Source organism: Sabethes cyaneus, chromosome 2 (genome assembly GCF_943734655.1).
Source record: "Sabethes cyaneus chromosome 2, idSabCyanKW18_F2, whole genome shotgun sequence".
NCBI lineage: Eukaryota > Metazoa > Arthropoda > Insecta > Diptera > Culicidae > Sabethes > Sabethes cyaneus.
The window spans coordinates 122,799,318-123,043,110 of NC_071354.1; the positions used below are offsets into that span (position 1 = coordinate 122,799,318).

The following is a 243,793-nucleotide window of genomic DNA, read 5'->3' on the forward strand; positions in this document are numbered from 1 at the left end:
TCTTGAAATGTCTTGCATTATTTGGTAATTGGTTGGCAAGTTGGTTGGTAAGTACCTATAAAAGCATAACTGTTGTATATGGATCCCATTTGGCACCTGTTCAACGATTCGCGCATATCTGAAGTCGACAGACCGTCGGATAGGTCATCCTTGATGATTTGACAGTTCATTACGGGATTTCGTGTAAGTGGAAATAGGGGTTTTTCTCTCTTCCAATGCGAATAAACATGACGAACTTTATTTGACATATGAGATCGCCCTAGCTTGATTGTACGTTCGAAACAAATCCAATTAAAACATTGCAGGTAGTTCCAATTTTCAGAAATATCGGCCGTGTAGAATGAAAAGCCAATCCGAAATTGAAGATAGAATCAACAAAGGGTGAATGTCTCAACAGTGAGAGATGATTTTCCTATACTAGTTCAGCAAAAAATAACTCACCCGTTTTGTTCACATTTGCGACATTCACCCTTTCGTTAATTCTAACTAGAATTATGTAAAGAAAACTGTGATGTTTCCGATCATTTAATACTCTTTAATTATGTTTTTGGCAATTAAATACAGCTTCTTGGAACGACATCGTTTTCGAATAGCCCCCTAATGAAAAACTTTCATTCGTATTTTTAATCTCATTTCTGTATAAAACTAGATAGCGTGCACATTTGACATATGACAGTTTTCACATTTGTCACCAACACTTCTATAAGATGAGAACTACACACATACATTGACAGTGTGGTTCACCCAGCTGCAAACTGGTGGCGCTGATGGCATACCACTTAGGCGTTATATATATGAAGAAATCAAAGAGTTGCATATCTATGTACTACAGCAAAGTTTCGTTAATTGGTGGTTCGTTAATTGGGCGGTTCGTTAATTGGGTGTTCGCTAATTGGGCTATCTGACAACTTGAATGTCAAAATTGTATGGAATTTTCGAGTTTAGAAATTTCTAACAACTGTCAGTCGGCCCAATTAGCGAATCAGCTGGAGTGCAATCGTGGCCCAATTAACGAATTCTGGCTGTATTAATAATCTAAGCCATTATTGATTACTTTGCCCTAACCTGAGAGAGATTCGCGAAGAGGAAAAATTCTAACGTCAAATGCAGCCAGTACGATCTGTCAAATGCAGCCAGTCGTTATCGTTGTCCCAAAATGGAAAAGTATTGTTAATTCTCATAAGTTTTCTGCCGGTGTTTTTGTGAAAAACACATTCGGAATTGAATTAGTCTTGTTTGTCTCAATTGTAAATTAACATTTTTGCAAAAACTGAAATTCCCGTGTGACAATTAACACCAAAATATGTTATTATAAAATGCACACTTCACATGTCCAATGAGATGTTCACGCACAAGTTTCATTTATTTGCCCGAAAATGAAAGCAAACGTAATAGGAAGAAGAAGAACAGCCAAGGCATAAGAAAAAGAAGACCGTCTCCGCGACTCTCTCTCAGGCCCTAACCATACCTGAATATATATATATATATATATATATATATATATATATATATATATATATATATATATATATATATATATATATATATATATATATATATATATATATATATATATATATATATATATATATATATATATATATATATATACCTTGCGACAGCTGTCAATATTTACCGCGCTTTTGTAAGCTTCTGTTGAGAATTAAACAAGTAATCGAAAGTACTACACGCGTTTTCCATTTCGATGCTGTACGAAATTGTCCCCGTTATTCTTTCGCGTTAGTTCCGGACCTGCAATTGGCCACCAAGTACAACAGTTAAAGTGACGACAAGGATGGTAGATCCGTTGCGGGATCCGGGTTTTCCCGGTCAAAATGCTGCTGCTGCCGTACCTGCTTCTGGTGTTCCTGCTGCTCGCGTAGCCGCTGCTATGCAATCTTCGTTTTTCATCGATCCGTTCGACCGGCACAAGATGAAATGGTCGAGATGGATGCGTTCGTATTGTTTGCCTTATGAGAAGAATCCAAACTTTTCATGCTGCTTCATTTTATGGGAGGCGAAATTTACGATATTTTGTGCGATAAACTTGCACCAAAAAAACCACACGAAAACGTACGCCGAAATTTTACGTGTGCTGGAGACACATTTCAACCCAGAGCCTTTGGAAATATTGGAGAATTTTCGTTTCAAGTGCAGGAAACAAGGTGACGAACGACCGGAAGAAAGTATTGACGAATACTTGATAGCGCTCCGAAAACGTGCAATTACATGCAATTTTGGAGGTTATCTTAACACTGCATTGCGAAACCAGATGGTTTTTGGACTGAAGAATGGAAAACTCCAGTCCCGATTGCTGGAGGTGCGAAATTTGACCCTTGAACGACCTCGTGAAATTGCGGTTTCGATGGAACTGTCCTATAAAGGCGAAAAGGAGATCCAGTCGAAACAAGGAAAGTCGGAGGTTAACCACAGAGAACAGACATCCATTCAGGAACAAATTTTTCGGGAATTCTTGGATAAAATTTCAAATTAAAATCACCTAATATGCTAGCACCACCACCACTATAGTTTCCCAACTGAATGATTCTTTTGATTTTCACACTGACAACTTTTGGCTCCTCTGGCGCTAGTATATATAGACTGTAAGCGTAATGGTAGCGCCAGGAGCTAGCTGTTGTGAGTTTAGTGTAGAATTTTATGCGCCTTTAGCGACATCATCACTATAGTTTCCCAACTAATTTGACATAAGTTTTATCCAAGTGGGAACCTTTTGCTTGGATGTCTGTTCTCTGTGGGTTAACCTAGTCGAAACTTCAAAGAGCAACGTTAAACCACAGAGAACAGACATCCAAGCAAAAGGTTCCCACTTGGATAAAACTTATGTCAAATTAGTTGGGAAACTATAGTGATGATGTCGCTAAAGGCGCATAAAATTCTACACTAAACTCACAACAGCTAGCTTCTGGCGCTACCATTACGCTTACAGTCTATATATACTACTGTGTTACCTGACTCACTGCGAAATGCGTTGTATTCGCGGGATCATGTTGGTTCGAATGGTTTCGAAAAATATCGCCCTTGTATCGAAAATATCGTTAATTTTGATCACTAAAAATAACGTACTTAAACATCATATTTCATGTGCCAGTAGTACGCAATAATTGTATTATGAAACTGAATTGTTATTTATGCAACTTTTTACAAATTAAATGCAGTAACAAAAGCACAACTTATAAAAAATCGTTTGTTATCGATATTAACTGAATATGCGTTATAAACGAATAAAACGTATAGTTACGTTTTATTTCAATAATACGCATATTCGCAGTGAGTCAGGTAAAACAGTAGCGCCAGAGGAGCCAAAGGTTGTCAGTGTGCAAATCAAAAGAATCATTTAGTTGGAAAACTATAGTGGTGGTGGTGCTAGCATATTAGGTGATTTTAATTTGAAATTTTATCCAAGAATTCCCGAAAAATTTGTTCCTGAATGGATGTCTGTTCTCTGTGGTTAAACTGCAGGTAAAAAGTACAAATAAAAATACGAAAAATAAAGATAGTGCTGGGTCAGGGAAAAAAGGGGAATGCTATCGATGCGGCAACACTTTTCATTTTGCCAACAAGTGCCCGTATATTCGTACCGTTTGCAACTATTGTAAATTGGTTGGACACCTACAAAAAGTGTGCTTAAAAGCAAAAAAGGAAAGAAAATCGAAACCAGAGACTCATCTACTTCTTTTTTTTTATTTATTTATTTATTTATTTATTTATTTATTTATTCCCTAACATCATCGGACTACTTGGTCTACATGATAAATTCACTTTACATTAAATTACGCAAACGACACTTAAAAACTTCACAACTAATCGAAAAATCAAACAGATGATACACATTGTTAAAACAAACACACATTGCACGAATAGGTTCGTTTTGTCCATACATTGTCCGATGATAGGGCAGGCGTAGAAAATCTGTTGAACGCAGAAATCTTGATGTAGCAGTGATGCTTAATTTCGCCAAGATGTTCGGAGCATCAATTTCACCACAAAGCAGCTTCGCAATAAACATTGCTCGCAAGTCTCTTCTCCTTTTCGCCAAAGTTTCCATGTCCAGAAGCTTGCAACGGTCTTCGTATGGGGGAAGTTCGAGTGGATTGACCCACGGTAAACGCCTTAAGGCATACCGTATAAATTTTCGTTGTATGGCCTCAATTCTATTGGACCAGATTGCGGTGTAGGGGCTCCAAACTACTGCAGCTGTTTCCAGTATCGAGCGCACTAACGCATAGTATAGTGCTCTCAGGCAATAAGGGTCTCGAAACTCTTTGGCAACTCGCATGATGAAGCCAAGATTACGATACGCTTTACTGATTACGTGACTATAGTGCACCTGAAACGTTAGCTTGGCATCCAAAAAAACTCCCAGATCCTTCACAAGATACTCCCGTTGAATTGGTTGACTGTTTATCAGGTAACGATGCTCAATTGGAGATTTCCGTCTGGTGAAACTTACTACTGAACACTTTGCGACACTAATGTTAAGCCTGTTGTTGAAGCACCAACTCGAAAAAATATTAATGAGCTTTTGCAGATCTTCGCAATCAGCAGCTGAACGGATAACCTTGAATAGCTTAAGATCATCAGCATACACAATTTTACACCCTGAAGGAAGTGCTGAACAAACATCGTTAAAGTACAACGAGAAAAGGAGCGGTCCAAGGTTACTTCCTTGTGGGACGCCAGATGTGCTTTGAAAACTCTGAGACTCAGTATGGCCAAGCTTTACAGAAAGATGAGGGTCGCACAGGAAAGATTCGAGCCAGTGAACAAACGGCTCCGATGCACCTAAGCGCTGCACTTTAGCGAGAAGTATAGAATGGTCAACGCGATCAAAAGCTGCTTTGATGTCGGTATACACTGTGTCAATTTGAGCACCATGTTCCATGTACTGGAGACAGAAAGAACAGAACTCGACAAGATTAGTGTTGATCGAACGGCCAGGGTAAAATCCATGCTGGTCTGTACTGATATAATGCGCGACACTACGCTGTAAATAATCACCGATAAGGATCTCAAATAATTTTGAGCAGGCACAGAGCGACGTGATTCCCCTGTAATTTGAAACGTCGCTTTTGTTTCCTTTCTTAAACACCGGAAAGATATACGATTTTTTCCAGCTGTCGGGAAATTTCTGCTGAACTAGTGATCGGTTGAAAATTAGTTGTAATGGTTTCGATAAAGCGGCAGCGCATTCCTTTAACACAGTAGAAGGTATCCCGTCAGGACCTGGCGATGCTGATGATTTTAGCTTCTTCATGGCTGACATCACCTCGTTCACAGTAAAACTGGTAGGGCTTATATCACAAATGTTTTCAGGAACGAACTTCAAGGATTCCGAAGTCAGCTGGCTTGAAACACCGTTGACGAAGACGCTTGAGAACTGCTCAGCAAAGAGATTGCATGTAGTTTCGGGTGAACTAGACAAGGAATCTCCAAGAAACATGTGAACAGGCAAACCATTTTCATTCCGTTTTTCTTTTACGAACGACCAAAACCGCTTCGGATTCTGTCTAAGTTCGTTCTGCTTCCGTTGTACGTGACGAGAATAGAGATAGCGGTTATAACTTCTATACCGTTTGCTGGCATTAATAAATGCACGCTTGCTAGGACTATCACGAGCTTGGTTGTACTTTCTCAATGCAGCAGCCCGCTTACGTTTCAGCGCACGAAGACGAGGACTAGACCATAGCGGTTTCAACCGTACTTTTGGTTTAGGTACGTATTGACGAAAGAGTGACAAGAGTGTTTGACTAAAAAAACGTACAGCTTCATTCACATCGCCATGCTCCAAACAGGACCAGTCAATTAGTTGCAATGACTGGGTCAGACCAGTAAAATTTGCTCTATTAAAATCGAATGCATTTTCAGCAGGTGCATTCGTGAATCTTACTACGGTAGGACATTGAAGATTGACTAGAACAGGAGGGTGAAATGGATCCACACTAACTAGGGCTTCAGGTGCTCGAAGGACTTCACATCGACTAATCGCATTATTATCAACAAAAATCAAATCCAAAGTACGGTTCAATGAGTTTGTCACAGAGTTCATTTGTTTCATATCTAGCATAGCCATTCCGTCGACGAGTGCTGAATTGGCGGGGGTGAATGTAGATTCCACAGGATCAATAAAGACATGCCCTGACTGGCTACGCTTCCACTTAAGCCCAGGTTGGTTGAAATCACCAAACAGAAGGTGAAAATCATGCGGATGTAACTTTTCGGACACAGCTAACGTAGAGTTGATCTGCTTTTCAATTTTGCTTACTGAAGTCGAGTCCTCAGGGGGAAGATATACCACGCCAATGCAAATAGTACGCGATCCACTGTCAATATTCACCCAAAGCTGTTCAATAATGTTGTCCACATTAACCGAAGACGCTATCGAACTGAGACGGTTGGATACTGCTATCAACACACCTCCTCCTCGTGTTTTTCCGGTCGTTGTTGAGTCGCGATCATTTCGGTAAACATTGAATTCATTACCGAACAGCTGCGATGAACGGAATTGATCATTCAGCCAAGTTTCGGTCAAAACCACTACATCGAGCTCCGCGTCCGATACGGAAAGGAACAGCTCGTCAACCTTCGATCGGAGTCCTCTGACGTTCTGGTAGCAGATGCTTATGCCATTGACGTTAGCAGTATTCTGAAACGTTGATGCGTTTGAGTGTGGTGCAGTATCGAATGCTTCGGCAGAACATATACTATTTAAGTTACCTGACAGAACAGGGCTCTCTGTATCCAAATACTCTGTTGCTTCACGGTGAAAATTCGCTGAATCGTACACGTTGCAGTTTATCTACTGAAAGAGGCTGGGCCGGATGGTGTCCAGTGTACGTTGGATGAGTTATGCAAGTTAGAGGCGATTTGTAAGCCGTCAGTCTCAAAGTTCTGGTTAGAGGGTAAAGTTAACAGTGCTACTATTTGTTTTGAAATCGACACTGGTGCTCCCGTTATGATAGTGAGTGTTGAAGATAAACAAAGATTCTTCCCTAACGCGATGCTGCTACCATCTGATATGAAGCTGGTTAGTTTTTGCAATACCAGAGTCAATATCGAAGGGATGCTGAAGGTGACCGTACATTACCGTGCTAAAAAGTATTTGCTGCCACTCTTCGTGTCAACCGTGAGGAAGCAACCGCTTCTGGGACGTCAGTGGATGAGGGAGATACGTATCGATTTAAATGATGTTGCTTACGCTGATGTCCATGCTGTTTCTGCTGCTGATGTGCCACCGAAAATTACGAATGCTGCTGTTAGATCGCTGGTTGAGAGGTATGCAAATCTGTATGATCCGTCGAACGGGAAGATTAAGGGTTTATCTGCAAAGCTGGTACTGAAAGCAAATACGGATCCAGTGTACATTAAAGCGAGACCAGTATCTTTTTCTCTACGAGAAGCAGTCGAAGCCGAACTCGACATCTTAGTGCAGAACGGTGTATTGCGAAAGGTTAACCATAGTGCGTGGGCCACACCAATACCAAAGTCCAACAATAAAGTAAGATTGTGTGGTGATTACAAAATCACAGTTAACCCAAATTTAAAGGTTGACTCTCATCCGTTGCCTACGATAGAGGAGTTGTTCGCTAACGTCGCCGGGGGTGAAAAATTTACAAAAATCGACCTGACTCAAGCTTACTTACAGCTAGAGGTTGATGAATGTGACAGGGAGGTATTGACCCTTAGCACAGAGAACAGACATCCAAGCGAAAGGTCCCCACTTGGATAAAACTTATGTCAAATTAGTTGGGAAACTATAGTGATGGTGTCGCTAAAGGCGCATGAAATTCTACACTAAACTCACAACAGCTAGCTTCTGGCGCTAGCATAACGCATATAGTCCATATATACTAGCGTCAGAGGAGCCAAAGGTTGTCAGTGTGCAAATCAAATGAATCATTTAGTTGGGAAACTATAGTGGTGGTGTCGCTAGCATATTAGGTGATTTTAATTTGAAATTTTATCCAAAAATTTGTTCCTGAATGGATGTCTGTTCTCTGTGCCCTTAGTACGCACAAGGGTTTGTACCAACCTACGAGGCTTATGTATGGAATAGCGTCTGCACCTGCCATCTGGCAGCGTCTTATGGAGCAAGTACTTAATGGAATCCAAGGTGTTACTGTTTCTTTGGACGATATCCGTGTCACTAGTCCAAACGATATCATCTATTTGCAAAGGCTTGAGGAAGTCTTAAAGCGCTTGAGTTCCTACAACATGCGGATCAATCTGGACAAATGCACATTTTTACCTTTGTTATACTATATTACCTTTGTTATACTATAACAAAGGTTTAAAAATTGGTCGAAAAACACGAAATTGATGCGAGGCCCGGAGGGCCAAGTCACATATACCAATCGATAGGGTTCGACGATTTGAGCAATGTCTGTGTGTGTGTGTATGTATGTAATGATTTTTTCTATCGCCTGTTTCTCAGAGATGGCTGAACCGAATGGTTCGCTATTACTTTTGTTTGAAAGGTGTTATTGTCTAGTAGATCACTATTGAGCTGTTTCGTGATATGACGTTTCGTTTAAAAGTTATAGGCAAAAATGTGAAAAATACGTTACACGGGTTTCTTCGGAACTACATGACCGATTTCAACGATCTTAGTATCAAATGAAAGCCCTTATTAAAGCTAAATTGTTCAGGAATTTTTAATTGAAAACAAACAAGTAGTTTTAAAGTTATGCTTAAAAAACCAGTTTTGACAAGGTAATAATTATCGCCTGTTTCTTAGAGATGGCCAAACCGATTTATGCGCTATTAGCCTCATTTGAAAGATAATATATCCTAATAGATCACTATTGAATGGTTTTTTGATTGGACGTTTAATTTGAAAGTTATGAGCAACCGTATACACCACACCAAAATTAACAATAATTTATAATGATTATAACCACTGACGAACTGATATGACACATAGAAGAACATCCTTTAAAAACCATCGTCCTACACATTTTGCTTTCACACTAGCACCCTCTGTTATGCATGTTGCGGAGTAGCTTGCATTTGCAGGATTTTATGCTGTAAGGTTGATACATTTGTATGGTTTTATACTGAAAACTCGAAGCAACACTCGCGCGCAGCGGTGTGGCCATGTTGCGAAACATGCTTTTTTTAAAAATAAGTGGTTTTTGATTGGACGATGGAATTAACGCGAGTGTCTCGTCTGTTTGTCTGTGTTATAACCAAGATAATTTACCTAATTTCAATTATTTTAATATCAAACGAGAGGTTTTGACACTACGAATATATATGCAAAATTGCATAAGAATTGGTTTTACCGGTTAAAAGATATTAACCCTCGAACACTCGCGCCAACTCTTGTAACACAGTTACTCGCGCGCACAATAGCCCCAAACCAAAGAAAACGTGTGCACTAGAGTTTTGACTAGGAAAACTTGGTTTTAGGTTTATCGAACCTTTGGAAGAGTTTCTTGAAATTGGGAGCTCTATCGTCTGGTGGAATTTAAATTTTGATTAATCCCCCTTAAAGTGAAATAAAAAAATTATTTTTCTTCAGTGTCAATATAACACATTGATGTGTTCTGCAAAGTTATAGAGCATATTATTACAAGAAATTTTGCTAAAGACAGTAACCTTCTATCTCTGCAGCGAAAATAGAAATATCTTATTTATTGTTTATGAATTTGTAAAATCAGTTTTTCTATTTTTGCTCTTTTTGTAATTCTTGTATGACTTTTTCATGTACTACAAATTTGTACAAATAGTAAAAATACACAACTTTAGGTACACACAGGTTATACCTCTATGTTTGCTTGTTTAGGATCTGTGGAACTTTGATTGTAAAAAATACCCTAATTTTGACTCCGCATTACTCGACTACCAGCAGACGGATGCATTTTAAACATTTTACATTTGCTGATAGTTTTGCTGCATAAACTTTCCCAACAATTTAAATTATTAATGCATTGAATAATTATGATATTTTGCTCACAATATGTTTGTTGAAGAATATACGTTAGTTAAACAACGATTTGTAATTTTATAACAATATGGCGCTCCCTCCCAGTTGGTCTCGAGGTATGATGCTGGCCTAATAAGCCAGTCGTCGTATGTTCGAATCTTGGCTGGGAGAGGCTGTTGGAATCAATAGGATCGTAGCAATTGGCCCTGCAATTGTCCTATATTCTAACAGCTGGCTGCGAAGTCTGTCGTTTAAAAACAGAAGGTCAAGTTTCGATAACGAAATGTAGCACCTAGGCTTTGCTTCGCTTTGCTTTAACAATATAGCGTTGAAAAACCTACACGTGTTTTATAAAATACAACAGCGTGAGTTAATAAAAATTGATGAAAATTATTCAAGAAAACTCTATTGATGGGAACTAGGAAACTATGCATAGTTCAAAAACCTATAAACTAGACCTTTACTAGACAATGTATATGCTAAAGGGTAAGATTTCCACTTACAACTTACTTTTATTCGCACTTACTTAGATTAATAACAACTTACTTATCCTTACTCGGCAATTTCATGAAAAAAGGATCTATCAAAATATAAAAGTGTTCCTATTTTGTTCGAATTTTGTAAACTTATTCAATTTTCATAAATTTTATGTAAACCAACGCACTACGCAACGATAACCAATAGATGAATTATGTTCCGAAGACGTGTCGATTTCTATCTCAAATAGCAAGTAAGACCGTATAACAAAAGTTCCTTTCACCACTAGGTGTTGTTCGTGTAATTATTGTTAAAATAAAAACATTTTTTCGTTGAAAAATATTTTTTCATAAAAATATGGCGGAATATGATGTTACATTGATTGTATTTGTTTGGTTACATTTTATTTAAAAATTTGCCGTAATCAACATGATGCAACATCATGTGACATTATTGTTTAGCAATGACAGTATAATAACACGATGTTGCGATGAAGTTTCATGTTACTAGATATAGACTAATATATTTGTGACAGCCAGTATAAGTATTGGATAACCTGAATCTAACGTATTAATAACATGAAGTTGCTTATTTGTTGCGTGTTTCAATACTGTAACCGGTGAAGTTTTTTGCAATTTAAGCAAGACTAAATAGCAACATGGAAGATGTTGCAAGTGCCGCTTGGGCAGCCACGTAGCCAGAAGGGGGGGCCGGGGGCCCAATTTTGATTTTAACTGTTTTATGTGCATATTTTTTCGTTTAGAACCACAATACATTAAATTTATTTTAATATATTATAGTTATAACCAATAAGATATGCATATAATGTATTAGGAGCCAAGATAGGACTCCTGGCCCCCACCTCAGGCTACGTGGTTGGAGACCACGTACCGAAAAATACTATGGGCTCAACATTCCTAAAGATAAAAGCCTTCTGAAAATGCAAAACAAACAAGTTTTTCGATTTTCCAGTGAGGGTCCCCCTTCAGTTTCTGAATTTAGCTAAAGTACAACATATGACATCTTCAAGTACTCAAAACTGCAAAAGTAGCTCATTTGTTGACATATAAAGTGTCCAGGGTTACATTGGCCACAGCTGGACACATTCTAGGAACGTTCCGAATACATCCAGGAAAACGGACAGTTGCTCACTTAAACTAAGCTCCAGAATGTCACCCCGCTATTAACTCAAAATAACAAATTAAACAAATAAAAAGAAGACATTTTTTGATTGCTTTGGAATATTATACAAATTTATCAGTATATTACATAGACATACATATGTATTGAAATTCTTGGTACACTACGATCCTTCACTACCGCTTGTGTTGGCCGCCGATGCATCACCTTACGGTGTCGGTGCAGTACTCAGTCACATCTACCATGATGGTTCCGAACGGCCAATTCAATTCACATCTCAGATATTGAATGCTACACAGCAAGCCTACAAGCAGGGATGCCACATATAATTCTGTGTTTTTTGTTGGAAAAATCTGACAATCTGTACGGCGAGGAAAAATATCTGTGCAAAAATCTGTCCAATGCAAAACAATGAGAGCGAAAGAGATAGAGAGTCATTTTGCTGACTATTTCCGTCTCTTTCACTCTCATGTAAAAGCTCAAAAATCTGTTTAATCTGTGTAATTTAGCGAAAATCTGTATTGTATGCATACAGATTCTGTACAGGCGATTTCTTTCAAATATCTGTTAAACACAGAATAATCTGTGCATGTGGCAACCCTGCCTACAAGCAAGTAGATCGGTAGGCTTACGCGATCATTTTCAGAGTTCGCAAATTTTATCAGTACCTATATGCAGGCTTGGTATACACTTTTCGCTTTGATTTTGCTCTTTTGATTACTGCACCTCAGCGAAACAGAATTCGAAAAAGTGGTGTATGGGGCATTTGTGGAGCTGGTAATTATCTATAATATTGCTGAAGAAAGTAAAGCTTTATCTTTAGTATTTACGCCGCTGTAGGGCTGCAATGCCGTTGGTAGCCAAAAGAGCGCACTTTTTGCTACCAACGGGGTAGCAGCCTTACAGCGTCACAAATACAAAAGATAGAGCTTTACTTTCTTCAGTAATATTATAGATAGCTACTAGCTTTATACATGTCCCATACACCTCTTTTTCAAATTCTGCTTCGCTGAGGTGCAGTAATCAAAAGAGCAAAATCGAAGCGAAAAATGTATGCCAAGCCTGCCTATATGGAAGACGATTTACTTTGATCACGGATAACGAGCCAGTCAAGCAAATCTTTTCCGATACCAAGGGCCTGCCGAAGATGCCTGCACTAAGAATGCTATGCTACGTTTTTGCAATCGTTTAGTTACAGCATCCAGTTTAGAGATATGCTACGAGTAAACACTGCAATGCTGATGCATTCTCAAGATTACCGTTGAAAAACAAACCGCTAGAAAATGTTGTTGAGGAAACAGATCTGCTCGAGATCAATATCAATACTGACCGTGGAGGAGTTGTCGGAAGCTACAGTTGCGGATCAGACCGTTGAATTGTTGGTTCAAGGATTGCGTAATGGGAACACCGTTGATCCAAGGAATCGATTCGGAATTGATCAAACGGAATTTACACTTCAACAAAACTGTGTTATGCGTGGAATACGGGTGTACGTTCCACCGAGTCTTCGAGCAAAAGTTCTGGCTGAGCTGCACTCTACCCATTTCGGCACTAGCAGATTAAAATCGTTAGCACGAGGATACGTATGGTGGGAAGGTATCGATAAGGACATCGAGAATTTGGTGCGGAATTGTTGCTCCTGCCAGTCTTCACGACCTGAACCTGCCAAAGTACCAACACATTGTTGGGAAACTCCATGGAAGCCGTTCGAACGAGTTCATGTGGATTTTGCTGGGCCGTTTCTCAATACCTATTTCATCGTGTTGGTGGATGCATATACAAAATGGCCAAAGGTGCGGATATTGAACGATATCACTACAGCTACAACAATCAAAGTTTGCCGTGAATATTTTGCTACGTACGGTATACCGGCGGTGCTTGTCAGTGACCAGAGCCCCCAGTTCACCTCTGACGAGTTCCAACGATTTCTTAAGATGAATGGGGTTTACCACAAAATGGGTGCACCGTATCATCATGCAACGAACGGGCAAGCAGAACGGTTCATTCAAACGCTTAAAGCAAAACTAAAGAGTTTGAAGTGCAATAGAACGACCATAGTTGGAGCTCAGCTTCCAAATTGAGTGGATGTGTTCGCTTATCACGGAAGTCGTTTACGAGCTTAATTTTTTTCGCTTAAAGTTTCTTTTAATATCTTGGCACCGCCGGGCCAGGAAACGGCGATAGACATTCGAAGATGAGGCGTCGCGAAAATACTTTTCGCATTGAGTATGCAGATGTACCAAAAAAACCGTCCTTCGAAGAACTACACGAGTTTATCGGAACAGTGCTTGGTATGACTCATGAAGAGGTGAAACGAATTCAATGCAGCAGAACTATGGGCTGTGCATTCATTACGGCCAGCGATCTTGCGGTTGCGCAGAGAGTGGTAGAACAACACGACGACAAACACGACATCGAATCCGATGGCAAGTTATATAGACTAAGGCTGAAAATGGAGGACGGTGCTGTAGAGGTAAAGCTTTACGACCTTTCTATAGACATCACTGATACCCAAATCGAAGAATATCTGCGTGAGTACGGCGAAGTGCTTTCGATTTACGAACAGATGTGGGGAGAGAACTATCGCTTCGGTGGATACCCGACTGGAGTTCGAATTGCCAAAATGATAGTGAAACACAACATTCCATCATATATCACGATCGACGGAGAAACAACAAATGTATCTTACTATAACCAGAAACTCACATGTCGTCACTGTGGCGAATTCGTACATTCTGGTATCACATGCATTCAAAACAAAAAGTTGTTGGTCCAAAACTTCTCAGTAGATCCTAATGCGAAAACGTATGCGAACGTGGCACGGCTAACGACGAGGCCGAAAATAGTTAAGAGGCAGACAAACACATCGAAACAGTTGAGTGAACCGAAGCAAGCGAATGATTCCCGTATACCTACGGATACAGGCACATGCCTGAGCCCGTGGTCCTGGCAAATCGTAAGCAAGAATACTTTTAAAACCCCTACACCTCTACCCTCGACGTCAGCACAGGCAGGCTTCGGGTACTACAAACAAGCAGACAGCCGAACCAGTAGTTCACAAACAACTTCACGTTTCCGATAATCAACCCTTGGTAGAAAACGAAAGTTTGTCATCCCTCCACAAATAAGACGACATGGAAACAGACGATTCTACATCCTCATCATGCAGCAGACGTACACGACGATCGACCAAGAAGTTACGTACTAATGACGTCGACAGAATGGTGGGAGACGAAACTCTTTCGTAATGGATCTCTGTAGTTACAACATTACTTCAATTAATATAAACACAATCACAAACTCGACAAAACTTGACGCGCTGCGTACTTTCCTTAGAACCATGGAATTAAACATTATTTTTCTGCAAGAGATTCAAAACCAGCAACTATCTCTTCCTGGATACACTGTTATTTGCAATGTAGACCACACTAGGAGGGGGACAGCAATAGCCCTCAAAGAATACATACAATTCAGCAACGTCGAAAAGAGTTTAGACAGCCGTTTAATCACACTACGCGTACACAACACCACTCTAGCCTGTGTTTATGCGCCCTCAGGATCTGCTGCTCGACCCGAGAGAGAGCGCTTCTTCAACGAAACAATTGCTTTCTATCTTCGTCACCGTACCGACCATGTGATTCTCGGTGGAGATTTTAATTGTGTAATCCGCCAGTGCGACGCAACGGGATATAATATGAGCCCTTCTCTACAAGCAACTGTAAATCAACTTCAAATGTGTGATGCATGGGAGCAGTTAAAAGCCAGAGCCCTACCTATATAACACATAATTTGTCATCTAGACTCGATCGCTTCTACATCGACCGTGGACTGCGAGAGAAATTGAGAGACATCGGAACGCATGTATGCTCTTTTACGAATCATAAGGCCATTACAATGAGAATCGTTCTTCCATCCCTCGGGCGGCCAAACGGTAGAGGCTTCTGGTCACTTCGTCCCAATATTATAACAGCTGAAAACATTGAAGCGTTCGAAAATCGATGGCAGTACTGGACGCGCCAACGGCGCAATTACCAATCATGGATGCTATGGTGGCAGAGATACGCGAAACCACAAATTCTGAAATTTTTGCGGTGGAAATCAAAAGCTGCTTTCCTCGAATTCCATAATGAGCATCAGAAACTTTACACACAGCTAGACCAGGCCTATAATATCTAATACCAACACCCGGAGATGCTGCCTACCATCAACCGCCTAAAAGCCAAAATGCTGGCATTGTAGCGTAGATCAACTCAGATGTTCACACAAATTAACGAAACCTTCGTAGCAGGAGAGCCGCTCTCAACTTTTCAGCTTGGAGAACGTCGAAGGAAAAAGACAACGATAACTTGTCTACTAAACGATCGTGAAGAAATGTTAGAGAGTCCCGAACAAATCGAAGCCCATGTACTCCAATACTTCACCAGCTTATACACCGAGGCTACAAGCGAAAACCTCGTTGATGAAGCGTTTCAATGTGACAGAGTAATTCCGGAACGAGATGAGGCGAATGAAGCTTGTATGTGTGAAATTACTACTGCCGAAATCTACACTGCTATCAAATTTAGCGCTGCAAAAAAATCTCCCGGACCTGATGGAATTCCGAAAGAGTTTGACCTCCGTTGTTTTAACATTATACATAGGGAACTAAATCTAGTGCTTAACGAAGCACTACAATCAAATTTTCCAACGGAGTTCGTGGATGGAGTGATCGTACTTGTAAAAAAGAAAAGAGGCGACAATACCGTCCGATCGTACAGACCTATCTCTCTGTTAAATTACGACTACAAACTGTTAGCTAGAATTCTGAAAGTGAGACTCGAAAACGTCATGCGAGAGCATAATATAATAAGTAATGTGCAAAAGTGTGCAAATCCCGACGGTAACATCTTCCAAGCAACTCTTGCTCTCAAAGATCGCATAGCGCAGTTAATCAAAAATAAACAAAGAGCAAAGCTCATCTCGTTTGATCTCGAGCAAGCGTTCGATAGAGTTCGTCACTCTTTCCTTTATCGTACGATGCTCGCTCTCGGAATAAATGCTGATTTTGTCCAGCTACTAACACAAATTGCCAATGCATCATCATCACGCCTAATGATCAACGGACACCTATCGGCACCCTTTCGGATCCAACGATCGGTTAGACAAGGGGATCCCATGAGCATGCATCTCTTCGTCCTATACTTACATCCGTTACTCCGAGAACTCGAACGTATAAATGAAAGCGACCTGATCGTAGCCTACGCCGATGATATTACTGTCATCTCATCCTCACCTCAAAAAATCGCCGAAATGAGAGATTTTTTCTCACGATTCGGAGAAATATCTGGAGCAAAAATAAACTGGCAAAAAACGACATCTATAGATGTAGGATTCTCAGATGGTAACCCAATATCCATTCCCTGGCTACAGACGGTAAGCAAAGTGAAAGTCTTAGGTGTCTATTATTGTAACTCCATCAAAGAGATGATTAAAACGAACTGGGATGCTCTCGTTAGCCGTTTTTCTCAACATGCGTGGCTGCAATCACTACGGCTACTCACACTTCACCAGAAGGTAATAGGTCGTCAACACATTCATGACGTCCAAAATTTGGTTCCTATCGTCAATCCTGCCTCCTAACAGTGTACACATTGCAAAAATAACCGCCACTATCGGCACGTTTTTGTGGAGCAGAGCCCCTGCTCGGATACCGATTCAGCAGTTAGCACGGGATTACCAGAAAGGTGGCCTTAAATTGCAACTTCCAGCCCTAAAGTGTAAGGCACTACTTATCAGCAGACATGTTAGAGAAATCAATACGATGCCATACTACAACTCGATAATATTTCAAGACAATTCGCTGCCTATACCCCCTGATCTCCCGGACGCAAAAATGGTTTTCCAGCAGTTTTCCCAACTACCTGCACGGTTGCGACAATATCCTGTCACCAGTGTAATACATCAGCATTACGTTAGCTTAACGGAAAGTCCTAGAATAGAAAGAAAACACACAAATACTAATTGGATGGGATGCTGGAAAAACGTAGGTATCAAACAGCTTGGGTGTAGAGCTAAAACCCAGCTCTATATGTTTGTGAACGAGAAAATCGAACACCGCAGTCTTTTCACACGCATTGGACGCGCTGATGGAGCAAACTGTGTGCACTGTAATGCAACATATGAAACATTGCAACATAAATTTAGTGAATGTCGACGAGTTGTAGCAGCTTGGGATCTAATACGCCAAAAAATAAATACGTTTTTTCGAGGCTGGAGAAGCCTATCCTTCGCGGAGTTGAGCAGGCCACAACTGATAGGTATAGCTCGTCGCGATAAAATCCAAATACTAAAACTATTTAACAATTATATTTCCTATATTAGCCAACATGACGGTGTAATTAATTTCTTTTTGAACACTGAAGAGTAAAAACTTTATTATGTAATTAGTTTTACTATATTAATGACCAAATAAACTATACCTTATTATAATAAAAAAAAAACCATGCACGCCGAGTTGTGCAATATTCTACTCGCTTACAGGAAGACTGTACATCCTGCGACGGGCAAGTCGCCGTCAGCCATGCTGTTCAACAGACAAATACGATCCCGCCTGGACTTGCTGATACCGGATCCGACCGCAGTATCTAAGTAAGTTAAAGGCTCCCTGAGGGGGCGAGAGTTGCGGCGAGAGACTATCTTGACAAAGATAAGTGGAAGTTCGGAACCGTTTCCGAGAAACTTGGTAAAATGCACTACAACATACAACTTGACGATGGGCGATCTTGGAAGCGACACGATGATCAACTTAGGGAAGTCGGGCCGAGCTTGACAACACACACATTAGTAAATTCTGCTGAGTTTACACTTGCGGAAAACTTGAACGATGTACCATGGAGTGATCAGAGTACGTTTGGAAACGAGACACCTTGTACACCTTCACCCAGTCAGATGACCCGTGAACACCCTACACCACCATCACCTCTACCTGCGGAAAACAAGTTGGCCGAAACCGTGACTGTTTCGAAATCTGTTCAAGCAGGAATCGACAAAGAGGCACCAGCTGTGACGAACTACCAGCAGCCACCGAGAAGATCGGGAAGAGTAATACGACCACCAACGAAACTTGATTAATAATTTTATTATATTGTTAAATGAATACTGTTAGGGGGGAAGAGCTGTCATAACTTTGCTCTAACCATACCTGAATATATATATATATATACCTTGCGACAGCTGTCAATATTCCCCGCGCTTTTGTAAGCTTCTGTTGAGAATTAAACAAGTTATCGAAAGTACTACACGCGTTTTTCATGTCGATGTTGTACGAAATTGTCCCCGTTATTCTTCCGCGTTAGTTCCGGACCTACAATTGGCCACCAAATACAACAAGCATATTAGGTGATTTTAATTTGAAATTTTATCCAAGAATTCCCGAAAAACTTGTTCCTGAATGGATGTCCAATGCTCGAGGAGGACCTGCGAGTGCTCGGAGTTTTCGAACGACGAGTGCTAAGAACGATCTTCGGCGGCGTACAGGAGAACGGAGTATGGAGGCGGAGGATGAACCATGAACTCGCACAGCTCTATGGCGAACCCAGCATCCAGAAGGTGGCTAAAGCTGGACGGATACGATGGGCAGGGCATGTTGCAAGAATGCCGGACAACTACTCTGCAAAGATGGTGTTCGCCTCAAATCCGGTAGAAACCAGACGACCAGGAGCGCAGCGAGCAAGATGGTTACACCAGGTGAAGCGAGATCTGGCGGAGAGTACTCGGTGTCCGAGGAATTGGAGAGCGATAGCCCTTAACCGAGTTACATGGAGAAACTTTGTTCAACAGGCTTTGTCTTAGGACGGCAAGCCACCTAAGTAAGTAAGTAAGGTATCAGCCCCATAGCACCTTAAATATAAAAGATGAAACTATACTTTCTTCGACAATATTGTAGATAAAAATCAACTCTACAATTGGCCTATGCATCACTGTTTCGAATTTTATTTGACCGAGACGCTGTAGTCAAAAGAGCAAAAATAAAGTAAAAAGAGCAAATCAAGCCTGGTGACAGCCATTGTTATTTGGGGTACAATATCGAGGGGTCCATCTTAATGGGGGTACTGTCAAATTGTGTAGACTTAGATAAAAATGTTTTATTTTGATTGAAGTTATGGCTGTGTGAATTCCGTCAAAATTTTGCCTGTTCCGATCATTTTGTCTAACCTTTGATACATTACGGAGAATAAATCACTAATTTAGAGGCGGGCAAAACGGCTCTTTAGTGTGAACGGTTCTGAACCGTTCATTCGCTGCTGCGAACCGACTCAAATGAGCGGCTTATGGTTTACGTTTCATTTGTTCACCAAGCTGACAGTTCGGTAAATTACGATTCGCGAACCAAAATTCGTGTCACCTTCGAGTGCGTTTAAAGAACCACGGTTCTTTTCCAAGCGCCGTTCGTTTGAACGCTCTTCCTTGTGAACCGATTCATTTAAACCTAAAAATTCGAACCAATCTCTTCTACTCATGCAGGCTCAGCTGCAAAGCACAATATTTTTTCTGAAATAAATATTAATGTTTTATTTTGATATCCTACTGTTACAATAATTCTTATCTTTGTGTCAGGGCTATTTTTTCGGGTATACATCTGCAAATGTGTGTTGTTTACTGCACTGCAGCGACACTGGCATTCTATATATTTCCTGATTCTACTGGGTAACGTTTTCTAGAGCATGATTTATTACCAGCTTGTTTATATCATTCTCATTCATTCCAAAAGCACCATTTTAATATATGTAGCATGATTAAACACGCGAGTTTTAGACTTCATTGCATTCTAGATACAATTGTCGACAATCTAATCCTATCCGGCCGTTTCTTCCAGCTTCATATAAAACTTCAAAGGATTTGGTAGTCTGCCTTTCCATCATGTAGCTCGTCACGTAACTGAAAAAAAAAGATTTATTTTTGTGATTTCAATGAAGTAATTAATTGGGTGGAAGTGGATCCGGGAGTTTGGAATTTGATATGGTTGATAATATTCTATGACTTTTCCACATACAGAACTGTCCGTAGCTGAATGTGTGAAAATTATTTCCGACATATTCTGTCTTTTGCACTCTTTAACAAATCGCTATTCTGCTTCACGCAAACTCGAAACTAATGTAGGTGTCTCCACTGCGGCACCATCATAACGGATTGCAAACAGCTTCAGCCAGGGCCCTAGCTTATGTCAAAATTTTATCGTGAAAATGTGTGTGTGTGTGTGTGTGTGTGTGTGTGTGTGTGTGTGTGTGTGTGTGTGTGTGTGTGTGTGTGTGTGTGTGTGTGTGTGTGTGTGTGTGTGTGTGTGTGTGTGTGTGTGTGTGTGTGTGTGTGTGTGTGTGTGTTTTTTTTTTTTTAACGAGTAGGGAAATCTGCTATCAGACACCTGAGAAGACAACTCAGGGAGTGGGGTTTGGTATCCCGACCCCCTACTGGGGCGTGCGGATCCAGACCCACTAAAACCCTACTCGAGTCTCCAGCCTCAATCCCCCCTGGAACCATCTTATCGGTATTACTTCAGGGAGGGGCTATTGTGCTTAACGCACGCTCTTAGATAACTACTGGACTATGCTAGTTAGGCTGTTTATTCGCCGTTGATCGGCTTTCCAGCGGTTTTGTAGCTCAAGTACGATCTGGGTAGCAGCCGCATTGACCGCACCCCAGACGTCCGAGCTAGAACACATCCTTTGGACTAAGTTATCCGGAGTAGTGTCCTGTCCGCTAACTGCCATCATGTTGCTTCTCACGCCCGCGAAACGAAGGCATATGAAGAAAGCATGTTCTGCAGTTTCCTCAACGTCCGCGCATTCGGGACACTCGGGGGACTCCGCATGCCCAAATTTGTGCAGATACTGTCTAAAACAACCATGCCCTGACAGAATCTGTGTCAGGTGGAAGTTGACTTCGCCATGACGCCTGTTGACCCATCCGGATAGTTCCGGGATAAGTCTATGTGTCCACCGGCCTTTTGTGGAATCAGACCATGCCCGCTGCCATGTGATCATCGAGGCCGATCTTGTGGTACTCCGTATGCCTCTAGTTCCACGTTGGTTGAAGCACTCTACGTCCTCGCTGATGATGATACCAATAGGCATCATACCCGCTAAGACGCAGATTGTGTCATGTGAAACTGTGCGATACGCACTCGCCACTCTTAAGCACATGAGACGATAGGTGCTTTCCAGCTTGGCTAGATAGCTTTTGGTACCTAACGCCGATGACCACACCGGCCCGCCATACCTGAGTATGGACTGGACCACGTTGGCTAAAAGCCTTCGCTTGCTGCCACATACCGCAGAGCTATTAGACATCATACGAGGCAATGCCGAAATAGCTGTGAAAGCCTTCTTGCAGGTATAGTCGACGTGGCTCCCGAACTTGAGCTTGTCGTCGACCATGACTCCAAGGAGTTTTAAGAACCGCGTTGACGAAATAGTGCAGTCCCCGACACTGATATATGCTTGCTGCACCGACTTGCGGTTGTTCACCACGATAACCTCCGTTTTATGATGCGCTAGGTCCAGTTTCCTGGATCGCATCCAATCTTCAACAATGCTTATAGAGTGGGCAGCCGTCAACTCAACCTCTCTGATAGATTCACCGTAGACTTCCAAGGTGATATCGTCCGCAAAGCCGACAATCGCCACCCCTACCGGAAACTTTAGCTTCAACACCTCGTCATACATGACGTTCCACAACACCGGGCCCAGTATGGAACCTTGCGGAACCCCTGAGGTGATTGGAACGCATTTCTGACCCTCCTCCGTATTGTAGCATAGCACACGATTCTGGAAATAATTTTCCAGAATTCTGTACAGCGACACCGGCACTCGGACGTTCCGAAGCGAGCTGGCTATGGAGTCCCAGCTAGCGCTATTAAACGCATTTCTCACGTCGAGCGTGACAACTGCGCAATAACGAATACCTGTCCTCTTGGGCTGGATTGCCACCTCGGCTGTCTTAGTGACAGACAAGATGGCATCCACCGTAGATTTGCCTTTTCGGAAGCCGAATTGGTTCCTTGACAGACCGTTTGTACCCTCCGTGTACTGTACGAGTCTGTTAAGGATAACCCTCTCCAGCACCTTGCCGGCAGTATCGAGTAGACAGATCGGCCTATATGACGAGGGGACACCCGGAGGTTTTCCCGGCTTCGGCAATAGGACCAGGTTCTGTCGCTTCCATCTGTCCGGGAAGTGGCCAGCTTCCAGGCATCTATTCATTACTGCCCCGAATAATTCGGGAGCCTCTAAAATAGCCGCTTTAATGGCCATATTCGGGATACCGTCTGGCCCCGGTGCCTTGCTCACCTTTAGGGATTTAGCGATATCAATGAGTTCCTCGTTCGTAACCGTCACTTCCTCCCCGACCTCCAAATCGCCGTCGCTCACGTTACTTTGGATGTTCGGCTGGGAGGCTATGGTCTGAGATACTGGAACGTCGGCCGTGGGACGACTCAGCGGCCTGGGGCCAGGGCCTTAGCTAGTGGCGCGGAAAGAGGCCCTCGATGATCCGCTCCAGCATCTCTGGCGATTGCTCAGCGGGCGCCATCACACCCTTGGTCTTTGCCATTACGACTCTGTAGGCATCACCCCACGGGTTCGCATTGGCACTAGCACATAACCTTTCAAAGCAGTCTCGTTTACTAGCTTTTATCCCGCTCTTAAGCACTGCGTGTGCAGCAACAAGTGCTACTCGACATTCAGCCCTGCTTTCATCCGAACGAGCTCTTTGCATAATTCTCGCACGAAAGCACGCTCCGCGGAGTTCCGCAATTTCATCTGTCCACCAGTAAGCCGGTGACCTGCCATACCTAGGACGACCTTTCCTAGGCATGGTAGCGTCACATGCTCGCGACAGTACCTCAACCAAATGATCAGCGTTCGGATCGGGCATACCGCGATCACCGCACTCTCTCCGGATCGCTTCCACAAATACTTCGGGATCGAAGTATGATGTCTTCCATCCACGGGTGGTTGGAGTGTTGGCCCTACTCGCCGCCTGCCACCTCGTTATCTGACCGACACCATAGCGGACCGCCTGATGGTTACTGTGAGTGTAGCCATTATCTACCCTCCAGTCTCCTATCAGACCAGGACTGCCGAAAGTCACGTCGATGATAGACTCCGCACCGTTCCTACTGAAGGTACCTGTTTTGCCGACGTTGACCAGATCTACGTTAAGCTTTGCCAGAGCTTCAAGCAGAATCCGACCTCTATGGTTCGTGCGACGACTTCCCCACTCTACCGCCCAAGCGTTAAAGTCGCCCGCCACAACCACCGGCCTTAAACCAGTCAGCACAACTGATACTCGGTCTACCATCCGCGTAAACTGCTCGATAGACCAACTCGGCGGAGCATAACAACTGCAGTAGAACACTCCACCCACTTTGGCAACCGCAAATCCCTCGTCTGCAGTTGACACAACCTCCTGAACCGGGAACCTGCTTGTTGTCCATATAGCCGCCGTCGCAGACCTATCCGAGACCCAGTTGCCGTTTCCGGCAGGGACGCGATATGGATCCGAGACTATGGCAATGTCCATTGCTGACTCAGAAACTGCTTGGTGTAACAGCTGCTGAGCCGTGCTGCAGTGGTTCAGGTTGAGTTGTGTCACTTGCACTATGAACGTGGCTTAGTCGCCGGCACACCGGCCGGGCACCTTGGACATCCCGTTACGTGCTTTGCGTCCCGTTTACCGGTACAGATCAGGCACTTAGGAGGCTCCGCGCAGTCCTTTGCTTTATGGCCAGCACTGCCACATCTCCTGTACAACTGGCTCCTATCTGGCCCCTTGCAGTTCCAGGCTTTATGTCCGTGCTCGAAACACCGGAAGCAAGCTTCCGACTGCTTGGACACGCTCAGTGGGCATACCGACCACCCCACTTTTAGCCTAGCAGCTTTCAGGGCTTTGTCTCCGTCAGTCAGCGGAAGTCGTATGGTGGCTACCTGGGTCCCGGCCGGACCCTTGCGTAGGCGAACCGCCTCGGTTGCCACCACCACTCCACTTTGCTCTTTGAGAGCTTGTACGACCTCACGCACTTCGGTGATCTCGTCCAGGTTCTTAAGCTGGAGAGTCACTTCTGGTGTGAGAGCACGTGCCTTCACTCCGTCCCCGAGCACTCCTTCCGCTATGGGCTTGTATGCGGAACTCTTCTTTGTGGCGTCCTTCTTTAACTCGAGGAACATATCGCCCGTGCGTGAGCGGCGGATGCTCCGTACGTCCGCGGCCAGATCCTTGAGTAGGGCGTCTCCTCTCATGGCCTTCAGAACCTCCGAGTATTTCGACCCGTCGGTTTTCAGGATAAGAGCGTCGCCCTTCTTCGCTCGCTTTCTTGCCGGTTTAGGTGGAGCAGTTTTTTTACTGGAGCCTCCTCCGCCTTTTCTCTTGGCCCTAACCTCGGTCCACGGGCCACCTGTCTTGGAGCTTCCCGCTGGTTCATCGGTTAGCTCTGCCAACCCGCTAGCCTGAGGGCTTTTACCGATCAGGCGTTTTTTCGGTCCGCAGGGGTGCTATCCCCCGGGGACTGTCTCGGGCGCTTGGCGGATGCCTTACCGCTGCTGGTAGCGCTTTCCGTAGCCTCCTGGGCCGCGTTACGACACTCCGTCAACGGGCAAGCGTCCGTTTGTACTGCCTTCGACGCCTTCACGGTCACCTTCTTAGCCTCTCCTGCACGCGCCACGAGGTCGTTGTGCGTTTTGGTCGCTGCATTCAAGGTTCTCCGAAGCATGAGCAAGCTCTGCTTCAGGTCCTTGGAGAAATTGCCGCGACCTGACGTAAACTCGATTATTACATCGAGCTGCTGTGACGCTGCTACCACTTTAGGTACAGCGTCTCTATTTTTCTCCATCGCCCTGATAAGCGCTGGGCCGTTCATCGCTGTGTCCGGCGTGGTAGGCATACCGCTGCCTTTGCCACCTACACTAGCGCTCCTAGTTGCATACTTCTCCACCCTTGGTGGAGAACGCTGGATGCCTCCTCTAGCGAACGGGTTTTCCACCGTATCCACACTTGTTGTATTTTTGATTTTGTCTTCCATAAGAATCCCACGAGTTGAGGGAAAAGAAAAGTCCGCCACATCAGAGCCCCTCATGATGCGGTAAGGGCTGATTACTGTGGAGGGCGCTCTGGTACTCCACAGGCTCCGTTTGGGGCTGAGTATTTATAGAACCCCCCCCTACCATTCATCCCTCGGCACGGGTCGCATGACACCTTGGATTAGGGATTTATCCATTCATGTTTTTACTTTTAGCCATGGATAATAGCTATTAAAACCATCCTCCTTTGGGGGCTTTGGACCCTCTGCTCAGGTTCTCGGTATTTTCAGGTTCATCGAACATGCTTCTACCGAGATCCGTCATTTGCAGGCGGAGAGTTTACACTCAGCCTTCGCATGAGGAGCGTATCCCGGATGGTACCACGAGGAGGTAGAGATAGGAGTTGCTAAATAAGAGGCTGTGGAACTTCGTGATAGTTCTGGAGCGCATTATTCAACCATTTACCATCCGTGTGTGTGTGTGTGTGTGTGTGTGTGTGTGTGTGTGTGTGTGTGTGTGTGTGTGTGTGTGTGTGTGTGTGTGTGTGTGTGTGTGTGTGTGTGTGTGTGTGTGTGTGTGTGTGTGTGTGTGTGTGTGTGTGTGTGTGTGTGTGTGTGTGTGTGTGTGTGTGTGTGTGTGTGTGTGTGTGTGTGTGTGTGTGTGTGTGTGTGTGTGTGTGTGTGTGTGTGTGTGTGTGTGTGTGTGTGTGTGTGTGTGTGTGTGTGTGTGTGTGTGTGTGTGTGTGTGTGTGTGTGTGTGTGTGTGTGTGTGTGTGTGTGTGTGTGTGTGTGTCTTAAAGATAAAATACCTCCCGATGAGCAGTCGGGGATTTATCAGATTCCATGCAAAGATTGCCCGGCCGTCTACAAAGGTCAAACACGTCGCAAGTTCAAAACTCGCCTAAAGGAACATATGAAAGCAGTGGAACACAACAGAACGTGTGATTCTAGTGTTGCATCACATAGTGGTAACCAGGTACATAAAATCGATTGGGAGAGTGCTAAATTAATTAAAACTCTGAAGAAGGTTTCATTGCTTAATGCTTGGGAATCAATGTTCATTTCCAATGCAGCGAAACCGCTTATGAATGATGATGACGCACCAATAATCTCGCCTCTCTTCAATCTTATAAGAAAAAATTTAGCTGTGACATCTTTCTCACTCTCTCTACGACGCACATAGGAGTATTTGACCCAAAAAGTTGGCCATAAGTCCGAAATATGCAATGCATGATTTTTATTTATATGTAGTATCTGTAATCTCAGCGTAGTCTACTAGTCACGCTAGTATGATTTTGAACTGAATTCATGCTTTTCTTCGCTCAGCAAACTGCCTATTTAGAACGCCATTCGGCAGTAAATTTTTTCGCTTTTAAAATGCGTTCTTTCGCTCGTTGGTGCAAAAACCTAAAAATCCGAGTGAAATAGTGTCTATTCACCATGGGTAAGTATTTATCAGCAAAGAAGAATGTTTTTTAATAGTTTTCATGTATAATTGCATAAAATAAATGAATGTCTTCGATGCGAATAGTGATTACGAAAATTACCCCAAAAATAGTGGTAAGATCTTGATACTTTAATCAATGTTTTAGTAACCTTCCGAGCATGTCCCGGCAAAATTTCAATCACCATCAGATAGGTCAAACATCACAGAATGTAGTGGAATCGAAAAATCTTCCGCATGGTTCCGCTTTGTCGTTTTTTAGACATTTAATTTTTTTAAGGTAGGAGTCGTGCGGGTAAGACCGGCACAGGGGATAAGACCAGCACCCATAGATTTTTACTAGAATGCATTAATCAATTGTGTTATTAAACACTCAACATATTTGTATTCTTTATTACAGATGTTTTAAAACAGATCTTACTAAATCGTCAAATATCAAAATAATAAATAAAATAAACGCGAGTGTCGCTGTTGCGCAGCCCGTTGCAACTTTTCGCGAGTAGGTTTTAAGGTTTATTTCTCAGAAGAAGTTTCAAACTAAATTTTAAGTTTTTATATATTCTAGCTAGTATGGTTTTTCATCAGTGAGATTTAAGTAGGAATATGATTAATAAATGTATAAAAATCGTCTTCTTAAAAAACGTGCTATGGGAGTAAGACCGGCACCTTTCAAACGGGGTAAGAAAGGCACACTTGCAGGTCGCCGGCAACAGTCAAATTCTGCGTTTGTCTCGCCCTGAATCATTTCACACACTCGTTCAAAGTCATTTATAGAGAAAAAGATGTTATTCAATGTTACGGATAACCCTCATTATGGTTACCGTACATGTACCGTATTAATGACTATCGTCCGATCAACAAATCAGTAAACTGACCACACAAACAATGAGCAACATACACTCACGCTTCATAGCATCGCTGAATATACGAATATCGTGAGCAACGCAAAAGCGTAAATTACTGCTTTCTGCTGCTTGTAAAGCCACTAACACTACTTAAACTATTCCCTTTTCGTGGTAATATTATTTTGAATACTTTCCGGCGTCCCCGGGCATTCTTTATCCGATAAATCGAACACACTCAATGTTCAATATTCAATTTTTGAACGAATTCTGATGTTCACATTGAGGTTCTGTTCGTGATAAAATTCAAAGCTGATGCGTGCATTATCGGCGAGGCAGGCGAATAGTGTGTGTTCATGAGGGATGTACATCGATTCAAATGATCACTTTTTCGCGAATTCTCCAACCACTGCTGATTAGTAGTGTATATCAAGTATAAGTGGAACTAAATGCTTTAAGAAGTACTGTGAGTACTTCATAGATACTTCAAAGCTATTAGGATGCTACTTGAAGTTCTGAAGTAACTTTAGTTGCTAACAAGTTCTGCGTGCATGCTTTTGGCCACGAAATGATTTTTTGACGTAGGACTACGTTTTACGGCAGGTTTTGAGATAGGGTGTCATTCCAAAAAATCGAAAAATGCGAGCGTCACAAAAAATGAAAGGTTTTGAGCGCTAATACCTCAGCGGTTTTCCTATCAATTTTCAATATTCTTACACCAATCGATCGGAAAATCTTCAAAGAATTGACCCAAATGAAGAAAAGTATGGATTCTAGATGTTGAACTATTGAAAAATTGAAAATAATGACTGAAGTTTTTGGAGCGCCTTAGTAGAATACGAAACCTAAAAATAAAAAATAAGAAAACTTATCCAATTTAATTCTACTATGTGTATTTTATTCAATGACAAATACGTATTTCGCCTACGACTTGCAGGCTTCCTCAGTTTTTGTGTTTTCGAAAACAGACACTGAGGAAGCCTGCAAGTCGTAGGCGAAATACGTATCTGTCATTGAATAAAATACACATAGTAGAATTAAATTGGATAAGTTTTCTTATTTTTTATTTTTAGGTGAAAATAATGAACCTATGTTTCACCAGAATTCTCGCTTCGTGATTGGTTGGAAGATTCTTTGCGATGATCTAAACCTATACCAATTTGATATCTGTGCTTGGGAAGTAAACCAGAACAAGTGACTAAGTTCGCTCATTTCAACAAAATTTCTTAACACAGCGGTTAAACCTAGACCATTTTGATGTCCTTGCTTGGGAAGTACGCCAGGAAGAGTGACAAAACCCCCTCGTGCCTAGTGATGTCTGTTAATCGTTCGATTAATTCAACTAATCGAATAACTATAAAAATATTCGAATAATTTTTAATCGAATACTGCCAGCACGAGTAGTGGAATTAATCGAATAGTTCAAAGGAAATAATATGAATGCGAATAATCCCCGAATAATGGCCGCTAATCGTTCATAATCGTTCGATTAATCGAATTAATGAAAAAAGTATTCGAATATTTCTAATCGAATACCACTAGTACGAATAGTTGAATTAATCGATTAGTGCAGACAACGCTCGCCGATTAATCGGTAATCGAATAATTGAAAATTTCGGATATCACTACGCATGCTTACCGATCGTTTCATTAGAAGTGTATTGAAAAGATATGCTGTTGATAAAATAGGATTGAATTGGTAAAATCCCTTCAACCATGGGTAATATAAACAATCTTTAATTTCAGTAAGATAGCAGGAAAGCTATAGTTTGTGTTCTTGATTTTGTTAAATTGTTTTCAAATGCACACTCTTTTGAGAATTGAACGTATGCAATATTACTACTTTGGTAAATGTTACATACAACGCATGTAGCATGTATATAAGTTGCATATAGCATGTATACATGAAGAATCGAATGATTACAAGCATGAATACATGCTACTATCACTACAAAGAGGCTTACGTAGTCCTGCGTCCTGCGTAGTCCTTGTACACAACCCCTCTGATTTTGACGTAGGACTACGTCTTACTGCAAGTTTTGAGATAGGGTGTCATTCCAAAAAATCGAAAAAAGCGGGCGTCACGAAAAATGAAAGGTTTTGAACGCTAATAGCTCAGCGGTTTTCCGACAGATTTTCAATATTCTTACACCAATCGATTGGAAAATCTTCTAAGAATTGACCCAAATAAAGAAAAGTGTGGATTCTTGATGCTGAATTATCGAAAAATTGAAAATAATGAACCTATGTTTTACCAGAATTCTCGCTTCGTGATTGGTTGTTGGAAACGACGTCATCAAAGTCGAAACGCGTTTTCACGCTTCGGCTTATAATTCAGTCAATTTTCAATAGATTTCCAAGATATTTACACCAATTGATCGGAAAATCGATTGAAAATATTGAAAATACAGAAAACTATTGATTTTGTTTTTGAAATTGAATTTGAAAAATTTTTGTTTTTGAATTGATTTTGAAAATTTGAATTATTTTCATATTTTTGCCTTCCCTCGTCAGTGCTTCCCTAGCATGGATGACAGAAATATATACGATATAAGCTATGGGTTAAGCTTCCCTATGATTGTATTTAATTTACGCCCTATAGAATCCGATCGAAAATTGTTGAGCTTCAGCTGTTGCTGCTTCCCACGGATAAGGCAATGAAGACATGCAAATTCACCAAGCGAGGTGCCAACACCAGCTCCAAAGCTGGAGCACTCGTTTCGCTGCCGTAAAGGAATATCTGGCTGCTGAAGTTCTGGAAGTGGCAGGAAATATGCTGCTCGCGACAACGAAACGATCAGAATTATCGTCACTTGCAGCTGGCCATCCGCAACAACGAAGAGTTGAACAAATTGCTGTCCCGTGTCACCACTGCTATGAGAAGTGTCTTTCCGAACATCCAAACTGTGTTGTTGCTGCCCAAGAAGACGGAAAAGAAGGCTTAAATTTCCAGCATATCACGTCGAAAAACCGTTCTTTTAAGAACGAAACATATGTTCACGAAGATTTAAGGAATTTTCACTTACTGCTTTTAGTTCTATTTGCTTTATCAGTGTTCTTTTGTAAGCCGCAGAAAAGTTGCGCAAAATTTTCAACTTTTTGAAAACTCGCGCGTACCGTCTACCGATTACCCGAGGAAAAGCACTATTCAACGTAGAAACATCATAAAACTTTATTTACTGTTTGGTTTAGTTACTGACTTGGCATCGTTTTAATAAAATACATTCAATCAATTCATGGATATAACGCCAAAATCGGTTGAGGATTGAATGTATATAATGTTTCTACTTTGATAAACGTTACGTATATAGCTTGTATACATGAAGAATCGTATTATTACATCATACATGGATACATCCTACTATCGCTACAAAGAGACTTTCGTGGTCCTACTTCACCTATGCCGTCGTGTCTTGTGCACAACCCCTCTGATTTTTTGTTTAAATTTCTGGTGATCAAATCAGCAGAACCTAAAACTATTTAAGCTTAATTATTTTTATTTGCCTGGCCCCAAGCTTTATGTTCTATAATTAACTCGCGCTGCATAAAGTTCTAAAACGAACTTTTACTTAAGAACAACTCATTGGCAAAATTCACATCGCTTGTATATGACAAAGATGACGCAGTGCATCGGGATAGATTTACAACGCGGAACACCCGGGTTCAAACCCAACAGCAGGCAAATGCAACGAATATAGAAGTTAGGTACACGGAGAATAAAAATGTAGTTTCAACCATATTTATGGTTGTTCTACGCACAAACAAAAATTTCGTTTTGTTTCAAACTGAAATGTATGATTGAAATGAGAATATTTATTGTTACATCAATGTCAACTTCAAATTTGAAAATACTTTACTTTTAATTCAAAACTGTTATTTACTTGATTCAAACAGAATCTCGTTTGGAAACAACAATATTTTCAGGTTGTTATAAAAATATTTTATTGAGGCTTAAAACAACAATCATTTTGTTTGAAACAAACTGGAGCTTTTTCGCTCCGTGTAGAAGTATAGACATAGAACATAGAAGTGCTGCTAAATTTGAGTTTTTTCTTAGTTTTTGACAGTTTTTTCGAAGCTGCTCAGCGTTCTATGCAGCGAACCCAGTGTAGTGTCTGTCTCGGTTGCCTCCGACCGAGCCCTCCGGAACACGGAACAACGTCCGTAAACGTTTACGTTCGTCCAAAAACTGACTCTTTGTTTTTAGAGCAAGCTTTATCATGCCATGTGTCAGTATACGTGAGTCTCATATTGAGCGATTCAAAGATTGCTCTCCTTGTCTCTTACCGTTCGTATGACAAATTCTCGCAACACATGCAAAGCAATTTCAGTTACACTGAAACAAATGATTTAGTTTCATTAGATTTATTTTTACGTTAATTCTTCTAACTTCGTACGTTCCCTACACCCAGGGCAGCTTGAAAGTTCGGTTAATTACTTAAAAGTGAAGCTGCTTAGCAAGTTATAGATTAATATACATTAAGCTATTTAACCCTCGTTAGATACCATTATTCGAACTCTTGGTTACTTGGGATGCTTCCGCGTATCTCTATCCAGCTTTTTACGAACCATAATATTTTACATTTCCTTAATACATCGCTCGTAACATACGGAAAGAAAACGTGCGATGTATTGTCGGTTACCCTATACCCATCGATAGGCAACCATGCTTTTTCGCCAACATCTCAGCGTGAGCGAAAATGAAATAGCATTTCATCACTTCGTTTCACTCGACTGCCAGCAGCTTGATTTGGGCCCGCTGTCAAATTTTGAGCCCAGGACATGCTGTCGCTGACGTTCACTGCAGCTCGATATAGAGATGTCGATGGGGTGGTATCCAGCTTTTTACGAGCCACAATTGCGAACGGTGTTCGTAATATTTAGGCAGCACTTTTGACATTTCCTAAATACATCGCATGTTTTCTTCCGCACGTTCATTTATTTTTACCCTGAACGTGCGGAAAGAAAACGTGCGACGTATTTCAAAATGTCAAAAATGCCGTTCAAATATTATGAACATGTCTATCATTATGGCTCGTAAAAAGCTGGATACCGTGAACTTGTCGAAGCAAAACGTGCGATGTATTACTGTCATGTCAAAAATGCTGTTCAGATATTGCAAACACACCCAATAAACCATTTGGTTTGTAAATCTCGATTGCAACTGAGACATACGAAATCATATCTGAACGAAAAAGTTATATTTCACGCCATATAAAAACATATATTTGACGTGGTTATCGACTGTATTCAATAATTCTTTAGACTTGGGTTTTATCGGCTCATCAGTCAGAAAAAACAAACGAAATTTAGCTTTGCCCTAACGTTTCAACATTATATTATGTCTTTTTCAAAGAGCTGTCAGGGAAAGGGGGTACACAAAATATATGTGGTTTTACATTAATCGGAAACATTTCTTACAAACAAATTTTTCTCAGTGTACTTACATAGCTATTCGTTTTGTCGTATTATTGTTTATATAGGTATCGTCATTGTGCGTCAAATGTATCGTCCTGTTATATGAATTGTCAAAGGTTTCTTAATACATAAACGTATAGTGTAGACGAAAAAAACTCACATGCATATTGTGCTTTCACTTGATGGATGGATTCCGAGGGCAGTTCAGGTACTGTTTCAAACGTTCCAAAGATAAAAAAATGATTAAATTGGCAACACAGTTCGTAATGTTTTATCGCCATAATTGGCAACACAGGCTCATTGCGTTTCTGTCGCAACCTTGATCGTGACTTCGTGTTAATCATACAAAAGCATTAAAAAAATTGCTTTCGAATACGAACGTTATTGCTTTGTTATTGCTTGTTTGCCAAACAATGTTTCGATAATGAAGGATAAACTACGCTTTATTCACTATGAAATTTCGGCAAACCGGCTTTAAAAAAACAAATTTATTTCATGCTGAATTTCATTCTGTTTCTTCTGATAGAACGGTAATTGATAGGTTTATTTACTTTGCTCGATTGGTTCCAAGAATGAAACAACGATGATGACACAATTTGACATTTTATCTGTCAAAAGCTAAAAACGACCCTTTTTACGACCGTTCAGAAACACGACTGTTTCAACCGTCGTGTCCAATAAGGGAATGCGCGCACAATATAAATAAAAACAAAAATAAAAACAGAAACGTAGTGGACACAAATCAAACATAAATACGTTACAAAAATTGATTAGCTCAGATACTAGTTTCGATGATTCACAATTTACAACACTCAGTGAAAAAACAGCATTGTTGGCACATTGTATAAAAACAAAACACACTTTCAATCTTCACGACACAACAATACTCGACCAACACCAGAATATGGCAGCACTGCCGATTCTCGAGATGTGCCACATAGCGACAAACACCAACACAGTCAACAAGAGAAGTGACATCGCAGGCCTTAGTACAACATACGCCGGCATCTTTCATATACCATTGTCAACAATAGCAAACAGAACGCAGGACAAACCGCTGCATGTGAATGATGTGATGGCGGTATGAGCAGAATTGTTTAGTGTGTGATGTTAGTGTACGTTTCTGTTTTTATTTTTGTTTTTATTTATATGCATGTGAGTTTTTTTCGTCTACACTATACGTTTATGTATTAAGAAACCTTTGACAATTCATATAACAGGACGATACATTTGACGCACAATGACGATACCTATATAAACAATAATACGACAAAACTAGAGTGACTATATACAGAGTGGCGACAAGTCATCCCAAATGTATGCAATGCGGTTTTTCCAAGGTTTTTCTTTCTCTTTCCTGCATACGCGTTGGATAGGTCGTCTGCTCGATTGGAATGACACTGACAGATAATTATCATTCCAATTTTGACATTGTCGCCACTCTGTATACAGTCACTCTAGACAAAACGAATAGCTATGTAAGTACACTGAGAAAAATTTGTTTGTAAGAAATGTTTCCGATTAATGTAAAACCACATATATTTTGTGTACCCCCTTTCCCTTACAGCTCTTTGAAAAAGACATAATATAATGTTGAAACGTTAGGGCAAAGCTAAATTTCGTTTGTTTTTTCTGACTGATGAGCCGATAAAACCCAAGTCTTAAGAACATATATGTACCAAACTAAATACTCCTGAATAAAACACGCAACTAAATACTCCTGAATATATGATTAAGATATAACTTAATATTGCAGTCGTCTATACTGCTTTATAATTCACAGTCATGAATTGTATATGAAGACACGCACGACTGCAAAACAACTTATTGTTCACTTCGGTTTGACATACTCTAATCATTATACAATTCCAATCTGAAATTGGCATGAAAACGATTTAATGTGAACTTTCTATTGCGATTTTGTGTTATCTGGGCAGATTAGGTCGTCTGCCATTATGGTTCGCAAAAATCTGGATATATACTTGGACAAAAAATTAGATGGAAAAAAAGAACTTACTTTCCGAGTTGACAGAAAATACTCAATCCTCCTACAGCGTTTACGCAGTCATTATTAGCTTCACATATATATTTCAGCAGACAATTATCCTTGGTATTTGTGTATGACTTGGCGTAGGATTTTAGTACGGTTATTCCAGCAATAGCAGCATCACTCAATGAATCTTTTTTCCCTAAATTTCTAGCCGAGAGGGAACGATGAGAGAAAGATGTTTTTAGTGCATCCAGTAGGTTGACGACTATGTTGATAAACTACAATAAAATGAGATGTAACGAATTACTGAAACGTATCTTTAATTGAATAAACTGAAAGTATACTGATATATAAAATGTAACAACATTTAAAAAAAATGTTAATCATAAAATAGGTACATCCAAAAGATCATGTTACAGAACAGATATTATCTTACATGAAGAAGAATCATCGAAAGGGCGAATGTCGCAAACGTAAACAAACCGGTTGATTTTCCTATCCAGCTTTCTACCTACTGTGTTACCTGACTCACTGCAAATATACGTTGTGTTCGCGGGACCGGGTTTGGTTCGAAAAGTTTCGAAAATATCGTTAATTTTGAGCACAAATACAAATGAAAATAACGTAAACGTTATATTTCAAGTGCCAGTGGTACACAATAATTTTATTGTAAAACTGAATTGTTATATGTGCAACTCTTTACAAGTTAAATGCAATATCAAAAGTACAAGTTACAAAAAATCGTTTATTATCGATATAAACCGCATATATGTTACAAACGAATAAAACGGAAGATTACGTTTTATTTCAATAATACGTATATTCGTTGAGAGTCAGTAAGGTAAGACAGTAAGAGCTGAAGTGGCTGTCAAACTCATACATTTTCGATGTCCTACTCATAGGTACCAAACTGTTAATTTTGGTACCTGTCAAAAAATTTGCAGGAAATTCCCCTTTACCGCGAATCATGTAAAAGATGTATCCAGCTTTTCACGAGCCATAATTTCTGACATTTCAGTAATCCAGCTTTTTACGAGCCATAATGGTGGACATGTTCATAATATTTGAACGGCATTTTTGACATTTTGAAATACATCGTACGTTTTCTTTCCGCACGTTCACGGTAAAAATAAAGGAACGTGCAGAAGAAAACATGCGATGTATTTAGGAAATGTCAAAAGTGCTGTCTAAATATTACGAACGCCGTCCGCCATTATGGCTTGTAAAAAGCTGGATACATCGCATGTTTTGTTTCTGCACGCTCACGGAAAAACCAAAGGAATGTACGAAAAGAAAACGTGCGATGATGTATCCAGCTTTTTATGAACCATAATATTTGACATTTCCTTAATACATCGCTCGTTTTGTTTCCGCACGTTCACGGTAAAACCAAAGGAACGTACGGAAAGAAAACGTGCGATGTATTGTTAAAATGTCAAATCTGGCTTTAGTTTTCAAAAGGACGCATAATCAACCCTTTTGCATGCATTATGCGACCTTCTGAAAACTAAAGCCAGAAATATTATGGCTCGTAAAAAACTGGATTGTAATAACGTCAAATATTCTGGCTCGTAAAAAGCTGGATACCCCGGTTTTTACGAGCCATAATGGCGGACGTGTTCGTAATATTTGAACAGCATTTTTGACATTTCCCTAATACACCGCACGTTTTCTTTCCGCGCGTTCACGATAAAACTAAAGGAATGAACAGAAAGAAAACGTACGATGTATTAGAGAAATGTCGAAAATGCTGTTCAAATATTACGAAACTGATTATGCTATTCATTATTATGACTCATAAAAATCTGGATAAAGTTATTTATGATAACAGTCATCTTGTTGTTGTTTGCATTGTTATGAATAACACGGATTTAACGCCAACTCGTATGTGGGATTGGCAGCACCATCTCAGAATTCAATGAAACTTTGTGATTGTGAAGAGTTCATGTAAATAAGCAACTTTGCGTGCCTAGTTTTTCCAAAATCGGTTTTGACTAACTCAATTTTTGACCTAGGACTAGCAATTGGGTAAAAAATGTGTAATTTTTCAAGGGTGGTGTCATCGGAAAAGTTTAATAATAAAATAGAGCGCATCTTTCTGCACTATTAGGGTGACCGTGAATTAACCTATTAGCGTAATACGAACTTTTGTTTTTTTGAATAACTTCAAAAAAAAAATTTCTTCAAAAAGTTGCAGAACATACTAAAATAAGCAACTTTGCTGAATACAATAACTATCTATCTCTTACCGGTTCACTATGTGGCAGAACCCGAAAAAGCTCGGACAAAACCTCAAAATTTTTATTTGAGATATTCTGTCAAACTTAATATTCTACGTATAGTAGACATATATTCTATGAGAAATATGTATAAATTGTTTTAATAAGTGCTTTTTCAATAGGCATTAAAGAAGGTGAAACACAGTGAAAAAAAAATTTGGAAAATGAAAAAATGAAAATCATTTCATCTTTTAGTATCTAGCTACCATGCTGCTTAAAATTCTATACTTTTAAAGGACAATTCACATTAAAGGGATTATAAATTGATAGTTTAGGTGATATTAAGACAAATTTTTTACTAGTAGGCTTGGTTCTGGCGAAGTGTTTTAGAACAAAAAATTTGTTATTTTTGTCAATTTTCAATAGTGTGTAGAAAAAGATTTCCACAGATTTCCGCTCTGACACTACCATAAAATCAACATTCAAGGTGTTAACTACTAATAAGCAAAAAATTAGCTGCTACTATTTGCGATGTTCAGAGTTATTAAAGTTTTCCGACTGCATGTTTTTCGGTATTTTAGGCTACAAATTAGTAAATGCGCGCGCCAGTGCGAAGTTCACCCAACAAACAATTTTGCTTAAGAGTAGCTTATTCAACTATTGTATAACTAAAACCAATTGAAGAAGCGTTTGATAAGCTGCTATACAACCAAAATGTTCCTTGGGCATTCTTGCTGTACGTTAAATAGTCATACTTGTGTATGTAAGACACGACATTATTATTGTTATGAGGTACATTGGAGTCGATTAGGGGAATTTAGGACATTGTTAAGGTGACCACTTAACAGCTTTTTTCCAATTAGCTCTGTTTCAAGTCAAATTGGCAGTAGAATATGTTCGGATAGACTTTCAGCACGATTGAACAAGCCTCCATTTTGTTTATTTAGAGTCCAACATGTTGATACGTGTTTGCAGGATAAACAGATTGCAACTCGTTATTTTTTGTGCCTTCTGCCAGGCTTTGGCTGAGGCCGATGACGGTCTATCTCGCCACTCGTATCCATTTGCTTCGTATGGCGAAAGTAATGAAATAAAAATTTCAAATGTAACGGAGATCGTACTAAACGTAACGTAAACGTAGTATTATAAATCATCGAGAGGCATACCATAAAATAGGCAAAAATGTCCGTAATTTATCCTTTAAAAATCAAAACAAATGCTAACAGACCAAAAGAAATATGAAATATTTTCATTCATTTGCAATGAGAAATGACTTCTAAAATCGGTTAAAATTGTTAATCCATCCAAAATACATGAATGCACTATAGCAAATAGTAGGGTAAGTTAACCTATATAGTGAACCCTTTACCGATAATGAACCTCGGCTAAATTTCGGTATTTATTGGCTTATACTTCTTATTTCTGAGGATATATGACATGAAACAGAACATACTAAATATAACACACATTTGAATTTATAAAATGTTTGCTGCATTTCATTATTAATGCTTTAAAATCGACATTTTCAACAAGTGAGGGTCCATTATACGGTTAACAATGCAAAAAATGTCGCCATTAGCGGACCCTATCGATGCAAAATAAAAGGAAAATGTTTTAAAATATATGTAAAATATAGAGATTTGCAGCATAAATTGATATATTTAGGCTTATTCGAAAGTTACTAATATTGTAAGTGCCATCGGTTGGGTATTTCGCGTTACGAGTTCAAAATAATTTATAGAAAGGTCCACAAATGGTCGCTTAACCCTATACTAGAAGAATAATACTAAATTACTCTTGATATACAGATTGTGATAATTTGTAGAAGAGGTCGTCTGACTACCAATTTCGACTACACACTGAAAAAAATGTGTTTGAGTATTTAAAATATTTATAACTTGATTCCACTAAGTCCTATAATTTTGGTATGTTCAGTAACTTTACGTAACTTTACTGGACAAACAACTTTTCTGAAGACACAACATTTCTAAAGTCATTATTTAAAAAGTTATGCTTCAACGACATCTATAGGAATAAAAATACAACTACTTAAAATTTACAAAAAGATGCGAAATTTTATTACAAACAATGTTGCTGAAGACAATAAAGCTCTACGAAGCATATGAAAGAAGTTATGAGGTTTTGTCCGAGCGCCGGGTTAATCTGCCCCACTGTGCGTCCCAGCAAACCACATATCGTATATCAATATATGAAAATTATCTTAAATGTCTCTAAACAAAATCTAAATCGTACACAAAGCTCACTAATCGCACCTTAGTTTATATTCAATCGTATAAAATGATGACGACTGATTTACATGCGATTTTCGTTACAGAATTGTATAGCATTATGTAACTAATCATGTTGAGTCGGATCTAATCGTATACAAATACTTCTGAATGTGAATTGTTTACGAATAATGTGCAATACGTATATCGCCTCCAAAATAGTACGCATATGCTGGTTTCGTGCATCCAGTACGATTTTTCATGATATGTATCGGTACATATTTCTCAATTTTCACTTTGATATACGTACGAAAATGTTAGCTGGGGTGGCATACGTTTTGCTCAGAATCGGATTTTATTAATTTCGGCGGATTTGGATAATAATCGTAGCTGAAATCACGCTAACGCGGGACAAAAATCATCGCTGGTATTTTATCAATATACGGGATTGGATTGACTACATTGAGCATCGGTTAGATTAAACTGGATCGGAATCACTTGAGGATTTGGTTAACAGTCGCTGGGTTAAAGTGGCACAAAGCAACTATACAGAATACTGCTGGTTGCTATGGTTTATATTATACAAGGCCTATTATCGACAGGCCTCAGGTGGGTGCCTGTCCATTCAATTACATCTCCTCTTTTTGTGCTACTTGACTCTTTTTGCCTATTTCATGTCTGCTGAGTGGAGTTATCAGTGGAAAATAAACTCATCGGTTAATACTTGCTATCGCGAAGGGCGTGGCTAGCTGATTAGTGCGAGCTTGATCTAGGAGGGCGCTTAGTACTTCGCAGTCAGTGGCATATCCGGGATTAGAAGACGACTGCAAATTAAATAAATTCAAGGCTTGATAAAGACAGGCTACAGGTAACGGAGTGTTTGCTACGGGAAACGGCCCGGAGTTGCAAATTACGGAACACTTGGAATTACATTGGATATATACACCTTTTGCTTGGGAGTGCGGCAGTTTACAATTTAATACAAGGCCTTCTATTGACAGGCTACAGGTGAAAATGGTGATTACAATCTATTGCAACGGGAAGCGGCCCGGAGTTGCAATTTTTAAAACGGTAGTAATTCCAGATTAGCGAACTGGTTATTTGGTACAGGTGTCGATATGGCAGGAAAACTTAAAGATAAAATTAAAAAAAAAGGCGAGCGTATTTTTACCGCACTAGATCGTCTTGCACAGTTTTTGGAAGCATACGATCCGAATACTAAACAAGGGCAAGTCCAATCCAGATTGGATAAACTAGAGTCGTCTTGGGAAGAATTTAATGTGGTTCAGGAAGACATAGCAGAGCCAGACACTAATTGGAATTGGAATTGGAGGAGGAGACAAATAAGGCATACGCCGACTTCGAGGAACAGTATTATCAATTTCCCACCCTTTCGTACGCGATGAATTATAACCGTCGCGGGAGCAAATATCGTTTATTTTGTCAAGTAAATCAATAGCTTACGTGCTAGACAAGCATAATAATAAGTTACATACAGCCAAACAGATTCTTTCTGCGACGATTTCATGCTATCAAAAAAGTGAGCAGCGCGTTTTGTTACCAAAGAAACGGGCAATATTATGAGATTCGCGCTAAATTATTACGTAAATTACCAGCTACTTCACCGCTGGTCCAGCTACCGCAGATCTCGTTACCCGAATTTGACGGGGATTATAAAGGATAGCTTTCCTTCAAATCAACGTTCGTGTCGCTGATACATGAGTCTACAAAGCTCAATGATATACAAAAGTGTCATTATCTAAAATCGGCTTTGAGAGGGGAGGCAGCCAAGCTGGTTGAGTCACTAACTATCACCAGCGGAAACTACTTAATAGCTTGGGACACTATCACCAAACTAGGGCTGTCGGTATTGGGCTCTTTTGGCGAAAACCGGTATTTCGGTATTGGCGTAGAAAATACCGGTAGTACCGGTAAAATACCGGTATTGGCAGATCATTCAGAATCACTAGAAATGTTGATGTTTTTTAGTAAATATCTTTATTGTCAAACTTTAGCTTCAGTATAGTTGCTTAGCAAAGTAGAATTTAAGCAGATATAGTACGCTTAGCGATTTATTTCCCTTGCTAGAACGGATTTTATTGCCAACACTTCCAACAATTGAAAAAACTTCCGCTTTCATCCAAGTCTTAGGAACGGCTCTAAGCGCATCAGGTATTTTCCTTTTATTTCTTCAAATTTATAGTAGGAAAACCCGCGCTTAACTATTTTCGAATTTCCCGGGATTGTAGCTTCCACTATAATGAATACCTCGGTTTGCTACAATCTCTTTACGAATTTTTCCTCCATTCCCCAACCGGAACTCTTGATAGCGTCATCCTCTTAAGCATCATTCACAGGTACATTCTGTTCTCTGTTATCAATCCCACTATTCGCAGATAGTGGCTTGTAGAGTTCATCTGCTTGTTCAATCAAAGTATCACTCGAAAAACTTGAAAAGTATTCCAAATTCAGTCCTGGCACAATCGTGCCATTTAACACGATAGCTCAAAAAACGCAATGATCCCTGTATTCTAAACACGGCCCGGAATCGTCGAAACAAATAAATGAAGTTGACTTTCTCGTACCTTCGCTTCATGCATGAAGTCACTGTTTCATTTGTTGAACAGAACGTTTCAAGCAAACTTCAGCTGAAGTTAGGGACTGTAACAAATGACGACGACTGGCAGTTGGTTAATTATAATATGCATTAACCCTTTATAAGGCAGTGGCAACTATATTGCCACCAACGAAAAACATTGTTTTTGCTTTTCTAACAATATCGTTTTGGCATATTATGTACTCAATATGTTCTGATAGCCTTTGGCAACATTCTCAATGTTTTTAAATCGCTGAATTTGTAAAAATGGTAATTTACGAACCACTTTTATGAAAACAAATCTTGGTTTTTGAGTGTCAACAGTAAATTTGGTTTAAATTCGTAGAAAAACCATTAAATTGGAAACTTTTTGGATGGTAATATTCAGTTTACGGCGTTTTGTGATAGATTATGTGGATTTATCCAAAAACTTAGAACCAATATTCGAGAACATGTTTTTTGGGCTTAACGGGCAGCGGCAAACATATTGCCACCAACGTTTTGCGCTAGACGGGCAGTGGCAACTATATTGCCACCAATTTTTTCAAGTTTTTCAGCAATTTTCTCATCAAAAAGAATATAAATGGGTTCTACCGAATGTTAACATTGTGTTTCGCTAAAGTTTGTGTTAATTCCACGCGTAGTTGCCACGGCCTTATAAAGGGTTAAACTGTAAGAAATATTACTCAAATTCAATTCAATTGCATTCAAAGTTGTTGGCCTTCTAGTGAATATTTGATAGAAGAATACAAATGAAACTTTAAAACCGGTCGTCATGGTGAAGTGAAAATCGCTTCATGGTGCCTGATTGAAGTTTTGAAAAGAATCGGCGTTGCTGCGGTTGAAACTGAAGTTTCATTACTTCATTATTGAGTGACTATTGTATTTACTATTGTAAGCGACGTTGCCGCGCCCTGATCTTGATTCCTAAATTCATTATTTGAAGTTTCGAATAATTTGGTGGCTTGTAAATATCAATTTGTTCAAAAATAAATTGAAACCTGACGTCTGGCTTACACAATGAAACATTTGCATGAAACATTCACCAAAGATGCTGTACTGTGCCTTAAACGAGGTATAATTATTTGATCCACAATTTCACTCTCTTCATTGCTAGTAATCGAAGAATCTCGTCAGCATTAACACGAAGTTGTTTTTCTATGAGTTTTGCAATTTTCAATCCAACTTGGTTCTTCTTTGAATAAGGAAACTAAAAAAACTAGGATATTAGAAAAAACCGGAAATACCGGTTTTTTGCCTTTACAAAACCGGTATTTCGGTATTCAAAAATTGGCCGGTATTACCGGTTTCGGTACTACCGGTACTACCGGTTAGACAGCCCTATCCACAACTCACTAGCGAGGAATTTCGCGACTATTGTCAATCGAACAATATAATGTTAATCAACACAATTCCGTATTGGCCGCAGCAAAATGGAGAAGTGGAGCGGCAAAATAGGTCAATACTGAAAAGGCCATAAGTCCATAAGTCAAGCTACAAAGGCGGACTGGGTGAGTGAACTCCACAAATACCTACTAATGTATAGGTCAACTCCACAATCAACAACCGGGAAAACACCATCCGAAATGCTTTTCGGTTATAACATCCGTGATAAACTGCCATCCATCACTCAGCCAACGAAATGCCAAGCCAAGTTCTATATCTGTGGGGGACGACAAGGTTTTAGTGAAAAAAATGTCAAAACCCAACAAACTTCCACCGAACTTTGAACCAGAAGTTTTTCAAGTTGTTGAACGAAAAGGCGGGGATGTCCAAGTTCTATCGAAGGAATCTGGAATAACCTATCGTAGACACGTGTCACATTTGCAACGGATCAACGACGCAGAATTGGGCATGAATGAAAATAACCTATCACCAGTGAGCGCATCATGTGACGAAAGCAGAAAAAAGCAAGCTGAACGTGATGATGAATCTGACCATGAATCCAGAACTAAGCGTGTAGTTCGTCAATCATCGTACTTGCAAGATTATGTGTAGTATAAACTAGTTAAAAAAATGAAAAAGGAAGTAATTGTAGTATCGTAACCATCGCAATACTAGTAGCGTCGTAACCATCGCAATATTAGCAGCATGGTATCTATCGCAACATTGTTATATTATACAAACTGAAAATATATCTCATTAGTATATCAGAGGCCGACCGACACAGAAGCAAAAGTATTTCATTCCTGTGTTCCTTTGCTCCCTGTGTCCTATAGTACAGTGCCTGTTGTCAATCATATCTAAAGAGAAGGACATTCGAACGGCACGTCATATTTGCGAAGAACGCCTAACAAACACCGAAGCTGAATTAAAATGCTACTGATTTGGTCACATCTGATTTAACTCTGAATACAGGTGGTAGACGCTGAATAAATTTAAGCAAAGGCCTCTGTATTCTATAAGTGGTTAAGCAGCCAACGAATGCGCTGTAAATCAGCTGCTTCACATAATAGTGTCACAAGCAAATTAGGCGCATCTTCAACCTCTCCACAACCCGTCAATATTCTCAATAATTGTGCTATACTAGCTGAATAAACGATTTGTCATCTTAATAAAAAAATCCCTCCTACGAAACATTTATGCGCTGATTAAATATTTTTGCAGCCATTATTATTTAGCCATAGCTGAATATGCATCGACTAAAATTTATGTAAACAATCCTACAATACTTATTCAGCCGAAATTGGAGAACTTATACAACCTATTTCATTTGAGGAGGAAAAAACACTTATTCACTCATTCAAAAACAGTTATCTTCTGAAATTAAAAACTTTCCAATTAAATTCTGCTATTTATATTTATTCGTGACAGATACTTATTTCGCCTACGACATGCAGGCTTCATCAGTGTCTGTTTTCGAAAAATCTTGTACGCTGGATCGCCTTAAACCAACTCGTAAACAGCAAGAGCAATTGTTGTTTACGAGTTGGTTTAAGGCGATCAAAGCTGCATAAAGTAAGCACTCAAATGGTGTTTGACCAAGCGATGTTTAAGCTACTTTAAGTTTTTCCAAACCAGCTTTACTGCAAAGCTGATAAACAAGCTTAATAGCGGATTTTTCTGCTAAACAATGCGCTTCCAAACAGCCATAAACATAGAACCATTGACCAAACTCGTGACTTTAGTCATGACCTTGAAATGCGGTCAGGCATATATTAATATTTTTTTGAAACGATGATTCTACAATTGATGAAGGGACGGTAAGGGAAAGTAATGAAGAAGGATTTTTTCGGGAATGAAGGGGAAGGGTGGAAAGGAAGGGGGGGGGGGGTAATAGGTAATTATGGTTAACAAGTTGTCGTTGTGACTCCTATCTTTTGTCCCCCCTATCCTATCTTTTATTACCCCCCCCCCCTTCCTTTCCACCCTTCCCCTTCATTCCCGAAAAAATCCTTCTTCATTACTTTCCCTTACCGTCCCTTCATCAACTGTAGAATCATCGTTTCAAAAAATATAGAACCATTTTTACGGTTGCTTAAAGTGTTAAAGTGGCTTTATAAACCAGTAGACACTTTCATGAGGCTCACAGCTTTCAAATTACTTTAAAGCTGCTTAAGGGTGTTAAAGTGGCTTTACAAACTAATACCAAGCTTTCATTCGGTTCACAGCACACATACTTTTAGATCATAGAGTTTCGCAATTCGACTGGCAGCAAAAATATATGTCAGTTATCGACATTATCGACTGCGTCAAGTGTAAACATATTTTCACTGTCTGTTCTGCAGATGCAGATGGGGCGGATTATACGATGAGTGCTTATGGATCAGAAGATGGCGGTTCAATTCCCGAAAGATGACGACATGCAATTTTAATTAGCTTGCATAACAAATTCAAGTTATTCAAAATTGAAAACATATAGCATACGACGCCATAGCAAAATATATATAACGCATTCTATTCTTTTTTAAATTTAAAAATAGATTATTTTTTGGCTGCATAAAGGTTGATAAGACGCTGATTAAGCAACTGAAAAAGCATTGCTATTTCTCGTTATAAAAATAGAATTGACAGTATTGCGCAAACTGGTTATTTAAAAATACGCAAAAGGCTCTATTAAGCTCCATTGCAGCTTTGAAAGCAGCTACCCAAGTAACAATTCCAAGCTGATCAAACGTTTTTTAGCTGAATTTATTCAACCTGTGGCTGTACTAGGTTTAGTATTAGAAATAAAAACCTTTTTTCAGCTCTTAAACATCTAAGTCAAGCTTAGGCTTGCTAATAACTGCTTTGAAGCTGTAATGTAGCTTAATAGAGGCTTTTGCGCGTTTTTAAATAACCAATTTGCGCAAAGCTGGAAACAAGGCGCACAGAGGCGATATAACTGCTTAACAAGTGTTTTTCCGCCTCGAATAAAATAGGTTGTATAAGTTCTCCAATTTCGGCTGAATAAGTATTGTACAGTTGTTTACATAAATTTTATTCGATGCATATTCAGCTAGGGCTGAATAATTATGTTTAAAATTCAGCGCATGTTTATTCAGCGCATAAATGTTTCTTGGGCGTGCTTTGGCTTTAATATTATTTGTAACCAATGGCCCTTTTAAAGGTCACAAGCGAGTTAAAACAAGATTATTGAAACATGTCAAGCTACACATAATAAGATTTAATACAATTATCTGTGGGCTGGTCATTCATTACTGTTTCCAGCTTTATTTATATATTTGCTATAAGTCTTCCGCCAAGGCAGTACAGACATATCTTATCTTAATTTTAAAATTTCATTCTTAAGCCTAGTTTTACAAATGTTAAAATCTGACACGTGGTTCACTTCATTGAACAGCCGACAACACCAATCCAATGGATTATTATTGAGTTCGCTACATTGAGTTCGATGAGCCGATGTCCAGAGGAGAACTCGATTTCGGAGAATACGACGGGGTACGTTAAAGTTTATTTCTTCCAATAGATTGCTACAGTCGATTATTCCCATCAACAGGTCAAAGATGATTTGTCTCTGAGAAGTTCGTCTTCTTTCAGCAAGAGGTTTATCAGTCGACAACAATTTTCGTAGGCCGGAAGACGCAAAGGATCCTGCCATGGTAAATGACGCAAAGCAAATCTAATGAAAGAGCGTTGAATACTTTCAATTTTTTTGATATGTCCAATTTGGTACGGTGCCCACACTGGTGCTGCGTATCCAATATACTACGAACTAATGAACAGTATAACGTTTTGCCTTTCTACTATATTACTGTATACAGTTTCCATGTGTCTGACTGTAACGCTAGATCCAAGCAAGCTGTTGAAAAAAATTTCTGGACTCGAACACACGTGAAGGTAAGAACAATTTCAGCAGCGGGGGGTGGGCGAAATCGGCAATTTGATGGGATGCCACTTAATGCGATACTGATTTCAACAAGTCCTACGGGGGAACAAAAGAATTTGGTTTTAAGGTTCAAACACGGGTCATCATAAAAGTTTGTTGCTATTTTTTTTGTTTCCAAAAGAATCAGTACGCTTTTGTTGTATTTGTGAAAGCTGGTAATAGTATATGTGAGGTTTGCACTACAGACGGTAGATAATCTACAGACGCGCAAAGAGAAAAATTACCAATTCGGCAACACTTTTTTTTGTTTGTTTTATTTAAACAGTTTTGGCAACTAGTCAGAATTGGATCAATCTCCCTATAATCAGCAGTAAGTTGCGTGAATCGCGAGGTATGTTCCATGGAACTTCGCGAATTGCGACGCATATTTTGCAAATTGAACAAACCAATTGAATTTTTCAAAGCATTATATGATATATCGAGTGTAACTAATCCATATGTTGTTAGTAGATCAATAGTTAAAGTTTTAATATTTCAGGTAGATTACAAAACTTAGTCTTCCCTGCCTAGAGGAAACACAAGTTTGTTTACTTTGCTCATTTGGTGTCTCGATTTGACGATTCGATTGGTGTTTTATGCCACGCTCTTTGCGCGTCTGTAGATTATCGACCGTCTGTAGTTTGCACATCCAAATTTCAGGTTTGAAAACGGCGCGCGACCAGAGGGATACTCCCTACACTCAAAAAAATCGTCACGTCCAGTTTACGTGGAAACATAAGTGATTCTCATCCACCGCACTTTTCATGTAACATTCACGTGAATTCAACCGCTTAGTTGGTTTCGAGGTACAATGATGGCCTAACAAGCCAGTCGTCGTGTTTTCGAATTTTAGCTAGGCGAAAAGCCTTGGGCTTAAACGTCTTTTCTAAGACTTGACTCTTATCTCTTAGCCAGCTATTAGAGTACAAGACAGTTACGGGGCTAGTGCAACAATCCTACTGACTCTATCTAGCAGCACCACCTAGACGAGATTCGAAAATACGACGACTGGCTTGTTAAACCGGCATCATACCTCGAAACCAACTAAGCGGTTGGATTTACGTGGATATTACATGCAAAACTAGGCGGTGCTGATACATAGAGTCAGTAGGATTGTTGCACTAGCCCCGTAACAGTTCTGTGCATCAATAGCAGACTGTTAAACCTGTCGATAAAAAAGGGGTCAAGTCTTAGAAAGACGGTTAAGCCCAATGCTTCGCTTTTTTCACTTGAATTATTGGTAGCTTGCACTCATACTAACCGGTGTACGTGCGATCCCGGTAAATTTGATCAACTTTCCTCATATCGCTTTCGTAAAACTTATTTCAGAATTAAAATAACACAATTTCACAATCTTCCCGGAGCCGGGGTAAAAAAAACCAAAAGGGCTTTTTTATACTGCTAACATCAAATGCGACTACTTCTTCCTCAGAGTCAGTTCAATTCGGGCTACAACTGCGTTGTTGAATCGGTTTAGTACGTGTTTTCGAAACCTTGCGTTGTTAGTTGTTATCACTATCGATACGTCTGCCTATTTTAAATCGCGATAGAATATTAGTCTGTTGTGTTGTGCGATATAAATTGAGTTTTGCTAAAAATTAATTTCAATTAACCATCCTCGATAAGTGCTGTGGTGATCCATCTATTGGTCTTTGTTCTTATAAGCCCGATCTCGGGCAGCCGCAACTGCCGGCTTTGTCCCAACAATGACTGCTGTACAGTGCGATGTGTGCTCACACCGGATAACTACTGAGGCTGATCGTGTATACTGTTCCGGAGAATGCCAACAAATTTATCATTCGAAATGTAGTGATTTGTCTGCTCCTGCCGTTCCCGCTTTGAAAACAAGTGTAGCGCTGAAATACTTTGGCTTTGAGTGCAGAAAAAGGCAGACTAGCCTGAACGACATCCTGCTGAAATGCACTGATTTGTTTATGAAAGTTGACAAACTGGAAACTTCTGCGAAGGCCAGTGAATCGAAATTTAATCTGGTTCTGAAAGAGCAGTTCGATGCTTTCGAAGATCGTCTGCATTCAATTGTGCAAAAGTGCATCGATGATGTAAAAAATAGTGCTTCGGTAATGTCCTATGCTGATGTAGTTGGAAAGATTTGTGATCCATCAGTTCAAAACGCATCAAGAGCTCCTGACCAACAAGCTAAAACTGCATCCGCTGGATCTAGTGCCCCTGAGTCCTTAGCGGGATCATTGCGGTCCGGAAGAAAACGTGTCATCGTCTCTCCGAAACCACCAGCAAACAAACCTAATACTACTACTACTACTACCACCATCAGCCTTGAATCAAGTAAGCCAAAACAACGAAAGTTGTTTGAGCAGACTGTTATTTTTAAACCAAAGCAAACCCAATCGGTTGAAGTCACTAAACAAGACGTGCGTAGTAAATTTAATCCAGTTTCCTACGCGGTTAAGGATGTGCGCTATCGTGATAATGGTGATGTTGTTGTTCGATGTGATTCCAATGAACTTGCAAACGAAATGGTGCGTGTGGCTCGAGAGTCACTCTCTGATAGATACGAGATCGACACCCGGAAACCTCTTAAACCGCGAGTCAAAATTGTTGGCATTATCGAGGAACCTAACAATATATCCGACTAGCTAAAAAACAAAATCGTCTGCCTGAGTCGGCTGAGATGAAGTTGCTGCGAATAAACGAAGTGAATAACGTTTCTGGTAAAACATTCACTGCCTTTTTTGAATGCAATGCAGCGGCTTTCGATTCATTATTGAAGTCACAGTATGTCTATATTGGATGGGAACGATGCCAGATCTACGAAGTCATCGACGCAATGCGCTGTTTCAAGTGCTCGCAATTCGGCCATAAATCATCTTCCTGTCAAAACACTTTCTGCTGCCCCAAGTGTTCCGGAGAGCATAACGTCCGCGATTGTCCGTCATAGACTGAAGTATGCATCAATTGCAAAGAACAAAACCGTCTCTGCAAGCAGAATGAAGAACCGCTCGACGTTGCCCATGCTGCCTGGAGTCACAACTGCCCGCTTCATAAAAAACGGCTAAAATTAGCAAAACAGCGCATCGACTATTCCTGCTAGCAACTAGTGCATAACCAGTTGACACCGCAACCAGGACGCATTGCCTACAGCTGCAAGGGAGTCCCTGAGCCACCCGACCTAGCCGCGCATCCTGGTAGTTCCTGTCAACATAATCGCCCGGATCCTCGTAATTGTTCCTGCCAACAAAGTCGTCCTGGCTCTTTGGTCGTAGTTGGTGACGGGTACTTCCGTAAACCTTTCTCAGGCAAGTATGCGAGTTCCAGCATCGTCCATCTGCCTGATTCCTTTTTACGTTACAGCTGCAGTGAACCTGTTATCAGCAAAGTTCCCATTGCTTACGACTCCCTCTGTGATTGCTGCTTTCATGTACAACCAGGACGCATTGCTCACGATACTAAGGGAGTCCCTGAGCCACCCGACCAAGTCGAGTATCCTGATAATTGCTGCCTTCATATTCGTCGAGCTCTATTCAGTTCCAGCCAACAGAGTCGTCCTGGTCCTTCGGTCGTGGTTGGTGACGGGATCTCCCGACAGCCACTCTCAGGCAAGTATAGTGCCGTTGTGAACATTGCCTCGCCTGATCTATTGATCGCTTCCAGCCAATCTCAACCTCTACCAACTTCTGGACAGTCATCACCTCAATATCATATGAGTGGCATTGATTTTGGCATCGTAAGATCACCCGAGTTCCTGCCAGTAGCTGATAGTCGTGTTCCTTTTCCCGCTTCCAGCTCGGGATCTCCACGTGACACGAGTACAATTTCGGATTTTGCTACACACACCAATGACGCTATGCCAGTTCCGAACCACATGCCTAGTATCACAACTGCACCGGCATTGTTATCTAAGCCACCACCAGCAGCCCCTGCTCGTTCCTGCCTTGAGCAAAGCACTGCAATCAGTTTCTTTTACCAAAACACTAGAGGACTACGAACCAAAGTGGAAGATTTCTATGTTGCTGCCTCAGATGCTGAGTACGATGTTATCGTTCTAACGGAAATGTGGCTGAATAATGAGATTCAGTCACCCCAGCTTTTCGGCCAAGAGTACATCGTTTTTCGCAAAGATCGTGACCCAATTCGTTCTGGAAAATTGAGAGGTGGTGGAGTTTTGATTGCGGTCCGTAATCGGCTTATCTTTTCTCGCTGCACGATTCGCGTTGATGAAGATATCGAGCAGTTGTGGATAAGTGTAGATGGAAACGGAAGAAAAATACAAGTTGGTGTAGCATATGTCCCACCGGATCTCGCAGTTGAAGTAGATGTAGTAAGAAAGCTGATCGAGTCAGTGGACGCTGTTGTAAGCTCTTCGGGAATGTCTGATATGCATTTGTTGTTTGGCGATTTCAATCAACCCGGTCTAACATGGTCTAACTCGGGTGCTGCACACTTTGTGTTCCCAGATCCACTTAAATCAACGTTTTCAACTTCCAGCGTAGCCCTTCTAGATGGACTGTCCATTCTGAACTTCAAGCAACTTAATGCTATTAGAAATGTGAATGGTAGAACATTGGACTTACTTTTCGTCGATGATGATGTAACAACGTGTTGCGAATTATCAGAATCTGTTGAGCCTTTAACCCGAGTCGACCCGCAGCATCCTCCGTTTAGTGCTACTCTCTCGTGTGCCGCTCCTACTCATTTCGAAGACTTAGATGACGACAGAGAATTCGACTTTAAACGGGCTAACTTTGATTCACTTAACCAAGCTCTCGCGGCTAGGGTTGTTGATATTATATCGATATTTGATATTATCGATTTTCCGTCATCAAAATTTCAATATTTGAGGGCGATATTGAGATGACCGATATTATTAATATTTTGATATTTATGGCCGATATCGGCCCCGATTTTTTTATACGGGCTATCAATAACTTCACAGTTGTACCACAGACTAACAGACGTAACACTGAAGCCTCATTCCATCGCCAATAAAAACGATCATTTCAAATGTTCACTTAAGCCAAGACTCAAACAACAGTCGCTGCGCGAGAATACCGCTCACTTATGTTGGCGCTGTTGTCAGATAATATACAAGCAAATTTATAGCATTGCTAAATTTATAGCAAGCTGCTTTGCGTAGCGCGAAGACTGCACCAGGTGATGCTAGTGTTTTTTCCAAGTTTTAGAAGTGTCATTGAAACGATGTTTTGTTAGAAAATTTGTACGAAGTGTTACGTCTGTTAGTCTGTGGTTGTACCTCTGGAGTGATTTTATTTTAAACTTATTGTGCACTCCAAAGGATCTGTCTTACAATCCTTGGTCCGCCAGCTAAATTAAATGAGCAAATAATTCGATCGGAAATATTTTATTCCGTTCTGTTTAATGTTCATTGGAATAGAGAATAAGGATGTTTGATGCTGATCCGCACGTCACGAGATCTAGTAAGGAAATGGCATTGCATGAGAGATAACAAAAATATTTCCTATTTTGTCATCTATAAGTTCATCAAGCATCATGATTAGATGCTGCATGCACAGTTAAAGTGCGGATTCATGTTAAAGGGTTTAGGCGACATCCATTTAGTACGTCACGCAAATTGTGACCGAAATCAACTCCCCGCCCTTGTCACATTTCATCACACATTCGTGACTCGTGATTTTTTTTTCATGTGACGTCACCTAACTTCAAACCCCCCCTCCCCCCTAGGTCACAAATCGTCACGATTAGGTCAACCCCCCCTCCCACCTATAAGCGTGACGTACTTTATGGATGCCCCCTTAAGGGCCTTTGGCACTTTATTCCTTGGATAATAACGAAAAAGCTCGCAGAATGCGTCGGTTATGTCAGTTATCGATGTGGCTACCGCAACCGACGTGCTAATTGTTATCGGGGATTTCAACCTTCCAGGACTACTGTGGCAACCATCCAGCAATGGGTTTCTCCATCCGGATCCCGGACACTCCGCTGTACACCTCGGAGCTTTACGGCTTCTTGACTATTATAGCTCTGCCACATTGCGACAAATCAACCACGTGACCAATCGCAGTCTGGATCTCTGCTTCGTCAGCGTACAGGATGTTGCCCCAGTGATTTCGCTCGCTCCGTCACCTCTGGTTAAGCTAGTAAGACACCACACCCCACTCATCCTAGCCTTCCAGGACCATCATTCTGATCATATGAAAATCATCCCGCCTGTTTCGTACGACTTTCGGAATGCTGATCACCAAAGCATTGCCGAATTCTTTGCAACTATCGACTGGATTGGTGTTCTCGACGGAAACGATGCCGATAACGCAGCATGGACTCTTTCTCATATAATTGGGCACGCAATCGATCGTCATGTACCTAAGATAGTACATTCGCCAAACAGTAAACCTTGGTTGACCCGCGAGCTTCGTATTCTGAAGACGGAAAAAAGGGCTGCGCTTAGGATATACTCCAAGTTCCGCACCCTTTCGCTGCGTGAGCATTACATCAGATTGAACGCTGTATACAAACGAACCAATCGGGATTGCTATAGACGACACAGAATTCAGCGTAATCTGAAGTTGAAACCGAAAACTTTTTGGAAGTATGTTAGCGATCAGCGTAAAGAATCGGGCCTTCCCTCAACCATGACCCTGAATGGTGAAGTCGCTTCGGATCATCTGATCATATCAGTCAACTATTTGCTGATAAATTCGGGCGAACGTTTTGCGATGAAGTGATCCCAGACGACCAAGTTACTCAGGCTGCCAACAATGTTGCGCTAATGATTGCGAATACGCTGGGTACTCTTAATATCGACGAAACAATGAAAATCTTCGACTAAAGCCGGCCCAGATGGCATACCGTCTGAGTTTTTAAAAAAGCACGTCGCTGACCTACTTATCCCGCTTCAGCTGGTGTTTAGCCTGTCCGTCTCAAGCTAGGTATTTCCGTCCGTATGGAAAACTGCCCATATGTTTCCTGTTCATAAGAAAGGAGATCGGAAAGACATCAATAACTACCGAGGAATCTCATCATTATGTGCCATTTCGAAGTTATTCGAGCTTGTAATCATGACTCCGCTGCTGTCACACTTCAAACAATACCTAAGTGATGATCAACATGGATTCATCGCCGGCAGATCAAGCACTACAAATCCTCATGTGTCTCACATCATATATTGCGGAAAGCTTAGCGGACCGTGTTCAAACGGACGTCATCTATACTGATTTATCTGCGGCGTTCGACAAAATCAATCATGCTATTGCAATAGCCAAATTGGAAAGACTCGGTATCAGCGGAAGTGTGCTGCGTTGGTTTAATTCCTATCTCGTAGGTCGTAAACTGATTGTGACGGTTGAAGGTTTTCAATCTAATGCATTTTCGGCTTCGTCCGTTCTTGAAGGCCCTCGTTTATCCTACGCCGATGATCTGAAGATTCGCTCCAATGTCGATGCAATCCGTATTCAACGAGAGCTTGACACCTTTATGGATTGGTGTAACTTGAACTGCATGCACGTGAACCCTGAAAAATGCTCCATTATTTCTTTCGCCCGAATCCGTCAACCAGTGATTTTCAACTACAAGCTCGTTGGTACTGAAATCCAACGTGTCGACCAAGTGAAAGATCTCGGCATTATCTTGGACAGTCAGTTATCGTTTAGACGACACATTTCCTACATTGTGGACAAAGCATCCAGAACTCTAGGATTCGTCTTCCGCATCACTAAAGGCTTCACCAACGTGTATTGTCTTAAGGCATTATACTGCTCACTCATCCGTTCGACTGTCGAATACGGTTCCATCGTCTGGCATCCGTATTACCAAAACGGAGTTGTTAGGATTGAGTCGATTCAACGCCGCTTCTTACGTTTTGCGCTCCGTCATCTACCTTGGCGAGATCCGTTCCGATTGCCGAGTTACGAGAGACGATGCCGGTTGATCCATTTGGAGACACTTCAGGCGCGAAGGAACGTCGCGAGAGCTTTGTTTGCTGCTGATATGTTGCAGGGAAGAATCGATTGTCCTGCCATTTTAGGTACGAATAATCTGAATGTAAGTTGCAGGGCACTGCGGAATGACGCAATGCTGCGACTACCATTTCAACGCACCAACTATGGACAAAACAGTGCTATGAGCGGAGTACAGCGAGTCTTCAATAGAGTTGCCGCTGACTTTGATTTTAATCTGTCACGTGAAACTATCCGCCGAAACTTTTCTGTATTATTCTCTACCAATGACGTTTAAGAAAATCTGTGTATATTTGTAATTGTTTGACTGTGTGATTAGTAATAGTATAAGAAACCATCATTAGGACAATTGTAGTCTGTTGATGTTGAATAAATGAATAAAAAATAAAAAAAAATGCATCAAGATGAGAACATGTTAAATTGCACCTTTTCAAGCAGTTACGCAGTTTTTTCGCAATATCGATAAAAAATATCGATATACGATCTGAATATCGATGTCAGTATCATCAAGAACCCAAATATCGATGTTACTGATATCGACATTATTTTTTAATTTAAATATCAACAACCCTACTCGCGGCTATTGATTGGTCCCCACTGTATGAAGCGGTAAATGTCAACGAATCTGTGGAATTGCTGATAGCAACTACTACCGAACTGTTCCGAGCTCACGTTCCGCCTCCCCGACCGCGGCGGAAACCTCACTGGTCTAACAGTACTCTTAGGAAACTAAAACGCGAAAGAGCCGCCGCACTCCGGAAATACTCGAGAAATCGAAACATCTTTGCACAAAGAGTGTTTGCGACAGCTAGCACTAGATACAAAAGTTATAACCGTACACTTTATGCTTGGTATGTTCGACGTACACAATCTAACCTCAAGAGCAACCCAAAACGTTTCTGGATGTTCGTTAACGAAAAACGCAATGAGAGTGGTCTTCCATCGAGTATGTTTCTTGGCGACGAGTGTGCAGATTCTGTCGACGGCATATGCAATCTATTTGCAAAACATTTCTCGAGTGTGTTTGATGAGGAAACTATTAGCAATCAGCAAGTGAGGAGAGCGATGCGAAATGTGCCTGCTGATGTGCTGGACTTCCGTGTGGGCCAATTCACTACTACAGATGTTGAAACTGCGATCAAAGAAATTAAATCGTCGGCTGCTTCAGGGCCTGATGGAATTCCTACGCTTGTTTTGAAGAGGTGTGTTAGTGCGTTATGTGAACCATTGCGTTTCATATGCAACAGTTCGTTGAGCCAATCTACATTTCCGGACAGCTGGAAGAACTCGATCATGTTTCCAGTATTCAAAAAGGGAGAAAAGAGAAACATCTCTAATTATCGTGGCATAACATCGCTAAGTGCTGGATCAAAACTGCTGGAAACGCTAGTTTGTAGGCAACTGATGCAAGCAGTCAAATCCTACGTCTCAACCGATCAGCACGGTTTCTTTCCTGGAAGATCTATTTCTACAAATTTACTACAGTTTACGTCATACTGCTTGGTAAACATGAGCGAAGGTGTCCAAGTTGATACCATCTACACGGATCTGAAAGCAGCGTTTGACAGAGTTAATCATAAGATTCTAGTTGCAAAAATTAATCGTCTAGGTGCACCAACTAGCTTTGTCGAATGGATAGCATCATATCTCACGAACCGTCGATTGTGTGTAAAACTTGGGTCCCACGAATCGAATGCTTTTGGAAACTTTTCTGGTGTGCCGCAAGGGAGTAACCTCGGACCGTTGCTTTTCTCCATATTCATCAACGATGTTTGTTTCCTAATACCTGAAGGATGCAGACTATTCTATGCAGATGACTTGAAAATGTTCTTGCGGGTGAGAACCATTGAAGATTGCAAGCAGCTACAATGGATGGTGAACTTGTTGGCAGATTGGTGTTCTGAAAATCGCATGGTGATTAGTGTGAAAAAATGTGCCGTAATTTCTTTCACGCGTAAAAAGCAACTAGTACATTGGCAGTACAAGATTGATGGTGAAGTAATCGAAAGAGTTTCATCGTTCAAGGACCTTGGTATTTTGCTCGATACACAACTGTCGTTCAGGGAGCACTACTCTTACATCATAGCGAAGGCCAATCGCAATCTTGGGTTCATCTTCCGGATTTCCAAGGAATTCAACGATCCGTACTGCCTGAGGGCACTGTACTTCTCACTTGTGCGGTCAACACTTGAAACGGCAGCCGCAGTATGGAGTCCATATCATGATGTGTGGATTAAAAGAATTGAAGCGGTTCAGAGGAAATTTATTCGCTACGCTTTGAGGTTTCTGCCTTGGAATAACCCAAACGATTTACCACCTTACGTGAGTCGATGTGCGTTGCTTGGCATGAACACTCTGTCGAAAAGACGTGACATTACCAAGGCTGTTTTCGTTGGGAAATTACTGTTAGGTGAAATAGACGCTCCTCAAATTTTGAGTCAGATCAATGTTAGCATTGCTCCAAGAAATCTTCGACTCCGGCCGTTCCTTAGATTACCATTTTTTAGAACCGAATACGCGCAGAACGAACCTGTTAGAGCAATGTGTTTAGTTTTTAATCAGGTTTTTGACGAACTCGACTTTAATGTCAGTATCAATGTGTTTAAAAATCGTCTGAATTTAAGTAATTTGTGACAACTTACGTAGTATTAAGTCATTCATGTAAACCCTAGCGTTCGATGAATTATAAATAAATAATAATAAATAATAATAATAATAATAATTCGTGGAATGATTTTTCATAGTAACCAGAGGAGCTCTTTCCCACTAATTGTGTGATTCTGAGGGAGTGAGCCTGTCCATCTTCAGTCCAGAAACTACAAATGCGACTACTTCTCTCTAATGCGTCAGGTCAATTCGTGAAATAATTTTTCATGGGAACCAGAGGATCTCTTTCCCACGAATTGTATGACACTTAGAAAGTGAGCCTGTCCACCTGCAGAACGGGCAGTTGTAATGTCAAAACCGGAAAAGATTTCGTCTATCCGTTAGTTCTTTGACCCGATAACAAAGCCTTCAGATTCCTATGTGCATCAGATAAAAGCCTCCGTTTTCACTGTTGCTGACCAGAAACAAAACTGTTGAGAACCATTCTGTCAACTTCATTCGTTTGTTGACGCAAAATGATTACTTAAGGTACGAAGATCATATCAATTATTATTCATCTTCGAAATTACTTGCGATTCTCTCAACATTTTAGTTGAGCAAAATTTTTCACTTTCATTCTTCTCTCTTTTATACTCCTTTTATCTGCCTTTCATTCATCGTCCTTTCATTCGTTTCATTCATTTTCGTTCGTCTCTCTTTCATGCACTCCCCTATTATATGTCGAATTTGTTTATTCAATCGGGATTGGAACTGGATGAACTTTTGACGTAGGACTACGTCTTTGTTTACTATACTGGGACTGGGTAGCACTTTGTGAAAACGAAAATAGAGGTGTAACATTTGAATGAAAGATTTCAAATGCTAATAACTACTAAGCTACTGTACGAAACTGAACAATTTATATGTCGTTGGATAGATAAAATGACCAGCAATTTTATGGGGGGCTAGAGACCAATTTCAAGGAGGGCGTAAGAAGGAGTGCTCCAGCTCCTATACAAATGAAAGACAAATTTCCTCAAAACTTCCTGAACTAATCAAGCAAATTGAACCAAACTTGGCATGTGGAGGTTTCAGAAGGCAGGAATTTTTTCTATAGTGTACTGAGACCCTTTCTCTTTCTGAGAGGAGGGAGGGCTCCTATACAAATGAAATTCAAATTTCCTCATAACTCTAGAACTAATCGAGCAAATGGAACCAAATTTGGCATGTGGTGGTTTCAGAAGGCAAGAATTTTTTCTAATGTGAATTGAGACCTCTCCCCTCTTTAAGTGAGGGCTCCCATACAAATAATATTAAATTTTGTAATAACTCGAGAAGCAAGCAAAAGGAACCAAATTCGGCATGTGGGAGGTTTGTGGAGGTAAGTCTTTTTTCTATGGTGTGAAGCAAAAGACAGTGAATCGACGTCGCTAACTTACCTGCCTGTTGCCATTCATGTCAAAAGAGAAGGACATTCGAATGACACGTCATATTTGCGATGAACGTGCTTTGGCTTTAATGTTATTTGTAACCAATGGCCCTTTTAAAGGCCACAAGCGAGTAAAAGTAAGATTATTGAAACATGTCAAACTACGCAAAATCATATTCAATACAATAATCGGTGGGCTGATCATTCATTACCGTTTCAACCTTTACGATGCACACAAGTGATATTGAAAAGAAATCTCTATGTCGCATTGGTCGCAGGCCTTGTACTTATGAACCCCTGTCCACGTATTTTCAAAGCGACTATTGCATTCAATAAAGGATTGAACTGGAAAATTTCGCTCTTCTCTTTTAAAAATTCAATTAAACAATGGCACTAACAGATTCTTATAAACATACATATGCCAGAAATGCAATTTACATTAGTCGTTGATCTAATGATCTGATATAGTCCTACGTCACCCTTTCGTACAACCCTTAGGGCTGTATACCTTGTAGTTTTTGTGTTAATTTGCTCCTATCTGACAGATGAAATTCATCCAGTTTCAACCCGGATTGAATAAACAAATTCGACAATAGATCGCTCTTACATTCATATCTAGTTCGTTCATTTCTCGTTCATTCGCACCCTTAGTATTCACAATTCATTCATACATTCTCATTCACGCAACGGTCATTCTACTTAATTACTAGGTTCGTCGTCTATCTGTAGCTGGACAGTAAATTTTAGGATCGTCATCCTTTTTTAGATCTTTATGAATATTTCTAATGTCGAATTTGTTTATTCAATCCGGATTGGAACTGCATGAACTTTTTGTGTTAATTTTCTCCTATCTGACAGATAAAATTCATCCAGTTTCAACCCGGATTGAATAAACAAATTCGACATAAGTCGTCATCTATCCCTAGATCGACTACTATTTGTTGGTCGTCATCCATTTTAGATCGACAACTATGGTAGGTACTCTATAACTACTATCAATTTATAGGGGAATGTCGTCGTGGTTGGGCCATCTTTTGGGCCTCAAATCTCATTTCAAAAGAAACTTGGCGGCAGTTTTTACTCAAAAAGGTCAATTGACAAATTTGAGTAAAAACTGCCGGCGTGTCGCTACCTGCTCCGATGGTGAGAAAAACGAAAACAAATGTCAGATGCGGTATATTTCATAAAAAATTTTCAGTAAATTTAATTTTTAACTGGTTTTCGATTGAAAACTTTACTACATTTTTATCAGGTTTTGTAAGAAATTTGCTGTTTTACAAGTTACTTTAAAAACACTTTTAAAATAGTGAATTGAAAGAGCATAAATTTGAAGAATACTGTAAAAGTTAGTGTGGCGACTTAACTAATCGAACACAGCAGTGATCCTGAAGCGGTTTTTGCATATTATTGGAATGTTTTTCTACTTTACAAGATCTTTATGCTTGTTTTGTATCGGTTCAAGTCAAAGTTCTGGAGATTCTAATATCTTTCAGTCTTATCGAACCATGTTGCTCCGGCACTACATGAAAATATGAATGTTCTCTTTAGTTATCCTGTATCTTGCTTGCAATAGCCTGGTTTATATTAATTTCACAAAAAACAAGCTTTTTACCACTCAAGCACGTGGATTTTTATAATTTAGCGTGATATATAACCTGTTTGTTGTCGCATAAATATTCAAAAACATTATTTTCTCGTATATACTGTAAATAAACCACTGACAAAGTATATACCAAAAATAAAGTACTCAATTTTCTTACATTTTGCAATAAAAATTTTACTCGTACATTGTTTCACTACATTAAGAAAATTAAAAAAGTGAACTTTTTTCCGATTCTTCAAGCAAACTGTCAACTTTCTCACCGTTCGGCTAGTTCCAAAGACCACCACCGTCAGCGCATAAGTTTCTGTCGAACAGGTCAATTGAAATCTGGCTAATTTCGGGTCTTTTTCGAGATTTTCAGGTAAGTATAAGGTTAATATTTGTGGGTTTTTACTACTTGTAGGTACAACAGAAACGCGAACGGGAGGACTAAATCGGTACTGAATTAAAGTGGACTGGAAACGAGCTTGTCTTGCAGTATATAGTGCTATAGCAAGCTACAGAACAAACGGCATTGTTACTTCCTGAATCCCAAGTTTTACTCTAGTAACGACGTGACAAACATTCATCCACCTGGTTTAATGTGGGCTGCCGGCCACACACCTATTTTTTCCATTGAGATCTTGCAATTCGTAAGAGGAAGATCCAATCTTTGCTAGAACTCGACAGGGAAGGAATTGCCTACCGTATTTGGCATTGTATCCCTCGCTAGCATTAGATTGTTTATGTTGCGTCGGTACACTAGCTGGTCCACCACTAATGGTTTGGCATTGACGATGACGAAGGTTGTAGCGGTGGCGGGAAGAATCGTGTGCTTTGCGCAAATTGCGGCTTACCAAGTCGTAGATACCACTGAACAACTCTTTCCGTCGCTCTTCCTGTTGACTCGGAGTCAATGTTTCATCATGGCGAAAAAGTTTGTGATCGGTACCACTTTCCGACAGCTCATGCCCGTGTATAATAAAGAAAGGCGTTAGACTTGTGAACGAGTGAACGCTCGTGTTGAGGATCATCTCCATTTCTGGGAGACGAGTGTCCCACAACTTTTGATCGCCTTTTACGTATGTTCGGATTGCAGCGTTTATCGTTCTGTTTGCCCTTTCCACGGGATTTGCCTGAGAATAGTATCGCGAATTTAACCAGTGTGTGATCTTGAAGCGGTCTAGTAATTGCTTAAATTCCTTCGAAAGAAAAGTGCTGCCATTGTCGGTGATAATGATTTCTGGAACGGAGTTTCTAAAAAACCAGTGATCTTGAAGAATACTACATAACGAAGTGCTATTTATACTTTGGACAGGCTGAATCATAATCCATTTCGAAAAGTAATCAGATACGACCAGATCCCTGTCACGACAGCTGTCAGCTGAAACCGCCTCCGATAGTAGTGGTAATAGAGGTAAACAACAAATTTTGAAACAAAATTTAAACGGGATAACGCATGTATTTAATGCTGCGCGGTATGACGAATGCGTGTATGCGTGTTGTTTCCCCTCTTTTGTTTATCGTAACAAATAAGACTATCAATAGTTAGAATTTTTACTATCTTACGTTGCCGACAACACAAAAAAACGAACATCTTTCACTATCCACATTCTACATGCAACAAATTTTCTGAAGCATAAAACCCTATGATTGCGTAATTCTTAACAGCTGCTGGCAAATTTGACATAAAATCCAGCCAGCAAGCCTGGCTCAAACGGCTTCAAGAAAAATGTATGAGAATGACGTTCGTTCTAGGGATGTGGATACGACTAGGATATGCTGGTTACCTTTGCGACTACGAGAGAGTGGTCCGATGAAATCGGCCGAAATTATTTGCCATGGACGAGTGGCGCGTCTTATTTCGCCCATTTCTGGATTGACTGGCCTAGTTGTTGCCTTCACCTCTTTGCAGGTACCGCACTTCTGGACATACTGTCGAATTTGCGCAGCCATTCGGGCCAGTAATAGCGCTGACGAATACGTGCTAGTGTTTTTTCTTGACCGGGGTGGAAAGAATTATCGTGGCATTGTAGTGGAATTTCCTCCGCTTGAGGAATTTTCTTCCATTCGTAAGACTGATCAGACGGACTGTCTGGCACGGATATAAATTTAAACAATCGATTGTTTTCGACCCTAAAGTCGACGTACTTGTCGGGGTTATCCAGAACCTTTTGTAGAGTGTTGCTATACCAAAACTATTTGGTTGAGGTGCTGAACTCTGCTACACTCCTTGACAGTACATCCGGTACCACGTTTTCCTTCCCCTTACGATGTTTTACGGTCATGTCATACTGCTGTAAATTGAGTGACCATTGACTGCAACGAGAACCGGCTTTCCATTTTGTATTTAGAATATAGGTTAGTGCCGATGAATCAGTGATCAACGTGAAGTGATAGCCTTCAATATAGCCGCGAAATGCATCGATAGAGTATAGCCGCTAGAGCTTCCTTCTCCGCCGCGTGGTAGTTTTTCTGCGGTGTCGTGAGCTTGTGCGCAAAATACGAAATTACTCGCTCACAATCGTTCTACCCAGCTACTGCTACGTCACTCGTGTCGGTTTGGATAGTGAACTCTTGTGCAAAGTCGGGACTACCCAGGACTGGAGATGAAATCAGACGTTCTTTTATCTCACAGAAAGCAGCTTCGGCTTTTTCATTCCACTGGATGATTTTAAACTTGGTTTGGAGGAGATCCGTTAGTGCTGCAGTAACCCCACTGAAATTCGATATAAAACGGCGATAATAATTCGCCATGCCCAGAAACCTTCTGAGCTTCGTTACCGTTGTTGGCCTTTCATACCCAACGATCGGTCGAATCTTTTCGAGATTAGTTTGCAGTCCTTCGGAGCTCAAAAGATAACCCAAAAAGGAAATTTCGGAAACACCAAAATGAGACTTCTGAACATTGATGCTAAGATTGGTTTCTTTCAACCTTCGAGCAATCTCTTGTAGGAGCTGTACGTGCTGCTCGAATGTTTCCGTTACCACGACGATGTCGTCGAGGCAGACAAAAACATTCGGCTATAAAGCTCCGTGACTTAACATGGCGTCGGTGCATGACCTAACCTGGATAACGTAGCCGGACTATTTATAAGACCGAAGGGCATTCTCGTGTATTGGAAAAGCCCTTTTCCCTGCACGCTAAATGCAGTGTACTTTCGTGAACTTTTCTCCAATGGCACTTGTAAGAAAGCTTCAGAAAGGTCAATTGTGGACAGGTATCTGGCTTTTGGCAGCTGCCCTAAAATTCTTCCTGGATGAGGCAACGGGTACGCATCCCGTACCGTTCGCTCATTTATCTTTCTTGCATCCAGGCACAGCCTAACCTTATTAGGTTTGTTAACTGGTACACAGTTTAAAGACCAATCAGAGCTACTTCGCTCCAGAATACCTTTGTCTAACAATCTTTGAAGCTCGACGGCCACAAGCATTTGTGTCTTGGGGGACGTGACGTACGGAAACTGTCGTACTGGTGGCTTATCTTTCCATTCATCCTTCAATACGATACGATGTTCAGCACGGGACGTTAGTGTCAATTTTTCTGCATCTGCTGCTAAAAACATTCTCTTAACTTCCTCGATTATCTTGTTTTCCTGTTCGCTAAGAGTGAAATCAGGTGACTGTCGGTCAATCGAGGCAATCGTTTCGTCTGGCAGTTCGTTCATTTGATTAATCATTGTCGGTTGGATCTGAAACTTTTTCCAAAAATCCATACCGGAAATACAAGGAATCGACAGATTAACAACGACTATAGTAGAAACAATTTTGTGGGTGCCCTCAAACCAAAACGGAAGCTGCGCTTGGCCTTTGATTTGCAGAACATCTCCACTGGCAGAACGTAATATAATATTTTTCGAAAGACAATTTAATCTTGCATTTTTCAATTGTAAAAAATCAGACGGGTTGTGTACAAGACACGACCGCATATGTAGGTGACGCAGGACTACGTAAGTCTCTTTGTATAGTGATAGTAGCATGTATTCATGCTTGCAATCATTCGATTCTTCATGTATACATGCTATGTTACATGTATATGTTACATATATACATGCTACATGCGTTGTATGTAACATTTATCAAAGTAGTAACATTGCATACGTTCAATTCCCAAAGGTTGTGCATTTGAAAACAATTTAACAAAATCAAGAACACAAACTATTGCTTTCCTGCTACCTTACTGAAATTAAAGATTGTTTTTATTATTCATGGTTTCCCACGTTGAAGGGATTTTACAAATTCAATCCTATTTTATCAACAGCACATCTTTTCACTACACTTCTAATGAAACGGTAAGCATGTGTATTCATACAGAGTCATATTGTAACAACACATTACAGCTGTAGCACATTTTTCCAACACAGATTTCAAAATCGCCTACGTTTAATCGTCTCGCAGTGCAGTAAAGAATTTGCGATCTATTGGGACAACGGACTTCTGTCATTTTTTCTGGCACACTTCCTTAACTTCCCTAATCGCGTATTCGCGTTTGTAAGAAATCTGTTGGCACGAGCGGGCTTTGTCGCTCTCTCTGGCGTACTTCCCAAGCAAGAACATCAAAATGGTCTAGGTTGAACCGCGGTGTTAAGAAATCTTGTTGAAATGAGGAAGCTTTATCACTTGTTTTGGCTTACTTCCCAAGCACAGATATCAAAATGGTATAGGTTTAGATCATCGTATAGAATCTTCCAACCAATCACGAAGCGAGAATTCTGGTAAAGCATAGGTTCATTATTTTCAATTTTTGAATAGTTCAACATCAAGAATCCATACTTTTCTTCATTTGAGCCAATTCTTAGAAGATTTTCCGATCGATTGGTATAAGAATATTGAAAATCGATCGGAAAACCGCTGAGCTATTAGCGCTCAAAACCTTTCATTTTTCGTGACGCTCGCATTTTTCGATTTTTTGGAATGACACCCTATCTCAAAACTTGCCGTAAGACGTAGTCCTACGTCAAAAGAATTTCTCACTTATGAAAGTGTGGTTGCTTCCACTGTCAAGCAAAGCGCGAACAGCACGATCATATATTTTTACAAAGCGTATGGTCGGCTGTCGTTAGAAGAAGGATATACTATTTGACATAACTCGGGGGAATCTACTATTTCGGGGGAGTTTCAACGGCAGGCTCCCAGAAGTTCGAAATACTTCTGGCTCATGCTGGCGTTTTTAACTCTACGCAATCCATGCTCACGAACGGCGATTTTCATTCGCTTTTGCGCCGTTTTTTGCACAATATGGGCAACAGTGTGTGGGGAAACCTTTAAGACCACAATTTGCACATAAAATTCCACGCGGTTGATCACACATAGCCACGTGATGACCAATTCTAGTGCAATTGAAGCAGGTGTTTAAAGGTGGAGGACGATGACGACTAACAACTTCCTCGAGAGTAAGATTGCTTCACAGACGAAGTCGGTTCTGGGTTCGATGCATTGGATGGTCCAGGAACAGGGTTTGAAAATTGCTTTGGATTTTGCGAAAGCGGTTGAATCCGACGAGGGGAAACATTTCGGTTCGGAAACCGATCAGTTTTACTTATATTGTTCTGTTTTGATATTTCGGCTACCGTTTGGAATGAGTCATGGGACTTGGATTGAGAATTCTTTCCTTTCCCAGACTTTTTCGTCGAATCTGAAATACTATTTACAGACCTGTCGGGTCCAAAAACTTTATTATATGCCGGAAAATTTAATGCATCTAACTTTTGTCCTGCAGCAACTAGTGACTGATGGATATCCATAATAGGAGTGAATGCCATTTGACGCTTATATTCCAGTCGCATGTTTTGTTGCAAAATTTGTAGCTTTTCGTGATCATTGAACTGTTCACTCATGGTACGAAATAATTTTTCCATTGCGAAATAAAATTCATGGAACGACTCATGCCTTTGCTGATATCTTTAACCTTCCTAGTGCATTGGGGTCGTTTTCGACCCATCGGCATACTTACAAAGCTTGATACTCAGTAACGGTACGAGCTAGAGACTTGAAATTTTTTGACTTTTCCTAACTTTGGAAAATTAGCATTGAGGGGGAGTTTCAGCTTTCAGCGACATCTAGAAGAGCCACAGCAAAAAAAGTTACATATTATGCATTAAGGGTCGAAAACGACCCAAGTTTTGAAATTGCTCTCATTCATCCATTTTCAATCCGAATCTCGTTTTCTTTACCTCGTTTGAAAGATGTGGCCAAAAACTAGCACCCAAGGTATGTTGGGGAATATTTGTTGACTGATGGCCACTTCTGCGTCGGTTCTGGGACACCCCCTACCAGGTCCCGGGGAACATTTTTATATTTTGAGATAATTCATTTTGCGGCACATCAAATCACATTGGCTTGATAAAATAAGACTAGTGGAAGTACAATGGGGACATTTTGGACCCGAATGGCCACTTCCCCATCGGTTACGGAACATCCGGTACCTGGTTTTTGAGGCCATTTTTGAATTTTAGGATGATTTCTATTGCGGTACGTCAAATTTCATCACATTGATAACATAAGACTATTGAAAGTATAATAAACACATGTTGAAGGCAAATGGCCACATCAGCATCGGTCCTGGAACATCCGGTACCCGGTTTTTGGGGACATTTTTGTATTTTAGGATAACTCATAATGCGACATATCAAATCACATCGGCTTGATAAAATAAGACTGATGGAAGTAAAACAATGTCATTTAGAAGCCAAATGGCCACTTTACCATCGGTACCGGGTCATCCGGTACCAGTTTCGGGGGACATTTTTGGCTTTTGAAATAATTCACCATGCGGCACCTCAAATCACATCGCGTTGATAAAATAACAACAATGGAAGTATAATGGGGCGTTAGTCGCATATAATCCGGTACCCGGTATTTATAATGAACCGTAAAACGGGGTAACTCGGGGCAGATGAATTACCCTGTAATCCAAAAATGTCCCCAAAAACCGGATACCGGATAGTCCGGAACCGATGATGAAATGGTAATTTTGGCTCCAAAATTTTTCCATTGTACTTCCATTAGTGTTATTTCATCAAGCCAATGTGATTTGATGTGGCGCATGATGAATTATCCTATCCAAAAATGTTCTCATAAACCGTGCACCCAATGCTCCGGAACCGATGATGAAATGGCCATTTGTCTTCAAATGGTCCCCATACCTCTTGGAACTGTTTTATTTGATCAAGGCGTTGTGATTTGATGTGCCGCAAGATGAATTATTTCATAATCCAAAAATATCCCGCGGAACCAGGTACCGGATGTTCCGGAACCGGTGGTAAAATGGCCATTTGGCTTCTAAATGACCTTATTTTATTTTCATCAGTCTTATTTAATCAAGCCGATGTGATTTGATGTGTCGCAAGATGGGTTATCCTAAAATACAAAAATGGCCCCAAAACCCGGGTACCGGATGTTCCGGTACCAATGCTGATGTAGCCATTTGCCTTCAAAATGTCTTTATTATACTTTCAATAGTCTTACGTTATCAAGCTGATGTAATTTGACGTGTCGCAAGATAAATCATCCTAAAATTTAAAATTGTCCTCAAAAACCGGGTACCGTATGTTCCAGAACCAATGAGGAAATGGTCGCTTGGGTCCAAAATGTTCCCATTGCACTTCCATTAATCTTATTTTGTCAAGCCAATGTGATTTGATGTGCCGCAAAATGAATTATCTCAAAACATAAAAATGTTCACCGGGACCTGGTAGTGGGTGTTCCGGAACCGACGCAGAAGTGGCCATCAGTCAACAAATATTCCCCAACATACCTTGGGTGCTAGTTTTTGGCCATAGCTTTCAAACGAGGTAAAGAAAACGAGATTCGGATTGAAAATGGATGAATCAGAGCAATTTCAAAACTTGGGTCGTTTTCGACCCTTAATGCATAATATGTAACTTTTTTCTAATGCATTTGGAAGGTTAACTGATTTTGCTTCGGATTAAACCATCCAAATCAGGGTGCATGAACGTGCGCTTTAGCTCAGCAACTAAATGCTGCCAACTCAGTAGTCGGTTGGTCGACCTCTGGGTCATGTACCACCAGCGTTGCCAACCTTCCAGATTTGTCTGGATTTTCCAGACTTTTTGATGCCTAATCAGACAAAAAAAGACGTTTTCCAAACATTGTCTTTCATTGGAGTAAATGGCAGCCAGACTTTTCCAGACACTTTTATTCTCGTTTTCCAGATTTTCGTAAAAACCGGTTGGCAACGCTGTGTACCACTTCAAAGCTGAACCTGTAAATAGATGAATGGCTGACTCAAACAGTTCTCTCTCTGAAACCTGTTCTGCGTAGCATAAAGCTTGAACGAGTTCCAGAAACTCATTGAGTTTTAGCCCTTGATCATCTCCACTATATTTTGCAATATTCCATTTAGAGACTGGTAACGTGTGACGTGGAGTATATGGTACTGAATATGGATACTGTGGAAACGGAGTCTGTAAATGCTGAGGAACTTGACCTGAATACAAATTCTGGGTAACACTGCCGGTGTGAAATTGTGTTGCGTTGTGATTTGGTAACGTGCTTCTGTTTCGGTTGGCGATGAATGGATCAATCTGGAAAGCGGTTTGTTGCATATGGTTGTCAGTTCTGCTAGGGAACACTGTATCTGCCTGATAGTTAAATATGGGATTGGGAAGGATTCGAGGGTTGGATGGAATGTGATTTTGGATATTATGTGGTTCGGGAGTATGGATAGGAAATACTGAGGGAATTAAATTGTTGGTGGAGAGGATCATTATATTGAATGGAATGGTTTGGAACAGGATCAAAGTTTGTTTGAGTTTCAGCATCAATTCCTTCCTGGCGTTTTCTGAGTTCCGCTTCTAATTCGAAAACTTTAGCTTGCAATGAATGGATCCACTCTAACTCTTGCTGATTGAGTACTGACCCACGGGATCTTGGAATGGAATTGTCCTCTGAAATTTCAATGTATAAATCAACGGTTTGATTATTCGCTGGTGGAGCATCATTTTCTTGTCGATTACTAGAGTCAGTAACATCTGATCTCGGAACAGGTAAGTCCAACGGTCTTTCTGTAATTGCTAGTATTTGCAGTGATTCTACTAGCTCAACCAGTTCTACTAATAAATTCTGTAAATGGCCATGCAAGTTTGGAGAACCGCGAGAATCGGAAAGTACTACTACTATACGCATACCAACATGTAATAATCGCGCTGTACACAAGTTTTTCAATTCGATGTCAGGTTCTTGCCCTAAAAGCGTTTTTATCTTTGTGAATTTTTGTGTGCACATTTTCATTTCTGCTTCTAAACTGTCCCCAACTTTTTGCGATCCTTTCTCAGCGCTGCCCTCTTTTTCTTGCTTCAACCTATCACGAACCCATTTTCGTTTACGCGACACACTGAGATCACCAGCCATAATCATGGACCTGGATACCAACTCGTAATCGAGTTCATCTTCCGTCAAATAATCTGCTCTCATGTTATAATACCATTCAACGATTAAATTGCTCGCTTCATCGAAGGTAAGTCGAGACATTGCCATGCTGTATTCGTGAATAATCGAATTACCCGAAAATAAATATGAACATGCAAAAATAAACTGGTTTCACAACCACTCACTCAACCATACAATTTCCGAACGAATGAGAAATCGCTTCGTAACCGTTTCACCACTGATAATTTCAAGTATAATTAATTTAATAAAACAGTTTCAACAATTTTATCACTTAAGTTATTATCATCACCCGCACAAATCTGAAATTATTCTTCGCAATCTTTTCGCTGAAATAATTTAGAGACAAAATATTTTTTCTGGTGACGAACTATTGAAGTAACTTTAGTGTACTGAAATTTCTCCGGAAGACCGACTGACGGACTGGGTGGTGGTGGGGCCACACTATACTCACCAGCTTTTACAGGGTTGTTCACGGGGTCTCCGGGAGAATTTTCTTGGGCAAACTTTCAACCCTTTTGTACGTCTGGTCACTGAGCGTGTGCGATACAAACTTTCAAACGATAACTATAGTGAACAAGCTAACCTAAAGGACTTTCATGACCATTTTTGATGACACAAAACAGCTTGGTTAGGCAGACCATAAATTTTTTTTAAATTTCTTTTGTTAGGGGAGAGGCGCGGGGGGGGGGGGGGGGGGGGGGGGTTACCTTGCATGCATCAATGACGCTTACTTGTAGCACAGGGTACAGATATCGTTGCGGCCGAGATGAACGGTGGTCGACTTGCAGCAGGCAGGAACCCGGAACTGACGACTGGAACGGGAACTGGCAATCACGACGGCAGGAACGACGGGAACGGGTTTAACGATGGGCACTGGCATTGAGCAGGCACGGGCACTGACGGCACTTGCAAGCCGTATCGAGGGCGGCAACTCGGCCGTGTAACGGGTGGCCTAGTGTTTCGGGTCCGGGAGTGGTAACATGCGCACTATACACCTTCGCGAGCGACTTCGCACTGTCGATTGGGGTTTAGTCTAACTCAGCGTCCAAAATGGCGGCCACCGACCTAATGTCGCACTCGCGGGATAACTGCCGTTTTATTCTTCTTGGGACTGGGCTTTCTAACGGGAACACTACACTTACCCCAATCGACAGGTCCGGCCAGGAATTAACGTTCGTGTAGATCTTCTGGCGGATCGTGCTACGGATTTACAAATCCCACTAACTGTTCTGGCTGAAACGCGGTTCAAAATGACGGAATGACGCTGCCGCTGATCTTCACTTCCACGGACCGATTTTTATCAAGCAAAAAAGACCTCGTTTGCGCCATCGTGCCGCTTTTTATACCCTCTTGCGGTATTCGTGATCGCTCCTCTCGATGACTCTGCAACTCGATGACTCAGCAACTCGATGACGGTTCTTACGGCGGGCTAACAATATTAAATTGGTGTCCCGAGCAAAACTACTTTAATGATACTTTTATGGTAAATGTTGTATGCAGATTTTTTTGATATTTTTGCTACTTTTCTTGATCCTAAAACTAATACTAAACCTAACTTGAACCAAAACTGAACTCAAAACTATTGCATGCAACAAGCAAATAATTCAACAAAACTAAATAGTTTAAATAAATAACACTTATATTCGCGGGCACCAACTTCAGGCTACTGAACACAGAATAAACGTCCCTCAAACATGCAAACATGGAGGACTGACATTTATTCTGCTTTCAGACATTTACTGACAATATTAACAAAAAATATGACAATGTTTCACAGGGCCTAATTCAAGCTGGCCCAACGATCAAAACGTATTGTGATCACAAGGTAGATCACAGGCTAAACAGAAATCTTTTTAGCCAATATTTACTGGTGCGTCCTTTCATTTTTACGTTCTACTATAGTGTACCCTACCATGAAATTTATTTCTGAGTATCTTACTCTTGCGAGAAAACCCTGAGAGAGAGTTGCGAAGACGGCCCTCTTTTTCTCATGCTTTAGCTGTTCTTCTTCTTCCTATTGCGTGTGGTTTCATTTTCGGGTTGGCAAATTAAACTTGTGCGTGAAATCCTCATTGTGCATGTAAACTGTGCGTTTTAGAATGATATATTTTGGTGCTAGTTGGTCCACGGGTATTTCACATTTTACGAAAAGGTCAATTTCCAGTGGAAAAAAACAAGATTAAATCAATTTTAAATGTGTGTTTTTCATAAATCACCAACAGAAAACTTCTGTGAGTTATTAATACTTTTCCATTTTTGATCAACGATAACGGCTGGCTGCATTTGACAGATCGTACTGGCTGCGTGAATCTCTCTCAGGGAGAAACCAATCCAACATTGGAGCCAAGTTTATAGCTTTTATGCATCCACATTTATTTTGGATCAAAAAATAACGGTTCAATGATTGTGTTTTGCATGGGTTTTTAAATCAATTTTGATTTTTTTATTTTTCAGTAGTAAAATATTAGATTGTTATTACTCAGATGGAGAGTAATTCGAAAAAACCAGCGGGGTGCTATCCCTATTTTAACGAACGGTGTTTGACAGTCGACTTAACGAAGGGCGCTATTGCAGGAAAAGCGCCCGTCTGACAGGTACATTTGCTGCCAACCTTGTCGAGATGTGCTGAGATGTTGACAACAAAAACATGGCACCCATCGCAAGCCCCTGGAAAAAACAGCGATTTGATAAAAACTGTCACAAAAGTATTGGCTCTAAAGTTGGCATCGCTGGTTTAATGATAATTCCGCTCAAATAGTGGTGGAAAGAGTACATCGTATTCGTGTACAGTCAACCAAAAAAGTATTCGGACAGCAGCGCATAAATTTTTCTTTTAGTAATTTTGCGCAGTATTTTTGCAAAGAATGGTAACATATATTTTTTAAAACAATGTTTAACTAAAGCATATTTAGATGCACAACAAAAATTCGGGGAAAAGCTTTCCGTTTTGAAGATAGAGTACATATAATTTAAATTGCCTAAAAATGCAGCCAAAAAAGTATTCGTACAGTTACCTATTAGTTGAAATAAATGTCCTTTCTCGCTCAACCACCACCTTGTAGGACCATTTACATTCTTGATGACCTGTTTTAATCTGTTTGGAATAAAATTAACAATTTTTCAAATATCCCTCTGTGAATTGCTGACCATTTTTTTGCAAGAGCTCGGTTTAAGTCATTTTGATAAGAAATCAAATGATTTCTAATTATAGAAATGAAATTATCTAAAAAGATGTTCAAATCTAGACTGAATGCTGATGTTTCGATAGCGCTAGGACAACTGTATGGTGCCTACCGCTTACAATTATCGACAGTATGTTTAGATTCAACATCGCGGTACAATATGTATGTACCACAGAATTACAATTTTGCTTTAATTTCACCTAAAATTGTTCAGATAATTGAGTTTACACTTAGTTCTATCCAAAAATATATATCTTTGCTACCTCGCAGCTTCTCATGCACCCCAGCAAGGTACGACAGCACCAACCCTTATGCAAGAATAACTAAAAGAGAAGGATTACAAGAGGAAAATCACTCGTCGGCAAGTAAACAAGCAATGCGGTTAGTGTCATACCTTGTTGGGATGCATGGAAAGCTTGGGATGCATGTGCTTTAGTGGTGTGTGCATTGTACGCGTATGTACACACTCAGTGGTAATCATGATCATCATGAAAATTAATTGCCTGTGTTTGAACCTTAAAACCATAATTGGAGCAAATGTCAACCGTTTGAGAATGATGAAGCGTTCTTAACGTGTGATTTGGCATATGTGATAATAAAGATAGCCTGCGATATAATCATGCTATAATTGATTAACTGATGCTGCCAAAGTAGCGCATACTCAATATAAAACGCGAAACCGCATATCCTGTATATTAATATCTACATCTAGTTCTTCCGGAGTTCTTACGAGAATGGTAGCTAAAACCCTTCCCGAGTCAGGTGTGGGATGATGTCTGAATCACACAGAAATGTTGTAGCGTGTTTTCTTAAACAGTCAGATGTTTTATCAAGGACACATTCAAACTTTGATGGTAAAAAACAGAATTAATCAAAATGTGGTTTATGCGAAACGTGTTGTTCCATGATTTAGTTGCAAAGCTGACACATCAGCAAAATTTCATTTCAATTAAAAATAGTCGAAACAAAAATGGTTTTTTTCAGCGATTTAAGCAGGAAGTGCTCTGAAACATTTCAATCGTAATTTTCTTCTCTTACTGTTACCCGCAATCGGAATTGTCTGTGGCACTACTTTTGCACTATTTCTTTCATTCCAGCTTGGTTTTTGAATTGATTTACTACATATATTCATTCTGGAGTCTAGTAAGGAAAATAAAATAGTTGCTCGCAGTAAATTGAAGTTTAAAAATATGACTAACTGAATTATAGATACATATTCAGATACCAAGAAATAAAAAAATGATCTAGTAGAAAGGCCAGATCACTCCGCTAGGTGGAATAATTCAGATTTTTAGAGCATAGACGTCTCTGAAATCTGAAGCATTCCGTCGTACGAAGCCAAGTACAGCATAAGCTTTTGATGTCACTATACTGATATGCTCGTCAAATTTCAATTTCGTGTCAAGTGTAACACCCAGATCTTTGATAGAGCTGCAACGTTTCATCTCAGTTCCGAGGTGAAATATTGAGGGTTACGGACGCGGGAAAAAGTGATTACGCTGCATTTATATATATTTCCCTCCATGCCGTTTGTAACACACCAATGCAAAAGATTATTCACATCTCGATGTAGAGCATCGCGATCAAGAGACCTTGTGATGGTACGAGAACTTTTGAGATCGTCGGCGTATAGTAATTTTTCAGTTAACGAAAAGTACAAAAATTAATGGCCCTAGAATGTTGCCTTGAGGTACTCCAGAAGGTATATCGAAACATGATTCACGCAAGTGATTTTTAAAAGAAATCTCTATGTCTCAACGGTTCCAGGCGTTGTACTAATGAACCCCCTTCCACGTATTTTCAAAGTCACAATTGCATTCAATCAAGAATTGAATCTGAATATTTCGCTCTTCTCTTTTAAACATTCAGTTAAATAATGGCACTCACAGGCTGGTAAATGGCTTGGTAATGCGTACCATCGGTGCCCTGTGCACTGGGCATAAAATAGACCCCACAGTGGTTCACAGCCTCTTACCTAGCAACTTCTACCCCAACCTCCTCGTGGTACCAGCCGGGATACGAGCAACCTCGGGTGGAGATCGGGTAACCAACCCCGGTGGAAACCAAGGTCGTATGCTGACAGGGAGGAGGGCTCCTTCGAACTACGTTGGCCCTCCGGCGATACTGTGGGGTTGGTTGCGGGCTTTGCAAGCCTGAAATGCCTGATGGGCGAGATGCAGAAGCGGGTGATCGGGTGGTGGCCGATCAACCCCCGAATGTGCAGATTAAGAATCAAGGGCCTATTCTTCAATATAAGCATAATTAACGTGCACAGCCCTCACCTCGGAAGTACCGATGATGACAAAGACGAATTCTATGCGCAGTTGGAGCGTGAATACGACCGCTGCCCAAGACATGATGTCAAAATTATCATCGGGGACTGTAATGGTCAGGTTGGTCAGGAGGAGGAATTCAAACCGGTGATTGGACGGTTCAGCGCTCACCCGCAAACGAACGAAAACGGCCTAAGACTTGTCGACTTCGCCGCCTCCAAGAACATGGCCATACGTAGTACCTTCTTCCAGCATAACCTCTACCATCGGTACACCTGGAGATCACCCAACCAGACAGAATCACAAATCGACCACGTTCTGATAGATGGTCGGCACTTTTCAGACATTATCGACGTCAGAACCTATCCGGGCGCTAACATTGATTCGGATCACTACCTAGTGATGGTAAGGATACGTCAAAAGCTATCTGTTGTGAACAACATACGATACCGCCGCCCGCCACGGTATAATCTAGCGCGACTGAAGCAACCAGAGGTCGCCGAAAACTACGCGTTATCTCTCGAAACCGCGCTGCCGGAAGAGGGAGAGCTGGATGAAGCCCCTCTTGAAGACTGTTGGAATGCCGTGAAAACAGCCATTAACAGCGTAGCGGAGAACGTCCTAGACAGTGTGGCACCGAATCGACGTAACGAATGGTTTGACGAGGAATGCCAGCAGATATTGGATGAGAAGAACGCAGCGCGGGTACAAATGCTGCGTAGAGCCACCCGTCAAAATGTGGAGCGATACAAACAGAAGCGGAGGCAGCAAACCCGACTCTTCAAGGAAAAGAAGCGCCACCAAGAGGAGAAGGAGTGCGAAGAACTCGAACAGCTGTACCGCTTTTACGACACACGGAAGTTCTATCAGAAACTCAACGGATCTCGCAAAGGCTTCGTGCCGCGGGCCGAAATGTGCAGAGATAAAGATGGAGGTATCTTGACTGATGACCGTGCGGTGATCGAAAGGTGGAAGCAGCACTACGATGAACACCTGAATGGCGTGCAGGCGGAAGACCATGATAGCGGAGGAAGTGACAACATTGGTGCAGCAAGCGACGAAGATGTGCCACCCCCATCGATAAGGGAAGTTAAAGAAGCCATCCAGCGGCTGAAGAACAACAAAGCAGCGGGAAAGGATGGCATTGGAGCGGAACTTAATAAAATGGGCCCGGACAAGTTGGCCGGCTGTCTGCATCAATTGATTGTCAAGATTTGGGATACGGAACGACTACCGGAGGAGTGCAAAGACGGGGTTATCTGCCCTATCTACAAGAAAGGTGATAAGCTGGATTGTGAGAACTACCTAGCCATCACTATCCTGAATGCCGCCTACAAAGTGCTGTCCCAAGTCCTCTTTCATCGACTATCGCCAATAGCCAATAGATCTGTGGGAAGTTACCAGGCCGGCTTCATGGAGGGTCGGTCTACAATAGACCAAATCTTCATCCTGCGGCAGATCCTCTAGAAGTGCCGCGAATTCAGAGTCCCCACGCACCACCTGTTCATCGATTTCAAAGCCGCATATGATAGCGTAAACCGACAAGAGCTATGGAAAATTTTGGACGAAAACGGCTTTCCGGGTAAGCTTATTAGACTTATCATGGCTACGATGGATGGGATCCAGTGCTGTGTGAGAATCTCGGGTGGATTGTCGGACCCATTCGAATCTCGCAGGAGACTTCGACAAGGAGATGGTCTTTCCTGCCTGCTATTCAGCATTGCGCTTGAAGGTGTTATAAGGCGAGCGGCGATCGAAATGCGGGGCACGATTTTCAATAAATCCAGTCAATTTATCTGCTTTGCTGACGACGTGGATGCTGTCGGCACAACATTTGAGGCGGTGGAAGATCAGTACACCAGACTGAAACGCGAAGCAGAGAAGATTGGATTGCAGATAAATACGCCAAAACGAAGTATATGCTGGCGGGCGGGACCGAGCGCGACAGGGCTCGCTTAGGCAGCACCGTGGTAATCGACGGGGATGAGTTCGAGGTAGTCGACGAGTTCGTATACCTTGGCTCGCTGGCAACAGAGGACAACAATACCAGCCGTGAGATTAAAAGACGTATTATCAGCGGAAGTCGGGCCTACTACGGACTCCACAAACACTTGCGGTCGAACAATCTGAGCCCCCGTACAAAGTGCACACTGTACAAAACGCTAATTAGACCGGTTGTCCTCTACGGGCACGAAACGTGGACATTGCTAGAAGAGGACCTACGAGCACTCGGAGTTTTCGAACGGCGGGTGCTAAGAACCATCTTTGGCGGAGTGCAAGAGAACGGTGTATGGAGGCGAAGAATGAACCACGAGCTCGCGCGTCTATACGGCGAACCAAGTATTCAGAAAGTGGTTAAAGCTGGACGGATACGTTGGGCAGGACATGTTGCTAGAATGCCGGACAACTATCCTGCAAAAATGGTTTTCGCATCAAATCCGGTAGGAACAAGACGAAGAGGGACACAGCGAGCGAGGTGGCAAGACCAGGTGGAGCGAGATCTGGCGAGCACTGGGTGCCCGCGGAACTGGAGATCAGTTGCCATGGACCGAAACAGATGGAGAAATTATACTGCGCAGGCCTTGTCATAAACGTTAAAATGTACGTTGTAAACTGTACAAATCAAATGGGGCCGGTAAGGTGAGGTGAGGGTGACTATGAGAATAGGGCCCCTGATATAGTCCTACGTTACCCTTTCGTACAACCCTTAGATTAGTATACCTTGCAGTTTTTCGAGTAGTTTTTAAATTTCTTCGAATAGAAACATTTAAGAAGATGATTTAATTTTGAAATAAGTACTATAGTGCTGGCTACACGACAGTGTCATGCCCCAAGTAACAATTCCAAGTTTTATTACGTTCATATAGTGGTTTTCATGACCAATTTAATAAAACCGCTAATAAAACTATGAGGTCTACCAGAACTTTCTGATGATCGCTATAAAACTGCTTTCTGATCAAGTGGCCCACTCCTCAGAATGTTTTCATAACCGCTATAAGAATCAGGTTATAAGCTCAAGTAGTCGTATCACGCTCTGCTGAAAGCACCAATAAAACCGGTTAAGCTTTCGCTGCTTGACAGCCTTCGCCATAATTTAAAAAAGCTTTTCGTTTTTCTGGCAAATTTAAATAAGTTGTCAACTTGAAAATATATCCGTGATCAGAGAAGTTTAAATTTTACTAACAGATCATTCTGAGCGATTTGGTTTATAGCGACCAGAATAAAATATCCCATAAAATATTTTTTAAATGTTAAGCAATTTCTTTGGTATCTGCATGTGCGCATTTAATTTCATCGTGCATATTGATATGATAGGTCGATATAATCAGCGCGCCACTGAAATTTTGCAATTTTCGAAAACTGGTTGTTTTAACAAATTGAAAATATTCAGTTAGTCAATCTCAATTTCTAGCAAAATCATTTTAGTTGCTTCCTCTGACAGGAAAACCGATTGATAATAACTTTCTTTCTGAAAAACACTTTGCTTTGATGAACTGTTGTTTGCGAGCTAAAACAAAATACTACAATATGGCAATATGGCTTCGCATAAAAAAATGATTTTGGTGTTGAACTTTGGTATTCTTCATAATAGCAGCAAAAGAACTGTTTGGTTAGGGTGTTACCGTTTCAATAGCTCTATAAAACTAACAGATTTATTGCGGTTTGACAAGTAGCCGCGATAAGATCAATTTTGATTCGTGCGCCATTTTGTATTGCCACGCCACACTTATGGTACGTTTATAAAAGACGTGGTGCAGCACACAAGTTTTAACGTGGCAATATAAGCAACCACAATAAATTTGCTTTATTAGCAGTTTTATTATGGTTTTCTACCTAGCTATAAATGTGTTTGGACTCGTATCCTCTCGTTATTGCGCAATACCACAATAAACCCAGAGGTAATGATTAATACCGCAATAAAACCTTTCTAAAATTCAAGTAAAACCAAGTGGCTTTACAATTGTTACTTGGGATGAACATCTGTCGGCCAACATTTGAAAAGGGCGGATAAGCCAAATGTCAAACAGACCAAGCGAGCGTTATTTTTTACTGGAGCAGTATAGGAAAATCAACTCTCACTTGTTCTGTTTGATAGTTGATAGTTTGATTGTCTTATTGAGGCGAATGGGAAAAGCCAATTTGAGTTGAGAGCATTATAACCATTCTCAAATTGGCATAAAAACCCATCATCTTTTACACTTAGAATTTTACATACATAATAGTCATACAACATAATTAAAAGCATTACAATACATTTACACATTTACAATTTCAGAGTTTAACCTAAAATATCACAATTATAAATTCTTTGGTTGAACTGGTCAATTGAAAGCGTAAAATCAAAGAGATGGTACACACGGTTAAAAACGCGGCACATGGCCTGGATCGGTTCGTTGCTACCTTACACAGTACGGTGAAATACAGGTCGGAAAAAGTCACGGGTCCGGAGATTTCTTGGCGCTATATTGATGTTCAGCTGGGATAGAATTTCTGGAGCGTCGATTTCTCCTTTCAGTAGCTTGGCAGCGAAGATAGCTCGAGAAACCTCTCTTCTTTTGAGCAAGGTATTGATGTTCAACAGTTTGCATTGGTCCTCATACGGTGGAAGATTCGAAGGATGATTCCAGGGGAGGGACCTTAATGCGTGCCTGATGAATCTCCGTCACGGCTTCGATTCTCGTTATCCAGAGCTGTGTATATGGACTCCACAATATAGAAGCTGCGTCAAGGATTGAGTGTACTAGTGAGAAGTAAAGGGACCGCAGACAGTACGGATCACGAAACTCCTTAGCCAACCCAAGCAACCAAAAGTTCCGATAAAAGTGGAATTTTAGCTTAATCAGCTGCCCAAATTATCATGAATAGAATTCTATTCAGCTTAATTTTTAAGCAACTAACCGTACTTTCAAGTTTCAAGTAGGAGTGCTAAGCAACTTCCAAACAGAACTAGAAAGTTTGCAAAAAGTTTGTTTAGGTCGCTGTATAGAACGCTGTTCAGCACGAGAAAAAAACTTCGATAATCTCAAAATTAAAAAGTAATTTGACTTTTCCCTGTTTTTTCCCTAACTAAACTAAACTTGTTTTGGTTATTAATGTTATTAATAATTATTTATTAAACCTAGATCAGAAGAATAATGATTGTTTATTAATATTAATTTATTTTCATAACTTGCCTCGAGTTTCGAACTCGGGTACTCCTCTTGGTAACCTAGACACATACCACTGCTCCATTGCTGAAATATGAGATCTGCATAAATGTCACTCGATGTACTGATTTATCATTTACTCTAACATAAAGGACAGCCCCTGGTTTCTTTTTGAACTTGAAAGTCACGATCTGAACTTGAAGTTCAGAAATAGTACGCGCAAAACTTCATCCGAACGTGAAAGTTTTGAAATAGTACGCGCGAAACCTCATCCGAACATGACAGTTCAGAAAAAGTACGCGCGAAACATTATTCGAACTGGATGGTTCGAAAAACATACGCGCGAAGCTTTATGTGAACTTGCGTTTGACAGTTCACCAGTTTGTTTTGAATGTTTCAGCAGCAGCAAGCAGTATTTTTTTCTGCAGCAACATTTTTCGCAAAATCCAGGTTGGTAATTATATACAATGCTTACAATATTGACTGACGCAAAACTAATTACAGCTTCATTGATTACAGATATGCCGTTTGCCGTAGTCGAGGCTATGAACGCAAGGGGCCACATTGAGCTTTCGGCGGTTCCAGAAAAATGGATCCGAAGCTCCAAATCCGGAAACATTATGCTGTGGCCCAATTCACAGCGAGTTTAAGATGTGAAAAAATGCTTCGGGATGCCAACATCATAAAAGCATGGCTAAAATATGAATGTACGATCAAGCGGAATGGCATCCGGTCCTACGATGAGGCGATGGGCTTATGTGAGGAACTCTCCGGTGAGTCCTCATCAGACGCGGCCAGCCAACAGCCAACGCAAGAAAAACGTTAACCAGAATCCTGTGAGCTTTCAAAACATGGTGGTTCTGGATAGTGCAAGTCTGCCTTTACCTCCAGTAATTACAAAACTGGAACCACCAGTCGCTCCACTACGACCAGCCGACGCGCCGATGCAGTCACAACCCATACCAATGCAACCATCACTCGCTTTACCGCAGGCATAGAACAAACCATTTCTTTTTATTGTTTTAGAAAAATACATTTTTTGTTTTAATACCGGAGTATAAATTTCACTACTCAATCAAAACGCCGTTTCAGTGTCTGCGTCGAAGTTTCGCTTCAATTTCAAACTTTCAAATCGCATGTTTAACTTTCAAGTCTCATATTGAACTTTCAAGTCAAGATATTTCAAGATATTTGGTAATGTCCCAGCTTTTTGCCAGATTTCTGTTTTTCCGTTCTGCAAAAGAGTCATCACTTCTAATTTCAGACAATATTTTGTATCTGCGTTGAACAAAACTGGCAAGGCGTTTCTCCACCGAACGTTTCGGTCAAATTGATCGCCAAATTTTGGCCAGACATTTATTCGTGTTTGCCAGATATTCGAATAAACATATTAGCAACCCTGGGAAGAATAGGGACTCAAACACTCTCTAAAATATTATTGAACAATGTGATGGAAATGCAGCACGAGTTTCCAGGAATCCTTTCCTGGTGATCTTTCTGGCTAGACGATGTAGACGACGAAATTGCTTCGTCAAAAGCATTTTGATCAATCTGTGCTCTTCATCTTGTCTTTTGATAAAAGTTGAAGCAATACGTATCAATTTCTTCTGTCAGGAAACCATAAAAATAACTGTTGATTGACTGGAATTGACAACGCAATCAATGATGAAAAGGACAACCATGCGTTATCTAACGTGTTTTGACTGCAGAAACCACTTTGTCATCATGGTTTCGCAATATTCCGAAAATAATTTGATTTTCTCATCATCTCCACCTATTACTGATTTAATTCCGAATTTTATTCACCATCATCGGAAGTATCCTGGCCTAATTAACAACTTTGTCGAAAACATCAACCTTCTATCTCGTCATGGTTCGGAAATATCGCCAAATGAATTGAATTTCACCGTATACTCCATCTAGCGGGCTAGTTCCAAACTTCAATGTTCGTTACCAAATGCTCTAGGGTTAACGCTTGGGTGGTAGAATGGGGAAGTCGTCGCACGAACCACAGGGGTCGGATTCTGCTTGAAGCTCTGGCAAAGCTTAACGTAGATCTGGCCAACGTCGGCAACACAAATACCTTCAGTAGGAACGGTGCGGAGTCTATCATCGACGTACACGTGACATTCGGCAGTCCTGGTCTGATAGGAGACTGGAGGGTAGACAATGGCTATACTCACAGTGACCATCAGGCGGTCCGCTATGGGGTCGGTTAGATAACGAGGTGGCAAGCGGCGAGTAGCCGACACTCCAACCACCCGTGAATGGAAGACATCATTCTTCGATCCCGAAGTATTTGTGGAAGCGATCCGAAGAGAGTACGGTGATCGCGGTATGCCCGATCCGAACGCTGATCATTTGGTTGAGGTACTGTCGCGAGCATGTGACGCTACCATGCCTAGGAAAGGTCGACCAAGGTATGGCAGGTCAGCGGCTTACTGGTGGACAGATGGAATTGAGGAACTCCGCGGAGCGTGCTTTCGTGCGAGGAGAATTATGCAAAGAGCTCGTTCAGACGAAGGCAGGGCTGAATGTCGAGTAGCACTTGCTACTGCACGCGCGGCGCTTAAGAGTGGGACAAAAGCTAGAAAACGAGCCTGCTTTGAAAGGTTATGTGCTAGTGTCAATGCGAACCCGTGGGGTGATGCCTACAGGGTCGTAATGGCAAAGACCAAGGGCGTGATGGCAGCCTCAGAGCAATCGCCAGAGATGATGGAGCGGATCATCGAGAGCCTCTTTCTGTGCCACGAGCAAAGGCCAGCTGAGTCGTCCCACGGCCGACGTTCTAGTATCTCATACCATAGCCTAGGATGGTCAGCCTCCATGCCGAACATCCAAAATAACGTGGGAGACGGCGGTTTAGAAGTTGGGGAGCAAGCGACGGCCACGAACGAGGAACTCATTTAGTTCGCTAAATCCCTAAAGGTGATCAAGGTACCGGGATCATACGGAATCCCGAATATGGCCATTAAAGCGGCTATGTTAGAGGCTCGCGAGTTATTCGGGGCAGTAATGAGTAGATGCCTGGAAGATGACCACTTCCCGGACAGATGGAAGGGACAGAACCTGGTCCTATTGCCGAAGCCGGGAAAACCTCCGGGTGTCCCCTTGTCATATAGGCCGATCTGTCTGCTCGATATTGCCGGCAAAGTACTGGAGAGGGTTATCCTTAACAGACTCGTACAGTACACGGAGGGTACAAACGGCCTGTCAATTCGGCTTTCGTAAAGGCAAATCTACGGTGGATGCCATCTTGTTTGTTACTAAGACAGCCTGGCAATCCAGCGCAAGAGGACAGGTATCCGCTATTGCGCAGTTGTCACGCATGATGCGAGAAATGCGTTTAACAGCGGTAGCTGGGACTCCATAGCCAACTCGCTTCGGAAAGTCCAAGTGCCGGTGTTGCTGTACAGGATTCTGGAAAATTATTTCCAGAATCGTGTGCTATGCTACAACACAGAGTTGGCTTCGCGGACGACATCACCTTGGAAGTCTACGGTGAATCTATCAGAGAGGTTGAGTTGACGGCTGCCCACTCTATAACTTCAAGCATTGTTGAAGATTGGATGCGATCCAGGAAACTGGAGCTAGCGCATCATAAAACGGAGGTTATCGTGGTGAACAACCGCAAGTCGGTACAGAAAGCTAATATCAGCGTCGGGAGCTGCACTATTTCGTCAACGCGGTCCTTAAAACTTCTGGGAGTCATGGTCGACGACAAGCTCAAGTTCGGGAGCCACGTCGACCATGCCTGCAAAAAGGCTTCCACAGCTTTTTCGGCATTGTCTCGTATGATGTCTAATAGCTCTTCGGTATATGGCAGCAAACGAAGGCTATTAGCCAACGTGGTTCAGTCCATGCTCAGGTATGGCGGACCGGTGTGGTCATCGGCGTTAGGAACCAAAAGCTACCTAGGTAAGCTGGAAAGTACCTATCGACTCATGTGCTTGAGAGTGACGAGTGCGTATCGCACAGTTTCATATGACGCAATCTGCGTCTTAGCGGGTATGATACCTATTGGCATCATCATCAATGAGGACGTTGAGTGCTTCAACCAACATGGAACTAGGGGCATACGGAGTACCACAAGATTGGTCTTGATGACCACAGGGCAGCGGGCATGGTCTGATTCCACAAAGGGCCGGTGGACACACCGACTTATTCCGGAAGTATCCGGGTAGCTCGACAGGCGCCACGGCGAAGTCAACTTCCACCTGACACAGATTCTGTCAGGGCATGGTTGTTTTAGACAGTATCTGCACAAGTTCCGGCATTTGGAGTCCCCCGCGTGCCCCGAATGCGTGGATGTTGAAGAAACTGCAGAACACGTTTTCTTTATATGCCCTCGTTTCGTGGGTGCGAGAAGCAACATGCAGGCAGTGAGCGGAAAGGACACCACGCCGGACAATTTAGTCCAAAGGATGTGTTCTAGCTCGGACGTCTGGGGAGCGGTCAATGCGGCTGCTACCCAGAGTGTACTTGAGCTACAAAACCGCTGAAGAGCCGATCAACGGCGAGTGAATAACCTAACTACCATAGTCCAGTAGTTGTCTAAGAGGGTGCGTGAAGCACAATAGCCCCTCCCTGAAGTAATACCGATAAGGTGGTGCCAGGGGGGATTGAGGCTGGAGACTCGAGTTGGGTTTAAGTGGGTCTGGGTCCTCTCGCCCCATTAGGAGGATCGGGATACCGAACCCCACTCCCTGAGTTGTCTTCTCAGGTGTCTGATAGTACCGTATCTTCTAAGGTGCTGAGCAGATTTCCCTACTCGTTAGAAAAATACACACACACAGAAAATGCTCAGTTTTCGAAACTGAGTCGAATGGTATATGACATTCGGCCCGCAGGACCTTCTTTCGATTTTCGGTTTTCCGAGTGATTTCTATACCTTTATACTATACTGGTTGAGCCCGAATCTTACGATCCGGAAAATATAAATGTATGTTCAGAATTCCGAAGACTGCAAATACTTTCCATTGGCCAGTGTTTACGAAGATGTTTAATCGTTGCATTAGTTCTTTGAGTTCTTATATTGCATAAAATAGCTCTAAGAAGTTGTACTTAAAAGAGTCATAGCCGGAAACTGAAACAAATAGTTTTTATGGTCGTATTGGATTTTATTTAACTGAATAAAAACTTCTGGCTGTTTGCAACATTTATGTAGTCTGATTAGAGTAAAATGCTGCTTAGAAAATTCTTGATCGTTTGCTATCATTAACTTATTTTTTAAAATTTTGCGACTTGGTTCGGTCTGATTTAACACCGACCATATGGTATCGCGACAAACAATCGAGTTGAGCAGGCGAGTCTAGTAGTCGAATCAAGCAATCGAGTCAAGCAGTTGGGCCGAGCAGTCGAGTCGAACAGTCAAGTCGAGCAGTCAAATCGAGCAGTCTAGTCGAGCAGTTAAATCAAGCTGTTCAATCGAACAGTTTAATCAAGCAATTAAGTCGAGTAGTCCAGTCGAGCAGTTGAAATGAGTAGTCTAGTCGAGCAGTCAAATCGAATGGTTGTCAAGCAGTTGGGTCAAGCGGTTAAGTTGAACAGTTGAGTCGAGTAGTTCATTCGAGCAGTTAAGTCGAGCAGTTCATTCTATCAGTCGAGTAGAGCAGTTCATTCGAGCAGTCGAGTCGAGCAGTTCATTCGAGCAATCCAGTCGAACGGTTTATTCGAGCAGTTGAGTCGAGTAGTCAAGTCGAGTAGTCCAGTCGAGCAGTTGAGCCGAGTAGTCCAGTCGAGCAGTTTAATCGAGCAGTTAAATCGAGCTGTCGAATCAAACAGAGGTCAAGCAGTTGAGTCGAGCAGTCAAATCAAGCTGTTCAGTCAAGCAGTTCAGCCTAGCAGTTGAGTCGAGCAGTCGAGATGGCTAATTGAACCGAGCAGTCGAGTTGAGCAGTTTAATCGAGCTGTCCAGTCAAGCAGTTTTATCGAGCAGTTAAGTCGAGTAGTCCCGTCGAGCAGTTGAATCGAGTAGTCCCGTCGAGCAGTTGAATCGAGTAGTTTAGTCGAGCAGTTGAGTTGAGCAGTATAGTCGAACAGTTGGGCCAAGCGGTTCAGTCGAGCAGTTAAGTCGAACAGTGGAGTGGAGCAGTTCAGTTGAGTAGTCCAGTCAAGCAGTTGAATCGAGCAGTTAAATCGAGCTGTCGAATCAAACGTGGCATATTTAGAGTAAACTTTAAGGCTGATACAGATTACACGACATAATTCCTTGCCGTTCCGTTGTTGTTGACGGTTGATAACGGTAAATCTGAATCGGTTTTTTAGGGTGACCAATCAGATTGCAAGGCAGTTTGACAGTCGGTCATAGACGTTCGTCGAGAGTGTTTGAGTGTTTTGCCATCTGTGAAATTTTTTAGCTTTTTCAATGATCCATTGAGAGCAAATTGGAGGTACGCTATGTAACGCTAACGCTATGTAACTCTATGAGGTGCAACTATATTACTTTTGCTCGTCTTGAATGTAATCTGGTATGATTGGTTTGAGTCTTTGCTTAATGTGGGCGCTTATTACCACAAAAATACATATCGCGCCCCTCGTTTTGGCGACAGACATAAGCCTCTTATATAATTAGATGAGTATCTCTACCGAATTAGGCTTGGTAGAACAAACAGATCATAATCGTATTTTCGATGCTCTTTAAACAATGGTTAATCCTAAATTATGTCTCGCAAGAATTGGATACAGCGACATATTCAACTGCATCTCATTACAATAATGCATTACAGTGTAATTGCTCACGATCTGTGTTTTATGTAAATTATGAAGCCGCCCGTTCTGATTTTGTTACGCTATTTTTGGATGAACCATTCGTACAAATATTGTCTTTGATTGCTTCTTGTAATGCTTTAACATTGCTGTATAATAACTTACACAATTTTCAGTTATTTTATTCTTTTTAATCAAATTTGAATATAGGTCCCACTTGCCCCGCTAAATGAGGCAAGTGGGACCTATCGCCATGTTTTTGAAAATTCTCCTCCAGATTCATTTCATGTAGATTGATAGGCCTTTTTCGTAATTAAATCTTCGAAGTGATACTACTGAAGAGTTTTTGTGCTGAAAGAATTTTGAAATAATCATAGGTATAGATATCACACTGGAATAAACACTAACTATGCCTTTTTAGGTCCCACTTGCCCCGGGGTACCTTACATTAGGTACACCATGCTAAATGTAGCATTTGATGAGACTAACTGCAGGTTGAGAAAATTCGATTGTTTTTAGTTATATGTTAATAGCGACTCAAATCTTACTTCAACATCCAACACTATTTACCTCTATATGTATTTTGATGACATCAAAAAATAGTTATGTTAAAATGGCTTGACTGTGCTGTAGGTTGAGAAATTCAAATTTTTGCAAGTCGATAATTTTTACTCATTTTCATGATTGCAAGCTACTATATAAGTAAGTTAAAGTTGTTTGGAAAATGGTTTGTACCTTCCTGTCTCATGCTGAGTTGACGGTCAAATAAAAATTAACATCACAACGGATCCCTCATGCCTTGTCTTGTCCATCATTATCGAAAGAAATTAATCTAAATGTTATACTTGACTATTGTAACTATGTATAGAATTGCAGGCAACTAACTGACGTAAAGCAGCAAATGAAACGTTCAAAACTATTCTCGGAAAGAGAGTTGTTGATTTCCCTCGCTTTGAGAATTACTGCGTCAGGTCACATACACAAATATCCCTTCAGCCCTGTTTCCGAGCAAGACAACAGTTCCGAACAAATTCTTGCAGTATATGAATGCAAGCTGGCAAAATAAAAGGGTGGCCACTCACTTTCTATGAAGTTTCATCTTCAGGAGATCAAATTGGGCTAGATTTCATGTTTACACGGTAACACCGCTGGAAGAAGAGGGATGGTATGGCACTCTGGCATACTTCCCAAGCACAGATTTAAAATTGGACTAGGTTTAATCACGTTCGTAAGAAATTTTGTTGGAACAAAGAGACTTTGTCACTCTTTCTGGCGTAATTCCCAAACACAGATTTCAAATTGGACTAGGTTTAATCGCGTTCGTAAGAAATTTTGATGGGACGGGGTGACTTTGTCACTCTTTCTGGCGTACTTCTCAAGCACAGATATCAAATTGGCCTAGGTTTAATCGTGTTCGTAAGGAATTTTGTTGGGACGGGCTGACTTTGTCACTCTTTCTGGCGTACTTCCCAAGCACAGATATCAAATTGATCTAGGTTCAATCGTCGCAAAGAATCTTCGACCTGTTGGGACGGGAAGATTTTGTCACTTTTTTTCTAAGAATACGCTACGACCAATCACGAAGTGGGGATTGCCAATTGAACAATGTGTCATTATTTTCAATTTTTCAATAGTGCGTATTTTGAAATCAATAGGTTTCTATATCGGGGTTGATGCGTAGAAGATTTTCCGATCGATTGGTGCCAAAATATTTAATATTTATTTATTTATTTATTTATTTATTTATTTATTTGCTTCATCCGACAAACTGTCTTAATGAAGATTTGATTTGGCTGGGAGAAGCCGCCTAGAGCAACATGTTACTCAAAGCGGCATAAAAATCCAGCATCTTTTAATTGAACAGAGCCAACACATAGTACATGGCATAACTACATACATTATTCAAATTACACACAACATTCACTAGAAAGAAAATTCATTTTCACGTCGATTATATTCCAGCGCCATCTGCCGAATAGGTTCATGAAGGTCATAGTTGGTCCGGTGCGGGTCAACACGTAGAAGCCATTGGTTCCGTTGAGGCCGGAGAGGGCAGTATAGATGCAGTTGTGACAAAATAGCAGGGCAGTCCAGAGCGCCCGACAGAATTTTATAAGCAGTCTTGGCTACAATAACTTTTCGTCGCTGCTCAAGAGGTAATACGCCAACAAGCCAGACAGAGTTCCTCGTATGGAGGCATAGCATCGGGGTTTCTCCACTTCTGAATTCGCTCAAGACGAACAATCCAGTAATCGTAATGCGGATTCCAGACAACGCAGCCTGTCTCCAGAATAGAGCGAACCAAGGAGCAATAAAGGGTGCGTAAAGTACCAGGATCACTAAATTCTCCGCCGATTCGGAAAATGGTTCCCAGCTGACGATACGCCTTGTTAATAATAAAATCATAATGCTGCCTGAATGACATTTGGCTATCCAATACGATGCCAAGGTCTGTCACACTATCACTGCGCTGTAGTGGTGTGCCGTCAATACAGTAATCAAAAACTATCGGGTACTTTTTACGGGTAAAACTGATGACAGTACATTTCTGAATACTGATTAGCATATGATTGGAGCTGCACCATTTCACGAACATATCAACCAATTTTTGCAGACTCAAACAGTCAGTCACAGAACAGAAGTGGAACTAGAAATCCAAACACGTACATGCTACTTTCTACAGATACTACCGAACCTGGCGGTAGCGGGTCACTTTTTCCCACGAAAACACACGAACGCATACGAATGCACACGAAAGCATGTGAAATCTGCTATGCGATTGGCAGCGAGCATTCTGCTTATATTGCTGTTATTCGCTTCTATGCGAAAACCTTCCCAAAGAAAAAGAAAAACAAAAAAGTCTCTGTTACCAGTTTTGATCGCCGAATCGTTCGGACTTCCACTTCTGTTCTGTGAGTCAGTGGTTGTTTTAATTTGCAAATAAATTTTTAGGTCATCTGCATAGCACAACCTTGTTCCATGAGGCAATAGTCGAGTGACATCATTAACGAACAGTGAAAATAATAGTGGTCCTAAAATGCTACCTTGAGGTACTCCTGATCCATTCTGAAACCACCTCGAGTGAGAAGGGCCTAGTTTAACGGCAATTTTGCGATTGCGTAAATAAGTGCTCAGCCAGGAAAGTAAACTAGATGAGATACCCAATTTGTCCAGCTTGGCTAGCAAAATATCATGGTTCACACGATCGAATGCCGCTTTCAGATCAGTGTAAATGGCATCGACCTGATTACCCTTTTCCATAGTATGTAGACATAGCGAGGTGAACTCCAGTAAGTTTGTAGTAACTGATCGGCCCGGATAAAATCCGTGTTGCGATGTGGAAATATAACTTTTCACACGGAACAAGAGATGGTCATAGACAATTGCCTCAAAAATCTTAGAACAAGCGCATAGGGAGGTGATTCCACGGTAGTGCTTCACACTATGCTTGTTGCCTTTTTTTAATACAGGAAACATGAATGACGACCTCCAACTTTCGGGAAATTTTTGCGCTCGTAGAGAAAGGTTGAATAGAGTAGCGATTGGAGCTTTCAGGGTATCACAGCATTTTTTTAATAGGGCAGCAGGAATTCCGTCAGGTCCAGGGCAATACGATTGTTTCATTTTATGAACAGCATTAGCAACGTCTTCTGCAACAACAATAAAAGGTCCAACTGAGAATTCGGCGTCAGGAACGTAAAACAGGGCATCTTCCAAGCTATCAGGCAAGACTGACTCCGTACAAAACACACTCTCGAAGTATTTAGCAAATAAAGCATATTTACTACTAGTGGAGGATGCAACGTCATTATCCAAGAAAATAGTAGATGGAAGGCCGTCCTCTTTCCGTTTACTATTGACAAATCGCCAAAACTGTTTAGGGTTACATCGCAGTTTACGTTCAGTGTAGCGTACATAGTTGCAATAAAGACTTTTGTTCAGAGACTTATATTTTTGACTAGCCAATTTGAAACTTTGATGATTGCGTGCACTACTGGATGAGTGGTAAGCACGAAGGCAACGATTTCTCTGGCGTTTTGGACGGTTTAGTTCGCGGTTTCCCCATACTGGCTTACAGCGCGGTCGTACTCGGGGGACATGCTGCAATATAAGCTCATGAATTTTGACAATAGAGCTAGCAACTGCATCATCAACATCGCTATAGCTGGTTAAAAAGGACCAATCAGCATTGCTTAAAGCCACATTTATTGCATCGAAATCACCTCGCCGAAAATCGTACGCATTAGAGTCGTTAGGAGTTATTAGTGCTCAAAACCTATCATTTTTCAGACGCTCGCATTTTTCGATTTTTCGGAATGACACCCTATCCCAAACCTTGCCGTAAGACGTAGTCCTACGCCAAAAAAAAATTCGATTTTTTTGATTTTCCAGAGTAGGGTCCCCCCTTAAGATATTTAGCTCATACTCACATCAATCATCACTTTCATTATAGAAAATATTCAATTGTTCGTCTAGAGTGTTTGACAAAATATGTCTATGCTGGAACCATCTGTGAATTTTTTTAACTTTTTAAATGATCCATTGAGAGCAAATTGGAGGTACGCTATGTAACGCTAACGTTATGTAACTCTATGAGGTGCAACTACATTACTTTTGCTCGTCTTGAATGTAATCTGGCATGATTGGTTGATTGGTTTCCAACTTCTTTGCTTAATGTGGGCGATTATTGCCACGAAAATACATTTCGCGCCCCTCGATTTGGCGACAGACATACGCCTCTTATATAAATAGGTTTTCATATAGTAGAAAGGCAAAAAGATAAAAACGAAAGAAATTTGTTTTGGACATTTTTCGGAAATTCCATTGTTTGAATTTATATTTCTTTATCGAGTTTTTCACGGACAATTGATTTTATAAAAAAAATAACTCTTATCCCACAAATTATTTTTTTGCTCCCTGGTTTTTCAAGCCAATTTCCAAGGTGGAGGTGACAAAAACTAACTAATCACATTTTATTTACAATTTTCATAACTTCTGCCTAATTTTGATTAAAAACACCTTTTCCTGTACCACTCCATAGTATCTTATACCGTACGAGAGCCAGGAGCTGAATATGTTTGTAACTATTGTTTGTGAATATTGAAATATTCGAAGAAATTAAATTTCGCAACATGAACGCGATAAACAAAAACAATAAACAAAAACAAAACTGTGTGTGTGTGAGTGTGTGTGTGTGTGTGTGTGTGTGTGTGAGTGTGTTTTATTGAAAACAAACAAGTTGTTTAAAAATACCTAAAAAAGTAATTTTGACATGGTAATAATTATCGCCTGTTTCACAGAGATGGCTAAACCGATTTTTACGCTATAAGTATCATTTGAAAAGTAATAAAAGCCTTATTATTTAAGTTGCCTTAAATACTATTTTGGCAAAATATGCGGCTAGTTTACTGCTAGCACTCTTATAGTGCTGACAATGCTTATTTGCAGCTAGTTACCGACAAGAAGAATTTAAATAGAATTTTGGATGCCAATTTACAACAGCTATGCAGTCAAAAGGCTGATTAACAGCAACCTGCAGTATAAAACGCCAGGGATGCTAATAAACGATTGATTTACTGCTCATACTAATGCTTATTGGTTACCTGGGTATTGATTTGTTTTTTGATTGGACGTGCAATTTGAAAGTTATTGTAATTGTACAGTGTGACACATATATATTCGAACAAAAATAATTTTATGTTTGCAGCGGCATACACAATTAATACATTCAAACTAAGACCGTGTGTGTGTGGCATCATGACTTAAGTCTTAGTTGACGTAGTTTCAGTTTCGTATTGTGTCTTGTTCGGTGTGCACGTACCAGAGTTTAACTAACGGTCGTTGATAATAGATAAATTGTTGAACGGTGCTATATGCGGCACTATTTTCCGTGACCTCAAACATCACGGCATAAAAAGAGGATTTGTATATTATACACTAAAAAGATTTATCAAGACGGGATCTGTTAAAAACCGTAAGCAACCGGAAGAAAGCGAAGTGTTAGAACTGCAAAAGTCAAAAGGTATGTTCGAGAACGAATTCGTCACATTTGCGACCGGTGCACGGAAAATGGCAGTTCAGCTGAATATCAAAAGGAAAACTCTTCATCAAATTTTGAAAATGGATCTGCATATGGATAATTCAAAAAACGTAAAATCTATGGATTAACGGAAGCAACAAAACAAAAACGGCAGGAAAGATGCAAACTGCTGCTTTGTCCGCACGGTGTTTCAGAAGTGATCTATTCTGATGAGAAGTTGTTTGTTCTTCAAACACCGTATCATGCTCAAAATGATCGGCTGTGGTCGGTTTCGATCATGGACGTTCCAAAGCACAAACGGAATGTACCACGATACCAAAATTCATCAACGGTCATAGTATGGGGATGCATTTCAAAGAAAATGAAACTTCTTCTCTTATTTATTGACAAGGGTGTGAAAGTTAATGCAAAATACTGTCTGGAAATGGTCTTAGAACAAAAGTTGGTATTTTACGGTTGTGGAATGTATGGTGAAGAAGATTACGCTTTCAACAGGATGGAACTACAGCCCACATTGCAAATCTTGTGAAGATGTGATGCAAAACCAATCCGACGAATTTCATATCGAAAAAGGAAAGGCCTCGAAGTTCTCCCGATTTGAACCCACTGCATTTTTGTCTATGACGGTACATGCATCAGAAGCTCAAGGATTACAAACATCATAATTTGGATGAATTGAAGTTAGTTATCAGTTATCAACAAGATATGGGATGATATTCCGATGGATGAAGTGCGTGCCGCATGCAACGACTTTAAAAAGCGTTTGAAGCGTGTTATCTAGGCAAAAGGCGATTTAATAGAGTAATGATTGTTTGTTGCGTTCCGTATCTATGGGGAAAGAACTTCTAAAAGTAAACTTCGAAATTCAGCCTTTACTTACAAAAATATATGATTTTGTTTATGTTCGAATATATATGTGTCACACTGTATACAACACATTAAAGTTTACAATAATTTATAACGATTTCATTCAACATTATTTTTATAGTTTCAATTTCTTTAGCAGCAAATTGGAGGTTTTATTACTGCAAATATATCTGCAAAATTTCATAACAATTGGTTTTACATATTTAACTATCCATCACTCGCACCAACTTTTGCAACACGGTTACTCGCGCGTGGCATTTTCTAAAAACTTTATCTCGGAATAACTTAGAATCATTTTTTTTTGTTTGATTATAGTCACTTTAACAGCTTAGGTCTTTCGTGACTTCTACGGGGTTGGGATTTGAACCCGAGTCGTCGGCGTGAATGCTAACCTCTACGCCGGGATTGACCCCCCTTAGAATCATGGCTATATAGAAAATTACTGTCTTCAGCTAAGTTAATCAGTAATTCAAGGCCTTTCGTTTGGGAGATAAAATTTATAAGTTAGTCAACAGCCTTAAATGTTCAGCAGAGTATATATCGTCACTTGCAGCCATTATACAGGTTGTTGCATTCGGAAAGAACATTTTATCGTTTGTAAATGGTGTAGCATGAGTGATAGTGAGAACTACCGGGCAAACACTATCCTGAATGCCGCCTACAAAGTGCTGTCACAAGTCATCGTTCATCGACTATCGCCAATAGCCAATAGATTTGTGGGAAGTTACCAGGCCGGCTTCACGAAGGGTGGGTCTACAACGGACCAAATCGTCACCCTGCGGCAGATCCTCCAGAAGTGCCGCGGATTTTGAGTCCCTACGCACCACCTGTTCATCGATGTCAACGCCGCATATGATAGCATAAACCGACAAGAGCTATGGAAAATTTTGGACGAAAACGGCTTTCCGGGTAAGCTTACTAGACTTATCATAGCTACGATGGATGGGATCCAGTGCTGTGTGAGAATCTTGGGTGGATTGTGGGACCCATTCGAATCTCGCAGGGGTCTTCGACAAGGAGATGGCCTTTCCTGTCTGCTATTCAATATTGCGCTTGAAGGTGTTATAAGACGAGCGGCGATTGAAATGCGGGGCACGATTTTCAATAAATCCAGTCAATTTATCTGCTTTGCTGACGACGCGGATGTTGTCGGCAGAACATTTGAGGCGGTGGAAGACAATACAGACTAAAACGCGAAGCAGAGAAGATTGGATTGAAGATAAATACGTCTAAAATGAAGTATATGCTGGCGGTCGGGATCGAGCGCGACAGGGCCCGTTTGGGCAGTACCGTAGTAATCGACGGGGATGGGTAGTCGACAAGTTCGTATACCTTGGCTCACTGGCAACAGATGACAACAATACCAGCCCGCAGTGGTCCCATTGGTATCAAAACACGCGTTTTTTAATTGCGCCGAAATGGTTGATTGTACTGGTTAAATATGTTCAGAGAAATTTCTCAGCGTTAAAAGCTCTTTCATGTGGCATGAAGGATTATTTGATTAATCCCCCTAAAAGTAAGATAAAAAATTTGTTTTTTGAACAGTAAGAGATACAGCAAAACAATGTTCTACAAAATTTTCGAAAAGATTACTATAAAGAACTTTGCCAAAGAAAGTAACCTTATAGCTGTTATAGTTTTAGAGATAAGGAACAATTTTTGTGGAGACTTTACGAAAATCAATTTTTTGACTGTTCTTTCTACAGTATTTATACACATTTGACATGTTCGGCGAAGATTTTCAAACAGTCAAATTACATATTTTTCTAAAATATAGTTACTTGCTATCGTCAATATTTGCGAAGAAAGTTAAAGTTTTCGTTAAAGAATCATACAATTTTCAATAGCAATAACTCCTAAACATGCACATATACACGGCTTTTACACTACGCCATATAAAATTCAACCGAGTAACAATTTTCAATGCGAGTGTTTTGATATAGAAATAGCCCGGGTCAAGCTAATCTGTTTTGCATTTTGTAATATTTTTCTTGTACTTTAAGATGGGTAATAAATGACTTAAATATAAGTGCTAAGAACCATATTTGGCGTAGTGCAAGAGAACGGTGTATGGAGGCGAAGAATGAACCACGAGCTCGCGCGTCTCTACGGCGAGCCAAGTAATCAGAAAGTGGTTAAAACTGGACGGATACGGTGGGCAGGACATGTTGCTAGAATGCCGGGCAACTATCCTGCAAAATTGGTTTTCGCATCAAATCCGGTAGGAACAAGACGAAGAGAGGCACAGCGAGCGAGGTGGCGAGACCAGGTGGAGCGAGATCTGGCGAGCAGTGGATGCCCGCGGAACTGGACTGGATACCAGCTGCCATGGACCGAAATAGATGGAGAAATTATACTGCGCAGGCCTTGTCGTATGACGCTAGGCCAATTAAGTAAGTAAGTAAGTAAGGGTTTTAGGGAGTAAGAATTTTTTTTATGAATTATGATCGCTCACTCCTTTAAGGGGACAAAAAGGACTAAAAATTTTGAAAAATTCAATATTTTTTTATTTCAGATTTTAATTCGGTAGCCTTTTCCGCGCATTATGATACTAATTTTGTAATGATCCGACCGTGGAAAGTGGCCGAAAAACGATCATACACATAAGCGTTCCAGTGCGGCATGGAACAACCTCGACGGAATAAAACGGCACTCCAGGAAAACCACGATCTTAAAACTTTATGTACCTTTTCCTCAGAAACTACACAACGTATTGGAACAAACTTTTTTTTAGTTTTGTTGGTAGGAGCTTGGCAAAGACTTTTATAACTTTTGAGCTTTGTAAACGAAATACAGCCAGCGAAAAAAGAAAAAGAAGATAAAATTTTATTATTTCAGTCATCTTTTCTTCTTCTTTTTCGTTTTTCTCAAGTTGTATTTCGTTTACAAAGCTCAAAAGTTATAAAAGTCTTTGCCAACCTCCTACCAACAAAATAAAAAAAAGTTGGTTCCAATACGTTGTGTAGTTTCTGAGAAAAAGGTACAGAAAGTTTGAAAATCGTGGTTTTTTAAGAGCGGCGTTTTATTCCGTCGAGGTTGTTCCACGCCGCACTGGAACGCTTATGTTTATGATCGTTTTTCGGCCACTTCCCGTGGTCGGATCATTACAAAATTAGCATCAAAATAAGCGGAAAAGACTGCAGTATAAAAACCTGAAATAAAAAAATAATAAATTTTTCAAAAGTTTTAGTCGTTTATGTCCCCTTAAGCGGGGAGGGGGGGGCCTCCCATATAAATAAATTACAAATATCCTCATAACTCGAGAACTAATCAAGCAAATGGAATCAAGTTTGGCATGTGGAGGTATTAGAAGGCAGGAAATTTTTTATGGCGAATTTTGACCCCTCCCTTCTTTAATATGGGGGGCTTCCAGACAAATGAAGTACAAAGTTCCTCATAACTCGACAACTAATCAAGCAAATGGAACCAAATTTGGCATTTGGGGGATTTTGGAGGCATGAATTTATTTTATGATGGTTTGAGACCCCTCACCCCTGTGGTAGGGGGATAAGGACTCTCATACAAATAAAACAAATTTTTGCGTAACTCTAAAGCTAATCGAGCTCGAGAAGCTTTGGACTGTTCCATAAAACATAACAGTCAAGAACAAGACCACCAAAAACTATCTGCAGCCCCCCTGCAGAAATCACCTCTGTCTGATTTATTTATTTCCCTAAGTATACTAACCTCTATTGCTTTCCTTCAGTTGGGTCCGACAGAGCGACAACGAAGATCGGTGAGGATCGCCCCTACGAAATGGTAATGGTAAAAGGTTTTTCGCGAAATGGTACATTCCGCGGAAAGTTTTTCGCGAAATGGTATTCGGCGAAATGTTTTACAATCACGGCAAATATTTTAATGCTATCCGTTTTATTTTATCAGGCTAAGCAATGGGGAGAGTTGTTTTCTACTTTACTGTGAGGAAAAATTGCAAATTTGAATATTAAACTACCTATGGTTTCATAGTTACGTAACTGACAAAATGAATCATCTAAGGTTGAATTCCTCAGAAACTTGCAAAACTCAAGATTGTGACAAAGGTCATCCGAGATTCAAGATTTATGTACAACACAGTATAATTTGTGGCAATACGAAGTTTGTCGGGTCAACTAGTTATATATAAATATCTTTTATACGTTTAATAGTGAATATGTACGTAGTTTCAAAGTCATATTTCTCCATACATTTTGCTTGTAATTGCTTTGCTCCACAGGCACAGACGACAATTAGGTATACCAACTGATTCGGATCCAAATAATATGGTATAATACCACTTGGTAAGCCACACCCCTTTTCAAAACGTGCCATGTTTTCTGCAATGTAGCATGCTGTAAACTGTGAAAGGAAAACTAGTAAAACCTGCTCGGAGCAAGAGACAGTGAATCGACGCCGCTAACTTACGTACCTGTTGTCATTCATGTCAAAAGAGAAGGACATTCGACAAGCACGTCATATTTGCGATGAACGTGTTTTGGCTTTGATTGTTATTTGTTATGTAACACAAGTGATTTTTAAAAGAAATATTCATGTCTTCATTCAAGTCATGTCATGAAATATTCAATAGTTACAGGTATTGTACTTATCAACCCCGCCCTTGTATTTCAAAAGCCACCATTGCATTCAATGAAGAATAGAATCTGAATATTTCGCCCTTCTGTTTCAAACATTCACTTAAATCAGATCGCCCACGAATGCCGCGGGTCGCACAATTTCTGGCCATTCATGTGCATAACAAAATTTGAAATATGCGACACCAGAAACCATTTTTCAGGAATCACCCCTATGTCATCAAAAAAAAATTCTCACAAGTCCACCATCTTCCATATCAGCCCGCGGGCCGCACAAACCATCTCGAGGGGCCGCATGCGGCCCGTGGGCCGCGGTTTGGCCATCACTAACTTACACAATGACACAGATTTTTATAAACATACATATGCCAGAAATGCAGTTTACGTTAGACTTTGATCTAATGATCTGATATAGGCCTACGTTACCCTTTCGTACAATCCTTAGGGCTGTATACCTTGTAGTTTTCATATAAGACATCAGTTTTGACTAAATTCTTTCAGTATAGGGATACAATCGGGCGAAAGATAGGGTTGGTCACTCACTTTTTTATTACTGTTCAACTTTCAGGACTTTCAGGATTGGACTAGGTTTATCGCGGTCCTGAGAAATCTTGCTGGGATGAGGAGACTTATAACATTTTCTGGCGCGCTTTCCTAACACCCAAGAGAAGAGAACCCAAGGGGTCGGACACTCAGCACATTGTGCCGCGGCGCTCCAGAGATATCAAGCGGCACACCTTCGGTTCAATTTTACATATGAAATGGGAGCACTGCCAGTTGTCAAAATCATCTCGCACGATGGCCAGATCTATCAGATTATAACGAATTTAACAGAACTTGCAGTTTGGCACTTTTGGTACAGCATTGGCACAGTTCGGCTCGTTTCAAGTCGCCTAACATAAAAACGGCTGTGCCGAGTGACCGACCCCTTGCGAGAACCATTAAATGCAAGTGTAAAAACTGAAATTAGTGCAAATTTTAGTACCGTTGTACACAACCGTATTGCTTGTGGTATGAAAACATTATCACTGCGGTAAATCAGCACTACTTATTCCGACCAATCACAGAGCGTGGATATTTAGTTAGACAATGCCTAACATTTTGAAGTAGGACTACTTCTTTGATTTCTATATTGGGGTGCACTTTAGAAAAACGAAAAGTAAACATGTAACGAAAAGTGGTTATAGTTTGCACGCTTATAACTCAGTCATCCGTCAACAGATTCCAGTGATATTGGTATCAATCGATTGGAAATTTTTCAAAAAATCCATTACAACACAGTAGATTACACGTTTCCCTAACAGACGTTTAATAATTGAGAAAATATGAGTCGAATATTTAATATTTCATTATTTGCGTTGTTTTGCCTTCCCACCTTCTTTGACCTTCTTGGTCAGTGCTTCCCTAGCACGGATGACAGAAATATATACGAGATGAGCTATGGGTTAAACTTCCTTTCCTTACCTTCTTCGGTCACCGGCTTTCGTTGGAAACACATCGGCAAGCAGCTAGCTTGCGACGCATCGGACAGCAAGTTTTTGAGTCACATCCGTGGCATAATTTTAAAGGTTGTATTTGAAACATTGTTTGCCTTTGCCTCGGTGTGCGTCATCAGTCGGTCGCCGGCTTTCGTTGGCGGAACATCAGCCAGCAGCAGCTAGCTTGCGACGCATCGGACAGCCAGTTTTCGAGACACATCCGTGGCAATTTTAAAGGTTGTATTTGAAACATTATTTGCCTTTGCCTCGGTGTGCGTCATCAGTCGGTCGCCGGCTTTCGTTGGCGAAACATCAATCAGCAGCTAGCTTGCGACGCATCGGACAGCCAGTTTTCGAGACACATCTGTGGCAATTTTAAAGGTATTTGTTACATTGTTTGCCTTTGCTTCGGTGCGCGTCATCAGTCGCTCATCGGCTTTCGTTGGAGACACATCGGTAAGCAGCTAGCTTGCGACTCATAACATCATAAACATAAAAGTCTATCTTGATTATAGATCCTACCAGTAGCGTTTGTCCCATAAACAGTATTCCCACCATTAATCCACACACAAATAACCTATCTGATGGACGATAGTAGACAATGGACAGCACGAGTCAGAAATTTGAGAATTCGAGAATAACAAACGGACCTTTTCAGGTCCACTATTTAAATTAGCTGAAGAGTTGAAACTATGAATTTCTCACATGTAAGAACACAATCCTTTATCTTTCGTTTCTCGCATCAACTCCGATTTATAGGCATGCTAAAACGTAACAGAATTCTCTCGAATACTAATGCCACTTAGTGAAAAACTTATGAAACTTTTGACGTAGGACTACGTCTTTGTTTACTATACTGGGACTGGGTAGCACTTTGTGAAAATGAGAATAAAATTGTAACGTTTGAATGAAAGATTTCAAATGCTAATAACTACGAGACTGCTGAACGAAACTGAACAATTTATATGTCGTTGGATAGATAAAATGACCAGCATTTTTTTAGGGGAGTGAGAGAGTAATTTTAAGGGGGGTGTAAGAGGGGGGGCTCCTATACAAATGAAACACAAATTTCCTCAATACTCGAAAACTAATCAAGCAAATGGAACCAAATATGGCATGTGGGAGTTTCAGAAGACACGATTTTTTTCTGCGGTGTACTGAGACCTCTTCTCCTTCTAAGAGGGGGGTGGGCTCCTGTACAAATGAAATACAAATTTCCTCAAAACTCTAGAACTAATCAAGCAAATGGAACCAAATTTGGAATGCAGGGGTTTCAGAAGGCAAGACTTTTTTCTAAAGTAAATTGAGACCCCTCCCATCTTTAGGAGGAGGGGCTCCCATACAAATGATATACAAATGTCCTCATAACACGAGAACTAACCAAGCAAAAAGAATCATAATTGGCCTGTGGGGATTTTTGGAGGAAAGATGTTTTTCTATGGTGTACGGAGACTCCTTCTTTTTCTAAGAAGGGGGGCTCCCATACAAATGAAATTCGAATTTCCTCATAACTCGAGAACTAATCAAGCAATTGCCTCCAAATTTGGCATGTGGAGATTTTTGGAGGCATGAATTTATTTTGAATTTATTTATTTTATGATAGTTTGAGACCCCTTACCCCTGTGGTAGAATGATAAGGACTCTCATACAAATAAAACAGAAATTGGTCATTCATTACCATTTCAACCTTTATGATGCACACAAGTGATTTTTAAAAGAAATTTCTATGTCTCAAAGGTTGCAGGCGTTGTACTTATGAACCCCCGGCCACGTATTTTCAAAGTCACCATTGCATTAAATGGCCAGGCAAAGACCAAACGAGATCGCCCCATGATGTCGCGGGCCGCAAATTCCTCTGACCATTCCTGTGCATAACAAAATGCAAAATATTCGGCAATAAAAACCAGTTTTTGGGAATTACCAGAAGATTTAAAACGGAAAGCATTTGGAACTATAAAATTCACGAGGCATTACGACTAATTTGAGTGACCCCTGTGTCATCAAAAAAGTTATTCATAAGTCCACCATCACTCAAATCAGTCCGCAGGCCCCACAAAATATTTTGCAGGGCCGCAGTTTGGCCATCACTGCATTAAATGCAAAATTGGATCTGAATATTTCGCTCTTCTCTTTTAAACATTCACTAAAACAATGACACTCACAGATTCTTATAAACATACATATGCCAGAAATGCAGTTTCCATTAATCTTTGATCTGATGATCTGATATAGTCCTACGTCACCCTTTCGTACAACCCTTAGGGCTGTATACCTTGTAGTTTTTCCACCATCTTTGTCTGCGGTTCAACCTTACTGAAAACAGTAATTTTATTTATTGCTAGATTCCCGAGATATACCGAGATAAAGTCAACGGTTCACAGGTGTTGTACAAAATACAACAGGGCTAGTAAACCTTCCGTTACTGCGCAATTGGGGAATCTATTATTTAAAATTCGTACAAAAATCACCGGCTTTGGCATTGGGAGACGAATTGCTCTACATTCGTAGTCCTACTTCAAGCCTGCGCCCGTGCCACTAGGCATGGACCCTTGTACTTTTGACGTAGGACTACGTCTTTGTTTACTATACTGGGACTGGGTAGCACTTTGTGAAAACGAAAATAGAAGTGTAACGTTTGAATGAAAGATTTCAAATGCTAATAACTACTAAACTACTGAGCGAAACTGAACAATTTATATGTTGTTGCAGCAATTTTATGAGGGCTTAGAGACAAATTTTAAGAAGGGCGTGAGAGGGGGGCTCCTATACAAATGAAAGACAAATTTCCTCTAAACTCGAGAACTAATCAAGCAAATGGAACCAAATTTGGCATGTGGTGGTTTCAGAAGGCAAGCATTTTTTCTATGGTGGATTGAGACCCCTCCCCTCTTTAAGAGGGTGGCTCCCATACAAATAATATACAAATTTCCTCGTAACTCGAGAACTAATCAAGCAAAAGGAACCAAATCTGGCATGTGGAGGTTTTTGGAGGTAAGATTTTTTTCTATGGTGTACTGAGACCCCTTCTTCTTCTAATAGGGGGGGCGCTCCTATACAAATGAAACACAAATTTCCTCATTACTCGAAAACTAATCAAGCAAATAGGACCAAATTTGGTATGGGTTATTGTTGGCATGAATTTATTTCATTATGGTCATTATGACCCCTTACCCCTGTGGTAGGAGGATAAGGACTCTCATACAAATAAAACAGAAATTTTTGCGTATGAGCCATATTTGCTGCTATGTAAGAAGCGGTAAGCTGTGAAAGTAGACTAGTAAAATCTTCTCGGAGCAAAAGACAGTGAATCGACGCGGCTAACTTACGTGCCTGATGCATTCATGTCAAAAGAGAAGGACATTCGAATGGCACGTCATATTTGCGATGACCGTGCTTTGGCTTTAATGTTATTTGTAACCAATGGCCCTTTTAAAGGCCACAAGCGAGTTAAAGTAAGATTATTGAAACATGTCAAGCTACGACGCAGAATCTTATTTAATACAATAATCTGTGGGCTGGTCATTCATTACTATTTCAACCATTATGATGTCCACAAGTGATTTTTAAAAGAAATCTCTATGTCTTAATGGTTGCAGGCGTTGTACTTATGAACCCTCGTCCACGTATTTTCAAAGCCACCATTGCATTCAATAAAGAATTGCATCTGAATATTTCGCTCTTCTCTTTTGAAAATTCAATTAAACAATGGCACTAACTGATTCTTATAAACATACTTGTGCCAGAAATGCAGTTTACATTAGTCCTTGATCTAATGATCTGATGTAGTCCTACGTTACCCTTTCGTACAACCCTTAGGGCTGTATACCTTTTAGTTTTTCAATTATTTAAAAGTTTGTTAGAGAAACATGTAATCTACTGTATTGTAATGAATTCTTAGAAAAATTTCCAATCCATTGATACCAATATCTCTAGAATCTATTGGAGGATGACTGAATTACAAGCGAGCAAACCATAACCACATTTCGTTACATATGTTAGCTTTTCATTTTTCTAAAGTGCACCCCAATATAGAAATCAAAGACGTAGTCCTACGTCGAAAAGAGACAGAAATGTACATGCTTTTGAAATTACTAATTCTCTAACAATTGCTTACGCGATTCCATGTAGGTGTGTGCGGGTACCAGAGAAGTGTTTTCTTCTATTTCTTCATAACACTGTAAACAACAACAGTAAGCTGCACTACGCGGATAAACCGATAACTGTCATCATAAATCACCTTATTTTGCTTTATAAAAAAATTGTAAATTCTAGAATCAATGAAAAGAATATATTTTTACACTATTGTTACTCGTATTGGAAGTACTTTCGAAGAAACATAAGAGAAGGAGGGAAATAATTTGACGGAAACCCTATGTTACTTTGGCCAGTCTTCTGTAAATAAAAGTTCATGTTATATAATTATACACAGAGTTATTGACATGTTAATAGGTTCATATGAATAGAATATATACCTACATTTATTATATGCTATGATAGGCGTTTATACAGTTTATGAAAATATTTTTAATATGAAAATACGTACCTCTCCCGCTTGTTTTGCCATGGTATTTACTTGGTCCGGATCCTTTGCACCGAACATTGCAGTGAACACAGCTGCGAGCACATTCTGTGGTTTTAAAAAAATAAAAAATAGTCCAAAATTTGCGAGCTAATTATAGAACAATGCTTTTCCTAACAATATACAAAATGACCAAATGACGTTGTGTTACTAGAAGAAATAAGACTTCTCTTATTTATACAAAAGTATCTAAACTCTAAGCATACTACTATTTAGTTAGATGAATTACTCAGCTACAAAAAGCTAATAATAAGATTATATGATAAACCACACCAAAAACATGTACAAACTATAGATAGTAAACATAGATAAACGGATGCACCTTCTAGTAGAACTGATATAGCAAAAAATACGATTAAATTTCAGCAATACTGTAAAATTCTCAAGAGTCGCATAAGATATAGTGACGTCATGCTCTTTTGGATATACGCACAGAAAAAAAGTGGAAGTCCGAACAATAGATAATTGAAGATAGCTAGTTTTTGAGTGACAACCGCTTGCTTCTGGCGCTAGTGTACATGGAAGATTTAATGTACACTAGCTCCAGAATCAAGCTGTTGTCACTGTAAAACTAGTTATCTTCAATGACCCGTTCGGCGATCAACAATGGTAGCCGAATCTTTTTTGCTTTTATTTTTCTTTGGGAAGATTTTCGCATAGAAACGAATAAGAGCAATTACGCATTACGCGATTATTGCGTAAATCGGTTATTTTGTATACATTTAGTTGAACCAGGAACATGGGTATGAAATGGGGAAGGCAAATGAGGAAGCGTCCAACATAGCTCCAGCCATCCCAACCCCCTACCTAGCGCCTCCACGTGGCCTTACCCGGTAATGCTCTATTGGGTAGCCAAGCTAGGAGGTGCGATGATGGGTGGTTCCCGGCTGCCTGATCTCAAAACTGCGGGTTTGGATGACGGCTGAGCCACACGACCTTGTTAGTAGGTAAGCTTAATATAAGTTATTTTAATTATTTGTTTCCAATGGTGGGCACCGCTAACCGAAAATTTAGCGTCGCTAACCGCTAATTCGCTAACCGAAAGAGTTAGGTAGCTAATCGATAAACTCAGATTAGCGAAAATTTCGCTAATCACAAATCGCTAAATCAGAATTACCCAAAAACATTTTTGTTTTGATCATCTACTATATATAGCGCAAATATCTGTCGACAGTTCACAAGTTTTAGACATAATATATATGCATAAAAATTGAACTGATTTTAATAATTTTTCATGCGATTACCCAGCCAACTGGTGATGAACCCACCTATGTACCGCCCAGGTGTTGAAAAATTCATAGCAGCAAAAAACTCAATGAGATTTCAAGCACAAGAAATTTTAATTTTGATCAGAAGCGCCGAACTCACATATGAATTTCTCACGCTATTATATGCGATGTCTCTGTTGCTATGCGATGTGAACCAAATTCAGCTGTGAACATTTTGCTTACTTCTTCCATAGCTGGCATTTCATACAACGAACCAGAGAGCGAAAGAGAATTAACCGCCAGAGAAAACATCAGCTGCGAAAAAAGCTAGCACACATTCATGAATGAAAATGGCAAACAAATTGGCAGAATTTGCATTTTTCCTTCGCTGGAATCGACGTTTTCTTAACTAGAAAGTAAAAAGCCTAATAAGAATTAGATAAGCATGTAGTTTAAATGTGTGTTTTAGTTTAACTTTACGATTTATTTAGAGATTCATTCTCTTACGCTCAGTCAGTTACGTATCGCACGAGAGAATGCCTATGCTGTTCAACAACGACTTTGTATGTATAGGTGTATAGCTCCGGGTAGCAGTTGAAGCAAAGCAGAATATGATCAAGCGGGAAGAAATATGTGAGTTTTGTGCTTCTTGCTATGAAAACAGAAAAACTCACGCGTGAGTTTTTTCTGCATAGGATCAAGTTGACATGCTTCACAATTGATTTTGATTTTTGATGAGTTTTGAGATTTCGAGTTTTTAACATTTATTTATTTATTTATTTATTTGAGAAGGGAAAAGTCCGCTGGAGTGGAACAGTTATAACGTTCCTTCTCCAGTAGGCACAAAACCTCCTATCTTTTAGTACCAACAGATTTACACCAAATGATACATTTTTTAAACTTAAAACAAAGAGCACATAGTTTCCTTAACAAATAACTTACAAGAACTAGATGTATACAAAAAATAGTAGCTTAGGACTAACACGATACTATTGATATTATAAAGGACAAACTACATTTGTTTCAGAGCCCTACGAAAACGAGTTTTTAGAACGGTTCTAGATACGTTAAAATCAAAAACATTATAACATTTATTAAAAACGCGACACATGCTACTGAGAGGCTCATTACTACCATAATTAGTACGTGAGACGGGAATGTAAAAAAACGCATGGGATCGAAGATTTCTACGGCGAATGTTTATGTTTAGGAGTTGCAGAATATCGGAACAATCAACAAACGACGTTAAGAAGTCGGAGATAAAGGTAGCTTTAGTAACATCGCGCCGAAGTGCCACGTATCAAGCCCGATCAGATTACATCGATTTTGGTAACTTGGGAGGTTTAATGGATCATTCCAAGGTAGGAACCGTAAAGCGAAACGCACAAATTTCCGTTGGATTGCCTCAATCCGTTGAATACTGTTCTGATAGTACGGTGCCCACACATTCGAGGCATATTCCAATACAGAGCGCACTAAGGAACAGTACAGAGTTTTCAAACATGGAATGCTAGTAAACTGCTTTGTGGCCCTGAATAAGAAGCCAAGATTTCTCGAGGCTTTAGAGCAGATGAAGGCTATGTGATCCTTGAATGTCAGTTTGGAGTCCAGCAAAACTCCTAAGTCTTCTACAACTGTTTCCCGCTTTAGAACAACGTTAGATATTTTATAATCAAATGTTACAATTGATTTCTTGCGTGTAAAAGAGATGCAGGAGCATTTGGAAGCATTTAATAGCATCCTATTGGTATTACACCAGTCAGCAAAACTACTTAGCTGCGATTGCAAAAATTGGCAGTCAGACATATTCTTAATTACGGAAAAAAGTTTGAAATCGTCGGCATACGATAATTTCATGCATTTAAGAGTAGGATGGATATCATTGAGGTACAGCAGAAAAATATATGGGCCTAGATGGCTGCCTTGAGGTACGCCAGATGTGACCGGAAAGGGCAAAGAGATAGTATTTCCAATTTTGGCTGACATAGTTCGACCAGTAAGATACGATTCAAACCATTTCAGTATATTGCCGCATAATCCAAGCCTCTGAAGTTTCGAGATAGCGATTTGATGATTTATTTTGTCGAAGGCCGCTGATAAATCGGTATATATTGCGTCGACCTGAAGATGGTTTTGCATTGAGCGCGCGATGAAAGATGTATAGGAAATCAGATTGGTACAAGTTGACCGTTTGGATACAAAACCATGCTGGTTTTCGGCAATGTAGTTAGAGAAACTGTAGGTAAGGTATTCTAGAACAATGAGCTCAAGAATAGTGTTCGACATCGGAACGAAAATTGAAGTCCGGGTTCCGGTCCGGTCCGGTCCGGTAAAAAATCGGAACGAATTTTTTAGGTCCGATTTCGTTCCGGTCCGATTTAGCTCTGTTCCGGTTCCGGTCCGATTCCGGTCCGGAAGTCCGAAATTGTCCGGATGCAAAATTGACCAATTTTTAAAAATAGGTAAATGTCAAAGGCAAAGCTTTGAATGTGTGGAACCTTCCGTAACTACTAAACGCTAACCGGCCTGAAACGGATAATTTAAAAAAAATGGAAATGCGACACCATTAACTGATGCTTGGTAGCTTACCAATCTTGGAATGGTACACTTTAAGACATGAAAGTCAGCTTTTAATTAAATAATTGCCTGTCAATCGCCAGTTTATGTTCTGAATCTTTGAATTTGAAAATTAATTCAAATTCGCGATTTTTTATTTTCTCAGGAAACTTCCAATCAAATTTTATAGTTTTCTCGGACATCACTTGCTTCAAAAGTTTATAACTTTTGAACAATTTGTTTTATGAAACGGCAAAAAATTCTTAGCCACTTGACAAAAATACCAGTTGGAAAAAATATTTCTCACGGTGGTGGAAAACTCCTGAAGAAAAAAAAAATAACTGCAGTGAAATTTTTGACACTAACAGATAAATGAATTATCTAATAAGAAAAAAATACAGTGGACTCTTGGAAAAGTTAACTCTCTGAAAAGTTAATTGTTCAGAAAAGTTAAGCGAATATTAGCTCCCATGCAACACATGCAATTTTTGCCTTAACTTTTCTGAGAGTTTAAATTTTTTGGTTATCCAAAGCGTTCATTCACACACGTGTGGTTTCCTTCTATCTTTAATTCTCCTTTTTCGATTTCTTAACGCCTTTTCACAGTTTCTTACAGAGTCTCATCATAACTGGGATTAAATTAAACTCTTGTACCGGACAGTTGTAGCAACAGTTCAATACGGGCACATACTTTTCTCAGGATTTTTGATAACATACTGGAAAAGCGCAAACTTAGATTGAATTTTAAATGCTAAAGAAGGAACAGCAGGGACGAAAAATAAACGCGAACATTACCAAAACGTTGGCGTTGATTTCGAAAAATCAAAAGTTAACTAGTATAACCGACTATTTTAAATTTACTGAAAGGAACTAAGTATTATTCCATAAAGAGGTTTTTTTTCTTTTTTTTTTCTTTTTTTCGGGTTATCTAACTGGTCGCTTAATCTGTCTGTCTGTCGGTAAGTTCCTTATAGAATCGAAAACTACTGAACCGATCGGCGTGAAAATTTGCATTGTAGGATTTTTGGGGCCGAGGAAGGTTCTTATGATGGTCAGAGACCCCTCCCCCCACCAAGAGGGAGGGCTCCCATACAAATCAAACACAAATTCTGCATAACTCGAGAGCTAATCAGGCAAATAGATTAAAACTTGACATAAGGGTATATTTGGAGATAATTTTTTTTAATGGTGCACCCTTCTTCTCTTTAGGAGGGGAATTATGACCCCTCCCCCTTTAGGGGAATGAAATACAAATTTCCTCATAACTCGAGAACTAATCAAGCAAATGGAACCAAATTCGGCATGTGGGGGATTTTGTAGACAGGATTTTTTTGTCATGACTTTTCCATAAAACATAACAGACAATAACAAGACCACCAAAAACTTTCTGCAGCCCCCCGCAGAAATCAGCTCTGTCTAGGTTGATTTGTTTTCCTAGGTCTACCTCTATTACTTTCCTTCAGTTGGATCCGAACGAGCGACAACGAGTGAGGAGAGGATCACCCCGAGGATCGAAATGGTACTTTTCATGAAAAGGTTTTCCGTGAAATGGGACATTCCGCGTAAGGTTTTTCGCGAAATGGTATTCAGCGAAATGTTATACAATCACGGCGCATATTTAAGTGCTATCCGCTTAACAGGGGGATTGTTTTCTACTTTATTGTTAGGAAAAATTGAAAATTTGTAAATTAAAATACCCATGCTCTCATAGTGACGTAACTGCCAAAATGAGTTATCTTAGGTTGAGCTCCTCAGAAACTTGCTAAACTCGAGATTGTGACAGATTCACGATTTATGTACAACACATTTTAATTTGTGGCAATACGAAGTTTGCCGGGTCAGCTAGTAGCATATAACACTCTGCGCTGAGCCCTTTTGTGATGTTAACAAAGTGTCAGGGAGACCTCAAACATCAGTTATACCTGACGAGGCAGGCAATGTCGCCCACTTAAAAACAGGTAGAGTCCCAAGCATAGCCGTCACGCCTTTGCCCGCAGGCGGAGGCGTTCCGGCCCTGCGCAGACTCCATGAACTGGCTCTAAGATCTCTCTGCGAAAGGCCGGAATGCCATATTTGAAATATAATGATGACGATGATGATGATAATGATGATGATGATGAGAAGAAAAATGATAGATCGAATTTGTAAATGTGCTTTGGACTTTTTGTACTACTTGAGTTAGACTAATCTCATATTTTTATTCTTGACCTTGAAATGCGGTCATACTTGAGTTGTAAAATGTAGTATAGTGAAGTGGAGGATTCGTCAGCTCCGTCTGACACCGGTCATCAACCGCGCGGCCGCTTTCTATTTTCTAACACAAACAACGACAAATGAACTAATAGGAAAGACAAATTTCGGAGCATTGGCGGTTATCAACTTATCAGGGCAAATTGAATCTTTCATTCCCCCAGCATTTATGCACTGTCCCAAGATACACAGTAAATTGAGCGCAGTACAACTCGGACGTTCGCGGTAGTCGACAGAAGTTTTAGAGCTTATAAAGCTTTATAGAGACGCACCCGCCTTCCTACCCTCGAGACCAAAGAGCTAGTGCAGTAAAGCTGTGGGCTTAAACGTCTCTCTAAGACTCAACCCCTCCCTATCGACAGACCCCGCGGCCGGCCATCAGAGCACAGGTCAGCCACGGGGTCAGTGCAAAAATCCTACTGACTATTTAGCAGCACCGCCCAGCCGAGACTCGAACACACGACACGAATTGACCTAATTTTCCCATCTGCTATCTAAGCACTTCTATTATTATACCCGTAATCATTATAGAGTGGTCCTTCGGCATCCAACAGGATCTGGTATCCCACTTACATCCCCTTACTAGCCCTAAGCCAACCAATCCGACATTTTTCGGACATATTTGTGACAGCTGTAAATAGGGATGAATCCCAAAAACATTCATCTATTAATTATCAGAGATCCCCATACTGGCCTTATTCTTAAACGGAATAAAAGCACTTTCTGAACAACGCAACAATCGCATTTGGTAAATTTTCACCCCGAGTTCCTCTTGAAATCACAAAAGTATTTTGACATATACCCACAAAGCCCTACACCACGACAAGGTTCAGTTTTATCGTAGGGAAGCATTATTTCATAAAGATCTTGCTACATATTTCTTTATGTTACAACTTCCAGATACTTAAAAATGAGTATTCTGCATCCGAGAATATATTTTTCGCTTTTGTGTTTATCATTTTCAATGACTCTTAGGACTACTCACAAAAGGTAATATTTCGAAAAAGTTAATCGACCCATTCACCAATCGATTAACTTTTCCGAGAGTCCACTATATTTCAAAATTTCTTAAGACTTAGAACATGGGCTTTCCAACATTTGATTAGAATTTTGCACCGTCATAGAAAATGATGTGGAAAGCTTGTTCCAACTAATATTTTTCCTGGATTGCTGAGAAAATTTTATAGCATTTTCATAAAAAAAAATTGTTCTGCAATGCTTGGTTTTAAAACTATAAACTTTCGAAATGAGCTGTGTTCGAAAAAATCGAAAAATTTCTAGTGGAGTTTTCTGGGAAAATAGGACAGGATATTGTTTTCATTAAAAAGTTAACATCCTATACTCGTAAGCAAAATTTCATGAAAATCTGAGACTCTTCGGCCTAAACCTATACGATAATTTTGAAAAATCCGATGAAACTATTGAGTTATCTTTCATATTGGACCATAAGCGTGAATATCGGTTACCTTTGAAATTAAATTTTGAGAGATCATAAGGCACGAACCGATGCTGCGAAACGTTCGGTTTTAAGACCCACAGATATTTTCTAATTTTTCAAAAATAAATCGATTCGCTGGACTTGTTTTGGAGCCTTCAACAGAAAGTGTATTATTGCTAGCGAAATTATTGCCTTTCCTCAATACTGAGGAAGTGAAAGGAAATTAGTTTTAAACATAGAAAGCAAGTCCTAGTCATCGTTTCCACTGCGGTCAGTTTTACGATCAAAAGTGCTCCGGACTTTTCCGGACTTTCAACGGAAGACCTGGTCCGGTCCGGTTCCGGAACGCTTCGTTCCGGTTCCGGTCCGATAAAAAATCGGACTCAAAAATTTCGTTCCGATCGGACTTCGGACCGGGTATCGGACCGGACTTTCCGGACTTTACCCGGTCCGATGTCGATCACTACTCAAGAAGCTTTGAAACAGCGCAAAGAGAAGCTATACCACGATAGTTGGCAACGTTTTGCTTCGAACCTTCACTGGTACCGCCAATTGGAATTGATGTACACATTAATAATTTGACAGGATTATCAATTAATTTTTAGCAGTTGCGACGAAAACAGACAAGCAACTCACTCTATGCTTTGTTCGTACTGCCAGATGTAGCCCGGAGTGAAGAAGTTGGACATCGTGAGGCACTTCGTGTCCACCGGATAGTGCCGATCCGGCACATACAACATTCTCTCCTTTCTAGAGAATGGTTAAGTGTAGTAGAAGGTGAAATGGGACACCAAGAGCAAGGTGCCCTCAGCCTTCCGCGCCTTGGGGAGGTCGGAACTAAACAGTGAAAAAGCACCTCGCCTGCAAGTCGTAGGCGAAATTTGTAACTGTCGCGAATAAATTTAGATAGCAGACTTTCAGGTATCGTATTCTACTCAGACGCTCCAAAAACTTCAAACATTACATTCAGACATTCAGACATACCTCCCACAGAAAGTTTTCAAAAATGTCCTTTAACTGACGATCAGCGAGAAGCGAATGTTCAATCTGGTGTTCTTTCTTTCGGGGCTTGTGGTGAACGGGGATATATGCAGTATGAAGTGCATGCTGGAAGTTATCGCCTGGAGGACGTAGTTTTTTGGCCGCCCCGGCCTCGGCCCAATGTGCCAAAAGATCAATGGAGGAGATGTACCGGTTAAAGATACTCATTGTACTGAATACCGTCAACCCTTCCGGCGTCCCCCAGCTGCAAACAATAGAACATTTTCATTGTATCGTCGGCCATGACTAAGGTTCCGGCTAACTGTCGTCAGGCCGACAGACAGGGCGTCGAAGCATTTGTTGTAGAAGGCTTAATAAAAGTATCACCAGAAACCTTTTGTAGTTCTTTTCATCTTCCTTGAAAAAGCTTGAGAAATAAAAAGCGAAACGTCGGAGAGTAACTAAAAATTTGTTACGATTTTAGTTTGACTACATACGCCATTTCCCAAAGAAGTTCTTGTAATCGCGGTCCATATTTTGTTTATTTTTGTAATGCTTACGTTATCACCACAACTTGTTTGTCTTTCTTATTCTTATTCTTATTCTTATCAATACCATCACAGCCTCAATTAAGGATTCCTGAAAATAACTTTAATTATTTCTAATCATAGAATTATTTCAAATAATAATATAATATCATAAGAATAATAATATCAGAAATTTATTGCAAATGTTTAATCGGCCAGGCCTACTGTGAAGCATTGCCGCGAAAACGATTTTTCGAAATGAATCTTGTGTGAATAAGTTATTCATAGATACATTTCAATATCAACAGGGGAAGAATAAACGGGGACATTTCGTACCAACCGTTTCTGATTAACTGTAACTTTGGCGTTGTAACTGTATATCAGATCATTAGATCAAAGACTAATGTAAACTGCATTTCTGGCATATGTATGTTTATAATAATCTGTGAGTGCCATTGTTTAAGTGAATATTTAAATGAGTGAAATATTCAGATTCAATTCTTCATTGAATGCAAAGGTGGCTTTGAAAATACGTGGACGGGGGTTCATACGTACAACACCAGCAGCTATTGAGATATAGAGATTTCTTTTAAAAATCATTTGTGTGCATCATAAAGGTTGAAATAGTAATGAATGACCAGCCGACATATTATTGTATTAAGGGGAAACCGAAAGTGGCTCAAAGATGGCTGGGTAAATGGCTACCATTCGAAGCATGTATTGTTTTGTGCTTTAAAAATGCATCTGTATTGGCAGAGCACGCTTTCGCCACGTAATCAGTGCTTCGAGCGCTGTTATAATTTCCTAAAACTTGTAATTCAATTTATCGATCTGCTATGTCTCAATAAACGCTCAGCAAAACATAATTGCTAATGGAAAATAAATTTAATTGATCATTAAGATATTAAGATATAAGATATAGATCATTAAGTGTTCATAAAACGTATAATCTGGAATTAGTTAATAGATATTTGGTTGCGCACATATTTCGTTGAGCTAGCGATTTACGGAAAAGCAGCAACACAGTATCAAACTTTCGTCACATCAATGAGCTTTTAAAGAGCTTTCAACATTCGCCGCATCGATGAGCTTAGAGTGAAGTAAACAAACAAAACGCAAACGCAGGAATCAAAAACGCAATCCGATGCAAGCGGATTAATTAAACATCCTAGTGATCCTACGCATTATTCAGTTGCTGCTGTTAATTTTGATTGAATCGGAATGCCTTGATAAAGAAAACAAACCCTTTTTCGCGATGTTTGTAGTCAGTGCGGTTGGCTGCGGATCAGCTGTTTATGTTTGCAAGCTCCGCTATTTGACATATATTACCAATACTGATACAATATTCAAATAAACGTTTAGGTTTCTGACGAACACATGAGATGTACAGTACAGTGTTTGTCGCACTAACACAATAACGTTAGCCACTTTCGGTTCCGCCTTAAATATGATTATATGTAGTTTGACATGTTTCAATAATCTTACTTTAACTCGCTTGTGGCCTTTAAAAGGGTCATTGGTTACAAATATCATTAAAGTCAAAGCATGTACATCGCAAATATGGCGTGCCATTCGAATGTCCTCTTTTTCATAAATGGGAACAGGAACGTAAGTTAGCCGCGTTGATTCACTATCTTTTGCTCTGAGAAGGTTTTAACAGTTTACTTTCACAGCTTACCGCTTGTTACATAGCAGAAAATATGGCACATACGCAAAAATTTCTGTTTTATTTGTATTAAAGTCCCTACCCTTCTACTACAGGTGTGAAGGGTCTCAAACCATCATAAAATAAATTCATGCCTCCAAAAACCACCACATGCCGAATTTGGTTCCATTTGCTTGACTAGTTCTTGAGTTTTAAGGAAATTTGTGTTTCATTGGTGTAGAAGCTTCCCCCCCCCCCCCCCCTCTTACGCCCTCCATAAAATTGCTTTCTTACCCCCTCCATAAAATTGCTGGTCATTTTATCTATCCAACGACATATAAGTTGTTCAGTTTCGTTCAGTAGTTTAGTAGTTGTTAGCGTTTGAAATCTTTCATTCAAACGTTACACTTCTATTTTCGTTTTCACAAAGTGCTACCCAGTCCCAGTATAGTAAACAAAGACGTAGTCCTACGTCAAAAGTCGATGACTGGAAATCACATTCGTGGCGGTTCTAGATGGTTTCGGTGTATGACAGTTGGAATTAGCCAGAAAAGCAATGTTGGAACGAATTTCCTTCTTCAATTCATTCATTTGTATTTCTACCTTTAAATTTTCGACTATCTCATTGTGCGCACAAAGTGCATTTTCTTGTCCGGCTTCATAAGCGGAACGAATTGAATTACGCAGACGCATATCGCGCATCAGATTAACACATGATTTGCAGAATTTGCAGTTAAAAAACTACAAGGTATACAGACCTAAGGGTTGTACGAATGGGTGACGTTGGACTATATCAGATCATTAGATCAAAGACTAATATAAACTGCCTTTGTGGCATATTTATGTTTATAAGAATCTGTGAGTACCGTTATTTAAGTGAATGTTTAAAAGAAAAGAGCGAAATATTCAGATTCAATTCTTCAATGAATGCAATGGTAGACGTGGACGGGGGTTCATAAGTACAACGCCTGCAACACATTGAGACATAGATTTCTTTTAAAAATCACTTGTGTGCATCATAAAGGTTCAAATAGTAATGAATGACCAGCCGACATATTATTGTATTAAATATGATTATATGTAGTTTGGCATGTTTCAATAATCTTACTTTAACTCACTTGTGGCCTTTAAAAGGATCATTGGTTACAAATAACATTAAAGCCAAAACACGTTCATCGCAAATATAACGTGCCATTCGAATGTCCTTCTCTTTTTACATGAATGACAACAGGAACGTAAGATAACGGCGTCCATTCACTGTCTTTTGCTCCGAGAAGGTTTTACTAGTTTACTTTCACAGCTCACCGCTTGTTACATAGCAGAAAATATGGCGCATTCGCAAAAATTTCTGTTTTATTTGTATGAGAGTCCTTATCCTCCTACCACGGGGGTGGGGGTCTCAAACCATCATAAAATAAATTCATACCTCCATAAATCCCCACATACCAAATTTGGTTCCATTTGCATAATTAGTTCTCGAGTTATGAGAAAATTTGCGTTTCACTTGTATAGGAGCCCCCCCCAGGATGTCTCAGTACACCATAGAAAAAATTCTTACCTCCAAAAAACCCCCACATACGAAGTTTGGTTCTTTTTGATTGATTAGTTCTCGAGTTATGAGGAAACTTGTATATTATTTGTATGAGAGTCCCCCCCCCCCTCCTAAAGAGGAGAGGAGTTTCAATTCACCATAGAAAACAATCTACCCTTCTGAAACCCCCACATGTCAAATTTGTGTTTCATTTGCATGGAAGCCCTCCGCATAGAAGGGGAAGAGTACACCATAGAAAAAATTCTTACCTCCAAAAACCCCCACATGCCAATTTTGTTTCCCTTTGATTGATTAATTCTCGAGTTATGAGGAAATTTGTATATTATTTGTATGAGAGCCCCCCCTCCTAAAGGGGGGAGGGGTCTCATTGCACCATTGAAAAAATTCTTGCCTTCTGAAACCCCCACATGCCGAATTTAGTTCTATTTGCTTGATTAGTTCAAGATTAATGAAAAAATTTGTGTTTCATTTGTATGGGAGCCCCCCCCGCCTTTTAGAAGGGCAAGGGGTCTCAGTACACCATCGAAAAGAATCCTACCTTCTAAAACTTCTACATGCCAAATTTGGTTCCATTTACTTGATTAGTTCTCGAGTTTTGAGTAAATTTGTGTTTCATTTGTATAGGACCTGCTGATCATTTTATCTTTCCAACGACATATAAATTGTTCAGTTTCGTTCAGTAGTTTACTAGTTATTAGCATTTGAAATCTTTCATTCCAACGTTACACTTCTATTTTCGTTTTCACAAAATGCTACCCAGTCCCAGATAGTAAACAAGAGAGACATTATCGCAGAGATGCCATATTTTCTAAAAAAAAATGTCTGGAACTGCTCAAAAACCGAAAAAATCGAGCAGTTTTCCGGCTACTCGAATTTTCTGGTTTGAAAATAATCTGCGAAAATCTGCACACTTTTTTAGGAAGTCTATGAATGTTTAAAGAGCTTCGAACAAAAATCTGCACCGAAACAATAAAAGTCATAAAAACCATTGGCGGAACTAGGGGGGGGGGGGGGCTAGGGGGGGCTAAACCCTCCCTAGAAAAGATTTAGCCCCCCCTAGAAAGGTTGATTAACCGTTATGTGTGCGACAAAAAAAACACCTTTAGCAGGGCGACAAGGGTACCCGGGTACCCAAAATTGATATTGTTATAACATCAACAATTTTAAACCGATTTTTATGAAATAGTTAATTAATCTAGTTTTGAATTACTTGGCCATTTGGCCATTAAAAGACATACGGGGCCCGAAAATCCGGAATTCCGGCAGAGTGTCCGCTGTGAGGTAGAGAACTGATTGTATTGCAGGAAAATCAGTCATGCGGATATAAAAACTCTAAAAATTCATACAATGAACTATTTCATATAATGAGATGAATCAGGTTGGCCATTCCGGAGTAGGTTCCTATGGGGTCATGGGTGGCCAGTCTAGGATTGGAGGTAAAACCAGGCAATATGGGTATCAAAGTTCTTGGAATTAGTTCGGTAGGTGATATTTTTTACATTTCGATATATTTTGATTGATTATTTCGAAAATGGTTTCTACGGGGTCACAGATGATACCGCAGAATTCAAGATAATGCATTTTCAGAACAGTTTAAAACGTAGAACCATCCGTTATACATTTGGAACCAGTTCCAAAATTATTAATCAGTACTAAACTGGCCATATCGGTTCAAAACGTCTAATAGATCCGCTAAACCAATTCTAATATTGTATTAGGCACCCAACTGGCCATCTGTAACCCTACAGAAACCCAATACTGGAATGGCCAATGCAATCTAAAGTCACCAATTTATATAATAAGATGAAAAAAGAGTCCACAATGTCAAGTTCAAAACTAATAGCTTTACTGAAGGCTGATATTCTTTCAAAACAAGCGGCTTCCCTCGTTTTACTGGACGTTGCTCCGGGATTACCGATTCCCGGGAAGTATATGTCATTTGATAGCCAAATGCTTTATTTAATCAAAACTAGACAAATGTACGAATCAAATGCCACTGGTTTCATCCAAATCGGTTCAAGATAGCCAAAGTTATGTACATAGCAAATCATGGGTACCCGGGTACCCTTGTCGCCCTCCTACGTAATAAAAAAATTCAAGTACCTCTCATGGCTAATCCCCTTTATGGATATGCACCAAAAATACCTCAACTACTTAAGATCAACGAGTTTTACGATGTCGCAAAATTTCAATGACGTATGTTTTAAACTGAATGAGTTATAACTATTTTAAAACTGAAAAGGTACCCGGGTACCCTGTTGCACACATAACGGTTAAGCTTTTAATTTTTGAAAAACCAATAATTAGATAACTACAGGTACGAAAAACTTTAGAGTAAAGTTTATTTGCATGACTGTTATAAGATTCCAGGCATCAATGTGCATTAAATTTTAATATGCTGACGAAATAAAACGGTTGAAAAAAATTCCGGGGGCTGTAGCCCCCCGTAGAAATGAGTGCTAGTTCCGCCAATGATAAAAACTGCAAATTTATAATGATCTGCAAGACCGTTCCAAAATCTGGAATTTGCAGACAAATCTGCAAGTTTGGTATCGCTGCATTATCGGTACTATTAGTTTATTAATGATGAAAACGCTCGGTGGGTATGCAACGTTGACAGCAGCTAGCTAAAGGCAAAGGCACTTGAACTGGAGAATACTGTTAGATAAACAGCGAGATAAACAGCTTCAATTGAATCTGATCCCAAAAATAGCTGATATGTTTTATTCGTGAAACCGATTAAATAAATACTTATCACGATGAATAAATATTTCAAACGACCGGCAAAAATGACGATGTTTCAAACTGTACACAAATCACGATTAAGGGTGCTTTAATTACACTACAAACTTGATTTGAAACGCAGCGCAAATAAAGACGCAACTGTAAACAAACGACGTGTCGACAGAACTTGAAATTTCTATTTTCGCCTGGCAGATAATGATCCACTTGTTTAGTTTTCATTGAAGGAAGTGCTTTACATACATTATAAAATAATCGACGCAGACAAACAGACCTCATATCTACTGGACAAGTATTGGCGCTGGCAGGGCCGGCGCTTCCCTCAAGCAAAACAAACAGTTGCTTGAAGCGCCACTTTGAGGGGGCGCCATTTCGGCTACACTAAAAAACTGGAGCAATAAATAAATAAGTTGTTAATTTCCTCTTTCTCGTTTAGCAGCATAGAGCCGGGAGGGCCCGTGTTGTATTTAGAGGTATTCTCTGCTGTATTTGGTCCTGGGCTACTTGCCGTCAATTTGAGCCATATAGCACATTGGATCGCTCTATCCCTAATGCCGAAGTAGGTCTAGAAGAAAATAGATTCCACTGCACAGTCATCCGGCATTCTTGCGATGTGACCGACCCAGCGTACTCTCCCGACTTTTGCCAGATGTACTATGAGATACTCTAAGTAGTGCCCGCAGTTCATGATTCATACGCCTACGCCATTCTCCGTTTTCCGTTTGTAGTCCGCAAAAAAAACGCGTTGCAGTGCTACCAAATTATAGCCTTGATTATTCTTTTTTATTAGAGTGGTTTTAACTACAGACGGTAGATAAAGTACACACGCGCAAAGAGCCTGGCATAAAATACCAATGGAACCGTCAAATCTAGGCTCCAAATGAGCAAAGTAAACAAACTTGTGTTTCGTATAGGCAGGGAAGACAAAGTTTTGTAATCTTCCTGAAATGTTAAAACATAAACTATTAAACAACTAATAACATATGGTTTAGGTACTCTCCATATAGTATATAATCACCCCATCAGCAGGCAACCATGTTTTCGCCGCCAACATCTCGTGTGTGCGAAAATGAGATAGCATGTCAGCACTGCGTTTCACTCAACTGCCAGCAGTTCGATTAGACCTGTACACCCAAACACTCCGCGGAATGAATTCGCTTTGGTGTAACTCAAGGATTGAAAAGCAAGTATTGGACTATGCTTTTCGGTACCCTGAGTACAGCTTGTCCTCCAGTGATACATTCTGAAAAAGCATTTTCAGTGTCTGGCAGATTCGTTTTCGCATGATGAACAGTACATTGAATATTCTGTGCATCTTAAAGTTGAATTTTGCAAGCTTCTCCTCTAGCAGCATACAACCGGGGGCGTGTTGTATCAAAAACTTGTCTCCACTGTACTTGGTCCTAATTCATTGAGATGCTCGAAGTCGGCTTCAACCTGGTCGTTGGGCCCTTCTATTCATGGTATTGGTGGGGGTTTTGAAAAGAACAGATTTCGGTGAACAGTCATCCGTCATCCTTGCGACATTGCCGACCCATCGTAGCCTTTCGACTTTCGCCAGATGTCGTTTGGAATCACTCCAATTTTTGCCATCGCTAACTCTGTTCATTTTTACAAGGGCCCTATTCTCAGATATCTTAGATGAGAACACAATTAGCGATTTTGAAAGTACCTGGGTGACTCCTGTTACCTAAGTGACAGTACAAATGAAATGGTAACTGCAAGGTGAGGTGACGTGACTTAAGAATTGGACCTCAAATAAAAGTATAGGCAGATTTTTCAAAGAACAAGGATTTTCTTTTTAAAGCGTTGGGTACCGGTACCAGTACCGGTATTACCGGTACTGATCCTTCCAGTACCGAAATACCGGTTCTCAAAAATCCTGCCGGTACTCCCAACCCTAGGTGTATATAACGCTTTAAAAAATTCAATTAGCTTGTTCAATTGGCAAAATATGTGTCGTAATCAGGCATGCCACATATAATAATTCTGTGCTTTTTGTTGGAAAAATCTGACAATCTGTACGGCGAGGAAAAATATCTGTACAAAAATCTGTCCAATGCAAAACAATGAGAGTGAAAGAGATAGAGAGTCATGTTGCTGACTATTTCCGTCTCTTTCACTCTCATGTAAAAGCTCAAAAATCTGCTTAATCTGTGTAATTTGGCGAAAATCTGTATTCTATGCATACAGATTCTGTACAGGCGATTTCTTTCAAATATCTGTTAAACACAGAATAATCTGTGCATATGGCAACCCTGGTCGTAATTCGCGTAGTTCCACGGAACATATCTTTCGATTCACGCAACTGCAGATTATAGGTAGGAAGATTGATCCAATTCTAACTGGTTGCCAAAACTGTTTAACTAAAATAAACAAAAAAAGTTTTGCCGAAATAGATAGTTTTTCTCTCAGCATGTCTGTACTTTATCTACCGTCTGTAGTATTAAGAGGGTCATTCACCATTGATTATTCTGATGAAAACCTATTTGCAACGAAACTTCACAATTAAAACACTCAGATAAAAGTGGTGCGTAAGTCGTATTAATGCTATTAAATTATTTAGAAAAGAGATTTTCGAATCACTCAATTGAATCAAAATCAGCAATAATCTTTCGATGAAACAGCAAGGTACGAGGACGAAGCTTCTGAGGCAACGTGAATTTTGAACCGAAATTTTTGACGTAGGACTACGTCTTACGGCAAGTTTTGAGATAGGGTGTTATTCCAAAAAATCAAAAAATGCGGGCGTCACGAAAAATGAAAGGTTTTGAGCGCTAATAGCTCAGCGATTTTCCGATCGATTTTCAATATTCTTACACCAATCGATCGGAAAATCTTCTAAGAATTGACCCAAATGAAGAAAAGTATGGATTCTTGATGTTGAACTATTGAAAAATTGAAAATAATGAACCTATGTTTAACCAGAATTCTCTCTTCGTGATTGGTTAGAAGATTCTTTACGATGATCTAAACCTATACCAATTTGATATCTGTACTTGGGAAGTAAGCCAAAACAAGTGACAGAGTCTCCTCATTTCAACAAGATTTCTTGACACCGCGGTTCAACTTAGACCATTTTGATGTCCTTGCTTGAGAAGTACGCCAGAGAGAGTGACAAAGCCCCCTCGTGCCAACAGATTACTTACGAACGCGATTAAACCTAGTCCAATCTGATGTCTGTGTTAGGGAAGTGTGCCAGAAAAAATGGCACAAGCTCGTCCCAACAGATCGTAAATTCTACTGCGTGACGATTAAACCTCGGCGAATTTGATATCTGCGTTGGAAAAATGTGCTACAGCTAAAGTGTTCGGTTATAATACGGCTCTGTATGAATACGCATGCTTGCCGTTCCATTAGAAGTGTAGTGAAAAGATGTGCTGTTGATAAAATAGGATTGAATTGGTAAAATCCTTTCAACGTGGGAAACCATGGATAATAAAAACAATCTTTAATTTCAGTAAGGTAGCAGGAAAGTAATAGTTTGTGTTCTTGATTTTGTTAATCTGTTTTCAAATGCACAATCTTTTGACAATTGAACGTATGCAATGTTACTACTTTGATAAATGTTACATACAACGCATGTAGCATGTATATATGTTGCATATAGCATGTATACTAGAGATGGTCGGGTATGAAAATTTGAATACCCGAACCCGACCCGTACCCGATTAAGAAAAATATTAAAAACCCGTACCCGACCCGAACCCGCAGGTTTATTATTTTTGATACCCGAACCCGACCGCAACCCGTCGGGTACGGCACAGGCCCGGGTACCCGACCATCTTTAGTGTTAAATGTGGTCAATAGAGATACCCGACCCGACCCGTACCCGGTTTCAAAAACAAAAATTAAGAACCCGTGCCCGACCCGAACCCGCAAATTATTTTTTTTTTCAATACCCGAACCCGACCCTAACCCGGCGGGTACGAGTACGGGTGCGGGTTTCGGGCAAATTTTCCGCTACCCGACCATCTCTAAATACATGAAGAATCGAATGATTACAAGCATGAATACATGCTACTATCACTACAAAGAGACTTACGTAGTGCTACGTCACCTATATATGCGGTCGTGTCTTGTACACAACCCCTCTGATTTTTGTCTTTAAAGGTTTATCATTCTGATAATGGGTTTCACGAAATTGACAATTATGCAAGAGAAATGGCGGCTAACCGTGACTTTGATGCGTCTTTTATTTCCGAGGATTGGATCCGATCCTGCCAGAAGAAGAAACTTTTGACGTAGGACTACTTCTTACGGCAAGGTTTGGAATAGGGTTTCATTCCGAAAAATATGAGTGTCACGAAAAATGATAAGTTTTGAGCGCTAACAGCTGGGCGGTTTCCCGATCGATTTTAAATATTTTTGCACCAATCGATCGGAAAATCTTCTGCGCATCAACCCCAATAGAGAAACCTATTAAGCATAACTATAAGCAGAGGATACCGCCATCAACCCCAATAGAGAAACCTATTGATTCCAAAGTACGCATTATTGAAAAATTGAAAATAATGAAGCATTGCTAACTGGAAATCCTTCGTGATTGGTTGCAAAAGACGCTATCATAGCTTTAACGTATTTTTAGAAAAAAGTGACAAAATCTCCCCGTCCCAACAGGTCGAAGATTTTTTGCAACGGATTGAACCTAGAACAATTTCATATCTGTGCTTAGGAAGTACGCCAGAGTGCAAAACCACCCCTCTTCTTCAACCGGTGTTATCGTTTAAACATTAAAACTTGTTCAATTTGATGTCCTAAACATAAACAGTTTTGATGAAGTGTACAACCACTTCTTTCCTTCAACCGACGACACCTTTAAATATTAAATCTACTCCAATTTGATGTCCTGTGAGTGAAACTTCATAGAAAAATGAGCGGTCACACTTTCCTTTTGCCAGATTGCATCCATATACTGCATGAATTTGATCGAAACTGTTGTTTTGCTCGGAAACAGGGCTGAAAGGATATTTGTGCATGTGCCGTGACGCAGCAATTTTCAAAGCAAGGAAAATCAGCGACTCTCTTACCCGAGAATAGTTTTGAACGTTTCATTTACAGCATTGCGTCAGTTAGTTGCTTGCAATTCTTTACATAGTCACAATAGTCAAGCATTACATTTAGATTAATTTCTTTCGAAAGTGATGGACAAGACAAACCAGGAGAGATCCGTAGTGATGTCAATGTTTATTTGAACGTCAAATCAGTATAAGGCAGTAAGGTACAAAACATTTTCCAAACAACTTTAACTTACTTATTGTACAAATCCCGTTCCATGCATGAACACGTCCCCACTGTACGGCGGTCTACTCTCGAATAATCCACTATTGCCGAACCCAATGTCTGCAGCTTCATATGATGTACAAGTAGTTGCTAGCACTTTTTATCTAAGTGGCTATGAGCTGCTCGGTTCAGCTCGTTCGACTTACACATTGTAAAATGACACCTCGTAACATCCCTCCCTTTTTATGATTTAATCCAAAAGTTTATATACTCTTTTAATCTATATATACAAATCCGTTCCAGACGAGACGCCAGACATGGAGGGATATACCTCACCCAGTCGTAGTTCGGTAAATATGTTTGATAACCATACAACTTCTCCGCTTAATTATTCTATGGTAACTGAAGTTTCGATATACTGTCAAAATCTAAACCGCATGCGAAGTGCTCACAAAATTAATGAAATTCAAAAGAATATCTTATGTTGCTCCTTTTCTATGTTACTTGTAACCGAAACTAGTTGGGATGATAGTGTACATAGCGAGGAAGTTTGTGGTAATAGGTATAATGTCTATAGAAATGATCGTAATTGTCAATTGTCTGAAATGAAATCAGGTGGCGGTGTATTAATTGCTATTCTATCAGAGCTAGACTCAGACATCATAATCACTCCATCATTTACCGAATTTGAACATGTATGGGCGAAAGCACGAATAGCTGGTGAGACACATGCCTTTGCGTCCTTGACTTCATTACAGACATTGACAACGAGAGCATTCTTCTCCCAGTCGTTGGTGAAAACGAAACCTTGCAATTAATATTTAACAAATCTACCAACTTGGGCCTTTATCAGATTAATCACATAAAGAATAGGCAAGATTGCTACTTAGACTTATTGTTTACTAACATAGGCGAAGACTTCTGCGTAACTGAATCGCAAACTCCATTATGGAAAAACGAGGTATTTCATACCGCCATCGAATATTCGTTATTTATACATGAAAATCTGCGACCCTTCGAGTGCTATATGAAAAAGTATCGGACTTTCAGTCCGCAAATTATGAGAACATAAAGCAAAGGCTTCACAATATTAATTGGCAATATGTATTTCGAAATGAAAACAATGTACAAATGGTTGTCGAAGCCTTCTATAAGCTCATATTTGAAATATTAAAAGACGAAGTGCCTATGAAACAAAGAAGACGTCAGGCTCATTCAAAGCATGCTATATGGTACAACAATCAAATAAAAAATATAAAACATCGCAAGCAAAAGGCACACAAAGTATACAAAAACTTATTATACAAGTTATTGCAAAAAAAAAAAACGTTTTTTGGGTAGGTGTACACATACTATTATAAATAACTCAATAATTTTTCAAGCAATTTTAAGTGTTTTATACATTTTTGGAAAGCTTAGAGGACAAGATTTCAGAATATATACACATTCACTATGGTTCTACAAAAAATAGACGAGATTTTTTCAATTAAATATGAAATTTAACTACAAAAATGAAATTTTTCTCACTTTAGGGGTCCTTAAAGTGACCTTAAAAATTACCCACATTCCTGAGCTCAAAGTCACTTGTTTTATATTCAATCCTAAGACTTTGGTCAAAATTTCAGCCAAATCGGTCAACATTTGCAAATTTGACACCATTTTTAAGAGTTGTAGATTTGTTGCTTCTCATATATCACCCGCCTAATCTTACAACTGAGTATCTTGTACACGATGTCCTCTAAGCTTTCCAAAAATGTATAAAACACTTAAAATTGCTTGAAAAAATATTGAGTTATTCATGATAGTATGTGTACACCTAGCCAAAAAACGTTTTGCCTTTCTACTATATAAATATATAGTATAAAGGTATAGAAATCACTTGGAAAGCCGGAAATGGATAGAAGGTCCTGCGGGCCGAATGTCATATACCATTCGACTCAGTTTTGAAAACTGAGCATTTTCTGTGTGTGTGTGTGTGTGTGTGTGTGTGTGTGTGTGTGTGTGTGTGTGTGTGTGTGTGTGTGTGTGTGTGTGTGTGTGTGTGTGTGTGTGTGTGTGTGTGTGTGTGTGTGTGTGTGTGTGTGTGTGTGTGTGTGTGTGTGTGTGTGTGTGTGTGTGTGTGTGTGTGTGTGTGTGTGTGTGTGTGTGTGTGTGTGTGTGTGTGTGTGTGTGTGTGTGTGTGTGTGTGTGTGTGTGTGTGTGTGTGTGTGTGTGTGTGTGTGTGTGTGTGTGTGTGTGTGTGTGTGTGTGTGTGTGTGTGTGTGTGTGTGTGTGTGTGTGTGTGTGTGTGTGTGTGTGTGTGTGTGTGTGTGTGTGTGTGTGTGTGTGTGTGTGTGTGTGTGTGTGTGTGTGTGTGTGTGTGTGTGTGTGTGTGTGTGTGTGTGTGTGTGTGTGTGTGTGTGTAACGCTTTCAATCTCACTCACTTTTCTCGGAGATGGCTGGACCGATTTTAATGTTCTTAGTGTCAAATGAAAGGTCTAGATGTCCCATAGGTCGCTATTGAATTTCATTTTGATCGGACTTTTAGTTCAAAAGTTATGTAAAAAAATACGAAAAATATGGGACTTCATTATCTCATAGGTCCCTTAACCGATTTGAAAAAAATAATCGCATATGAAAGGGGAGCCTTGCAAACCCTTAACTTTCAAATTTCATGACGATTGGACTTGTAGTTTGGAAGTTACATAAAGAAATGTGAAAAAATAGTATTTTAAACATATTTTTGTAACATATAAGCATTAATTCAATGAAAAACATCACGCATTTTATTATTATTTGAAAATTACTGCTGAGATCTATTAAACGAAACCGAGTTATTTAAAATCGGACGGTTCATTCAAAAGTTATTCAATCTTTAACACTTAAGCACCGTATATTAACCATTACGTCCCCGACATCAAAAATGAAGGTACTTTCAGTTACACTTTTTGCTTTATCTCCACTGATTTTCAATCGATTTTTATGTAACTAGTCTTAAAAGAACCACAGTAGATTGGCCTTTAATGAGAAAATATGCTGGTAAATTGTGGTTCCATTTTCCCGGAGATATTCCAGATCGCGGTGAGATTTTTTTTGACGTCATAAGTAACAGATGAAATAAAATTAGAAATCTGTTTAATTGACCGCGCAAAAGTTATCCATTTTATGTGTAGTCACTAATAATGACTTTTACACTATTCTGTAGAGCGCTGGCTTACGCCTCACACTCCGGAACATCCGTTGACGGTTCTACCGGAACTCAAAAGTGGTCATTTAGTATTCTCTTCGAAAGTATGGCAAATGAGGTATCAAATCACAGGATTTTTCAAAACGAGCTCGGTAGTGCATATTTGGATGTATTTTGAGTCGATCTGGACATTCCGGAACATCCGGCATCGGTGCTACCGGAACTCAAAAGTGGCCATTTGGAATTATCTTCGAAAATATGGCAAATGGGGTATCAAATGACAGGATTTTTTAACACAAGCTCGGTAGTGCATGTTTGGATGTACTTTGAGTCGACATGGACATTCCGGAACATCCGGCAACGGTTCTACCGGGCCTCAAAAGTGGCCATTTGGAATTCTCTTCGAAAGCATGGCAAATGGGGTATTAAATCACAGGATTTTTGAACACGAGCCCTCTAATGTATATTTGGATGTATTTTGAGTCGATCTGGATATTCCGGAACATCCGGAATCGGTTTTACCGGAACTCAAAAGTGGTCATTTGGAATTCTCTTCGAAAGTATGGCAAATGGGGTGTGAAAATGTCTAAATCGGCTCAAAATACATTCAAATCCTGTGATTTGATACCCCATTTGCCATATTTTCGAAGAGAATTGCGAATGGCCACTTTTGAGTTCCGGTAAAACCGATTCCGGATGTTCCGGAATATCCAGATCGACTCAAAATACATCCAAATGTCCACTAAAGAGCTCGCGTTGAATCCTATGGTTTGATCCCCATTTGCCATATTTTCGAAGATAATTCCAAATGGCCACTTTTGAGTTCCGGTAGCACCGATGCCGGATGTTCCGGAATGTCCAGATCGACTCAAAATACATCCAAATATGCACTACCGAGCTCGTTTTGAAAAATCCTGTGATTTGATACCTCATTTGCCATACTTTCGAAGAGAATACTAAATGACCACTTTTGAGTTCCGGTAGAACCGTCAACGGATGTTCCGGAGTGTGAGGCGTAAGCCAGCGCTCTACAGAATAGTTTAAAAGTCATTATTAGTGACTACACTTAAAATGGATAACTTTTGCGCGGTCAATTAAACAGATTTCTAATTTTATTTCATCTGTTACTTATGACGTCAAAAAAAATCTCACCGCGATCTGGAATATCTCCGGGAAAATGGAACCACAATTTACCAGCATATTTTCTCATTAAAGGCCAATCTACTGTGGTTCTTTTAAGACTAGTAACATAAAAATCGATTGAAAATCAGTGGAGATAAAGCAAAAAGTGTAACTGAAAGTACCCTCATTTTTGATGTCGGGGACGTAAAGGTTAATATGCATTTGATTTAATTTTACAGTACTTTCAGTTGCAGTTGGCAGTACTTGTTTCCAAAATGTCATAAACGTATTTTTCACATTTAAGGAATAACTTGCACCGATATTTACATAACTTATATTTTTAACAGTTATAGCAGTGTATATTGAACTAAATTACTAATTGCATAAGCTGTTAGCCAAAATTGCAATTCACATAGGTAATCGAGGTCGGACTCGGTCATTCGGGTGAAAAAAAAATGAAATGGTTTTTTTTAAATGTTTTTACGTTCAGAACGTGATTAACATTATAAAAAAAATTCATCCGAATAATCGAGTCCGACTTGTAATAATCAAATTAAAGTAATGAACTAAATGGTGCAACAATTATTTCTAATTTTGAGAACTAAAAATACGCGTTTACATAAATGAGACATTCGTTTGTATATTTTTCTCAGCTGAAACATTGGAATGATTTGCTTGTATAGCCTTTATGCATGCATTGTTAAATTTGGTGTGTAGGCTATTCATTTTATGGATCCACAGTTTGTTTCAAATTTGACTTTCTGCGTATTTAAAATTGTCAAATGTTGCTACAAAACACTACTGATTTAATAAATGCATCAATAAGGTATACCATTCAACAACGCTCAGAAGACTGTTGCGAACGCAACAAAAAGACAGTTTTCCGGTTCTTTAATAACGTAACTTTATTTATTAACAGCAACTGATGACGCTATTAAAAATTCCCTATCGAGTGACATAATAGTAATACATAGTTAATAGATTTTTCGTGTAACATAGTTTAGGTTTTACCGTGTATAAATATACAATATTTTAGTTTTTGATATTTCAACTTATAATAATTTGATAGTGTTTCATGCTTCATGCTTTCATGCGATGTTTTATGGCACTTACGTTTAGTGTCTTTTTCTAATTTTCGTTTTCCAATCAGGTTAGCTCAACTAGCTTAGTATTTTGCTTAATCCTTACGTTTCTATAGACCATACTGTAAGTTAAGAATCTATCTAGACAATAATTAGAATAGTAAATTTTTGTAAATATTACATGTAATCTTAAGTTTCAATTTACCTTTATAGTATAGATTTATTTAGTGTAAACAATTCTACTAATTTTAAGAAAATCAAATAGTTTTAATGCAATTAATCAATAATTATTATTAACTTTTAGGCTTAGTTAACCTCTCGCTTACAAAGCACTTTTTCGTGTTTACTTCTCCCGAGTGACGTTTTAGAAGTTGTCATTTACTGTCGTTAATCCCACCGGTTCGTTGACGTTAAGGGCAGACTACGGCATCAAAGTAGTTTTGACGAAGGTGCGTAACAACTGAAGCTTGTGACACTCCCCCCGGTACTCCGAGGTACCTGCATTTGCACCGACGTCCAACACTGCTAGTTTCACCGCGAGCCTCAAAGATTCCATGTGCGGTCTGTACAACGGCACGTCGAACCTGCCCATCTTTAGAGCTGATCGCACGAACCACTCGTCCTTTCGGCCAGCTGTTCATCGGCAAGGTCTCATCCACTATGATGACGATGTCTCCTTCAGTGATTGGTTTGACCGGAGCAAACCACTTCGTTCTTCGGGTCAGCGTCCGCAGGTATTCTGCTATCCAGCGCTTCCAGAATCGGTTTGCATACACCTGCGACATCTTCCATGTATGCTTCAGTGCACACTTGCTGTGGTCGAATGCGATCGGGGGCTCTTGCAAAGCGTCTTTTAACTCTCGGCTGGCTCCGACGAAATTCGTTTCGCGGTCGCTTATTATCTCCAAAGGGGGACCTCTTCTGGCGATGAAATTTCTGATGGCGAGAATACATGAATCTGTTGTGAGGCTATGTGCGATTTCTAGGTGCACCGCTCGCACGTTAAGACAGGTGATCAGAACACCCCAACGTTTTTCAGTTCGTCTTCCAACAGTAACGTACATCGGTCCGAAATAATCTATTTCGACATAGGAAAAAGGGCGACAATATGGTTTTAGCCATATGGACGGTAGTGCAGACATTTCAGGTACGGCAGGTTTAGCGAGACGATTTTTACAAAGCCGGCATTGCGCGCGTACGCGGTTATAAGTTGAACGTAGTTGAGGTACATAGAATCTACGCCGAATCTCGTTGAGTGTGTTCTGATGATTTATATGACAATATCGCTGATGTACGTCAGCAATAATGAGGTCTGTAATTGGGTGGTGTTTAGGTAACAGTATTGGGCGCTTCCTGCATTCCTCCACTAGTTCGCAAGCATCTATACGGCCACTCATTCGTAGTAACCAATCATCGGCAAGGACAGGCGTAAGCTTGTATAAAGAACTGCTTTTCGGTAACACGTTCTTCCACGGAGTTGATTTAGGGTTTTTTAGCATGGATACTTCGGCTGCGAACGCTTCACTCTGAACAAGCTGTAGAATGTAGACTTCCGCCTCTCTTAGTTCGCTTTGTGTCAACGGTCCAGTAATAATTGGCTCTTTAGCACTCGTTTTGAGTAAATTCGCAAGAAATCGTTTAATGAACGCAACGTGACGTAATAAGCGTTTCCAACTAGAGAACTTCTCCCATCGTAATAGCACACTGTCTACCACGTAGTGGAATATATACGGCCGCTCCTATTCAGCGGTGTGATCAAACTTTGAACCAACAACAGGCCACTTATCCTTCTGTTCCCACAAAAACTCTGGGCCACGAAACCACCGGCTAGCAGGAGACAGCTCCGGTAGTTTTTGCTACTTTGTTGCATCATCGGCGACGTTGAGTTTTGTTGGAATCCAGTTCCATTCATTCGACTCCGTTAGCTCTAGCACGTCACTTACTCTTGCAGCTACAAATGGGCTATATTTACGGTGATTGGAATTTAACCAGCAAAGAACGTCGCGTGAATCTGTCCAAAGGAATCTTTGCGCAGGCTTCTGCCTAGGGGCCGTGCACTAATTACGTAAGGCATAATGAGGGGAGGGGGGGTTCCGCAAAATCTTATTTGGGGGAGTGGGGGGCTTAATCATTTCTTACGTAAGATTTTCATACACGAAAAAATTATGATAAATTCAAATTTTTTAATAGCAACTCATACTACTTGTTACAAATTTTTTTAATTGATGAGTTAAGTTGTGAAGTGTCAAAATCCTTCATGCTACAAGGAAATGCGTAGCAACTTGCTGAGTATTTTACCCTTACCCACTCAGGGATACATCAGGCGACCTACTTGTTCCAGAGCCATCTGATGTTATCGGTGTATGCTATTATTCCAACATATTCGGTTGCAATTGCCTATCCCAATCCCGCAAGGCAGCCGCAAAATCCCTTATGATATCACTACAAACATTTTTGTTTAAAAGTAGCTAATGTATAGCTGTATCAAGGGAACAAGCGCTTGATAAGCTACTGTACAACAAAAATGTTTCTTGGGATGTAAGACCATGTCGCGTGTCATCTAGAAGAGGCAAATGAAGAAAAAGCCCTTAGGTAATTATTGCACGGCCCCTTGTGTGATTCCATGATATCGTTTGCCAACCGTGCTCCAATTACTGCTGCTTGAAGTTCTAGCCTTGGGATCGAAACATACCGTAGAGGCGCTACTCGTGTCTTAGCACCCACCAGAGCACATTCTACTACGCCATTTTCTTCGAATCGCATATATGCAACCGCCGCAAATCCGTTTTTAGACTCATCAACGAAAACATGCAGTTGTATCGTATTCTGCTAAAAAATGCTGGTATCCTTGCGGTAACATCTAGGCACACTAATATTTTCACCTTGCGGAAAAACTCGCAACCATGTCTGCCATTTCTACCATTGCTCTTCCCGGATGCGATCATCCCAATGAAAGCCGTTACGCTAGATCTCCTAAAGTAGGATTTTTAAAAACATAAAGAAGTTATCCAGTAATCCTAGAGGGTCGTAGATCATCATCATGGTGCTCAGAATCTATCTGTTTGTAGGAATAGTGCGACCTTGAAGCAAATCAGCGTTGATCCTTGGAGATACTTTAAAGGTGAACGTATAGGTTGCGGTACACCACCGCAGTCTAAGAACTTTCTCCGTTCCCATTTCACTCAACAGGTTCAAGCTTTTCTCCCCAGGTTCCGCCTCCATTTCTCGCAGCACTCGTTTTGAGTACGATAGCCAGTTTCGTATTTAGAATCCAGCTTCGATGTGGATGGAGCGGACATCTTTAGCCAGCTTAATGGCATCTGCTTCAGATTCTGCACTGCATAGCATATCATCGACATAATGGTCCTTCATGATAGCTTCAGCTGCTTTTGGGAATTGATTCTGGAATCGATATGCGTTGTGATTCTTTACGTATTGCGCACAGCTCGGAGAACACGTCGCACCGAAAGTCATCACTTTCATCACATATACGTCCGGGCGTCGATCTTGTTCGCCGTTTCGCCAAAGAAATCGCTGACATTGTTGGTCGTTTCTGTTTACCATCACTTGGTGGAACATCTCACGAATATCACCCGTAACCGCAATCTGAAACTCTCGAAATCGGCGTAGCACAGAAGGAAGTGGAGCAAGCTGATCTGGTCCGGTGAGAAGAAAACTGTTTAATGAGGTTCCCGCAACCAACCTGTCGCATCCCAAACTATACGTAGTTTTCCTGGCTTGTTGGGATTCATCACGGGAAATATTGGGAGGTACCAGACACGTGGGAATTTTTCAAGCAGTTGCCTCTCCGTTAACTTTTCGATATACCCGCTTCGCAGATAATCCCGGAGTTTTTCTTTCAAAGCTTCGCCTAGGGCGGGTTCTCTCTGCATGCGCTTCTCTAAACACTCCAACCTTTTCAGCGCCATTGATTTACTATCCGGCAGCTGTACGTTGTCGAATCGACAAAGCAGTCCCGTCTCATACCGTTTGCCTTTCGTGTGTGTCAAGGATTTTAACAGCTGTTCTGCTCGCTCATCATCTTTGGAGAGGAGAGGTTTGGCCGAACGCACTATGCCAAGTCTGTCCAACGAAAAGTAAGCTTTTATTGTGTTGTGTAGCTCTACATCGCGTCGCTCGCAGCACGGGCAAGCATGGAGGCTGTGATGGGCCGTAAAGTTTGTCACTGACAGAAGAGATGTTGACCAAGGTCCGAAGACTGTCCATCCTAGACGAGTTAAAGAAGCAATTAGCGCATGTTCTCTGCATTCTCTGCTATCTAATGCATGTCCTAGGTGGCAGTTATCTATCCCTATAAGAAGTCTGGGCGAACATTACGGTACGAATCACAAGGCAAATCTCTTAGATGATTGTACCGACTTACTAGTTTATCCATCTCGAGAGTCTGTCGTGGTAAAGCGAGACTTTGAACGGTATGAACCTTCGGAATCCAGTGCGGTTTCGTGTCATGTATTTCAGAGACCTCCAACGCAAGTTTCACGGATCCCGCTTCCTATCGCTGATGATCGACAGTCCATCCTAAGCACAAGGGATATGATTCTCCATTGAGCCCTAACTCACTCAAAAGACCGTGTTCCATCAGTGTGACTGAAGAGCCGTCATCCAAAAAAGCATATATGCGAATAGAACTCCTGCGTCCGTGAATCAGTACCGGGATGTATCTGAACAATACTTTACCAACGTTGCCAACGTGAGCATTGCAGCTCTCATAAGAAGCTCCTGCGTCTGGCTGTGACGTTGAAGTTTGAGGATTTGAATATCGCGGGTATCTAGAATCATCGTGTAGTAGCTTATGGTGCATATAAGAGCAACCGTTCCTTCCGCACTCTTCCCCTACAGTGTAGGCTCCAAAATGCTTTGCGAGACACTACTGCGGCACAACTTATAATTCTTCACCGCAATCCATCGGGCCCCGATGTCCACAGCAAGAAATCTTTTACATTCACAAGGATTGCGACATTCTTCGTCGCAGATTACGCACTTTTTCCTTGGGGTTGTTTTAGAAGATACTGGCGAGCATGAAGCCGAACGACTACTTGATTCGCGGTGTAAGTACACTTCCTCCTTCTTACTTCGCCTGTCGGATTTGCTACCATAATTTCCGAATGCTGATGGAACCGTTACCACGCACGCTGCTTCAACCAGTGTTTCAAGCCAACTACTAAACTCCGAAAGCGTGACCGTGTTTAGCGTTTGTCGATGTCTAGCCCAGTCAAGCTTGATGGTCGGCGGCAATCTGTCTACGTCTTGGAGAAGCGCAACATTGCACAGATGTTCATTCAATCCGCAAGCAACAATCACCGCGCACATATTCTGTACTGCAACTCCAAAGTCAATTATGGTTCCAAGTTTCTCCGTCTTTGGTGCTGACATCTCTCGTATCTTCGATGCTAACGAATGGACGATTACTTCTGGACGGCCAAATAATGTTCGTAGCGTTTTAACCAGCTAGCCAGCTAGCGACGTAGCCGTCGAGACCAGCTGGATATAGCAATCGGCTCGTACAGCTTCAAGAGCTTTTCCTTTGAAGCTGCGCTGAAGTCGAAGTAAATTCTCTTCGTCACTGAAACCGCACGTTCTGGTGGAACTCTCGTAGGTAGCAATAAATAGCGGCCACTCCTCCGGATTACTAGAGAAAGTGGGAAGTTCTTTTGCTACCGCTTGTCGCGCAGCAAGTTGGCTTTTGCTGAGTTCGTGAAGAGAAATCGTAGACTGTTCACACGACTGTTGAATACCGGAAGAAAGTTTCGCACGGAGATTCAAACCGTCACACATTGGAGCGGATCTGCTCATGCCAATTTCCATCGCCTATAATCGCTCGTCAAGCCGCTTCGTTTCGAACTCCTGCTTTTTTGCCATATCTTGTAGCTGCTTTTCCATCCGCGTAATTGCCGAACATACATCATCTGTGACACGAGATTCAGTTCCTAACGATATCGAGTTAGCATTAGGAAGTACAATGGCAGGAACGCTCAGCTCGTCCCGTATCTGCTGCTCTTTTCGCTCCAAATTCAGTAGATACTGACGCTTTACATCGCTTATTGCCTTTTCCATCTCGAGATCCTTCTTACGCAGTAACTCTTCGTACTTCGTACGTGCTGTTGCTGATCAAACCTAGCTTGCATTTGATCCATCATTCTTTGAAATTGTTGGAGCTGTTGGTTTTGGTGTTCTTGATCTGCAGCCGACATATTTCCTGCTCCACCCTCCACAGATGCCTCACGGGACGATATGCCTTGAGCTGCGCGCTTCGTTTCACACGACGAGCAACTCCAGTCTACATTTTCGATTCCTTCATCGACACCTTCGCACTTAAAGCGAAACCACCGACCTCAATCATCACAACTCACCATCAGGCTATTATCCGGATCTTCGCATATTCCACAGCTCACACCCGGCTTAGGCCCTTTTGCACGGCTACCCTTTGGCATACTGAAGTTTCCCCGATCGCGAATAGATGGAATTTTTAAGATGTCTTTTCCGGTTCTTTAATAATGTAACTTTATTTATTAACAGCAACTGATGACGCTATTAAAAATTCCCTATCGAGTGACATAATAGTAATACATAGTTAATAGATTTTTCGTGTAACATAGTTTAGGTTTTACCGTGTATAAATGTACAATATTTTAGTTTTTGATATTTCAACTTATAATAATTTGATAGTGTTTCATGCTTCATGCTTTCATGCGATGTTTTATGGCACTTACGTTTAGTGTCTTTTTCTAATTGTCGTTTTCCAATCAGGTTAGCTCAACTAGCTTAGTATTTTGCTTAATCCTTACGTTTCTATAGACCATACTGTAGGTTAAGAATCTATCTAAACTATAATTAGAATAGTAAATTTTTGTGAATATTACATGTAATCTTAAGTTTCAATTTACCTTTATAGTATAGATTTATTTAGTGTAAACAATTCTACTAATTTTAGGAAAATCAAATAGTTTTAATGCAATTAATCAATAATTATTATTAACTTTTAGGCTTAGTTATCCTCTCGCTTACAAAGCACTTTTTCGTGTTTACTTCTCCCGAGTGACGTTTTAGAAGTTGTCATTTACTATCGTTAATCCCACCGGTTCGTTAAGGGCGGACTACGGCATCAAAGTAGTTTTAACGCAGGTGCGTAACAACTGAAGCTTGTGACAGGACTATCAAATTGCAGTTTTTGCTTTCTTGCTTACTTCGCAGAAGTGCTCACTGCCGTGCGATCACCGGAGTGTTATTCACCCTCGTTATTCCGCACTCTGCTGATTCAAAGCAAGGGTGTGTGTTGAAGGTAGCCAATCCAAACTTCAGTGCACATGCGGGACGTTAGACAGTGGTGAATACGCCATCGCATGCTCTGCTGTCGCTAGGAATGAAAGTGTGTGGTGATTTTTGCGCGCGCCTCTTGCATTCACTGAGGGGAATGCCAAGCCCTCAAAATTCATTATTTATTCTATGGGATATTTTATTATGGTCGCTATAAACCAAATCGTTCAGAATGATCTGACAGTAAAACGTTAACTTTTCTGCTCACGGATGTATTTTCAAGTTGACAAACTGATTTAGCTTTTGCCAGAGCGAAAAGCGAAAAGCATTATTAAATTATGGCGGCGTCTGTCAAGCAGCCAAAGCTTAATCGGTTTAGTCGTTGCATTCAGCAGAGTATGATACGACTACTTGAGCTTATAAAATGATTCTTATAAAGGTTAGGAAGACATTTTGAGGAGTGGACCACTTGGTCAAAAAGCAGTACGGGTGCTCCACCTTTTATGTCGGTATGAAAACATTGAACGACTTTAAGAAAAAAACAACCGATTTCTATTAGTAATGCATTTTTATTTAGTTTGGTTTCTTAAAATTTTCTTGGTTTAGTTTTTGAAAACAATATCAATTAAGTGGCCACCTTTATTAGAAATTACAAATTGAATTTTTTTCCGCGTTTTCCATTACCTTTTTGAGCATCTCGGGTGTTATAGCGTCGATTTCCGTTTGAATATTTGCCTTGAGCTAGTCAATAGTTTGTGACTGGTTGGCGTAAACCTTTACGTTTCAGATAACCCCAAAAGAAGTAGGTCATGGAGGGGGGGGTTGGTTAAATCAGGTGATCTGGGTGCCAGTCAATGTCACCCGTTTTTGACACCAGACGTCCCGGAAATTTTCGTTGCATAAATTGAATTGTTAAATTCGCAGTGTGGCATGGTGCACCGTCCTGTTGAAACCAGTAACCTTCTAGACCATTTTCGTGCTTTCGTGGGCAGACATAATGAGCCAACATCCACCGATATCGACGACGACGGCGACGATACAAAACTGTTGGGTCCTGAGCGGATAGTGTTGCTCACTGCTTCAACCAGTTCATTGGAACTTCTTGATCTTTGATGAATGGCGTGTTGACGATCTTCTACTCTCCCGTGCTCAAAAAAATTCGACACGAAACGACGAATAGAATTGTCAGATGGTGCCTTTTTGCCGCGATATTTTTCCCGATATGCACGTTGAGTTAACACAATGGAACGACTATTTTCGATGTAAAGTGTCACTATTTCCGCACGTTCTTTCGGTTTGAAGCGATACATAGCGAAAATTGTACTGAAATTGCGTTTCCAAAACATATCTAATGAAAGAAATCGGTTGGTAAATGTGAGAGTTATACAGCGTTTACATACCGACATAAAAAGTGGTGCACCCTGTATTTTAGCGGTCTTCAGAAAGCTCTAGTGGAGCTCATAGTTTTATTAGCGGTTTTATGAAATTTGTCATGAAAACCACTATACGAACGTAATAAAACTTGAAATTGTTACTTGGGACGGACCGTCCGCAATCGGTAACAGGCAATGTAAGGGAAAGGAATGTCAGTGATGGTCAGATGTATTTTCAAAGTGCGAATTCACATGATTGCGGAACGTCACATCACGGAACGTCAAGGTACTCGTCTAAATGCGCACATTGAAAATACATCACCGACGTTCCGTTGCGGTTGCTGATTGCTAACGGTCCATGTTATTCCAGCTCCAGCTTCGTGTGTTTTCATGGAAAAAAGTCACTCAAGACCGCCAGGTTTGCTAGTATCTGTAGAAGGTAGCATACACGTGTTTGAATTTCAACTTCCACTTCTGTTCCCTGATCCTCGTTTTGACAACTCGTTTGGACACAAGGGATTCGTCTTGCTCATCTATGTTTACTTTTCTATCTATAATATAAACTAAGTTACTGCTATTTACATACCTGCATTGGAGAACTGCCATTATCCACTTTGTCGATGCCATCGTTGGTCCCACCTCCAAGAAGAGCAGTGATTATTTTAAGTCCAACAGATATTACGTTCGCCCAAGGAGATTGTGAAAAAGTGCCTCCGTTGTCTATGTCATCAGATTTCATGGGAGCGTTATTGCCACCGTTAAACATCATCTGCATTAACATTCCCAGCATATTTGACCAAGAAAACCCAACATCTTGTATTTGATTGGTTTGTATATCGTCTATGTCATCTAATGCAACTTTTTTAATAACGTTTGGTTTTTCAGCAAATTTTCTGTTAATTTGAGGATTTGTATAGTATGTGGGATGCAGCTGTTGAATCTCTTCAGAATTTGGTATTTGAGGATATGTTTGTGCCAAAATAAAATGACAAACGAGGCAAAAAAGTGAGGTCCATCCGATTGTTTTATTTGTCACCATCCTGAAATTATTAAAATTGTTTTTAAATATTTTTTATGATGGTATTGATGAATCTTTTCGGGAGGAGTAAATGTTTAATGTGATAAATAAAAAATAAGATGAACTGAAAATATTGATCTTAGACTAAAACACACTCTTAGACACTCCACAAAATATACATTTTAAATATACACTGCTACCTTATGGTAATGGGTCACCAACTTCAGTTCAGTGGAGATTAAAAAAGTGCATAAAGAATAAAAATCAGAGAGGTTGTGTACAAGACACGACCGCATATAGGTGACGCAGGACTATGCAAGTCTCTTTGTGGAAATAGTAGCATAATATGATTCTTCATAATACGATTCTACATGTAGCATATATAAAGTTTGTTGAGACTGCAGGTTGAGAATATTCAATTATTTTCGAATGAATGTTAATAGCGCCTCAAATCTTACTTCAACATTAAACACTATTTAGTTAGACATATATGTATTTATGTATTTGATTTGATGATATCAAAAACTTATTATGTTAAAATGGTTTTGTTGTGCTACAGGTTGAGAAATCCAAATTTTTGCAAATCGATATTTTTTTACAGCGTTTTATTTGTTCTCAAGATTTAAAGCTACTAAATAACTTAAAGTTGCAAAATGTTTTGTATCTTACTGCCTTATACTTAGTTGACAGTCAAATAAACATTAACATCACTCCTGGTCCCTCCTGCCTTGACTTGTCCATCATTTTCGAAAGAAATTAATCTAAATGTAATGCTTGACTATGCAAACTATGTAATGAATTGCCAGCAACTAACTGATGCAAAGCAGCAAATGAAACGTTCAAAGCTATTCTCGGATAAAAGAGTCGCTGATTTTCTTCGCTCTGAGAATTCTGTGTCACGTCACATGCACAAATGAAAGACAACAATTTCGAACAAATTCTTGCAGTCTATATGGATACAATCTGGCAAAAGGAAAGGATGACGTTTCACCTTCAGGACTTTCAATCTTAAATGTTAAAGGCGGTTGAAGAAAAGGGGTGGTTTTATACTTTAAGAAAATTTACTTTCAGGACATCACATTAGTCCTATGTTTAATGCTAAAACAATAATATAGGTTGAAAAAGAGGGGTGGTCTGGGGGTGGGCTCTGAGGTACTTCTCAAGCACGGATATCAAATTGGTATAGGTTTAAGCGCCGTAAAAAATCTTCGACCTATTGGGACGAGGAGTTCCTGTAACTTCTTTGCAAAAACACGTGCAAACCATGATGACGTCTTTTCTTCGACCAATCAGGATGCGAGGATTTCTAGTTGGACAATGCTTCAATGCTACACTTACGAAATAATAGCGTTCTTCATTTGAGCCAATTCTTAGAAGATGTTCCGATCGATTGGTGCAAAAAATATTGAAAATCGATCGGGAAACCGCTAAGCTATTAGCGATCAAAAGCTGACCACTTTTCGAGAAAGATTTTCTGGAATGACAGCCTACCCCGCCAAACCTTGCCGTAAGCCGTAGTCCTACGTCAAAATCAGAAGATCACCAGTGCCGTTCAGGTGACTGGCTAAATTAAAGAGATTGACTCGGCCACTGCATTTCCTACCGTATATGGAATAATAAGGCCCAGCCTAGCGCAGTAAAAAGTCAAATATATAAGCGCTTACAATCCGCACCGACGTGGAGTCATTTTCGGGATCAGGAATTGAAATATAAATGGTAATTATAATTAGCCAGTCAACCTTTTGAAGCTTTAATCAGCCAATTTGCCACACCCGGAACAGCGTTATCCATCTGGGGTGGAACAAGCTGCGGATTAATTTTGGATAATAAATCGATGAAACCCTGTCGTCACCCACGTGGTCAGCGTCACGGAAGCCCTTGCCCGCGGCGACTATCATCTGATTGAACCGAGAATCGGAGAAATCACCCTTCCGGGATCATCGACATCCATTCCGGCCTAACGGTAGCAGTCCTAGGCCTCAACGCACACCATACACACACTGAGAGTAAAATTTGTAAATAGTAGGATAGATTAGGCTTAGGATAAGGATACCGCAATGATAGGAGAAATAGTAATAAATGGATATGTTGATAGTCAACTTCTGTTTGTGTTAAATGCAATTTCTAAATTGCTAAAGTATGGTGCGGAATTTCGGACGACAATTTGACGAGAGGAAAAGATTACTTTACACTTTCAAGGTTTAATCTTAACCCTATCAGGAGGCCATAACAAGGGTATATCAGTTTTATAACACATTATGATATTTATAACAAAATCTGTTACAAATTGGTCGAGAAGCAATAGCAAAAAAATTTAAATTTGTAATAGATTCTGATAGTTGTAACTCATCTATACCTATAAAGAAGGATTTCTGTCTGTCTGTCTGTCTGTCTGTCTGTCTGTCCTGTGTTCCTTATAGAATCAAAAACTACTGAACCAATCGGCGTGAAAATTTGCATGTAGAGGTTTTTGGGGCCAGGAAAGGTTTTAGTGATGGTTAGAGACCCCTCCCCCCACTAAGAGGGGGGGCTCCCATACAAATGAAACACAAATTTCTGCATAACTCGAGAACTAATCAAGCAAATAGAACCAAATTTGGCATGTGGGTGTTTTCGGTGACAAGAATTTATTCTAGGGTAATTTGAGACCCCTCCTCTCTTTATAAGGGGAATTATAACTCCTCTCCCCTTTAAGAGGGGGGGTTTCCATACAAATTTCCTCATAACTCGAGAACTAATCAACCAAATGGAACCAAATTTGGCATGTGAAAGTTTTCGAGGGCAAGAAAATTTTCTATGTTGAATTAGGACCCCTCCTCACTTTAAGAGGGGGGGCTCCTGTACAAATGAAATACCAATTTCCTCATAACTCGAGAACTAATCAAGCAAATGGAACCAAATTTGGCATGTGGGTGTTTTTGGAGACAAAATTTTTTTCTATGGTGAATTGGGACCCCTCCCCACTTTAAGCGGGGAGGATACAAACGAAATACAAATTTCCTTATAACTCGAGAGCTAATCCAGCAAATGGAACCAAATTTGGCATGTAGGTGTTTTTGGAGGCAAGAATTTTGTCTATGATGAATAAGAACCTCTCCCCACTTTAGGAGGGGGGGCTCCTATACAAGTGAAATACAAATTTCCTCATAACTCGAGAACTAATCAAGCAAATAGAACCAAATTTGGCATGTGTGTGTTTTCGGTGACAAGAATTTATTCTATGGTAAATTGAGACCCCTCCCTCTTTATAAGGGGAATTGTAACTCTTCTCCCCTTTAAGAGGGGGGGCTTCCATACAAATTTCCTCATAACTCGAGAACTAATCAAACAAATGGAACCAAATTTGGCATGTGAAGGTTTTCGAGGGCAGGAAAATTTTCTACGGTGAATTAGGACCCCTCCCCACTCTAAGAGGGGGGGCTCCTGTACAAATGAAATACAAATTTCCTCCTAACTCGAGAACTAATCAAGCAAATAGAACAACATTTGGCATGTGGGTGTTTTTTTTGGTGACAAGAATTTATTATATGGTGAATTGAGACCCCTCCCCTATTTATAAGAGTAATTATAACTCCTCTCCCCTTTAAGAGGGGGGCTTTCATACAAATTTCCTCATAACTCGAGAACTAATCAAGCAAATGCAACCAAATTTGGCATGTGAAGGTTTTCGAGAGCAAGAAAATTTTCTATGGTGAATTAGGACCCCTCCCCACTTTAAGAGGAGGGGCTCCTGTACAAATGAAATACAAATTTCCTCATAACTCGAGAACTAATCAAGCGAATTGAACCAAATTTGGCACATGTGTGTTTTTGGAGACAATTTTTTTTTCAATGATGAATTGAGACCCCTCCCCACTTTAGGAGGGGGGGTCCTATACAAACGAGATACAAATTTCCTCATAACTCGAGAACTAATCCAGCAAATGGAACCAAATTTGGCGTGTAGGTGTTTTTGGAGGCAAGAATTTTTTCTGTGATGAATTAGGACCTCTTCCCACATTAGGAGGGGGGGCTCCAATACAAATGAAATACAAATTTCCCCATAACTCGAGAACTAATCAAGCAAATAGAACCAAATTCGGCATGTGGAGGTTTTTGTAGGTAAAAATATTTTCTACGGTGAATTAGGATCCTTCCACACTTCAAGAGGGGAGGGCTTCTACACAAATGAAATACAAATTTCCTCATAATTCGAGAACTAATCAAGCAAATGGAACCATATTTGGCATGTGGGTGATTTGGAGGCAACCATTTTTCCCATTATGAATTAGGACTTCTTACCTTTTTAGGAGGGGGGGGGGCTCCCATTCAAACGAAATACAAATTTGCTCATAACTTTAGAACTAATCAAGCAAATGGAACCAAATTTGGCATGTGAGAGTTTTAGATGGCAGAATTTTTTTTCTGTGGTGTATTACGACCCCTTTCCCTTTTAAGAGGGTGGGCTCCCATACAAATGAAATACAAATTTCCTTATAATTTGAGTACTAATCAAGCAAATGGAACCAAATTTAGCATGTAGGAGATTTTTGAGTCTTGAATTTATTTTATGATAGTTAGAGACCTCTCACCCCTGTGGTGGGGGATATGGACTCTCATACAAATAAAACAGAAATTTTTGCGAAACTCAAAAACTAATCCAACTCGAGAAATTCGAAACTCTTCCATAAAACATTAATCAATAACAAGACCACAAAAACTATCTATAGTAACACTAGATCATTCAGGACGAGCCGGTCGCGAGTTGCCGGTGACCCGCCGTCGGAAGCGCCGCCCACTGGGGGGCTTGCAAAACTCGAGATAGTGACAAAGATCATCCGAGATTCATGATTTATGTACAAAACAGGTTAATTTGTGGCAATACGAAGTTTGTCGGGTCAGCTAGTTTAGATATAAATGAGTAATATAGTTTTCGCCTCTAAACATGCTAGATATCACCCTTATAACAAAATATGTTATTTGCAAAAAATAGTCTAATTAGTATGATTATTTCAATAGTAAATGAATTTCGTTGCATAACATTTATTGCATTTGTTAAAATATTTTTATTTACTGTCATATTTTTGAAATATCTGGAAATTTTGAAAAATAATTCTTAACAAAGTGTGTTACAATTTAGATAAAACCATATCAAGGCCTGTTCAGAATCAGATATTGACTAGAATAAATTTAGTTAGAATTTTTGTTATTTTAACCACTAATCGTCGCTCGTTTATAACAACAGTTGTTATTTTTTATCTAATTTATAACAACCGTTGTTAGAAAAGTTGGTAACAAACTAGTCCCTTGGTAACATTACTTGTTGTAATTTTGTTAGCTCCTGCTAATCGGGAAGTGTCATAAAAATGATCATTGTTACAATATATATGATAATATTTGAGTGTGTGAGTAGTGTGAAAAAGGAAGTGGTTTGAGTTCAGTTCACTGGTTAAATTATTAGAGTTCAATATGTGCTATAAAATCATCTAACACTATGCAAAGTGTCGGAGTTCCTATTTGGGCTATTTCCACTGTGCATAATAATAATAATATAATTGAGCTTTGTGCTTCCTGTTCACCCAGGCTGAGAGTACCGGTATTAGCCTATGCGTCCATCTTCCGTTAGTTGCGGACTTCCACTCCAGCTGCCATTTTGCCATTGACTCCGCTCTCATAGCTTTTCGAATTCCTGTGGTATCCTTCCACTTATAACATTCGCTGTCTTCTACGAAAGTGATATATATGGGAATCATTCCAGCTATGACGCAGACCGCTTCCGAAGAAATAGTTCTGTACGCGCTCACGACCCGCATTGCCATGAGCCGATACGTACTGTTCAATCTCTTCTTATTCCGCTGGGTTTTAAACGCTGCTATCCAAGCAGGTCCACCGTATCTCAGTATAGAATAGGATACACTGGCTAACATACGCCTTTTGCTGCTGTTTGGACCAGAGTTGTTTGGCATAATTCTGGCCAGTGCGTTAATCGCTTTTCCCGCCTTTTCGCAAGTGTAGCCGACGTGGTAGTTGAAATTTAGCCGGTCGTCAATCCATACACCTAGGTGTTTCAATCATCGCTTCAAGGCTATCGTGTGCTCTCCCACAACGATCTCCGCTGATTGAGCTGTCTTTCAGTTGCTGACCACCAGCAGTTCCGTCTTATGTTGGGCTATTTGCAATTTCACCCCTTGCATCCAGCTTCCGATTATGTCTATCGACTCGGTTGCCAGCATTTCTATCTGTTCCAGCGACTCTCCTGTTACTACTACTACGATATCGATATCGTCTGCGAAGCCAACGATCTCCGCGCCTCTAGGCAAAACCAGTTTTAGTACACCGTCGTACATACAGTTCCAGAGAGATGGACCCAGGATAGAGCCTTGCAGGACTCCTGCTGTAGTCCTGAACATCCTTTGTCCCTTGTTTGTCACGTAAAACAGCACCCGATCCTCGAAGTAGCTTTTCAAGATCCTGCACAAATAGTCAAGGACGCTCGATCTATGGAGCACTAGTGCAATGGCCTCCCAGCTGCAACTGTTAAACACATTCTTAACGTCAATCGTTACCACTGCACAGTATCGGTTACCCCTTCGTTTCTGTTTGGACGCCTTCTCAGCTCTTTCGATCACTGTGCAAATGGCGTCCACCGTAGATGTCCCTTTACGAAACCCGAACTGTCTCTCTGAGAGTCCGTGATCACTCTCCAAGCATACCTGTCAACCTGTTCAAAATGATCCTCTCCAGTAGTTTTCCAAGTGTATCCAGCAGGCATATGGGTCTATACGATGCTGGATCTCCCGGAGGTTTTCCTGGTATAGGCAGCAACACCAGTTTCTGTATCTTCCACCTCTCTGGGAAGTGACTTTCATCTAAACATTTCTGCATTACCGTTCTGAACATGTCTAGGTACATCTGCACTGCCGCTTTCAGAGCCACGTTGGGAATTCCATCCGGCCCCGGTGCTTTCTTCGCTCTCAGTTTTTTTACAGCTGCTATTAGTTCGGCGTTGGAAACCTGTCTGCGCTCAACGTCGCCGCCTTCCCCTTCGTCATACGGCGTAGGTGGCCAGAGGGTTGGATCATGCTTCGGGAATAGCTCCTCAATAATGTCTTTTAACTTATCGGGACACCTTTCAGTTGGTATCCTTGGACCACTGAGCTTCGCCATCACTACCCCATACGCGTTACCCCATGAGTTTACATCCGCGTCTCTTCATAGCTCCTTCAGACAGTTCGATTTACTCTTCTTTATCGCCTTTTTTAGTGCAGCCCTGGCCACTCTAAACCCTCTTCACTCTTCACTCACTGCGACATTTCTTTCTCTTTGAAAGCTTCTTCTTGCCCTGAGGCAGTTAGCGCGAAGTACGCAGAGCTCCTCGTTCCACCAAGAAGCTAGAGGTCGGTAGTTCCTCGGTTCTTGTTTCCATGGCATAGTTGCATCGCAAGCTTTCACTAGCATATCCGTCAGTTCATCTGCGTTTAGGGAAGGCGTCCAGGGAATCGCTGTCCGCGCGTAGTACTTCCTTGTCGAAGGTCTTCGTTTTCCACCTATGTTTATCGATTCTATTTTTTGGTGCTGCTTCTTTTCATGTGCTAATGGAATACCGGATCGCCTGGTGATCACTGTGAGTATACTCTTCAGATACCCTCCAGTTCATATCACCAACGATAGACCGTGTGTGTGTGTGTGTGTGTGTGTGTGTGTGTGTGTGTGTGTGTGTGTGTGTGTGTGTGTGTGTGTGTGTGTGTGTGTGTGTGTGTGTGTGTGTGTGTGTGTGTGTGTGTGTGTGTGTGTGTGTGTGTGTGTGTGTGTGTGTGTGTGTGTGTGTGTGTGTGTGTGTGTGTGTGTGTGTGTGTGTGTGTGTGTGTGTGTGTGTGTGTGTGTGTGTGTGTGTGTGTGTGTGTGTGTGTGTGTGTGTGTGTGTGTGTGTGTGTGTGTGTGTGTGTGTGTGTGTGAGAGAGACTCTAATTTTCTATCGCCTATTTCTCAGAGAGGCTAAACCGATTCGAACGCTATTACTTTTGTTTGAAAGGTATTATTGCCTAGTATATTACTATTCAATTGTTTCGTGGTCCGACATTTCGTTTAAAAGTTATAAGTAGAAATGTAAAAATTACTAACACGATTTTCTCCGGAATCACTTGACCGATGTCAACGATCTTAGTATCAAATGATAGCTCTTGTTAATGCTAAATGTTTTAGGAAGCTGTATTGAAAACAAACAAGCAGTTTAAAAGTTATGCTTAAAAAACCTATTTTGACAAGGTAATAATTATCGCCTGTTTCTCAGAGATGGCCAAACCGATTTATGCGGTAATATAGCCCAATAGATCACTATTGATTTGTTTTTTGATTGGACGTTTAATTTGAAAGTTATGAGCAATCGTATACAAAACATTAGAATTTACAATAATTTATAACGATTTCATCCAAGATAATTTATCTAGTTTAACTTATTTTGGCATAGAATTAGAGGTGTTAATGCAAATGTACACTCAAAATATTCTGCACATAACTAATAGTAAATTTCCATATGAAATCCCATATGATATCATGAGCCGCATATAAACACAATCCTCCCAGAAATACACATAAAAATTATACGCGTATGAATAGTATGTGCAATTATACACATAAAAATTATACGCATATGAATAGTACAGGTATACCTTGATAGTACGTACACCCGTGCATCGGTTAGCGTACGTACTATCGAAACGTACTTACTATCGAATCACAATTTTTATGGTAAAGTATTATTTTTATTATACTAAATATTGTCTAAAACTTCCAAATTAGATAGGTCAGATCAGATATTATAAAACAAATAATTATCTTAGTAAAATTATTTTGGAAAAAAAACTGCAAATGTTAAAAAATAGTTGAAAGTTAAAGCAAAAGGAATCCAAAAACACCTATTTTTTCAAAATTCTCTCTCAAATTGGAATAGTTGTAAATATATGCTAGAATGAGGAAACATGACAAGAGGAGCTCAATAGCCGTCATTCGGGGTATTTCATTCCAAATCCACTAATATCAATCGAGTGAGCTTCCAGTCAAGCTGGACAATAAGCTGAGTTAGTGCCATGAACAAAAAATAGTTAACTACGTTAACTAGTTAAATTGGAGAAGTTCCTATAAGGCTGCTTATCTGCGTAGGAAAGCATACCTGTCCCATGTGAATATTGATCGATTTTGAGAAAAACACGGAAGTAGCTTATTTATATCCTAATTTACCTTACAAACATGAACAGTTCCATATGCAAAATAAAAGTATAACTGTCCCATAATAATATTGTCCATTATAAACATTTTCTTTTTGCCAATTTAGGTAACAATATTGTATTGTATGTATATTGTATTGTATGTATTTGAATATAGGCTTTGAGCCCGTTACCCAATCTTAACCTAGTTACAAAACATAAACATAAAACACACTTCTTAAAATGAATAATACATATAAACAATAAAGACACTAATACAATTGTTCTCTAAAATATAATCTAAGCTTATGTCTAATTGTATCTGGGTAACAATTATATCAATGGTAACAATTTCCTGCAGTGTGTTGTAGGCATTCACGAAGCGGGACGTTGGCTCATTCTGTGTGTAATTCCTGGTTCGCAACGGTGGCTCGAAGGTTCTCCTTCGCCGTAGCGAGACTGGACTATCGTTCAATATTAGTCGGCTGGCAAGAGGTTGGCTGACAGTTCGTCCTGCAAGAATATTCGTGAAGAACACGATGTCGGCTATCTTATGCCTCGCGAGGACCGAGTCAAGGTCTACCAGGCAGCACAGGTCCTTATAAGGTGGTAACTCTTCTCCGTTCCATCCGAGATTTCTGAGAGCAAATCTAACGAATCTCTTGTGGATTCCTTCTATTCGCTGAATGTGAGTTACGTATTGCGGGTGCCATATTACGCTAGCATAGTCCAATTTGCTTCTAACAAGACCTTTGTAGACTGCTAATATTGCATAAGGATCTTTGTGGTCACGGCCAAATCTTCTAATGAGCGAGAACAGTTTCAGGCTTTCTTTTACTACATTATCAATGCGTCTTTTGAAGGAGAGCGAGCGGTCGAATGTTACACCCAAGTCACGAACATATTCTGTGTGCGGCACTACTCTATTTTGGTACCCGTAATCGAAGATCACGGGGTTAACTTTTCTGGTGAATGTCATTACTGAGCACTTGTCTGCATTTACTCTTAATCTACGGTTTTCGCAGTACTTTCCAACGTGGCCTAGGTCGAGCAGTAATTTCAGGCAATCTTCCGTGGACTTAATAGGAAAGAAGATTTTTATATCGTCTGCATAAATAAGTGACTACCTTGTGGTACGCCAGATGGTAAATGAGCAAGATTTGTTACCGCGAATTTTAACAAATTGTACTCTATCCATCAGATACGATATCATCCAGCTGTACCAGGGACCTCGAACGCCAAACTCTTCAATTGCCTCCAAGATGCTATTAATGCTAACGGTATCAAACGCTTAGCTCATATCGGTATATATGCAGTCCACTTGAAAACCTTTCGATATATAGTCCGTAACCGTAACCATAGTGTCACACAGGTTTGTTGCAACTGATTTCTTCTTCAAGAATCCGTGTTGCACAGAAGAAATACGTCCGACTACAATGTCATAAAGGTGACAATAAACTAATGATTCGAAAAGTTTCGGGATAGCCGATTGTATAGCAACCCCACGATAATTTTCTACATCGCCTCTGGCACCTTTTTTATGTATCGGAGTGATGTGCGAAATCTTCCAGATTCCTGGGAAATGACCAGCGGCCAGCGACGCATTGAATAAGCTAGTGAGCGGAAATACAAATTCTTTCCGAAATTGCTTGAGAACACTATTTGTCAGCATATCAGGACCAGCGGATTTGTTGGTATTGAGTGCACAAATGCCGTTTTCCACACAAGTCTGGGACAGTTGGTACGGTGCCTCTTCATTAGTAATAGGAAGTTCTCTGATGCTACCAGTTGTTGCAGTGAACACACTTTTGAAGTAAGCCGCAAAAAGTTCGGTTGACGATTGGGCATCGGTAGCTGTGACATCCTTATACTTAACGCGACCCGGGATGCCGGTACTTTTTCTTCTGTTATTCACAAATTTCCAAAACGACTTTGGGTTGCTTTTCAAACGGATTTGAATATCTTCGATGTACACTTGATACGTTTCTCTGTGTGTCGCCTTGAACATTCTTAGCATTTGTTTATAATTGATCACATTTTCGTTCGATGGTGACCGACGCATCCGCTTCAAGGCTAGCCTTTTCTCTGTCATTTAATTAGCAAGCGCCGGTGTAAACCATTCGGGATAGTTGTGCGAAGATCTTTGCCGTTCCGTGATCATTGGAGAATAGCGAGCAAACATGTTGTAAGTTATGTAGTAAAACAGCAGAGAATTGTAGTCAATTGAATTCTCGATTACCACAGCATTTTCCCAGTCAACATTTAAAATATCTATTGACCGCAGAAAGTCCGACATGTCTTCCGCGCGTCGTTGATATTCTTCACTGCTTTGAAAAATGTCTTCTGGGACGAACAAATCATTCCATCTGACATTCGCAAGGTCCACCCGAGCACTTTCAAAATCCATTGCGTATAAATTTAAATGATTTTTGAGCATCCCCTGTTCACACTCTGCCGGTTCAATTGCACTGACGGTTAATAACATCGCATTGTGATGAACTTCGTTTTTTATCAATGGATCCGTTAATGCTACTTGACATATGACCGTTGCCGTAGTGAACACCAAATCCAGAAAACAGTTGTTATTGTTCGGAATGTTGCAAACTTGCACCATACCGGCCGAAAGAAAACAATCAACAACAGCTATCTCGCGCTGTGAGCTGACTTGGTCGGGTAATTAAGATTCATTATTTGAATCGAATTAAGCCTGATTTGATTTCAAATTTGGTAGGTTCAAATCACCAGCAACAATAATTTCGTCAGCGGGACCAGCTGACTCGACGATGAATTCAACAAACGAACAAAACGAGCGGTATCGTTCAACACTAGAGGTAGGTGGAATATAGCCACAGCACACAAGCAGTGCTCCGCTATTGTCTGTTGATAACTCACAAATTGCTTCATTACTTTCAGCCTTCGAGTGTTCGATGCTGTGCAAGCGATTCTAATTCCAGCGATGACAAAAAGAATATTTTTTGCCTTTCGCTTCCTTTTACACTGTTTATGTTTTGATAGTAAATATCTATCATTCTTTTCCTTTCCGTAGCATTTTGTCCCGACAAGCATGCAGTTGCAGAAATTTCGTTTCGGCGGAGATTTGTTTCAGGTACATTTTCATTTACAAGTTCATCTGTTACTATTTCATTACAATCAGTTCTAATTTCAGGTGCGTTCACATGATCAGCATTACTGTCTTGACTGAAGGCTGGCAAGCGGAGTGAGGAAGTTATCTGAGTTGGAATCGCTGTCTTTAGCGTTGCCACGAAAAGGTTGTATCCCACTATCATTTACGAATTCTCGGAAATAAATCCCCTTTTGCCAGCTCGAGGGCTGCATCGCTTTTTCTTTATATTGCAAATCAACACCGACTTTAAATGACACAAAAGTCATGCGATTCAAGTCGGCATCTCTTCGTACCAACTTGATTACTTCGATGGGACCATCAGTTTCAAGATTCTGCTGTACTAATCTAGTGATTTCATCCACAGTGGCGTGTGGTGAAACCTGGATAGGAACAGCCAGAATTTTTGCGCACGCGGTGCGGCTGGTGGTACAATAGGGAGAGACATACCAGCTTCAGGCTCTTTGCCTCCGCAAAGTACAAGCGGTGAGTTTGTTTCGTCATGGTAGTGATTGTCAATTAAAATGCGCGGACGTTTGGAAGGTCTTCTATCTGTCTCGGGAACTATTTTAGGTGGTAGAGAGGATATTGGAGTCAACGGGATTTTGCGTGCTATACGATTGATCATGTTGGCATTATTTCTAATTTCACTCTTTAACACGTCGAACATTTTTGTTTGTTCTCCAAGCACCGTGTGAAGCCCATCGTTAGCATTGCTGAGAGCATCACGGAAACATACATTGCGCATAAGCTTCCTGCAAGCTTGACACATCCAGAAAATAGCGGGACTGGATTCAATTTCTAACCACAGTTCAGGGCTTAGCTTACAACAAGCGATATGAAACGTTGACTTGCAAAAGCCTTGACAAGTAACCATATTAGCATCCGCTGGAATGGTGTTAGCACAGCCATTGCAGAGATGACTCATCGTTAGTTTTGATATATTCACTTGTCACTAACAAAAAACTTGATATTCCTCGGATGTCAAATCTGTTTAGTTACACTTAGCGCTTATCAAAAATTATATACGTTGCACAATTATTGCGAAATATTACAGAAACAGTGAGCGTCGGTACCGGTAGTGAATTCACTCTTTGTTTACAAACAACAATATTCTTTTAATTTTCGCCTCTATTGAGTGTGATAATAACTTAACATAAAGATAATATGACAGTAATATTTATTTCTAAGTTTATATCAAAGTTCTACCACGATTTTTTCTTAATCGGCAAAGATTTCACACAGGCACAATTTTCTTCGGCGATGACAGGGAGAAGAGTATTTGATAGAGCGACTTTTCTCTACGTTTCGATTCCACAATGTCCTTTATGGTGATTTTTTTACCTTTGTTATACTATATAACAAAGGTTTAGGAATTGGTCGAAAAACATGAAGTTGATCTAAGGCCCGGAGGATCGAGTCACATATACCAATCGATAGGGTTCGACGAATTGAGCAATGTCTGTGTGTGTGTGTGTGTGTGTGTTTATGTGTGTGTGTGCGCTGCTTATTTTCTATCGCCTATTTCTCGGAGATGGCTGAACCGATTTGTCTGCTATTACTTTTGTTTGAAAGGTATTATAGTGGAGAACATTGCTGTGCTATCTGTTTTGTGGTCCGACTTTTCGTTTAAAAGTTATAAGCAAGAATGTGAAAACTACGTGACACGATTTTCTCCGGAACCACACAATCAATTTCAACGATCTTAGTACCAAATGAAAGCTCTTACTATTGCTAAACATTGTGCCAAGTTTTATTGAAAACAAACAAGTGGTTTAAAAGTTAGCCTTAAAAAACCAGTTTTGACAAGGTTCAAATGATCGCCTGTTTCTCAGAGATGGCCAAACCGATTTATGCGCTATTAGTTTCATTTGGCAGGTAATATAGCCGGATAGATCACTATTGAATGGTTTTTTGATTGGACGTTTAATTTGAAAGTTATGAGCAATCGTATACACCACACCAAAATTAACAATTATTTATAATGATTTTAACCAAGATAATTTACCTAATTTCAATTATTTTTATATCAAACGAGAGGTTTTGACACTACGAATATATATACAAAATTTCATAAGAATTGGTTTTACCGGTCAAAAAATATTAACACTCGCGCCAACTTTTGTAACACGGTTACTCGCGCGCACAATAGCCTCAAACCAAAGAAAACGTGCGTATTAGACTTTTGACTAGGAAAACTTGGTTTAAAGTTTATCAAACCATTGGGAGAGTTTCTTAAAATTGAATGCTCTATCGTCTGATAGAATTTAAATTTTGATTAATCCCCCAGTAATCTTCTATCTCTTCAGCGAAATTAGAGAAATTTTATTTATGGTATATGCATTTGTAAAATCAGTTTATCTATTTTAGCTCTTTTTGTAATTGTTATATGACTTTTTTGTGTATTACAAAGCTGTGCAAACAGTAAAAATACACAACTTTGCTGAACATAGTATCCCTCTACTTTGAACTTTGATCATAAAAGACTCTGATTTTGACCCCGAATTACTCGACTACCAACAGATGGATACATTTTATACATTTTATACATTTTATACATTTTACATTTGCTGATAGTTTTGCTGCATACAGACACCATTTTTCCATATGAAGAAACGAGAGAAAATTTCAGTTGGGGCCAATTGCAGTACACCTTTTTACCTTTGTTATACTATAACAAAGGTTTAGGAATTGGTCGAAAAACACGAAATTGATCCGAGGCCCGGAGGGGCGAGCCACATATACCAATCGACCGGGTTCGACGAACTGAGCAATGTCTGTGTGTGTGTGTGTATGTGTGTATGTATGTGCGGGGCGCAACTTTTCTATTGCCTGTTTCTCGGAGATGGCTGAACCGATTTGTTCGCTATTACTTTTGTTTGAAAGGTATTATTGCCTAGTATATCACTATTGAATTAGTTCATGTCGGACGACATTTCGTTTAAAAGTTATAAGTAAAAACGTGAAAATTACGTGACACGATGTTCTCCGGAACCAAGTGTCCGATTTCAACGATCTTGGTTTCGAATGAAAGCTCTTGTTAACGCTAAATTTTTTGGGTAAATTTTATTGAAAACAAACAAGTAGTTTAAAAGTTAGCCTAAAAAAACCTGTTTTGACAAGGTAATAATTATCGCCTGTTTCTTAGAGATGGCTAAACCGACTTAGGCGTTATTAGTCTCATTTGAAAGGTAACATAGCCTAATAGATCACTATTGATTTGTTTTTTGATTGGACGTTCAATTTGAAAGTTACGAGCAATTGAATACAACACATTAAAATTTATAATAATTTATAACCATTTCATCTAAGATGATTTATCTAGTTTGAATTATTTTGACATCAGATTAGAGATTTTAATGCTGCAAATATATCTGCAAAATTTCAGTAGAATTGGTTTTGCCGATCAAAAGATACTAACCGTCCAACACTCGCGCCAACTTTTGTAATACGGGTTATTCGCGCGCACAATGGCCCAAAGCCAAAAAGACATGCGCACTAGAGTTTTGACTGGGAAAACTTGGTTTTAGGTTTATGGAACCTTTGGAAGAATTTCTTGAAATTGAAAGTTCTATCGTCTGGTGCAATTTAAATTTTGATTAATCCCCCTAAAAGTGGAATAAAAAAATTATTTTTCTTCAGTTTCAATATAACACATTGAAGTATTCTGCAAAGTTTTAGAGTATATTATTACAAGAAATTTTGCTGAAGACAGTAACCCCCTATCTCTTCAGCGAAGCTAGAAAAATATTATTTATTGTATATAAATTAGTGAAATCAGTTTTTTATTTTAGCTCTTTTCGTAATTGTTATATGACTTTTTCATGTATTACAAAGTTGCACAAATAGTAAAAATACATAACTTTGCTTAATATAGTATACCTCTATGTTTGCTTGTTTAGGAACTGTAGAACTTTGATTATAAAAAATACCCTAATTTTGACCCCGAATTACGCGACTAGCAACAGACGGATACATTTTAAACATTTTACATTATTGCTGATTGATTTGATGCATACAGACACCATTTTTCCATATGAAGAAACGAGAGAAAATTCCAGGCCAATTCCGGTACACCTCATATGCTGATTGCTTCACTTCTGTGATGTCAGTTTATGCTGATCATTTTTCCCAACAATTTAAAGTATTAATGCATTGAATAATTATGACATTTTGCTCATAACAAGTTTATTGAAGAATATACGTTAGTTACACAACGATTTGTAACTTTATAACAATATGGCGTTCAAAAACCTACACGTGTTATACAAAATACAACAGAGTGAGTAACCGAAGGTTAATAAAAATTGATGAAATTTATTCTAGAAAATTTTATTGGTGTGAATCAATTAGGCATTACAGGAAATTATGCATAGTTCAAAAATCTATAAACTAGACCTTTACTACGCAATGTATATGTTAAAGAATAATATTTGCTCTTACAACCTACTTTTACTTGCACTTACTCAAATTATTAACAACTTACTTATCGTTATTCAGCAATTTCATGAAAAAGGGATCTATCAAAATTTATAAGTGGTCATATTTTGTTCAAATTTTGTAAACGTGTTCAATTTTCAAAAATTTTATGTAAACCAACGCACTACTCAACGTTAACCAATAGATGGATTATACTCCGAAGACGTGTCGGTTTCTATCTCAAATAGCAAGTAAGACCGTATAACAAAGGTTCCTTTCACCACTAGGTGGATTAAATCGGGTTTTTTTTTTGTATGCCAGAAGGGCATTGGGTTAAAAGGCCACTGCGACAGTCTTAATGATCGTCTTTTGTGGCAGGCCCCGATTGCTATTGCAGTACACCTTAATGCTGCTAGCTTCGTTTCTGTAATGTCGATTTATGCTGATCTATTTTCCCAACAATTTAACGTATTAATGCATTGAATAATTATGACATTTTTCTCATAACAAGTTTATTGAAAAATATACGTTAGATAAACAACGATTTGTAACTTTATAACACTATGACGTTCAAAAAAACCTACACGTGTTGTATAAAATACAACAGCGTGAGTAACCGAAGGTTAATAAAAATTGATGAAATTTATTCAAGAAAACTTTATTATTGTGAATCAGATAGAATGGCATGACAGGAAATTATGCATAGTTCAAAAACTCATAAACTAGACCTTTACTACGCAATGTATATGTTAAAGAATATTATTTCTTCTTACAACTTACTTTTACTTGCATTTACCCACATTAGTAACAACTTACTCAGCAATTTCATAAGAAAAGGTACTATCAAAATTTATAAGTGCCGTAAAACAGGCTAACATTGATCACCGGGGTAACATTGATCAAATGGACCATTCGCATAAATAAGTGAAATAAACCACTACTGCCAACTTTCCTGAACTGATCAATGTTTCCCCGTTTTACAGTACTTCTATTTCGTTCAAAGTTTGTAAACTTATTCAGTTTCCAAAAATTTTATGTAAACAAACGCACCACGCAATCTTAACCAATAGATGATTTATTTTCCGAGGACTTGTCGATTTCTATCTAATAGCAAGTAAGACCGTATAACAAAGGTTCCTTTCACCACTAGGTGGATTAAATCAGGTTTTTTCATTTGAGAAGTTTTCAAAACATATCTCATGTTGTTTTTTCGACAGCAGAGCATACATGAAGTTCGAAATTCAAACTTCATCAAGTTTGTATTTAGCAGTGAAGCTGCCCTTTTTTGAATATAGTCTTTCGAATGCCTTCGAGATATTGGGATTTATAAATTGTGTATTTCGAAATCAGACCGCGATGTCTTTCTTTGCTTCTTTAATCACGATCTTAAAATCCTGAAATATTATTGGAGCGTTCCGGTTGCGCATACATTAGCATAGGAACTATCTTCCGTCATGTACTGTTAAAAATTTAAAAAAATACATGTGGGACAGACATGCTTTTATTTAGCAAACTTTAGCAAATTTAGCTTGTAAATAAACGCATAATTGTCCAATCTTCGAAATTCTGAGAAAAAAATGCATTTGTGTTTAACTTTACAACAAAATTAAAGTGAATAGTTTAATTACTAGTGTAACGTAATTTTTTCTCGGAAGAAAGTAGAATAATTCTTCTATAATGACGACAACATAAATTCTCCCATCGCAGTTGGCAAGAATGCGAATCGCAGAAAAGGTGAATTCTCTGAGCAAAAATCTGCAAAATCTAGTAGCGACCATGAGTCTGCCCGGAATGCTTAAATAACTGTTATTTAGAACGTATATTTGATTAATTTACTATTTAAGAACTGTTTTTAATTTTAGAATAATGGTTTTTTACGTAATAGAAATAACTAATATTATTCAAAAATTTATAATTATTGAATACGTATTTACTTGTATTGACTCATAAATACTCATAAAAATGTTTCTGCTTTATATAGAAACTAAAAAAATCATTGTTGGAAAATGTACGTACTATCGAGGCAAAATGCACATATTATGGAGGGTACGTATTATCGAGGGTACGTACTATGGACCTGTACCGGTATGTGCTAATTTTTCGCTTGCACATAAATGATAACTTTTTGGCACATAAAGATCATTTACTGGCCACATTGCAAAAATCTATATGTCGGGCACACAGAAACTATACGAAAAGTTTTCTCAGTGTATCTGAAAATTTTCAGAAGAATTGGTTTTGCCGTTCAAAAGATATTAACCCTCGAACACTCGCGCCAACTTTTGTAACACGGTTACTCGCGCGCACAATATGCCAGAAGCAAAAGAAACGTGCGCATTATTGTTTTGACTGGGAAAACTTGGTTTTAGGTTTATCAAATCTTTGGAAGTCTTTCTTGAAATTGAAAGCTCTATCGTCTAGTAGGATTTAAATTTTTTTTAATCCCCCTAAAAGTGAAATGAAAAAAATATTTTTCTTCAGTTTCAATATAACACATTGATGTGTTCTACAAAGTTTTAGAGTATATTATTACAAGAAATTTTGCTGAAGACAGTAACCATCTATCCCTTCAGTGAAGATAGAGAAAACTTATTTATTGTACATATATGAATTTGTAAAATCAGTATTCCTATTTCAGCTCTTTTTGTAATTGTTATATGACTTGTTCTTGTACTACAAAGTTGTACAATTAGTAAAAATACACAACTTTGCTGAATATAGTATACCTATATGTTTGCTTGTTTAGGAACAGAACAGTCGAACAGTAGAACTTTGATTATAAAAAATACTCAAATTTTGACCCCGAATTACTCGACCATCAACAGACAGTAGACAGTACATTTTAAATATTTTACATTTGCTGATAGTTTTGCTGCGTATAGACACAAATGAAAAAACGAGAGAAAATTCCAGTTGGGGTCAATTGCGGTACACCTCACATGGTGCTTGCTCGGTTTATGCTGATCTATTTTCCTAACAATTTAAAGTATTAATGCATTGAATAATTCTGACATTTTGCTCATAACAAGTTTATTGAAGAATATACGTAAGTTAAACAACGATTTGTAACTTTATAACAATATGGCATATGGCCAAATACAGCAGCGTGAGCAACCGAAGGTTAATAAAAATTAATGAAATTTATTCATGAAAGCTTTATTGATGTGAATCAAATAGAATGGTATTACAGGAAATTATGCATTGTTCAAAAATGCAAAGAATAATATTTCCTCCTACAACTTACTTTTACTTGCACTTACCCACATTAGTAACAACTTACTCAGCAATTTTATGAAATTTATAAGTGCTTCTATTTTGTTCAAATTTTGTAAACTTGCTCAATTTTCAAAAATTTTATGTTAACCAATACACTACTCAACGTTAACCAATAGATGAATTATGTTTCGAAGACGTGTCGATTTATATCTTAAATAGCAAGTAAGACCGTATAACAAAGGTTCCTTTCACCACCAGGTGGATTAAATCAGGTTTTATTAGATTTAATTAGTATTCAACAGAAAATACCACAATATTACTAGTTATTTCACAAAAAATTAGGACATCAAGCGAAACATATATGATCCATAATTGTGGGAAATAATGTATATTCCCACAATTATGAATCAATAAAAACTCTACTTTTTTCTATTTGTTCTAAGTAAAGAAAGTTGTTGATGATTCATAAAAAATTAATGAAAATTGTCCGTTGGCTCACGTGTTTATTTTTGCTCAAGGCATGGAATTTAAAAACGTGAAGTTTTTAATTTACTCTTTTAACCCCTCTGAGGTCTATATCATTTTTAGCACCCAAAAATTTACTAAAATGGGCGTAGTTTTTTTATCTTTCAATATTTTTTCAATAAATTTGGGAATTTTTCCGAAAATCTTTTCTATTTTTATAATATCTCCAAATCATGGCCATATGTCACATGGTTCCGGAAGTATTCCGATGTTCCTTGTGGGACCGCGATATGGTCTTTTTGTATAATGTTGCTATATATTTGAAATTTGTAGGAAACATGCTGATTTTTTTTTAACAAATCATCGACTGTGGTCATATCAGTTACTTTGCTGCAGTTACAATCCATGGTGCGCGCCATCCGGATCCGGGGGGAGCACTGAGAATCTGGAACCGGTTTCCATAGAAGGATATTTCAGCATCAGTAAAATATGTTCTTTGTTTGTTTGTTTATTTGTATATCAACAGGCCTTGTGGCACAAAGGATAATTTAACCTAAACACTACGCGTTATTGATAAAAAATGATTTTCAGCACGTTACGACTGACGTCAAATTCGGAGCTGGCTGTAGTAAAAACGGTTAAAGTGGCGTAGGAGACCGGTAATCGTGCTGAAGCTACTGTAGTTAGTCCGTCAATTCGGCACGTGTAGAAAGTGGCTATTGCGCACTGTACGACTCCGGATGTGAATATCAAGGCTTTCCAATATATACGGGCCATCCACTCGCGAGGTCAATAAATCGGAGACAATTGTAGCTCTATTTGCATCGCGATGAACATGAAGGGGGTCTAGGTTGATGAGCCTACAGCGTTGTTCGTAGCTTGGCAGCTGGAAAGGGTTATTCCACGGAAGTCTCCAATGAGTAAAACGAATGAATCTCCGCTGAGCTGACTCGATTCGGCTAACTCCATTTTGATAGCAGGGACTCCAAACAAGAGCACAGTATTCAAGATTGGAGCGGACTAATGCAGAATAAAGAGCTTTCAAGCAGTAAACATCGTTGAAGTTCTTGCCGATGCGCATAATGAAGCCAAGGTTCCTGCAGGCTTTGTCCACAATGAACGCGATGTGCTGTTTGAATATAAGTTTAGAGTCGACCAGTATCCCCAGATTCTTGACGCAGTTTTCGCGACGTAATGGCGTATTTGACAGCTTGTAGTCAAAAGCGAACGGGCTCAGCTTTCTAGAAAATGTGATAACTTTTCACTTGTTGGGGTTTAGCAGCATGTGGTTTTCGACACACCATTTGGCAAAGGTCGATAGTTCCTCCTGAAGGGCAGCGGCGTCGTATAGATTTTCAACTTTTGAGTATAACTTGAGATCGTCAGCAAACAAGAGTCGCGGACCTTTAAGCAGTCATTGAAGTAGATAAGGAATATTAAAGGACCGAGATGGCTGCCTTGTGGTATTCCAGAATGAACGATCCAGAGAGACTGCACTCAATGTTCACTTTTAAGTGGCGATTGGATAAGTCTGAATGGAACCAACGCAGCAACGGACCACCTATGCCAAGCTTATCCAGTTTAGCAATAGCGATTTGGTGGTTTAATTTGTCGAAAGCTGCGGAAAGATCAGTGTAAATGACATCTGTTTGCGACCGAGCATCGAAACTATTTATCACGTAGGATATAAGAGTCAAGAGATTGGTAGTCGTGGAGCACCTGGGCATAAGCCCATGTTGGTTATCAGAGATGTACTGTTTGAAAAATGCAAATGGTTCTGGTTCAAACAGGGCGAGCTCAAAAAGCTTCGAAATAGAGTTAAGAGCAGAGATTCCTCGGTAGTTATTTACGATTTTCCTATTTCCCTTTTTATGCACAGGGAACATGTAAGCCGATTTCCATGCTGAGGGAAAGATACCTGAGTTAACGGATAAGGTGAAAAAATGGCTCATTGGAGCAGCGATAGCGTGGATGATTTTTTTCAGGAAAACATGTGGTATACCGTCCGGTCCAACGGACCAAGAAAGTTTTAACTTCGCGACGGCCGATGTAACCATCACTTCATCGAAGGTGAGGTTGTTCAATGAATGGCCCAGGAAAGGAACACACTCGGTCGCTATGGATATCTCTGTAGTCGTCTAACTTTCATCAGTAAATACACTGGAGAATTTCATCGAGAACAGTTAACAAATTTGCTCAGAGTTGCTCGCCGTTTTATCACCCAGGAACATAAGGGACGTGCACTAGTTACGTAAGGCATAATGGGGGGAGGAGGGGTTCTGCGAAATCTTACAAAATCTTATTTTGGGGGGAGGGGGATTTAATCATTTCTTACGTAAGATTTTCACACACGAAAAAATTATGAAATAGTCTTATTTTTAATAGCAACTCATGTTATTTGTCACAAAAAAATTTAAATTGTAGAGTTAAGTTGTGAAGTATGGAAAGGAAATGCGTAGCAACCTGCTGAGTATTTTAGCCTTGCCCACTCAAGGAAACAGCAGTTGGCCTAATTATTCCAGAGCCTCTAATGTCATCGGTTTATGCTATTATTCCAGCATATTTCGTTGCAATTGCCTATCTCAATCCCGCAAGGCAGCCGCAATCCCTTATGATATCATGATTTTATTTAAAAGTAGCTTACTCAACTAATGTATAGCTGTACCAATGGAACAAGTGCTTGATAAGCTACTATACAACAAAAATGTTTCTTCGGATGTATTGTTCTTCTGTTCCCAACGATCTTGCCTGCCGCATTTGACCAGAGTGGGGTCAGTATTTTGCTTCAAAGGAAACCGCGCATGGTCATTACAGATCTGTACATTTGACGCAACGCAGTGCCAATTCCAACATAAGACCATGTCGCGTGTCATCTAGAAGAAGTTCTTTGTACACTACTTGACGAGGACACGTGTTCAGACGATTTACATTGGATCAATGCGAATTAAGTGAACGCTAGTGAGTTTCTGATCATACACCAAAATTTATTGACCTCAATGCAGAAATACGTTTTGTTCGTAAGTGGGCCATAAAGGGATTTATAACAGATAATTGATATTGTTTGTTTTTTTATGAATATGTTTGAGCTTTGGTTTTTATGAACTCGTTTGAACTTTGATGACTGTTTCAATATTCTTTCAATCACCCTTGTTCTGCGAGTCACGTGACTTAATACGACAAGTGTCACTCGCCGTGACTCGCCGCGGCGAGTCGTGTCACCTAGGTTATAAACCCTTGTCACCTAAGTGACAAACCGTGTTACCTAGGTGACAATTGTCACCTGATTCGCGGCAACTCCAACATAGTCACGTCACTCGCCTCGCAGAATAAGGGTGAATGTCTAGCTTATGACGTAGGACTACGTCTTACAGCAAGTTTTGAGATAGGGTGTCATTCCAAAAAATCGAAAACAGCGAGTCACGAAAAATGAAAGGTTTTGAGCGCTAATAGCTTAGCTGTTTTCCGATCGATTTTCAATATGCTTACACCAATCGATTGGAAAATCTTCTAAGAATTGACCCAAATAAAGAAAAGTGTGGATTCTTGACGTTGAACTATTGAAAAATTGAAAATAATGAACCTATGTTTTACCAGAATTCTCGCTTCGTGATTGGTTGTTGGAAATGACGTCATCAAAGTAGAAACGCGTTTTCACGCTTCGGCTTATAATTCAGTCAATTTTCAATAGATTTCCAAGATATTTACACCAATTGATCGGAAAATCGATTGAAAATATAGAAAACTATTGATTTTGTTTTTGAAATTGAATTTGAAAAATTTTTGTTTTTGAATTGATTTTGAAAATTTGAATTATTTTCATATTTTTGCCTTCCCTCGTCAGTGCTTCCCTAGCAAGGGTGACTGAAATATATACGATATAAGCTATGGGTTAAGCTTCCTTATAATTGTATTTAATTTACGCCCTATAGAATCCGATTGAAAATTGTTGAGCTTCAGCTGTTGCTGCTTCCCACGGATAAGGCAACGAGGTGTTGGAGCTGGAGCACTCGTTTCGCTGCCGTGAAGGAATATCTGGTTCCGGAAGTGGCAGGAAATATGCTGCTCGCGACAACGAAACGATCAGAATTATCGTCACTTGCAGCTGGCCATCCGCAACAACGAAGAGTCGTTGTGTTGCCATCCGCAACAACGAATGTCACCACTACTATGAGAAGTGTCTTTCCGAACATCTAAACTGTTTTGTTGCTGCCCAAGAAGATGGAAAAGAAGGCTTAAATTTCCAGCATATCACGTCGAAAAACCGTTCTTTTGAGAACGAAACATATGTTCGTAAAGATTTGAAGAATTTTCACTCACTGATTTTAATTCTATTTAATTTAGATTGATTCTAATTGTTCGCTTCTTATCAAATAATTTTAATCGATCATCTCTCGCGCTTCTGTTCGCTTGTTGCTGCTGGACGCTGATTAAGTTGGCCGTTTCGGAAGGTAAGAAGCAGCCAACAAATATACCAGCTCCAAGTAAATGTGTTCGGTCAAGCGTCAAAATAAATGAAACCATGGATTTAATCAAATGAAAGAGCAAACGGAAGTCATGTTCGACTCGTGCACGTGTTCATCGGCGGCTGACCGTGTGACCGTGTGTTGGAGCTGGAGCACTCATATCGCTGCCCTGATGGAATATCTGGCGACAGGAGCTCTGGAATTGGAAGGAAATATGCTGCTCGCGACAACGAAACGATCAGAATTATCGTCACTTGCAGCTGGCCATCCGCAACAACGAAGAGTTGAACAAATTGCTGTCCCGTGTCACCACTACTATGAGAAGTGTCTTTCCGAACATCCAAACTGTTTTGTTGCTGCCCAAGAAGACGGAAAAGAAGGCTTAAATTTCCAGCATATCACGTCGAAAAACCGTTCTTTTGAGAACGAAACATATGTTCATAAAGATTTGAGGAATTTTCACTCACTGATTTTAATTCTATTTAATTTAGATTGATCCGAATTGTTCGCTTCTTATCAAATAATTTTAACCGATCACCTCGTGGTTTTGTTCGCTTGTTGCTGGTGGTTTATTTCGTTGCCGTGATGACATATCTGGCTGCTGAAGTTCTGGAATTGGCAGGAAATGTGCTGCTCGCGACAACAAAACGACCAGAAGCATCGCACGTCACTTGTAGCTGGCCACTTGGAGTGGCACACAACGATTGAAGAGTTTATTATATTTTCTTGCCTAGTTGATACCATGTGAACACAGGCAACGAAGTTGGAAAAGTTGAATTTTTCGCCATTGCGGACGACCAACAAACGACGGAAATAAGTTTTCTGGTCACGGGCGACATTTTCTGCGACTTCCAAAACGTCTGCAGGTTGTAAATGCTTTATCAGTGTTCTTTTGTAAGCCGCACAAAAGTTGCGCAAAATTTTCAACTTTTTGAAAACTCGCGCGTACCGTCTACCGATTACCAGATGAAAAGCACTATTGCCCATTTCTTTGGTAACAAAATACGCTACTCACTTTCTTGATAGCTTGAAATCGTCGCAGAAGGAATCTGCTTGGCTGTATGTATAAGTTATAAGTATATATTCTGCTTATCTAACACCACAGACAAACAGACGAGACACTCGCGTTAATTCCATCGTCCAATCAAAAACCACTCATTTTTCAAAAAAGCATGTTTCGCAACATGGCCACACCGCGGCGCGCGTGTGTTATTTCGAGTTGTCAGTATAAAACCATACAAATGTAATAGCTTTACAGCATAAAACCCTGCTAATGCAGGCTACTCCGCGACATGCATAACAGAGGGTGCTAGTGTGCAACCAAAATGTGTAGGACGATGGTTTTTAAAGCATTGTCTTCTATGTGTCATGTCAGTTCGTCAGTGCTAACACGTAAGCTATTGATTTACTTAACAAAATAAACGATATTTGCCCCCGCGACGATTCTGGCGACAGATTCGCCCGCGACGGTTATTATTCATCGCGTACGAAAGGGTTGGAAATTGACAATATTCAACGTAGAAACATATAAAAATTTATTTACTTTTTGGTTTAGTTACTGACTTGGCTTCGTTTTAATAAAATATATTCAATCAATTCATGGATATAACTCCAAAGTCGGTTGAGGATTAAAGGTATACGTTATAATGTTTCTACTTTGATAAACGTTACGTATGTAGCTTGTATACATGAAGAATCGTATTATTACATACATGGATACATCCTTGTTACTTACGGAACGCGAGTAACAAAGAGGGTGATTTGGGTTTTCCAAATTCGTAACGTCGCTTTATTCGTTCGAAGCTTAACGAGCGTTTTAAATTCCTGTATTAAACATAAGTTTTAGATATAAGATCAATTTTAGGTTAACCTAGGTTTAGCTTACGTTTAGTGCCCTTTCTCCGGTTTATTCGTTAAGATTCGAGCTCACCGTTAATCCACTTTTAGACCTTTAATTTAGATTCATCATTAGATATAAGAATTTCGCACTTTAGTATAGTTTTTCTCACCACCAATTCAATCAAGCAAACCTATTATTTGTCCTTCCGTACTAACTTTAGGCTAAGTAGATATACCACTATATTAAGACAATTTTTAATTAATTTTAAGCATAACTTTAACAATAACGTACTATTTTACCTTCTGTTTAATTTTAGAGTATGAATTTGCACAGTATTAGTAGAGTTTCTATAACCAGAATAATTTTAAGCTAGATTTAAGATATAAAGAAATAATTTTATCACGTGTACGTCTTCTCCTGTCTTTTGTTTTATATTTTATCAGAACTCCCTCCTGCATGACAGTGACAGCAGTCACACGATTAGCATTCGCTCGATCGCAGGGCTGCTACAACTGGGCTGCGTTCGGTGCGTTCGGATCCAGGGGGTGGTCAATTGACACTCCCCCCCAGTTTGCTGACTCCGCCTCTTAGTCTGCTAACTCCTCCGTTCCCCTAACGTCAAGCACCGCAACCTTAACTGCCGGTCTTTCGTACACGCCCTTCGTTGTTTTGATCGTAACCGTGCGTACTTGACCGTCTCGGTTTACCGTCCCAATGACGCGCCCTTTCGGCCAGCAATTCCTCGGCAGATCCGGGTCCACGATCAGCACAATATCATTTCTTTCGATCGGCGGGACCTTCTCATGCCGCTTAGATCGCTGGGTGATTTCTGGCAAGTACTCTCGCACCCACCTCTTCCAGAAGTGGTTCGCCATTTGCTGAGATAAGTGCCAGCCACGACTCAAAGCGATTGAATTATCGTCCAGCTCAGTCCAGGGTTTAGAGCCGTTGGAATTGCCAAGCAACCAGTGATTTGGGGTAAGAACGGGAGCTGCCTCATCCTCAATGGGCACGTGTGTAAGGGGTCTCGCATTCAGGATGCCTTCAACCTCGACCAACGCATTTCTTAGCTCTTCGTCTGTCGGGCGACGCGGTAACTGAAACTCTGCCAGGGTACGCTTCACTGATTGAACAAGCCGTTCCCAGCTCCCTCCCATGTGAGGAGATGCCGGTGGATTAAAGCGCCAGGTGGTTGTCGAAGACACGAGCTCCTGCGTCATCTTGTGTTGATCTAGTTTCAGTAATGTTTGCTTCAGCTCTCGCTCGGAGCCAATGAAGTTGGTTCCTCTGTCGCTGTAGAAAACAGCCGGTGTGCCTCGTCGCACCATGAAGTTGCGTATCGCCATTACGCATGAGCTTGTTGACAGTGAGCTAGCTATATCTATGTAAACCGCACGGATCGTAAGGCAAGTCAGAAGAACTCCCCATCGTTTCTCAACCCGTCTCCCTATAGCCACTTCCATGGGACCAAAATAATCAATACCGGTGTGCGTGAAAGGACGAACGAACGCTGCAAGTCTACATACCGGAAGATTTGCCATCGCGGGGGGTCGCGGACGAGCTTCTCGCAACTTACAGCGTTGACAGTCGGATCTGATCTTAGCGTATACTCTGCGCAGTCGACTGATGCAGTACTTCTGACGAACTTCGTTAATTACCGACTCGTGATTGCGATGATGAAACCTTTGATGGTAACTTTCTACGATGAGGAGCATAATCGGGTGGTCGTGTGGAAGAATGATAGGGTTGACAGTATCTGGTATTAGAAATTTACACATTTCTGTTCTGCCGTGCATACGCAGTAGTCGTCTGTCGTCGAGGTATGGGCTAAGTTTGTAGAGCGGGCTTCGTTTGGGAAGTGCTACGTTATCGTTGCGTTGGAGAATCGATAATTCCTGTGGGAACTTATCCTGCTGCGCGATACGAATGTGAAATTCTTCGGCATGGCGGATTTCTTCACTAGTGAAGCACCCAGTGATTTTGGTGAACTTCCTTGGACGTGTGTTTTTAGTAAACCGGAAAACGTATACTGTAGCACGGACTAATCTCCTCCAGGTATGAAAATTTGTCGTAGGGATTGTCCCGCTGATCGTTTCAATGTGCACATTTACACTTGCGCGCAGCTCCTCTGCAGTTTCCGTCGTCTTGACAGGTATCACCGGCCACTCCTCTTCACTCTGCCAAAGGAATTCAGGTCATTTGAACCATCTGCTGTCACCCGTTAGCGGTGGACGACAGTGCCATTTTGTACCCTCGTCCGCCACATTCCACCTCGTTGGAACCCACCTCCATTCGACAACGTTTGTCAGGTCCAGAATATCGCTGACCCTTGCTGCCACGAATGCGCTGTACTTGCGGTGATCAGCCCGTATCCAAGAGAGTACATTCCTGGAGTCTGACCAGTAGACACGCTTTGAGATCCCTATGGATAATCCTTGAAGAACAGAAACGGATAGTCTAGCACCAATACGTGCTGCTTCAAGCTCCAATCGAGGAATGGTTAAATATTTGAGGGGGGCTACACGACTCTTCGCTGCCACGAGCTAACATTCGACCGCACCGTTTTCTACGAATCGAAGATATACTACCGCCGCCATACCATTTTCGCCTGCATCTACGAAGGTATGCAACTGTACCTCCATCTGAGATGTAATCCTCGTTTGAAGTCTGTAGCAGCGTGGGATCTTCAAGTGTTCGATCTCTGGAAGGAATTTCAGCCACGTTTGCCACTTTTCGTAGCATTGTTGATCGACGTTGTCATCCCAACCTGTACCCGTTCGCCAGATCTCCTGCATCAGAACTTTGAGATACATGAGATAGTGTGCAATCAAACCTAGTGGATCGTAGATTGTCATCATGATGCGGAGCACTTCTCGCTTCGTAGGACAGCGGGCACCCTCCAGTAGGTCTCTTCCCAGTCTATCCCAGTTGATCTTGTAGGTGAAGCAATCTGTTTTGGTGCACCACCACATGCCCAGTACCTTCTCTGTTGCTAGATCAGTCGATAGATCAAGGCTTTTATCCTCTCCCGAGTTACTGCAAAGTGCTGACAGAACGGCGACGGAGTTGGACATCCAATTTCGAATTTCGAACCCACCTTGGTTGTGCACGTACCAGACTGATTTTGCTAACTCGATCGCATCCTGCTCTGTTTCTGTACTGCACAACATGTCGTCGACGTAAGTACAGTGTACGATTACCCTGGTAGCTGTCGGGTGCTGTATGCTGAACCTTTCGGCGTTTTTGTTCTTTATGAACTGCGCGCTCGCTGGAGAACAGCATGCTCCAAATGTCATCACCTGCATGACGTAAACATTGGGTTCGCTCTTCTCGGTATCCCGCCACAAGAACCGTTGACTGTGCTGATCCTCGCTACGTATGCCAACTTGGTGAAACATTTCGCGAATGTCACCACATATTGCGAAACGGAACTCGCGAAACTTGTAGAGGACGGTAACCAGCGGCGTGAGCAGATCAGGCCCAGCGAGGAGACAGGAATTCAGCGAAACTCCATTCGTTTTTGCGGCTGCGTCCCAGACGAGTCTCAGTTTTCCGGGTTTATTAGGGTTGGTAACTGGGAAGACTGGTAAATACCAGACACGTTCGTGGTCCTCCGCCAGCTCCTCTTCGGTCAGTTTGCGAGCGTAGTCCTTCGCTACGTAATCCGCAAACTTCTCCTTCAGCATCCGTGCGAGCTCCGGGCTTTTTTCCATCCGCCGTTCAAGGCTATGGAACCGTTTTAAAGCCATGGGCTTACTATCCGGCATCCGCACGTCGTTATAACGCCACAGCAAACCTGTTTCAAACCTCCCATTTGCATGATCGGTCAACTCGTGTAGAAGCTCTATGGCCCGCTCATCATCCTTAGAACGGAGCTGCCTAGAATGCGGCGTTACACCCAAATTCTCAAGAGAGAAATACTCTTTCATAGCGCGTTCTACGAATCCGTCGTCATTTTCCTTCTCCCCGTGCTCACAGCTGCAAACGTGGCACGTATAGTGTACCATATTCATTGGCTTGTCCGTCGGAAAGCCACCGTAGATCGTCCAACCCAGGTTGGTTTTAATTGCAATTGGTTGACCCGGTTTTCCTTCCCGACTTTTTCTCACGAGCGTCGCGCTTGCGTGCCTTACTCCGATCAGGATACGTGGTCGAACATTACAATAGGGTTTAACCGGAACACCTTCTAAGTAGCGGTTTTCAGCTTGTAGCTGTTTCACGTCTAGTGTTTGAGGCGGTAACTGCAGTTCTTTAACAGTGCGGACATCCTCGAGATGAAACCGCTTTCCCTTTAGCCCAGAGACGTCTAGATTAACACTACGGGATTCAGGTTCTGAACGGTGCGTGCCTCCAGTCCACTTGAGGCACAGTGGCCGGGGCTCTCCCGTAAGGTTTAATTCATCTGCCAGTTCCTGGTCCATCAGCGTCAGAGAGGATCCATCATCCAGGAAGGCGTAGCAGTGCATCATTACTCCGTTCCCATACGCTACAATGGGCACGTAACGGAATAGGGTTGTACTCGACCCAGACAAGTGTGCATTGCAAGCTTGTTCGTCGTGCAATGGGTTGACGCTCAGTTCCTTATGCAATAAGGGATGGTGCTTGAAGGTGCAGCCATTTACCTTACAATCCCTCGATTCGCATCCACCTTTGTGCTGTTTCAGGCACTTGCGACACGCTTTTGCCTCGCGTATTCTCGCCCACCGTCCATCGTAAGAGAGTTCCAAGAAGCGTTTACATTTCGCGAGTGACACGCAAGCTCCTTTGCAAGCAATGCAGCTGTTTTGGTTTGCTTTCCTGGCTCCAGTCGTCGTAGATACGCTCGATGCTTGCCCTTTGCTAGAAGACTGCTCAGCGTGTGTGTTTACAAAGGCCTTCGACTTCTTGCGGGGCTCCTGGTTCTGGTCAGGCTCCTGTTGTCTACGCGGCTCAGAAACTAGGCAGGCATCTTCCGCTATGGCATAGATCCACTCACTGAAGGCCACCAGATTAACCCTCCGTAAACACCTGGTGTGTCTCGCCCATTCTAGCTTCATCGAAGCGGGAAGCTTCCCAACTATGTCGCCCAGTAACGAAACGTCTCGCAGGTATTCCTTCCTCCCGCATGCGTCGATCGTAACAACAAGATTCTGCACTGCCAGCGCAAAATCGATCAACTTATTCATCGAGTCGGCTCTAAGTGGTGGCATAGCTAAGACTTTGTCCTTCAATGACTGTATAATGAACTGCGGCTGTCCAAATCGCAGCTTAAGTGCATCTATCGCCCTACGCACTGTTGACGGATGTAGCAGAAAACTACGCACTGTAGCAAGCGCGTCTCCCTTCAGGCAGTTTCTCAAACGAAGCATGTTCTATACCCGCACATACGCGTTGTGCTTTCGAAGGTGGAAAAAAACATTGGCCACTCCTCAGGATGACCTGTAAACATGGGTAAATCCTTTGCGACGACCTGGCGAGCAGCGAGTTGATTTCGCGTCAGGCTACCGTTTAACGGGTTGCTGCTCGTTCCTCTTTGCTGACTAGCGTTTATAGCCCTCGGCGTGGATCGATTTTGGGGAACGAAATCACACGCATCGCACTCATCATCGTCCGTAGAATCATCGTCAGTATCTTTATCGACGTACTCATCGCTTACTTCACCTTCAGCATTCTCCTCACCCTGTTCACGTTCATCGCTCAACCACTCCTTTACTTTGGAGTTGCCGTCCACTACATCATCTCCCGACTCATCTTCGTCGTCTAGATCTGCTAGCTCCTGGCGTACACTAAACTGCTTCTCGATCAGTTTTTTCTTCTCTTCAAGCAGTGTCTGCTCTGCTGCGAGTTTCTGTAGTTGGAGTTTCAGGTGCTCCCGGGAGGATTTCTTCGACGCTGCCGAAGTCACTGAAGCCGCCTTCTGGGATTTTGCGGATTTTTGTTTTGCCGGTTCACGTTTCTTCGATGATGATGGTACGTTACTCGTTTCCTTTGCTTTCGTCTCTTTCACAAGCTTCGTCACCTTAGACTTTCGCTTCTTCTTCGCCTTTTCCGCACATTTCACGCAACACCACGGCTCATTTTCGATATCTTGACCGACACCTACACAGCTATAATGATGCCATTCATCACAGCTATCACACTGTACCATACGGCTATTATCCATTGAGTTACACGTCCGACAATTCTGACCAACGTTTTCGACCGCGAGGGAAGTTTGGCTATTCGCGAGGGAAGTTTGGCTCTTACGGGGAGTCTTTGAAGAGTCTTTGACAGACGAACCTTTCTTTTTATTAACGCTCGGGTTGTTACGGGTATCTTTATTACTATCGGAATTAACGGGGGGGTTTACTTCTGCCGCATCCGCATTTCGAAGAGAACTAGCTTTGCTCTTACCTTGACTGGTAGCGGTGGTTTCATTTCCAGTTGAACTCGACATCGTATAAACGAATTTAAAATTTTGTTACTTACGGAACGCGAGTAACAAAGAGGGTGATTTGGGTTTTCCAAATTCGTAACGTCGCTTTATTCGTTCGAAGCTTAACGAGCGTTTTAAATTCCTGTATTAAACATAAGTTTTAGATATAAGATCAATTTTAGGTTAACCTAGGTTTAGCTTACGTTTAGTGCCCTTTCTCCGGTTTATTCGTTAAGATTCGAGCTCACCGTTAATCCACTTTTAGACCTTTAATTTAGATTCATCATTAGATATAAGAATTTCGCACTTTAGTATAGTTTTTCTCACCACCAATTCAATCAAGCAAACCTATTATTTGTCCTTCCGTACTAACTTTAGGCTAAGTAGATATACCACTATATTAAGACAATTTTTAATTAATTTTAAGCATAACTTTAACAATAACGTACTATTTTACCTTCTGTTTAATTTTAGAGTATGAATTTGCACAGTATCAGTAGAGTTTCTATAACCAGAATAATTTTGAGCTAGATTTAAGATATAAAGAAATAATTTTATCACGTGTACGTCTTCTCCTGTCTTTTGTTTTATATTTTATCAGAACTCCCTCCTGCATGACAGTGACAGCAGTCACACGATTAGCATTCGCTCGATCGCAGGGCTGCTACAACTGGGGTGCGTTCGGTGCGTTCGGATCCAGGGGGTGGTCAATTGACAATCCTACTATCGCTACAAAGAGACTTACGGGGTCCTACGTCACCTAAGCGGTCGTGTCTTGTGCACAACCCCTCTGATTTTTAAATAAAACCTGAATTTCGTTTCAAAAAATCTTACGAATATTTCCAAAAAGATTTAGGGTTACGTTTCAATCTTCGCTCGACATTTCTCAGTTAGCTTCGAAAGCAAGAACGACTCAGGCGTTTGTATCTCGTGTTAATCGGAAGGGTGGTGGTTGCGGAGGGGTAAGGTCATGTACCTCGAGAATTTGTTTAGAGCAGCTTTCCTTTCGGATTTGAGTCGTCGCAACATAATGTTTAGCCAGGGTATCTGGTGGATGGTAAATGGTTGAATAATGCGCTCCAGAACTATCACGAAGTTCCACAGCCTCTTATTTAGCAACTCCTATCTCTACCTCCTCGTGGTACCATCCGGGATACGCTCCTTAGTGGAAATCGGACAACCGGTGGAAACTAGGGTCGTATGCGGACAGAGAACGGGGCACTCATGCGAAGGCTGAGTGTAAACTCTCCGCCTGCAAATGACGGATCTCGGTAGAAGCATGTTCGATGAACCTGAAAATACCGAGAACCTGAGCAGAGGGTCCAAAGCCCCCAAAGGAGGATGGTTTTAATAGCTATTATCCATGGCTAAAAGTAAAAACATGAATGGATAAACCCCTAATCCAAGGTGTCATGCGACCCGTGCCGAGGGATGAATGGTGGGGGGGGTTCTATAAATACTCAGCCTCAAACGGAGCCTGTGGAGTACCAGAGCGCCCTCCACAGTAATCAGCCCTTACCGCATCATGAGGGGCTCTGATGTGGCGGACTTTTCTTTCCCCTCAACTCGTGGGATCCTTATGGAAGACAAAATCAAAAATACAACAAGTGTGGATACGGTGGAAAACCCGTTCGCTAGAGGAGGCATCCAGCGTTCTCCACCAAGAGTGGAGAAGGATGCAACTAGGAGCGCTAGTGTGGGTGGCAAAGGCAGCGGTATGCCTACCACGCCGGACACAGCGATGAACGGCCCAGCGCTTATCAGGGCGATGGAGAAAAATAGAGACGCTGTACCTAAAGTGGTAGCAGCGTCACAGCAGCTCGAGGTAATAATCGAGTTTACGTCAGGTCGCGGCAATTTCTCCAAGGACCTGAAGCAGAGCTTGCTCATGCTTCGGAGAACCTTGAATGCAGCGACCAAAACGCACAACGACCTCGTGGCGCGTGCAGGAGAGGCTAAGAAGGTGACCGTGAAGGCGTCGAAGGCAGTACAAACGGACGCTTGCCCGTTGACGGAGTGTCGTAACGCGGCCCAGGAGGCTACGGAAAGCGCTACCAGCAGCGGTAAGGCATCCGCCAAGCGCCCGAGACAGTCCCCGGGGGATAGCACCCCTGGCGGACCGAAAAAACGCCTGATCGGTAAAAGCCCTCAGGCTAGCGGGTTGGCAGAGCTAACCGATGAACCAGCGGGAAGCTCCAAGACAGGTGGCCCGTGGACCGAGGTTAGGGCCAAGAGAAAAGGCGGAGGAGGCTCCAGTAAAAAAACTGCTCCACCTAAACCGGCAAGAAAGCGAGCGAAGAAGGGCGACGCTCTTATCCTGAAAACCGACGGGTCGAAATACTCGGAGGTTCTGAAGGCCATGAGAGGAGACGCCCTACTCAAGGATCTGGGCGCGGACGTACGGAGCATCCGCCGCTCACGCACGGGCGATATGATCCTCGAGTTAAAGAAGGACGCCACAAAGAAGAGTTCCGCATACAAGCCCATAGCGGAAGGAGTGCTCGGGGACGGAGTGAAGGTACGTGCTCTCACACCAGAAGTGACTCTCCAGCTTAAGAACCTGGACGAGATCACCGAAGTGCGTGAGGTCGTACAAGCTCTCAAAGAGCAAAGTGGAGTGGTGGTGGCAACCGAGGCGGTTCGCCTACGCAAGGGTCCGGCCGGGACCCAGGTAGCCACCATACGACTTCCGCTGATTGACGGAAACAAAGCCCTGAAAGCTGCTAGGCTAAAAGTGGGGTGGTCGGTATGCCCACTGAGCGTGTCCAAGCAGTCGGAAGCTTGCTTCCGGTGTTTCGAGCACGGACATAAAGCCTGGAACTGCAAGGGGCCAGATAGGAGCCAGTTGTGCAGGAGATGTGGCAGTGCTGGCCATAAAGCAAAGGACTGCGCGGAGCCTCCTAAGTGCCTGATCTGTACCGGTAAACGGGACGCAAAGCACGTAACGGGAGGTCCAAGGTGCCCGGCCGGTGTGCCGGCGACTAAGCCACGTTCATAGTGCAAGTGACACAACTCAACCTGAACCACTGCAGCACAGCTCAGCAGCTGTTACACCAAGCAGTTTCTGAGTCAGCAATGGACATTGCCATAGTCTCGGATCCATATCGCGTCCCTGCCGGAAACGGCAACTGGGTCTCGGATAGGTCTGCGACGGCGGCTATATGGACAACAAGCAGGTTCCCGGTTCAGGAGGTTGTGTCAACTGCAGACGAGGGATTTGCGGTTGCCAAAGTGGGTGGAGTGTTCTACTACAGTTGTTATGCTCCGCCGAGTTGGTCTATCGAGCAGTTTACGCGGATGGTAGACCGAGTATCAGTTGTGCTGACTGGTTTAAGGCCGGTGGTTGTGGCGGGCGACTTTAACGCTTGGGCGGTAGAGTGGGGAAGTCGTCGCACGAACCATAGGGGTCGGATTCTGTTTGAAGCTCTGGCAAGTCTCAACGTAGATCTGGCCAACGTCGGCAACACAAGTACCTTCAGTAGGAACGGTGCGGAGTCTATCATCGGCGTGACTTTCGGCAGTCCTGGTCTGATAGGAGACTGGCGGGTAGATAATGGCTACACTCACAGTGACCACCAGGCGGTCCGCTATGGTGTCGGTCAGATAACGAGGCGGCAGGCGGCGAGTAGGGCCAACACTCCAACCACCCGTGGATGGAAGACATCATACTTCGATCCCGAAGTATTTGTGGAAGCGATCCGGAGAGAGTGCGGTGATCGCGGTATGCCCGATCCGAACGCTGATCATTTGGTTGAGGTACTGTCGCGAGCATGTGACGCTACCATGCCTAGGAAAGGTCGTCCTAGGTATGGCAGGTCACCGGCTTACTGGTGGACAGATGAAATTGAGGAACTCCGCGGAGCGTGCATTCATGCGAGGAGAATTATGCAAAGAGCTCGTTCGGATGAAAGCAGGGCTGAACGTCGAGTAGCACTTGTTGCTGCACGCGCAGCGCTTAAGAGCGGGATAAAAGCTAGTAAACGAGACTGCTTTGAAAGGTTATGTGCTAGTGCCAATGCGAACCCGTGGGGTGATGCCTACAGAGTCGTAATGGCAAAGACCAAGGGTGTGATGGCGCCCGCTGAGCAATCGCCAGAGATGCTGGAGCGGATCATCGAGGACCTCTTTCCGCGCCACGAGCCAAGGCCCTGGCCACAGGCCGCTGAGTCGTCCCACGGCCGACGTTCCAGTATCTCAGACCATAGCGTAGGATGGGCGGCCTCCCAGCCGAACATCCAAAGTAACGTGGGCGACGGCGGTTTGGAGGTCGGGGAGGAAGTGACGGTTACGAACGAGGAACTCATTGATATCGCTAAATCCCTAAAGGTGAGCAAGGCACCGGGGCCAGACGGTATCCCGAATATGGCCATTAAAGCGGCTATTTTAGAGGCTCCCGAATTATTCGGGGCAGTAATGAATAGATGCCTGGAAGCTGGCCACTTCCCGGACAGATGGAAGCGACAGAACCTGGTCCTATTGCCGAAGCCGGGAAAACCTCCGGGTGTCCCCTCGTCATATAGGCCGATCTGTCTACTCGATACTGCCGGCAAGGTGCTGGAGAGGGTTATCCTTAACAGACTCGTACAGTACACGGAGGGTACAAACGGTCTGTCAAGGAACCAATTCGGCTTCCGAAAAGGCAAATCTACGGTGGATGCCATCTTGTCTGTCACTAAGACAGCCGAGGTGGCAATCCAGCCCAAGAGGACAGGTATTCGTTATTGCGCAGTTGTCACGCTCGACGTGAGAAATGCGTTTAATAGCGCTAGCTGGGACTCCATAGCCAGCTCGCTTCGGAACGTCCAAGTGCCGGTGTCGCTGTACAGAATTCTGGAAAATTATTTCCAGAATCGTGTGCTATGCTACAACACGGAGGAGGGTCAGAAATGCGTTCCAATCACCTCAGGGGTTCCGCAAGGTTCCATACTGGGCCCGGTGTTGTGGAACGTCATGTATGACGAGGTGTTGAAGCTAAAGTTTCCGGTAGGGGTGGCGATTGTCGGCTTTGCGGACGATATCACCTTGGAAGTCTACGGTGAATCTATCAGAGAGGTTGAGTTGACGGCTGCCCACTCTATAAGCATTGTTGAAGATTGGATGCGATCCAGGAAACTGGACCTAGCGCATCATAAAACGGAGGTTATCGTGGTTAACAACCGCAAGTCGGTGCAGCAAGCAAATATCAGTGTCGGGGACTGCACTATTTCGTCAACGCGGTTCTTAAAACTCCTTGGAGTCATGGTCGACGACAAGCTCAAGTTCGGGAGCCACGTCGACTATGCCTGCAAGAAGGCTTCCACAGCTATTTCGGCATTGTCTCGTATGATGTCTAATAGCTCTGCGGTATATGGCAGCAAGCGAAGGCTTTTAGCCAACGTGGTCCAGTCCATACTCAGGTATGGCGGGCCGGTGTGGTCATCGGCGTTAGGTACCAAAAGCTATCTAGCCAAGCTGGAAAGCACCTATCGTCTCATGTGCTTAAGAGTGGCGAGTGCGTACCGCACAGTTTCACATGACGCAATCTGCGTCTTAGCGGGTATGATGCCTATTGGTATCATCATCAGCGAGGACGTAGAGTGCTTCAACCAACGTGGAACTAGAGGCATACGGAGTACCACAAGATCGGCCTCGATGATCACATGGCAGCGGGCATGGTCTGATTCCACAAAAGGCCGGTGGACACATAGACTTATCCCGGAACTATCCGGATGGGTCAACAGGCGTCATGGCGAAGTCAACTTCCACCTGACACAGATTCTGTCAGGGCATGGTTGTTTTAGACAGTATCTGCACAAATTTGGGCATGCGGAGTCCCCCGAGTGTCCCGAATGCGCGGACGTTGAGGAAACTGCAGAACATGCTTTCTTCATATGCCCTCGTTTCGAGGGCGTGAGAAGCAACATGATGGCAGTTAGCGGACAGGACACTACTCCGGATAACTTAGTCCAAAGGATGTGTTCTAGCTCGGACGTCTGGGGTGCGGTCAATGCGGCTGCTACCCAGATCGTACTTGAGCTACAAAACCGCTGGAAAGCCGATCAACGGCGAATAAACAGCCTAACTACCATAGTCCAGTAGTTATCTAAGAGCGTGCGTTAAGCACAATAGTCCCTCCCTGAAGTAATACCGATAAGGTGGTTCCAGGGGGGATTGAGGCTGGAGACTCGAGTAGGGTTTTAGTGGGTCTGGATCTTCACGATCTTCACGGGATACCAAACCCCACTCCCTGAGCTGTCTTCTCAGGTGTCTGATAGCAGATTTCCCTACTCGTTAAAAAAAAAAAAAAAAAAAAAAAAAAAAAAAAAAAAAAAAAAAAAAGGTATCTGGTACTGAGCGGGAGCAGTTCCTCTGGGAACGTGACGATCGATAACGTAGTTCAAGATATTAGAGAAGGTTGTGGCAGCAGTGTTTATATCATCATTTTCTAATACTATTCTCCAGTTAATGCTACTTGAAACATTAAGAATATCCCCAAAGTCAGCATGGGCGTAGTCGTAGAAGACGGCCGGAGGCGCAATATTTACGTTGCGGAAAATTTGTTGGCTGGTAGTAGTGGCGATTCGTCCGCATGTTCAACATGTTCATAGGACAGGCAACAAAATTCAGTCCGACAAAATTGTTCTCATCACTTGTTCATGATTTCGTTTGTACCGACGCATATGCAATACGAATAATTCGGTCAATTATTAGTTTAGTTTACGAAGCTGATGAACAAACCGTTCAAACAGCAAACGTCGTGTGTTTAAACGTTGCTTCAGAGATCTCAATGCACAAGCATGCCCACACATTATTCTTGGGGGCTTGATTCTTGATACTGAATTAGCACCAGGAACAATGTGTTGGTACGAAGGAGATAAAAAGAGAATGTGAAACAGTTTTTACTCGAAAGCGCGGGCGCATTATTGTCTCATTAACTCGTTCATCTTCAGCATTGAAAAACTTACTACCACATATCCCTAAGGTCTGCGCTTTGATTCCATTTTATTTAGTTACGAAGCTAATGAGCAAAACGTTCAACAAGACGTTTGAACGTTGCTTTAGAGATTAGCACCAGGAACAATGTGATGGTACGAAGAGGATTTGAAAATAGAGCGCGGTTGGCATGCATTATTCGTCAAATTTTCTCATTAACTCGTTCATCTTTAGCATTGAACAACTTACGCATATTGCTTGTGGGGCATGTGCGCGCATCGCAGTAAGGGGGTGATTCTTGAATTTGGTTCAATAGGTAAATTAAACGAAAAGTTTTCGGTTCGTAGTTAAAATTCAGAGACGAGTTTGCTGGTAAAGTAAACCGTCGTATTCCGTTGTTATTTTAATAATAGGGGTATACACGTAGCGCTTGCTATGTTGACTATACGGAGTATTGCGTATTTATACTGCCGCTACTCGCATAATAGTTCCATCTCCATAGGAACCGGAACTGCAATGCGAATTGCGGCAGTATATACACGAAATACACGAAATAGACCTCGCTGGTAGCTGTAGGACTACAGGGCAATCGAAGGGCTAGTGCTACATCTAGGTTGACTCGGCAGAGCCATACCTCAAGGCCAGTTTAGAAGCATGCCTCTTTACCATATTCCAATACTATAAATTGTATTTATTTTTAAAACATGGTTTCCATAAAAATATTTTTTAAATTATGACGAAAATTCAGTAGACAGTACCGAAGTATCAGCACTGTAATTACAGCTTTCAGCAATAATTTTCGATGAGAGATTCGTTAATTTATACTGAGCAGTCTGCATTTTTTGACACTTCATAAAAATATTTTCATTGCCGAGCGTTCGTCAAGCAAAATAATTACCGAACGCTCAGCAGTTCTAATTTCGTCAAAAAATTACGGTGTCCGGTAAAAAAATTTAAGTGTGATACATTTTTACATTTGTATAGTATATAACAAAGGTTTAGAAATTGGTCCAAATGGTAAATGACCATTCTAAAAAAAACAAAATTGGTCGAAAAACACGAAGTCCATCCGAGGTCCGGAGGGCCGAGCCACATATAAGGACTGTATCGAAAAGTAATTAGCAACTTTTAAAATTATATTACTCAAAAATGGGTGAAGTTATTTTTGTGTTCGTGCAAGCAAAAGTTTGTGTACATATAAAAAAAAAGTTGTGCAATCGATTTGTTTCGATTACCGTCATCCGGGGATACTTGCAACACTTTTGCGCATCGCGCTTTTGACAGCTCTAACGCATTTGTTTATTAACATAACCATTTGTAGTCAATGGGGTTTCAAAGAAGGGACGTTTACCTATTGTTTAGTTAAGTTTAATCCATTATATCATTGATTTGCTTATTTTTATACGACTGGAAAGTAATTTCATTTTCAGAGTCGGAAAAATGGATGCGCAAAGTTGCGTCAGTGCATTGACATGAAATTATTTTTTATCGTTTGGTTCCTGTATACAATTAGTACATCATATAAGCTAACAAATAGCAACTTTGAGCTTTATTTATATTTTGAACTTGGGGAAGTGACGATGAATTCGTGTTGTTACTTCCAATATGGCGCGGCTTGCAGCACTTGTAAAATAGATTTTTTTTTGTTTTTATTATCGAGATTTTCAGCCGTGGGATATGTAAATAGATAATTAGAGTAATAGACAGTATGTAAGCAGTATGTTTGCATCTGTACGCTGTTATTTTGTCTACTGCCATGTCCAGAAAAATTAAAATTGTGAAAAATTCCACGTGTCTTGAAACGGCAATTTGAAGTTCGCCGACATGTTGATCTTTAAAAAAAGCGATAAACAAAAAACGCCTCCAGTAACTCTTGTTTTACTAAAAACAAGGCTGCTGATATTCGCTTCGTTGCATTCAAATTCATGCATCGTACGCGAATCGTACTATGAATGAGCAACAGAGCTTGTGTTCAACGGATGAGTCAGTAGCGTCGATACGCTGACACGTTCATGATGCTTCATGTAAAGCCTAGTATAGAGTTCCGAGCGAAGTGAAAATCCCATACAAAACGTTCAACTTTTTCACTAGCGCAAAAGCTGCTTTTCACTTCACACGGAATTGTAAACAAACGTGATCCACCGAAATTAAAGATTGTGGATTACATCTTTTTCACTTGAGTACTTCTCTTTCGCGCGCGCCTACACTCGTGAACAAGACTGCAGCTTGCGAAAACTTGACGTTTCAAGCCAATGAGGGTGTAGAGGTGCGGAAAAGGAAAATATTTATTAATATTGGCAACAAAAACTTCATGACTCCAAAAACATACCGCAACAAGCAATGCGGATTTTTTGTAGAATTGGACGTCACGCCTAACCGTTATTACTGGTTTTTCGGTTCCAAAAACGTATCGATAATGTTTTGCGCTACACTTAATTACTGCAGCACCATTGCCCCACTTGTAAATACCGCATTGGCTTTGAATTTCTTTTCACTTCGCTCGAACTGTAAACCCTTCAATTCGCTTCGCATGAACTGTAAACCGAAAGCTCATGAAATTATGAAGAGATCCACAATCTTTATTTTCCGCGAGCGAAAAGACACGCTTTTTCACTTGCTTCAATTTTCACTTCGCTTGGAACTGTATACTATGCTTAAGGGGGAAATACACACGAGCGAAAACAAGCTAACTTCGGCTTTTCATCGCATCAGGCACGATTCATTCAAATCTTGAGGTAGAGGATGTGGGTTCGAAGGCGAACACATCGCATCGCATCGCATCGTAGCGCTTCGATTCGCGAATCGATCGAGTATTCGCCGTGAATGGAAAAAAGCAAAGAAAAAAGCAAACGTTTACGATGGTAGTGAATCGCGCAGAATAAAGGGTGCAGGTAAAGTTCGGCGCATAAAAACCATGCCAGATTGCCAGCTGGCAGCGGTGGATTGCCTCTCTCTCAGGTTTAGACTGGGTCAAAGGATTCCAAATTCTAAACTTTTGTACGCGGACTCAAATAAATCAATATTTAACAAATTCGAGTATTCGAGGCCTCCTTAAGGGGGATTTTTCGATTTTCTCGGACATCACTTAGGCAATTGCAAATTATTTTTAAAGTTTTTGTCACCTCCTCCTTGGGAATTGGCTTAAAAAATCGGGGGGCAAAAAAATAATTTGTAGGATATGTGTTAATTTTTTTTAAATCAATTGTCTGTGGACGCTACAGCGTGAAAAGCTCGAAAATTGAGTGTACGAGTTTAGTTTACGCACGGAACAGAAGTGGAAATCCTAATAAAATTTCCGAAAATCGTCCAAAAATAATTTTTTCCGTTTTTTTCCTTTTTTTTGTAGATTTTTGCATGGAAAATAATAACGTATGTATTAAAGCCAAGCCAGCGCACTAGAGAGAAAAAAAGACGAAGCAAAACTTTCAATGAGAGTGCGCTTTCATTAGATGGTTTTGAATACTCAACTGTAGTGACATATCATATCAGATACAGGTTTTACACACAATGATGTATTCGGAAAACTATTTTGTAGCGTTATTTAAGAAATAATCAAGATTTTCCAAATGCTATCTTTTTCGTTCGCACAAATGCCGTTTGATGCTAGCGCTGCCTCGGCTTTAAAAGCTAGAATAGATTTGGTTTTCACGTTTAAACTTTACCTAAAAAATACTTAAAACCCATATTTTTTGGCTCGATCTCTTTTTTTTCGCCCCCCCCCCCCCCTTTAGTGACCCAACATCGGAAGGACAAAAACTGTTTTAAATATTTGTAATGGCCTTAATATATAAATTCATAATTGTTGGACCAGGTATCAATGAATAAAGTTTTCTTAACAACCAACGAAGATTATTATCTGCAAAATAGTTTTTCACAAAACTTTCTATGGCAGCGAAAGGCTCATTGGATTTCATTGTATATTTACTAAAAACTTGAAATTTTATTACTAAATGTGCCACTACTGGTACGCTTACCCTACTATTTTGAAAATGCAGGAATTTGAAATTTCAGGAACTAAGCATATAATAAAACAAATATTTTTAATGAAAATCTAACTATTAACATGGGACAGAACACACTTCGTTCTTAAAAAACATAAAAAATATTTTCCTTTTTACCCATTTAACAGTTGCCCATCGGCGGGGTTATGCTCAACTGTAAACTCAATAAAATGTAAATAACTTTTTTTAAGCAGTCCAGTGAAAATGTTATTTGGAAAGCTATCACAGAAACTTTCACAGCGATGGAAAACTCAAATGAAATGAATGTACGAATGAAAAATCTAGAAAACTGTTTTGTCGCATGGAAATATTTTTTACCCTTTTGTTATGTGCTAATGTGGCAAGTGAAAATGGTCTTTAAACATTTTTCGTGAATGCCTGCAAATTTTTTCACGGAATTGCACAGAAAAGCGCAAGGTCAGGTTGAATTTTAAATGCAAAATAAGGAACAACAGGGAACATAAAATAAGTGCGAACATTATCAAAACGTACTATAGTCGTAGACTACGAAAACAAAAGTAAATTAGTATTACCGTATTAGTGGCAAGTGAAAATGGTCTTTAAACATTTTTCGTGAATGCCTGCAAATTTTTTCACGGAATTGCACAGAAAAGCGCAAGGTCAGGTTGAATTTTAAATGCAAAATAAGGAACAGCAGGGAACATAAAATAAGTGCGAACATTATCAAAACGTACTATAGTCGTAGACTACGAAAACAAAAGTAAATTAGTATTACCGACTATTTTAAACTTACTGAAAGGACTAAATATTATTTCATAAAGATCTTGCTACATATTTCTTTACAATACAACTTTTAGATACATAAAAATGTGTATCCTGTATCCGAGAATATATTTTTCGCTCTTTGTATTTATCTAATTAGCTAACGTTTTGATTTAGCGGGTTAGCTGGTAGCGAAGCTGAAATTTCGGTTAGCGGTGCCCACCTCTGCTCATATGTAAAGCCCAGAAGACGTAGTCCTTTTAATATACACGACAAACTTATTGAACAATTTAGTCACTCTGCAAATAATAGACACGTTATTGTCAGCGCTAGCCAACAGAACAATCTATATGAAGCGACCGCATATGATCGCCTCGCAATCGCATCGCTTCTCATCACGTTGCTTCGCATCGTCTGTGAGTCAATTAGGATCACATCTATACTGAAGCGAATCATTGCCGAATGTTCGACGCTTATTTGTAAAAGAAAACAAATCGCTGAATGGAAAGACAATGCAGAAGAGGGATAAAATAAAAATCACTTGTTTCGTTCCCTATGCACATACGTTCGTCACCGATGAGGCAAGCGAGTGTATATGTAAAAGGTTAGCACGGTGCGAATGATACGCGCAGCGATTTTTGGTTCACAGGAGAAATCAGCAGCCTTGGTCTGACTGCCAATTTTTGCAATCGCAGCTAAGTAGTTTTGCTGACTGGTGTAATACCAATAGGATGCTATTAAATGCTTCCAAATGCTCCTGCATCTCTTTTACACGCAAGAAATCAATTGTAACATTTGATTATAAAATATCTAACGTTGTTCTAAAGCGGGAAACAGTTGTAAAAGACTTAGGAGTTTTGCTGGACTCCAAACTGACATTCAAGGATCACATAGCCTTCATCTGCTCTAAAGCCTCGAGAAATCTTGGCTTCTTATTCAGGGCCACAAAGCAGTTTACTAGCATTCCATGTTTGAAAACTCTGTACTGTTCCTTAGTGCGCTCTGTATTGGAATATGCCTCGAATGTGTGGGCACCGTACTATCAGAACAGTATTCAACGGATTGAGGCAATCCAACGGAAATTTGTGCGTTTCGCTTTACGGTTCCTACCTTGGAATGATCCATTAAACCTCCCAAGTTACCAAAATCGATGTAATCTGATCGGGCTTGATACGTGGCACTTCGGCGCGATGTTACTAAAGCTACCTTTATCTCCGACTTCTTAACGTCGTTTGTTGATTGTTCCGATATTCTGCAACTCCTAAACATAAACATTCGCCGTAGAAATCTTCGATCCCATGCGTTTTTTTACATTCCCGTCTCACGTACTAATTATGGTAGTAATGAGCCTCTCAGTAGCATGTGTCGCGTTTTTAATAAATGTTATAATGTTTTTGATTTTAACGTATCTAGAACCGTTCTAAAAACTCGTTTTCGTAGGGCTCTGAAACAAATGTAGTTTGTCCTTTATAATATCAATAGTATCGTGTTAGTCCTAAGCTACTATTTTTTGTATACATCTAGTTCTTGTAAGTTATTTGTTAAGGAAACTATGTGCTCTTTGTTTTAAGTTTAAAAAATGTATCATTTGGTGTAAATCTGTTGGTACTAAAAGATAGGAGGTTTTGTGCCTACTGGAGAAGGAACGTTATAACTGTTCCACTCCAGCGGACTTTTCCCTTCTCAAATAAATAAATAAATAAATAAATGTTAAAAACTCGAAATCTCAAAACTCATCAAAAATCAAAATCAATTGTGAAGCATGTCAACTTGATCCTATGCAGAAAAAACTCACGCATGAGTTTTTCTGTTTTCATAGCAAGAAGCACAAAACTCACATATTTCTTCCCGCTTGATCATATTCTGCTTTGCTTCAACTGCTACCCGGAGCTATACACCTATACATACAAAGTCGTTGTTGAACAGCATAGGCATTCTCTCGTGCGATACGTAACTGTGACTGAGCGTAAGAGAATGAATCTCTAAATAAATCGTAAAGTTAAACTAAAACACACATTTAAACTACATGCTTATCTAATTCTTATTAGGCTTTTTACTTTCTAGTTAAGAAAACGTCGATTCCAGCGAAGGAAAAATGCAAATTCTGCCAATTTGTTTGCCATTTTCATTCATGAATGTGTGCTAGCTTTTTTCGCAGCTGATGTTTTCTCTGGCGGTTAATTCTCTTTCGCTCTCTGGTTCGTTGTATGAAATGCCAGCTATGGAAGAAGTAAGCAAAATGTTCACAGCTGAATTTGGTTCACATCGCATAGCAACAGAGACATCGCATATAATAGCGTGAGAAATTCATATGTGAGTTCGGCGCTTCTGATCAAAATTAAAATTTCTTGTGCTTGAAATCTCATTGAGTTTTTTGCTGCTATGAATTTTTCAACACCTGGGCGGTACATAGGTGGGTTCATCACCAGTTGGCTGGGTAATCGCATGAAAAATTATTAAAATCAGTTCAATTTTTATGCATATATATTATGTCTAAAACTTGTGAACTGTCGACAGATATTTGCGCTATATATAGTAGATGATCAAAACAAAAATGTTTTTGGGTAATTCTGATTTAGCGATTTGTGATTAGCGAAATTTGTAGTCTACAAATACATTCAAAGTTTCTAAAAATAGTCATTCGCGATTTGAAATGATGATGATGATGATGGGCCCACCTCTTACCCCTACGGAGGTTTGAGGTAGACGATTTATCTATATGATAATTATTATAAAAATAAACCAGGAAAACAAAAAAAAAACGGACTGGTTTTTTTCACACAGATACAAATTCCTTTAGCAAATTTCTAATGGCTAACACTAGCATGACTACGAACAATTAAACTCTCAAGTCATTCAAGCTAGAATACCCAGTACAATCATTACACAACTTTCAGCGAACAAGGGATATTCAACATTTACATTAAGCTAACATCCAGTGTAATCCGTTGCTGAGCTAAGCAGTCCAGACGAAGCCATTCCCGCCGTTAACAGCAAGCAAAGCATAAGTCAAACTGCTTACCAAGCATTAAATTTATAAGGATATTCCCACCCAGGGCAGTCAAAGCAATTTCCCACCCGAAAAGAACCTTGACCAGCTAGGAAATTCTACCCCTAATAGCTTTCAGAAATGTTCTAATCTTCCTGAATAATCTGACGAGTACAACTTGACAGCTGAAAAGTCTTTTAAATAATTGTAAATTGCCAACACAGTCAACAATCAACAATCAACCAAAGCATTCAGTCCTTTATATCTGTGCACCGCGCGCGAAGCTCAAACCTTCGTAGACTACTCTTTTTTTTAATTACTAACAACAATTACAAAATCCATCATCATCATCTAGACGAACATAATAGTTTTTACTCTCTTCAATAATTACTAAAAAGCTATATTGGTGTCCATGCAAAATTATCCGTTTTATAAACTTCGTCAGGCTTAAACATGAAATACCAAAAAAAAAAAAATTTAAAACTGTTCAAAACACAGCTTTGACGTGTGAAATACATTGCCTTTTGAACTCGGTCAGCGTTGTCGCACGTTTAATGTGAGTAGGCATCGAATTGAATAAATTAATACCTTTAAAAAACAATGAATTCTGTGAAGCACATGATATAAAATTTGGTGTTCTAATTTCTAAGGCGCTTCTAGTGTTATATCTATGAATATCACTCCCTCTTACAATTCGATTACACAAATATCGAGGCAGCAATCCATTCACTATTTTAAAAATGAACACCAACGTTAAGAATACAATGCGCTGCTTTACCGATAACCACTGCAAAGCATCCAGCATTAGCGCCGAGGGAGTGAATCTATTGCATCTTAAAATCAACCGCATTACTTTATTTTGCAAGCGCTGTAATCTCGATATTTGTGTTTCAGTTGCCAAGAACAAAATGGAAGCGCAAAAGTCTAAGTGTGGAGAGATGATTGATTTATAGAGATGAATCTTACTAAAAGTGTTCAAATCTTTCTTCAAACGACAGAGAATTCCGTATTTCTTGGCAATTTTCTTGATGACATTGTCAATGTGTACATCGAACTTTAGTTTATCATCAATAATAACGCCAAGATACTTGATTTCTCGTACGCGTTCAATTGTCTCACCATCAATTTCCACAGAGACATCTTCATTTACGCGGTTTCGCGAGACTACCATAAATTTAGTCTTACTGATGTTTAGCTTTAGTTGTTTGAATTTCAACCATCTGCTCAGCGAACGTAAATCCTCATTCAAGTGTGCTGTAACATAATCGAGTTTCTTAGCTGCAATAAATAGTACAGTATCATCGGCAAAAAGGTTAATATCACAAAAACGTAACACTCGTCTCATGTCATTGATATACATAATAAATAAAATAGGCCCTAAGACACTCCCTTGGGGCACTCCAAGAGTATTACCCACGGGGTCAGAAATAAAATTATTAAAAATAGTCCTCTGAGTCCTGTCACACAAATAGCTCTCAAACCATTTGTAAACAGTCCCCACCATTCCAAAGCGCTTAATACTTTGCAATAACAAGGGCCTAGATATTGTTTCAAACGCGCGTTTTAGATCCAGAAACACAGCAACGATAGCATCTTTACGCTCAATGTTTTCTTTCCATTTCGCCAACACCAGATTTAATGCAGTTTCACAAGAATGACTTTCCCGATATCCTGATTGTTCTGGTATTAGCAAATCATTAGAATTAAGATAACTCAACAGTTGGCCTTTCACAGCAAGTTCCAAAACTTTTTCTAGTGTGTGTAACATATTGATGGGACGAAACTCTTCGGCTTTAATCGTACCAGCAACTTTTTGTATAGGAACTACTAAGGATTCCTTCCAAACTTGAGGCACGTGCCCAGTCTGCAACGATTCATTGATTAGGCCAAGAAGGTCGTGTCCAATGACATCAAAGCAATCTTGAATAACTCTAGCGTTAACATTATCTATTCCAGCCGTTTTTTCCATTGAAAAACAAATATCTCTCAACCCTTCTATCGTGATTGGACGAAATCTGCTAAACGTACAGTCAGTATTGAAAGGTTGCTTGAGTTCTTCAGGCTCATCAACCAATTCAATAGACTGATTAATCGCTGAAATACTATCGATAAAATAATCATTGAACCTAGATGCGATTTCTCTTTCCGAAAATTCTAATGTGCCGTTAAAGGTTATAGATCGCGCTTTGCAATCGCTGGGTTTCAACAATGATTTGAGTATTTTCCATAGCTCTTTGCTGTTGTTTTTATGATGGTCAATTTTCCTCTGCAAATATTCGCTCCGTGTCTTGATCAGAGATTGTGAATATGTATTTCGCATTTCCGTATACTTGTACCAATGATAGCTACTGTTAGTTCTACGGAACTTCTTGTACCATTTGTCCCTCTTACGTTTAAGACGCAGGAGATCCAGATTGTACCAGCTGTTAGAATTCTCAATCACAACATTCTTTTGTTGAACCAACTCATTGGTACAAGCTTTCAGTAGGTCAGTAAGACCAGATTTCTCGCAAGAAGATCAGTAATCTTACGTTTCGAGTAATTTTTCCAGCACCTAAGTTTGACTAAGTTACTCTCGCTGTTCATATTATGGCAAATACTAACAACGATAGTCTCGTGATCTGTGATTTTCAAGTCAGAATTCACATCTGCACGAACCGAATCAAAATTAGTATACACATGGTCAATAAGAGTTTTGCTGTGTCTGGAAATACGCGTATAATCGTTTATAATTTGTTTCAAATTAAAAAATTCAACTAATCGCTTCAAATGTCTCGAACTGTAGTTATCACGCCAGTTTATGTTAAAGTCACCAGCAATCATATTGAATTTGCTGCTATCAAGAAATATCTCGAACCAGCTTTCCAATATTTGCATAAATCGCTGGTCACTAAAACTGGGTGAGTGATAAACAACACCATAGTTACCCATCTTCATGCCACTTTCCACTGTTATGCCTAAGAACCAGTTTCCCTCCATTGTTTCATTATTACAAACATTGAATTGAATTGATTCTTTGACATATATAGCAATACCGCCAGTGTGTCTAGAATGTGATAAACAGGCAACGACTTTATATCCAGGTATAGCATATTGCTCAAAAGCATCCATATCTGTAATATGTGTTTCTGATAAAAATACCATAAATGGACGTTGTTCTTCTACAACCTGACGTAATGCTACGTAGCTTGTAGGTAAACCAGCAATATTTACGTAAATAATATCACATTTGTTGACATTCTTACTGGATCTTGATTGCTACTTATTGAAATGCAAGCTATCTTTTTTTTGTTCATACAATCTTTTATAAACTGGACAGTCCGCGCTGGATGCAGCGTGGTTAAAGTCCAAATTCATTCTACGTTCCTTATTAAACTTACAACAATTAGCGCATTTCAAAACAGTAGATGTACATTCAGATGTTCTGTGATGATCGCTACACAAAGAACACGTTTCATTATTTTTACAATCCGTGCTTTTGTGGCCAAATTCGCCGCATTTGAAGCATCTAAGCACATTTATCGCGGGAATAATTGGGCACCGATCCCATCCAACATTTACTTTCTTCGCCGATAATAAAACATTGTACGTCCTTATGTCGACTTCAATTATAGCATTATATTTATTATACTTCATGCGAGGATTTTCATATGTACTTAAAACCTTGACTGTATCAATTGCGAAATCTTCATTTTGACTTTTCAAAAAATCAATAAAGACTTCAGAGGAATATTGATCACTCATTCCCACAACCTTTAATCTTGGCACCGGAGGTGTGGGAACAACAGCTATATAGCTTTCGCCCAGATTATCTTCAATGCCATTTTTCACCGCCTCCACATTATCTTTAGTTACACACTCAACAATAACAGAGCCATCTTTTCCGTTTTTAAAGTTACTAATTTTGTGTGTTTTCGGATCTAAATTTGATTTCAAAAAATCCCGCGTAACTTCACTGCTTTGGGTGGACTCTTTCGGTTTGATAACAATGACCGGACCAGCCTTACGTTTCTTTGCCTTACCGCTCAAAACGTTCGCGTAAGTAATTCTTTCGTCATTACTTTCATTAACGTCATCATTTAATTTACGCTTTTTACCCTTTTTAACTGGGTTTCGGCTAATATCAACCGTATCCGATACCTCCCTATTCATCGCAACTGAATCCTTTTCACGTTTATTTTCTAAAATGGTACTAGTCATGTTTTCCAAATTTTCACTAAATAAAGTTTCAAAATCGGCAACCTTTCTATTTATAGTACCATTTACATTTAAGCTCAATTCTTCTATTCCGATTTTCAACGCGTTACCTATCTGAGTAGCAATGTTGCTTTGGATATCTGCAATGGAGGCCGAGAGTTTTTTCATCTCGTCTCTTAATACAATGACATCCAAAACCGATACATTCAACTCGTCACAACTCTGAACTGATAGGCAATTATTACACTTGTACAGAACATTTTCGCTTGCGTTGATCAATTTCATTGTTGAATTACCAATTCCAACACAGCGCGAGTGAAATCTCTCACTGCATTGACAGCAACAAACCAAATCATTGATCAGCAGTATCTCCTTACACTTTGCGCATTCCATTTTGCCTACTACTCAGTGGATGCTAATCGTACACACAGCGCGCGCCGGCAGACAATAAAAAAAAACAATAACCAGCACCGACGGCAACCGGCCGTGGCGGGATTAAAATAATAAAATTTAACCAAAATAAGTAGCAATTGCTACTGCACTTGTACTTATCCTGATTTAAATCACTTTATGTACACTTTTGATACGAAATATCTAATGTGCACGCAAAATTTCACACGTAATTGGTTGAAAATAATCACAGCACTTTATAAACAAACTATGATGTTCGCCATTTCGTCAAAATCAGATTTAAAATTATAAGAAACGCAAAAAAACAGAAAAGTGTTGCAAGTAACCCCGTTTACTGGGTAACTTGCAACACCCCTATTTTCGATTCATTCTACAGGCTCATTTAGTTGATAATTTTTCTCATAATGATGAATCAAAAGTATTGACCACTATACAAGTTTTGACTACTTACACTTGGATTTAAACGGTACACTTTGAAAGTTATACCAAGTCAAAGTTCAAAAGTGTTGCAAGTATCCCCGGATGACGGTACTTTTTTCCTTTGCGCTATGCCTCGGATTGATCTTGAAACCAGAGAGAAAATTCTGCACACTTCTGCACTTAAAAGGGTGTTACCTACACCAAACCGCAAAACGGTTTAAAGTGCACCACCCAAGCGTGAAAAATATATCGACATATATGGAAAAGAGTTCTCCTTGAAAGATCTGCCTAGGTCCGGAAGAAAACCTAGTTCCAGTTAGCCCCTGGTGGATTATGTAGTAGTAACTCTTATCAAATGACACTAATCGGTATCAACGCGTGATTTGGCTAAACTGCTTGAAACAAGCATTGGGATGATTCAGAAAAGCAATGTCAGGAACTCCTAAAAGACACACAAACAGCGTAAGGTGCCTAAGAAATCCAAGCAATAATCTCGAGCCAAAACAAGCACACAGAAACTATAAACGGATATTGGGCAACAGCGACAAGTGCATCTTTATGGACGACGAAACTTACGCCAAACAAGATTCAAGAGCGCTTCCAGGGCCAAAGCTCTGCACGAAATAAGCGGACGAGGAGGTGGACGATACCGACAATACGATTGCGCTGGAAAAAATTGGACAGAACTAGAATATGGCAAGTTATTTGTACTTGTGGTCTACGTTCACGTCTTTACTTCACAAAAGGTGCAATAAATGCTGAAATTTACAAAGATGAATACTAGGAATAAAGAGTGTGGTCCTTCTATAAACAGCATCAGTCTTCCTGTCTCTTTTGGCCAAATTTGGTATCTGCACATTGCGCTAGGCCTATACTACAGTACCTTTTAGACAAAAATGTCTAATTCGTCGAGAAAAAGATCAATCCACCAAATTGTCCAGAATTCCGACCAATTGAACGTTATTGGTCGATTGTGAAGGGGATCCTCAGGAGGGAAGGAACAGTTTCCCAAAGCATGAAGGAATTCAAGAAAAATTGGACAGCTGCGCCAAGGAAATACAAATAAGCAAGTGTGCAGAATTTGCTGGAAGGCATTTCATCAAAAGTGCGCTCATTCTTTAGAACCGATTATTTTGACTTTTTGGTGAATGACCAATTGGTTAAAACCCCATTAAATAGCAGCAAGATTATTTTGACTAATGTAAGCCATACTATTGTTTCAAGTCATACTTATCTTTAATAAACCGAAAACACAAATTGGAATAATAATCGTATTTCATTTTTATTCACGGATAGATGTTGCTAAAGATTTTTCGATACAGTCCTTACCAATCGATGGAGCTCGACGAACTGAGCAATGTCTATGTGTGTGTGTGTGTGTGTGTGTGTGTGTGTGTGTGTGTGTGTGTGTGTGTGTGTGTGTGTGTGTGTGTGTGTGTGTGTGTGTGTGTGTGTGTGTGTGTGTGTGTGTGTGTGTGTGTGTGTGTGTGTGTGTGTGTGTGTGTGTGTGTGTGTGTGTGTGTGTGTGTGTGTGTGTGTGTGTGTGTGTGTGTGTGTGTGTGTGTGTGTGTGTGTGTGTGTGTGTGTGTGTGTGTGTGTGTGTGTGTGTGTGTGTGTGTGTGTGTGTGTGTGTGTGTGTGTGTGTGTGTGTGTGTGTGTGTGTGTGTGTGTGTGTGTGTGTGTGTGTGTGTGTGTGTGTGTGTGTGTGTGTGTGTGTGTGTGTGTGTGTGTGTGTGTGTGTGTGTGTGTGTGTGTGTGTGTGTGTGTGTGTGTGTGTGTGTGTGTGTGTGTGTGTGTGTGTGTGTGTGTGTGTGTGTGTGTGTGTGTGTGTGTGTGTGTGTGTGTGTGTGTGTGTGTGTGTGTGTGTGTGTGTGTGTGTGTGTGTGTGTGTGTGTGTGTGTGTGTGTGTGTGTGTGTGTGTGTGTGTGTGTGTGTGTGTGTGTGTGTGTGTGTGTGTGTGTGTGTGTGTGTGTGTGTGTGTGTGTGTGTGTGTGTGTGTGTGTGTGTGTGTGTGTGTGTGTGTGTGTGTGTGTGTGTGTGTGTGTGAGAGTGTGTGTGTGTGTGTGTGTGAGTGTGTGTGTGTGTGTGTGTGTGTGAGTGTGTGTGTGTGTGTGTGTGTGAGTGTGTGTGTGTGTGTGTGTGAGTGTGTGTGTGTGTGTGTGTGAGTGTGTGTGTGTGTGTGAGTGTGTGTGTGTGTGTGAGTGTGTGTGTGTGTGTGTGTGAGTGTGTGTGTGTGTGTGTGTGAGTGTGTGTGTGTGTGTGAGTGTGTGTGTGTGTGTGTGTGTGTGAGTGTGTGTGTGTGTGTGAGTGTGTGTGTGTGTGTGTGTGAGTCTGTGTGTGTGTGAGTGTGAGTCTGTGTGTGTGTGAGTGTGAGTGTGTGTGTGTGTGTGTGTGTGTGTGTGTGTGTGTGTGTGTGTGTGTGTGTGTGTGTGTGTGTGTGAGTGTGTGTGTGTGTGTGTGTGTGTGTGTGTGTGTGTGAGTGTGTGTGTGTGTGTGTGAGTGTGAGTGTGTGTGTGTGTGTGTGTGTGTGTGTGTGTGTGTGTGTGTGTGTGAGTGTATGTGTGTGTGCAGCTCATTTTCTATCTATTCTCCCTATTAATTAGTTATCTATCTATTCAAAAAAACTATCTATCTCTTACTGGTTGCGAAATTTAATGATTTGTTTAAAGAAACCACATTAAAATCAATTCTGCTCAAAAATTTTGCACACGTTGCAAATAGGAGTATTTGAGCCGAAAAGTTGGCCAAAAGTATTGTTAATCATTTTCATTAGAGTAAACAAGCGGTAATGAGTGAAAAATAGTATCATTAGTTCTATGCAGTATTTTTTTATGGAATTAAGTTTGTATCTACCTAGTAGTGTAGGACAACTTTTCTGCTATTGCTTTTACTGATAGTTGAAGAATGGAAAATTTTATAAAAATTGCGTGAATAAAGAGAGAGAGATATGAGAGAGAGGTAAGATAGAGAGGTGAGAGAGAGAGAAGTCTTAAACACTTTCCTTCGTTTTCCTACGCATGCTTCTCTCGGTCCATTAAGAAACCCCTTCGATGGGCTTTGATCACAGGAAAACCTAATCCAGATCCAGCACGTACAATCAGTCCACAATCATGGGTTACACACAATTATGGGTCATTTTAATTTTAACTGCCGATTAATGCATGGTTGTTTTACTAATTGATTAACTAATTTGTTACTCACAAATAGCACTAATAATTTCATCAACTATTATGTGATATTTAAGCAGAAATTAGACTGACTGACTGTACTTATCAAAGCATGCGCAAATTTGATAGAAATTAAAGAAATTTGGCGAATTCTTCTTATAATACCTGAAATTTCTTGTTCAATTAGCTTATAGAGCATTCCTCTGGAGTCTCACAATCACAATGGCATAAAATTTATCTTTCAAATGCTTGAAATTTCATGATAGTCTAATTTATTCTAAGAAAAATGCTGCGAAATTGAATATTTCATCATTTAGTAGAGTTTTTATTTCATAAAATTGCAAAAAGTTGCAAAAATTTCACTCACAGCCTTCTTCCTGGGACTCTAAGCTATGAAATGGCGTCAAAGATTGTGATGAGAAAAGGTGAGAACATAAACAAATATTAGTTTAAAATAGCATCATATTTGCGCTATTTTGCTATAATAAATAGTGCTCGCTTGTCATCATTATATTCGTTGAAATCTAATATCTATATCAACAAATAATTGTAAAACCTTTGAGTTTAAAAAACCTTTTTACAGCTGGTCGATAGGATATGTACAGCCTAAGAAATGTGAAAGGCAACATCCTTACCTATATGAGCGAAAATATTTGGCCCATTTTTACTCGAAGTTTGACAGCTCTATGAAAGACGTAAACGAAACAAGTGGATTCAAAGTTAACGTTACTTTGTGTGATAGGTATCTGGGAAGACAGCGAGGTTTAATTGGAGGAGATTGAACGAGTTTTAATTTTCCTCATTTTGGCCAGGTTTTTGGTCCAAATACTCCTCTGTGCGTTGTTTTCATTGCTTTCAAATGTTCTACAAAGTTATTTAGCAGGTTAAAATACACTCTGAAGATTGTTTATCGCTAGGATGCATATGGATGATAACTAGCACAACGTTAACAAACAGTTGAAGTAAGTTCCGAAGACGTGTCGATTTCTATATGATCATTTCCAGCTCAAAACGCTAAAAACCATTATTTACTCGACTAGTTTCGATTAGAATTGGAAAGTGGAAATAGTTTATTTCTAAACCTAATATTTCCATGTTATAAGTAAATAAAAATAAAAAGGTTGACAAAACGGGTCTTTCCTTTTAAAAAGGAGGTACTACCACTAATCATCGGGGGTATCAATCGGCACCAAATTTAAGATTTTTGCTTTCTGACCTAAAATGAACAATCTTACAAAATTGGTTCAAATCCGTGATGGTCGATTACACGGTTATCGGATACTTTGCATGAGTTGACTATAATAGCTAATTTTTATATTTCACATCTGAATAAACCGAGAACGGCGGAGCATAAGAAACAGTTTATATAACAATTTAGTTGAAAGTGATGCGTATAAAAATTGACTCTATCAGTTTTATAAAAATTACAAATTCAAATACAAATCAAAAATAATAGTATCATAATATATGTATCATAATATATGTAATATATGTATCGGTAAAACTTTAAAATAAAACCAAAAAAGGCCAAAGCAAGGGGACCCTAAAAAGAAGTCCATCATGGCTTATGAGGGAGTAAACAGTTTGGGCCCATCCTGGCGACACATAACTGATGTTATGTGAATCCGGGAAGGCAAAGTTGATGTAACTAAGCTAATCTGCAACTGGAAGTGCAAAAATAAAGCGTTATAGTTGTCATAGCGTAACTATTTGTTATGATAGTTTCATTATCAGCACTGTTGCATTGTGCATAGTAGGACAAACAGATTATAATCGTATTTAGGAACTATTAAAGAATGGTTAAACATAAATTACGTTTCGCAAGAATTTGATACAGTTCCATATTCAACTACATTGCGTTATAATCCTGCATTACTCCGCAGTTGTACACGAACTGCGATTTAATTTCATAATAAAGTCGCCCGTCGTGCTTAAATAGTAATCTGATTTTTTACGGCATATTTGGATGAACCATATATAGAAACATTGCCTTTGGTCGCTTTTGCAAGGTTTTAACGTTTCTGACTATCAGCATACACAATTTTCTGTTAAGTTGTGTATTTTAATCAAATTTGAACATAGGTCCCACTTGCCTCATTTGTTTAGAAAATTCTACTTACATTCATTGCATGTAAATCGATAGTCCTTTTTTGTAATTAAACCTTCAAAGTGATACCGCTGAAGAGTTTCTGTGCTGCAAGAATTTTAAAATAATCAAAGGTGTAGATTACACAATCGAATGAATCCTAACTATGAACCTATTAGGTCCCACTTGCCCCGGGGTACCTTACAATAATAACGCTATGCACCATCTTTAATTCATTCATTTTTATCACTTGTTTAGGAAAAATTTCTTCATTGAACTTTGAAAGCAATAAAAACGTAACCTATCACAGTTTTTCGAAAATTTAACTGTAATCTCACTAAATTCCTTTTTGACTAATAATTTACTTTGACCTGATAATTTGTTCATGTGACACGTATAAATAACCGAAAAAGGCATTTACTCGGAAATTAATGCACTAGTAATGATTGTACAGATTTTTTCAAGTTCATTGAACAAGAAAATTTAAGATACACATTTACATCACACAGAAACTCCTAGATAAATTTGATTCAAAATTATTAACTGTTCATAACACAAACAAAATTCTGTAAATTGAGGCTTTATGGTAAAAATATAAAACTAAGAAGCTTTCGATTTGCTCAATACTTTTTTGATGATTAAAAATTTATCTGAAATAAATTCATTTGAAATTATAGATGGTAGGTCACATGTAAATGTTAGTGAATAATGTATAGCTATAAACAAAATACCGTAATGTCTAAATGATGCATGCCTTGCTGCTTACTGCCGTATTAACAGTAAAACAGCGCATACTCCATAATCTAAATATTAAGTTTTGCTCCACATTTCGAATTCCGTTAGAAAAAAAAACATATGCGATGCGCTATAAATTAACATAGAAAATTTAGTTTCGACATTCAACGGTTTCATAGATTTTCTAGCAATCAAATTAGAATAGATGAATACAATTTTTTTTATTACAGCAAAAAAAAAATCTTGTAGGTACAGGTCTAAGTTATTTGTCCAGAAATTCTCATTGACACAAATGCTTTGCAATACATCAAAATCAAATTCATCGACTTCGCTATGAATGTGGGTTACCGGAATATTAACACAGCTATGTGCCGTATATGTTCAACCCACATTTTTAACTGTACATCACTTTCTCCGTCAATATAAGTGTCACGTTTTGCTTCTCAACAAGATAGATGTCACATTATTTAACTGCTACGATAGTGATTTCTGTTTGCAACATGCATCATTGCTCGGCTTACCACGTACTGTTCATTTCGAAAAATTGCTTTATCTCACCTGTTCAAATCTAAAATGCTAGTCCGCACACAGAACCACTTTTTGCAGGCACTTGTTATCAACTCGACTAATGAAAAATATCTGAAACTGTACTTGCCTTGAACTTGTGTTTATATACCATGACCTACTTTATTATTTCTTTTTATTCCTCTACAGCCAACACAAATACTTAAGAAAGTGATCATTATATGAGAGAAGAAATGGTTCAATAACTGATCAGTTCTCTTTTTATGTTCATATGCAACTGATGCCTGAGAATCTGTTGCCGAGAGCCTTGACGTAAAGCCTATAGTTACAGGTCCGTAAACTTCTAAATTAAGCAAAATGGCATTAGTTATCAAAATAGAAATGCTTTGTTGGTATAACGATTGCTAGATGTATAGCCTATAGTATACTTTACTTCACAAACAAGAATAATAATTTTTAACAATGTATGTTGAGCTAATTAATAGATTTTATCATTTATTTGATTTTTTTAATTAATAATTTTGAATATATACTTTTAAGTAAAAAAAAATTTCACCGCATTTATTGTCCAATTTCAATTGATAATTTTGCGCGCTTTAGTAGCTCAAATGAAATATGTTCTGCCGATGCAATTGCGGAGTATTTTAAGGGGGGACCCTACTCTGGAAGGTCGAAAAATAATAGATATTCGTAAATTTTTTTCGGATGCTGGAATTGAGGTTAAGTGTTGGGGTATTTTGCTTATTGGTTAAGGAATATTTGAAGATATATTTTGAATTTTTTGGATACACGAATAGTAATTATTATGCTGGTGGCAGCTAGGCGTGGGTGCTCTCTTGAAAACAATTCCTTGCTGGCGGTACGTACCGGGAACTGACGGAGTATCGGAGAACGGGTTTCAAGAATGATGGAAGCTTTAGGTCAATACCTAAATTGTTACGTAGTGGTTTTTAAAACTTCGAAAAATTACCAAAATGGCGGCCATTTTTCAAAGCGAAAACTATTTTTTCATCAAATTTTTTTCATCGCCAATTAGGAGCTCAAAAAAATTGAAAAATTGAGATATCAAAAAAATTAGAGGGGTTGTGTACAAGACACGACCGCATAGGTGACGCAGGACTACGTAAGGCTCTTTGTAGTGATAGTAGCATGTATCCACGTATGTAATAATACAATAAGGTATCCTAGGGCAAATGGGAATACGGGGTAAGTGGGAACAGAGCTCATAACTCTCTTCAACCTCATTTTATCCAACCGAACCTTTCTAGAAATGAAAGATACAGCTCAAACGCATGTGTAAAAATTATAAATTATTTAGAAGTGGCTTTCCAAACACCAAAATTGAACTTTAAATTTGAGTGTTATTTTCAATTTGCGTAGTAAGTTTGACGCACCTTTCTATAAATGATATTTTCGCCGTAAAAGTACAAAAAAAGTAAAAGTAGGGGAACTGGGGGGAAAATGAACACCCTTAGCAATGTCGCCATTTGCTTCCCCAGGAACCAACCAAATGCTGAGCGCACTACATGAATTGAAAGCTGGATTCATATTCCACGTAGTAAAATATAAAGATGTTTGAAAAAGGACGATTTGTCATGAAAAATTCCTTATTTTCGAAAGTGTCACATTCGAGCCTGATTTTTTTCGTGTGGGTAAAATGAACATGCAGTAAGGGCAAAATGAACATGTCATAGAAAACTAAAGTTAACATGCAGTTTGGATAAATTAAACATTATGTTACCTTATCATTGTTCTACATAAGCTGTAGATATTCAACAAGGCTGCTAAAATTAAAATTGGACTCCACAAAGTTAACATAATGTATCTTCGCCACGTTCATATGATGTTTGACTTTCAACTCGCTTCATCGGTCATTTTCTGTCATTTTTCGAGGGACTCGATCATTTTTATTGATTAAATTGTAATTAGATCCTGGCTGCTGATATATTGAAAATAAAACATCATTATACACATTGTTCATTTTGCCCCCATAGTGAAGTGTTCATTTTGCCCCCAAAACACGAATTATTTTCTAGTGTTTATTATAAACAAACAGTTGATAAAAATACTTGGAATTTTCGACAGATCCGCAGGACAGTGATAAGCAAACAACACTAAATGATACCAACAGTCGAAATTTAATTTGTTTCGCCAAAAAAGCTTATATACTATTAGTGGAAATTACCATCGGCGTCAGATTTCAACAAATATTTTTTACTTTTTCAATTTTTTTCACATTAGAAAACTTATGATCTCCACATATTGTCTCAAACAGCTTGAAATACTTCTAGGAGAAGATACCTATTGATCTGGTACAGATTTTAATCGGTTTACTGGTAATTTGGCTACCTGTTCATTTTACCTCCCCTGTTCATTTTACCCACAGTTCCCCTACATGTTTTTTCTGGCATTAGGTAAACATAATGAGTGTATTAAAAAAATAAATCCGAAAACGGCGTGTGAGGGGTACCGCATTTGGTCCCTACTGGAATTTTCTCTTATTTCATCATAAGTGAAAATTGTTTCTGTATATAGCTGCTCATTTCGCAGGAGTGCGAAAGTGCATAATTTCGTGTTTTCACGGCGCTAGCGTATGGGCTAGTTTTCTGAATGTGTTCTATTTACGGAATCTGTTCATTTGTAAGATCCTGTTTTCAAAAAATGTTTTAGTGGACCAAAAATGCTAGGCTGAAGAACGGAAGTATCCAATTTTCGCAAATATAATAACTTATCTAACCTAATAATAAAATATCTAAGAAAACATGATAACCGCTAGAAAAAAATTTAATCAATAGAATGCTACATCATTTAGGAACGATAAAAGGATCTTTCCGAATGCAGCTACAAGTACATGGCTGCAATTGTAAGATGTGCAATTTACAGCGGGTTTTTGGCGCCACCTGGTGACAGACTTATAAAATTTTATCCCCCAAACGAAAGGTCTTAACCTACTGGTTAACTTTGCTGAAGACAGTAACTTTCTATATAGCCAGGATTCCAAGATATTCCGAGATAAAGAGTGTTGTACAAAATACAACACGCGAGTATCCGTGTTACAAAAGTTGGCGCGAGTAACGGAAGGTTAATGTCAGATTCGCAGAATTGTATAGAACCCATATTGAAGAGGTTTTCGGGAACATTGCGCATCGCTTTGTCAATTTGGGAAGGAAGAGCTGTAACTGGATTATATACGCTGGAAAAATGCTTCGCAAATAAATCACAGGTTTTCTGTTGGCTGTAAGATTCGGAATTTCCCAGGAACATTTTAGATGGCAGTCCTATATGTTTACGTTTTTCGTTGACGAAAGACCAGAAGCGCTTCGGGTTTTGTTTCAGATCACTTTGCATACGTCGCGTAGCGTAGCACGAATAAAGTTGTCGGTTGTAGATTCGATATTCATTGCTAATTTGACAAAAAGCACGTTTAGTTGTGGGATTACGCCTATTCTTATACCTCCTTAAGGCAGCAGATCGTTTACGCTTCAAATGCCGAAGTCTGGATGTAGACCAAGGTGGCTTCATGCGCGGTCGCCGTGTTGGCACGTATAAATGCAGAAAACCCGAGATTGTTGTGTTAAAGTAGTCAACAGCTGAATCCACGTCGACAAAGCTGTCGAGCAAGGTCCAATCGACACTAAGTAGTGATTCGTTTAGTGCAACAAAATCAGCTTTGCTGAAGTTCAACTCGTTAGTCATCGCGAAACTTTCATACGAAACGGGCAGGGAAACACGTAATGTTGGCTCAAGAACTTCAGATACAGTGCAGGCATCTTTAGCTGCATCATTCACAAAGATAAGGTCTAGCGGACGACATATGCTGTTGACAACCGTGTTCATTTGTCCCATGTTCAAGAGAGCAAACCCATCGATCAGCGCAGTACTAGCCAGAGAAAAAGTTGAAGAGCTGGGATCGGGAAATGCAGCTCCATTTGGGCCCCTAAGCCACGATAAGTTTGGCTGATTATAGTCCCCAAAAACAATATGCAAGTCATTGGGTTGCAAGGCGTTCGACTGCCGTAAGACTGAATCGATATGAGATTCAACTGACGACACGTTAGTAGCACTGTCAGGGCTTATGTAAGCGACGCCAAGGCAAATAGTTCCATCTAATCCGAAAATTTTTACCCAAACAGGGTGTCGACTCAAATCCAAAAATAAAATTCCCTGACTTTCCCTGATTTTCCTTGATGCATTAAATATTTTTCCCTGACCCTCAAAACTCGAGTATAAAGCTTATTTGGGCGATTTCTGGCTTTAGTTTTTTACCCTTTACCATGGCTTATGCGACCTGCTAACTAAAGCTAGATTTCTTCGTGTTTTAAGAACACATATCAAAGATTCTTAACCTATTTCTTATCAGCGTTTCGAAAACGCAACGCACTCTTCTATCGATTCTATAGGGACAATTATGTTTGAGGTATCAACTTGAATCCAAAGAAACAAAGATTGGGAAATAATCTAATAGATCTGTTTTTCCACAAAGCTTAGATGTTACATACAACAACATTACAGTCGTGTAAACATAACAAATCTTGCTAACTTTCAGAACGCTCAAACTAGTAACTTTGCCGAAAGGTGGACACATGTCTGCGGTTTTTTAATTGAACTAAAACAAAAGTATCCTGGAAGTTTCAGCTTATTATCTCTGCTGCAAAAAGTATGGGGTTTAGGAGATGATTCACTTAAGATTTTTGGTACAAAACCATTGGCGGAACTAGGGGGGAACTAGGGGAACCCCCCCTAGGGGAAACTTAACCCCCCCTAGAAAAATTGACTTGGCCGACCAATAAAACGGTCGAAAAAAATTCCGGGGCTATAGCCCCCCCTAGAAATGAGCGCTAGTTCCGCCAACGTACAAAACTGTGCGTTTTGCTGGCCTCGAGGTACGGCAAAAGTTTAGCTAGATATATTGTTAGAAAATGTCCACATGGCAAATATTTTAACCCTCAATGGTGGACAGTATGCGTAGTTAAGGCTAAAGCTGGGTGTCATGATATCGGATTGCAACTATCAAGGCTTGAGACCTACATTGACTCGAAGGAAGTTCGGTGGCCGACCGTTTGGTCCGATGACCGTATATGGCAAATTCTTCAACTACAGCTTACGTATACTCACCAACAAATCATAAATCTGATGATACTAGGGACGAATTGAACCGCGCAGTTAGCTTCGAGGTACGATGCTGATCTAACAAGCCAGTCGTGTACGAATCTCGGCTAGGCGGTTTTTGCTAGATAGAGTCAGTAGGACCCCATAATTTTCCTGAACTCTAACAACCGGCTGCGAACTCTGTCGATAAAGAAGGGCAATGTCTATTGACGGTTTAAGCCCAAGACTTTGCATTGCTTTACTAGAACGAATTCGATGACAGGCTCGAAAGGATTTATGGGGTGCGTACGACTTGAAAATTCAAAACTCTAGCTCCCAGACCGATCCTTAACGGTCGATACTTTTTGGAAGTCATCAATGTACGGTATTTTCTTATCGACTTTGACCACTATCTCGTCGTAAGATCCGCGCAAGGTTATCGAAATCGGCGAAGGCTCGCACTGAGAGGATGTTGCATTTCAACATTAAGCGGTTTACAGCATATGACGTTGCAGTGGAGTACACCAGAAAGCTTGATCAACGAATCGCAGAACAGCAGGAAGAAAGGGAATAAGATGTAAGTGGGCTGTGGAGGATCCTCCATGGCGCCAACAACTACGAAGGAAGTGATAGGCACAACGTGTGGAAGACAGTGTAACAGCTTGTTTAATGTCGAATGCCAGTAAATGACAGATGAGAAGAACTAGGCCAACAGTCGCGGGCTCACTGCGGATCACGTCAGAACAGAGAAACATGTAAGCTTTCTGCGTATTACGTAACCAGCTGAACCAGTCCTGAAGGCTGCCAACTCGCATAAACGCAAATTCTACAGAACGTTAATGCTCCCGGTAACCCTTAACGGACATGAATCATGGACGCTGATAGAAGATAATCAATGCTTGGGGCATCTGAGTGTAAAATTCTACAATTGGTGAAAACGCTGTAGATCGCGTATAAATAAGTCTGTATCCCACTTTGGGCTCTTGATGTCTGCACTGTGAAGTGCGTGAGGCCTGCCATTGCCGATTTCGAGCACTACAGCGAGTGAAGTCTGACAATTGTATGGCGCAAAACAATAAAAAATCTACGACAAACTGAAAGATAATCGAATCGACACTAGACATGTGACAAGTTTTAATTCAACCGATCAATCTGCGTATATTTTACACGAAATTTGATTCGATTCCAAAGTTGATCAACAATATTTCCGGGTAAATAAAATTTCCCTGATAGCATTTGAAATTCCCTGATATTCCCTGATTTCCCTGATCCAAAAATGAATTCCCTGATATTCCCTGATTTTCCAGGTTTCGCCAGGAAATCGACACCCTGCCAAAGCTCTTCCACTACGTCAGAAGTTTGAACCGACGAGATTTGCGAGCTTAAACGGTTAGCAACTGCTATTAAAACGCCACCACCACGTCTCTTTCCTGTTTTGCGTGGATTACGGTCATTCCTGAACACGTTATAGGCATTTCCAAACAATTGTGCTGAATGAAAGCACTCGTTGAGCCAAGTCTCAGTGAGAATAATAACGTCATATTGTATATCCGAAATCGCAACGAAAAATTCATCCACTTTGGTTCGCAGGCCTCTTACGTTTTGATATATCATATTGATGACGAATTCAGACTCAGCGAGCCGAACCGTAGCTGCGTCAAGAATCCTCGTATGATCAGACGAGATGAATGTATCTGGTAGCGCTTGTGCGACGATAGGCTGGGAATTTACATCTTTGTAAGGTGGTACAGAATCCGACACAGCTTCGACAGGGCATATACTATTAAAACCATTACCTGACAGAGCAGGGTAATCATCTGGCTCATAATCTCGTACAACAACCGTTGAATAATCGTCAGATGTCCAGTGCGGATGAACTTGTTCGTAGTGTGAATTGTCTGTAGTAACCGGAATAGTGCCATAGATTAGGCTGGATACGGATGAAGATGCACAGCTGTTGTTTCGCAGTAAATGTGCACATGCAGCATTGGGCCGAAAATCAATCTTATCAATGAACTCGCCGTCGAAACGTGTTATACAATGGGTAGAACAGTCGTCAGTGATCGGGTCAGTATAACGTTCCTCACTGCCGGTCATCGCACACAGATTCAAGGCGTCTGGTGTCGGTAGGCTAAAATAATCCCACATTCTCTGAGTTTTTTGCAAACAACTATGATACATATACTTAACTGCAGCGGGGGCCCGTTGGCCTCCCGAATCCACCGGTGGTAGGGTGACATCGTTTACTGTTCTGCAGGTGTACTGTCCATTTTTCTTGCCATTTCAGGGGCAAGCGAAAACGTTTGGGCATGGACCATAACAAACATTGTACGTCGAATCGTGCGCGATGTGAGTTACCGTGGTACATGTTTTCGCCCGCCACCTGAAACTCTCATAGAATTAATGTAAAGTCTCGCTCTACTCTCTTTTTTCTCAGCAGCTAAGTAGGAATGTTCTAGTACTTCTTACCTAGGATAGGACGTGCCAAGTGTCAACCGCGGTGTTGACCCAAAATTGACCCAATTTCTGATTCGCTGAAAGCGACGAGCAACCGTTGACTGGAAAATATAACGCGGTATCGCTTTCAGTGTTGCTGAAAGTCATTAGTGGGAATAGGACAATAAGTTATTATTTCCGAGTTTTGATTTCTTTTGTATTCTGTAGTTCTATGCTTGGTTCTACATTAGTTTTGTTTGTACACGAATTTTAATTTTCAAAATGAAATGCAAAACATGATTTTGGTCGCATAAACTGTGGGGTATTCGGGAGCTGATGTTCGGCAAACGAAGTTATTCTTAAAATAATATGTGCGGGCAACAGTGGTGCAGAGTGTAACAAAGAATATTCAATCGGGATGGCGATAATAATAAGAAGAAGAGTATCAGGTATCAGCATCTTTGGCTCGAGCAGCACGTTCCTCACAATCATGTGGAACATTTGTGCCTTGCCCATCTTGCTCGTGTCATCATTTACCTGATGAGGACGGGAAGGAAAACAGGAATAGGAAGGGGTGGATGAGGAATTTGGACAAACACAAACATATATATACCGACAGATTTTTGTACCCCCGAGGGGATACTGCAATCCTTGGTAGTTAACTTATCAAATACAGTAAAACAGTTCTTCATTCGAGTAAAGGATCCAGTCGAAAAGATGTCGCAACACAACGTTATCTACCAGATACCGTGCAACAACTGCGTAGGTAGTTACATAGGCATGACTCGCAATACACTTAAAACCAGAATTTACGGTCACAAATCCAACCTAAACAAACTAGAACATCTCATAGAATCTGGTCACGCTTACACAGATCAAGCAGTGATTGATGTAGGAAACAAAACTGCTCTACTAGAGCACTGCATCCAACACCAACACCGTTTCTCCCTGGACGATACCAAAATATTAGACCGCACTCTCAACCCACAACTCCTACCACTATTAGAAAGCTTTCATATCAACAACACAACACATACAGTTAATCACCGCACAGATGTAGATGGAATAAGCTGCATATACGCGGGGCTCCAACACCAACACAAGACTATCAGGGTGTCGATTTCCTGGCGAAACCTGGAAAATCAGGGAATATCAGGGAATTCATTTTTGGATCAGGGAAATCAGGGAATATCAGGGAATTTCAAATGCTATCAGGGAAATTTTATTTACCCGGAAATATTGTTGATCAACTTTGGAATCGAATCAAATTTCGTGTAAAATATACGCAGATTGATCGGTTGAATTAAAACTTGTCACATGTCTAGTGTCGATTCGATTATCTTTCAGTTTGTCGTAGATTTTTTATTGTTTTGCGCCGTACAATTGTCAGACTTCACTCGCTGTAGTGCTCGAAATCGGCAATGGCAGGCCTCACGCACTTCACAGTGCAGACATCAAGAGCCCAAAGTGGGATACAGACTTATTTATACGCGATCTACAGCGTTTTCACCAATTGTAGAATTTTACACTCAGATGCCCCAAGCATTGATTATCTTCCTTCAGCGTCCATGATTCATGTCCGTTAAGGGTTACCGGGAGCATTAACGTTCTGTAGAATTTGCGTTTATGCGAGTTGGCAGCCTTCAGGACTGGTTCAGCTGGTTACGTAATACGCAGAAAGCTTACATGTTTCTCTGTTCTGACGTGATCCGCAGTGAGCCCGCGACTGTTGGCCTAGTTCTTCTCATCTGTCATTTACTGGCATTCGACATTAAACAAGCTGTTACACTGTCTTCCACACGTTGTGCCTATCACTTCCTTCGTAGTTGTTGGCGCCATGGAGGATCCTCCACAGCCCACTTACATCTTATTCCCTTTCTTCCTGCTGTTCTGCGATTCGTTGATCAAGCTTTCTGGTGTACTCCACTGCAACGTCATATGCTGTAAACCGCTTAATGTTGAAATGCAACATCCTCTCAGTGCGAGCCTTCGCCGATTTCGATAACCTTGCGCGGATCTTACGACGAGATAGTGGTCAAAGTCGATAAGAAAATACCGTACATTGATGACTTCCAAAAAGTATCGACCGTTAAGGATCGGTCTGGGAGCTAGAGTTTTGAATTTTCAAGTCGTACGCACCCCATAAATCCTTTCGAGCCTGTCATCGAATTCGTTCTAGTAAAGCAATGCAAAGTCTTGGGCTTAAACCGTCAATAGACATTACCCTTCTTTATCGACAGAGTTCGCAGCCGGTTGTTAGAGTGCAGGAAAATTACGGGGTCCTACTGACTCTATCTAGCAAAAACCGCCTAGCCGAGATTCGTACACGACTGGCTTGTTAGATCAGCATCGTACTTCGAAGCTAACTGCGCGGTTCAATTCGTCCCTAGTATCATCAGATTTATGATTTGTTGGTGAGTATACGTAAGCTGTAGTTGAAGAATTTGCCATATACGGTCATCGGACCGAACGGTCGGCCACCGAACTTCCTTCGAGTCAATGTAGGTCTCAAGCCTTGATAGTTGCAATCCGATATCATGACACCCAGCTTTAGTCTTAACTACGCATACTGTCCACCATTGAGGGTTAAAATATTTGCCATGTGGACATTTTCTAACAATATATCTAGCTAAACTTTTGCCGTACCTCGAGGCCAGCAAAACGCACAGTTTTGTACATTGGCGGAACTAGCGCTCATTTCTAGGGGGGGCTATAGCCCCGGAATTTTTTTCGACCGTTTTATTGGTCGGCCAAGTCAATTTTTCTAGGGGGGGTTAAGTTTCCCCTAGGGGGGGTTCCCCTAGTTCCCCCCTAGTTCCGCCAATGGTTTTGTACCAAAAATCTTAAGTGAATCATCTCCTAAACCCCATACTTTTTGCAGCAGAGATAATAAGCTGAAACTTCCAGGATACTTTTGTTTTAGTTCAATTAAAAAACCGCAGACATGTGTCCACCTTTCGGCAAAGTTACTAGTTTGAGCGTTCTGAAAGTTAGCAAGATTTGTTATGTTTACACGGCTGTAATGTTGTTGTATGTAACATCTAAGCTTTGTGGAAAAACAGATCGATTAGATTATTTCCCAATCTTTGTTTCTTTGGATTCAAGTTGATTTTATTTTTGGATTTGAGTCGACACCCTGTTTCTGAAAGCATAGGAATCCATTGTCCAGTGTACCTGTGGTCAGATTCTACGATAACACTGCATTGGATCTCAGGTCAGCCTTCGTCCTGGGTATTATTCGTTGCCAACCGTGTTTCAAAAATTCAGGAGCTGACAAAGTCTGCCACTTGGCTTCACGTTTTGTCCGCAGAGAACCCAGCGGATTATATTTCACAGGGTCTAACTCCGTTATCAATAATCGATAATACCCTCTGGTGGCACGGTCCACGTTGGCTTACTATACCTGGAAATGAATGGCCAGAAACATCGACGTCTTGGAAAACTAATTGTCCAGCAGAAACGGATCTGGAAAGACGAAAATCAACTGTCATATCGACAGTGTGTACTGTTCTTGAGGACAAATGGATTCGTGATTATCTTCAAAATTACGACTCATTGCATAGTGCCCTGCGAATTCTTGCTCATTGTCTTCGATTTATCAAAAATTGCAAGTGTGACAAAACCGATCGCGTTACTGGATTCATTTCTCCTTTTGAAATACGTATCGTTGAAATAATTGTTATTCGACAAATTCAAAAAACATCGTTTCGGGAGGACTATGAAAGACTTAGCACTCAGTTGCCAATTAGCAGAAACTCCGCACTCCGGTACTATAAGCCACTAATGCTGAAAGACGAGCTAGTTATTAGAATTGGTGGTAGACTAAAAAATGCTCCTATACCATTCGGACGGAAACATCCATTGCTGTTACCTAAAAATCATCCATTTACGCATCTCATGTTCCTCGATACCCACGAAGCAACACTTCACGCGGGACCTTCAACTCTTCTCGCTGCTGTTCATCGTGACTATTGGCCTATCGATGGACGTAATAAAGCTCGATTTGTGGTCCACCAATGCCACACATGTTTTCGGAACAAACCGACGTTTGCACAGCAAGTAATGGGATCTCCCAGCTGTGCGAGTTACACCTGCTCGCGCTTTCACAAATTCCGGCATAGACTTTCTTGGCCCTGTTTACATCACGCCTCCTCGAAAACAAAATTCTATCAAAGCGTACATCTGTGTATTCGTCTGTATGGCCACAAAGGCAGCTCATCTGGAATTAGTGCTAAATCTCACCACCGAAGCTTTCCTTGCTGCGCTTCGGCGATTCTGCGCGCGGCGTGGCTATCCGTTGAATATATATTGCGACAACGCAACCAATTTTGTGGGGGCAAGCAAGGAATTACGAAGACTATTCAACTCGCAACAACATAGGCAGCAAGTCGCAACTCAATGCACCCGCGATGGAATTACATTCCATTTCATTCCACCGCGTTCGCCATCATTTGGTGGGCTTTGGAAAGCCTGCGTAAAAGCTACAAAACACATCCTAAATCGTGTAACCATTGATGTGCTTCTCTCTCAAGAAGAAATGACGACTACCGTGGCACAAATTGAAGCGTGCCTAAATTCACGACCGCTCACGCCTCTATCCAACGATCCCGATGACCTTGAAGCCCTTACTCCTGGGTACTTCCTCATCGGTGCACCCCTCCAAGCTATTCCCGAACCCGATCTTACCTCACTCTCTCTAAATCGCCTATCCCGCTGGCAGCAAATGCAACGTGTTGTACAGTCCTTCTGGTCCCGTTGGTATAAAGAGTATTTGCCTACTCTTCAAAAAATCCAAGAATGGCCTGGTGAGCATCCGAATCTCTCCGTCGAGGACATGGTGCTAGTACAGGAGGACAACCTACCACACACGAAATGGCCCATTGCGCGGGTTGTAAAGACTATTGTTGGTGATGATAACTGTGTGAGAGTTGCAGACGTTATGCTAGGGGATAATAAAATCTATCGGCGTACAATTCGTAATATGTGTCCGTTACCGCAGAGCGATTCTAAACCCACAGACATTATGGAAGAGTGTCAACCAGCCAATCGCAATGCCAGAATGTCCAAAAACAACTAAGCGCGCGATTTGGAGATCAGCTGAGAATGCAGCAATTGCATCGTAACATCATTCACTTTTCGGAAGCAGGATTCCAGTTGAAATTGATATTTCAAGGGGGGCGGCATGTTCCGTCAGCAACGTCACAATCCAGCCCAACTGCCACCCGGAAAGCTGATTTATACATGCAGTTATACCTAAACAAACTTTACATAAATACATATTGAAATTGTAATATTAGTTATAATTATAAAAATTCACATTTACATTAAATAACCAGCAACACTTATATACACGACATAATTCGACAACTGACAGCAAACTTTATATGTAACACGCAACACGTAACATATTGTAACGCAGCGAAAAGATGCAGGTTTTTTCACTGGCTCTCGGCTGGTTGTTCCTGCCACAAAGATTCAATATATATTTCGACTATCAAAGCATTCGGTTGTGTTTTCGACTAGTAATCATTCTTCATTTCGGCCGTTTGGGACCCTGCACGGGACACGGACAACGCAGTTCTCCGCGCGTACAATTTGTGTCGCCGACAAACAATTCAAATAAAAGAAGCCTAACATATATTTTTTTATTGTACAATGAATAATAAGGAAACAAAATAATTGATTCATGATGACTAGTTTTGTTTATCCTGCTTGTTCCCACATTATTCGTAAAACAAGTTCTTAAACTGGGTAACTTGCAACAGCTGGTAGATATAAAAAACTGTGTTCCGTTAACTTCACGAGGCAAGTTATCATTCATTTTGCATCAAGCAATACTAAAGCACACCTGAACAGTGTAAGTAACTTTCGGTAAGTCGGAAATATGCCAGTTTTTCTCTGGATATACTGAAAATGGCCATAGAAGAGGTCAAAAAGAAAATATCCTCACTGAGAGAAATCGACCAGCAATATGATACTGTTTAATTAGGATCACTCGTAACGTAATGAACGTTCATATATTACGTAACCAAGATATCTATGATTTTTAACTCCCCCGCTCCATTTCGTGACGCGATTTTGCATAGTGGATTTACGACGTGTAATGCGTTGTCACACAACTACCGTTCCCCTAAGTGCGTTACGTAATATGTGAATGGCCCTTAAAGAAGGCAGCTCTATTACATCCAGGCACGGAATATCAACTGCATAAATAATATAAAAAGTTTAATTCGTAATTTCCATTATGAGGCTTATAAATTATTTTCACTAACGTAACATAGGACATTTATGCATATATTCATAGCAAAAGCTTGAAAAATCGCAAGTCGGATTATCATTTGCAAATTCAAGTCAAAGGAAACTCATATAAATCATTAAATTCGTTAAATTTCAAAAAAATATTGCTTGTTGCAAGTTACCCCGTTTAGGGAGTTACTAGTAACAAATTAGTTAAAACATTCTACAACAGCCATTATTGATCGCATATTTTTGCTCAATATGTGAAATTGTTCTATCCTAGACCTAATAACTTTGTATTAATTAAATGTTCTCAAATGTACTACAGATAAGTTTTAACTTGCACTCATAGTTGAGAACTGTTGCAAGTTACCCCGTTTGACGGTAACATATTATTTTGAATGATTTAAATTTTCTTCTAGAATTTTGTTAAGAGCTGGGTGCGTAAGGGAGATTTATATTTTGAAATACTCCGATTAATAATTAATAAATAACTCACCTACCAAAAATACGATACAATTTATTATGCAACATACTAATATTATTAAGCATTTTGGTTTTTCTCACTTTACGCCATTTACGCTATAGAGCACGGGAGGGTATTTTCAGCCCATTAAGCGATGACATCTATTTTTTCGGCCTACAGGTGGTTTTGACGTTCTTTGAATAAAAAATAGCAGATTAGTTACAGACTGGAGAAAATAGTTATAACATATTAAGATTGTATGTCGGAAAAGTATTTTTATTGGCAAAAGAAGAGGCAAATAGGCTGAATTTAGAATCCTACTGAAAATACCCTCCCGGTATAGATCAATATGATGTAAAAAGTTTTCTTTATATTCAAGTTTTCTACGCAAAAACCAACCTAACGTAGTTCTACGCCGACTACGCGGTCGTGTCTGGAACACAACCCTTCTGTTTTTTAGTTTTTTTTTATAATTTAGATTTTATAACAACATAATCTTTAGATAATTTAGATATCGTTAATTTCGCAACGAACTTTTATAATATTTCCGGATAGCACCCAAAATGAGTATTACCCATTAAAAAATCTATCCTGAGTTATTTAACCTCAAAAATCGAATATAAATTTATGAACAGTGGGATTTTGATTTTGGCATGCTTCGATTTTGACACGGACCGAATTTAACAACAAAAGTATTTCACTTCCGAAAATATGCTTAAATATCAATCAGTTTCTGCATAGGTACATGTTCAAAATGATGGGGTCAAAAACTTGCTTGCGTCGGTCTGACGCTCTTGTCGGGCTATTTGAGTATAAAATTGTTGCAATCGTAGATAAATCATTAATTGTTTATATTTAGCCCATTTTGACTCATTTTTGCTCAATTTTTCCATTACAGAAAGGGTCTCGATTTTGACAACATAGGCGAGACGCTTTTGTTGCCAAATATAAAATCCTACTGTATTTATATAAAAAACCTGATTTAATCCACCTAGTGGTGAAAGGAACCTTTGTTATACGGTCTAAATTGCTATTTAAGAGAGAAATCGACACGTCTTCGGAACATAATTCATCTATTGGTTACATAAAATTTTTGAAAATTGAATAAGTTTACAAAATTTGAACAAAATAGGAGCACTTATAAATTTTGATAGATCCTTTTTCCCTGAAATTTCGGAGTCAGTTGTTATTAATGTGAGTAAGTGAAAGTAAGTTGTTAGGGGAAATACTATTCTTTAACATATACATTGCGTAGTAAAGGTCTAGTTTATAGGTTTTTGAACTATGCATAATTTCCTGTAATGTCATTCTATTTGTTTCACATCAATAAAGTTTTCTTGAATAAATTTCATCAATTTGTATTAACCTTCGGTTAGTCACGCTGTGGTATTTTGTACAACACGTGTAGGTTTTTGAATGCCATATTGTTATAAAGTTACAAATCGTTGTTTAACTAACGTATATTCTTCAATAAACTTATGAGCAAAATTTCATAAGAACTATTCAATGCATTAATACTTTAAATTGTTAGGAAAATAGATCAGCATAAACCGACATCACATAAATGAAGCAAGCAGCATGTGAGGTGTACCGCAATTGACTCCAACCGGAATTTTCTCTCGTTTCTTCATATGGAAAAATGGTGTTTTTCTGCAGCAAAACTATCAGCAAATGTAAAATGTTTAAAATGTATCCGTCTGTTGATAGTCAAGTAATTCGGAGTCAAAATTAGGGTATTTTTAATAATCAAAATTCTACAGTTTCTGAACAAGCAAACATAGAGGTATACTATATTTAGCAAAGCAAAGTGTATTTTATGATTTGGTTTTAATCACCGTGCACTTATGTGAATGTATTCAAATTGATCACGATCGGTGAAATATCAAAACTCATTTGATTACGTTTCGGCCTACTGTCTTTTATTCAGCCATCATCAGATACTATTGTCAGAAATAAAACAAATTTTGATTTACCTATTTTAACAAACAAAATGACAAAACTTACAAGGAAATAATCTTATCGCTAACTAAAACAAAACTTTTGTCGTCCACTGTAGTTTCATCTACGACGCTAAGTCCGTCCGCGTCGTTCCCTTTTGCTCTGTTCAAACCTTCTGAGCTTGCACAGGGCGCCGTCGTATGTGTTGGAGAAACTTAGAGCATCCCGTTGGAGGTTTACTGTATTGCCTTCGCGTAGCTTGATGTGTAGTGTCTCTGCGTTTAGTCGTTTGCTCTCATTGCTCTCTCTTTCTAGTATAGCAGTGTCGGGAAACTTGAACACATGCCCGGATTCAACTGTATGCTGTGTGAGACCGGTCATTGATGATTTGGTTCGAATTGAATTTTGATGCTGTTGCAGACGCTTTTCTAGAGTTTGCGAGGTTTGTCCAACGTAAACTCTATCAGCACATGCGCCACATGGTACACTATATACAACGTTAGTTTGTTGCATTTTTGATATTCTGTCCTTTAGCTTTGAGAAAACTGTGTCTTTTAATTTGTTATTCGGTTTATGGGACACTGTGACGTCATGCTTCCGTAATACCTTCGCAACTTTTTCACTTACGCATGGAATGTAGGGAAGCGATACATAGCTTTTGGTTTTCTCAGTGTTGCTGGTGTTTTGTAGCGTGTTATAGAGTAAGTGTACTCTCTTGGCTAGCGTCCGATCTATTAGCTGTTCCGGATAGTTGTTTTTGAGCAGCGTGTTTTTTGCAACCTGTATGCTTTCCTCTCGTTTTTTGGGATCGGTTAGTTTTAATGCACGATCAAAGAGGGCTGTGGCTGTGTTTAGTTTATGTGTGTAGGGACTTTCTGAGTGGAAGTCGAGATACCGACCGTTCTTCTGCTTGGGATGCCATGATTTCTCTACACTGTTGTTTTTTCTCACCAGAGTCAGGTCCAAGAATTTTATGCACGAGTCTGTTTCTCTCTCCAACGTGAATTGCAAAGAGTTATGAAAACTGTTAAACTCGTGAAGAACGATATCAATTTCTTCTTCTTTTCCGATCACAAAACAATCATCGACATATCGTTTGTAATATTCAATCGAGATGTTTTTTTGGTTTAGCAGCACCAGGGATGCTCTAAGTTTCTCCAACACATACGACGGCGCCCTGTGCAAGCTCAGAAGGTTTGAACAGAGCAAAAGGGAACGACGCGGACGGACTTAGCGTCGTAGATGAAACTACAGTGGACGACAAAAGTTTTGTTTTAGTTAGCGATAAGATTATTTCCTTGTAAGTTTTGTCATTTTGTTTGTTAAAATAGGTAAATTAAAATTTGTTTTATTTCTGACAATAGTATCTGATGATGGCTGAATAAAAGACAGTAGGCCGAAACGTAATCAAATGAGTTTTGATATTTCACCGATCGTGATCAATTTGAATACATTCACAAAGTGTATTTTAACTATTTGTACAATTTTGTAATATGTACATGTAAAAGTCATACAACAATTGCAAAAAGAACTGAAATAGAAAAACTGATTTCACAAATTCATATACAGTAGGATATCGAATTTGGCAACAAAAGCGTGTCGCCTATGTTGCCAAAATCAAGACCCTTTTTCAATATGAAAAAATTTGATGTAAATGCTTTAGAAATTGACTAAATATCATTAATCAACGATTGCAACCATTTTATGTTTAAAAAGTCCGTCAATAGCTATCCATCCGGTGTAAATAAGTTATTGACACACTGCGGTAAGACGTAGTCCTACGGCAATAAAAATATTATTGTTCGAAACTACATAACTTTTTTTCATGAACATACTGAGGGCATCATTTTTTCGTCATGTAAAGCATGTACGCAGACACTGATTGATATTTAAGCATAATTCTGGAAGTGAAATATCTTTGATAGGGGCTTACCCGTTCCGTCCTCGAAGGATTTTCCACCGTCGCGAAATCGACAGTCCAGAAAGTCTGATCAGCACGATGAGTCCACCGGGGAATACGGGGCACAATGCCTCCGTCAATGGTTCTATTCACTGCCACTTGCACGGCTCTGTGCGAGTGTAAAATTGCACTTTATGGAGATAAATTTGCACTTAATGCACAGGTATCGATCGTAGTCGCCACTAGACAATTAAGATCACTGAACAGATCGGGATTGGCACAAATTATAATTGCTTCCAGCCACTGTACTGGATTAATTTTGGAATTTTCTAAACTTGGATCACACGAGATGCGGTTTAGTATATGTACACGCTTGGATGGTATATTTCGTACTGACTATATATACAATGATTCGCTAGAGGCTAGACTACTATGTACAAAGAATGATCACTATCAGTGAGTACTCTATCGAATTGCGCATGCGCGCTATTAGTTCTCTTCTCTCTACACTCTTATCACCAGGGATGTTAGATACAGTAACATGTCGATTTTACAGTAGGTAATTCATTTGATAATCATTTAAATAGATTTAAGTTTATCATTATTTAACTCAAATTTAGTTCAATAATAGTTTAAGTAGAATTAAGATCAATTGTAGTTTTAGTTAGATTTAAGATCAATTAGGATTATTTAGTATAGGTAGCATTATGTACATTTTAGATTTAATAATTGATAATATTCATCATTCCGGCCACCTTGAACTGGCCTGGCTAGTTCAACACTGATACTACGAATTCAAATCTGCTTGTTGTTCAAGTAGTAGATCTCTTCTAACGATGTGAGAAGCATGTGGTCGGTCGGCCACGTTTGGGGTGTCGTCTATAATTGGGTCAGTGACTGAAGTGGATATTGATAAACAACGCCTTTGTTTATCGTCGATCGTCTGGGAAAAGAAAGACCAGGTAGCCTTGACAAGGTTACTGTAAGGTATTGGAACCGCAATTACCTGCTTGATTCCCACGAAGGCCTCGAGCAATTTTGGCGTGCTCTAGCTGGTCATCTACGGATTCTAGATGCTCCTGCATCGGCAGCAGCGCAATCTTTGCAACCGGTCGGACGACAGCTTCGGTGGTTGCAGTTCTCAGGGTGACGACGCGTACCACGCCGTCCTTGCCCGGATGCACCTTGGTGATCCTTCCGAGCGGCCACTGGATTGGTGGCAGGTTATCGTCCTTTATCACCACAACAGCGCCAGGTGTGATTGTGACGGGAGGGCTGGACTTGGTCGCTCGCGACTGTAGTTTCTGGAGATATTCTGGTGCCCACCTGGACCAGATTCGCTGGAATCGCTTCTGTGTGAGCTCGAAATGAGTTAGACGGTTGTCCGGGATGTCGCTTAAGTTGATATCCGGGACGGCTTGGAAACTGGTTCCGATCAGGAAGTGTCCTGGCGTTAATACCTTCAGGTCTGACGGATCGGTGGGAATTGGAACCAGGGGCCTGGAATTCAGGCACATTTCCACTTGCGCTAATAGGGTGACCATGTCTTCATAGGTTATGTTGACTGTGCCAATTTCGCGTAATAAGTGGTTCTTGGCTGATTTAACGGCGGCCTCCCACAGCCCGCCAAAGTGCGGTGCTCGTGGAGGGATGAAACGCCAAACAATTTCATGTTCCGCGCACCAGTCGAGGATTTGTTTCCGATCCCTTTCGTTGGATTTCAGCATTTCGTAGATTCTGTGCAGCTTGTTTGCTGCACCCTTGAAGGCAGTACCGTTGTCGCTGTGGATTTCACTCATCCATCCACGTCGGGCGACGAAACGGCGGAGTGCGGCTAAGAAAGCCGCCGTAGATAGGTCGGAAACCAGCTCGATGTGCACGGCACGGACTGCAAAACATACAAAAATAGCGATGTATGCCTTTGTTGGGGCTCGGTTGCGTATCGGAGACTTGATATACACGGGACCACAATAGTCCATCCCGCATATGGCGAACGGTGTGACTCTTGACGTTGGTAGGTCGGCGATACTCTGCTGCACCAAGACGGGTTTACTACGGAAGCACGTATGGCACTGGTGGTATATGCGACGAACTAGGTTTCGGCCACCAATGATCCAGAACTTCTGGCCAATTGTGGCCAGCATCAGTTGGGGACCAGCATGCAGCAGGGTATGATGGTAGTACTTGACCAACAGGATCGCTAGCGGATGCTTTGACGAAAGGAGGATTGGAAATTTGGGATCTACGGAAACAGCAGCGTTGCCGAGTCTCCCACCGACTCGGATGATGCCTTCTACGCTGATCTTCGGTTTCAGCCATTTCAATGGCGATGACGTTGCAACTCTATCGCTGGAGAGAAGATTGGAAATTTCCTTTGGAAACGATTCACGCTGGGCTAGTCGGCAAAGGGCGATATCTGCTTCACGGAAGTCAGCAGTGGTTAAATATTCAAATGGTACGATGGTGGTCTTCTTGGAGGCTGCTTTCAAAGCACGAAAATATCGCATCCAATATGCAATACATCGACGAAACTTGTTAAAGCTGGAAAATCGGCTGAATAGTGGATCGGAGAACGTTGAGTCGACAGTAGCAATCATAGCTACTTTGGTTTTGGCTTCTGACATCCAGCAAGGGTCGAGCGATGGCAACTCGCTCACGGGCCACAGAGATGGTGGCAGGGACAGCCAGTCCGGACCATTCCACCAAAGCGAATGTTGTTCGATGTCGACCGGATTGACACCACGGGAAAGAGGATCAGCTGGATTGGAGGTTCCTAGAACATGGTTCCAATGACCACGAATGGTTTCCATCGGGATGGCGGGGAGTCTAACCAGTGTAGTACAGTGGACGAGTCTGTCAAGCAGAAAACTTCAGCGGGTCGTGGAAGAGCTTGGATTACTTTCTTATAAACATTGGCTGCTAATACGGCCCCACACAACTCCAGACGTGCGATTGTTTGTGGCTTAGCTAACGGAGCAACCTTGGACTTGGGCGTCAGTAACTGGACATGAACGCTCTCGGCGCATTCTGAGCGAACGTAGCAGCATACTCCGTATGCCCTCTGTGAGGCATCGGAAAAGAAGTGGAGTTGGAATGAGGTTGCGTTAGCCAAGGATACACAACGTGGAATTCGGAGAGTGGCGATGGTATCAAGTGTTCCGTGGAACTCTTTCCACTCGGTTTGGAGAGATGGAGCTAGAGGACGATCCCACTCGTAGGAATCTCCTTCATCGGTCTTCAGCGACCATAAGCGCTGCATAAAGAGCTTCGCGATGACTATTACTGGTCCCACCAGGCCAAGTTGGTCAAATATCTGCGCTACGTACGACATGATCTTCCGTTTAGTTAGAGTTGGTGCTGGCAATGGAAGTTGAACTTTGAATCTCATCACATCGGATCTCGGGTCCCAGATGAGTCCGAGAGTGGATACGGATTGATCATCCTGAAGATCATGGTATTCCGCAAAGGCACGGTCTTCTGTGGGGATATCGGCTAGGACTTCAGGAGAATTTGAAGCCCATTTCCTCAGTGGAAAGCCTGCGGCTGATAGCATGGCGGACATCTCACGGCGGATGCGGATTGCGGATTCAGCAGTGTCGGCACCAGACAGGAAGTCATCCACATAGAAGTCTCTCTGAGCTGCCGCGGCTGCGGCTGGATATGTTACGGCTGCGTCCAGTGCAATCTGTTGGAGTGTACGGGTTGCCAAGAATGGAGCTGACGCGAAACCGTACGTTACGGTTTGTAATTCGTACGTTGCGATCGGTTGATCTGGGTTGGGACGCCAGAGGATAAGTTGATACCGGCGACACGAGGGGTTCAGCAGGATTTGCCGGTACATTTTCTCCACGTCGGCAACGAATGCAATCTGGTGGATGCGGAATCGGATGTGGATCGACAGTAGATCTTCTTGAACGACAAGTCCAACTAACTGTAAGTCGTTCACAGAGAATCCAGACGAGGTCTTGCAAGACGCGTTGTAGACGACTCGAATCTTCGTGGTAATGCTGGACTCTTTGAACACCGGATGGTGCGGCAGGTAGCAGTGTGGCTGGGTTTCGTCTACTGGATCCACGAGTTTCACCATGTGGTTTAGGCGTTTGTATTCTTCCACGAAGCGACAGTAGGCCTCTTTGGTGGTTGGATCTCGCTTAAAACGTCTTTCGAGGTTTAACAAGCAACGTTCGGCAATGGTACGTGAATTACCGAGAGTGACGAGCGGATCGCGGGTGAGTGGCAAGGATACAACGTAACGACCCGACGAATCGCGAGTGGTGGTAGTGGCATACAGTTCTTCACAGAGATTTTCTTCGGTTGTGAACTTAGAACACGGTTCGACAGCTTCTAACTCCCAGAATTTCTGGAGAGCTTGTTCCAAGTTTCGGTCCACAGTGGTGAGGTGACATACTCGGGGGATTTCGGATAATTGGATTGATACCTTTCCTGTGACAGTCCATCCGAAAGCGGTCTCGACGAATACAGGTTGTCCTTCGCCGAACAATACCTTGTTGCCAGTGTGCAAGTCGTGGTAGATTTCCCCACCGACAATCATGTCAATGTCGGCTGGAATATGGAAGTATGGATCGGCTAACGTAACTTCAGGAAACTTCCACGATGACACATCAGTTGCTGTAGTTGGTAGGCAAACTGTAGGTTTTTTCAGGATTAGGAAATCGAGTGTGGTACTGTACGAAAGCAGCTTGGATTTGATAGTAGCTGTCAATTTGCGTTTGATCTGCTTCGACGTTTCACCGATTCCTGACACGGCGATGTCTACTTTCGTACGACGGAGGTTGAGTGTATTGGCCAATTTCTTCGTAATGAAACTGCACATGGAGCCCGAATCCATAACTAGGAGGTTGACAGTTTCCAACAAGACAGTGAATTGACACGACTGTACCGACAAGCTTATTTGGGTGTTGGAATTCTCTGATCTGGGGGTCTTGGCGGCACTAGACGTGGATGGAATCGGTTGTTGGGTTGGTTGACCAGAAACGACAACTGATGTGGATTGAACCTTCGGTTCTACAGTTTCGTGCAGTAAGGTATGGTGTTTCTGGTGGCAATTATGGCAGTTATACTTGGATGTACAATTCCGACTTTGGTGTCCAGAACGGAAAAAGTTCCAGCATAGGCGCTTCTGGGTTACCAGCTCTCGGCGCTGGTGAACGGACATCTTGGAAAATGCTGGACATTGGAAAAGGAAATGGCTCTCCGGACACGCAATACAATTCGGAGTATAGGATTTGGTTTCAGCCGTGGCGGAATTGGATACCATCTTGAATGGTTTCTTCTGGGTTTGTGTGGGACCGGCCACCTTCACTTGGCCGGGTTGAGTATAACGATGATTCAAATCAGTGACGACGGACTTCAACATTCGGACCCGTTGATACAGGAAGTCTACTAGCTGCTCGTACGTGACGTCGTCACTACTGCTAGTCTTTTCCTCCCAGGCTCGGAGGGTTGTAGGATCCAGCTTATAAATCAACAGATTGATCAACGGAGTGTCCCAATAGCCGACAGGTTCCTTAAGCTTTGCCAATGCCTTGACATGTCGCTGATAATCGTCTATTAAATCGTCCTTTGGGGATTCTCTCTTCAGTGGTGGTATATCATAAAGGGCTCGGAATAATTGTCGCTTCAAATACCGTTTATTGTCGTAGCGCTTCAGTAAAGTATCCCAAGTGAGTGCATAGTTGTCTGCTTCTATATTGATTGACTCAAACGGCTTATGAGCTTCTCCTTCCAAGGATTGTAGAAGGTACTGTAGCTTTGCTACTGTCGGAATGTCCGCATTGGAATGGACCATGGAAGTGAACGTGTCACGGAAGGAAAGCCATCGAGAGAAATCACCGTCAAATCTTGGAAGTTCAATTTTTGGCAACCGTAAATGGAAACTTGGCGATGCTGGTTGATTGTTGGCTGTTAGTGATGTATTCAACACTGTTGACTGGTTCGGATCTGTGGAACGCTTCATCAGTAGAAACCCTTTTGCAGAGCAAAATCTCGATTCGAAAACTGCTCGCTCTTCCATATGCTCCTCCAATTTTTCAGCGTCATCGTACTTCTCAATGTCCGCCTGCAGATCTTGGAATTCGGTATAAATTCTGTCCAACGCCTCAAGTCGAATCGGAATTTGGTACACGTCATTCTCGTTGTCATACTGCTTAATGAACTTCTCTACGGACTCTTGGATAACCAGCAACGCCTTTCGCTTTGTAAGGCAATCAGCCAACCTCTTCTCCAGTTTCGTAGACATCTTGGCTCACTACACTTCAACCACTTTTCACTACCACCACAAATCGGAAATTACGGAAAACGGTACGTAAATCGGATAACGGACTCCTTCCCGGCGCGTCGTACCGTCTTCTACACGACGCGGATAACGAAATTGACACAAATCGATCGTCAAAAATCCTTCCCGTCGCGGTGTGCCAATTTAACGCGAACGAAAACCCGAGAATGGTACGTAAATCGTACGTAAAGCTCCTTCCCGGCGCGGCATACCACTCACGCGAGTCAACTTACCACCCACTACCACCAAATATAATGAAATAAAACGCAAATCAATTTTCAGTAGCAGCTTTTCGATTTATTTTATTCGCCAAAATCTCTCTGGTCCAGCACACCGTTGCTGCATCAAAGCAACGTATCGAAAAGCTGCCTATTGTGGCCTTTATTCACTTTACGTGCAATCACAACGGCGTAAAATAGCTTGGCTTGGTCAGCACAAAGCTATTGCACGTGGCCGAACAACGAAATGGCGTACTCACCGTACCTGCTGTACGTTCCCTTCTGGTCGGGGCAACCTTCGATCCGGTTCGAAGGACCATATGATAGGGGCTTACCCGTTCCGTCCTCGAAGGATTTTCCACCGTCGCGAAATCGACGGTCCAGAAAGTCTGATCAGCACGATGAGTCCACCGGGGAATACGGGGCACAATGCCTCCGTCAATGGTTCTATTCACTGCCACTTGCACGGCTCTGTGCGAGTGTAAAATTGCACTTTATGGAGGTAAATTTGCACTTAATGCACAGGTATCGATCGTAGTCGCCACTAGACAATTAAGATCACTGAACAGATCGGGATTGGCACAAATTATAATTGCTTCCAGCCACTGTACTGGACTAATTTTGGAATTTTCTAAACTTGGATCACACGAGATGTACACGCTTGGATGGTATATTTCGTACTGACTATATATACAATGATTCGCTAGAGGCTAGACTACTATGTACAAAGAATGATCACTATCAGTGAGTACCCTATCGGATTGCGCATGCGCGCTATTAGTTCTCTTCTCTCTACACTCTTATCACCAGGGATGTTAGATACAGTAACATGTCGATTTTACAGTAGGTAATTCATTTGATAATCATTTAAATAGATTTAAGTTTATCATTATTTAACTCAAATTTAGTTCAATAATAGTTTAAGTAGAATTAAGATCAATTGTAGTTTTAGTTAGATTTAAGATCAATTAGGATTATTTAGTATAGGTAGCATTATGTACATTTTAGATTTAATAATTGATAATATTCATTAATCTTGTGTTACCAAAAACGAATACTTTTGTTGCCAAAATCGAACGTTACCAAATTCGAAAGCCAACTGTACAATAAATAAGGTTTTTCTATCTTCGCTGAATAGATACAAGGTTGCTGTCTTCAGCAAAATTTCTTGTAATAATATGCTCTAAAACTTTGCAGACCTCGTCAATGTGTTATATTGAAACTGAAGAAAAATATTTTTTTTTATTTCACTTTTAGGGGGATTAATTAAAATTAAAATTCTACCAGACGATAGAGCTTTCAATTTCAAGAAACTCTTCCAATAGTTCGATAAATCTAAAACCAAGTTTTCCCAGTCAAAACTCTAATGCGCACGTTTTCTTTGGTTTGGGGCTATTTTGCGCGCGAGTAACCGTGTTAAAAAGTTGGCGCGAGTGTTTGAGGGTTAATATCTTTTGACCGGCAAAACCAATTCTTATGAAATTTTGCAGATACATTCGCAGTGTTAAAACTTTTCGTTTGATACTAAAATTATGGAAACTTGATAAATTGTCTTAGCTAAAATTATTATAAATTATTGTTAATTTTGATGTGTGGTACACGATTGTCCATAACTTTCAAATTAAACGTCCAATCAAAAAACAAATCAATAGTGATCTATTAGGCTATATTGCCTTTCAAATGAGACCAATAGCACAAAAATCGGTTTAGCCATCTCTGAGAAACAGGCGATAGAAAATGAAGCGCACACACACACATACATACGCACACACACACACATACAGGCTTGTTATTTCCTCACTCATTGTGCAAAAAGTGCAACTTTTTTGGTTCAACACAATGAGCAGAACTGCTTTCAGAAATGAGAAATAAATCCACACAATGAGAAACAGACTAAACACAATGAGAAAAACTGACCCGCAGAAAAACTTCTTAATGCGCTCTTTAAATGAGCAACTTTCGGTTTTGCTCCCGGTCCTCTCGGTAGCTACAGCAATAAACGTGAAAACAAAACAACCGGTGCGCGTACAGCAACTATAGACTCAGAGGCGTCAAGACAATCAAAAGTCGTTAAATTTTGAATCTTAGCGGAGAATTACCTTTGTTTATAATGGGACTTTCCAGTTGGTGCGCGTCAAGAAGCAAATGCATGGGAATTCAAATGTTGTCATATCAAAATAACATTTTTCGCACTGTTGCCGTTGTGACATGCCTAACCATATGATGTAGTTGCGTTCACGGGCAGCCAAACTCAACTGAATATACTAAATGTAAGAATCATGATTCAACTGCATTAATTGATTAATATTTTTCTGATGACAATGACCGCTACAATCGTCGTTTTTTCTCAACGCACTACCCATGTTAAAACTACCCGTAGTTGTCATACGTCAGCGCATCGCATCAACGTATTCAAAGTGTATTAACTTTCTCCTCAATGAGTAGCACAGTGTGCGGTACAACTGCGTTCAGCAAGAAAGAGAAAAGTTAAAATTCTTCTCTTTTTTTCTTCTGAGGAGGAACCATCCCTGCACACATGCATACACACACACACACACACACACACACACACACACACACACACACACACACACACACACACACACACACACACACACACACACACACACACACACACACACACACACACACACACACACACACACACACACACACACACACACACACACACACACACACACACACACACACACACACACACACACACACACACACACACACACACACACACACACACACACACACACACACACACACACACACACACACACACACACACACACACACACACGTTGGGCGTTTCCAACTAAAATATTATTTTTGATTTGTATTTGAATTTGTAATTTTCATAAAACTGACAGAGTCAAATTATATACGCATCACTTTGAACTAAATGCTTATATAAATTGTTTCTTAGGTCCAGCCGTTCTCAAGTTATTCAGATGTGAAATCTAAAAATTATCTATTAGAGTCATGGAAAGTATCCGATCTAATCGACCTTCACGGATTTGAACCAAATTTTGTCAGATTGTTCATTTTAGAAAGCAAAACTCTCAAATTCGGCATAAATACATTTCAACCCAATTATTCTAAAGGATAAGCTTTCCAATAACACCAGTAACCGTTTCATGCAAAATAGACGCATTCAAGTGCACTTATGCCGCCGTAATAAGCGTAAGAGACGAGACGCAAAGAGAATCTCTCATTTGCACATTGGACCTTTTGAAATGTTGCTCGTCAAATATTAGGTTTAGAAAGAAACTATTTTCACATTCAAATTCCAATTCCTATCGAAAATAGTCGAGTAAAAAATGGCTTTTTTTAGCGTTTTGTGCTGGAAATGATCATACAGAAATCGACACGTCTTCGGAACTTAATTCAACTGTTTGTTAACGCTGTGCTAGTTACCATTCATATGCATCCTAGCGATAAACAATCTTCAGAGTGTATTTTAACCTACTAAATAACTTTATAGAACAAAGGAAAGCAATGAAAACATCGTGTTCAGAATTTTTGAGCAGAACTGATTTTAAAGTGGCTTTTTGCTTCGGGATACAATGCTAGCCTAACAAGGCAGCCGTCGTATCTTCGAATCTCGACTGATCAGTGCCGCTACAGAGTTAATAGGAGCTTTGCCCTAGCCCCGTAATTTTTCTGTACTCTAATAACCGGCTGCAAAGTCTGTCGATAAAGAAGGGTCAAGTTCTGAAGGACGTTTACACCCATGGCTTTGCTTTGCTTGATTTTAAAGTGGTTTCTTTAAACAAATCACTAAATTTCGCAACCAGTAAGAGATAGATAGTTACTATATGTAGTTGCTTATTTTAGTGTGTTCTACAATTTTTGTGAAGACGCTATTGTTTTGGACGCGTTTAAAAAACAAAAATTTGTGTTACCCTATTAGGCGGATTCACAGTTACCCTAAATGTGTAAGAAAATGTGCTATATTTTATTAATTTTATTTATTTTGTTTATTTTGTTTATTTGTTTATTTTATTGTGAAATTCAACTGACACAGTTGTCTTATTGAATAATATAATCATAGTCATGCTTATAAAAAACTACTATTACATATTTTCTGTGCAAACTTATGTGAAGGTTCGCCGAACTCAAAGAGGGTTTCAACTGTAGAGAAAGTTCGAATGCAGGCAGTTATTGGTTCGTTGCATCCAAAAGTTGTTCGATGAAAACTCGGCTGCAGTAGTCCGGTTGATCGGAGGGAGCGTTGCGACGCACGGAAGCTCAAAGCAGATAGAATTGTCGGTGAATCGATCTCGCCATTTAGGATCTTTGCTACACATACAGCTTGCTGAACCTTCCTACGCCGCTCGAGTGTTTGAAGACCCAGAAGACGACAACGTTCGGGATATGGTGGTAGATTTGCTGGATCACGCCAAGGTAAGTCTCGTAGCGCAAGCCGGACAAAACGTTTTTGCACCCGTTCCATACGCATATTCCACGCCAGTTGATAAGGACACCAAACTATGCACGCATTTTCGATCAGTAGACGTACCAGGGAACAGTATAGCGCCTTCAGACAGTGGGGATCACTGAAATCACGGGCAATCTTTGCGATGAAGCCAAGCTGTCGGGAAGCCTTCGATATTGCAGTGGTGCGATGTAAATTGAAAGTCAGCTTGGCATCAAGCAGTACTCCGAGGTCATTGACTTGGTCGACTCTCGAAATTAGCTGTTCGTTTATTTGGTAGTTGAAGGAGATTGGACTAGCGATGCGATGGAAAGTCATTACTTGGCATTTCGGGATGCTGATGACCAGCCAGTTGTTCCTGCACCAATCAGCGAACATATCCAAAAGCACCTGAAGCCGCATACAATCATCTATAGAACGAACTGGTGAGTACAATTTCAAATCGTCAGCGTACATTAGCTTGCATCCAACTCCAAGCAGCGGGGCGATGTCGTTGATAAACAGTACAAACAGTAGAGGTCCCATGTTGCTGCCTTGGGGCACACCCGACAAATTAGTAAACCGGGAAGAGAAACAGGAGTTAAGCTGAACACGTAGAACTCTGCCGCATAAATAGGAACTGAGCCATTCGGTGAAATTCCGAGATGCGCCAAGCCGCGAGATTTTCTGCAGTAGTATTTTATGGTCAATACGATCGAACGCTGCTTTTAGATCAGTATAGATCACATCGATTTGCGCTTTTTGTTCCATGTGGGAAATACAGGTAGACGTAAAATCCATAAGGTTTGTGCCGATGTGCCCCGATAATTGCAAACATTCCGGCGATCGCCATTTTTAAAAACAGGAAACATGAGTGACTGCTTCCAGATCGTCGGAAAAATTCCATCCTCGAACGATTTGTTGAATATGAGACACAAAGGTTCCACTAATGCCATAGCACAACGGGCAAAGACTACCTCAGGGATACCGTCAGGTCCAGGTAAACACGAACGCTTCAGTTTTTTTGCAGCTGACAGTATCATATCGGGAGTTATTTCAAACGTACTTATATCCACTAAGTCAACAGGAACATCAGCAGCAGCGATAGTTGCCTCAGAATCAGAAGCCGACTGTTCAGCGAAAACGGAAACGAAAAATTTCGCGAACAACTCACATGATTCTATAGTGGTTTTAGCTTCGGTTTCGTCGAGATAAACATTAGAAGGAATGGCGGAATGTTTACGTTTTGATTTAACAAAGTTCAATTTGAACCCGCATGACGTAGGATTTATACAGTGTGGCGTTCAGCCGTCGATATGCATCGCTCGATCGTTTGAAATTTTGTTTTACTAGCGCAGTCTTGCAAAGACGGTGTTTGCGCTGCCAAAAGTTGCGCTCACGTTTGAATTCCCGGAGGTGAGGGCTGGACCATGGAGGGGAAACCGGCCTTTTAGCAACTGGCAAATTAGCATTCAACCACTGGCAAATGGTGTTGCAAAAATAACTTGCCATATCGTCAACATTATTGTTTGCTAACATTGCACCCCAATTAAAGTTCGAAAAGTAGTCTGAGAAGGCATCAAAGTTCAATTTGCGGTAGTTTAAAGCAGTAGAACTTCCTATTGTATTGACCAACGAAGAACACTTATTCATTTCGGCTGCTTTCATTGGCATTACTAGAGGCGGATGATGTAGATCGACGGGCAACAGAGGGGCGACGCAAACATCAGTATCCAGCTGCTGTTCCAAAGAACAACAGACTAGGTCGAGCACACGACCGAGATGATTGCGGTGCAAATTTGCCTGACGAAGGTTTAAGTAATCCATACCGTCAATGAGCGCTGCGCTGGCATTCGTGAGATATGAATTACGGGCAAGTTGAGCTTCATCTGGCCCATCAGTCCAACAAATGCGCGGCTGGTTATAATCGCCACATACCAAAACTGTCTCATCGGCTGAACATTTTCGACACAGTTCAGAAACCGATGAGATATGTGCCTCTATTGTCTCGAGTTCATTACTGCGATCTGGCGGAACGTAAACGCCGCAAATTAAAAATTTCTTTCCCCGGACGGTAGCGCAAACACACACTTGCTCCAAGCAGCGACCAGACACCGTCTCGACGATTGAGCTGTGATGTTCATTAGACACTGCTATTAGAACCCCACCGAAGCGTCTCTTATTACTGTTTAGTTGGCTGCGATCACACCGGAACACGTTGAAAGAATCACCAAACAGTTGCAACGAGTTAATGCAGTCGTCTAGTCCAGTCTCCGTCAGGATGATGATGTCGAAATTGCAGTCACGTGTTGTCAAAAAGATGTCATCAATTTTCGTCCGTAATCCACGTGTATTCTGATAATAGATCCAGAGCCGCTCATTCACACTGTCGTCACGCTGCAACATGTGATCATTAGGTGTGTGAGAAACAAAATTACTGTCAATGTACTCGCCTCTGGTGGGAACCCATAGGGTCCCACCTTTCCCTTTAGAACGCAGTTGGTTTAGATTATTTATACCGCTTCCGGGGTGCGGTGCACGGTACGCCGATCCCAGTTTTTTGGCTGGTCCATGAACTCACGAAATAGTAATCCTGAAGGCCATGATGATGGATCCAGTGCTTTGGTTTTCATGTCGGGATCGAGGCCAATTTTATACGATACGAACGATAATGCAGAAACATCTTTGCCTTTTGCCACTAGGCGAATTGCTTCGACCGGTGCAGGAGCACTCAGGCAGCGAGCCACAATTTTTTGCACGTCGTCATCCGTGATGAGAGGATTCAATCTCGAGAGGTATAACCAAAACTTGTTTACAATGCGCACACTGAAGGGAACGGAAAGATCACTCAGATCAACATTGTTAGTGCTGCAATCAGACGGTGCTTGCACAATTATTTGATCTTCTATACGGCGCCGTTTCATACTCCGGTTGGGCCCGACGGGTGTGTTAGGTATAGGCCATACCGTTTGCGATTGCGAGCAGGACAAGTAATCGATTTTTTTGCTCAGCGCTTCCACAACATTAGAAAGCTGCTGTAGTTGCACTGGCAGGCTGGATGAAATTGGCGATTCGGATGACAAAAGCGGTGCCGGTTGAATGTCGGAAATGTAAGAACGGATGCTGCGGCCGTGTAGTTCACTTCTACATGCAGTACAAATTAGTAGAAGTTTTCCCTGGGCAAAAGCCTCTCTCAATCCACGGGAATTTACACCGCAGCAATTCTGGCTGATATGTAAAAAGGCCTCGCAGAAACCACAGCGCAATGGCTCAAGATCGTTGATTTCTTGCTTGCATTCGCCGCAGTATTTTCTATCTGTCGCCATCGTTGCGCTTTGTGCGATGATTCTATACACGGACGGCAGAGGCGAGCAGTATCAGGAAAAAAATTAACGAAGCTTTTTGACGGTTCACTTGAAGCAAATATGGCAATAAAAACACTGCGCGTTGCGCGAAAAGACTTATTCTTGTTTGCACAAAGAAAAATCACAAATTGGATCAGAAAACACAATGTTCTCGATAAGATACGGTGATAGAACCGAAATCACTGGTAATTAAACACCAACGGATAGTTTTTCTAACCGAAATTACGGAAAATTGCAGACACAAAACAAGAGCTGTATTAGTAGGCAACTTAACGAAACGAATTGACTGCTCCAAAGAAATACCCGTTGAAAAACTACACATTTTTACTATATTATTCTGTTTTCGAGGTTTAATCCCATTAAAGGTTCGGTCATTAAAGTTTTCTTGAATAAATTTCATCAATCATTTTTAAATATCTTTTGATCAGTAGAACCAATCCTTATGAAATTCGGCAAATACATTTGCAGTGTTAAGACCTCTCATTTAATACTAAAACAATTGAAACTAGATAGATTATCTTGGTTAAAATCGTTACAAAGTATTGTAAATTTTAACGTGTAACTTCAATTGCTCATAACTTTCAAACTAACAGTCCAATCGAAAAACAATTCAATAGTGATCTATCCGGCTATATTACCTTTCAAATGAGACTAATAGCGCATAAATCGGCTTGAGAAACAGGCGATAATTATTACCTTGACAAAACACGTTTTAAGCATAACTTATAAACTTGTTTGTTTTCAATGAAACTACCTGAAAATTTTTATAATTTAGCAAGAGCTTTCATTTGGTACTAAGATCATTGAAATCGGTTGTGTGGTTCCGGAGAGAATCGTGACAGGTAGTTTTCACATTTTTGTTTATAACTTTTAAACGAAACATCGGACCACGAAACAATTCAATTGTGATATACTAGGCAATAATACCTTTCAAATGAGACTAATAACGCATAAATCGGTTCAGCCATATCCGAGAAACAGGCGATAGAAAATGAGCTGCACACACACATACACATACAGACATTGCTCAGTTCGTCGAGCTCTATCGATTGGTAAGGGTAAACGGGGTAACAACGCCCGCCGGGGTAAAACCGCCCACCATGGTTTTACAGGGCCTTGCTCAAATTGGTGTTAAATGTTGATGACAGTCATATTACTGAATGCGTACGCAATATTTTACAATACCTTGTACAGCAATATCGTATAAACTATCGGAGAAATGAATAAAAACAGATTTTTGGTTATAAACGTTTCGTTTTGTATAACTTTGTTCCCGCATAACTTAGGGTTTATTTTATTCAAAACGTTAAAACTTTTAGTAAATCCAACCCATATCGCATCTCGATCCTGTCTTCATCCGACAGTACCTAAATTAGGTAACTGTTTATGCAGTTTTGTTGAAATAAATAGTGAAATGTGTAAATCGGTCATTTGGGGGTAAAACCGCCCACAACGAACGGCGCAAGACCGTCGTGCATAATGTTAGTGCGATAAGGAGATTTTTAAAATCATTGCATAGTTTGGACCAAAGAATCTCAGATTTACATAAAACGATATAAATGTGCTTAACTTGTAGCTGGTAGACTGTTTGAAAAAATCTAAATCGCCAATTTTCCCTGCAGGCGCTATGGACATTTTCTTGTTTTCTCGGATATAGCTTTTTTCAATAATTCCTCCCTCTTGGAACAAATATCATGGAATAAACATTTTTTTATGAAAATATAGCAAATTTTCTTAGCCATGCAAAAATAATATGTATTTGGTTTATCAATCAGAACAATTTGAAATGTCAAAAAATGACCCACCGGATCAATTGCAGGAACTTTGATACCCATATTGTTATATTTTATCTTAGATCCCCTCTAGTCCTTAAAGATTAACTCCAGGATGCCTAAAACGATCCATCTTGTTGTCTCAGGAAACTACACGGTATCAATTTCAAGACTGTTTGTACCTGTACGTAATGTGCTCATTTACGATTCAAACAAGAAAAAGGAAGAGAAAACATCGCAAAAATTTGTTTCTCTGTTGCCAGCAAAACAAGATAAGTTCTACTTTCTTTTTTATACCTAACATGATTTTTCTTGCAGCATTCTGTAGTGAGAAAATTTGCCGCGTCCAAGGCATGTCTAGTATATTAATTAATTTATGTCGTATGGACCATGGACGATAATTTGATTGTTATATGTCTTGTATAGTCTAACGGTATTTAGTCTGATAGCTTGGGACGATTGAATTTTGGATGGTTTGTGATAGTCGACTGTATATAAAGGTATTCTTATAAATTTCACTGGTGTGGCTGACAAGTTCTGTATACATTGCTTGACAACCTTGACAACACTCATTGATTTTGGTGCCACTGATTTTGATGCTAGCATTTTGGTTGGTGCTCCCAGAAACGGTGCAGGCTAGACGATACGTCGTGTTGGTTGGTGCCTGGTGTTTTGACATTTTAATCTCGCTGGTTTCGTTCATATTGCCAATATTTTTGTTTTTTCTTCTCGAAGCTGCATGGGCTTTGTCAGCACACGCACACTTATGTTGATAGACGGTACAGTGGGCATGTTGACTGGCTTCTTTTCTTGCAACATTCGTCTGAAAACTTGGGTGAAGATAGAGGTACATATGCGCCGGTGTGAGTTTTGCATGACCTTGTAGTTTCTCCATAATGTTGTAGGTGTCCATTGGTTTTACTATTCAAGTATTTTCATGAGATTCTAATTGGAAAGCGGAAGTGATGGAAGAAACTTTTCTGTTCATGCACATTGTCTAAAATAATAAATATAACATCCACCGTTTCTCCTATTTGATAGTTTTTTTTAACATGGTTAGGATACAAAAGCATGCACAAATCAGTAAGTTTGGTTTGAGGCATTAGTTAAGCTGAATCATGGCATAAGATATGTTCGGTAGTTATTTCTGGCATTGGTTTTCGGACGGTCGCATAATCAACCCTTTTGCGTGCATTGTGCGGCCTTTTGAAAACCAATGCTAGATTTGCAATAGCATGAAATAAGACCATTACAAATATTTTATAAAGTTTTTGTCCTTCCGGTGTTCGGCCACTGAAGGGGGGGGGGGGGGCGAAAAAAAAACAAAGTGAATTTTTTAATCGAGCAAAAAAGAACATGGATTTTAAGAATTTTTGTTTAAGGTTTAAGCGTAAAAACCGAATCTATTCTTGCTTATAATATATACGTTATTATTTTCTATGAAAAAATATACGAAAAAAGACAAAAACGAAGGAAAATTTTTTTTGGACGATTTTCGGAAATTCCATTGTTCGAATTTCCATTTTAGTTTCGTGCTAGAAGCGTTAATTCAACTCGAAGACTCACTTTTCGAGTTCTTCAGACTGTAGAGCCCACAGACAATTGATTTTATAAAAAGAAATTTGACTCATATCCTACAAATTATTTTTTTGCTCCCCGATTTTTCAAGCCAATTTCCAAGGGGGGAGGGTGACAAAGGCTTTAAATATGATTTGCAATGGCCTGATTATAAAATGCATATTGACAATATATGCAAGATATGTTGATCTATTTTAGCAAAGCTTACGTTTCGAAACATAGACAGTAACAACACTCAATTATCAAAAATTTCGTTTGTTCGTTGAATATGTATTTAAATTGAATAATTCATTGAAAGAAGTATTTCTGTTGGTGCTGATTTTCGGTAGTGGCGTGCGCATAAAAAATTTATGTCTGAAAGGATATTTTTCGGTTCGCAGACCCTTTTCGTGGTAATATTGTTTTGAATACTTTCCGGCGTTCCCGGGCATTCTATATCCGATAAATCGAACACACTCAATGTTTAATGTTCGAATTCGAATTCTGATTCTGATGTTCACATTAAGGTTCTGTTCGTGATGGAATTCAAGGCTGATGCGTGCATTGTGGCGAGGCGGGCGAGTAGTGTGTGTTCATGAGGGATGCTCATCGATTCAAACGATCACTTTTTCGCGAATTCTCCAATCACTGCCCTCTACGGATGACGATGGTAATTTTTAGGTTTTATATGTACCATCACTCTCGCATCACAACCACACTGACATCATTGCATGAGATCATACAACAACATCACACGCATACATTCTTTCAGATAGTTGCGATCACTAACACTTATAAGCAGTGGTAACTCCCTTGGGATAAGAGATGGCGTTAGTAGTATCGTCCTTTGCTGTGTATATGTTTATGTTTATGTTTATTTTACAAAATTCATCTGACAGTTGCGTCTTAATGAATAATCTCTAACTAATATCTAAACAGAACATTCAGTAAACGATCACGAAAAACATTAATTGGCACATTAAAGTCAAACATTTCAAAAACTTCATTAAAACGGTTACATATTATACGTATAGGTTCATGATCTCCAAATAAATGATTCCGCGGCTCCAGGTACAAGAAATTTCGTTGACGTAGCGGTCGTTCCGGAGCGTATATGTTTAGCTGTTCTAACAACGCCGGGCAGTCGATGTGATTCGTTAAAAGTTTAGCTGCAAATACGGCTTGTGCGATTCGTCGTCTAAAGTCCAGCGGCTGTAAACCGAGAAGTCGGCAGCGGTTCTCGTACGATGGCAAATTGAGCGGATCACGCCATGGGAGATGTCGAAGAGCATAACGGATGAATTTTATCTGCACCATTTCAAGTCTGCGAGACCAATTAGCATGATATGGGCACCAAATAACCGAATTAGTTTCGAGGATTGGTCACGAAACTCGTCTGCAATCTTGAAGATGAACCCCAGCTGTCGGTTGGCCCTTGAGATAATGTTGTCATAGTGGTTCTTGAACGTAAGTTCCTTGTCCAACAGAACTCCTAGATCTTTTATACACTGTACGCGGAGAAGGCAGTGGTTGGAAATGTTGTAGTTGTATTCAATGGGCGATCGTTTTCTATGAAATGAAATTACGTTGCACTTCTCTATCCTCAGTGTTAAGCGGTTAGTAGCACACCAGTTCACAAACGTATTCAAGTACTCTTGCAGTTCCATACAATCGTTCAGGCACGTAACAACTTTGAAAATTTTTGTATCGTCAGCGTAAAAGAGTCGGCAATCATGTGGGATTAAACATGAGACATCGTTTATGAAAATCGAGAAGAGTAGCGGGCCGAGGTTACTGCCTTGCGGAACTCCAGATTGGTTGGAGAAGCGGTTAGAGATACTTGATCCTATTTTGACACATAAGCTTCTGTTAGTCAAGTAAGATCTAAACCAGCATACGGCGTCAGCAGATACACCTAGTCGCTCCATTTTGCAAAGCAGTATTCTATGATCTACTCGATCGAATACAGCTTTCAAGTCCAGGTAAATATCATCAGTCTGAAAGCTAGAATCCAAACTTTGCAAGCACCGAGAAATAAACTGCATCAGATTCGTGGTTACCGATCTTTTCGGGAAAAATCCGTGCTGATCAACATCAATATAGTATTTACAGCAAGCAAACAAAGCGTCATTCACGATAATTTCAAACAATTTTGAGCAAGCGCACATGAACGTGATCCCGCGATATTTTGTGACGTCGCGCTTGTCACCCATTTTATGTATTGGAAACAGATACGAAAATTTCCATCGGTCAGGAAATTTGCGCTGTTGTATTGATATATTAAGAAGTTTTGCGATTGGTGAGCAAAGTACATTAGGTACTACATCGTTTTAACACAACAGAGGGTATGCCATCCGAACCGACTGCATACGAAGTTTTCATTTTACCCAAAGCAGTTTTCACGATATGTTAATGTGCGGCAGCTCGAACGAAAAAACATCATGTGGCACTACGTTACAGGCTTCTTCAACTTGTGCAGCAGAAGCGATGGAAACATTGAATGCCTGTTTTAAATGCTCAGCAAAAAGGTTACATTTCTCTCCTTCACTATTGGCGACACAATTTCCCAAAAACATCGACGAGGGTAATCCATTTTCTTTTCGTTTTGTGTTCACAAATGACCAGAATTTCTTAGGCTGCATGCGAAGACTATCTTGAATGCGAGAGACATAGCGGTTGTACAGAAAACGGTTGTAACGGCGATACCGGTTGCTTGCAGTATTGAACTGTGTTTTATAGTACGGCGACTGATAGCAACAATATTTACGCAGCGCCGCCGATCGCAAACGCTTAAGCGTACGTAGGCGTGCGTTAGACCAAGCTGGCTTCCGAGGTGGTGCACAAACGGGAACTATCCTACTGATGACGTTTTCAATAGCACTGCTAACACGCCATACTGCATCATCAATACTGGAGGAGGCTTCCAAAAGTTCATCCCAACCAACATCAGAAAACGCTGCGCAGAGGGCTCTGTAGTCAGCCCGACGAAAATTTAGACTAGAGTCTAGTGATGGCTCGTCAAACACCACAGGCACAGGGAGACTGAGCGACACAGTTATAGCCGGATGAACAGCTTCTAACTCGACTAAGGGCTCATGCGCAATAGATATGTCACAGTTTTGCATTGCTAATTCATTCGCAAGAATAAGATCCAGCATGCGACCATCCTGATTGAGAATTGTATTGGTTTGAGTCAGCCCATGCAAGCTGAAACCATCTAGTAGTGTACAGCAACTAACAGGCATTTGAGAAAGTGTCGTATTCACTAAAGGTAAACCGCTACCTGAAATAAACCAGCTTAAACCAGATTGGTTATAGTCACCAAACAGTAACGCAAGTGTGTGGGGATCCATATGCGACAACACAGATCCTATTGAATCCACATGCTGCTGAATGAGCTGAAGATCGAATTTTCGATCGGAAGGCAGATATATAACGCCTACGCTGACAACCGAACACGATGTTTCAATGATCACCCATAACTGTTCTAGAGTGTCAAAGATAGGAGCAGGATCGATGCGGCAATTTAGTCTGATGGAAACAGCAATGAGTACACCTCCACCACGCGTTTTTCGACTGTTCAGGTGAGATCGGTCGGTCCGAAACACAGTGTAACGATTTCCAAATAGTTGCGTAGAGAGGATACGGTCGTCAAGCCACGTTTCAGTGAGTACTATCATATCGTAGTCTTCTTCACATACCGCCAAAAAGAAGGAGTCAATTTTGGTTCGCAATCCGCGCACGTTGTTGTAATAGATGAGCAGCGGGTGAGATGGAGAAACCGATCTTTGATTCGGTACACTAGAATGGAAGCAATCATCAGGTACCGACAGCTCTGATATACAATTATACTTGCCTGATAGCACAGGCTGGAAGACTCCGTCACCACTTCCGAACACAGAACCGGGACGACGACGATGGCGGATATCTGCAGCTGGCAGGACCATGTCGGAGGGATCAGGGGCTTCCATAATGCCTGTTAAAGGGTGTCCCGGATCCAACGCAGCAACAGCAGGAAAATCACATGGGAGCGTGGACGAAGTCAGCATAATATCAAAAATGCAGGCATTCCGATCGTCATCAGTTAAAAGCAATTGCGAAGAATCAATCATACAGCATCGGGAGGATTCATTACTACTGTCGATCCAAATCCGATCAAAACTGTCTTGTTTATTTAGATCGAGGCAACGAGAGACGACTTTCGTAACATCAGCATTCGATATTGTAGGTTGAAAGCCGGACAGGTACAGCCACCACCTAGCAGGACGGGGGGCGGGGGTGATCGAAGCGACCGACAGATCGCTAAAATCGATCGTGCTGGTGCCACGATCAGCTGACTCACGTACAGAGTGATCATTATCAGCACGACGACGTTTAACACCCAGTTTGGGCCATGATGTGGCTGTTGTGTTTTGATCGTTGCGATTTTGCATTAAACGATCCACTTTATCACTTAGGGAACCGACGGTTTAGACCAGCTGTTGGAATTGATTTGATACAACAGCATCCATCGGTGGCGCCGGCACACAATTTAACTTATCGGTTAAATAGGCCCGAATGCTTCTGCCATTCAATTCAACTTTGCAGGCAGTGCAGATAAAAATAGCTTTCCCTTGAACGAACAGCTCCTTATGCGCACGGCCGTTGAATCCACAGCATTGCTGCCCGATGTGAAAAAAGGAATCACAAAAGCCACAACGCACAGGCTCGAGATCGTTGATCAGCAGATGACATTCTCCGCACAGTTTCTTATCCATATTGCTTTGGATGCTCCTACGTTGTAACAACAAAGGCCGGATCAAAAGTGCGCGTCGAACTATTTGCTTTCAGAATTGATATCACACCAAGTATAACCGATATAAACTTCAATGTAAACAGGCACTTAGTCGTCCAATTAACTGAATTACACCGAATGTAGAAATATATTATACAGATTACACCAGAAATAATTCAAAAATAACTTAGCGAACAACCGAGTACGATGTAAACAATGACAAGGTTGCCAGACGAAAAATGCGAACCTTCTACTATGCTCAGTCTAGTTCTGGTGTTTTTGCTAAATCTTTACGTGGCTACACTTTCAAGGATATTTTGACGTAGGACTACGTCTTTGTTTACTATACTGGGACTGGGTAGCACTTTGCGAAAACGAAAATAGAAGTGTAACGTTGGAATGAAAGATTTCAAATGCTAATAACTACTAAACTACTGAACGAAACTGAACAATTTATATGTCGTTGGATAGATAAAATGACCAGCAATTTTATAGGGGGGTGAGACAGCAATTCTAAGGAGGGCGTAAGAGGGGGGGCTCTTATACAAATAAAACACAAATTTTCTCAAAACTCGAGAACTAATCAAGTAAATGGAAACAAATCTGGCATGTGGGGGTTTCAGAAGGCAGGATTTTTTTCTACGGTGTAATGAGACCTCTTCCCCTTCTAAGAGGGGGGGGGGGGCTTCCATACAAATGAATTACAAATTTCCTTATAACTCTAGAACTAATCAAGCAAATGGAACCAAATTTGGAATGTAGGGGTTTCAGAAGGCAAGAGTCTATTTTTATGGTGAATTGAGATCCCTCCCCAATTATTTGGGGGGCTCCAAATAATATACAAATTTCCTCATAACTCGGGTACTAATCAAGTAAATGTAACCAAATTTGGCATGTGGAAACTTCAGAAGGCAAGAATTTTTTATGATGAATTGAGAGTTTGAGACCTTATTTAGGAGGGGGGCTCCCATACAAATAATATACAAATTTCCTCATAAATCGAGCACTAATCAAGCAAAAGGAACCAAAATTGGCATGTGGTGTTTTTGGAGGCATGAATTTATTTTGATTTTATTTATTTTATGATGGTTTGAGACCCCTCACCCCTGTGGTAGGAGGATAAGGACTCTCGTACAAATAAAACAGAAATTGGTCATTCATTATCATTTCAACCTTTATGATGCACACAAGTGATTTTTAAAAGAAATCTGTATGTCTCAATGGTTGCTGGCGTTGAACTGAACCCCCGTCCACGTATTTCAAAGCCACCATTGCATTCAATGAAGAATTGAATCTGAATTTTGCGCTCTTCTCTTTTAAACATTCACTTAAACAATGGCACTCACAGATTCTTATAAACAGACATATGCCAGAAATGCAGTTTGCATTAGTCTTTGATCTGGTGATCTGTACAACCCTTAGGGCTGTATACCTTGTAGTTTTTCATGAACATGAACCTGTATATCCCTTGGTCCCTCCTTTCGCCCATTTATTGTACTTTCGAAAGCTTATTGCAGGGTTTTTATATCGTGAATATGAAAATATAGCAAAACTTCCTACGGCCGGCTGTTTGGAGTTCAATTTGCTACTAATAATGACAATATGTGTCGTTAAGGACCACTCAATATTTCGACTGTTGGTTTAAACTAACTCCAAATATAAATCTGTCGACATAACTAAATTATCTTAAACAAGCTTTTCAAAACGGCCGGCTCAATAAAGGTCGAATATAAGAATAACGCTAAAAAAATAAATATAAAAAATACATAATAATATCTTTATAAAAAAACAACCGATCACATCACTTATCAAGGTGAATCCCGATCCAACGAAACCTACCTTACTAACAAAATTCAACTCCTTCCTGTAATCTTTGCTGGGATGCAGAGGTTAACACGGTCCCTAAAACTACAAAGATTACACTAACACTCCTTCCCCAATCCCACCTGATTGCAAGGACGTGGCCGGCGCAGCTATTGATCCTTCATATATCGAGTCACTGAATTTTGCACAGTGAGAATGACCGGTCACTCCCAACCACATTCGTTTGATTCATTGTGCAATTTCACTGATTCGGATTAATCGCTGAGTGCAACCATTGATATGTGCAATCAGTCTAAGCTAAGCTAAGCTATATCTGGATCTAAATTTTTCGGTCCCGCACCTGTAAACATAATCATACACCTAAACTAAATCCGGATCTCAATTTACTTGCCCTAAGTAACTTTGTTTGTAAACAAAGAGTGAATTTACCACGGGTACCGACGCTTATTGTTTTTTTGTAAAATTTCGCAATAATTGTGCTACGTATATTAATTTTACTAAGTGACAAGCTTTCCTAAAGACATTTGACACCGGAGAAGTATAAAGTTCTTGCTAGTGACGAGCGGATAAACCAAAACTTACCATGGAGCATTTGTGCAATGCCTGCGCGAATACCATCCCTACGGATGATGATATTATTACCTGTTAAGGCTTTTGTAAGTCAACTTTTCATATCACTTGTTCCAAACTAAGCCCCGCACTGTGGTTAGAAATTAAATCCAGTGCCGCTGTTTTCTGGATGTGTCAAGCTTGCAGAAAGCTAATGCGCAACGTGAGTTTCCGTGATACTCTTAGTAACGCTAACGACGGGCTTCAAGCTATTCTGGGGGAGCAAACCAAAATGTTCGATGAGTTAAAAGTGACATAAAAAATAACGCTTATATGATAAACCGTTTAGCACGAAAAATTCCATTGACTCCAGTACCTCCTCAACCAGTTCAAACAGTTCCCGTAACAGACAGACGACCTTCTAAACGTCCCCGTATTTTGATTGATGCTTACAACAATGAAACAAACTCTTCTCGTGTGCTATGTGGTGATAGAGAACCCGAAGTTGGATTGTCCCTCCCTATTATACCACCAGTTGCACCGCGTGCACAAAAGTTCTGGCTGTTTCTATCTAGATTTTCGCCACACGCCACTGTGGACGAAATTTCTAGACTAGTACAGCGGAATCTTGAAATTGATGATTCTATCGAAGTAATTAAACTGGTACGTAGGGATGCCGACTTGAATCGCATGACTTTTGTGTCGTTCAAAGTCGGTGTTGATTTTCAGTACAAAGAAAAAGCGATGCAGCCCTCGAGCTGGCAAAAAGGAATATATTTCCGGGAATTCGTGAACGACAATGCAACACAACCTTTTCGATTTGATCCTAAAGACAACGATTCCAACCCGGAAAACTTCCTCACTCCGCTTGCCAGCTTTCAGCCAAGACAGTGATGACGAACCTACGAACATATCTGAAATAAGAAATGATTATAATGAAACTGTAGTAAATAATGTTGTAAATGAACAAGTACTTGAAACAAGCCACCGTCATAGCGAAATCTTTGCCACCGTATGTATACCAACGCAAAACACTGCGAAAAGGGAAAGAATGTTTGATATTTATTATCAAAACATGAACAGTATAAAAGGTAGCGAAAGG

At 40.5% G+C, this 243,793-nt stretch overlaps 5 protein-coding genes and 1 long non-coding RNA gene across 9 annotated transcripts; 3 read left to right on the forward strand and 3 right to left on the reverse strand.

The window, feature by feature from the left end:
• The first annotated feature begins 12,846 nt into the window (after window positions 1-12,846).
• LOC128735949 (uncharacterized protein K02A2.6-like) lies at window positions 12,847-13,644 on the forward strand. Its single transcript, XM_053830433.1, has one exon. The coding sequence runs from the start codon at window positions 12,847-12,849 to the stop codon at window positions 13,642-13,644; it is 798 nt and encodes a 265-aa protein (XP_053686408.1).
• Window positions 13,645-20,130: 6,486 nt separating this feature from the next.
• LOC128733480 (uncharacterized) lies at window positions 20,131-200,001 on the reverse strand. Of its 4 annotated transcripts, none has more exons than XM_053827088.1 (6): window positions 199,877-199,916; window positions 198,618-198,691; window positions 140,146-140,599; window positions 105,383-105,466; window positions 35,335-35,585; window positions 20,131-20,479 (listed from the first exon to the last, which is right to left on the reverse strand). In XM_053827088.1, coding segments are annotated over exons 2-6 (918 nt in total). In that variant the 5' UTR covers window positions 198,620-198,691; window positions 199,877-199,916; the 3' UTR covers window positions 20,131-20,352. The 4 variants fall into 4 exon arrangements, with proteins under 4 accessions (XP_053683063.1, XP_053683064.1, XP_053683066.1 ...); XM_053827089.1 differs by lacking the exon at window positions 199,877-199,916 and adding an exon at window positions 199,709-199,754; XM_053827091.1 differs by lacking the exon at window positions 198,618-198,691 and having other exon boundaries at window positions 199,877-200,001.
• LOC128733481 (uncharacterized) lies at window positions 34,026-47,381 on the forward strand. The gene is made up of 3 exons (XR_008411935.1): window positions 34,026-34,472; window positions 47,134-47,231; window positions 47,290-47,381. It is a non-coding gene; the product is annotated as an uncharacterized LOC128733481 (long non-coding RNA).
• An 11,564-nt stretch (window positions 200,002-211,565) lies between the features above and the next one.
• On the forward strand, window positions 211,566-212,444 carry LOC128735950 (uncharacterized). The gene has a single exon (XM_053830434.1). The coding sequence runs from the start codon at window positions 211,566-211,568 to the stop codon at window positions 212,442-212,444; it is 879 nt and encodes a 292-aa protein (XP_053686409.1).
• A 6,393-nt stretch (window positions 212,445-218,837) lies between these two features.
• On the reverse strand, window positions 218,838-224,167 carry LOC128735951 (uncharacterized). The gene is made up of 3 exons (XM_053830435.1): window positions 220,855-224,167; window positions 218,915-220,681; window positions 218,838-218,851 (listed from the first exon to the last, which is right to left on the reverse strand). The coding sequence occupies exons 1-3, from the start codon at window positions 224,165-224,167 to the stop codon at window positions 218,838-218,840; spliced, it is 5,094 nt and encodes a 1,697-aa protein (XP_053686410.1).
• A 5,934-nt stretch (window positions 224,168-230,101) lies between these two features.
• Window positions 230,102-231,256, reverse strand: LOC128735952 (uncharacterized). The gene has a single exon (XM_053830436.1). It carries the CDS (start codon window positions 231,254-231,256, stop codon window positions 230,102-230,104), a length of 1,155 nt encoding a protein of 384 aa, XP_053686411.1.
• Between the last annotated feature and the right edge of the window lie 12,537 nt (window positions 231,257-243,793).

Bases quoted from the DNA above. Each gene is read 5' to 3' on its own strand.
- LOC128735951 (XM_053830435.1), bottom strand. From the start codon at position 224,167: ATGTCTACGAAACTGGAGAAGAGGTTGGCTGATTGCCTTACAAAGCGA. The intron at 220,682-220,854 runs GTCTGGAGTTGT...ACCATGTTCTAG, and splicing joins TAAGCCACAAACAATCGCAC to GAACCTCCAATCCAGCTGAT.
- LOC128735952 (XM_053830436.1), bottom strand. From the start codon at position 231,256: ATGTTGCAGCGTGACGACAGTGTGAATGAGCGGCTCTGGATCTATTAT.
- LOC128735950 (XM_053830434.1), top strand. From the start codon at position 211,566: ATGGCCACAAAGGCAGCTCATCTGGAATTAGTGCTAAATCTCACCACC.
- LOC128735949 (XM_053830433.1), top strand. From the start codon at position 12,847: ATGTTGTTGAGGAAACAGATCTGCTCGAGATCAATATCAATACTGACC.
- LOC128733480 (XM_053827088.1), bottom strand. The intron at 105,467-140,145 runs GTATGTAAATAG...TTAAAACCACAG, and splicing joins ATGGCAGTTCTCCAATGCAG to AATGTGCTCGCAGCTGTGTT. The intron at 20,480-35,334 runs GTAAGTTCTTTT...TTTTTTTTTCAG, and splicing joins ATTTTCTGTCAACTCGGAAA to TTACGTGACGAGCTACATGA.